The sequence below is a fragment of the Xiphophorus maculatus genome, chromosome 9, assembly GCF_002775205.1.
Source record: "Xiphophorus maculatus strain JP 163 A chromosome 9, X_maculatus-5.0-male, whole genome shotgun sequence".
NCBI classification, from domain to species: Eukaryota; Metazoa; Chordata; class Actinopteri; order Cyprinodontiformes; family Poeciliidae; genus Xiphophorus; species Xiphophorus maculatus.
In genome coordinates this window covers 1,333,850-1,622,207 of record NC_036451.1, presented here as the reverse complement: position 1 = coordinate 1,622,207, position 288,358 = coordinate 1,333,850, and the positions used below count along the sequence as shown (strand labels likewise).

General features: G+C 37.7%; 6 protein-coding genes and 3 long non-coding RNA genes across 19 annotated transcripts in view; 5 read left to right on the top strand and 4 right to left on the bottom strand.

The window, feature by feature from the left end:
- Window positions 1-68,423: 68,423 nt before the first annotated feature.
- Window positions 68,424-195,499, bottom strand: sox2 (SRY-box 2). Of its 6 annotated transcripts, none has more exons than XM_023339751.1 (5): window positions 195,398-195,499; window positions 185,197-185,380; window positions 185,028-185,115; window positions 73,035-73,384; window positions 68,424-71,389 (listed from the first exon to the last, which is right to left on the bottom strand). In XM_023339751.1, the coding sequence occupies exon 5, from the start codon at window positions 70,261-70,263 to the stop codon at window positions 69,295-69,297; it is 969 nt and encodes a 322-aa protein (XP_023195519.1). In that variant the 5' UTR covers window positions 70,264-71,389; window positions 73,035-73,384; window positions 185,028-185,115; window positions 185,197-185,380; window positions 195,398-195,499; the 3' UTR covers window positions 68,424-69,294. The 6 variants fall into 6 exon arrangements, with proteins under 6 accessions (XP_023195519.1, XP_023195518.1, XP_023195517.1 ...); XM_023339750.1 differs by having other exon boundaries at window positions 185,028-185,080; XM_023339749.1 differs by lacking the exons at window positions 185,028-185,115; window positions 185,197-185,380; window positions 195,398-195,499 and adding exons at window positions 114,240-114,341; window positions 114,436-114,725.
- LOC111609720 lies at window positions 185,362-189,829 on the top strand. Its single transcript, XR_002753288.1, has 3 exons — window positions 185,362-185,449; window positions 188,193-188,336; window positions 189,277-189,829. It is a non-coding gene; the product is annotated as an uncharacterized LOC111609720 (long non-coding RNA).
- Window positions 195,500-197,389: 1,890 nt separating the features above from the next.
- dnajc19 (DnaJ heat shock protein family (Hsp40) member C19) lies at window positions 197,390-199,569 on the top strand. Its single transcript, XM_005805219.3, has 6 exons — window positions 197,390-197,529; window positions 197,865-197,916; window positions 198,832-198,905; window positions 199,005-199,084; window positions 199,220-199,290; window positions 199,370-199,569. Exons 1-6 carry the CDS (start codon window positions 197,527-197,529, stop codon window positions 199,444-199,446), a joined length of 357 nt encoding a protein of 118 aa, XP_005805276.1. The 5' UTR covers window positions 197,390-197,526; the 3' UTR covers window positions 199,447-199,569.
- Window positions 199,570-199,996: 427 nt separating this feature from the next.
- Window positions 199,997-217,678, bottom strand: fxr1 (FMR1 autosomal homolog 1). Of its 5 annotated transcripts, none has more exons than XM_023339684.1 (18): window positions 217,477-217,678; window positions 214,335-214,387; window positions 214,148-214,241; window positions 212,704-212,775; window positions 212,251-212,399; window positions 211,425-211,518; window positions 210,555-210,671; window positions 210,292-210,462; window positions 209,457-209,535; window positions 209,112-209,221; window positions 208,884-208,979; window positions 207,066-207,291; window positions 205,718-205,811; window positions 205,485-205,591; window positions 204,414-204,620; window positions 204,189-204,266; window positions 202,616-202,698; window positions 199,997-201,648 (listed from the first exon to the last, which is right to left on the bottom strand). In XM_023339684.1, exons 1-18 carry the CDS (start codon window positions 217,525-217,527, stop codon window positions 201,496-201,498), a joined length of 2,034 nt encoding a protein of 677 aa, XP_023195452.1. In that variant the 5' UTR covers window positions 217,528-217,678; the 3' UTR covers window positions 199,997-201,495. The 5 variants fall into 5 exon arrangements, with proteins under 5 accessions (XP_023195452.1, XP_023195450.1, XP_023195451.1 ...); XM_023339682.1 differs by having other exon boundaries at window positions 207,066-207,294; window positions 217,477-217,677; XM_023339683.1 differs by having other exon boundaries at window positions 207,066-207,294; window positions 208,884-208,976; window positions 217,477-217,676.
- Window positions 217,679-248,223: 30,545 nt separating this feature from the next.
- ttc14 (tetratricopeptide repeat domain 14) lies at window positions 248,224-261,354 on the bottom strand. 2 transcript variants are annotated; one of them, XM_014475117.2, is made up of 12 exons: window positions 260,813-261,354; window positions 259,509-259,636; window positions 257,963-258,162; window positions 257,238-257,322; window positions 256,187-256,316; window positions 255,359-255,514; window positions 254,985-255,056; window positions 253,888-254,007; window positions 252,857-252,979; window positions 251,531-251,648; window positions 250,263-250,369; window positions 248,224-250,152 (listed from the first exon to the last, which is right to left on the bottom strand). In XM_014475117.2, the coding sequence occupies exons 1-12, from the start codon at window positions 260,947-260,949 to the stop codon at window positions 249,306-249,308; spliced, it is 2,223 nt and encodes a 740-aa protein (XP_014330603.1). In that variant the 5' UTR covers window positions 260,950-261,354; the 3' UTR covers window positions 248,224-249,305. The 2 variants fall into 2 exon arrangements, with proteins under 2 accessions (XP_014330603.1, XP_023195743.1); XM_023339975.1 differs by having other exon boundaries at window positions 259,509-259,633.
- An 8,401-nt stretch (window positions 261,355-269,755) lies between these two features.
- LOC102229829 lies at window positions 269,756-271,623 on the top strand. Its single transcript, XR_002753253.1, has 3 exons — window positions 269,756-269,906; window positions 270,050-270,135; window positions 270,226-271,623. It is a non-coding gene; the product is annotated as an uncharacterized LOC102229829 (long non-coding RNA).
- Window positions 271,624-275,054: 3,431 nt separating this feature from the next.
- On the top strand, window positions 275,055-278,438 carry LOC111609727 (zinc finger protein 853-like; the record flags this gene model as incomplete). Its single annotated transcript, XM_023339773.1, has 3 exons — window positions 275,055-275,159; window positions 275,589-275,873; window positions 277,863-278,438. Coding segments are annotated over 3 exons (954 nt in total), but the record flags the coding sequence as incomplete, so codon positions are not given.
- A 1,430-nt stretch (window positions 278,439-279,868) lies between these two features.
- Window positions 279,869-281,243, top strand: LOC111609782. The gene is made up of 3 exons (XR_002753325.1): window positions 279,869-280,013; window positions 280,092-280,177; window positions 280,270-281,243. It is a non-coding gene; the product is annotated as an uncharacterized LOC111609782 (long non-coding RNA).
- A 652-nt stretch (window positions 281,244-281,895) lies between these two features.
- LOC111609764 overlaps window positions 281,896-288,358 on the bottom strand; it is an 11,158-nt gene continuing 4,695 nt past the window's right edge. The window contains exons 7-15 of the mRNA XM_023340094.1: window positions 287,938-287,972; window positions 287,775-287,859; window positions 287,491-287,699; window positions 286,388-286,568; window positions 285,830-285,913; window positions 284,876-285,012; window positions 283,588-283,829; window positions 283,373-283,482; window positions 281,896-282,498 (exon numbers count right to left, since the gene is read on the bottom strand). Of these exons, the coding sequence (XP_023195862.1) occupies window positions 282,313-282,498; window positions 283,373-283,482; window positions 283,588-283,829; window positions 284,876-285,012; window positions 285,830-285,913; window positions 286,388-286,568; window positions 287,491-287,699; window positions 287,775-287,859; window positions 287,938-287,972 (1,269 nt within the window). The 3' untranslated portion in view covers window positions 281,896-282,312. The remainder of the gene's footprint in view (window positions 282,499-283,372; window positions 283,483-283,587; window positions 283,830-284,875; window positions 285,013-285,829; window positions 285,914-286,387; window positions 286,569-287,490; window positions 287,700-287,774; window positions 287,860-287,937; window positions 287,973-288,358) is intronic.

Genomic DNA, 288,358 nt, shown 5'->3' with positions numbered 1-288,358 from the left:
AGTAGGTTTGGTAACACTTTATTTGACGGGTTGTGAATAAGACTGTTATGACACTGTCATTAACATGACATAACACCTGTCATTAACATGAGTAAGTCTTCATGAATATTTATGACTGTTGTCATAAAGTGTCATTCCGTAAATAACGACGCTTTTAATACAAAGTTGACATTATTCAAAATGTCTTTGTTATGACAACTTGACATTAACCAAAAATCATGATCTGACATAAATTTGTTATAAAAGTGATACTGATTAAACTTTAAGAAATTATGTAGCTTAATGTTATTAAAGCGAAAGTTTTATCAGTATCACTTTTGTAACAAAGTTATGTCAGATCATGATTTCTTGGATAATGTCAAGTTGACATAACAAAGACATTTTAAATAATGACAACTTTGTATTAAAAGTGTCATTATTTACCGAATGACACTTTATGACAACAGTTATAAATATTAATGAAGACTTACTCATGTTAATGACAGGTGTTATGTCATGTTTATGACGGTGTCATGACAGTCTTATTCACAACCCATCAAATAAAATGTTATCGTTGGTTTTCATGTATCTGAAAAAAACTAAACCAAAATTACCATATTTTTGCTGAATCACAACTTGAAATAGAATTCTTATTATTATTGATCCAGTACTTAATTGTTTCAGATTTTACCTAAAGAACTGGGACTTCTGGAAAATGTAATATGGAGTACCGCAGGGTTCAATCCTGGGATCCCTCTTATTAAATATCTATGTGCTGGTTCTTTTATGGTGTAAAGCACTTTGAACTGCCTTCTTCCTGAAATGTTCCACACAAATAAACTTGACTTATTATAGAGGTCAAGAATCTTAAATGTCATTTACAACCAGTAGTAATTTACCACATTGGCCTTTAAAGATTAAGGGTTACATTTGGGAAAATATGCAATTTGCCTCAATTTCTTGCAGATATTTTGTAAAGATAAGGTATGTTACGTTAACTATAGTACAAAAAGAAAGTATGACTTAATACACCATCCATTTCTAAAGATCCGCCGGCAAATGTTTATGTTTTCAACAAAGCCTCCATTCACTAACAACTGTTGCCTGTTCAACAAATTTCAAACACCAATTGTGAGCAGAACTTGAATTGAGGTCATACAATCTTAAAGATTGTAAACTGCAGCTGAGCTCACCTTGTTTGTGTTATTACAGCCATTTTGTGGTCTGCAAACAGAAGGTTACATGTTTTATCCTGATTTTAAGCAACTGCATCTATGCTCTGCTAGACGCATGTTTTGTGTATGCATATATGCGTGTGTGTGTGTGTGTGTGTGTGTGTGTGTGTGTGTGTGTGTGTGTGTGTGTGTGTGTGTGTGTGTGTGTGTGTGTGTGTGTGTGAAATCAGATGAGCTCATTGTAGCACTATGAATGATTCTGGTCATAGAACCTCCTCCTGGCAGCCATGTGCAGCCTGCTGAAACCCAAACAAGAGATAAAGTTTGATGATGCCCACACACACACACACGCACACGCCCCTCTCCCCACACACATAGTTGTGTTTTCATGTCTTATGGGGACTTTACATTGACTTCCATTCATTTTCTACAGCCTAACCTTTACCCTACCCCTAACTAAAAGTCAATTCACACCTTAGCCCTAAACCTAAACCCTAACCCAAAAACAGCATTAGTCTGCTTGGGGACCAAGAAATGTCCCCACAAGGAGCTGTGGTCCCCACAATCCCACATTGCAGACAGATATAGGTCCCCACAAGAATATAAAAACCGGGTTCACACACACCCACAGTCAGTATGCCAGTGGATGCTGAAGGGAACTTGAACCCTCATGTTGCGCTGCCAGGTGATCTCATGTTTTGGCCAAAATATGAGAGTGGGGAGGAGAAAACAAGAACTGTAGTAAACATAGAAGTGACAATGTAATCTAATAACTGTTTTTATTTTAAGAATGATACATGGAGAGAAAATAAAAACACTGAACAAACAATGAATAAATATAAGTATATTTAATAAACACCATTAGCTTAAGCTCTTGTACCGCCCACACCTAATAATCAAAACTTCTTTGTATTTTTAATATTAATTAGAAAAATAATGAGGTTTTGTTTAATTACAGAAAACATAATAGTTGGCAAATAAAAGTAAATGGGAAACAACTTGTTTTGTTGAACATTGAAAATGTTTTGTCATAAAGTTGAATTCTTTACATAATTTTGTTATAGCTTTAATTCACGGAACATCTCTTGTTTACATCATATTATAATGCACAATTAGAATTGGACAAAATGTTACCAATTCAACTTTGCCCTGAAGGAAGAGGGGGCAGTAGTGAGCAATGCATGTGTGTGTATTTGCAGAAGAAGAAAAGTAGATTTTTATTTCTAAGTGTGTAGCATTATTATAGTGTGAAGCAAAATCTCCACAAAGCTCTTCATTGCTACGTGTCATAGATTTATGACAAGTTGCTGGCTCGGATGTCAGCCATCTTGGTACCCATCCTTTATTTATTCATTTTAAAGCGTTCATACGTCACTGTGAGGTGTGAGAACTTGCTGTAAAGGCCCTCAGGTGTTGTCACCTGTTCTTCCAGTTCAGAAAGCTTCTCTTGTTCGCTGCACCTGATACTCCTGTTGCACCTGTTATAGTGGAAAATCTGACATCATTAATTTTTTTCTCTTTCAACATTGACATCGTAAGCACAACAGATTAGCTAAAAAAACACATCTGCCTCTGCTGACGTTGAACAAAGTCATAACAAACTTGTGAGTAATCTGGCAGAAATACTGTGTACATCAAACATCTTTTAAATTATTGATGCGTCTAAATAAATTTGCAAGAAATGGAACTCTTAAGTTTAAAAGTGATCTGGACACAAGATGTTTGCACCATTTTCAATATGCAGCAGACAAAAGACACAGAAAGCTTTTAGTAGCTGATTTAAGGCCTAAATAAAATCAAAGATTTTGTGAAAATAAGGAAATAATGAAGGTGTGGCAAAAGGATATAATTTTTTTATTGTATTTATTATTGGTCATTTTTAACGTCCATATTGCCCGGTTGTGAAAGTGGCGTCTTCTTTGTTTCTATAATCATTACATTTTTCCAATTTTTAAAAAAAAATTACCCATTTTTCCATCCCAGCTCCACAGTTGGTGTTTCTTATTTATACAAAGACAAATGTTTTTGTTGTTGACCATCCAGGAACAACTTGATTCAACCTTGTTGATGTTGGACTTGTTGGTTGTGAGGAAACTCCACTTCTGCTTTTCAAGCATGTACTATTGTGTTATTGCTCATCTGTTTGCAAACCTATTCATGTGTGATTCTTATTTAATTTGGGTTTTTTGACATTAGCAGAAGATAAACAAAGGTTTACACATAACCTATAAGGCAAATGGAGCTCATGACTGTTTAGTGTTTTTCCTCTCCCTTCCAGCAGACGATTTGCTGTTTAAATTATACTATTGAAGAAAAAAAACAACATCTTGGCCCCAAATCGGCTTAATAAACATACAGTGTGGGGTAATAAACCTGCAGAGTTTTAATTTTGGCTAAACTGCTCCTTTAAGAACAGAGGGAGGCACTGGAGTGAGACAAATGAACAAGGGAAGACTGGAGAGGAGAGGGGAGGGATGCAGGGCAGTCACCTGTGGTGTGGGAATGGAGCAGTGCTCTCCATGGGGGGCGGTGGTCTCCTGCCACAACACCCCCCAACCCCAGTCTACCCTGCTTACTTCATCTTCCTACCTCCTCCTCCTCCTGTCTTTTGGACACAGCTGCAGGGCAAATCAGAAAGATTGGTTTTGCACAAATTAGAAGAACAGAGCAACTGATAGGACAAACAAATAATGAGGAAAAGAGTTAAACTAATGTAACTTTCTCCAGATGCATTAGCAGATATTTTGGAGTTACATGATGAAATCCTGAGGGCAATTACTTTGTGGGGACCATTTTCCTGACAATACGTTGTGGGGACTCACTGCTCCTTGTGGGGACCAAAGACTGGGGTCAGGGGTTAGATTTAGGACTAAGGTGGGAATTGAGTTTGGGTTAGGGTTAGGATATGGGTAAGGTTAGGCTGTAGAAATGAATGGAAGTCAATGGAAAGTCCCTACAAAGATAGCTACTCAAACATGGGTGTGTGCATGTAGGCGTGCGTGTGTGTTGCCCTTTGTCCCCTAGGCAGCTGCTTCCAGATGACCCTCTAGCAGCGAGCTGTCACCGGACATCTGCATCTCACACACACACACAAGTTTATGAGCCTCTGCATGTACATAAAGTGTGATGGCCTCTTTTCTGCTTGGTTGGGAATCTGTCACAAGTATTTACGTCTTCCCCCAGCCACACGAACGCTGACAGCCTCTGACACTAACCGCAGGAGCTGGACAGAGCGATGCTCGCTCATGTTGCTGATGTTAATGATGAGAAAGAATAGTGTAACTACAGTCATGCCAGAGTTATGGACGGGACCCCACATCTCTGTAAACACACACACACACACTGAATGTGAAATGCAATTCCTTTCTCATTGTATTGGTTTATATTTGATTTGTTTTTATGGCTCGTGGGCTGTTTTTGTGACCAAGTTTTTTTCTATTTTAAGATGTTAATAAATCATGTTAAATTTATACTAAATAGCAAGTTAGAGAATATCTGTATTTACTTATTTTGGAAACCATTACCATTAGCAGGAGTAACAGCAGGATGTCTTTGTTAAAGTATCTTATTTTACCAATCTTACCTCTCTGTGCAACAAAAAGAATCATTTTATCAGTTTATATGAAGCCATTTATATGAAGCCAGCTGGACATAATAGCAGAATTACTCTCTAAATACTGACAGATTTTAACTGGTTTCTAGGCCCTCAGTTGCTTTTTTCCCTTCTTGTGTTCAATACTTATTCCTTGTTGCACTTATTCCTTGTAGGTCTGTCGCAGTAAGCAATGAATAAATGAATTGCGCAATAAATTGAAACAAACTCAATCATTTTTGTATATGAGTTTGTTTTTCTCATTTCTCCCTTTCTTTCAAAAACCGAATGATAAAAGTCAACTTGTCCTTTTTTGAAGGATAATTTTGTTTACAAAGATTTTATAATTAATTTTATTTGGTGTTTCTTTTGTTTTGTTTATTCATTTTGGATATTTAAAATGTTTTCCAGTTCATTAGAAATTAACGTTTATTGAGTTTTGAGAATGTGTTCTCGCACTATTACCATTATATTACTTGAAAATGGTCTGACAACAACAATATTATCGTTTATCGCAATAACTTCTGGGACAATTTGTCATCCAACTAAATTTGTTTTTGTGACAGGCCTACTTGCTCCTCATTACACAAATCTTAATTTGTGAACTAATTGCTGTTAACATCTGGTGTGAATTTCATGTCAGCAGAAATATGATAAGATATTTACTAAGAAAAACATCAACATGTTCAATACTTTTTTTTACTTGCTGCATATTTAACTTTACATAACCTGTTCTTGTTCTTTCAAAATGTTGCCTTTTAACATAACTGACCTGCTGACGTGTTGCTCTATTTATTGCTCTGATAGCAGAGTAGAAGTGCTGGCATGTCAACTAATTTGAAAACCTACGATGGCCTTGATGTTTTTCTATTTATTCTATTTTTAATGGTAAAATGACAGGATCCAAGTTGTTTGGAAATGGCCTATAAACCCCCCAGATGGGCAGTAACAATAACTTCTCTAAGATTATAATATAATCCCAGTTTGGCATTGTGCTAACACACCTGAATGCCCTCACTGCCAAAATTCCTCTGCACAGATTAAGTGCAGTAGATTAGCAGCACCTGGCTGCTCTCTGACTTTTTAACAAAAAATGAAAATGAAAATGAAATGATAGATTGTGACTAGATTTCATCATGTTTTTTCTCTACAGTTAATCTTCAACTATACCAACATCTGGACCAAAAGGTGATAAAATCAACATTTTGGTTCTTAATCAGTGGAATAAGCTGAATGTACTGATTTGAGTTTATTGATAACTTTGAAGGTTTATCAATTTTAACTTTGCAGTACAAATTCTAGATACTAACTGTCTTTCTATAAAATTGAGCAAATTGGAGTTATAAAAATAAATTTGCTTAATGAAAGCACGCCAATCTCAAAAACTCATTTTTTGATAAAAGGTTTTTGTGCCATAGGATGTATTGAAATTAGCATATTTCACAATGGAAACACTTTTTTGGATCACACAAGTCATGTGGCCAATTACTTAATGTTACTACTGACAGAAATGCCGAATTAGACGGCAGGAAGTGGTAGGAGGATGATGGTGCGGCATGTTTGTATTGACTTGATGCATGAACAAACTTATTTATGTGTGATTTTAAATGTGTTTCTTATTTAATGAAAACATTGCAATTGAAAAAACATTGTTTTTTTTTTACATTAGTGGAACATCAACAAAGTTTTGTGCAGCTTCTGTAGCAGAGTGAGAGAGAGACTTAGTGACAGACAGGAAGTGAGAACTTTTCTTCCCAATCGTGTCTAACTCGTTCTGCTGTGCACACAAGCTGCACGTCTGACAGAGTTTTCCAGCAATCTCCTCTAATCTGTTGAAACAATGTGCTGAGGTGTGTGTGTGTGAGTGGTGCAGGGAATGGCAGGGTCCCACACCACCATGATTGGGGTTAAAGGTCATCAGGGGACCAGGGAGCTGTCATACTCCATTAGACCATCATTTGGGACAAAACTAAAACTGCAGTGAGCCATGCTGAAAACTTTTTTTACAGTCACCCGGACACTTAGTTTGTACACGACCACACAGGTTCACACACATCCGTACACCATTTGACTCCTTAGTCACAGTTAAAAGTGAATAATTATTTTTTGCTCATTATTTTCTATCCTAATATGTTATTTGGTAAGCGTCTACTGTATATTTCCATTCAAACAGCTTTAAGCTGAAATGTTAAACATGTCAAGAGAAGAAGAAAAAATAACGAAGAGGTGACACGAGCAACAAGTGAAGCACATCAGTCACGCCAACAGCTTATATGGAGGACCCAGCTTTTATTTTGGTAATCCACTTCCAGTTTATAGGCATGTGAATTAGCATATTAGCTAAATATTTACCACTGAACTAAATATTTAATTTGAAACTAAATTGATTATTTAGTTTCAAATATACAAAATTTTTAGTTTGTTTGATGCTTAGTTTGCTAACTAAATATTTAGCTTTAAATATGTAGCTTTGAGAGATAAATACAGTCAAGCTTAATAGCTAAATATTTAACTATTAAGCTAAATATTTAGTCCAGACCTAGATCTTATTTCACTTCAAACTAATTGTTTAGTTCGGAGTTGAATATTTAGCTTCAAGAGCTAAATGCAGTCAGGTGCAGATCCTAGCTGCATATTAGTGACTAACATCTCCGCTAATTACGTATTTAGTTTGAAACTGTAACATTTATAAATGAATAAATGGTGAAAATATATATATTTTTTTCTTATGACAGGCTAAATAACCAAAATTATAACAATGGTTCACACAGTTTAATCACCTAATCTGTATTTTTGATATATTGAAAAAGATCAACATCTATACAGCACATGTGTTTCACTACTACAGATATAATACAACTGTAGCTAATTCTGCAGCAATGACACAAGAGTCACCTGACCTGATCTGAGCCAATGTCATGGAAACGGTTTACTGACTGCAGGAATGTGGGATACAGAAAGTGAAAGTCAGTCAGGAATGTGCACAGCCAGGACAGTTTTATAATCCTTGCCAACTCATGAGTTACTCCAACTACAAGGTATTGGTATTGACTTTGACTTTAGCAAGGGACTCCAAAGTCACAAAATCAGAAAAGAGGCCTAAAATTGCAGCGACTGGTCTGATAGAATATTATGTTTTGTAATTATATTATTAAACACATCTGAAGTGTTGTTTTGTAGAAACTGGCATTGAGGGAAGCTCCTCTTTGCTCTCAAACTTGCTCTGACTTTTTTGTCCGACTTATCTTGCACAAAATGAAGGATAGCTGCCTTTTTAAAATAAAATAATCCTTTAACCATTGGCATCTGTCTCCTGTGTATTTACACCTGACTGTCCTCAACATAAAATCAACAACTTAACAGCCGAGAACTTTCCACTTCTCCTGGGACTCGTTCACAGCCTTCGGCCTCGTCTGTCTATGGATGGAAAATAAACTTTTTAAGAATGCTGCTGTGCTGAGTTAGTGACGGGTTTGTCTTGTCTATTCTGAGGCAACTTTCCACTTTCTGAGCAGATGGTTTCCTTGACAGAAAGTATTCTCAGCTGTCCGCAGCTATTTATTACTGAAACATGGTGGCTGACTAAATGTCTGTAAGCGCTACGGTGAAACATGTGATGATGGTAAAAAAGGCCAACCTTGACAGCAGCTGTGTATGTTCATGCAAAGAGACAGTTAGGTGTAGCCTTTCCACTCTCTCTGGTGGATCTAAGGGACAATTGGTTCCTAAATATAATACTAAAAAACTTAAGGAAGCTCTTTTTGTTGCAACTGAGTGTCTTGGAACCAACAAATGTGTTTTCATACAACTTTAAAGGTATTTTTAAGATGTTGTCAAGTTAAGTCAAGTTTATTTGTGTAACGCATTTCTGCAACTAGGTAGTTCAAAGTACTTGACACCATGAAAACATAATACAGTATCAGTTATTAACGACAATAAACATTACATTTTGTCAAATGACATCTAAATCATCAAGCAAATTTATTGACCAATGTTCTAGTTACTGCTAATCAAAGGCAACTCTAAACAGGCGGGTTTTTAGCCTTGGTTTAAAGGAAGTCAGTGTTTCAGCAGCCTTGCAGTTTTCTGGAAGTTTGTCCATGTTTGTATATGTGTTGTATTTCCAGTTATATGTGTGACCTGTAGATATTTGTTAAGTTTAGTTCTGTGTCGGAGGGGATGCATTACAGTGTGTTAAACTTTCATAGGGCTGCAGCTGATGGTTATTTTAGTAATTAGTCAAACTTTTGAATATTCTGACGATTAATTGGTTATTCAGATTGAAAAATTTGCATATTCTGCAGGTATTTCATTTAACCACTTATGCCTTTCTATGCAAAATAATTTTTGCTTGACTTAACACCAATATGGTGAAGTAGATTTTTTTAAATTAACTGATTAATTAGATATTAAAAGGGGCTTAGCAGATTTTAAACAGAATTTGAACGAGGTCAGGCTAAAATTGGGCCACTTAAGTTCTGGGTAATTTTTACAGAGTAAGAAGGTTTATTTTTCTGTTAAATGCAAAATGTATGTATTTTCAGTTTTGGTGCAACTTTTTGAGTCTATAAGCTTAAGGTAACGATTAACAGATTGCTAAATTAGTTGATGATTATTCCAATTAATTGTTTCAGAGCTAAACTTTTACATTATTTAATTAGAGATTTTGATGTATACAATCATTTAAGAATTCATAATCTGACCAATTAAGAGCTGTGGTGAAAGGTTTTCTGATTCCCAATATTTCACTTTCAACAGCCGCATATTTTCATGCCCTTACGTTCCCCTGTTGAGCAACATTCAGTCACTGATAAGGAGACACAAAGGCCACCTGTGAGAGCTGCACTGAGATGTTAGGCTTTCCAGAAAGTCTGTGTGAGCTGGGTCGCGATGGTGCAAGCTGCTCCTGAGCAAGCACTTCATGTTTAGTCCCAGTCTAGTGGAAAAAAACCTGCCAAACCAGTCCCCTCCGCTTTGCTGCAGATGCATGCGTGTGGGCTACTTACCTCACCAACTGCTTTAGGAAAAACATCCGAACATTCATCAAAACAGCAGAACGCAGATCGCGATAAGACCCTTCTGTTTTCGTATGACAGGCCTGTTTTTGAGCGTGCGTTCCCGTTGCAGCAGTGGGTGAGGGGATCCTCTGTGTGCATCTCAGAGGAAGGTTAGAGACGCCAAACATACAGGCAGAGAGCAGGCTGCAACTGGTTTTAAAGCCAACGAGCGTCTACCTCTGATTGGAGCTCAGCTGGACCAGAGATAAGAAAATCGTAAGCAGGGCTGAGTTCGTGTGTGGTTTGCAAGCTGCTGCTACCAAAGCATCTCATTTTCCCCTGAAGTTTGATAAATGAAAGCCTGACACAAAAAGTACTCTCAAGGGGATTTAAAATTAATCATATTTTAACCAACCAACCAGTCAAACAAAAACATATTTCAAATAATGTTGCTGATTTGGGATTTTCTGTTTTGACTGAAACACAACATATTAGTAAAATGACCTGCAGGCTGTCCGCGCATCCTTAAAAAGTCTTAAATTTGTGCATCTAAAATTAAGGCTTTAAAATGTCTTAAATTTAGTTGAACAAGTGTAAGTTAATCACAAGTCTTACATTTTGTGATAGTATCACTATTTTATTTAGTTCCTGTGTAGTTTATTTCTCTTATGGGACTTTTCTGTCACATGCAGACGTCGTCATTGCATTCTGGTGTTCGAGGCTGCTGCTAACCAGCTGCTAACATACCCTTGCTAATTAGCTAGCTTTTTGTTTCTAACACAAATTTATTCCTAATTGGCTGGATGATGTTTATCTTTGCAACTGGCTCACTTCTGTTGCCAACCTGTACGATGCCACATTTATTCTGTGCAGAAACGCTTGACACTTCTACTGTATGAATTATATTCTCTTTTGTACATTTCCATCATGATGTCTTAAATTTAAATCACAATGGTCTTTTAAAAAAGTCTTAAAAAGTCTTAAGATGTGTTACATCCTTCGTCGGGGCAGATAGCTCAGGTTTTCTGCAAATCAAACTTTAAGTTAGAGTAAAATTAAATGCTAGTTGATACATTTGAAGGTTACTTTAATTGTATCATCCAACCATCCATCCATCCATCCATCCATCTATCCATCCATCCATCCATCCATCCATCCATCCATCCATCCAACCAACCAACCGTTCCTTATCAAAAACTGAGTCACGAAAGCAACAGATCAGCAGACATCCCCAGCCCTTCCTCCCACTCACTTTAGGTAACTGTAATGTTTTTCTCAGATTTCATCTTCATGACAAGTCATGGGCCCTGAGATGCATTTCAGCATGCAGGCTGACTCACCAGAGTCATCGCCACTATGAGATTCTTAGGGCATAATAACCTTTAAGTAAAAATGTTACAGTTTTTCAATACGGTGGTAGTAACCATGCTAACCATATTTACTGTTGTCCAGATAAATATTTATTAAAACTTTTAAAAATTTAAATGGGCTTATTGCAGTGAATATTCTTTTTTTCTTTTTTGCTGTTCTGCTCTTTATAGAGAAATGTGTTAAAAATAATAATAAACTGATATTAACTGGTTAGTCAGACTTTCTACTAGAGTAAAGCCTTCAGTCGCCTCCTTGACAGACATGACATGAGATTGGCAGAGTTGGGACCAAAGTTGCAACATTTGTTATATTTTCTATTTTTCTGAGATGTTTGGTTCGTGTTAGTTTGCAGCCTCTACTTCCTGTTTATTACAGCCTTGCATAATGTTGGCATCTGACAAAATTACGCTTAATGTAGCCTGGTTGATTCGCCCCAAACTATTAGACGGAAACAAAAAAATTACATTTTTATTGTTTTGTTTTCTTGCGACATTTTAAAAGTTCACTCAAAATGCACATAACTATTAAATGGAAACAAAGTATGACCGTAGTTTGTGTACCACATTTCCTGGTTAGGGAATAAGGCTTAACCTGAAAAGGCTTAAACATTTTCTAAAGTTAGCTTAAGAAAATGTCAAGTTTTCAACAAAAATAATATTTATTTTTGCTGAACATAGAAAAAACACCTACTCTACACACACATCCATGTTCAAACTGACACAAATGTACAAATAATGCAATAGATTGAAGGTTGTAGAGCCTTTTTTAATGCAATCTGTTTACTTTAATACCAGAAGCGACGCTGATTGAATCGACAATTTAAAAAAAACTCTAGATATTTATTCTGCAGAGTAAAACAAATCAGGGACAAACTTCCAGAAAACTGTAAAAAGGCCAAAACCCAGAGTTCCTTTAAATCTAGACTAAAACCCACCTGTTTAGAATTGGCTTTGAAACCTAATCAATTAAACATTAATCAATATTCTGATGTGTAATGGCAGCACTTGAGAAAATGTGATGCTTTAATTGTTCTATAATTTTGTATTTTAGTGTTTTTATGATGTAAAGCACTTTAGTTTGCCTTGTTGCTGTACAAATAAACTTGATTGATTAATTGACTATCAAACTGGTGATAAATTACTACAGCAACAAGAAAATACTTTAGATTCTTTAACTTTTACTGGTAATTTAGGAACATTTCCTTATCTGGGTGGGGAGAGACACTCAACAGGTCCAAGAATCACCGTTACGTCATCCGTTTAAATAAATCCCATAAACATAAAAACTCCTGTCCTTAGCTTTTTTTTTTAAATAAGGCTGAAAATCTGCAGTTTGGACAACAAACCAAGCTGTCCCCATTTCACCTAAACGTAACCCCAACCGTTTTTAAAGCGCAGCTCATCGCCGATCATGAGCGAATCTACCAGCGGAGCTTTCCAGCTGAGGAGGAATATTTGGTGAAGCGTTAGTGGGATTTCATATATCCCCATGAAGTCCTCTGCTCTTCTCTTTTAAGAGAGCTAAACTTATGAGTGCAAGTGTGAAAATGTTTGATGAGGGATGGGCGCAAGCCTTTAAAGTGTTTAAGTCTTTCATCCCTCCCTCTCAGAGACATTTTAATATGTTAAACATTAACGATGTTGTCAGAGGCGACAGACCAACGTGGAAATGTGCCGTCGCTTGACTCACTGGTTTGTTTTCCAAGCTGGGAGAAGATTGAGGCTGATAAGTCAAGCCGCTAAATATAAAGTTGAGAAATCATTAAAAGCATGTAAATATTCCCCTCCAATCCCTTTACACTAATCCACACCATGGCCAATGAAACTATTCATTAGAAAATCATCAGCTTTGCAACATTCCAGGATTTTTTTCATACTTAGGGCACACGCGTGTGCGAGTCTCTGCTTTTTGCTTGCATGTGAGCAGCAGAGGCAGAAAATCTGTGGTTACATGCATCTTTTTTTTTGGCCAGGTTTAAACTACTTGCTTATGCAAATCACTGTGCCATTTTCTAGGTGTAACTGACAACATTAAGTCTAATCCTAAAACTGAAATCTCACACATTGTTCTTACATTAAACCTGCTACAGATTTCTAATGTATGAATGAGATTTACTGCCAGCAAATGATCTGTCACCGCTTTTCTGTTTGTGGCCAAGGTTAAAGGTCAAATCCATAAAATGTATGTTGATTCAAATTAAGAAAGAATATTGTAACCATACCAACCCATGTTTTTAAAACTTTAAAGTGTGACTCATTTATAATGCATTGAAACAGATTGATTGATTTTTGATGAATATAACAGCTCAAAGTTGAGAATTATTATTTAATTCAAGAAAACAACATAACAGACGTGGCTAAACAATATAAGTTCATGGAAACTTAATATGAAGAGTAGTCAAAACTTTTACTCAAGTAATAGCAGAACTACTTTTACATGTTTTTGCTCCAGTAAAAGTAAAAAGTGTCCGTCCAAGAAATTACTCAAGTAAAAGTAAAAAAGTATTTGGTAAAATGTTTTCTCAAGTACTAAGTAACTGATCAAACTATCAATTATTTTAAAAATTACATCATCCGACGAACCAAAATATAAAGTTATGTGGAAATTTTGGTATTTTAAGGACCAAGATGACAATAATTCATATAAATAACAGAATTACAAAATAACAAAATCAGGGAAAAGAATCAAGAAATTCAACAGAAACTGCAGGTGTGTGTCTGTGTGGTGATTATTATTATTTTTGTTAAAGCGTGTTTGTTTTTCATTCAGTGAAGTTATTCTTAGTCTGTTGAGATCCACACATTTTACTCAAGAGAAACGACACGTTATAATAAAATTACCCACATAAAGGTAAAAGTCCTGCTAAAAGTTATTTCATTCCAAGAAGTTACTCAAGTAAATGTAACTGAGTAAATGTAACTCATTCCTACCCAACTATGCAGGATGGTTAGACTTAGACTTAGACTTGTACTTTATTGATCCCTTGGGAAGACTCCCTCAGGAAATAGAAGTTACCAGCAGCTCCCAGGCAAAAAACAGAGAGGATGTTTAAAGGGAACCTATTTTCAAAATGCACATTTTGAACGTTTTTGTTCCTCATTTTGAACGTTTTTGTTCCTCATTTTGAACATTTTTGTTCCTCATTTTGGACGTTTGGATTTCTACTCCTTCTAAAAACATCCAAACACTAAAAAAACAACAAAAAAACACCCAGTTGGTTTTGGTAATAAGTTGATGTTTTGTGGTGTCTGAGAAATGAGCTGTTTCAAAAACCTCCAGAATGTAACATCACAAATTAGCAGGCACTGCCCGTTACCTAGCAACCGTAGCTGATCTCTAGCATGTTTGGTCAGCTGGTTTTATTGCTTTATGATCTGTACAATGGCTGCTGGAAAAAAGACAAGTATTTTGTTGAGTTCAGAAACCACTGTCTGCATTCTTGTTGGTTGTGCAGGAGGTTCCACTTCTGCTTCTCTAAGATGTACATTTGTGTAATTGCGCGTCAGTTTGCAGTTATTTTCACTTGTGAGTGTAAATGTTGAGCTGGGGGCGTGGCCAGCAGCAGCTTATTTAGATTTAAAGTGACAGAGGCCCTAAAACAGACGAACATCTCATCATCTAAGAAAAAAATTATACTGAACATCTTCTGTATTGTCCAAAGAACCTATCCTAGCCTGTTCCAGGAAGTATAATAGGTCACCTTTAAAGGTGATCGTAAAGGTAATAGGTCACCTTTATGAAAATCACCCATTCAAAATATGTTACAGTGCTGCTTTAAGTTTTAGCCAAATAAAGACAGGCCTTCACTCCAGTTCAGTGAACTAAGTAATTCAACTTTCACATTAAACATCAGGATGTCTAATGAGGTATTGAATGCAAAGCGTTCAGATATTTGAACTCTAATTTCGTCAGATATTTCTGGAGTAAATTTCAAAACGTAGCCAAATTGACCTCGGGTAACTGGGTTGTGATGACAAACAGAAACACAAACAATCTACCTGGCAGCAAGATGGAGGAGAGGGCCTCCATTTCAGGCCGAGCGCTGGGTATCGGTGAACCTTTCCCCAGGTGTGTGTGTGTGTCTGTGTGTGTGGGGGGGTGAGTAAGAGAGCCGAGACACCCTGCTTGGCAGCCGGTTTGAGGAAAGATTATCTTGACAAATTGGATAAACATCTTGTGTGTGACAGGATGCTGATGGAGGGTCTGCCTGCCCACACACACTCACACATGCACACACACCCCTACACACACCTGGGACTGTTGGCTGCTTTAGCCAGCACTGTGTGTGTTGGTGCGAGTGCGTGTGTGTGCGAACCCCGCCTAAAGGCAGGTAACAACAGGTCTCCCTTCTCAAACAGAGAATGCAGGTTCTCAGGTGTGTCTGCCTGCTCCACTTCAAATACTCTACCATAGTACTTTGTGTTTGTTTGCATGTGTGTGTGCGTGTGTGTGTATGTGTGTAGAATGCTGCACAACACAGCTTTACCTGACCTCATTGGTGTTTTTATCTTACATAATTTCTGTAATTTTTCTCACGCTACTGTAGGTTGAATTCAGCCTAAGAAATAACTAAATGAATTTGTGTATTCAAGGTTTTTATTTGAAGATAAAGCATTCATCTTGTGTCGTGGTAATGTGTGTATTCAGTATTTTATTGAGTTGCTGGTGATTTCGTCGTCATGGCATGAAGTAGGTAGGGTCAGGGTTAGAGCTGTCATATTAACTTTAACGTTCCAGTCATCAGTCGGATTATTTTTCCATCTTTGAAACAGCATGTTGTGATTGTCAAATGTCAATGTCAAACTTATTTATATAGCACATTTCCAACATCTCAAACTGTACAAAGTTCTGCACAAGTTGAATAATCCATCCATCCATCCATCTTCTTCCGCTTATCCGAGGTCGGGTCGCAGGGGTAGCAGCTTCAGAAGGGAGGCCCAGACTTCCCTCTCCCCAGCCACTTCTTCTAGCTCCTCCGGGGGAATCCCGAGGCGTTCCCAGGCCAGCCGAGAGACATAGTCCCTCCAGCGTGTCCTGGGTCTTCCCCGGGGCCTCCTCCCGGTGGGACGTGCCCGGAACACCTCACCAGGGAGGCGTCCAGGAGGCATCCTGACCAGATGCCCGAGCCACCTCAACTGGCTCCTCTCGATGTGAAGGAGCAGCGGCTCTACTCTGAGTCCCTCCCGGATGACTGAGCTTCTCACCCTATCTCTAAGGGAGAGCCCAGCCACCCTACGACACCCTACAAGTTGAATAAGGATAAGTAAAATACAAAACTGTGGTACAATCAGATATAAAAGGTTTAACTGTAAGATAAAAAATATTGGGGTTAAGATGGACTGAAGGAGTAAAAGGATGAAAATTATTGTGAATTTGAATTTTATGACTCTAATGATGGACTCTGACCTGAACATTCAGAGCCACATAAAGTCGGCTACAAAGTCGGCCTTCTGTCCCCTGAAGAACATTTCCAGGATCAGAAGACTGATGTCTCATCCATGGAGAAACTTCTCCATGTGTTTCTCTTTAATTGCTTTGATTACTGCAGGAGTGTCTTCACAGGTCTGCCTAAAAATATATATTTCAAAAAATCAATGCTGCAGCTGATCCAGAACGCTGCTGCTGTAGTTCTGACTAAAACCAGGAAGTTACAGCACATCACCCTGAGAGAATAGACTTTAAAACACTGTTCTGAGTTTATAAACCACTGAGTGGCTTAGCACCACAATACATTAAAGATTTGTTGTTGTTGTTTAGTTTCCATGCAGCACAAATCTAAAAAAAAACTGCAAAACAGCCAAAACACAGAGTTCCTTTAAGTAAAGGCTAAAAACTCACCTGTTTAGAGTTGCTTTTGATTAGTAATAACTAGAACATTGATTGATATATTTGCTTGATAATTTTGATAGATCGATATGTATGTGTACAGATCTACAGGGGGGTGTATATGTGTGTGTGTGCATGTATAGGTATATAAATCTACATATATGTAGTAATATAGCATAAATCAAATCCTTATGAACCACACTCCATACCAGTAGGGGGAGGTAATGCGACTTGTAAAACATTTCTTGCCAACCTCCAATAAAAATCCAAATGATGTTGATGGTATTTGACAAAATGTAATGTTTAATGCTTGTTTCATAAATGGTCACGATGTTTTTATGACGTAAGGTGCTTTGAACTGCCTGGTGTTTTACAAATACACTTGATTTTACTAGTAATGCCAAATTTTCCATTAAAGTGTATCGACGTAGGAAATTAAAACCAAGAAATTAGCAAAGATTTATGAAATAGAAAGCAAAAATGAAACAGGAATCGGTTATTTGTTGAAGCATCAGACTTTTGCTGTGTTAAAGTCAATATCTGTGAATTCCTGGTTTCTTTTTTAGTGTCTGTATGGCAACAATAGTGAGCAGATGAGAAAAAAAAATTTAAAAGATGTTGAGAGTTTGATATATTAATATTTCTACTGACAGCCATTTAAGACTCATTTCAAGGATTTGGGGATTCATGATCACTTCTGCGTTTCTTCTATCTCTCCATCGTCCCATTTCCTCTTTGCTCCGTGGGGCTTCCACCCGCCAATGGCTGAAGGATTTGGGAGCCATTTTTGTCTTAATTAAAGCTTCCGACCCGCTCAGATCTTTAGCAGAAGGACAGAGCGATGACTGCGGTGAGGACATGGACACAGAAATGTGTTTGTGCGTTTCAGGGTGGCACGGAGAGGTCACTGGATTTACTGTTAGAGGCGCACTGCTCTGCATTATTCCTCCGTACGCACGCGCTCCGTTTTAGGCATGTAAGGCCCTTATCTGAGGAAGCAAACATCAACTCTGCACCTCCCTGCTGCGTCTGACACCACTGCACTGAAATCCTACAAAGTAAAACACGACCACAAAATAAACAGCAGGGCGCTGAGTGCAAATTGAGAAATTGTGTGTCTTACTTAAACTGCAGTATGTGAGGTTCTGTGGTGGCGCAGGGGCAAAGCACGACCCACGCTTTGAGGCCTTAGTGGTCGCAGGTTCGATTCCCGGCCTGGCGACATTTGCCATGTCTTTCCCCTCTCTCACTACCATGTTGAACTACTTACAAATAAAGGCCACTAGAGCCAAAAAAGCTGCAGTATGTAACTTTTATATTAAAAAAAATGTTTTTTACATATTTGTCAAAACTACGTATATCTGTTATGATGGTATATGAGACAAATAATCTGTGAAAAGATCGATCTCCTTCACGTCTTCCCTGAGCTATTGCTATCTGAAGAAATGCTTCGCTCCCAAACAAAAGCAACCAATCAGAGCCAGGAGGCGGGGCTTAATGCTGTCAGTCAATACCGATAAATGTGCATTGGTGGTCATGCTAATTACCCTGAGCATAAACATCATTCTATGCTAGCTGCAGTAGCACAGAGCAAGGAAGTGAGGGAGGATTAGTAATTTGATATGGTGATTGACAGCGCTAAGCCCCGCCTCCTGGCTCTGATTGGTTGTTTGTAGTTAGCACTTATAGAAGAGCTTTCACGAATTATCCATTTTATTTCATGCTATCACAACATAGTGACAGTTTCAATAAACTTGTAACATAAAAATTTCATACTGCAGCTTTACAATAAAACTCCACCCTGTCTGACAATAAAAGAACAAAATATATCGGAGGACGGGGAAGAAGAATGATATGAAGATATGTGGGGAATACAAAATACAGCACAATCAGTACTTTTACAACTATTTATCCTGATAAAGCAGATTGAGGTGCAGGTGGAAACCAGATTAACACGTTTAGCAGCAGTTAGCATCTGGTCGGCTGCAGACTCTATTTGAAGGGGTTTGCCTGAGACTGACATGACATAACATCTGTTATGAACATGAAGGAATCTTCATGAATGTTTATGACTGTTGTCATGAAGTTAATAATTAATAATGACATTGATAATGCAAAGTTGCATTAAAAACCCATTAAAAGAGTAAACCTTCACACATTCATGAAGACTCCTTCATGCTCATAACAGGTGTTATGTCAGTCTTATTCACACCTCTTCAAATAAAGTGTTACCACAACTCCTCAGCCACAAACACAACAGATGCAGATAAAAAGTTAAATGTTCTATATTTTTACTTACTAACATAAAACTCCAGGTTATAAATTATAAACCATCCACAAAAAACATCATCTGACTACAGGAATTATGTCAGAATGAATTTATGTTTCAGGTAAGGTGAATCCTTTGAGGTAATTTATTATCTTAATAGAGTTAATAACTCTTGACCTCTTCAATTTTTTCATTCTGAGTATTTCATGAAAATCCTGCAGGCTGGATAAATAATAACCAGAAAATCAAAATACTCCACCAAGCAGCATTACTGAACAAAACAGAAAACTTCATACAATTAATACTTTAATTTTGTACCCTAAGAATATTTAGTGACACATACATATCAGTGTCCAGTTTTGGAAATAATTTATTTTACTTTAAATGTGACCAGCATGTTTTAACATCGCTGGCTGATTGCTACATTGCAATTTAACTGCAGTACAAAAAATGTACATTATTTATTTTAAATTTTTACAATTAAAATACATTTTTTGTGTTGAGTTTTTCAGGACTCAACAGTTATTGGTAAAGTATTGTCAATAACACATCATTACGAAGTCATATTATTGATTTTTTTGTTCAACTTTTAAATTTTTTAACAGAGAAACATGATCCAGAAAACTAGCAAGCTTAGCTAGTTTCCTGGGGAAAACTCTGCTGATATTTTATCATTTTTATCCTGCTCTGCTGTAAATGCAGTCAGGCTAATTCGAGTTTAAAACAGTTCTGTCTGCTGTTAAGTACAGAGTGGTGATAGTCACTGTTCACTCATAAAAAGCAGCTCTCTTCATTTAAAAACAGGGCTCCCTGTCATAGCTCCAACAAACGGTTGTAAATAAAGACTCAATGTTAAATTAAACACACACACACACACAATCTCATGTAGTGGATCCTCTGTCAGACTTTCACAAATCCACTCACACAATAAATGACAGCAGTGTTGTCAAAACTGCCTGCAGACAATGTTGCCCCTCTGCTTAACTAAAAGTACGCCATGCAAACAGCCTTTTTCTGTCTGGTGTGTGTGTGTGTGTGTGTGTGTGTGTGCGTGTGTGTGTGTGTGTGTGTGTGTGTGTGTGTGTGTGTGTGTGTGTGTGTGTGTGTGTGTGTGTGTGTGAAAGGGGTCAGTAATCAACCAACAAAGAGCTTATGGAAGAGAAAACAGGATAGATTATTCACTATAAAAAGCTGCATATAAACAGGAACGGGGGGAGAGAGAACATTAAAGTGGAGAATTGAACAAACGGAGCTGGTACTGAAACTTTCAGCATCTTACGTTGACTGATCCAGTTTAAATGCACAATATTTCTATCTGTCATCACATAAAATGTATATCCCAACACATATTTACTGTCAGCACCACAGCAGAACAGAGTTTTTCCATTGGTTGTAAAATTATAAGAGAATGTCACAATAGCTGCTGTTTAAAGGCAGTAAAATGGGAATCATGGATCAAGTGTAGATTAACAGTCACAGTGTTTCCTGCCAAGCTACACACAATGAGTGAACTTCTGAATCTGTACAATGAAAGTTTAACGTTCAAATGTTTGAAAAATTATTCAGAAATGACAAGAAACAGAGAAAATTAAACTGTAACTAATGTTTTATGTGCAGCACAATGTCCACAGGTTTTTCTAACAAGTTGAAAATGTTATTTAGATGAGGGGAAATAACAAAGTCACATTAAAATTTAATGCATTTTCCCCAAGTCCCTGGAACAGGGGGCATATTTTAAGTTTTTTTCCCTTATACCCATTACTGCACCTCCACACTGTTAATCATAGATATATTTGGTATCCATGGAAACGTCAGACACTAAGCCAGAAAATTATAAAAAGCATTTGAGATTTCCAAATGTCAGTGACCAGGAACCTTCATCAAAAAGAAATTGTAGGGAATTCTGGTAGTGCCAAAAGTATATATGTTGGTGGTTTTAATTTGGGTTTTTTTTCTGTAAAATGTGCCTAAATTTCTTTTTTATTATTTTACACTGGATTTCCAAAAAGTACACTTCATTTTAGTCAGATATAACAATTTATTGTTTAACTTTAATTGAATAAATTAAATAAATAAATATATATATATAAAAGAAAAAATCAAAAAGGAGCAATTTTGGACATTCAAAAATAGGTTTAGTGAGTAAAGACACAGAAAATCCCCAGTTTTGTAGATGGTGCCATCCTGTGCCAATGGTTAAAAGCTTAGGTATTTGTTTACTACAATATTTGTAAAATATTTGTAAATTTACTACGATCTTTGCACAGGCAATATGGATCTATGGTTTCCTAAAGTTTGTAGTCTTACTTGTGATATTTTAAAAGGTTTATACACCATATAATACAAAAAAACTGCACTATTCAACTCCAGCTACCACGAGTTAGAACTTGGAAGGCAAACTTTGCATTTCAAGATGGTCGCTCCTCATCGTAAGATTTGGTGGAAACATATTTATTTTACAAGATACACATGGAAAAGACAGAGTAAAGTCTAAAATCAGTGTTACATGCAGTGCCTGCAACTCTAATTTGAACAAATTGAAAGTGGTGTTTGCATATGAAAAGTAAAACCTAAAATTATGATTTTGGGTGTCGCCATGTTGAAATTCCGGCGTCTTCACTAAAACGCCAATATTCTGGTCGGACATCAAATCAAACTCAAGTAACTGGAATGCTGCATAATTTTGTGCTTCTTGTGTTTCCTTCAGTGGGTCTTGGTGCAGCGCCCCCACAGGCCTGGAGGGGAAATGGGATTTCGATTGGTTTAGATTCTTTGATAGTGCTGTATGAAAGCAGCCAAATGTTGCAACTTTGGTCCCCAATTAAACCAAATCTACCAGAATCTCAGGTGTGAAAACAACCTGAGAGCAGAAAAATATCCAGATATCATCTGACATTAACCAAATAGGTTAATCTTCTGTCTGAAGTTTCTTGGGAGACAGTTGTATAAGTTTTCCTGAGCAGTACTGTGGCACTTAGTATGTTTTCCCCTGTGGTAGTGAAAGGCTAATTTACAGCTTAAACACAGGAAATGACCTTAATCCCCTGAGTTTCCCTTAATCTGCAAACTCTTTCTGTTCTTCATGCTCCAAATGATTGAGCAGCACACATGTCCTCATGCAGCCACACACGGCACTAAAGCTGCTCACTGGTCAATGGCGGAGGAGATCCTGTTTAAGGTGATTAGGATTTCATCTGAAGGCAACAAAGAAATAATCCAGAAAACTAACGGTCAAATGTTAGAGGTTGTTCGGTTGCTTTGTAACACTTTAAGCTAAACGAGTATCCTGTAACACATGGCTCAGAAATATTAGCTTCATGTCACTGCTTAGAAGATTGTTACACAAGGAGATGGCAATACCTGAAAATTCTGCAAAGGTAGATTTTGCTTTTTATTATATGTTTAGTTTGACTGTTTATAGAAAGTAGAATAATATCTTAGCTAAACAGTTTGTGCCAGCTGATGTTTGGAATGATAGTAACCCAGTAGAAATCAGCCCCTTGTTCTACTCTTCGCTTGACCATCAACTATTGAGAATCAATGGCTGGCAGGAGGTGTGAACTCTGGTTGAAGTTTTAATCTTTACCCAATCTCTATTTGCCCGTGACTTATGTAATGTGCTAGTTTGATTGTGAAGAAGCTATGCTGCTAAGCTTACCGCTGCTTGCGGCGTAAACAATTATCCATCACAGCGATCATAGAAGTCCCAAGCCGAATGAACACGTCTTTGCCAGTAATAAAATGTTTTAAACATTCCTCTTGCTCCGACTTTAATTGCTCAATATTTGGAGACCTATAATGCCTCCTTGAATAGGTTAGGATAAGTCTATGGGTTATACAAAATGTTCTTTACATTGTTTACACAAAGTCATTCTTAGATACTGTCTGCTCAGTTCTGCATATTTTATGAGCTGTTTTAGGGCATCCTGTCACTTTAAATCCAAATAAGCTGCTGCTGGCCACGCCCCCAAGACTCATTACAAAATGGCTGCAAACAGATGTGCAATTATGCAACTGTAGAACAAACTCTTGTCCTTTCCAGCAGCCATTGTACAGCATGTACAGCAGTAAAACCAGTTGACCAAACGTGCTGGTGCTCTTCTTCGGTTGCTAGGCGATGGGCTCGACTGGGGTTGCTAGGTAACGGGGCAGTGCCCATTGATTGTGACTTAACATTCTGAAGGTTTTTGAAACGGTTCATTTTTCAAACACCAAAAAACATAAACATGTTGTCGAAAACAGCTGGGTTGGTTGGTTGGTTGTTTTTTAAGCACTTGGACCTCTTGTAGCTGTAGAAACTCAAATGGAAGTATAAAAATGTTCATAATAAATCGTCTTTAATATTAAAGACACAATGCCAGTGACTGTCTGCTGTTGCTTCATGTTCAGGAAAAGTGAAGGCTGCTAGTCATTGACTCAATCATACCGTTTAACGTTTTTTCTCAATCAGAATAATCAACGGAGCGTGACTGTGTTGTTTGGTAACCAGGATCAAATTTGAATGTTTGTACTTAACTTGGAATTTGTATGATTGTAAGAATTGTCTTTATTTTTTATTTTTTGCAAAGTGCCTTGAGACAACGTGTTATGAATTGGCACTATTTAAATAAACTGAATTGAACTCACAAAATAAAACACAATCAAGCACACATTTTTTTTCTTTTAGCAAACAGGCATTTATTTTAGTGCATCCTGCTGAGATGTGACAGCATAATAAACACCTTCCTGCTGTGTTCTGCCACGTGATACGGCCTCTTATATCAGGTTTTATGCCCATTACAGCATTTCCCTGCTTTAATGTATGGTTTTGAGTGACAAATGTGTTTTTACATTACAATACATTTCTTTTCACAGGCAGGAATTTCAAACAAATTGCTTAAAAAAAAAAAAAAAACACTTTTTTTTTGCGTAAAACCACTTAAGCACTTGGCCATTCTCCCAGTCTGGGCTGTCCTGGCTGCTGAATGGACAAATTGGCACCATATAGGTTCTTATCATTTCACCACCAACCGCATTTTAGCCCATTAATTACCAGAAATGTATTTCTTCTACACTGTTGGAGAACATTAGCAAACAAACAACCAAGGAACAGAACAGACAGGTCATAATTTAAGATTTGCTCAAAAATGAGTCAAATAATGTTAAGTTAAATATTTAAAATTAAGAAAATCTCTGAGAAAATACAAAACACTGTAGACAAGAGAAATGGGATTTGACATAACTGAGTTCCTTCTCATTTATTTGAAATAAATGAGAAGAAAGACGTTTTGTCTGCTGTTGTGTCTCAGACTGAGACTGTATTGTGATTCGTATCATCAGGCGGTCGACGTCTTCATCCTCACACACAACCCGCACTTATTCACGACTCTTCTTCATTAACCATGCATAGAGAGACACTCCAGTAAGGAGGCTATCATTGGCTTTAGCTGTAAAGTTGTCAACGTGCTGACACGTTGACAACTTTACAGCTGTCATCTTTAAATAACAGCTTTTAATAAGACAACCATCTATAAATAACCATTTAAAGATGCTTATTTGTCTATAAATTAAAGTTGTTTAGAGTCTCAGATACATTTAAATATTAAATGTACCTGTGATATCTTAAAGAAAAAGGGACGCAGTGCTTTGCTACACTACAACAGACAGATAACAAGATCAGGAAACAGTTTTAATTTACAAAAAGAACAGCAAGGGACAGGGAAGTTGTTCAGTTATGCTAGCTTGACTATGACAATCTAACAAGTAGCTGTGCTGCTGAATTTGGTGTTTCAGTTTAGTTAAAAAAAGGCGACCTAAACACCAACTCAGACAGATCGTCAGTTGAGCAGGTGATTAAATTAGCTAGTCAGCCACAGCTGTGTTAGATTAGCTAATGTTAATAATCACAAAATAAACAGTTGTCGTAGTATTGACCATTAGTAGCAAAGCATCTATTTTCTCTTATATATGTCACCCATACATTTAAGATTTAGCGTTATGTTGGCAACTTGACCGCTAAAACCAATGCTAGTCATCGTCAGCTAGCAGCAGGGGGCGGGATCTCACACTGCAACGTGTCTATAGATCCTACTGTGAAATTAATATCAGTCTTATTGTTGAACAAACAAAAAAGCTCCAAATAGTCATTGAAGAAAATTAAATAATTCATAAAGAAATTGCTAAATCTATGTATGACTAAGTTTGCTAAGTAAATGATTATAATAGTACGTCAAATTTCAGTTGAAATCGCACCACATTTCAGTTTATTTTAATATGTGCAGTTTCATCAAATCATGTTTAATTTCCAGCAGATTCAGAGTAGAGATCTACAGTTTTTGCAAGTATATCCGTTGGTGTGTTTGTTCTGGTCGGAGTGCATCTGTGCTTTTCCATTGGGAACAATGGTTTTGCTTGTGTTTGTGACAGCTTGACCTCTTCCTTTCTCTGCCCCTCTCACACACACAGGCGACGATTCCTGAATGGGGTTGGAGGTTAGCAGTCGGTTACACGTGACGAGTCGTAGTTAATTCCAGCAGCACAAAGGAAGCTCTGGGGGCCGGCAGATACAGCGCTGCTCACATCATCCCATCACTGCACCAGCACAGTCACTGCAGAAACAAAACACACTTCTATTAACGGCCTTTCACCAACTTACAGCAATTTAAACAAATCTGAGGTAGTTTCATTAAATCAATTTAATGAAACTACCTCAAGTTTGAAATAGTTTTGCATGTTACTAAATGAAATGTGTATTTGATTACTTGCAATTTGTCAAGTATTACAGATATTCCTGCTGTTATGTGAATCATTTCACATATTTATTATATATAAATATCCCCTATGTATGAGTGAGTGAGGATGGTTATTTGTCTTTAAATTAAAGCTTTTTAATCTCAAATGTTACACGACCTTTTGAAAGAGACGGTTTGTATTATTTTGTGAATATCTAGTAAAGGAAATGTGTTTGTCATTTTCAAAGGATCACCATTTTATGACCAATTTTAGGTTTTAAAATAAAATAAAAAACAATATAAACATGTTTTCTTCTATGGGATGTTGGAAAATTATGTAAAAATATAAAAAAATTTCCAACCAAAGCTAGATCTAAAAATAGATTACATGTATTTTTAGTGTCATTCATGGATGACTAGATGAATTATGTTAACATTTTTTAAACATTCACCAAAAATTAGTGTATTTTGCGAAACTGCAAAGGAAACACTGTTTTTGCATCACACAAGTCACACGATCAACAACAGGAAGTTACTACTGCCGGAAACCACAAAGAAGACAACAGGAAGTGGTAGGAAGATTATGTTTTTTAATGACTGACTGCATGAGCAAACTTATTTACGTGATTATTGTTGTGCATGTTATTTAACAGAAATGCTGCAATATTGCAAAATTATATTTTTTTTGACATATATTGATATTGACATATATGAATATTGACAAAGTTTTGCTTACATTTTTCATGGAAACGCAGCTACTGGTGAGAAAGTGGAATTGCACCCATTTAGAATGACAATGTAACTAATTAAACACAGTGTGTTGCTTTTGCATCTTTAACCTACAATATTTGGACTTGATATTAGAAAAAGGACAAAAATGATCAAAACATGTGATTTTGTCAAGTAGCTCACAGCCACAAATTATAGAAAGATGCTAATTTTTGGATTTACTTTTTTTATTACATTTTTATTTAAGGTATGTTTAATATTCCCAGCTTTAAACTAGTAAACAAAAAAATAGGAGACAGAAATTTCAGATTATGAGAATTTCCGGCTCATAGATTTCACTGCATTTACACCTTTGTTCAGTTTTAATCGTTTCAAACTTTGTTGCAAACAGAATAAAATCTGATGAAGAGTAAAGGTGTGTGTGTGAACCCCACAGAGACTTGGCATGTGTATGTGCGTGTGTGTGTGTGTGTGTGTGTGCGTGTGTGTGTGTGTGTGTGTGTGTGTGTGTGTGTGTGTGTGTGTGTGTGTGTGGAGGTCTTGATGCACATCAGTGGTGTGTGTTTACTGATTAATCTGTTATCCATCACTATCGTCTCATCTCCGCCCAGTAAACAGAGACATCAGTGACTGATCACCCTGATTTCAATCAACAGAAAACACTTCATCAATCGGGTCAAACACACTAATGTGGTTTGAGAGTGTGGACAAACAAATGTGTGTGTGTGTGTGTGTGTGTGTGTGTGTGTGTGTGTGTGTGTGTGTGTGTGTGTGTGTGTGTGTGTGTGTGTGTGTGTGTGTGTGTGTGTGTGTGTGTGTGTGTGGATGGGAGGTGGCAGAAGTTGGGCGGAGGGAACAGTGATTTGGTCTGATGCAACAGAGTCGGTTTCATGACCCGCGGTGGTGAAGATGAGGAGGAGGAGGAGGAAGCATGGACAATCTAAAATGACTGGCAGACGCACAAACTGTGGGTTCAGCTTCCTTCAAGCTCCTTAAATGACGGTGAGTTATGAGCGCAGCGTTGCGATCGTTTACACTCTGCTGCTGGTCGCCAGTGGCTGATACTCTGTCTACAACTCTGGTTGGTTCAACACTAACTAACAACACTACAAGTAAAAATAAATCACAAAAAAGAAGAAAAAATCTGTAAGCTGAGTGGTTTTAAAGGAGGTCAGACATCATCTGCCAAAATAAGTTATTTCAGTCGCATCGTGTTCCTGATATTTAGAAAAATTCTATATTTTTAGTAGAGGAACAAATCCCACATTAATAAAGTGTTTTTATTTTACAAAGTTCTGTTGCCATCCCTTAATAATCTTAGTACAACGGAGCATTAGGGCCATACTAAGAAAATAGTAAATTATGAGCAAAAAGTTATAATATTTCATCTTTATTCTCAGTATGACGTCAGTATGAGACAGATTATCTTTGAAAAGATCAGTTTCCTCCAAATGCACCAAAACCAACCAATCAGAGCCAGGAGGCGGGGCTTAGTGCTGTCAATCAATCTCATGCACTCACTGCTCAATGTAACTTACAATTACAGGAAAATGGTTTATCAGCTGTCATCTGTGGCTACGCTAATTAGCCTAGCATTCACAACAAGACGGGGATGAGCAGCACCACATGGGATTGGGATTGGTAGCACTAAGACCCGCCTCCTGGCTCTGATTGGTTGTTTCCAGTTTTTCACAGATTATGTTTCACACCAAACTGTCATAATCTAGTTACAGTTTCAACAAATATGTTTTATTAAAGTTACATTCTGCAGCTTTAACACATATTTAGACAATAGACAGATCAGATGAGAAAAACAATGATATTTATAAAACAATTGATTAATATTAACTCATTAATATTAATGCACAAAGGAGAGCTTGTTTAATGATAGCATTATATTAAAGTAACATAATATTGATATTAATGTGAATAATGTTTTGCTAACATCATGTTTCCATCCAGATTGTAGTTTTTAAGGCCGCTGCTCTGAATCCTTTTTTACCGTTTTTCCGTGTTATTCCAGTTCACCTGGATTCCTTCTGATCTGCTTCTCTTCACCTGGAAACAGTTTTACACATTCACTGTGTGTGTTGGAGTGTGAAATCTTCTTCATTTGTTGAGGCGAGACGACGTTCCTCCATCAGCATCACCTACAGGGAGAAACAGGAACAGTGTTGGTGACTGACTTTCAGAGACTAACGCACACAAAAACCAAAAACCTCAAATATCTGGCAGGTCTGTCTGAGGAAAATAAGTAAAAGGTTAAACTGTCTGGCAAAAGAATATATTTGTAGAACTGCTGGACTGAAATATGTCAAATTCTTAAGCAAAGACTAAAGTAAAACGCGACACACGGATGGAGGTGCAGCAGAGCTCTGAACTGTCATAGTCAAGTCAATCCAATTTCTACAAACACACACACACACACCTGCCCGCGCGCGCACACACACACATACACACACACACACACACAATTCAATCATGTTTCTGCTGCAGCCTGGGGGAACTTACTGTGGAAACCTCACTATAGTGGAAAATCACCTTTTCCATGTTATTTTGCTCAGAAGGACCTACAGAACACACACACACACACACACACATCCCCTGACTAAATTTGCACAACGAACCAAGCGATCCGATTTTTTTTTTTAACTCTTTGTGGTGCAGATCTCACACTTTCATGCTTATCCCAGCCAGAAGAGCCAGCAAAGGAAGCAACTTTTATGCAACCGTGGAAAATAAAATCTGGGCCTCAAACAGTTAAAAAGTGATTTTCATGACAACTGAAGGTTTCCTGTTGAAGTTTTACATCAACAGGAAACCAGATTCTGTCTAAAGCCTTATTGTACACAGCTTATAGATAGAGACACAATAATACATGAAATCAAAGGGAAAAATGATTCATCATTTAAATTACAGGTTAAAAACAAATCAAGCAGAATTGGATTTCTGTTTGGTTTTTTTTACAGTTTTGTTGTCAAAATGTAATTCCTTAGAATCTTTCACCATCAATTTAAATCTTTCAGAACAAATAAAACATGATTGTTAGGAACCAAGTGACAAAAAGCAGTCACTAATATTGTGCTTTTACCAATCCTTTTATTCTCTAATTTGCTTGATGAATTATCAGTAATTAATGAGCTCCACTGGCAAATAATTTCACTTTTAAGAAGACATTTTCCTGTTGTGGAAGTGGTTGCTAGGTAACGGCCTGGGCTTGGTTGGGGTTGCTAGGTAACGGCCTGTCGATTTTGAAATAAGTGAGATAATCTGCCAGTGGAACTAACACTTTTTTAATCAACATAAAGGAATTATTTACTTAAAATAAACTCATTTCTCGCTAAAAAGTTACCTTTAAGTTAGTTTTGTCTTATTTCAAGTGTACTAGGATATTTTCATGGGGAACTAGTCCAAAAATACTTGGTAAGATTTTGTGTTTTTGCAGTGTAAAGACACTGTCCAGTTATTGTTTTCCATATTGGTTTCACATGTAGAGACTAAATTTATCTGCTGGGGAAATAAGATTTATTTACGTTCTGTCAGAGGAAAAGTAAGACGTCTTCATCATCACAAAAACAAAACTCTTCTCTGCTTCTGTCGCTTGTGGAGTCGTCTGAACCCGCTCCTCCTCCTCCAACCCGCCCCGGACCCCCGCTCTCTCTCTCTCTCTCGCCCGTCCTCAGGGCAGAAGTAAACCACGCCTTGAGGCCCTGCTCCCATTGTGCGCCCTCTGCTACTTCTGTTTGGGGCCTTTGTGCGCCGCTAATCAGCCGTGGGGCCATGCTTGGCCCCGAGTGTGTGTCTGTGCGTGTGCGTGAGTGTGTGTGTCTGTGTCCCTTGCCCTCATTACGTAGCCACACTGGGAGGCCAGCATGGGAAGTTTCTGCTGCACTACACCCCCTCCATCCCTCCACGCCTCCCACTCGCCGTCCGTCGCTGCCATCCTCCCCCTTCGCTCTGAGGCTTGGACACTTTGTGAGCTGAGCTGCACCTGTTTCACACAAACTTTTACTGTCATGCAGAGACGTTTTTCCACTGTGTTAATATACGTTTGTGTAGAGTCAGTGATAATTTTGACAGTGAAATAGAGTCATTGTAGGTAGAAATAAAGGAAGAGTACATTTCTGATAAAAAACTGAAATTTGTACAGTGCAAATCCCAGAAACTAAAAACATTTGAAATTCTCAGAAATGTTCTAGAATAAAAACTTGGAAATGATTGAGCTCCAAGAGTCCAAATTTTGCTAGAGATTTTCTTTTATATTATTTTGCGCAAAATTTTCAGAAAAACGACATTTCTTAATTTTAAAAGTTTAAAATTTGCTAGAAATTTTTATATTAATTTCAGAAATTTGCTTGAAAAAAACTTGGCTTGGCTCTAAAAGTTAAACATTTTTGAAAATTAACGGATTTTGCTTGTTCAGATGTTTTCTGGGTTCATCTCTGGAAGACTTATCTGTAAATTGATTTATCTGTAAATTGATTTTTCACTGTTTCTCTGTTCATTACGCCGCTTGTTTTGGACTCTTTGTTTTAATGAAGTTTCACTTTTTTTAAGGTCTTACTGTCTCTAGTGGTCTTTATTTGATAGTGAATAGAAAGGAAAGTGCATAATGAGAGAAGGTCAAAGGTCACCAGGCCAGGAATCGAACCTGTGACGCTGTACAGAACCTCTGCGCCACCACAGCAACCCGAAGTTTCACCCCGAAGTTTAATGATTTTTCTACCACCTGTCTGCGTTGGTTCAGCTCAACAATAAAATTGAACAGATTAAAAAAAAAGTTTTCCATTACTATTAATGTAGTTTATTCATGTTAATTGTACTTTTGTTTCATGTGTATTTTGTGTTTCCACATTTCAGTTTTACTGGGATGAAAATATTTTGTCGAACTTTAACTTGATTTACAGAAGATGATGTTTTGCTTTCTGAATACATTCAACAGTAAGTGAATTGTCTCTTCAATCAGTGTCAGTCTCTAAAAGCAGTCAGCTGGGCTCAGTGAACCGTCCATTCATCCATTCACCCTCTTTGTGCCCCTTTACCCTCCTGTTCCCTTCCCTCTCTTCCTCTCCTTTACCTTTCTGTCATTTGTCATCCCTTCTTTTCAGGCAGCTGGCCCGGCTCTCCTTTTCCTCCTGATGTATCACCTGCCTCTGGCTGAGCGTTTCTCTCTCATGAATCGGTTTGAGCCAATCAAACTCTCTCAGCTGAGTGACAGGGTGATCTATTCATGGCTCATCATGACTTCACAGGAATTACACGGACCCCCGCGCTGTTCTTTCCAGTATACTCACCCTGACCCCAACAGCTGTTTCTCCTAGCTGAACTTTGAGCAGGTTGGGGTAGGTTTATGGGCGACACAAAACATTTTTTACACAAATTCATTCTTAAATACTGAGATTTTAGTCTGTTTTAGGGCGTCTTGTCTCTTTAAATCCAAATAAGCTGCTGCTGGCCACGCCCCCAAACTCAACCTTTACACTCGCACGTAATAATGACTGCAAACAGATGCACAATAACACAACCGTACATCTTTGAAAAGCAGCAGTGGAGCCTCCTGCACAACCAACAAGAATGCAGCAAGAGATTTTCAGATGTTAAGTCAACAACAAAACACTTTTGTTTTCCAGCAGCCATTGTACAAGTGTAAATTAATTAAAGTCTCTAAGATAAGAGTTATACCTGCTGAAACACAAACACATACACACAGTTATGGAGGATCTTCAGGTTCCAATGTGGGACTGACAATGTCCCTCCCTTCCTCCCCTCTTGGCTCTAGGTCACTAACTTTGTCGACTTACTGACCCGTATTCATGCCACAACTCATAACGAGCCGCTACGCTTGTTTCCATTTTCTCTCAAATATAAGTTAAGGGAGCTTGAGGAACTGCTTCAGAATGGAAATGTTCCAAACTTCAGTCATTTATAATCATATTTACTCTGTAAAGTTGCTCTGATGTTACTAAGAATCCACATGTTGAGATAATGCATCGTTTTATTCACCAGGTTAACAAAATCTTCCCCAAAGTTTCACACTAAACCTCCTGGAGCAGAAAACACATCACATGTAACATGATTGGTAAAGAGCAACAACACTCACACCACAGAATTGGTTTATTGAATGTATAGAATGGACCAGAGCAGAAGTCCTGCAATCTGATGCTCAGCAGGGGGCCGCCGGGGCCGCAGTGGCAGTTCAGGCCGTTACAGGGGCCCAATAACCTCCTGACAAGTTCAGGAAGTTCAGCCGTGTTTAAAACAAAACTAACAATCTGGTATATTTTCAAATCCACAGACAAAGAAGATAAAAGGTGAATCACTAAGAGGTGCAGCTTTGATGAAGGATAAATTATCTCAAGTTTATCAAAACTAAAACTGTACGATGGAAAATGGATGAATTGAGGAACAGCTTTTAGAATTTGAAAAATTGTTTTTACAAACACAATATGGAAGCATTAGAGGATTATGCAAAGCAGCTGTGACCTCAAAGTATTAATTAAATGTTTTGTAACTGTAATTAGTAAACAGAATAACTGTGTTTTCCAACGTTTGTGTATCGCAGTAAAAAAGAATAAACTCCAATAATAATGACTCAAGGATTCATAAACTATGATAAAAAAATGTATAATTTTATTCAAAATTCAGTCAAAAAAGGGTTCAGTGAAAGTAGGACAAGTTTATCCGAATTTAAAATACTTTGTGTCACAATTTGTCTGTATTTAATTTAATAGTACAAATATCAGTTTTAGAGAAGAATTTTATCAAATTAATCATGACCACATTTCAACTTTATAAGCTTGAAATGTGAATAAAAACATTTTCAAACTTATGTTTTTTAATGTTAAACCAAACATGTCTAAAGATTCTGTTTTACAGATTTTCATATTCAGGCTGTTTTGTTTTAAACTTTAATTTAGAAATGTTAACTATAAACTGCTTGTGCTTCGGTAGAAAAATAATTTAACATTGCAGTATGTAATGTTAAATTACGTAATTTAAAGTATGTAATTTACTTCTCTAGTAAATTACATACTAAAATAAAACATACTAGTTTTATTGTATCCAAACCGTTGTCATGGTAACTATGTTAATGTATGGAAATAGATTTCCAACCTGAAAACTCTGAATGGGATTTTTTTTTTAAAATAAAGTATTCTAGATTATATAGATATAATGATTGATTCAGTACAGTGCTGCATTATTACAAATATAATGTTTTTCTCTGTTACTATCAGACTTGGGTACTAACTAGTTACATTTACTCAGTTACATTTGCTTGAGTAACTTTTTTGAAAATAAATAGCTTTTAGTAGTATTTGTACTACGCTGTATTTTACTTTTGCTTGAGTATTTTTGTTATAAAGTATTTCTACTCTGACTTGAGTAAAATGTCTGGATTTTCTACCCACTGAATGAAAAACAAACACGTTTTAACCAAAAACTCACCAGACACACACACACACACACACACACACACACACACACACACACACACAGCTGCAGTTTCTGTTAAAGTTTTATTCGTTTTCTAATGAAAGAAACTGATTTGGAATAAAATGTTATTTGGTCTGATTTTGTTATTTATATGAATTATTGTCATTTAAATATCAACATTTCCACTTAACTTTATATTTTGGTCCATCTGATGGTGTAATTTTTACATATTCAGTACTTTTTCCCCCAAATACTTTTTATTCTTTCTTGAGTAAAATATGTTGAAGTAGTGCTACTTTTACTTGAGTATAATTTTTGGCCAGTCTGCCCTTCATCGGTTATTATTATGTTTCTGTATTTAACAATGTTTCTGTTTGGGAGGTTGATTGATGTTTAGTTGCTAGAAAAGTTTTTGTTTTCTTCAAACTACCCCTTTTCATTCAAAAAAATAAAATTCAAATTTTCCTCTTGCATAATTTCTGGAATATCAGCCTCGTTTCGTCTGTCACACTGAGACAAAACACGATTCCTGAATCGGTGTACGAAACAGATTTAATGCCAGATTTCTACTCCGTCTTCAAAGATCAGCTTCACATCTTTAATCTATAAGAAAGTCTCCAATATTGGCAGAGCCTCTGCGTGTTGTTTGCTCTGCTAAGTGCTTACATGTTCCTGATTATTGCAGACAGATTGCTCTTCAAGTGGGGCTTTAACTTTGGAATCGTATTGTATTTGTAATATCTTAAAAGCGACTCTATTATGGCGTTAAGGAAGTGTCGAAAACGGGCAAATAAAAAAGGCTAAAACCTCCCACTTTGTTCTAATGCAGGACAAATACAGAGATTTAAACGTTTCAATGCATTTTCAAACATCTGGATAAAAACTGGCACATTTTGTTCTCCATGCTGGAAAATAAAGCCAAGATTTAAAGTCGTAATTTGAGAGCTGAGCATGAGAATCTCAGAAGAGAATAAAAATGAAAACCTGAACAGCTAAAGAACTTTATATATTTCTCTGCGGATAATTTCAGTCAGGAAATCACCAGATATGAAACGACTCAAACAACAAAATAAAAGAGAAGAAGAACTATTTTGTCTAGTTTCTAGTTCAAATACTTTAGCACACTTGAAATAAAATAAAATAACTTAAAAGTAACTTCTAAAACATGAATGTTCTTATTTTAAGGCAACAATTCTTGAATATAGTTTTTCTAAGTAAAAGATCCACTGGCAGATTTTCTCACTTGGTGGGATGGTGGTGGTGGTTTTCTGGTTTATGGTGGTGACAGAAGGCTGATTTTGTAACCGTCTTTATGTGGCTCTGAAGGTTCAGGTCAGAGTTCATCACTACACCTGAATTTCAGCCTGATGTTTAGTTTTTTTCAGTAGTAACTGAAGCTGTTCTGATCGTTCCTCTTTAGGTCCAAACATATTAACTTCAGTTTGTTTTGCCCCAGTTCTCCCAGTTCTCCCAGTTCTCCCACCCAGTTTTATACACTTTCTTAAGTTAAAGAAAAAAACCGAGAGCCAAGAATTGGGGTAACTTGCTAGCTAGTTCCGTTACACTTAGCGCCAACGTTTCTTCTTCTTCTTTGTTTTAATGGCTGTTAGCAAACAACCAATGGAAACATTACTGCCACCAACTGGTAAGGATAGTGGACTACATTTTATTGGCGGCAAGTAATAGTGGCAATACTTCAATATATTGTTACTCAAGTAAAAGTAAAAAGTAGAGATAGTTACATTTACTTGTGTAACTTTGTTGAAAAAAAATTACTTTAGGAGTATTTTTACTACGCTGTACTTTTTACTCTTAACTGAGTGAAATTTCTCCCAATTTTCTACCGACTGAATGAAAAGCAAACATGTTTTTTATTGAAGGAAACTGATTTAGAAGCATTTTCCTTTTTTTGATTTTGTTATTTATATGAATTATTGTAATTAAAATATCAACATTTTAACTTAACTTTACATTTTAGTCCATCTGATGATGTAATTTTTAAATGATTGATAATTTGATCAGTTAATCTGTACTTTTTTTACTCTTACTTGAGTAATTTCTTGGTCAACTACTTTTTACTTTTACTTGAGTAATAACATGTTGAAGTAGTACTATTCTTCCTTGAGTACCTCTGCATATAGCTGCTGATTTGCCAGATTGGAGTCGTGTATTTGGTGTTTTTCTGGGTTTCCTCTGAGATTTCACAGCAGACGAAAGTGAGCAGAGTTTGAGGAGTGAGGGAGGAAGGAAGGTGGAGAGAAGAAAGAAGAACACTTCAGATTCTTGTTTTATTCCCTCCAAACTTGTAATGTAGGTTTGATTAGCAAGCATGTAATGTACTTTTCCCCCACGGCTGGAGACGGAGCAGCGGGGGGAGGCGGAGGCCAGGCGGAGTGGGATGGAGGCAGAGGTATAGCAGGAAGGAGGAGGAGGAGGCATATAGGCTGCCATCTCAGCAGGTCTCCCCCCCTCCACTGCGCCTCCTACATTTTATTTCTCCATGTCTTCAAAACAAGATGCACCCCCCCCTCTTTAAAACCTAACATCACCTCTGTCTAGGCACACACACTGCACCCTAATGCCCCTCCTATAGCTGCACCATGCTGGGTAAGTGCAGGGTGTGGGTGGGGTAGGAGGAGGTTGGAGGTCACAAGCAGGAAGAGTTTTTCTTTTCTGGGGTCGGATTGAGTGGGGGTGAGGAGTTGCCTCCCCACTAACAAGTTGGATGTCTGCATGCAGGAAGTTGTTTGTGCGTCGACACAAAGCCAGTTTGTTTGAATCCAGCAGGGAAAAGTCAGCCGTGTTGACACTCAGCTGGTTTAAGGGTTAAAGGCTAACGAAAATGTCGAGGCAGCATCCGCCCAAGTCTCGCTTTTTAGGAACTAAAGAGTCATCAGGAAAATCAGGTTAAAAATTACACCTGAACATCAGCTGTACACTGCAAAAACACAAAATCTTACCAAGTAATTTTGGTCTAGTTTCTAATGCAAATCTTAGTACATTGGAAATAAGACAAAACTAACTCATACGTAACTTTTCTGCAAGATAAGAGATTGTTTTAAATCAATCCCTTAATTACTTAATTATAAAAACCAGAACTTTTTCATCAATATTCAAGAATGACTTGACTTAAAACAAGTTTCTATGTCTTGCTGAAAAGTCATCTATTAGTTAGTTTTGTCTTTTTTAAAGTGTACTAAGATATTTGCACTAAAATTTACTTTGCAAGACTTTGCGTTTTTGCAGTGATCTTTATTAAAATATCATTCTTAAGTCCTTTTATACTATAAAAAACCAGCTGTATTTATTTGACAATGTCTCCAGATTGACATATACTGTATATATATTTGAATCATCTAAGTAACTAAATGACTCCAAATAAGAAAGCTACATGAAAACATTTAGAAGTGTTTTCTAAGTATTGCTATCCAAAGTAAAACTTTAGAAATGATGAAAAAGTTTTAGTTCCACTGACAGTTTATTTCACTTCTAACATGACATTTTTCCTGTTATAAATGAAATTATCTGCCAATAGAACTAAAACGTTTTCATCAATATTAGGAATTATTTACTTAAAGCAAGTTCCTACATCTTGCTCAAAAGTTACTTGTAAGTTAGTTTTGTCTTATTTCAAGTGTACTAAAATATTTGAACTAGAAAGTAGAGCAAATTGGTAAGATTTAGTGTTTTTGCAGTGATAACTGTAAAGCTAACCAAACCTCCTGGCTCTCTAAAGCTAAATATCTGTAAAATGAGCAACCCAACCAAACGAGGCGTTTCCCATCATGCCTCCCGTCAGAGCCGGTCGGCGCTTCCCGTTCCCCGTCTCCCTGGCTGCGCTGTCGGCTCAGGCTGTGAGCAGAGCGACGTTAATGTGTGGAGACACCTGACAAGCCGGCTGGCCTTTAGGGCTCAGCCTAATCACTCCAGACCCGAACCCATCGGGAGTTAAACCCGCAAAACCAAACAGTCGCTGTGGGAGCCGGCTGGCGTCTGCAAGAGGCAGCGAAAGGAGCGGAAACGTTCTGACAGAAGAAGAGAAAATACAGAATCTGCATCTAAACGTCCAACATTCAACCTCTGATCCTCAGAGAAACATTTTCACTTAAAAATCATAAAACAAAAGGCTTCCTCAGACAAATAAAAACATGGATGCACTGCAAAAACACAAAATATTACCAAATATTATTGGTTTAGTTTTGTAATACATATGGAATAAAATTAAACGAACTTACAAGTAACTTGTTAGGAATTTGTTTTAAGTGAATAATGCATTAATATTGATGAAAAAGTTCCAGTTCCATTGGTATTTTACTTCACATTTTCCCAGTTCATAAATGGAATAATCTGCCAGTGAAACTTATATTTTTCCATAAATATTAATGAATCATTTACTTAAAACAAGCTCCTATAACTTACTGAAAAGTTACTAATAATTTAGTTTTGTCTTATTTTATAGAAACTAAACTAAAATTACTTGGTAAGATTGATAAGATTTTGATTGATCGTTTTTGCAGTAAATTCTACTTAATAATGTTTAAAAAAAACTAAAACTGTCCTTATTGTCAGGATTGTTATTTTTACCATTTTCTCCACAGTTTGTTCAATAAAGGTGTATAAATAAATTAGAAAATATGATTAAATGCAGAAACTAGAAGTTTTGTGGGGCTATAATTGCTGTGACCTTAAAAAACAAGTAATAAATTTGTTTTTTTGTCACTTTTATTATCACCATAGTACCACAAAATATTGTGATTAAACTTTACGTCCCAGACAGAGGCATAGAAAGAAATGATATATAACAACTTAAATAGAGCTTAGCTCCAAGAGGCTAGAAATCGCATCAGAAATGTCTTTGCAGCATGTTAGCGCTAACATTAAAGCTCTTTTTCACCCTTTAAAATACTGTACTAATTCAAAATGAATGGGGATTTTCCAGTGTTTAAAGTACAGTAGCTTGTTAACTCTGGTATCTGTTCAGCCACACAGGGCCCCTCGCCACTCTGCCCCTCTCTCCAGATGCCCTCATTAATTTTAGATTGGCTCTAAATGAGTCTCCTTCATCGCACCCGAGGTTTTCTAAATTAGATTCATTTATATTTAAATTGTGAAACAGGCGTGGTTAATGAGAGAATCGTTATTTTTGGGGGTTATTTCAGATATGCTGATAGTTTGGCTGTGTGAACTTAAACCACCAGAGAAGGCTCACATGTAGCGAGGCCTGCAGTGTGTCAGCTTCTACTTCTGTTTTCTATGTTTTAAAGATGTTAATGAGAATGTAGCAGAACAAACACTACATACAAATAATAATTAAAGGTGACATACTAAACATCCTTAATCAGTCTAGAATAGGTTTATGAACAATATTAAACATGTTCTTTACATCTTTTGTACCAAATCATTAGATACTGAGATTTCTATGACTGAGTATACAAGGAAATAACAATATGTTACAAGAATAAAGTCGAAATATTCCAAGAAAAAAAAAACATATACAATTTCATTCTCGTAATTTTATGACTGTATTCTTAGCATTTTTATTTTCTTAATATGGCAGCCACAACTCACTGTTTACACTCGCACGTGAAAATGGCTGCAAACAAACGCGTAATTATACAACCATACATCTTTGAAAAGCAGAAGAGGAGCCTCCTGCACAACCAACCAGAAATCAGCAAGTGCTTTCTGGAGGGTAAGTCAACAGCAAAACTCTTGTCTTTTCCAGCAGCCATTGTACAGCGCATACAGCGGTAAAACCAGGGAGAAGTCGGAGAAGAAAAAGTCAAAATTTGGAGATTAAAGTCAGAATTCTGAGATTAAAATCAACAACAAAACTCTTGTCTTTTCCAGCAGCCTTTGTACAGCGCAGAGCCAGCGCGAGCTCCGCTTGAGTCGCTTAGTAACAGCTTGCGGTTGCTAGGCAACAGGTCTCCGCCTACTAATTTGTGCCGTTACATTTGGAAGGTTTTTGAAACAGCTAATTTTCCAAAGACCAAAAAACATGAACTTATGGCCAAAAAACAGGCTGGCTGTTTTTTTAAGCGCCTGTGTTGTTTTTATAAGCAGTAGAGATCCAGATATACTTATAAAAGAGAACAATATGTGAATTTTGCATAATAGATCCGGTTTAAGAGAAGTTGTTTTTGTGTCCTTTCTGTCAGAATTAAGGTGAGTCCATAAACACAACCCTCGTTTGTTTCTTCTTTTAACACCTAATGTGTCGTTTCCAGCACATTTGTGCATTTTGCTGCTCCACATGTGCTAAAGAGCAGATCATCAGACTCATGTTGACCTAACAAGTGCCTCCATCAACACACGACGGAGCAGCAGGACGCCTCTTAAAAATAAACTGCTGAAAATGCCACATCTGAGAAATAAAGAACATGAGCAGGAATCCCACCCACCCCACTCATAAAAATGCCAAATCACAGAGCGCTTTACAGCTGTACGTCTCCTCACAAGGCGTCCCATAGCAACCCCCCCGGCTTCTCCCGTCAGGAATCTGCTGTTAGGAATCTAAGTGCCAGGCGTTTAAAACCTGAGGAATGCTATTGTTCTGGTCACAGCTGCAGGACCGCTGGCCCGGCTGCTGCTGGGGCCAGGAGGAAGGAGGGCGGGGGCCAAGAGGTGTGAAACAGACAACTTTACGTGTTTTAGCGCTCTGTGGTCTCATGACAAAGCAGCAAATAGTTGACAGCAAGTCGACACATTCCTCCTGGCCTGGACGTTTACAGTGGCTCCATAACCTTTGAACTTTGCTCAATTTTGTCAAATTGCCAACACAAGGTTCAGTGTGTTTTATTAGGATTTTATGTGCTAGAATTAAAAATGTGGCAGATATGTGTGTTTAACCTACGCAAGAGGATTAGGGACACTAAAAAAAATCTGACTTTAATGACTGAATTCGGAGGTTTTTTCTAATAATTTTGACTTTTGATCTCAGAAAATTGACGTCAAAATTCTGAGACAAAAGTCAGAATTCAAGGATTAAAGTCAGAATTTGGGGGGAAGAAAATAAATATTCTGAAATTAAAGTCAGAATTTGGAGAAAAAGTTAGAATTCAGTTTTTTTCCAGTTGCTCTGATCCTCTTCAATATTAACCCCTTCCACACCAACATAACAGAAAAAAAATCCCCTTTGATCTCTGGTTCAAATGAGACTGAAATATAACCCTTTTGCCTGCATACTGGAAAACTAGCACACATTGTGTAATGTAGGGTGATGGCAGCATCATGCAGTGGGGATGCTTTAACTGAGTTTAGAAGACGACAAATGGAGCAAAATACAATCAGTTGTGTGATTGTAAGGCGAACACATGTGAAAAGATCAAAGGTCATTTTACAAGGCGTTCCATTTTAAAATCCTGATTCGACATTTCAACACTCAGTCTGCTGAGAAAACGCCGTGTTGACGCCAGAGGAGGAAGAGGATGATGAAGACACTTGTAGCAGAAAGAGGATCCTTGTTGGTGATGCTCCTGTTTCTCGTTCATCACAGCGAGAAGGAAGAGATTCTCTGTCTCATTGGAAATTACCACCCAGCTGCTGGTTGGAACAATGCCTGGCCTTTTTCCAAACACTTCATAAACACTGAGCCACGCTCAGTTCGGTCGCAGCGGCACGAACGCTGCCCTCCGAGGCACTGCTGTGTGTGTGTCTGTGTGTGTGTCTGTGTGTGTGTGTGTGTGGGTGTGTGTGTGTTGTGTGGGGGGGTGTGTGGGTGTGATGTACCTACCTGGTCCCAGTTTCTGCCGTCTGGTTCAATCGCTGCCAGGGCGCGTCTTTAATCTCATGTTACGTAACTGGAAAAGAATAAAAACAAAGTGAGAAACCGACTCATGAATTTGTATCCACACTGCAAAAACTCAAAATATTACCAAGTATTTTTGATCTAGTTTTTATCTTAGTTCACGTAAAATGAGACAAAACTAACTTCTAAGTAACTTTTCAGCAAGATATACAGTAGTAGCTTGTTTTAGGTCAATATTCTTGTTTCACTGGCAGATTATTTCGCTTATAAAGTGGGAAAAACATTTTGTTATGAGTGAAAACCTGCCAGTGAAACTAGGACTTTTCATCAGTATTGACCTAAAACAAGCTTCTATATCTCTGAAAAGTTACTTAGAAGTTTGTTTTGTCTTATTTTAAGTGAACTAAGATATTTGCACTAGAAACTAAATCAAAAATATTTGGTAATACTTTGAGTTTTTGCAGTGAAAAAGAAAAGATCATGAAAATAAATATGAATCCTATGGTTCAAAATTATTAAATGAATTGGCAATTTTAGTGCAAAAACATTATTATTAACCATGGTGGCCATCTTGGGAAAAAAACACAGTAAATATGATTTCTGTGGGTCCAGTGTATGATTGGACACCAAAAGTACTAATCTGTGATGAAAATTAGCAAATTCAGTGGAAACATACGTCTTCCTTGAAAAATGGCTGCCACCTTGAATTTTTCAAATCAAATCAAATTTTATTTGTATAGCACATTTCAGCAGCAAGCATTTCAAAGTGCTTTACATCATATCAAACACAGAAACACAATGCAACATAGAACCAACAATCAAAACACCACAGTGTCTAACTTATTTATTTATTTAGTTCCCAAAAAGCAAAGACCCTGGGAACATTTGTGCCCAGTTGGGTTCTTTCATCCACATGTGGAAGATTTTGCTGAAACTCTGAATTATGTGCGGCGCCATAAAGACAAACAGAAAGCCCTGATTGCCACCTGTACATTTATTTCTGAGGCGTGATCAGATCACAAAGCGCGTTTCTGCGGTATTTATCAGCGAAGCTGTGGGTGAATTCACAGATAGGAGACGGATTTATAAAACACTCAGCCTTGGTGAAAAGCTGCTGAGACTAAAAGGTCAGAGATCGTTGTGAATCCTTGTGCGCTCACAATGGCTCCCAGTGTTTCCTGATCCAAGGTTGTGTTACCAGGCAACAAATACAGTTCAGGGCGAGTAACTTGCTGACCCCCTCCCCCCAGTGAACTGTATCAAAGTTTCTTTGCAGAAAGTTGAGGCTGAGGCTTGAATTTATGTAAACGTACGGCTAATCTACGAGAAATAGTCTGAAAATTCTCCTTGCAGACACAGAGCCACTGCTGCAGTGGAAACACACAAACTGAGCCCCTTCCTCCTTTAATTCATCTGAATAGTTTGCACCAAGTCACCCCCATTGCACTGCCCCAAAATAAAATAAAAAATTAACAGAAATAAACAGAAACATACGCAGCGACATAAAGGTGTATAATACATAAACTACTGATCGTTTACGTATTTATAGTTTAACAGGAAACATTTGATAAATGCAGTAAAGTTCATTTAATGTTAAATTATAAAAACTGATTAAAAAGTGAAGATGTATATTCTTTTTTTGCAAAAAATTTAACCCTTATTGAGTAAATTTATTCATTGGGGGAAAAACCACAAATAATTATTTGCATAAAAAGGATTTAGAGCAACTTATGCTTGACTTTTTTTACTATAATCCAAATGTTGGTGAATTTAATTACTAATCCATGGCTTCCTCCTGTAAACTTTATGAATAAATATAATGTGATACAGAGATCTATTTCATTAGCCACATTTAAAAATGGGAAAGACAAGAGAACATGAGGTTTAAGGAAGTCCCTGTGTTGATCTTTATGAGTTAGGATTAATCTACATGAGAACAGCTGCAGGGCTGGATTTCCATCTGCAATCAGAGAATTTATTAAAATTAATAAAGTAAAATTAGTGAGTCTATTGAAAACTATCAGATCTGATTAGAAACAAATAATCACATTTTTTGGCCCGTCTGATGATGTAATTTTTAAATATTAAATGATTGATAATTTGATCCGTTACTCAGTATAATTGAATAGAGTTTTTTCTAAATACTATTTTTTGAGAATGTAAAAGTCTAAATCAGTTATTTTTTGCTTATAAATCGCTCCAGGAATGGAAATATTTAAACTATTAACACTAAAATAAAAATGTGACAGCAGGTGAAACTGCATAAACTGTTTCGTTTGAACGGTTTTAAAATGAGACGATGAACAAAGCAAGCAAACAGTTGAGCATCGAAATGAAACCTTTTCTGAAACTAACTAAACTAAACTAAACTTCAAAATGAGTGAAATTACCTGCAATAACAAATCAAATCTTTACATTTCTGAAGCATTTTTCCTGTTCTTCCTTCCCATTGTCTTTTTTCCAGCTGGTTTATCCATTATGACATAATTATATATAAACTGTTTGCATCCAGATGAGGTTCACCTGAGAGCCCAGAAATGTCCTGGACCGTCTGCAACGCCTGCGGCTGCTTGGTGAGACAAACTTTCTAATAACAGAAAACGTTACATGTTTTCCGTAAATCCATTTGACTTTCAAATGGTGCAACAGACTCCAGTAACACCAGAGCAACAAAGATGGTGTACAAACGGGAGGTCTCACTTTGACATGAACGGTCAGCATCTTTGTCTGGTGCATTTTTTTTGTTAAAATAATTTGTTTTTTCTTCAGTGAGGTTAATGACAATGAGTACAAAATCCAGAACTGTTGCTGAAGTAAGAGTAGTGATACTTCATGATAGTAATAAGTAAAAGTAAAATAAAAATATTCCTAAAAGTAAATTCTTTCCAAAAGTTTCTCCAGTAAATGTAACGACTGTGAAGTTCCCTGCATTGTCTGACTCACAGAGTGTTTATGAATCACTGCCAGTGAAGTGAGCTGCTGATTTGTTGCTAACTTTACTGAGACGACAGGCAGATGTGGTGCAGATTCCAGCTGTGTTTGTGTCAGAGCAGTAAATATATGTAATCTTTGGTTTATGACTGGTTACGTATGAGACGAATAATTGCTAGTTTTACATTTTAACTCTAATTACTTTTATTAGTGTTTTTGTCTGATTTGTTAATTTATGATTGTGGATGTAACAGATTTGAGAGAAATATGACAAACACAATATACTGTATATGAAAGCATTGAAGTATTTATTATGTTTATTTTTGGAAAAAATATAATTTGAAACTGTTTGTTCTGCTTGAATTTGTTATTTGTTTATTTTCGGCCCTTTTAGGCTATAAATACCAGAGTTTGGACATAACTTCATAATTTGATAACATAAATTTAAATATTAAATCAGATGTTGTGGTCTGTCCTAAATCAACCTTTTTATCAAATACTTTGATAAAAAGGCTGATTTAATTTTACTTCAGTAAAACCGAAGTAATACTACTCTTACTTCAGTACCTCTGGTTTTATATTTATGGTTTTAATAGTTTTATGGATGTTTATCTTTCAGTAAAGATTGTGCCTAAGATATAAACTCAATATTACAAATGAACAAATAAGAAAAGTGTTATTAAGAACTCACTGGATTTAAGTTTAGTTGTGGTTTAAAGCATCACGAAAACATAAAAACATTAAATAGTCATCAATTGTGAAATCAGTAACAATTATTATAATTTAAATGCCATCATTAAAATCATCGATAAACATCAAATATGTTGATTTGTGCTTCATTTATTATGTTCAAAAGCCGCACTAATCTGATGTGTTTTTAGTCTGGATGTAAAGGAGCTCAGTGTTTCAACTATGTTTCAGATTTTTTTGTTCCAGATTTGTTCAGTGATTTATAAACTAACGGTATTTTAAAGTTTATTCTCTGACTGTAGAACTGGGTGATGTGCTCTAACTTCCTGGTTTTAGTCAGAACTAGAGCAGCAGCGTTCTGGATCAGATGATTGATTTGTTTGTCAGACCTGTGAAGATGCTGCTGCTATAATGAATGCAACCAAACACAAACGCATGGATGAGTTTCTCTAGACCAGAAACGTTTTGCATCATTTAACAGAATCCCAAAGTTGAAAATACTCAGCGGCCCTATTTGAGACTTTTTAAAAAATCTTTTCTGCAACAAATTAAGCAATAAAGAAGCAAGTTATCATCTTAATTAATTTTTTAGGACTTTTTTTCCAGTTTATTCAGTCTAGAAGTAAACTGGCCTGTTCCAACAACAAAAACAAGAACTTTTTCCAAAGAAAGGTTTAATAGAAGAATTAATGTGGTCTAGTCCTGTTTCAGTGAAATGTCACTGGATGTTTTCGCCTTACTTACTATGAAATTAAAATGAAAACAAACACAACTATTAAAAAATACTTCATGCCTAATACTTTCCATTAAAGAAGAATTCAACAGAACAATTTCCTGCTGAAAAGTGACAAAAGAACCCACTCTGGGCCCATTCCTTTAACTGCAGTCATGAAATTGTTTCAAGGGCCACAAATGGCCCCCAGACCGCACTTTGGACAACCCTGCTCTAGATTTTACTCTGACATCGGTCCTCTAATCCTGGAAATGTTCCTCAGGCGATAAAAGGCCGACTTTGTAACCGTCTTTATGTGGCTCTGAATGTCCATAGTTTCTTCTTCATATAAAAGTCATTAAGTTTCAAATTAAACTCAAATCAACAGAATGAGCATGTCCCTCTCTGTGCTTCTGCATCTGTAAAACCCTGTGCTAACATGTAGGCGTGTGTGTGTGTGTGTGTGTGTGTGTGTGTGTGTGTGTGTGTGTGTGTGTGTGTGTGTGTGTGTGTGTGCGTGTGTGTGTGTGTGTGTGTGTGTGTGTGTGTGTGTGTGTGTGTGTGTGTGTGTGTGTGTGTTTTAACAGCAGAGGGCCCCCAGAACCGGACTCCATCATTTCCAGCTGGATTGTGGGTAGCAGGGAGAGCTGGGAGCGGGTTTGGGGTCGGGCTTTGTTTGTTCCTGTGTGCTGACATCACCGTGCTGATGGCACCAAATCCCCGTTCCCCTGCACACAGCACTTTCTATACAAAACAGCAACACACACACACACGCCGTGGCACATGGTACGAGTAATGCCAACTAGGCCAAAAAGAAAACCAGCTTTCTTTTTTTTAACAGACATCCATGAATGCACATATGCTCAGCTAACGGGCGGTTCTGTCTATATTTGGGTTTTTGCTGAAACTTTAAATGAGTTTAAAGGAGTTCAGGAAGGAGGAGCCACATCAGCCCCGACTCCCAGTCACTTCTACCAAACAAACTCAGGACATAATTTAAAAAAATTCAATCATTTGAAAGATTTCTGATTAATTCATGAATATTTGAAGGAATAAGCAAAGTTTTTCATTCAAAAAATGTTTTTTTTATAACTTAGACAATAATTAAGCTTAAATGATTCAGATAATAATTATCCACAGCAGATTTTACCTTCGTTTAGTGAAAGACTGAATGTTAAAACATTGTTTTTAAGCTTTCTAAATAATCAGATGATGGCCAGTCATTTTCTATTGTTCATAAAAAATAACTTGTTTTATACGCTTTTGACTTTCCATAATGACTTTTTGCAGGTGAGAGAAAATATGAAAGGGAGAGGATGATAATCATGAAATGAAACTGAAAAATGAAGCACAAGAAAAACAGGAATGTTTTAAAATTAAGAGTTTTGATCAAAGCAAATTATTGTTGAAAGTTTTTATACATATGGGGAAAATTTTCATCACAACCTTGTAGTGTTTATTTTCTCTTGTTCAACCAATGAGGGATAATAAACCACTTAGGGTTAAAAACAATAAAACGAGATTTTAGGAATAGTTTTGGAAAAAATAAAGATTCCTGCTTTTGTTATTGCAAATAAACATTCAACAAACAACAAATTGTGTTTCAAGGAATTATAATAATTTAAATAAAGTTTGAATTCTCAAAATAATCAGTTTCACGTCAAAAAAGCAATGAAAGAGTCTCAAAGAAAAGTTTTATGAATCTGAGTTTATAGATCTATTTCAGACAGATTGGTTCTCCTTTCCATGAATTTAAAAATGAAGGAAAAATCGTATTTTCATAATATTAATGATTTAAAGAGACGAAAAACAATGTATCTGTGAATCTTTACAACATTTTATTTGCACAGTTTAATATAAAATCTGGACTTCTGACTGTCCAAGTTTCTACAACCTGTGGATGAATTTCTGATTTTAACTGAATGAAAATCTTCTAGTATTTTATACTGATGATAAAAAGTTGAGTTTAACTCGTACTTACATGCCACAAAAATCTTTACTCTTATTTCAAAGAGTTTCTTTTATTTGTTAAAGAAATAGACAACAAAAATTAAGGTGTAATAACTGGAACTGAAAACGAGGGAAAAAGTCATTAATGTCGACAGAAAAACTTTAAAAGACCTTCAGAAAACTAAAGAAATATTCACCTTTTAATGACTAAAGACAGATCTATCGCCTGGAGGGAAATATTATTATTTTTAAACTATTTCATTGTAATTCGCCGAGTTCAGGGAGTTGATGTCGTACATGTGTTTGCTCATAATCTGCCTGTCTTTACATTAGCTGGTTAAATATTAACCCAGAGCTTTTCTCCTTCACTTTACTGGCTCTTTGGTATGCATGCAGCCCAGCGAGAGGCGGGGCCAGGCGCACACACTTCCTCTCAGCCAACAGGAAACTGGGACATTTTTTCCTCTTATAATGATTATTACTTGTTTTTTTAATGTTATAAACACAAAACCTCATTTTGACCTTTTTTTTCTCCAATGAAAAACATTCTCAAGGTTAAACATTTGACCTCAAAGTGTCCACTAGGGGCTGGGGAATTATTGCATCGTTTACAATTTATTGTGATAAATTTCTTGTCATGATAAGATTTTCATTTATTATTATAAATGTAAACATGTGGGAATATCACCTGGTAGTTTGGTAGTTTGTTGTAATCTTGGGTTTTGTTTCTTTTGAACATTTGAACCTCCAGTTTGTGCTAAATTACAACATTGCTTTTACAGTTTCTAAACCTTTTGATTGATTGATTGATTGATTGATTGATTGATTTATATCTGAACTTTAAGCTTCATTTTATTACTAATGTTTTGATTGACTTCGCTCAATCTTTTTTTATTTGTCTTTTTAGTTTAAAGCCCTGTTAGCAATGTTGATTTAATAATTAAAATACCTGAGGATAATTGGTTAAACCACTATTGTCTAAATATGCCTAATGTCGCTAATTTGCAACATATCTAATTTTATATATATGTTTTCTTACTTTATTTAATTAACAGGCTTCACAACAAAAATACAATAACTGTTTTTGTTTCATAAAATTAGAAATAGATTTATGAAAGTTGCCTCTCTCGTTTGTGCTCGATAATCTACAGGATTTCATTTAGTTCCCAATCCTTTTGATTGATTGATTGATTGATTGATTGATTGATTGATTGATTGATGGATTGATGGATTGATTAACTGATTTATATCTGAACTTTAAACCTCATTTTATTACCAATATTTTGATTGTGCTTTCTACTTAGCTTGATCTTTGCTTATTTCTGTCTTTGTTCTGCATGTTTCTATGTGAAGTATGACTGATTGATTCATATCCATGTTGGTGAATAAATAGGCGACAAAAAACCAAACATATTTCCATCTGTTCATTATTGTTCATGTTAAACTCAACAAAATGACCAGAAATGCTCTCAGACTGCGACACTTAAATGGAAACGTACGAAAAAGTTCAGCAGAAGTTCCAGCATTTTGAGAAGGTGAGATATCTTTAGGATCCAAATGAAAGCAGCTTTACTTTAATCATGTTATTCAACACTTCCTGTCATTTTGGGATATAAAAATACAGCATCTTGCTCAAGGACACTTCAGCAGAGCAGCTGCAGGTTCAACCCTCATCCTCTGGCTGAATGGAGACTCAAAGCCACTCATCCGTCTTCATGCCCTTGTATGTGTTTGTACTTTCCAGGGCATACAGGGGCTTGATGTGTCTCTGCAAACACATCTCTGCACTCAGACATTCTGAGACACACACAGCTGAAGCTATGGACACACACACACACACACACACACACACACGCACACACACATGCCTAAGCTCCCTGGAAAATGGCGGGGATGAACGCGGCACTTGAAGCCACTCAGAGCCAATCAGAGCTGATGATGGTTCACTCACGCCGCAGCTCTCCTCATTCACATTTTACACAACTTTGTTCGTAAAACGTTTTCTGAAGTTCTTGTTCAATAATTACCAAAAGATCAATTTTAAAAAATGAATCCGCTCAGATATTGAGAGCTGTTCGCACGCTAGCCTGATGGTATTCTTTTATATTTTCTAGCTGAAATGTATTTAAAGTTAATTTTTAGAAAAATCTTAGTTACAATTTATAACATTTTTTAAACAGTTTTCAATCTTAACTGAACAGAGATGAGTTTTATGCTCACATTTCTACTTCAGCTAAGGCTTCACAAATCCAATTCTTACATTTTATTTAGCTGAGTCAAGTTTTGACTTGAGATACTTTTTGCAATTTTTCAATGACCTTTGACCCCAATTCAGTCATGGGATCGTCTCAATCTGCTTACAGTTTTCAAATGTTTTGTTATAATATGAAGCCTAGGCGCAAATTCAAACTGGAAGACTCTGTTATCCCCACCGGGACCCGTTAATTGAAGCGACCTGCCCACAATCGTCAACCTATCAACGCCGGACCAAGCCACGTCACGTCCAATCATCGACCAAGTCCCAGCTGATAAGGACCTTCATTCATGGCGTCCTTCGCTCTCCAGCCGAGCTCAACCCACCACCACCCCTTCTCCTCCATTCGCCCGGTCCTGAGGCCCGCACCCTTCTTCAACCTCCACCACCAGTGCCGGGCCCTGGGGGACGACGTTCCTAACAGCATCGGGATGCTCATCTGAAGCCTGTCGCTAACGCTGCGATAACCGTTATCCCCAGCCGGGGCCCGAGCGCCAAAGACTTTAAATTCTGTTTGTCAATAAACTCTTCTAATTGTCTTCTCATCTCCGTCTGAGTCTCTCCAGATTGAATTGCTGGTGTAACTAGAACTTTTTCATCAATATTAGGGATTATTGACTTAAAGTAAGTTAGTTTAGTTTTATTTAAAGATATTCTCTCTGGAAGAGAAGATAAAAATACTTGGTAAGATTTTGTGTTTTTGCAGTACATTTGTCAAGCATTTTACCACTGACATACTTCATAAAGATTTTGTAGTTTAGCTCCACTTTTTTGGCTAACCTGCTTTTCTTTACTGTATTTCCAATAAATTATATATTATATTCTAGGATCAGAAAAAAACTTCCAAACAAAACGTGCGTCTTTTAAACCGAGTTTCTGGTGAGAAACAAACAGATGTAATCTCAGAGCTCATGTATTTTTAAACTTTCAATAACAATGCTTCACTCTCTCACTAATGCACACACAGACACACGCCTGCCCACGCACACACACACACACACACACACACCCACACACACACACAGAGGGTTCTGTCGGCAACGGGCCGGGCTGCGTGCTGATTGGCTGGACGGGGAATGTTGGGGGTTATGCTGGATTTGGTGAACCACCTGCTGGGCCTCAGCCGCCAACTGACTGAAAACATTTACATCACAGCCAAAACAGAAAAAGAGAATTATAAAGTTATGAAATTAAATCATTTTTAAACTAAATGCTTTTATGTTCCTCCCTCTTTAACTATATATTTTAAAAATCATTTTCAGTGAGTAAATTTGATCAAAATGTTCCTAAGAGCTGACATATTAGCGACAGGAGTTTAGTTTTAAATGCTGCTGCTGAATCACAGTTCAGTGAGAATGAGGGGATGAAACCAAACTTGTTTCTATAGCCAGGAAAACTACAAAGTTCATTAATCACAGCGCAAAGAGTTACAATATTAAAACTCTAAAATCCAGGGACGTGTGGTCAGGGGAGGCAAGAGAGGCAGAGCCTCACCTCATAATGGAAAAATATAATGATAAAATAATTTATATTGCTATTTTCACCCTGTGGTTTGTACTGTAAAGTACTTATTTTTCATTTAGCTTAACCAATTCTGATTATTTTTTCTTCAAAATTGCTGAATTTTCACATTTTCCCATTCAAATGCCCAGAAGTGACGCTAGTGAGGCAGCAGCAAGTTGAGCCTCATCTGAGATTGATCAACCTCCCGCTAACTGCACTGGCTGCCATTCGATGACAGCATGCTCCTCCTGTCTGTACATCGCCAATAAAATGGCTAAAAAGCATTTAATATATGATATATTCATATATCCATAATTTAGTCTATGTATATAATGTACAGTGTTTGTTGTCACCAACTGTGTGTGTAACGTGTTTCGTGTGCTGAGCAGCGATCAGAAACTGCAGAGAACAGATTGGAGGTGAGGCAGGCAGTTCTCTGGCCTCATGGCAGGGGGCGCTCATGATCCCAGACATTGTGACTCCACAACTGCAGAGTAAGAGACAGTAACAGCGAGCTAGCCATGGAGCTAGCCATACAGTATATATTTATAGTTTTCTCCTCTTACCACATCAATCACTTATTAATAATCGCAAAAATAAACATTAAGCCTAAAACCATGTTACTGCAGCAGACTGAATGTTCTGCTCTTTGTGTGGGAAATATTTTAGTATTTCTTTTTAGGGGCATTGCTGTCAGTTGCTATGGCAACGAGTAGCTGCGCTGATACAGAGAGCGAGAGAGAGGTGGTTTTGAGTTGTACTTCAACGATTAGTTAGATAAGTTCTAGTTTCAACTAAAAATGACAAACTTGTCCGTCAGAAGCTACATTTCCATAAAAACGTCCGATAAACTTTGCTGATATTCCGTTAATGTAAAAAAAACAATTTCATAATTGTGATATTTCCATTAAATAAGAAACTCGATTAAAATCACATGTGAATAAGTTTGTTCATGCGATAAGTCATTAAAAAACATGCAGCACCATCATCTTCCTATTACCTCCTGTCAGTTTCTTCATCGTTTCTGCCAGTAGTAACATCCTGTTGTTGATTAACTGTTTGCATCATAGTTTCTACGGAATAAATAAATTTTGATACGACTGAAAAAAAATCACCTCAACCTAGTGCAAAACGTTTTATTGTAAATTGCCGTTTTTGAATAATTTTATGGAAACTGGAAATGCAGCTCCAGGTGTGTGAAGTCTCAGAGAGGCAAAATAATCACCAGACTAAAGGAGGGAAATCATTAGAGCTGCTGGACTGCTATAAATCCAAATGCAACAACGTCCCGATTTCACTCATAATCAGCTTAATTTCAAGCCGACGGATCTGAAAACTTCTGGCACCACAAGCAGAGATTTTCTGCGGCCCCTGGCCCTCCAAAAGCACCAGCTGCCCTCCCAAACCCTGCAGTAAGACGGTCCGGGGCCACATGGGTCGGTCCAGGGCCACATGGGTCCCTGTTGCACCCCTGCTCCGTCTCCAGCCCTGCCCGTGTGTGTGTGTGTGTGTGTGTGTGTGTACGGTGGAGGGGGAGTTGTTCTGACCCGCAAACTGACCTCCTCAAACTTCAAACTGAATACTTTTGGCAGTTTCCACGACGACAGAGCTCTCCAAGCCTTATCCTACTTACTGAGACGAGACAAGGAGCGAGGAAGAGGAGGCAGGAGGAGGAAGGAGGGCGAGGGAGAGAATGAGAGAGAGAATGGGAGCGGTGTGTGTGGACGGGGTGGGGGCGACAGACGGGCAGAAAGCGAGAGTTGCTGCTGTTGCATCTCTGTGTTTTCCATGAGTGGACAGTTTACTGGGAGATTATTCCCAGTCTGGTATTCAGCCTTATTAGGCCAGCAAGACCAGTGGAAGCTGTCCATCCCATTACCAGTGTAACACACTGACTAATTAATCAATCGATTAATCAATCAATCAATCAAGTTTAGTTGTGTAGCACATTTCAGCAACAAGGCAGTTCAAAGTTCTTTACGATCATAAAAACACTTAAATCAACAATTGAAACATTTTTCCAAATGCCTCCATTCACACATCAGAATGTTGATCAATATTTCATTGATTATTAATCAAAATCAATTCTATCATCTGGGTTTTTAGTCTAGGTTTAAAGGAACTCAGTGTTTCAGGTTTTTTTTTTTCAGTTTTCTGGAAGTTTGTTCCAGATTTGTGGTACATAGAAGCTGAATGCTGCTTCTGCATGTTTGGTTCTGGTTTTGGATGCAGAGCAGAACCAGAACCAGAAGACCTGAGTAGTCTGGGAGGTTGCTATGACAACAGCAGATCTTTAATGTATTTGGATGATTTATAAACCAACAGTATTTTAAAGTTTATTCTCTGGAAGGACTTAAGAACTGGGTGATGTGCTCCATCGCCCTGGTTTTAGTCAGAACGCCAGCAGCAGGATTCTGGGTCACATTGTTTGAGTCATAACGAGGAAGAAGTTTAAGTATTTTTGTCCAACAGGTGTGTTTATGTTCTCAGGTGCAGCGTGTAATAAGGTCCCCCGCCTCACAGAGTTCCACTGACTCCGAGTCAGACCACCAGTCCTAAAATCTGTGCCTTGATTTTAAACAAACTCAGTCCGACTATCTCTGGATCACAAGGTGGATTTTTATTCTGATGATTTCATTTAATAAAACAAATGTAAAAACCCAGGCAGACCTGTGAAGATACTGTTGCAGTAATCAATGCAACTAAAGATAAACGCATGGATGAGTTTCTCTAGATGTTGCTGAGACATTAGTCCTCTAATCCTGGAAATGTTCTTAAATTTTGACTTTTTGTATTTATTTACGTTTTCTTTAACATGTATTTATCTTTTTCCTGGATCTCTAATACAGTGAATGATAACTATTAAAGTATATTGTCTCATTTTTTGTTGAGAAGTCTAAACTCTTCCTACTGTCTTTCTGTAGCTCGGGGTGTCCAAAGTGTGGTCTGGGGGCCATTTGTGGCCCTTGGATGAATTCTTTGTGGCCTCTGATGAAGTTACTGCTAAAAGGAAGATAAATAAATCTTGTGTGTATTTTTCTATAAATCATGTAGCAAATACAACAAACTACTCTGGTGAGATTTAATTAAAATTGGTCTAAATGAATAAAAAAATCACTGCAGGTTGTTGGCAGCATCATTCGTGTTGCCAGATTGGGTGGATTTGCTCCTAACTGGACTTTTTTGAAGGACTTGGGCTGAAAAGCCCTCCACCCCACCCCACCCCAGCTCAGCTCTGGGCTTCTTTCTGCAACTTTTAGCAGGTTTTTAGAAAGTTTTCATAGAAAAATTCTATTGAAATACTTTTTTTTCTCCAAAGAGTCCAAAAATACGCTAGTGGCTCGTATTTTTTGCGACAGTAGGCAGACAGAAAGGAGGGCGAGGAGGGGCGGGGGGCATGTGGCAAAGGTCGCCAGGACCGGGAGCCGAACCCCCCAACGTCCGCGTCGAGGACTAAGGCCTCCAAACGTGGGGCGTGCTAACCCCCTGCGCCACCACAGGTTTTTACTCTGGCAGGAAAAAAAGCCAATAAAAAATGATAAGATCTAAACACATAAACTGAAATCTAAATGCTGAGTTTCTGGTCACAGTTAAAGATTCGATGAACTTGAACAACTTTGCAGAACCAAAACAATCCCAAAAGCTTTAAGTGTTTACAAAATAACAACCATGCATCCATTTTTCTTCCTCTTCAAAATAAAGGACTTGTTTTTGTAGCTTTAGTGCATAACATGTTGAAACCATTAGTGATGGAGTTTGTCACAATCTGAAAGAATGTGAAGATTTATAAAGCCGGGTTTGGCATTTATTGATTTGTTATCATGATAAGAATTTAGATTTATCGTTCTCAATAAATTCCAATTATTAGTATTTGAAACTAAATTGTTGAGATTGATCATTTTACTTTTTTCTACATAACTAGTTTTGAAAATTTGCAGTTAATGACATAAATTACACTTCTTCATGTGACTGGGGTCCTAAAGAAGCGTATTTGTGTTTGTGGGGAAATGATTGCTACTTCATCCAGTCACATACAATCACCTACAAAAGTAATAATACATACTTCTTAATGTTACTTTTATCAAAGTAGTACCACAAAATATCATGATAAAACTTTAAGTCGACGTCGTCCAACCGTAGTCATAGAGCTATAAAAGCTTTAGAAATCCACTGTAACAGAAGTTATAAACCAGATTATCTTTATAGTCTGAACATGATAATCTTGTGGATTGTGTGGAATCAAAGCGGAGCAGGCCGTGCTAACGGGCCGTGCTAACAGCAGGCTAACGGGCCGTGCTAACAGCAGGCTAACGGGCCGTGCTAACAGCAGGCTAACGGGCCGTGCTAACAGGCGGCTAACGGGCCGTGCTAACAGGCGGCTAACCTCCCTCAGGGCGACTGAGCGCCGTCAGTCGGTAAATCGGTAAGTGATCCTGGATGTCATTTAATCAATATGAACAAGCAGCAGCTGTTCCACATCATCATCTCCCCTGGGGGTCATTGTCAAGACAAGGCATAAAAAATTCATGCTAGTGTGTGTGTGTGTGTGTGTGTGTGTGTGTGTGTGTGTGTGTGTGTGTGTGTGTGTGTGTGTGTGTGTGTGTGTGTGTGTGTGTGTGTGTGTGTGTGTCCAACAATTTATCTGAGCCATTTTTCACAGCGCTTTAATGTGACAGGGGGATAAACTGTGGAGCTGGTCTGATGGAGTTTACAGTCAAAGCATCTGCTCCTCTGAGCTGAAATACTGAGAATCTGACTGATTTTATTAAATATGATGGAGTATTAGGGCCATACCAAAATGTTTATTTTTCTATTTTTATTATTTTTTAATTTGTATTTTAAAAAAACATTTATTATGAGAGTAAAGTCAAAATAATACAAGAATAAAATCTGAATATTTCCAGAATAAAGTCAAAATATTCTGATATTAAAATCATAATATTATGAGAATAAGGTCAAGATATTTTGAGAATATTCATAATATGAGAACAAATATATTTTGAAAATAAAATTTTAATAAAATCGTAACACTGACTTCACTCTGTTATTTCAACTTTATTCTCATAACTTTATTTTTATCATTTATTCTCATACAAATTTATTCTTAAATTACTTCGACTTTATTCTTGTCATTTTATTTGGCCTTATTACTCCATCATAATTTTATTCAAGAATCATTAAAAATGGGCCGAGTTAACTTCCTTATACATGAATAATGATGTTTTTACACCAATTTTGTGTTAATTAATATTTATTCAGTAATTTCAGGTTTTAATACATCCTTGAGCTCTAAAATTTTAAAATTTAATATTTTTTTCACTTTTAATTTACTTTTTATTGCCAAAGCACAGAGGTATACTTTAAGTAGCTTTCGTCAAATCTACTTCCGTTTGTTTTTATTGAATCAGCTGAGACGTTGAGCAGATGAGGAAACACTCCCAGGTGTTACGCCGTCTCCTTTCCTTCCCTCTTGGTTCCTCTCCCAACGTGAGACAGTGAAATCTCATCCAGCCACTCTTTTCTGCCCTTACAGCCCGCAGGGAGGGACATGTCATTTCACTCGTCTGCATGTGTGTGTGTGTGTGTGTGTGTGTGTGTGTGTGTGTGTGTGTGTGTGTGTGTGTGTGTGTGTGTGTGTGTGTGTGTGTGTGTGTGTGTGTGTGTGTGTGTGTGTGTGTGAGTGGGTGACAGGGCTCTGATCTCTCAGATAGGGAGATAGCCACCTGATTCAAATGGCTCGCTTGTTCCCGGCAGTCACCTGATCGGCGTGTGAACTGACTCCTCTCTTATTTACAATCAAATGCTGCAGAGCTGACCTGCCCAACCCAACCCAACCCAACCCAACCCGGGACGGCCCGCTTTCTGCGCTTGCCCTATATTTACCATGTGGGTCTCTACTTGCCACACACACACCCAGACATACAGAGGGTTAATCAGAGAAGCACTGATGGAAACTTCCAGCAATGATGTTTTGCAACTAGCAACCTATCTAGTTGTATGTACATATATATATTTTTTTTATTAGAGGTGACTTATCACGCTCCCTTGAACATGTTAGGATGTGTCCTAATAAGTTTATTACTTTTCTTTTTAACAAAATCAGTCTTAGTTGATGAGATTTTAGTCTATTTCAGGACCTCTGTCACTTTAAATCCAAATAAGCTGCTGCTGGCCACGCCCACCAACTCAATGTTTACACTCATACGTGAAAATGGCTGCAAACAGATGCACAATTGTACAACCGTACATCCTTGAAAAGCAGAAGTGGAGCCTACTGCCCAACCAACAAGAATGCAGCAAGTGGTAAACAACAAAACTCTGTCTTTTCCAGCAGCCATTGTACAACACGTACACAGTGGTAAAACCAGCTCAACAAATGTGTTAGAGCTTAGCTGGAGTTGCTAGGTAACAGGCTGAGGTTTGCGGCGGTTGCTAGGTAACGAGGCAGTGCCTGTTGACGTTATATTATAAATGTATACTATAAATGTCTCATTTTCCAGAGACCAACAAACATGAACTTATTGCCAAAAACCGGCTGGGTGATTTTAAAAACAGTAGAAAACTGTACAGCTGTTCAAAGTACAAAAAGGTGCAAAATGTGAAGTTTTATAAGCGTTCATGCTGACAGCCATGACACAAAATAGAAAACTGAAAAAGAACGTTGAAGAAAAATCAAAGTCTGCTTTGTGAGTTTTTCAGTTTGATGACATCACAAGAGGGTTGATCTGAAACACCATGGCAGACGAGCAACTTCTCACTGAGAAATTGCTCGTCTGACCTTTTAGTTGAGAAAAACTTACAATTATTTTGGACATCTCAAACTTCCAAGAAGATTTACTTAAAAACAAGTGAAACACTGTCTAATCTAATCTAATCTAATCTAATCTAATCTAATCTAATCTAATCTAATCCAACTGATGAGTTAGATTGACTATGAAAAGACGCTGCTCTGAAGGGTTAGATATAAAATCTCACAGAAGTGAATTTAGTTTATGAAGCGTAAAAAAACCTAAGAAGAAAATAAGTTTATCAATTAAACTTTATTTTAAAAAGTGAGAATTTTTGAGGCAAAAAGTCTAAAATCTGAGATGAAAGTCAGAATTCAAAAATGTGATTCTGAATTCTGATAAAAAAAGCACATTCCCCCCCAGCAGTCCTGATCCTGTTCTGTACAAACGTCCTTTTGAAATGAGTGAAAAATGAGCCTCAGAGTGAGAAAGAAGCAGCTCCAGTGTGGAGCATCTGTCCGTCTGTCCGTCCCTCTGTGACTGTCCTGTCTGATTATCTGTCCCCGCTGGCCCTGCGGGGACACACACACTGAAAGAGGCCACTCTTCCATTCAACAACAGCTTCTGTCTCACACACACACACACACACACACACACACACACACACACAGAGACCTCAAAGTCACCAGCTCCAGAACGGCCCGATAGTGACTGATGCAATCAATCGAAATCTGCGCTGCAGTCAACAAGAACGACTCTTTTCCTTTTTCTTTAGGTGACACAGAAAAGAGATTTAAAGAGGGCAGAGTCGACGTGAAAACGGCAGGTTTTTATGAGCCGTAAACGCTCGACACACACGCAGCCGTATGAGGTTCATGTGTTAACGCTCCATTAAGACATTTTTACCGTTTGACACATAGCAGCCGCATCTAAACGTGTCAGTCATGAATCATGAAGTCTATTAGAATGTAAAACACAGTATCATCTGCAAAACATGGCACCTGGAAGAACTGAGCTGATTTTATGATGCATTATGAACTCATTTATTACAGCTTCTATTAAAAAAACCCAAAAAAATTAATTTATTCTAAGTGGTGGAGACTTTATGTTTACGTGTTTATCCCCATTAGCATCACTAGCAGCAGCTATTCTTCCTGAGGTCAGATTACGTTTACAAACATGTCATATTACAGCTGAAGTTTTAAAGTTACACGTTTGATACCTTTTACAGAAAGATGTTATATTCCCGTTACATAAAATTTAAAAATATGATACTTTATCAGCTACACCTTAAGTAAACTAGCAGCATTTTGGGTTATCAGTTTGTGAGCCTCCATCATTTTGTAATATCTGAAATTTATTCCAATTACAATTCCAGTCATGGGTAGAATATTTCAACAATAAGAATGTTTTCCTTGTAGCTGTTCGTGAGGAAAAGAGAAAACAGGAGCACAGGGAAGATCAGTAACATCATTTCTGTGTGTGTGTGTGTGTGTGTGTGCGTGTGTGTGTGTGTGTGTGTGTGTGTGTGTGTGTGTGTGTGTAGCTGTCATCTTCATGTCATGTCTGAACTCCTGACATGCTGTAATGCATTAGGGTTAGGGCCTAAGCACACACTCAGACAGCAGGATTTATGTGTTTAAGTAACGCAGACTTCACTCTGCAGCGCTGAATTATGTTGATTAGCACAAAAAGAAATTTACAACATGAATCTTTTATGATCAAATTAGGTTTGAATGTGTAAAACATAAACCGAAGGTTTAGCTGAAAATCAGGTTTTACTGCTGTACCTTTTCATCCTATAGGTGTATTTTCACTGTCAAACAATAAAGTGTTTGATTTTAGGCCAAATTCAATAAATCTTTAACAATAACATGTTTAAAACCAAAACAATGTTTGAATATATAAAAATAAAAGGTTGCCATTGGCGACTGAGTGGATATAACTAGATCTGTCGTAAAAACATCCAGACATGACTGTCCTCATTAGTCGTCATGCTGATTATAAGGCTTTTATTTTGAAATGTGAGTCATCGGTACCTAAAACATTTTATCCAATAAAATTGCCATTTAAGTTTCCATATCTTTTATTTAACTGGTTGTTGATTGATATTTGTTTGAATTTAACCAACTAAAACCTAAATTAGTCAATTAAATCTGCTTATTTACCTAAATTAGTTAAATTCTTAGATTTTTTTGCTCCTCTGTGTTGCTCAGTCACATGAAAAAGAGAGCAAAGTTATTATTTTGTAATAAGGGCAGAAGACGTTACTGCTATGAGTCAGAAATCTTATTAATGCTCATAACTGCTCATAGTGACTCTGATGTCAGTCACACGTTTAGTGACAGTTCTGACATTTTCCTTTATAATTAATCCAGTTCTGGGAAGAACGACAGGAAATAGTGGTTCACTAAACCAGGACATTTAATTTAATTAGCTCCACTAACACAAACAGTGTTTTTGTATGTTTGTGTATTCACAAACTTATGTTGTATGTAACCTTTTTTGTTTATCTCTTTGATAAAAACCTACAAGCTTAAAAAAAAACCTCAGGAGTCACAGTTTATTTTTGGTTTTTGGTTAAAATGCTAAATAATCTGATTTTTTTTTTCATTTTAACTGCTCAGCAACAAATGATATTCTAATGAAACAGTACTGTATGTAAAATTGACTTTTTAGCTTTACATCATGTTATAACGTGATTCCCTCATCACGAGTGTTGCTTTGATTCTTTCATGCATGTTTGAGAAAGCCTTTCATCTCCATGGCACCCATTCAGCTGTACCAAACGAAAGGTTTGGTACAGCTGAAACCATTCAGGTGGACCTAGCTCCGCCTTCAAGATGCTGAAGTTTCTCCCACTCAGCTCCTTCAGACTAGCCAGCAGCGATTAGCAAAGACCTGGTGGAGCTGCTGAGCTCATTACAGGAGCTGCTGCTCAGTGAAAAGCCTTCAGCGTTGTTAAAGGGTTAATAGAGGAGCCATGTTGGGATGATTCCTGAAGGCGGAGTTTCAGATTTTAAAGAGACAGAGGCTCAAAATCAAGGCTTTGAATCAGGAAGTAAAATTTCTTTTAAGTCATAATTTATATATATATAATTTTTCTAACAACTGAGGGTATAAAAATGCTGTAACATGGCACCAGGTGCCTGGAAAACATTTAATACTGTGATTAGAAAGCGAGTTGTAGTATTATATTTTCAGTTTTATCTCGTTATTTTATTGTATATTCAGTTTTATAATCTGTCGATGGGCTGCAGGTGCAAATTAGCTTTTGCTACAATCTGGTTCAGATTACAGAATAAATGATGACATTAATTATTCAGCTGAACAATTAAATAGCTTTCTAAATAAAGCTTATTGCAACATCAGTAGTAGTAGTAGTAATAATAATAATAATAATAATAATAATAATAATAATAATAATAATAATAATAATAATAATAATAATAATAATATTGTCCATCTAAGATATAAATGTATCATTGAAAATCTCATACAAAAGAAAAATAAAACTCTCATCTCCATCAGCTCCGTTTGCTGGAGTCCCATTTAAACCATTTCTAAACTGCATCTAGGCGGCCGCAAAAAACAACTCCAAGGACCTCAAATGGCCCTCAAACCGCACGTTGGACTCCCCTCTCATAGCGCCACACCTTCTCATCCCTTTTGGAGCCACTTTTTTCCCAGCCTGCCTGCATGCATCTCTGACTGTGTCATATTCCAAAATAGGCCAGGCAGCGCCGGCCGGCCCTCCTCCCCCGTTTTAATGTGCGAATGGAGTTGTTGGTCAACAGTTGGGTCGGGGGCCAGGCAGGGGGAGGGGGGCCGCGAACAATGGACTGCGCTGTTTTACGCCGGAGTCGGTGGAGGGAGAGAGTCAGGCTGATGACAGAGTGAAAGAGGTTAGTGTCTGTGCTGGGAAATGAGACCAGAGAGCGGAGGGGGGGTTCCTGTGTCTGCTGGCTTGTTAATGATGATTCAGTCCCATCAGCTCAACAGCCTTCCATATCAAAGAGTCCCTGATCGCAGGAGAAGCAGCTCCAGCTCAGCCAGTCAAACTGCTTACATGTTAAATTATGTCAGCTGGGTTTTCAACACCTGCTGACAGAATCCATGATGGAAAAACTTTTATTTTTGGCAGCTAGAGAATGAAAATCACCTCACATTACATTGTTTTAATAAGTGACTATAGTTTTATTTCACCATTTGGTGGTTCTGACAAACATCCCCTTAAAAAAAACAACAACAATATCTTACCAAGTATTTATGTTCTAGTTTATCTAAATACGCCTGAGATAACTTACAAGAAGCTCGTTTAAAGTCAGTGATGTCCAAACTTTTTGCCCTGTGGGCCAAAACTGGAAAACTTCATCTACTGGCACAAAATGTTTAGAAAAATTAAAAAATAAGTTTCCTGTTACCTTTTTCAGTTTTCCCTGCTCAACAATAAACACAACTTTTTATGAAATCTGAGGATCCAGAACATAAAAAAGGCTCTAAACTGTTAAAGCAAAAACAGACCATTTCCAAATTATTTGGCTCATCAATTATTTTTTTAGGCCAATTTCTTGACTTTGATCAGGAGCCGAACAAAATCATTTCAAGGGCCACAAATGGCCCCCGGGCCACACTTTGGGCACCCCTGTTTTACATCAATAATTCCTTTATATTGATGAAAAAGAGTTTGTTCCACTGGCAGATTATTTGTATTACTAGTACTTTCCTCAATATTAAGGAATCATTGACCTAAAATAAGCTCCTATATCTGCTGAACAGTTAGTCTTGTCTTATTTCAACTGCACTTAGATACTAACACTAGAAATTAGACTAAAAACACTGTACGATTTTGTATTTTTTCTTTGTATCTAAGAAGAAAACTCTAATCCCGCTCATTCAACAAGTCACTGTGCAGAAAGAAAAAAAAATCAAAGCTGCAGCCGGATGAGTCGAGACGCTTCAGCCAACTGGGTGGAAATCTGCAGGCAGCGAGAGTTTATGGGAGGAAACGCTCTGCACTGCAGCTACGGTCGTTTCTCATTCACACCCAGGCTGCCTGGTGGAAGCAAAGCCGGCCCAAAGCAGAAGAAAACTCAGCCAACCTGGACTATCACTCTTAAATCTAAAGTTTGTTTTTATTTGTTCACTTTTACCTCACCAAGATGCTGACTACAAGTCACAATAAAACAACACAGACTGGATTTAAGAGTTTGAAATTCTTCAAGGTTGGCTATTTTTAGGATTTAACAGAAATAAATGTAAAAACTAAGTTGTAATTGTGCAAAGTGTTCTTAGACTGACATGTCAGATTCTGTTCTTTAAAATCATTTCTTACACAGTGAGGCAATAAATACAGGACAAACACTGAAAAATAAAATCTTACCAAGTATTTCTGTTTAGTTCTAGTGAAATATCTGAGAACACTTGAAATAAAACAAAACTAACTTACAAATAACTTTTAGCAACATATAGGAGCTTATTTTAGGTCAATAATTCCTTAATGTTTATATCTTCCATTGGCAAATTATTTCACTTGTGAAAAAATGTGTAATCTAAAAAGACAATGTTAATATTAAGGAATTATTGACCTTAAACAAGCTCCCATAACTTGCTAAAGAAGTTACTTGTGAGTTAGTTTTGTCTTATTTTAAATGTAATAAGATATTTAGACCAAATATCTTTGGTCAGATTTTGTGTCTTTTGCAGTTTATGACTTTAAAGCAGTGAATCATATTGGAAAAATCTGCCTAATTATAAATTCTGTGCAGCCCGCCTTTTAGTTTTTGTTTTCTGAGATGAAATGATGCATCATAGAAACTAAAACTAAAACTGAGTCCCTTTGGAGAATAAAATAACTTTAGATCAGCCGGTGGAGTTTCATTTGAGGCTGCAACTCAAGCTGCACCATCACCTGTTGCATCAAGCAGCCAGCAGAAGCATATTATTATTATTATTATTATTATTATTATTATTATTATTATTATTATTATTATTATTATTATTATTATGGACCAGTACAGTGTGAACCTGCAGGGTTGGAGCTGCATTGTCCTCCTCCCTCTGCAGCCAGCAGGGCTCAGCATCCAGCACAGCCAGCCAAGCGTTTGACGTTATTAAATAATAAAGAGATGTTGATCTGGTTGCATTGTTGTGAAGCAAAAAAGGCCAATTAGCGCGCCGTTATACTATCATTATGGTTGCATTAACTCGAATTTGTTATAAGACAATGCGCACATTGACACTCGGGTTTTACATCTCTGACAATGGCGGAAATTAATCTGCATGCAGGAATCTGACGGCTGGAAGCGCCGCGATAAATCAATAAAAACGTAAGAGAAGAAGAAGAAAGTTTAATTTGGAACTTGAATTCTGTTCTGATTCGGTTGTAGGTTAAATTACCTGCAAGTGTTCAGGTTTACCAGAGGCGACAGGTTTATTGTCCTGATCAAACCAAACGGGACATTTATTGTTTGTTTTTTCTTTGCCAAAGTTTCACATAACGAGCCAGATATCGAGCTGAATTTCGTGACTCATTTTTTCGTTTTTAAGAGCTCCGTTTTCTGTTATTTTGAAGAATCTGAGAGCAAAATAATAATAAAAAATAACCAAACACGAGTTTTAGTTACAATAAAGCGGGACAAACGAGAGTTGTCGCTTTTGTTCCGCGGCGAACTGCGCATTCCTGCAATGATGGCGCTTTATAAAGCTGTCAGCATCAATGAGCAGAAATGATAAACGGAGCTGGGGTCGCTGGTGACGTGGAGGTGGGTGTGGGGGGGAGGGGCGTGGGGTCCGCGGAGGCCTCGAGCCCTCTGAGGGTCCGGGCCGCGCGAGGCTGATGGCATGATGGTCCGTGTCAGTGTGTGGTCCTTTTCAAAGGAAGAAAGTGCGCGCGCGCGTGTGTGTGAGTGAGAGAGAGTCTGTGTATGGGTTACTGTAGAAGACACACACACACCATCTCTCTCTCTCTCTCTCTCTCACACACACACCACCCGCTTCCCTTCCCTGCACCTGCGCTAGAGCAGCAGGCTACTGGCTGCCATTCAGTCCCTCTCTGCTCCAAACACACACACACACACACACACACACACACACACACACACACACACACACACACACACACACACACACACACACACACAGCTGAAACTCTCAGCTCTGACTGTTTTGCTATCCATCCATTCTGCTCTGCTCCGATCTGAACAGAAACCTCTGGATCATGAAAAGTAATTCGGTTCGCGTCACTTTGGGGGCGAATTTCTCTTCCACCGACGGAACCGCTTCAACCTGGACCGAGTCTGAACTCTCTGATCCAAACCAGTTTTAAAAGGTTCTTCTAGTGTTTACAACTGAAACCAAGGTTGGTGTGAAACAGAGTAAGAAACGGAGGGAGAGTTTAATGTGGAGGTGACGTCATACTCCCCCCCCCCCAATCATCATCATCTGCCGAGCCGTGGTGAAAAAGGAAAGTGGCTCTCGTGGGATTAGGAGCCGCAAAGGTCGTATTGTCTGCGCGTGCACGCGCGCGCGTGAAGCCGGGTCATTTGACCTAATTTAAAAAAAAAAAAAAAATCATCTAATCCCAACAACAAACACAGACAATAACGGATTTGATGGAATAAAGCCAGTGGCCCATAAACAAACCAACCGTGTTCTGATTCAAAGAGTTTTGACTTTTTTTTTCAGACATTTATGCAGGATTAGAAATTTTGGTCTGAACTAAATATTCAAATTTAAGTGATTTTTTTTTTTTGTTTTTTTGCTTCTTTTCACGCGCAGAAATTATAACAACAGTTTTAAAAAAATGTTTTTGGACGCGTTTGTTATTAATCGTGTCGGTGTTTCGCAGCCAGCAGAAAACATCTGGAAGGTGGTTGGTTTTTAATCTGGGAGGTAAAATAAGGGGGAAAGTGGCGCGCGCTCACCACCTGTTGCAAACCAAATAGCCTCGAGCTGCGGCCGCCAGACTGCACGCGAGAAACAGATGGATGGATGGATGGATGGATGGATGGATGGATGGATGGATGGATGGATGGATGGATGGATGGATGGATGGATGGATGGATGGATGGATGGATGGATGGGAAACTAAATGTTTCTGCTTTAACTTTGGTTTTATCTCCACTCTGACGGTCAGTTTGACCGTTTGATCAGATTTTATGACATTTTTCTGTGAAACATTTTGGACCCTTGATTCCGTCCATCACCTGTGTTTGCGCAGGTCGGGCAGCACCTTTATTTAATGTTTGAACTAGGACGCCTTGTGGACTCAACCTTTTTTTCACAAAACAAATGTGGGGTAATGTTTACTATTACATTTTTGCGTCTTGTACATTTATCATTTTTCTTTTTTTTTTTATTAAAATATGCTCAATTTGAAAGGAAAACAAAGTGCGTAAACTGTGAATTATTGCTGGACAGGAACAAATGAAATCGTTTTCTTCAATTAGCATGAATGAAATATTGAGTTTCTCCGCTTTTTAAAGCTCGCTGAGTTTTCTCTTTAGGTGTCACCAACACTTTGTATCAGCTTTGAAAAATACATCAAGCGCTCCATGTGTTCAAAAAGCCTTTTTCCATCACATCAAAGCTACAGAGCTGATATAGGGAGAGAAATTATTAATTTTACGGGGCCTCGGGGCCTGCAGGGGCCCAGCGTTCATGGGAATAAAATGTAACAAAAAGGAAAAAAACATGAGGGAGTTTAACGCGTCCACTGCGACCTTTTAGAAACAAATTGTTTATCAGCGGCCTTCTCGGCTATTACAAGCAATTCAGCTGTTCGGATCAATAATTAATGGGCCAAGCAACGATCCCCTGACCTCTTCAAAGTCCGCCTGAGCGACTGGGAAGGAGATGGATAAATACCGAGTGGCCTCTTCAAATATTCATCTGCCGCTCCCCCGGGGACCGAGCCTGCAAAGACACAACGGCCTTAATCTACCTCTCTCTCTCACACACACACACACACACACACCTACACACACACACACACACACGCACACGCACACACACAGGCTGACACACTCCCCCCAGATTTAAAACGGTTAGGAAAATTAAGGCCGAGCTGTTAGCTCATCATAGGGATTATTATTATTATTATTATTATTATTATTATTGGTTCGGGTCGGGTCGGCTTGATATGAAGATGCATGCAGGATTCCCCCCCCCCTCCCCCCCGTCTTATTTAATAAAAACAGAGGAAATGTTGGTGGGTTACCGGAACAGCAGGAGCAGTTTGATTAAACATGAAATTAAAAACGGACAATCTGCGTGGCGCTATTAGAAAAAGGCGCTTTTCCGCCTTCTTCTCTTTTTTAGCGGACTCCCCTTCAATTTACCGCTAATTTAAACTGTTATCCTGTTAAGACAACCCTGGGATTTACAGCATGGAGAGAGAGGAAACGCTCTGGCCCACACTTTGAACTCATTTGGTTTTGTGAATAGCAGCATAACATCTATTACTGCAGAAATATTAAACATTGAAAACGATGTTGACATAAAAAAAATGCAGATGTTTAACTGATTGGCTTCAGCAACAAAACTCTGAAAAGTCTGTTACAGAAGAAGAGAAATAAAGGTTTATACCTGCGGATGGAAAATCTGATGAGGCCATTAGAAAATACTGGGGATCCTGAAGCAGCTGGTTATTTGTGCTGACATCCTGCTAAAAAAGAGCGCAAATATTATCTGCTTCTAAAGTTAAAAAAAATAAAATAAAATCCTCAATTTGCTTTAAAATGAAATCATAAACAGACAGATGACAACACGTGATGAGTGAGAAAGAAAAATCAAAACTCAAACAATTTCAAGTATCCAAATTTCAAAAAATTTATTCATTTTTCAAACTGCATATTGAAAAAAAATATATATACTCAGCTGAAATTGTAACTGTTATAAGGATGGTATTAGTTCCGGTAATATGTACATGGAGTGGTTGGCTTCTGCGAACAGGCCACAATTCTTTTAAAAAATACAACTACGGGAATGGATTTGGAAATAAAAACTTAAAATGTCACAGTAAATATACAGAAACTGTACAAATCAATTAGAAAATAAAGAGCACAAGCGTCATATCTCTAACAGATGAGAAGTGGGAGACGGAAATATAAATTAACAACCTATGACAGGAAAAAAAAGTGTCATATTTTGTAAAAGAAAATTTAAATTTTTTTTAGTAATATTGACTTTTAAAGAAAAAAAATAACAGTATTACCTGCTTATGTCCCTTTTCTTTCCAATGTTTGCAGTAATTAAGGAGCATATAATCCCAGTTCTGCCATTTTCACCTTTTAATATTTTCTGCAGAACTGGCGTTGCTTTATATAAAAATTGCAACCTCTTGCAGTTTAACAATTTCATCTGATTGTAATGTTTCTTTGATAAATACTGTACAAAAGGTGATTGCAATAATAAAACATTTGATTGCGACTCCCACTTTCTAGATTTCCAAGCTCCACCGGCGGTGAAGCGGGTCTCCTACGGTTCCTCTAGAGCTTCCTTATTAAATGAAAGAGAGAGAGAAAAAAGAGCGGTTTCCTTTTTCTTGGAGACTTCTATACAACTTTTCCCACCCCGAAATTTGTCTGTACAAAAATAGTCCAACGTTAAGTAGTCCAGAGTTTCTCTTATAAAAGTTCGGGTTGTTTTTCTTTTTCTTTTTCTTCTTCTTCTCTTAATGGGCTCCGAGTCTCTTACATGTGTGTTAATGGCAGCGTGCCGTTGATCGTCGTCCCGGGCACGGTGCTCTGGTAGTGCCCGGACATGTGTAACCTGCTCTGGGCGCTCTGGTCGCTCACCTCGGCCCCCGGCAGGTACATGCTGATCATGTCCCTCAGGTCGCCGCTCTGGCAGCCCGGGGCGGCCCGGTGGGACGACGAGGTGACGACGGGCGGGCTGGAGCTGCTGGACTCGGACTTGACCACCGAGGAAGGCCCCATGGAGCCCAGCGCGGTCATCCCCGGCGTGCTCTGCTGGGAGTAGGACATGGAGTAGGTCGGGGAGCCGTTCATGTAGCTCTGGGAGCTCGTCATGGAGTTGTACTGCAGGGCGCTCATGTCGTAGCGGTGCATGGACTGCATCTGGCCCGGGTTGTGCGCGTTCAGCCCCGGGTGCTGGTAGCTCAGCTGGTCCTGCATCATCCCGTAGCCGCCGTTGGTCCAGCCGTTCATGTGCGCCGCATAGCTGTCCATCCGCTGGTTCACCCCACCGCCCAGTCCGGCCCCCACTCCCACGCCGACCCCAGTCCCCATCCCGTTTCCTCCAGGGGCCAGCAGCCCGCCGGGCAGGGTGTACTTGTCCTTCTTCATGAGGGTCTTGGTTTTCCGCCGGGGCCGGTATTTGTAATCCGGGTGCTCCTTCATGTGCAGGGCCCTCAGCCGCTTGGCTTCGTCGATGAACGGTCTCTTCTCGCTTTCCGACAGAAGTTTCCACTCGGCGCCCAGCCGCTTGCTGATTTCAGAGTTGTGCATTTTGGGGTTTTCTTGCGCCATCTTCCTCCTCTGGCCCCGGGACCACACCATGAACGCGTTCATGGGTCTCTTGACCCGCTCCGGGCTGTTTTTCTGGTTCGGGCCGTTCCCCGGGGTGTTGGGGTTGCCCGTGCCCCCCGTGTTGGTCTGGGGAGCTGGGGGCTTCAGTTCAGTCTCCATCATGTTATACATGAGGAACAGCTTTCAGTTGGGAGCTTCCGAGCCGAAAAGAGGAAGGAGACAAACTCCAGCAGCCGGAGGCAGACGGAGGCAGGAGAGGGAAAAAGTTACCTGTCGATCTTCTCCGCAACTTTTCTCTGGACAAAAACAAGCATCAAGTCGCGTCTCCACACTCTCTCCCTTCTCTCTCCCTGTTCCCACCAGAGAGTGTGTGTCACAGAGTCAGCGTGTGAGTGTGTGTGACAAGAGAGGCTTTTCCCAAAAAGGTCCCCGCGACGTTGTGTCCACAAAAACTTCTCCCGCTCGGTGGAAAAAGCATCAACAAACGGCACTTTTTCGCCGCTCTGTCCGCCTGAGCCTTGACAACTCCAGATAGTTTTTGGACAAGTTAATAGACAACCATTCATGTGACTGGGCTGTCAGAGAATAAATGGCTTCGACCTGGCCAATCAGAGCGCGCGTTCTCCACGACGCGCCAATGAGAGCCTTAATTAGCATAATGGGCGGGGCCTAAATGCCCCGAAGCGGCAGAGGAAGCGCTCTCACTCTCAACATCCAATATAAAGTACATGTTTACTATTTTCCACACTTCTGAAAATACTTTTTATCCGAAGTAATGTATGACTTTTCTATATATACAAAATAAAACAAAACTAATTAAATAATGTCTTAAACTTCCCATTTACTTGGAGTTTAGAAGATATTCAAAGATTGAAAAATATGCTCTGATAGTGGATCAGATTGTAAAGATTAAACCAAAAGTTATAATTCAATTAATTTGTCAGGATGGATTTGTTTTAGTGGCTCGTGTCACTCCTGTTGTTTCATTTTTTAAAGGTTTTAATTCCCTCATTTCCAGGTTTGATAAAACAACAAAAACACTTAAATAAACTTTGTTAGTTACTCAAAGCGCTGAATGGAAGAAGCCATGGCTGGTTTTGGCGTTGAAAAGAGGAAAGGTAATCCAAGACGTCCCCCTCCCCTCTTCTTCTTCTTCTTCTTCTTCTTCTTTTGTTTAGCCAAGTTGAATGCCAACACACAGAAGGCAGACGGGCTCATCTCATTTTGTTTGGGATGTTGTCGCTACATCTGTCCGGACAAAGACCCAACTCCACTTCCACTTCCTCTGGTGCTGCTGCTGGCAGTGTGCAGGGAGGAGAAATAAAATATGAGGAATAATTCAAAATAAAACGGATTTCCCCCCCAAATCTAATTCCAACAAACATGTCGGTGAGATTGGAGTAAATAAATAAATATATGTATGTATATATATAAATCCAACCGCTGGTTCTGTTGTAATCAGAGCAGTGAGTGGATTCAGAGTAAAAGTTTTCAGAAGCTGGATGTTTCATCCCGCAGAAACACGCCGTGCTGCGTGACACAAGCGCCGCCTAGTGGACGAAACTGAAACTGCAAACGCTGCTGCTCCTCAGATCAGTTCAGCACAAATAAAATACCTAAAAGATGTTCATCCAGAAGCGAAACTTTTGTTATTCTGCCAGCAGCAGCAAACCGAAGCTAAATCAATCCCACCTGACATGATTTCATGTAAACACGAGCATCCAGATTAAATCAAACCAGCAGAGATCAAGACATATTATTTTTGTTTTAGTCATTTGATAATAAATGGAGGACAGACCCCCCTCCCTGCTCTCATTATGCCGGCCTCGGCCACCTTACATAAGATTCATCTTGTGCTTAATAGGCAGCGAGGGGCGACACATGCACCTCGGTCCATTATGATGCAAGGTTGAAATGGGCCGCTCGGCTGCTATCTGCATCTGAGTGTGTTCCCCGCTACCTCTAATCTGCTTATGATAATAAAGGAACAGCGGGGCCCTGCTGCTGTCTGAAAGCAAGGCCCCCAGCCAACCGCGGGAATGGCCCCTGCATCCACAATCATCCCGAATTAAAGCCGCTGCTTGACAAAAACTAGCGGGGCGGCTCCCTGCGACCCCCCGCCACACCATCCAGCACGGATCCTGCAAAAATATACAACAAGCGGCGCGACAGCAAAAACACGGTTTTATGGAGGCACAAGAGCAGGTGAGAGGAAAAACAGGCTGGATTTGAAATCTAATTCAAGTTGCGAAGGTTAAGTTTTTAACTTGTTGCGCCAAAAATTGCGCAAGTTTACCCCGACCAAATATTAATAACCACATGGCAAAAATACAGAGAAACATTAATAATAGCAAAATGAAACAATATTGGATTTGTGCGTGACGAAAGAGTCAAAGAAGTTGCAGATAAAATGATAATAATGTTGTATATGCAGCCGCTAGGGGCCGTGCAGAACAAAACATGAAGCATATGTTTTGTTGCATGAATATCCGACTCGATGTGTGATCAGAGAAAATTCACATAAAAACGCTGCGTTTGATATTTATTACATTTTATGTTCAGACTTAACACAATGTGCGCTAAAATGAATATTAATTACATTTTATATGGGGAAAAATATTTATTTACAATCATTAAAAAAATATATTTAAGCGAAATCCAATCAAATGCAAAAAAGCTGCACAAATGAGTCCAGTTTGGTGAAAACGTGAATTATTTAATATTAATCGCTTTAATAATAATCCGTCGTTAAATTGCCAAATATAAAATATTCCCCATAATGTTTGTTATTTTTCTAAACTGTCAAAAGCGAAAAACATCTGAGAGTCAAGTTCATAAAGCCATGCGGTGTCATTCCACAACACTGCATGCTTAACACACACACACACACACACACACACACGCCCTCACACGCACACACACCAGCTGGAACACACACTTACATGCACACGGACACGCAGAGCCACACGCTCCGGGCTTCTCCTCTCCATCGCAGTTCAACTTGCTGCCACTTCGGGACTTGTCTTCCTCTCCTCTTGATTGGCGCAAATTAAGCAACTCGCCGTTTCGCTCAACTTCCCCGGAAATCTTCAGCCGTCGCCGCGGCCCAAATGAGTCCGGCGGCAGCTGCTCCAGGTCCGGCCGCGTCCCGTCCCGCATGCCGCCTCCCCTCCGTAGCCCCCGGGAGTCCGCGCGGTTCCGATCCGACCGCCGGGCTGCCTTCGCCGGGCGAGCGGAGCCGCGCAGCCTCGCTCTCTGTCTGGAGCTCCGCTTGTCTTCTCTCCGCGAGTCCCTGCAACAAGAAAAGCCGTTTATGGCGACACAATGTGAAAAGGGGGCCGATTTAAAAAGGAGAAGAATGCAAGCAAGAACAACAAAAGTCAGTTATAGCAAAGTCTGTGCCTCTCCTATCTTCCACCCCCTAGCTTAGCCCACATAATGAGCAGGAAAAAGCTTTATATTTTGTTCACTGGGTATTCACAGATAATTTGAAGCCATTGTTTCTGCCACAGATGGTTCTTTTTAATACAATAACGGTGCTCTTTGTGAATAGCGAGCCCACAATAAAAATCTAAAGCGTCCTCCTGAATAACCATTTTGTTCTCTCTTGTATAGGCCGAACAAAAGCGCCAGTGAGGTAATGGCCTGCCTTATTGAAAGCCTCAGAATGGGGATTTGATAAAGATTTTTTTTCGCTCCTTTTTTTCTTTTTGCAAAGTAAACGGCAGTGTCAAAGAGAAAGTGACACGGGATGAAAAGGGGGGGAAACAGCTAGAAAAGGTGCCTGCTGCTGCAAGTTTCACATATTATTATTAATATTATTATTTACTTTTTTGTGTTTTGTGCAAAAACTAGTGATGGCGTTTAACAATAAAGGGGGTCTGGTCAGGTGCATGGAGCTTTAATCCAGAATACATTAAAGGTCTGCTCGGGATTTAAAACACGGTGTACTGCAGGGTTTGCTCCGTTCCGCTGAAATGCATGGAGAGGAGTCTGACTGGAGCGACCTGCTCAGGTCCAGATGCGCACCTGTACGGCGCATCCTGCGGCCTCCAGTTTGATGCAATCCGTAATTAACTGCAGGCTAATCAATAAAGCATTTAACGGATGTACAATGCGCGCGCAGGGGGATGATCCCGAGCCAAACAGATTGGATGTCTGATCGTTACAAGGTGAGGACACGCTGTCTGTCACAGGATGGAGGCTGGAGGGCAGCAGGTGAAGGGATGAGGAGAGATGAATAGCAGGAAGAGGAGGATGAGGAGGAAGGGGGGGATGAAGGCCCAAATAATGGAGGAAGGAAAAGATGAACAGAGAGGAATCTTTTAAAAAAAACAGATCATGGAGTCAGAACATCAGAAAACACATCAACATATATTTACCTCTCAGGTTGCAGATATTGATCTAAATTAATAGTAATAAATAAAAATTACATCCAAATATGTAAAAAGTGACAAAATTCCCTCAAAGAATCACAATTTCTGTTAAACCCATTTCCATATTAGGTTGTATCAATTTATTTATTTAATGTTCCCAAAACCCATAAAAAAACTTAAAATATTAATAAATAGCTGCTTCTGCATTCAATGTCCTAAAACTAACGACTGAACATCTTTTTTTATGTTATTTGGCATCTTACAGATTAAAACTGTTTTGATTTGATTATAAAATAAGATTTAAGCACACAGCTGATATCTAGAGGGCCACATAAAAGCACTAGTGGGCCGGGTTTGGCCCCCGGGCCTCCAGTTTGACACATGATAAAGTTTTCATCACCTACAGTGTTTTGTTTTATAACCTAATCATCTTTCACAGAAGTTTCTTCTAACAGCAGGTTTTTAATTAATGACATTTAGAACTGGAAACTCAATATTCTTTATTTACTCTTCAAAATATTCATCATGCAAGCTGCACTTTTCAAAAAGCAGAATTAAATATTTTTAAACGCTTCCATTTTCAAATAAGAAAAAAAAGTGAAATGACTGCTGCCTACACGAGTTTAAGCAGCAGCAAAAATAAAATCACCAAATCGCGACACAGTCAGCTCACCGCTGGGTTTTATTTGGAGGAATGAGATCCACCTTCAGGCATCCAGGGTCAAAGTTCATATGAGGGAGTGCATGGCAGCAGAAACCAGACAGCAGCTTGGAGTTAAATAAAAACTGAACCAAAGGAAGACGTGAAAACAAAAAACAGATGAGAGAGAGAAGATCAGCGCTCTCAGAGGGAAATAACTCAGATTTATCTGATCAATCTGAATCAGTCGCAGAATTTTAATTCTAAACCCAGAAACTGAGGAGGGAGAACGAGATCACATGTTTAAAACCTGCAAAAAGGAGAGAAAGGCCCTCAGCACCATGGGAGCTTTTAGAAAGGCCACAACCATCACTGAATGCTAATGTCTCTTACACACACACACACACACACAAAACATTCACATGTGATTCTGCACATTCACACAAATGCATATTACACATGCATGCTAACGCCTCCATATGCATGAGAGCCGACACATTTGCAGCGTCTGTTTGTGTTTTTTCTGCAGCGCTGCCTGATGGAAGAGCCACAGTGGGCTTTTCTCCCTTTGTGTGTCTGCAAAAGCATAGCGTCGGTGTGTGTGTGTGTGTGTGTGCGGCAGACACATTGACACAGTATTCAGTGAAAAGGGAGGCCCTGACTGAAGGAAACACGGCTAGCCAACTGTCAATCATGGCGCACGCACAAACATTACCACACACACAGAAAGCCGCCCATTCATTAGCGCTGATGTTCTGGTCCTTGAGAAGAGATAGTTATGCAGTTAGAGGCTGCGTTTGGGTCCAGCAGAGGCTCTCAGCACCACCAAACGTCTGCATGAGTTCACACTCTCTGTCAATGCACCTGGTTTTGCTCAAATTCATTTTTCCTGTCTTCAACTTTTCTATCAGAAGTACATTGGGGGCATTTATTATTTATCAGTTATCGTCACAATACATTCCAAGTAATAATGTTTAAAATCCTCCAAAACTCTCCACAGGTTTAAATCAAAACATAAGTATCTGTACTGATGGCCCAGTCAAAGTAAAAACTAAATTTTTGGTCACATTTGAAGACTTCTGATGAGCTTGAACTATTTTGCAGAACACAAACGATTCCAAGAGACTAAGGACTAATGTCCCAGGAAGATCTAGAGCAGCGGTTCTTAACCTGGGTTCTATCGAACCCTAGGGGTTCGATGAGTCGGTCTCGGGGGTTCAGAGGAGCCTTTGCCACAGAGGTAAAGACACACTTGTGTAAAGTCGTGATGACACGCTCTGGTTGGCCATCATTGCTGCAGAGCATCATATTACATTGGTTGGCCAATCGGTGCTGCAGGAAATCATCAGCAGAAGTTACCCTCATTTATGCAAAAACAAATCAAAGTAAACCTTTGATTTGTGAAGATGTCTGTTAGACAGATATTTAAACTCTTGGCACCAGAGAAATAAAACATTTTTAAAATTGCTCATTTTAAAACATTAAGTCAATTGAGTCAAATTTGATATTTCTCCAAAACCAGATCTCTGATGTGTGACAGCTGATGAGCAAAATTACATATTTACTGAAACACGACAGACAAAGAAAGTGTGGAAACGGACCATGAAACAGGTCTTCATCATGTTTATCATGTTCATCATGTTTATGGTGTTTATTGTGTTTGTGGTGTTGGTGGTGTTTGTGGTGTTGGTGGTGTTTGTGGTGTTGGTGGTGTTTGTGGTGTTGGTGGTGTTTGTGGTGTCTGAAAGGACGGAGGCAGAAGCCGTTCTTCGGTGTGAACTGAACTGTGCGTATGCGGCCTTGCAGAGTCAGACAGTGAAGGTTAGACCTGTGAAAACCCAACACTCCTCTGTGCCTGACCCATTCCACCACATGATGCAACACAGCTTTCAACTTTCTATGTGGACAGGAAACTTTTCTGAAAAGGGAAGAAAAAAGCCTTTAAAATGCAAGTGTGGACATAAATTTTCATATCTGAACAGCTCTTTTCAGGCGGCCTGCCTCGGCATGGACATGGCTGCTGTCAGAAAGGTGCAGGACAGAGAGCACAAAGTTGAGGATTAAAGCTCTGAAGATACCAAAGTGCTGACCACCAGCAGAGAGCATCCGGCTGGTCAGTCCAGCAGTTGTTTGCCCAGGCGGCGGCGGGAAGATACACGGACACAGCTGCCAGATATTTGCTGAACAACACACTTTGTTGGCATCTCATTATGAAGGACAGAATCACAAACAGCTTGAGCAGATCTGGAGAGACATTCTGGGGGGTCGCCATCTTTTCAGGCTCACGTTTTACTCTAACTCTTCCTGATAAAACTCTACGGTAGGAGTGGTGGGACTCAATTCAAATGGTTTCTCCAGTTAACTGCATGCTCTGTAAGTAATTATTCGCATTTAAACTGATTTTCATTTTAAAACCCCGTCAAAAATAAGCAACATTTTTAATTCAAAATCCCTTTTTGCAGCTAAATTATTGAACAAATGGATATATGAGTTCAACAAAAAATATTTGTTGTTAATCTGTTATTTAATTTTCTATTTTATTTGCAATTTATTTTAATTTAAAAAACCTGACAAATATAAGCAACATTTTCAATTCAAAACCCCATTTTGCAGCTAAATTATTTAAGAAATAGACATTTAAGTTAAACAAAAAAGATATCTATTGTTTTTTTTATTTGTTATTTATGTAATTTATCCATTCGATTAGTGTTTCAGGAACTCCTGATCATTCATAGAAATACATTCGCTGACGTTAGCATGTGCTGCTGCTACGTGTTTAGCATGGAGATGCTAATATAAGGCTAGAATAGGTCCTCTGATAGGCTAACTCCTTTTAACGCAAGACAAACACAACAATAGTATTTTCCAGCATCCAATCAGATCGTTTCAATGAGCAGAAATTGACTCCCAGACAAGCAGCTTGGTGGTTGTTGTTGTTTGCAGTTGCTGCATGTGCGTCAGATTTACTGGCGTACCAGAAACACAACGCAAAGGTTCCGGCTTTGGATTTTTATGTGTTAGGGGAAAAAAAAAAAAGTTTTTAACACATAACAATTTAAGTATTTAATTAATCAAAATTAAAAGCGTGAAAATCGTGGCCCTACTGTTAATGCTTAATCACACAAAATGGCTTCCAAGCAATTTTTTTTCTTTTGCTTTTAACAAATGTTTTACTGTTTGATGCATTAAACAGGGACAGACAGCTCTCCTTAAAGCTGCAGCTTTTATTAAAAAGGTTTTGTACATATTTGTTAAAATCATTATGTTGTGACAATGTAACACAATTAGGTAATCTGTAAAAAAGAATAAAAAACGTTGCTTTCTCCCAGTGCTCCCAGTACTAACTGCAGAAATACACCCCTCACTCAGAAACAACCAATCAGAGCCAGGGGGAGGGACTTAGTGCTGTCAATCACTCTCAGGCTCGCCCCGTCCCGATTGCTCTTTGCTAAATTATAGCTGGTTCACCACAGCATATCCTGACATCATTGCTAATGCTGATTAGCATAGCCACTGATGACGGCGAATAAACGGTTTTTCTGTAACACTAAATTGTTTTTCCACCATTAGCAGATTGAGCAGAGTACAGGAGGTTGATTGACAGCACTAAGACCCGCCTCCTGGCTCTGATTGGTTGTTTTTGGTGCATTTTTGCAGACTATATTAGTAGCTCAGGAAGGAGGAAATCGATTTTTTCACAGATTATTTCTTAAACTGTCAGAACATGGTGGCAGTTTTAATAAATATGGAAAAACATATTCTTGTAAAAGTTACATACTGCAGCTTTGACAGTCAGGAAAGGAGGAGATGCACATGATCTATATATTATAACACTATATAAAACAAACATCACTCTGTTTTTAACATGCAGAAATCAAATAATATTTTTTACTTATTTAGTTAAGTGTAACTGTCGTGAACCATTCAATTTTCAGGATTATATTTAAGATTAGACACAGAATTGCACATCCTTAGATTATCTTGATGATAATTAAACTGTCATCTGTGTCAGTTATAGTCTTCGTGCTTTCTAAATGGTTGCTAACTTGAACAATTTAAAGTTGAACAGATGGTTTTTTGATCTAAGGCCATGATTTTTCAACTCCTGACATATTGAATATTTAAATATTTCATCATTACACTGATGGGAATATTTATGACAACATATCAGACATGCATCCACATAATTACGGTTTATTTAAAAGCACGAACAGTTTATTTGATGGACAGTTAATAACGATGAAGTCATATAAGAGTTTGTGCTTGTGGATTTGTTATTGATCGCCTTCATATATTGTCTGTCAGGATGAGGAGGAAACGAAGATCAGAATATTAGATGAATAAGGAAATCTCTCTGAGGAGAAATGAAGTCAGATTATCAAACGGCTCAAAGAGACTTATCATCTGAGTGCCATTAAGAAATATAGTGCAGTATGGATGTGTGTGTATGTTGTGTTGCTAGAAGCTGTTGCAGGGACTGGATCTCTGCTGGCTGTTTGTCTTGTGCTTAGACCTGGACGGGGCGGGTTGGGTTCTGGGAGAAATCAGCTTGAACTTCCTCTTCTCTCTATCTATAACTACAGTGTTTTCATTGTACTAATGTTTGATGTATGTCAAGCTGTAAAATTCAATAAAGAAAGTTGGGGGGGAAAAAAGAAAGAAATATAGTGCAGTCAGTAGAGATGACATGAAGCAACGCAGTTTAATCTGTTTTACAGGCATCTGTGATGAAGCACCAGAAAAAAACAGCATCAGTTTAGCATCATGTCGCTATGAAACAGGTGGAAGTTGGTCTCACTCTGGTGCAGCACGTCTGTCAGTGAATCACAAAGTGAAACTGCATTTTTCTGCTCTGGTTTTGAACCTCAGAGTGTTTCATCAGCCTGGCGGGTCACCAAGTTTTACCTGCCCCCCGCCAGGCTGAGGGCTGTCTGTTTATTTTAATTTGAGGTTTTTATACAGTAGTAACAGTGACAGTAAAGATGGATTAAGCTAGCTTTATGGTTGATGCATTGAACTGGTGTGAACTCAACTGCAACTTTTACAGGAATCAACACCAGAAGCTTACAGACAGTAGATGGGTGGATGGTACCGTAAAACTTCACAGCTCTGTTTTATATGATGCTTTGTGGGAATATTTGTGTGGCATAAAGTTGTAAGGTTGGTAGACTTGGAGACGACTTTGTTTTTGGCTGTTTGGGCCAACTTTATACACTGCAAAAACAAAATCTTCCCAAGTATTTTTGTTTAGTTTCAAGCACTAATATCTCAGTACACTTGAATTGTGCAAGTCACTTTCCACCAACACGAGAGCTTGTTTTGAGTCAATAACTCAATAATATTGAGTCAATAATATTCATCTAGAGACGAATATTGATAAAAAGTAATAGTTCTACTGGCAGATTTTTGCGCTTATGCCAAGGACATTTTTTCCTTGTTATAAAATAAAGAGAAATTAAACTAGTACTTTTTATAAATGTTCAAGAATTATTGATGTAAAACAAGCTCCTATATCACAGGTGTCAAACTCAAGGCCTGGGGGCCAAATCTGGCTCGCCGTAGCTTTTTATGTGGCCCTCTAAACTGCAAATTTTCTCAAAATTGGTCAAAATCATTTGGTTTGTGACTTGTCAAGTTATAGTCTGATACGGCGTGTAATAAAAAGTCACATTTAACATCATACATTAGAACAAATATTGTAAAAATTCCTTACAAACATTTCTTAACTGGCACCAAAAATCTGGAATTTTGATCGCAAAAAAATACTAAAGCATTCACAAAATGCTGGAGGAACAGCTATTTATTGATATTTTAACAGTTTAGTTAGCTTTGTTAATATATTCTGGCACAACCGGCCCTTTAAGAACATTCAGATTTTTTATATGACCCAAAATTAAACTGAGTTAGACGCCCCTGTCCTACATCCTAAAAAGTTCCTTGTAACTTAGTAGACTTAAATTGAGACAAAACTAAAACATTTGCACTTGGAAACTAAACCAAAAATACTTGGCAAGATTTTGTGATTTTGCAGTGTGATGCTGAATTATTATTTTTTTAAGTCATCCTCAAGTTGCGCATATTTTATATTTGATCTGAAAATGTAACTATCCATTTCTAAGCCTCTCTTGCACACATGCGTTGCTTCGTCGAAATATATCCAAATACATTCCTCTGCACACACAGATACACACGCAGCTATATTACACATGTACACATATAGGATATGTCACACTTCCTCCATCATGCACTCATCTCTCTTGCAGCCGCTGCTGGTTTTGTTTACAAGCCAATTTGAATGAGAATGGATCCCTCTCGGATGTTTCTAGAAAGCGGTCTAATCCACGGTGGCTGCCGCCAAGCCCCGGCCCTTTGTTTGGGATTACTGCAGCTTAGCGCTAGCTAACAATGAAGAGATGAGCAGCTCACCTCATCACCGTTAATGAAGTGTGGAGAGTCATTTAGCCGCTAGCTAGCTGCTACCGAGCCGTGATGATACCTTCACACACCCCTGCACACCAACACACACACCCCCACAAACACATGGACAGGTCTACTTATACACACTTGTTTTCATATGCAATTGAAGATATGGACTATATTTAATTATAAATGTCCTGGTTGCCACAGAAACAAGCACGAACTAAATTCACTAAGTAGCTTCGAAGTTGTAAAAAGTGCATTAATGTATGAAATTAATAAGTGTAGCTACCATGCCAATCTTCAATCCAAACCAAATGTAAACATTTACTAAATATGGCTCCACCATTTATAGTCATAAAAGGACCAATTACTTTTAAGCTGCAACAATTTCAAATTTCTAAAATATTTAAATTCTTTCATAGCTGTAAACTCATGGTGGGCAATGTGGACTTAAGGTTTCATCACAATATTTTGTGGTACTGTTGTAATAACAATAAAAATGACCATAAGAACTATTATTTATTTTTTAAGTATCTAAACTGAATCACAGCCTCAAAAGTCAAACGCAGCTTTTTACAAACAAATGCATTTGGATGCAGCTCAGAGGAAAACTTAAACTGTTAGTTTATAAATCACTGAACGGTTTAGCACCACAATACATTAAAGACCTGCTGCTGTTGTCATAGCAACCTTCCAGAACTCTCAGGTCTTCTGCTTCTGGTTCTGCTCTGCATCCACAGAACCAGAACTGAACATGGAGAAGCAGCATTCAGCTTCTATGCACCACAGATCTGGAACAAACTTCAAGAAAAGCTGCAAAAGTTCTTTTAAATCTTTAAATAATTTCCCTGCTGGGATGAATAAAGTAATTCTATTCTATTCTAGACTAAATCCCAGCTGCTTCTGAACCATAGTAAATGAAATATTACCAACATTATATCAAAATATGTCTGTCACATTGTTGACTGCATTGTGTTTTCTCTATAAATTTGTAGTTTTATGTTTTTATGATGTAAAGCATCTTGAACTACCTTGCTGCTGAAATGAGCAACACAAATAAACTTTGATTGATTGATAGATTAATTGGATTTAGAGATACACCGATCCGATATTAATATCTGTATCGGTCCTGATACTGACAAAAACTCTAGATCAGGTGTTAGTTAAAGTGTGTGGATCTATTCAGTCTAACTCTATGCTTTGTTCTCTGAGCGACGTCATGCTTTGTTGTTCATTTTTCTTTCTGAACCATTTGAAAGAAGGTTTGCCAAAGTCTATTTTTCATGTTTGGCCAAAGTAGTTAAGCGATTGTTCTTGCCAGCTTCAGTTTCTTTAGTATTTATTTAACATTTGCTGTTATGGTCGTAATTATACTGACAATGTTTTTACTTCCTGCCGCGGTCGAACAAACTTGTTAGCTAAATAAAACCTGGAGATGAAAATATTATTCATTTAGTGCAATGCGCCACATAACGCAGAAAAAACACTGTTGAACAAATCAAAACCATTCATATTCTGCTTTTTTCTTGCTCTCTATGTCGCGATGCTGCTCAGACATGTTGCTATAGCAACTGACTGACAACGGCTCCACTATTGTATCAGGATTCAACTCTGAAAAACTTTGGTGTTGCACACATAATGTTACATTGCAAAGTCAATTTTAAAGAGTTAATTCAATGTTTTGGCACTGAAGGAGGAAACACACAGATAACAAAATAAAAAGTACTTTTCCTTGTCTTGAAAACAATTAATGCTGGAGAGACTAAATCTTAAATCAGAAACTTAGTCTTGGTATTTCCTTCAGGATATTTTTTGTCAAAGTTGATATTCAGATTGCCTCATTATTGGTTCCTCACATTTCAAACTGCTGCACACTCTTCTTGGTTCCCAATAAGCTCTTTAACCAGAAAAAAAAAGCTTTTCTTTCTTATGCGTCGATGCTGCAAACACAAGAGCCACACAGTAACGCTCACCGGTCCGTGTGTGTGTTGGAGGATATAAGCCTTGGTCACCAGGGCAGAGAGGCTCCAAGGCAACAGGAGATCCAGGAAGGTTTAAGCTTGGCAGAAGCACACACAGATTGCAGAGGTCCACACTGAGAGTATGTTGGCTCGGCTTCTAACAGGGACTGAGCCTGCGATCTGATTGGTGCGGAGCAGGAGGGACGGAGAGTTTTCATGTTTATCCAGGTTTGTGGATGAGCTTGACAGTCAGACCTTGGTTTGTGAGGAACTGGCTCTGTTTTGGTGACATAGCAGGACATTCCCCCGGCCTTTACTTGTACCCTCCATTTTGGAATGGAGGGTACAAACAGCGCTGGATGAAAGTTACATTTCCAGCTTTTTTTAAAATGTAGTTTAAATCTTACCAATATATATTTTTTCTCTTTCAAAACATCAATGTTGCAGTGAGTGAGGAAGAAAGCAATCACAATTTTCTAGAAAAGCCAAATGAGTCACACTAAGGGTGAATTCACACCAGCCCTGTTTGGTCCACTTTGATCAAACTCCAGTCCATTTGTCTAGAAAGTCCGGTTCGTTTGGGGAAGCGTGAATCCTAATCAAAATCTGGTCCGACTGAAAAAATAAGTTTCAGTTTGTTTGAAGTGAACTCTGGTGCGATTCAAATGCATATGCGAACACTAAGTGGACCTGAGACCGCTCCAAAAGCAGGAAGTGGACTACCTGCACAGGAAGTGGGCACAGCACAGGGCATTCTGGGTAAATACAACCAAAACAAATGTGTTAGCCTAGCGCTAGTAGGAGAAAAGGCTACTAGTCTTTTACCAAAGACAGAAAATAAATCCTACAACCACTAAAATATGACGGCATTCCATTTTGTGAAGGAAGTTGCAACGTCAACGTCTTCAGTTTCTTCTCCAGAGGTTTTTATGTTGTTTCCTTCAGTTGTACTCGGTGCAGCGCCCCCACAGGCGAGTAGGGGAACAGGTTTTTCAAATGGTTTGGTTTGTTTGACTCAGTGCAGTGTGAAAGACAATCACAGCAGCTGAAAATGTAACAAATATTGCAACTTTGATCCCAAACTGAACCAAATCTGTTGGAAAATCAGTTGTGAAAACATCCTTAAAGTCTAGACTTATTTTCATAACTCCACCTGGAGATCAAATATTCAAACCAAAATATTTTCACATTTACAGAGTTTTTGTAGATTTTGTTCTCATGTATGATGAAGTATTAGGACAATACTAAGAAGAAAAAAAAACTATTTGGAAAAGTCATAAAATTACAAGAACAACGTAAAAATACTACGACATTATTCTCATAATATTTTTGTAATGTGACTTTATTCTCATATTATTTCAACTCTTCTTGAAACAGTATGGCATTTTTTTGTATGTCTTCTTCTTCTCATAATTTTATATTTTCTTAGCACGGCCCTCATCCTTCGTCGAACTGAAGTAAACTTTGTTTTCCAATAAGAGATTAGAGCAGGACTGATAAAAACAACAACAAAAAAACCACCAGGCTACCTCAGCTACCAGTTTTTAGCATTTTGGAAAGTACACGGAAATAAAATGGTTAAAACAAATATCCAGACTTGGAGCAAAGATAAATTAGCCTGAGCTGCAGATCAAAACCTGGTGAGTTCAGGTTCCTGGTTGCAGGATCACACAGTCGGCAGGCATCTCAGTGTTTATCTTACAGCCGAGAAACTTGGCACGTCTCTGACAATGCGTGCGTTCAGGAAACGGCGGTCAGAGCGAGACGCCGCTTAATGATCCCTGAACACACTTACACACACCGGCCGTCTTCCTCCTTAAACACTGCCTGTTGAATTTCACAACCAGCATTTAAAATACTCTGAATGTGTTTCAGCCCACGGGAAAACAAACCCGGCCTGTTTGTCTAACTCGGGGCGTCTTTACCTCTGTGTGCCAAACTCGCTCTGCTGAACGGCGTGAAAGGTGAACGGAGGGCTGAGAACCGACCACAAGATCCTCTCCCAGAACAGTTTGAAACACAAAGTTAACCTGAAGCATCCGCTTAGAGCAGTCTTTCTCAAACTGTGGTTTCCAGACCACCGGTGGTCCGCAGGCGGCCCCTAGTGGTCTGTGAGGTACTGCATGTAAACAACTGTTTGTGACGTGAGCTCAAAGTGCTACGCGATATGACCATGGCGGTGAACAGCCCTGCGCCCCGCGCTGACTAACTGCATCCTAACGCCCAAAATAAAATTATTCATGTTAGAGTACCTACTAGCTGGAAGAAAATGTTTGTTTTTGCTAGCGCAACTCCAGTGCTTTTCTTTTATTACGCTTCTAAATTACAAATAGTCCTAAAATGTTACTAGTGCACAAGACGCTTGTAGGAAAGAACTTTTTTGATTTCCATGTGTTGGAAAACTTAGACTCTGTAAAATAACTCAAACGCCCCGAGTCGTCGTGTTCATTTGGTACGTGATTCTTGTGATACGAGTATCTTTAGAAATCTGTACACTGCAAAAACACAAAATCTTACCAAGTATTTTAGTCTTGTTTCTAGTGCAAATATCTTAGAATACTTGAAATGAGAGAAAACTAAATTAGAAGTAAGTCCAGGAAGATATAGGAGCTTTATTTTAAGACAAAAAGTTCTGGTTCCACTGGCAGTTTTTTCGCTAAACATTTTTCCCACAAGCAAACAAACCACCTGCCATTTGAACTAATAGTTTTCATCAAGATTTATTTACCTAAAACAAACAGCTGTATCTTGCTGAACAGCTCCTTTAAGGTTAGTACACTTAAAATTAGACAAAACCAAGACATTTGCACTAGAAACTAGACAAAAATACTTGGTATGATTTTGTGTTTTTGCAGTGTAGGTGCAGAGCATTTTTCCCACTGCTGATTGAAAACAAACCGAATGCAACATGAACAGATGGAAACATCTGTCCTGATTTTCCAGAGTGTGAATTAGAGGTGAGTTAAATAGAAAATGCATTATGCGATCAGTGGATGATTATCACTCATCCCTGCTGCTCTGCTTCCTCATGTTGTTCCATGAGTGTAATCCAATTATCTTCATGTAGGCATGTTGTGTGGCGTCGTGTTCTGGACTCCGACGGCTGACACCTGCAGCATTAAACTCCGCCAGGCTGCACTCTGAGCCTCAGCATGGAGCGCAAACACAAAAACACACAAACTGTCATAAGAACCGATGCAGGAATTTGAACCTTTTATTTATATTCAGAGATGGACAGAATACCAAAACATTATACTCAAGTAAGAGTAGCTTCAACACATTTTACTCAAGTAAAAGTAAAAAGTATTTGGTAAAAAGTCGACTCAAGTACTGAGTAACTGATCAAATGATTTAATATTTAAAAATTACATCATCAGCTGGACCAAAATATAAAGATTAATGGGATTTTTGGTATTTTAAGGACCAAAATGACAATAATTCATAAAAATAAAAATAATTTAAAAAAAAATTAAAAATCAGTTTCTTTCAATAAAAAAGTACAAAAAGCAGTGAATGTTTGCCAGAAAACTTTTCTAGAAAAAACTTGGAAATTTGAGTTTGAAAAGTCAAAAATTTGCAAAAAAATGATAAGAATTTTTAATTTCAAACTTTCTAGAAAAAAGTCAAAATTCTTTATTAATAATCCACAAAAATAAGTTGCAAATTGATTTATATATTTATGTAGCTTTTGTAAATTAGTTAACATATAATTTTGATGTTTATCTTTATGTTATTACTTTGGCACAACAACTGAGGATCTACAAAAAAGGCCAACCGACATCTTCTCACAGAAAAAAACTGTTTATCAAGTTTTCAGCAGGTTTAACCAACTCAAATTTAAGACTTTTAAAGACCAATATCAATTAAATTTAAGACCTGCATCACACTAGAAACGTACAAAAGGAAACTGCATATTTTAAGCTGTAGTAGTGCCAAACTTTGTAGCAGAAAATGCCAGTGGTGAAGATAAATATTATCCAGGAAAATGGTGATAAATTTACACTTACTCATGATAGATGCAAAAAACTAGCTAGTTACTTAGCAAGGGTATATTAGAAGCTAGTTAGCGGTAACCACAATCACCTAACGCCACAGAACAGAATAAAGATGTCTGAGTGGATCTGTCTGTCTGACAGAAAAATCCTGCAGGAAAGAATATACTAGACAGAATTTAAGACCTGCAATTAAAATATTTAAGGCCAACTTAAGTTTTTTAAATGAATTTAAGACATTTAAAGGCCTTAGTTTCAAGGCTATGATGACATCCTGATTTTATTCTTTTTGTGATCACAGAAAGAAAAACCAAACATCGATAAAGAATGAACAGTTTTTGGATTTCTCTGCTTTCTCTTTTTAGATGACAAAATAGTTTCAGACAGTAATATTTTAAATCAGATGGACAGAAAACCAGAAAATGCTTTCAGCTATTAGCTAGACAGGTCTGCTGATGTTCATGTCGTCGATTCTAATTTTAAAATATTTCTGCGTTCCCGAACCCAAACAATGCCGGCGTCTGCAGCCAGACGGGTTCTGTAATGGGGAAGCGTGTCTGTGTCCGTCGTTAAGCCATGCAGGCGCTAATGTAAATAAAAAGCAGCGGGACGGGGTGTGTTGCTAATGTGCAGACAGGGACAAAAAGCTTGGATCTGTGGGGTATTGTGACACACATCCCAACCTCTAAGCACACACACACACTCCTCCGACTCGATTGATGGCTCCTCCAAATCAATAAAAATGATCTTGCAGTCCATCCACCATTTGGCTGCATCATCTTGGAAGTGCCTTCTTTAGAATATAGCAGCCATACTGTACAATGGAGCAGGCGAGCGCGGGTAATTTGCCATTGATTTCCCCTCCGCCTTCTTCGCCCGCAGTCACTGCACACAGCACAAAACTAACTTCATCATACACCCTGTTAATGCACATGCACAATAACCCTCTTTTCTTGTGCCCTCTGGTAATTTCACTCTTTCATTATCTTTTTCACTTTCCCTCTCTTATCTCCTCGGTCGTCCGCTCACTTTGTGCCCCGGCCTCGTTCCTGAAATCTCTTCACAGGTCACTGTTCTTTCTCTGCACAAAACGCTGGTCTGGGCAGACGCCAATAAACATTGTTTAACATGGTAATAATCTGAATTATCTTGTTTTTAGTTCTTATTTTGAAAACACATTATATTCAGAGTGAATCTAAATTCAAAAGTAATAGTCCTTGAAGTTTTTTAAAGCTTCAAACTTAAATATATTTTGAGTTCTGTTTCTGTTAATCACTGATTTTTCTCATCTCATAAAAAAATAAAGGAGATGCATCAGATTTATGAATATGGAACATCTTTGAAGGTATTTACAATAAAAACAAACATCCTGAATGATTTTTCTCAATCCTATATTGTTATTGATTATGTACATTTTATAGTTCTGTATATAGCAACAGTGTATTTATTCCATACACTGCGATTAAAATATTTAAGGTTTACTTTCTAGTGAAAATATTTTAGCCCACTTTAAATAAGACAAAACTAACTTACAAGTAAACTTTTAGCAAGATTTAATGGCTTGTTTTAAGACAGTAAATTCTTAATATTGATATAAAAGCATCAGAACATGGCAAAACTGTCTTGTTATAAGCACTACTTTCCCAACTTTAAGGGATTATTTACTTAAAACAAGCCAATATATCTTGCTAAAAGTTACCTGTAAGTTAGTTTCGTCCTATTTTAAGTGTATTAAGATATTTGAACTGGAAACCAGACAAAAATACTTGGTAAGATTTTGTGTTTTTGCAGTGTATACTTAACTAAATGTACTTTTTGCAATGGTATATTTTATCAGGGTTCATCAGAGTGAGATTATATGACTATAATTAAAGATGAATTTATTTTTTATACTTTTATCTTTGGAGTGTCAGTAACTGTGAATGGAGCTGGATGACTCAAAGTATTAAATAAAAATAGACACAGAAATGCTAAGGAATGAACTTTAAGATATTTAATGACACTTTTCAGCATCAGAACAGCAACATTTTGAAGATTTAAAATCTAAAAGATTTGTTTACTTTGAGTTATGACTCTCAACATGAATGAATTAATGCATGCTTTTAATCTGAAAATCTTAACATGTTAATATTACATAATGTAGATTAATCAAAAAATTTTTTATTAATCTGCAAAAAAGTTTTCTCATTTCTCTTTGTTGCATTTCATTTCTAAATTAATTAATAAAATTAATAAAAAAAATTAACTTTTTTTTTTTTTTACCCCTCCAGGGGGTCTTTTGTGGGCTCTAGTGCCCCTTTTACGAAAGTAGGCTGACAGGAATGGGGAAGGAGAGGAGGGAAGACATGCGGCAAATGTCGCCGGGTCCGGGAGTCGAACCCGCGATGGCCGCGTCCAGGACTCAAGGCCTCCAAATATGGGTCGCGCTAACCGCTACGCCACCACGGCACGCCCCATAAATTAACATTTAAAACAAAATGGCTTCCTTTAAGCTTTCCTTAATATAAAATCCTGAAAACTGAGGATCTTCAAACTTATAGAGATATTTGAAAGTTATTTCATTGCCTCATTTGGTTTGAGACAATAAAACATTTTTTGAAAATGACAGAATATTTTTTTTTTTATATGGGCAGTTACCCAGAGTGAAAGCAGAAAGGGGCGGGGCCACACAAGAATTAGAAAAAACTCACATATTTTCTGTCATTTGTCCCCTGAAGACGTTTGCTGCTTGTTTACATGTGTAGAGGAGTAAGTTGCTCTGAGTTGCTGTTGAGTGCTGGAGATTTCTGCAACCATAACAAAATCAGATCATTTCATGCATTTTAATTGGTTGGAGGGGTTTGTCCAACAGTGTGCATATTTATTTATATTTCAAGCTTATAAAGTTAGGCGCTAATAATGATTAATCACAGTGCTAGAGCATGATTAATCTGATAATCTGACATTTAATCGATTGTCAGCAATTATTTGGATATTAAATTGACAAATTCTGACTTTTAAAGAGTTGAAGGAATAAAGACATGAAACAAATAATGTTGACTTCTAGGACATCTGAAAAGTCAGACTTTAAGGACCAAAATGACAATATTTCATAAAAATAACAAAAAATAAAATCTGGCAAAAGAACATTTTTCCAAATCAGTTTCTTTCAACAAAAAACTTGTAAAACTTTAACAAAAACTGCAGGTGTGTGTCTGTGTCTGGTGGATTTTTGGTTGAAATGTGTCAAACTGAAGGCCCGGGGGCCGAATCTGGCCCGCCGTAGGTTTTCATGTGGCCCTCTAGACTCCAAATTAAATCAATAAATCCCTCCAGTTTTCACAAATCTGCTAAATGTACACAAGATCAACAGATCCCCACAGTTATTCTTATTTTAGTGCAAATCTTTCACTAAATTGGTCCAAGACATTGGGTTATAGTGACTGTCTGCGTTCTATATGGCGAGTAATAAAAAGTCACATTTAACCTCATACAGTAGCGCAAATATCATAAAAATAACTTACAAATATTTCTATTAGTACCACAAAATCTGTTATTTTGACTGCAGAAAACACAAAAACAATTAGAAAGAAGATACTGATGTACTGATCAGTATGAAAAGATGTTCAAAATTATTTCATTTTAAGAAAACCTTCATGAATGCTGAAACAAACAGCCATTGATATTTTAACAGCTGAATGGGGTTTATCAATACATTCTGGTGCAACTGGCCCTTTAAGAACATTCTGATGTTTTATACAACACAAAATGAAACTAAGTTTTAAACATGTTTGTTTTTCACTCAGTGTGTTGAGAATCCAGAAATTTTACTCAAGTAAGAGTAGAAATACTTTATAATAAAATTACTTAAGTAAATGTAATAAGTACAGTGTAGTAAAAATACTCTTACAAGTATTTTTTTAAAGTTACTCAAGTAAATGTATCTAATTACTACAGATAATGAAAACCCAAAATGCAACGTGTCAGAAAAATAAAATACTCTGTAAATGTTTGGTCACTTAATGCTCATGATTTGGTTTGGCCTCATTTTGCTTGAGTTACTGCATCAATGCAGTGTGACACGGACGCTGGCCAGTACAGTGGATCTCCACTAAAACCATTACAACTGCCTATTTTAATAGTAAATGTAACTGGTGGCTACACACACACACACATACACACACACACACAGACACACAGACACACATACACACACACACACACACACACACAGACAGTTGTTTATTCTTCGGTTACGTTGCGTTGCTAAACCTGACGCTGCTTCAGCCACTCTAAGCCTCTTGCTGCATTCTCTCTCTGCTGGTCACAACACACACAAACACACACACACAGCGGCGCTATCGCTAAAACCGTATTCAATAAGCCTAGCATATCACACACATCATCCGTCCTAAAAACACACACATCTGAATCTTTTCTCCTGGCGGCGGCGGAGCTGTTTGTTGGAAGTATCGTTTACAGCGAAGGTGTTTGAAGACAGACACCTCTCCCGTGGCGAGGCGTGTGTGTGTGTGTGTGTGTGTGTGTGTCTTTAGAGTGGGGCTTTGCTGCTCCTGACACCGTTATCAGCTCCAGTCGAATGTATTTCTTATCGAGGCGGAGGTGTGGAAGGGAACGGAGGGGGGAGCGATTGACAATACAAGCTTATCAAACGTCTTCAGCCATGATTCAGCCTGTCACTCAAGGCCCTCACACACACACGCGCGCGCACACACACACACACACATATTTACAAAAACACACAGACAGCAGCCGGTGTTTTGATTGATAGATGGCTTTCCCAACAAATAGAAAGCTGGAATCAACATCCTGTGGCCTTTTATACTCCACACTCTGGTGCCATAGCAAAATATATGTATTGACGTGTGTGTGTGGGTGTGTGTGTGTGCGTGTGTGTTGGGGTGTGTGTGTGACGGAGAGACAACATTCCAGACTAACAAAGGTGGGATTAGGGATGCATTAACTGGCCGCAGAGCGAGGGGCCTGTCAATAACAGCAGCCAGAATAAACCTCGATAAGAAGACAAAGAGAGCCAGATAGTGAGGGAGAGGAGGATCAATAGAGGAAGAGTGGAGATGGATGGATGAAGACGGACTGAAAGAATCAATACGAGGAGAAGGAGGAGAACCTCTGAACGGCTGAGAGGCTTCATGTTGGCCTACAGGTGAGAGACAGATGCTATGGTGGCTGCCAGAGGAGTGAAATCAAAAAATGAAATCAATATTTCAGAATTATTCCTTCAGTTTGTCTCATCAGACTGAAGATCCAACAGCATCTTTAAAAACTGTTCAACGTTTATTTCTTAACTGCAAACTGCTGAAGTTTTTCTACAGAAAGTAGAAAACCAAAGACGAGACTTCTGAAAAAAAGAGAAAGGATTGGCTTCAAAACATTTCCCACCAACATTTTTATTCTTTTCAGTTAAATTTTGCTTTTAACAAACTTTATGGCTTCAATTTAGCTCCGTAAGCAGGGGCCAAAACTCCTCCACAGATGTAAAAGAGTCAGTAGCAGATTGATGGCAGGTTTGGCTGCAAAGTGTGAAAAAAGTCATTAGTCTAGATGGCATTTCGTTTTCCACAAGGAAACAATATTCAGGTTGGTCTGAATATTGTTTTCTGTACTGAAGAAATCATAACTTAAAAATGACTTTTTTGACATTTACTCAAACTTTTATATTAAAATTATCTTGATTTTCTGAAATATTCAAAAGCTACAAAAAAAAGTAAAATGCTGTGATGCAGCTGGTATTTTTTCAAAGTTTAAGTCCTGGAGATTTCCTCTTCTTAGTCCCATCGACCTAAATTAAGGGTCTGCAGCCTGTGACTCTTTAGACCACATGTGTCAAAGTCGAGGTAAGAGGGCCCAATCTGGCCCACCGCTGCTTTTTACCTTTCCCTCTAGGCTCCAGAGACTCAAGACTTTAATTCAGATTTAAGACTTTTTTGACCATTATGAGTTAGATTTAAGACCTGCATCACTTCAGAAATGTACAAAAGAACCAGCCTTAACCCTCCTAGTGCCAAAGTTGTTTTTTTTCCACAGAACGAATGCAGCATTGTGCAGGTTGGCAACAGAAATGATCCAAAGGCAAAGATGAATGTCATCCAGTCATAGGCGATAAATCTGCACTTAAACCATGATAGACATAAAACCACAAGGTTGCCAGCTGGCTAGCTTGAAAGTTTTTCTTCTCCCTCCATTTCCATTGCAGGAACCACCAACAGTTCCTGCTAATACACTAGCTAGTAAGAGTATATTAGCAGCTAGCTAGCAGTAGCCTCAACCGCCTCGAGTCGCAGAACGTAATGAAGTGACTCAAATGTTTGTCTGACAGAAAAGTCCCACGAAAAAAAATATTCTAGAATATATGAGATTAAATTGTCCTGCTACGACAAAACTGAAGCCCTGAGATTAACATATTTAAGGCTAACTGACCTTTAATTATTGCATTAAAGACTTTTTAAGGATGCACAGTCTGCCTGTATTTAGTGTACTTTAGTGAACTTGCAGGTAAAGATGAACCAATCCGATATATCGAAATGTCCTGATACAGAAAAACATTCTAGATCTGTGTCAGTGACAATGTGCATATCTACTCAGTCTAATTCTACGCTTTGCGCTCTGAGTGACATCATGCTTTATTAATTATTTTATATTATATTCAGAATTCCTAATTTTACTTTCTGAATGATTTGAAAGAAAGTTTGTTGAAGCTTATTTTTTATGTTTGACCAGGGCAGTCAACCTTTCGTTTTTACCTTTATTAACTCCTATTTACAGCGACTGAACAAATAATTTTTTTTTTACATGTTTGTCCAAACTAGTGAAGCTGTTGGTGTGATAAGTGAGCAAAGTCATCAAATTTGTCTGTGTTTTAAAAAAAGAGAAACATTTTAAGTCAGTTCAGCTGTTTTTCTGTATCGTATCGGTATCAGCCGATACTTAACCTCAGATATCGGTAACTGCAGTGTCAAAGGGGATCGGTTCATCCTATTCATGTTACTTTCAGGTCTAAAACTCAGAGATAAACATGTATTAAAACAGACTCAGGGTTGTCAGTGGGAAGCCAAAAATATCAGTTTAAAGCTCATTTCAGTGAATCTGATGAAGCCTATATGCAGCTGAAGCTTGTTGATGTGGGTATTAGTAGAAGAATAGCTAAATAAAGAGCCTGCATTTTGTTTATCTCCCTGCCAAACACACGCCACTGTGGATCCGGGAGGTTGAAAAGCGGCGGGCTCTTTGTCACAACAATCCTATAGAGGCCTGAACCAATGACAGGAAGGCAGGCGGCGGCGGCGGCGGCGCGGAGGGACGGGAGGCCGATTGTTTCAGCAACTCATTAATTAATTTCACTCCCATCATTTATCCTGGAAGCACTACATAGGTGTGGGAGGTATAGGTAATGATACAGGAGGGGAGACATGAATACTGAGAGAGCGCATCCTGTTCGCCGTCAGCGCGGCGCCGAGCAGCTAGCTGTCACACAACGACACAATGAGGCCCGGCAACAAACAGCCACTTAAAAAAACAGCCTGGCAACTGAGAGCAAATTCAATTAGAGAAGTAATTAGTAGATACAGGGCCAGGCGGCGGCGGCGGCGCCACAACACAGGAATTAACGGGCGCGGATAGGAGGAGGACGCTGTCATAATTAAGAGGCAATCACCTATGTCAATGAATACCTAAAAAAACACAAAACTATTAATTCAGTGATCAAAAATATTTCAGGAGAAGATTAATACAGCAAATTCATTTTAAAAGACTAATTTCTGGAAAGATAGCAAGACAATTGCACATAATGTACTTCGCCTGGCATTTATATTGCTAATTAATTTTTTCTTTTTGATAATTTGCTAAAGGGCCGCTCATCCCTCTCTCTCCTCCACTTTGTGTGTGTGTGTGTGTGTGTGGGTGTGTGTGTGTGTGTGTGTGCGTGTGTGTGTGTGAGACGCACTGGAGGCGGTGTTGCAGCAGTAGCTAAATATAAAGCAGAGTGCTGTCTCTCCGAACGCCTCGCTGCAAAGCGCTTCCATGCATGATGCAAAAGAAGAAGAAAAACACAACATGAACAACAGAAAATATTCACCGCCTCTTCCTCCACCCTGCGTGTTTATCTCCCCCCAGCACCGCCACCTCCTCCCCTATGACTCCACTCACACAAAAGGACCAGCAATTAAATTAGACGATAAGGATGTGAAATAAATCAGCAGGTTATTGATTGATTTGTCCCTCTCTTGGGGCGGCAGCAGCTATCATTTCACACCAACAGCTTCTCTATCACCAACTAATTACTCTGTTTCCAAAATCCCTCAGAAGAGCCAGCGACGTTCCAGACAACAGATAGAGCAGCTTCTGGAAAACAGAACAGGATTAAAAATCATCAGAGAGGCTAAAAAACCAGAGGAATGTTTCTGATACGTCGGCCGAGGACGAGTGTGTTTGTTGTTCTTCTCTAAACATTCAAACAACAAAAAAAAGCTGCTTACAAATGATTTATTCCAGCATTAACTGCCTATAAAGTCTCTAATTTCAGTGTTTTATTGATTACAGATGTGGCTTCTCAAGTAAGAGTAGAACTACTTCAACATGGTTTTACTTTAAGTATTTTATTTTAAGAAATTACTCAGTAAGAGTAAAACGTATTTGGTAAAAAAGTAACTGATCAAATTATCAATCATTTAAAATGAAAAAATTACACAATCAGACGAACCAAAATATAACGTTAAGTAAAAATGTTGGTGTTTAAAAAGAAAATGACAATAATTCATGTAAGTAACAAAAAATAACAAAATTAGAAAAAGAAAATATTTCCCACTCAGTTTCTTTTAATAACAAACTTATAAAACTTTAACAGAAGCTGCAGGTTTGAGTCTGGTGAATATTTGGTTAAAACATGTTTGTTGTTCATTCTGTGGGAAGAAAATTCAGAAATTTTACTCAAGTCAGAGCAGAAATACTTTATAATGAAATTACTCAAGTAAGAGTAGAAAGTACAGCGTAGTAAAAATACTCCTAAAAGTAATTTCTAAAAAACAGTTACTCAAGTAAATGTAACTAGTTAATAGGTAGCTCTGATTATAAGAGGACAGACAGTTTGTGATTTCTGAGAGAAACGGATCCAAACAAATTAAATGTTTGAGTTTTCAAACTTTGTTCTGTTATCAGGTTGGACCTTCAGCCTCAAACTAAAAAATAATCATATCATCTGCAAAGAGTATTACTATTTCTTATTTCAACTTTCTACTCTGATTAATGACAGAATAGTTTTTTAACTTGATAATTTATATTCTAAAGAAGTCATTTAAATTCTTCTCATCACCTTTATTTTCATATCCTCAAGAATTCCTGCAAGAAAATTCTAAAAAACAACATTAAAATTATGAAAATAAAGTCATAATATTACAACTTTATTTTCAAAATATTAGAACTTAATCCTGTAACATTATGACTGTCATATCAAGACTTTATTTTTGTAAAAATGTTGTATAAATCTTTTAAAGTGATGTGATTTCATTCTGTTATGAATCTTATCTTGTAATATGACTTTTGCAAAACGTCGACTTTATTCTCAAATTATTAGAACTTTGTCATAGAAAGATTTTATTCTTGCATAAATGTTCTTGTAATTTGACTATTTTTGTAATACTATGACTGTTTTCTCAAAATATTACGACTTCATCGTGATATTATTACGACTTCATTCTTGTACAACATTTTTCTCATATTATAACTTTATTCTTGAATTTTATGTATTTTTTCTCTTAGTTGGTTTAATCCCGTCGTACAACTCAACTACAAATTAATGAAATGTGAAATACAAATAATAATAACAATAATAATTCACATTTTAAATTCAATCCAATTATGAAAAACCTAACTTTGTATCTAATCTAACAACAACACTTTGAATTTCAGCTCCAGAGAGAAATATCATCTCATTTTTATTTTATCTTAGTAGAAATGAAAGCCAGGCTCACACTGAGGAAGAGGAAGAGGAAGAGTGTCCACATCCTCATCGTTTCAATACAGATTTGGTTTGTGTGAAGAAACGAAGGCAGATCTCCATATGCAGAATTTACATATTCATCTTTGACAGCTGGGTTTTATTTGGGAGCAAAGTGTGGAAAAATATACCACTTAGCTTTATCATGTGCAGCAATCGGGCCTCATGAGCCGGCAACGGGCTGAAGGGGAAGGATAACACTAATATGGCCTCAGATTGTTGGCAGGACTAGTTAATGCTATTTACTGAGGAAGGTGGATGACGGACGGGGGAGCAGGAGGGCGAACGGAGGGACGGAGACGGACATTAAGTGGCCTTCCAAGCCTCTGGATGCTCCTTTAGGAGCCAATTACCGAGCTAATGGAGCTAATGCCAGAGATGAGATGAGTTTGGAAGATGAGAGGAGAGGCAGGCCGACGGGAAAGCCTTGACACCGAGACAAACCGCCGGCGGCGCAGAGGACGATTAACGTTTGCTAATCTGATGGGCGAATCTTCAGGCGTCAAACGCGCCGCGTCCGGAAAGAAACCCCGAAACGGGACGGAGGGGGCGCCAGCAAGCAAACACGTCTCGTTTTCATGATCCGTCATGTTCGGCTGCAGATTAAAAGTGTGATCTACAGGCTTATAAACGATTTAGTCAATTACCAACGTTATCTAAAAACGCTTTAATTTGCCTTTCAGCGCTGCAACAGGGGCCCTCTGCGCTGTCAATGAGGTGATTAGAGCCCAGATTGCTGCTTCCAAAGGCCAAAAACAGCTGCTGTCACCGACACTCGGAGACGTCAGCACAGGAGAGAAAAAACTCCCAACTCGTCAAGACTTGGCATGTGAATAGTGAAGAAAGGGAAGAAGAGGAGAGGAAAGGAGAAGATGTAGTTTAGATAAGACAGGAGGAGAAAGAAGAGGTAGAAATACCTGAGTTGGTCGGCTGCCAGCCAGCGCAGTGTGACAGGGAAGGCCCATCTGCGCTCCCCGACACTCAAGATGGCAGATGTAGAAGCAGATTGATTTTCATTCAGCTGTCATGATACACAAGTGGAAAAAAACACTCGCGAGCATACACACTCACAATCACGGTGTTTGAAAGCTCTGTCAAGTGGCTGGGCCGCTGCTGGCTGTCGGTTTGCCAACCTGCTTCTCTCCTTCCTGTCATTTCATCCTTCTCCTTCCCTCCCTCTCTGCCGCCGTCAACGAGTGCTAGCAAAAATCTCAGCGCCACATCTGGCGCTCAAATTAAATCATTTACAGTCCATAGTGAGGAGCTGCGTTTGGTGACAATACAGCCGGTGGGGAATCAGCGTGTTTTCTCCGAGCCCTGACACCAAGCGGCTCCTCTGGCGTCTGATTAGGCGCCGGCGCGCGGCGGTTCGTGTTTCACAAAGTCTGGATCATCTGCTGGCGCGGCCCCTGACACCTGCACTCCTTCCTCTGGGAGCCGCGGCCTCCATCTGCAGGTTTCATTCTGTTGGAGAACGTCGTGTTTCCTCTTTTGCTCATCTGAATGTTTACAAGGTCATAAAACTGTCAGCTTGAAATCATCACTTCGCATGCAGAACTCCCTGAAAATCCTCCAAATTTGGAAACTTCTGTAACACCTTCAAAATCTTCTGCATAAACATTATTTACATCTGGAAATTTCGTGCTTGCGAACAGCACTGGAGGGCAAAAAGACGAGTCTTTTACCTGCCATCCGCAGCCGCGCTGCTGCCGTACAACGACTCCGTTAACAAAATGAAACCTGTAGATGTTGGGATTATTAATTTAGCGCAATGCGCCGCAGCAAAGGGAAAAATGAAGCAGAAAAACGTTAAAGAACGACTCAAGATCAGTCATTCTTCCTTTCTACCGCTTTCTGTGCTACCTTTACGCTACACACAGATTGTTGCCGTAGCAACTGACTGACAACAGCTCCACTAGTGCATCACGAGTCAACACCAAAAAACACACATCCTTCTTTCTTGTAAATATCATGTGTACATCTTAGATTTATGGCTTTATGGCAGACCGCATGTCTGCACCTGACTTCACGTTTCAACATGTCTGCAAAATGCACAAGACAGTTCAACGGCAGATTATTTCACTTATGGGAAAATGTCTTGTTATAAGTGAATTAATCTGCAAGAAACCTCTTGACAAGTGCTTATATTTACTTGTAAGCTGGTTTTGTCTTGTTTTATGTTTACTGAGATGTTTGAACTAAAAAGTAGAGAAAACTACCTGGTAGGATTTCGTCTTTTTGCAGTGAAACGTCTGATGTTTGTCGTCTTCCTTGCGAAAAAACCCCACATTTTTCTCTCATGCTTCACTAAATCCCCGAGCATCACCACTCTGATCCGTTTGACCGGCGCCGATTCTGCTAAATGAGTTTCAGTCAGATTCGAGTTGTGTGCTGAATACTAAGAAATGAGTCGGACCGGTGAGAACTCGTGACACCGACCTCTGAAGCAGGATCCGACTGCGACCCGAACCCCGGCGCTCTGAAGATCCGGCCGGCGTTTTAACGGGTTCACAGAAAGCAGCAGATTTGATCAGAAAGCACTCAGCTTCTCACGCTACATCTCTTGATCCCTATTTATTTATTTCTCAGCTGCAAACAAAGATATTTATACGCCTGCAGCTCTGTGATCGCAGCGATAAAGATGGAAGCCGGACTTCTGCCGGTCAGGCTGTTACATCATGCAGCTCTGTGGGGTCAGAAGGTCACGGTGGTCGGAGCAGCTGAAGGTCTGAGTTTCCTCTACAACATTCACAAAGATGAAACATGCAATGTACACTTTATGTGTTACTGTATGTGCAGGGCTCCAGCTCAGGCTGCAGAAAGGGAAGTGTGAAAAGATTTTCTTCTAGATCTGCACACAAAAAGAAAATCGTGTGGAAAATATTTCTATTTACAGACTTTATTAAGCAACTTTTTCTCTAAAAGTTCATCTGTTTTTTTTAGTGCAGCAGATAATTGGATATTTCAGCAAAATCATTCAGAAGAACCTCAGCAGTTTGTTTTTCTGGAACAATTCAATGGCCACTGAAAAGTTCAAAATGGTCGTGAAGGAAAATGTATTTTTCCACTAAATTTGCAGATATTTATCACAGATACAGCTCTGACCACTGCACTGGAAACCTGCTGGTTGTTCCACTAAATACTGATTTCTGAACTCTTCCTGAGTTGAAACATTGGTATTGTTGTTTCTAAATGAATATTAACTCGTCTTCTTCGCATTATTTGAGCATCACTGTCTTTATTTTGACCATTTCTCATTTTCTGCAAATAAATATAAAATTTTTGCTTGTAATTTCAGAGACATGCTGTCAGTAGTTCAAAGATAAAGAGCAATGATCATTTTACTCAAATATACCTATAAAAAGTAGAATCAGAGAAACTGATAGTTTTAAGTGGTGTCTTCATTTTTCCAGAGCTGTAAATACTTTTTCTCAAATGATACATAATTGGACCCATAGAGATCATATTGATTGATGTTTTTTTATTGTTCAAAATGGTCGCCATGGTTGCCATGGAAATTTAATTTTTGCCCTAAAATCGCCAATTAGATGGACATGTTTGTTGTCAAATCATAGCCTACATATTTTTGATCTGTATGTTTTGTTGGGATTTTCTTTCTTTTCCAAATTGACCAAAAAGTTAATATTTTGGTCAATTTGGGCCTCCATGAAAAAATGAAAAAAAAATTTCATTTCATATTTTATTTTATTTAAATTTTTCATTTCATTTTTCTTTTTTTTCATTTCATTTCATCCATGAAAAAAATGGATGCCCATCTATTCATGGATCAATATTTACAAATTTATCTGTTTCTGGTGTTTTTAGAGGTCAGCTCTAAACCTCTAAAAAATGTGCGTTAGCTAAAGCTTACCATTAGCACCACATCATGTGCTTCCAGTTCCAGGTCTGGCATCTGATTTTACACATAAATCCCTTTAAAGTTGCATCTTGTGGCAATAATTTGTTTAAAATGCTCAAGAAATGGCAGCCATCTTGAAAAATGGCCATCATCTGGAAATTCAAGAGGCTAATGAGAAATTAAAGTTCATAAGTTTTTAGAAATAGATAACAAAAACACACTGTTTACTTCTTAAATGTAAAAGTGGAACATTTTGACTTAATGCATAAAACCTTCTTGTGTGAAGCAACTATTGGTGTTTCAGAAATGTTTTGATATTTCACATTTCCTCCTTGCAGTAAGGTTTGGCTGTACTGTATCTACATAGAGTATTATTGAACTGAAGAAATAAAATAATCATTTCTTCTAGTTTTTCAAACCGGATTGAGAAAAAAAATGGATGCCCATCTATTCATGGATCCATATTTACAAATTTACCTGTTTCTGATTTTTATTTATGAGAACATAGCTCCAAATTATCTAAATGTTTGCAGATTTTTTTATGGTATATCTAAAGTATTATAAAGAAAATGCAACTTGAGACTGAAATACAGAGATAAAATTTTTTTGTGATGATTGGCTAAGACTGCAGACGTTAGCGTCTGCTGTAGTGCTAAAATGGTTTTTAACTGTGTATATTAATGTTTATTTGTTTGTGTTTTAACTGTTGAAATAGAGAGCTGCAAGCTTTTTCTCAAATAATAGTCTCAAATATGTGCAGATTTTATCTAATTCTTTGCCAGAATCTGAAAATCTTGCTAAAAATATGATAATGTTTTGTTGTGAAATTGTTTAAAGATCCATTAAATTTAAAACTATCAGATAAAACGTTCAAAAATCATATTTTTTTTCCCAGTTGAGAAGTTATAAGGTCATGAGAATCTGTCATGTTCAGATTGGAAAATATAATTTTCCCCTGAATTCTGAGCATCCAGAAACGCCGAGACATTTTTCCTCCAAGCATTTTCTCTTGACCCAGAACACAAAGAGGTTCTGTTCCAAGAAGAACCGCACTCTGGGCTCATTTCAGAAGGATCTGCAGAGGAGAAAGTTTTCCTCATGAAGAGACAAGAAAACAAATAGTGCAATTTAAAAAGATATAACAATGTCTGTGTTATATCACTAATATTTCAATGCAAGAATCCAAACTTCTGCAGCATCGAAGGCAATTAAAACAACGTTCAGCCCCAGAGAAATCCTTAAATAAGTTGCTTAATGTCGGAACAGAAACAACAGCCTTTTCGTTTCTGTTTTTCTGAAGAAAACAAGATTTAAGATCTCAAAAAAGAAAATCTGTGAATGACTCGTTAATGCAGACTTTTACTCCCTGCAAAGGCATCACAGCAATCCAGTGGCACTAAAAGCACAAAACGGGATTTAAAATGACAACTGCTGCGCTGAACATGTCGACACATTACAGACGAGAACAATAATGACGCGTCAGTCCAACCATACAGACACTGATAAAACACATTAACTGCTGCTTTCTCTGGAAGGAATTAAAATTTAACACATTTATTAAACTTTCTCTTTCTTTTCAAGACTTTAACAGAAGGCTTTTGAGGTTTTGGGAAACAGGAGAGAATGAAAAACAAAATCTAGTTTCTAGAGTAAATATCTTAATACATTTAAGGAAAACAAAAATTTACAAGTAAGTTATCAAGAAATAGGAGCTTGTTTTAAGACAATAATTCCTCAATATTGATTAAAAAGTACTTGTTCCATTGTTAGATAAATTCACTTATGTTACATGTGTCAAACTCAAGGCCCGGGGGCCGAATCTGGCCCGCCGTAGCTTTTCATGTGGCCCTCTAGACTCTAAATTACATCAATAGATCCCCACAGTTTTTCTGGTTTAATGCAAATATTTATCTTAATTGATCTAAATCAATGGGTTTAAGTAATAGTCTGTGATCGATCGAGTAAAAAGTCACATTTAACCTCATACATTAGCGCAAATACCGTAAAGATTTCTTACAAACATTTCTAAATTAGCGCCACAAAATCTGTGATTTTGTTCAGTGTGAAAATATTTTCAAAATTAAGAAATTTTAAGAAAACCTTATTGAATGCTGAAACAAACAGCTATTTATTATTTTATCAACACATTCTGCCCTTTAAGAACATTCAGATTTTTGAAATGACAGAAAATGAAACACAGTTTGACGCCTGTTATCAGGGAAATAATCTTCCAATAATAATCTTAATAATCTTAATAATAATCCAATAATAATCTTCCAATGGAAAAAAACCTTTCTACCAATATCAAGGAATTATTGACTTAAAACAAGATCCTACATCTTGCAGGAAAGTTATCTATTAGTTAGTTTTGTCTTATTTGAAATGTATTTAGATATTTCACTAGAAACTAAACCAAAAAATCTTAATACTTAGTTTTTTGCAGTGTAGTGTGGGAAGTAGCTGACTCCTGTAAGTTTGGGCCTGCTGGTCATCCATCATCATCGTCAGACAGCAAGGCCTTTGTTTGTCCTCTACCAACCAGCAGTGGACTGGTCTGGCTGCTGGAGGAACTGGAAGACTTGTGTGTGTGTGTGTGTGTGTGTGTGTGTGTGTGTGTGTGTGTGTGTGTGTGTGTGTGTGTGTGTGTGTGTGTGTGTGCGTACGAAGGCCAGCTGAACCAGAATCGGCTCGACACAGAAACCAGTGTGAGAGTGTGAATGTGTGACAGAGGAAGCCGGTTGACCTGGTGTCAATTAGAGCCGTATCGTTCCATTCCCCGGGGGCGAGGCCGGCTCCCAAACATTAAATCATTTCATTCCCTCCGACCCGACCGTCCTGCTGCGGCGCTCCCACACCGCCCGCTCCAGAACCCCACGCTGCTTCACTGACATTTCTGAAAATTATCAAAGTGGTTTTGGATTGTGCTCATTAGCATACGGCAGCAATGTGTCGTTTATCTGGCACAAATAACGAATTACATGCGCAGAGATGTTGGAGAAACGACAAAAATCCAACTAAACATCTGTTTAAAAGCCATAAGGAGAGTAAATCACACAGGACAGATGGGGCTTTTATTTTTAATTAGTAAAATATTGTTAAAAATTAAAATATTATTGTACTGGAAAACATTTGATGAAATAAGAAGCCTTAATTTTTTAATAACTATGCTTAAGACCAACTCAGAATTTATTGGAAGCTAATGCTAAACTAGAGCTACACTAACACTGTACTTAGTGTAAACTGCATGTTTTATGGAAATCTGGTTCAGGCAAATACAAAGATGACCATTTTTAAAATCAGATAAATGTGCAAAATTTCAAAACTAAAAATAGTTTGAAATTAGTTCAGGTTTGTTAAGCCTAAATTAAACTCTCATCACAGGATGAGTCTTTAGGTTTTAGCAAAGCAGAATTATGAGAAACAATTAAAAACATTTGCAACAAAGGAAGATAAAAATATATATCCTAACCTACTTATTTCAAAAACGCATACAGATTTGAAAAGTCTGATCCGCTATAAAACTTCCTACAAATTCTCAAACTGATTCGTAATAAATCCCATATTTCCGTTTCTGTTGTTTGTTGGTGGCAGACTCCAAATCAGCTTTTCCATAAAATCCTCTCTGACTAAATGTGACAAACTATTGTCGTTCTTTGTCTCCGTATCGCTCTAATCCTCTTTCTCTGTCTCTGCATCCCTCCATCCGCTCGCCCAAACCAGAGGGAAGCGCCTCGCTGCTGACCAGCAGAGGCCCAACGCACGGCTCTTACTGGAGGCCTAAGCTGTGTGGTCACAGTTTACATCTGTGTGTGTGTGTGTGTGTGTGTGTGTGTGTGTGTGTGTGTGTGTGTGTGTGTGTGTGTTAAACAGGGAATTGGCCTGTATGTCAGTAGGTTTTGGCCAACTGATCAGTGTATAAATGTGTGTTTTGCTCCACTGGTCAGACTTGGGGGAAGGTTAGCCAGATTTGGCTGTGCTAGCCGTGTGTGTGACTCGTTGGCACCTGTTCACACCAAGCTGGGTTGCTGTAACACACACACACACGCACACACACATCTGTGTGTTTGCTTGGCTATTGTTGTAGGTATGCAGCAGATCAGTTTAAGCTTCATAAACCCATTATTGTGCAATAAACCCGTCTTGTCTTTTATAACCTTTTTGTTTGTTAGTCACTCTGTTTCTGTTGACTGATCACCAAATTGAGCCTAATTATGATGGAGTTTTAAGGAGATACTAAGAAAAATGAAAAGATAAAATTAAGAGAATCGAGTCACAATATTATGAGAATAAAGTCATAATACATCTAGAAGTTTCATATAAACTGTAACACATTGTTACAATGTTGTTGCTTCATGAATCAGGAAATGAAATATTGATAAAGACCAACTGATGGAATCCAATTGGTTTCAGCAGGAGTGCAAAGTGAAACCAAATGTCATTTATAACTACTAAAGATAGACAATATTTTATTAATATTACAAACGCCTCGTTTCTAAAGTTTGAACTCTTTTGAAACAGATGTGAAATGATTGGATTTTGTTGCACAGAAGGAAACTTGGTTGCAACAAAGTTTTGTTCTTTGTCATTACAGAAGATAATTATTTAGATTTTTCTCCCAACAAACTTCAAAGAATCTTACCAATAATGATCTTTGTTAAATTATGTTTGTTAAATTAACACAAGAGGAAATAGTCATATTTATTTTTAATAAAATAAACAAGTATTTTGAAAAAATGTGTTTTCTAAATGAAAAGATTTACTGTACATTTATGTCAAATGTCATAAATGTTTACGGTAAAGAATCACAGAACGACAGACGGACAGTTTGACTTTAGATTTTTTTTGTTTTGTTTGTCAATCTACCATTTGGATGGTTGGAAACGAAAAATCCTTTTCACATCATTTTCTTTTCCCAAACTTATTCAGATCAGGATAACAGTTTCCCAGAGTTTAAAGAACGCTGCAGTTTTAAGCTCAATATATTCTACTATCAATAACATATTACAGAAATAAGAAAAGACGTGAACAGTCAATATGAACACAAGCTGGATTGGAGTTAAAACTGCAACTTCAAATTAATCTGTAGACACAATTGATAACAAGTCTGCATTTTCTTCAAGCTAGAGAGAAAATAAACTTATTTTCAGCTGATAAAGCGTCTCCTAATAGTTGAGCTAACACAGCTCTGACTACACTAAACATAAAGCTAGCTTAGCATTTGATCAAAGTCCAGCTGTTAGCAGGAACTCAGAACCACGGAGCACTTAGAGCCTGATCCATAATTTCACTCAAGCACCAGCAACAACAAAGAGGAATCCAGCTCCAGTAAACGAACAGAGGCAGAAAATACGCTGTGGAGGCGCCCCTCCCCTCTGACTGAAATAATACTGCTGCTGTAATTGGTTTGAGAATTAGGCTGATAAAAGGCGGGGGAGCTGGACAGTAAATCCATTCAGCTCATCTGTTTACTACCAAAGCTTTTGAAGAAAAGTGTTGTTTGTGTTTGGTGTAAAGATTAGAGTCACAAAGAGTTATGGATTTGTAAAGTCCTTTAAATATATTTTTCTAATGATTGTTTTCAACTGCAAGAAAAAGTCAACTGAAAAAGAAAAAGCTCAATAAATGATATCAGGCTCAGAGTCCGATGATGCTTAGTTGTAGAGCAGTTTGAGTCTGGCATTGCGCCGAGTCCAAATTCACTCAATATTTTCTCTTAAAATCCAGCAGCAGCAGCGAAGGAACGCAAAAACGCAAATGTAAAAAGTCTTCAGGTGAATTCACACCAGGCTGGTTTACTCCGCTTTAATCAACTCCAGTCCGTTTGACTATAAAGTCCGGTTCATTTGGGGAGAAGTGAACCAAACTCTCATGTGGACCAAAACTCTAATTCTGGTTTGTCTACAAACCTCGGCCTCTGTCTGATCGAAGTGAACTCTGGTTTGATTCTAATGCATGTGTGAACGCCAAACGGATCGGAGACCGCTTCAAAAGCAGAAAGTGGACTACAGCGCAGTGCATTCTGGGTAAATGTAACCAAAACAAACATGCTAAGCTAGTGCTGGTGGGAGAAATAACTCGTGATTTTTCTCTTTTTCAAAACAGAAATCCTACAGCTGCTAAATTCTGACGCCACTCCATTTCTGTTCACATTTAATGAAGAAGGAAGTTGGGTTCTGTGTCTTCTTCAGAGGTTTTCATGCTGTTTCCTTTGATGGTTCTTGGTGCAGCGCCCCCACAGGTGAGGAGGGGAACAAGTTTTTCAAAGGGTTTGCACAGCATAAACAAAATCTCACCAAGTATTTTTGGCCCAGTTTTAAGTTTCTTAATTCACACTCACTTGAATTAAGAGAAAACAAACTTACAAGTAACTTTTCAGAAAGAAATAGTTTGCTTTAAGTCAAGACCTCCTTAATAAAGATGAAAAAGTTCCAGTTGCACAGGCTGATTATTTCACTTATAAGTACTTTTTCATCAATATTAAACAAAGTTTATTTGTACAGCATATTTCAGCAGCAAGGCGGATCTATGTGCATCACATCATAAGAACAGGAAATGAAAAAGTTAGGAAGAAAACCATTAACAATTGAACAGACATTATATTTTGATGAGTGCCATCACCAGAATCATACACATCAAAAATGATGGTCAATGTTTCATTTATTATGGGTCAAAGCCAATTTTAACCAGCTGGGATTTTAGTCTTGATTTAAAGGAACTCAGTGTTTCAGTTGTTTTGCAGTTTTCCAGAAGTTTGTTCCAGATTTCCAGCTGATCCAGAACGCTGCTGCTGGAGTTCTGACTAAATGCAGGAAGTCAGAGCACATCACCCAGTTCTACAATCCTTCCAGAGAATAAACTATTAAAGACCTGCTGCTGTTGTCATAGCAACCTACCAGACCTCTCAGGTCTTCTGGTTCTGGTTCTGCTCTGTATGCCCAGAACCAGAACCAAACATGGAGAAGCAGCATTCAGCTTCTATGCCCCACACATCTGGAACAAACTTCCAGAAAACTGCAAAACAGCCGAAACATTGAGTTCCTTTAAATCTAGACTAAAAACCCACCGGGTTAGAGCTGCTTTTGAAACATAATAAATGAAAATCAACATTTTGATGTGTAACGACGGCTAAATATAAAGTTTCAGTTGTTGACTGTGTGTTTCTGTGTTTCTATGATGTAAAGCTCTTTGAAATGCCTTGTTGCTAAAATGTGCCAAATAAATACAATTTGATTTGTGGTGCATACAAGCTGAATGCTGCTTCTCCATGTTTGGTTCTGGTTCTGGATGCGGAGCAGAACCAGAACCAGAAGACCTGAGAGGTCTGGAAGGTTGCCATGACAACAGCAGATCTATAATGAGCCATTCAGTGATTTATAAACTAACAGACGTTTATTACAGTCAAGGAATTCTTGACCTAAAAGAAGCTTCCATATCTTGATGAAAAGTTACTTTAAGTTAGTTCCATCTTATTTCAGGTGAACTAAGATATTTGCTCTAGAAACTAGATAAACATACTTGGCAAGGTTGTGTTTTTGCAATGTGGTCGGTTTGACTCAGTGCAGCCAAACCGAGTCTGCGCCACTATCAGGTGTGAAAACAGCCTTAATGTAAACTAAAAACAGAAACAACCTCTGACAGAAACTCAAGCACACACAAACATCGACGCGCGCGCCTGCTCTCTTAGAAACCGGAAAAGTTTACAGCCTCTTAAGTGTCCGGCCTAAAGCTGTATTAGCTTCTTCTCCTCCATCCTCCATCACATCTTAATGTGTGTGATAAAACATCAGGGTGGAGGGAAGGGCAAATGATGTGCTTTTTTTCTTTTTGGGGGCCAAAACAGCTAAAAGATGAGGATAAAGAACTGAGACTGTGTGTCCAAGTGTTTCTGTCCACTCGCAGCATTAAGAATCCGGCCAGCTTCTTTTCAAAGCCAGCCACTTTGGTTGGACCGCAGCATCAGGGCCTTTTGTGCCGCCTCAATCTCTCCCCATCCCGCCGCCGCCCTCCCCCTGCCTCTCGGGCCGCCTGAGTGTCTGTAATGGCCAAGACAGGGAGGGAGGAAGTGAAAAGGGAATGGAGGAACGGAGCAAGAGAAAAAGAGAGCAAGCAGGAGGAACTGGAGGGTGAAGGAGGGAAGGGACAAAAGGAGGAGAGAGCGAAGCGATGGAGAGGAGAAAGAGGAGACACGGGAGCGGGATGCTTGGGCGGGAGTCTTTAGGGGGAAGCCAGGTGGCACTAAGCGTCTCTGTTGCTGCCCAGCCAGGCCTGCCGCCCCCCGGGGAATGAAAACCGTCAGCGCTCTCCTCTCCTCCGACGTCCACTTCATCCTCTCATCCCACTTCACGCACTTTCAGTTTCATCTGGATTCGCCCGTCTTGTTGAGACCTTCCTTTGGATTACTTTAAATCTATGAACCCGAGGTTGTCCTGTCCTCTTTTGTATTTACAGACTCATGGGAGGGGAACGGCTTTTCCCTCTGAGGCAGGGAGGAAGTATCGTAATTTCTGTCCTGATTTCAGGGATTAAATCAGGACAGAGGTCAAGGGAATTTTGCAATTGAATGAGAAATTTGATTGTCTTTTTATCTTTATTTAAAAGTTAAACACAGTTTTATGAAGTTCCTTTTGTCTTTCTTTAAAGACTAGAAAACAAAACACAAACAGCAATAACTAAATCTTACAGATCTATTGAGCAAGATAAAAGACCTTGTTTTAAGTATAATTCCTTCATTCTTGTATATTATAACAAAACATTTCTTTCATGACATAAGTGACATCATCTGCCAGTAATACTTTTTTTTTAAATTAATGTTAAGGAATTATTAAACTTTACTCATATTTCTTGGTAAAGTTACTTGTAGTTAGTTTTGTCTTATTTCAAGTTTACTAAGATATTTGCACTACAAACTAGACCCAAAATACCTGGTAAGATTTTGTGTTTTTGCAGTAAAAAAAAAAAATTACAGTAGAAAAATGAAAAGAAACCCTGCTGTGTACTGCCCAACAACCAGGGCCGGATCTACCAGGATGTGGAGCCAGTGTTGGTTCCCAATCCACTAAGGAGAAATTATTTTACTAATGCAAATTACAGTACAGTAAGAGGTAATATTATATATCAGCAGTTATGAACTGATACATGGTAGTTTAATGCCATGTATCAGCTCCATGTTGTTCTCAAAGAAATTGAATACAACTTGATCATTTTCAAATATCTGAATTTTGTTTAGAATCCTAAAAACTTAAAAACAATAATACAACTCACCTGATTTGGGCTTATGAGTTTTATGTAAAGTATAATGTTTTCAAAACACGTATTCAATCAATAGCAAAAATCTTTGGGTCGCCCCAACAACCCTTTCTAAAGAATAGTTCAGTCACAGTTTTTTTACCGACTGAAAAGCAAAATGCATCAAACTTCAGCTTTATGGCCTTTTAGAAATATAAACTTTTGCAACAGAGAAAAAAAGACTTTTACTTTTGTGTTTGCTGATGCTGACAACAACATGCTACCATTAGCATGGTGCTATCGAACCAAGCCATTACAGAGCAACACAGAGACACACAGAACAAACATAAACATAAAGCTAATGTTAGCTATCACTAGCTAACATTACTTACATGTTAAAGTTAGGTGAAATGCTAGCATTTACTAAGGGTATGCTAGCAAACAGTAACAAACACCATCTGATGTTCTATCAACAACTTGCACATCATCAGATGATACATAGCTAGCATTAGCATAAGGGAAGCATTACTCAAAACCGCAATGGCATGTAATGCTAACGTTAGCCTGCTTGTTTTTACACATTTTCCCCAAAAACAAGCTTTACGGAGAGAATGGGAGGAAAATATTCCACATTTCATTCTTAGAATTAAAATGTTAAATATTTATTGTAATTAGTCCCTTTAAGACGTGTGTTACTTCTGACACGTATACTTCTGCGTCTTGTTTTGTCGCCTGTCAACAAACTGGACATCTGTGACTCAGCACTGAGTTTGGCTCAAGGAAAACCGCCACATCTCATAAAATAACCGTTCAGTTTGTTTGTTACCGAGTCTAACTCAAATATCTGCTGAAATAATCGGAGAAAAACCCAGGATTGCTTTCACTTCTGACGATCACTGTGTCCTAAACTAGCAGAACAAAATGAAACTCAGACAGGCATTTAAAATATTTCATCATTGGGATTCAGGGTCCTAGACGCAGCAAAACCCGACAGTCTCAGTAAATCAGGAGAATAAACAGTTATTTCAGCTCAGTCTGATGTTTTACTTCACAAAGCATCAGATTTCTAAACATTTCAAAGTTTATTTTGTAGTTCAATGTGCTTTACATCATAAAAACATCAGTAATCAATTATGAAACAAGATATAAATACTATAATTAGTCAAACGCCATCCTTAAAAATCAAATATGTTGATTAATGTTTCACTTATTACCAACTTTAAACAGGTGGTTTAAAGCCTGGATTTACAGGAAGTCGGTGTTTCGGTAGTTTTGCAGTTTTCTGGATGTTTGTTACAGATTTGTGGTATTATTTTAGTTACTCTCAACTGCTACATTTAATGGTCCATTTAATTTTTTCTCAAATAAATAAATTCATTCTGAAATTTCAAGAAATGATAAACAAAAAAATATTTTCTTTTTGCATTTTTTTCCAATAACAGCCTGAAGTTTTTATTTGCTAAACTATGACCTAAAAATTTCACATTCTTCAGCTACTGTCAACGTTTTTCCTGTGGCTCTCATAAGAACACACACACACATAAACACACACACACACACACACAGAGGCAGTGGCCTCGGGACTAATTGCTAGATTGAAGCAGATTTTCTAGTTCAGTTCAGGGCTGTAATTGTGAAGAGAGCTGGGAGGAATGACAGGGCTTCAAGCTGAGAGGACAAATCACCAGAGGCCGACGATTATACTGCATTGATGTTCACATGTCAGCGTGTGTGTGTGTGTGTGTGCGTGTGTGTGTGTGTGTGTGTGTGTTTGGGGTGAGGGGTTAAGCCAACCAAATCTCAGATCCAGGTTGCTGTGGCACTGACCCCAAAGAGCTTCTTACGACCCCTGCTGACCCCTGCAGACGCTCAGCTCTGCCTGCATGCAGCCAAAAAATAAAAACTCAACTTTACCTTCAAAAACCATATCCTGCAAATTTAACTCTCAATCTATGGAGCTAGAACTTTTTTAAGGAATTATTGACTTAAAGGAAACTCATATGTTGCTGAAATGTTACTTGTAAGTCAGTTAATTTTATACTAATCTATGCAAATCTGTTTTAAAAAAAAGTAAAACAATATTTATTGAAAAAAAGCACAATTAAGAATTTTTTTTCTTGAGAAATTCTTGTCTGCATTTTCTAACATCATTATTTGGTTTATGTTTATAAAGAATTTCATAAATTACATAAACTGCAGCACCAAGAGACGAGATCTGAGCAGCTACTTGCACAAGAAAAATAAAATAATCTCAAAATGTAAATATTAACCTATTTAATGTTTTTCATTATTTAAATAATTGGATTTTAGTGACAAATAGAGGAACATTGGTTATGTATGATTTAAGCAAGATTGATGATTTAGTGGAAAAATTTGTCAAATATTTGCATTTCAGTGACAGAAACATTCATCCCACAACAGCAGGGATGACAGTATTAATTATTAATATGAAAATGGATCAGAACCGTCTTTAAAACCAGTCCAAATCCACATGCAGATCTAGAACTTTCCCACTCATCTATAAAAACTGACAATAATAATACAGATTTGGGTAAATAAGTACACATTTAGTCTTTTCTTTTGAGTCTCCTGCTAAGCTTTGGGTTTCGTTTCTGTTGCCTGGATTCAATATTAGAAATGCATTTTTTAGCTTAGCATAAATATAGCGAGAGGAGATTTCATCATATAGTTCTGTTCTCTGGTTCTGAATAAACCAGTTCATCGTGGAAGGAAATTCATGATCATAAACAGGAAACTCCTCATTTACAGCAGGAAATGAAGAAATGATGCAACACAGAGCTAGCATTTTGCTACCAGAGGCTTAAAAATGAGAGATTCGCCGATATTAATATCTGTCCCAATATCGAAAAAAAATTCTAGATCGTGCATCAGTGATAATGTGCCCGATCTATTCAGTCGGATTCTATGCTTTATTAATTGTTATACATTATTGTCAGATTTCCTAATTGCTCTTTCTGAACCATCTGACAGAATATTTGTTGCAGTTTAATTTACACATCTGACCAAACTTTTTGTTTTTGTCAGTTTCAGTTTGTCATTTATTTTATATGAATTGTTACACTGCTAATCGCACAGACTGAACAAATTAAAGTTGTTTTTACATGTTTGAGCAAACTGGTGAAACTATTGGTCCAATAAAGTGTGAAGTACTGCAGCAAAGTTATCAAATAAACTAGTAATTAAGAACATTTATGTTTGTGTTTAGAAGAAAAATGTTAGTTAACCTGTTTTTCTGTATCGGATCTTATCACATATCGGTATCGGAAGTGAAAAATGTAGATCAGTGCGTTTGTAATTGTAATTATGAAAAAGCATCTGATGTTGTGAATGTTTCATATGGACAAAAATGTAAATAAATAAAAAAATATGACGAGGTTTATGCAGGTTTAATCAACTAAAATTTAAGACTTTCTAAGACCATTATGGGATAAAATTAAGACCTTTATCATGACTGAACTGCAACAGACAGACTGTGACATTTCCAGGATCTTTTCAGTATCAGCCGATACCAAACCTCAGATATCGGAAGTGAAAACGATCAGATCAGTTCATCCCTGATAGAAACTCATCACTGGTGGCCTTCTGGAAGATTTCACCAATCAGTCGTCCAGCTGATTATTTATGAAATGTTTCAGAGCGCTTACCTGGCCATGATGTCACGCTCGTCGCTATGACATTATCAGCGGTCCTGTCGTCTGATTGGACGTCCGCTGCAGCCTTACATCCAGAGCAGGAACAGGAAACTGCTTCCCACAGTGACAGAAAGTCAGACATTTTGGTGTTTTTCTAAGTTTGTTTTAGATGATTTGACCAAATTTCCAGATTCTGAAACCTCCTTACTTAGAGGGGAAGAACGCATGTTAGTTTTTGCTTCTTTCCTGCAGCTTTTTTTAAAAAAAAATCTCATCTCAGTCTCCATCTTCCCTACCTTCCTGTCCGTACCCGCCCTCACACCTCCCCCGTTTCCGCTCAGTCACCCGTTCCTGGAGCCACTGTCCCAGGCTCCGGGCCCCGGACCCCGGGCCCTGGCCCACACTCCCAGGCCCGTGGCCCTCGGCTCTCCCTGCCTCTCCTCCAGCCTGCCGCCTCCCTCAGTCCCAGCCTTCTGCTCGCCAGCTAGGAATGCTGTGGCTCTAGACGTTTGGTCCAAGCCCTAGGTCTCTTTCACTGAGGCAAGATTAGTTCATAGAAAAACTCAACAATACGCCACTGAAAGCCATTGTTGATATTCAACATTTTTCACATAGCGGAGCAGAATAGACAATACGGCAGCCGGGAAAGCCCGAAGCGGACTAGGAGGGTTGATGGCTGATGGTATCTTAGCCGAGCAAGGCCTTAATCCCTTTTATACACACACACACACACACACACACGCACGCACCCCCCCACACACACACGCACTCTCTCAACAGCTTGGAGACAGAAAAATCAATACTGCTTGCCGTGTGTGTGTGTGTGTCTGGAGATGTTCTTAGATCTTTGACACACAGATCTCTGAGTTGTGTTTCTGATGTTCTTCCTTCATTTCCATCAATAAAAAACAACAGAGCAAGAATCCATACGGAAGAGGATTAAGAAAAAAAACAAGAATTCAGACCTTTTCTCAGAATTTTGACTCTTTTTTTAGAATTGGGACTTTATTTTCTCAATTTTGACGTAATTCTGATTATTTTTTTAATCATAATTCTGACTTGGATATAAAAATTCAGTTTTTTTCTCAGAATACTGACTAATCTCAGAATCTCAGTTCTGACTTTTTCAAAATTGTGATTTTTTTTTTGCTCAAAATTTTGACTTTAATCTCAGAAATGTTACTTTTTTTTGTCTAACTTGTTTATGCTCCATCAGGCAAATCTAATCTTAAAACTCAAACCTACCAGATAAATTTAGGACAGACTGCCAGTGTGGATAAAGTGCAGGTTTACATTTTATATGCCAACATCATAACTGACATGCACTTAAGAATATTTGATTATCTCAAACTGAAAAAGGTTTCCTCTTTTTGAGAGGTTTTATTTTGCTGCCGAGTTTCATTTTCACAGAGTGAAGAAAAGAAAGAACAGAGAGAGAAAAAGAGAAAAGTCTGGATCGGATCCAAGGCGCCAAATGGCACCAAGCAGTCTGAAAATACCACAGCAGGAAGTAAATATGAACAATATTTAAGGCATCAAGCTCAATGCATGTTGGATCTCATCTTTCCTAATATGCATCTCTGCAGTGCAACACATGAGGATGATTTTTAACTTTCAGGCCTTTATTTACTCAGGAAGTAAGAAAAACGCTGTGCAGGCTCAGCTTAGCATTCACTGTTAGTCCTGTTTGAGTTATTTTATTAAACAATCTGTCAACAAATTATTGCACTGTATTGGTATAAAATCATATTTAAATTTAATTAGATACAGTTTAATTTGACTGTATTTATAAACCAACAAGTCAAAATGCAGTTTGGGCTTGCAATAATGTAAATTTATAAAATTATTACTTATTTATTTATGGTATTTTCATTTATTTAGGACGAAGAGTATATGAAGTTTAGAATCAACTGGTACCGATCCGATACAGAAAAACTAGACTCAAAATGTTTCTTTTTAAAAACGCAAACATAAATGTAGTGAATTACAGATTCATTTGTAAAAAATGAAAAAGCTTCACAAACATGTGAAAAACGACTTATAAGTCACACAGCCAATAGAAAATAAAGAAACTGAAAACTGTTGGTCAAACATGTAAAAATAAACTGCAACAACCCGTCTTTCACATCGTTCAGAAAGTAAAATTAGGAATTCTACATATAATGTAAAATAAATAGTAAAGCATAGAATTAGACTGAATAGATCTGCACATTTTCACTGATACCCAATGTTTAAACATCAGGACTGATGGATTTTAATGTCGAATTGGTTCGTCTCCAATTATTTACTCAGCAAATCCTCGTCCTGATCAAACATGTGCTGATAGTAGAAAGGAACAACTCTCTTAGAACCAGAAGTAACCTCCAGCAGAAGGTTGGATAAATAAACTGAACAGATGTCAGATTACCAGATTTGCAATTTATAAAAGATTATTTAAAACTTATATAACATAAACTTACAAAACTCAGTTTTAATCCACTTTTTTATAAACATTTGACTCTTTAGTTGGAGAAATAAATACTTAGGTTGGCATCAACTGCTTGAGAAACAATTAAAAGTTGATTTCCTAAATGAAGGTGAAGCAAAACAAACTGTATTCCTGAGATGAAATGCACTGCAGAGCGTCACTTCAGGATTTGCACGGCGTTTCTCTACACTTCCATTTACGGTTACAGCTGGTTAATGTAATGAACGCCGCATGATGTAAAAACTCCTAAATCATGTCGCTGCAGCCGAATCATTTCATAAAACATGATTAAAAGTGTCGTGTAACATTGGGAGCAGCCGTGTCAGAGCGAGACATGTTAATTGTGCACTAATGATATATAATGAATGTCATCAGCCCCGAGGCTCTGGCTAACGAGCTAAATGAACTGGCACTAATGGGTCTGTTAGCTTATCTTAGCACTAACATTAGCTAGCATAATGAAGGGTTTGTCGTCTGGTGACAGCGACCGACGACTCTGAGTGGCACGGCGGTTTGCAGAGGTGTCATATTACAATTAGACGCTCCTATTAAGCAGCTTTTTGACATCAGCAACAGGAAAACAAAAGCGATGAATCCTTCACCCTCTGAAGATCAAAACAAGATGGGAAAAAGTTACTTTTCCTGCCTCTGCGCTGGCCTTCACCTGGACTCCTGATCCAAACCGGAATCCAGCGGCCGGGCTTTCCCTGGACCCTGAAGTTTGCTAGGTAACGGAGAAGAGGAGGAAGACGAAGAGGAGGGGGGACACAGGGGCCCCTTCTTCCCTTCGCTGTCCCTTTTGACCAGCTGACAGGTGATTGATGGCTATCTCCTCAGCCTAACAAAGAGCAGCTTTAGCACGACTAAAACAATGTACAGTAGAGTGAGGCAAACACTAAATTACACGTTACGCTCCTCCCAGTACTCCACTCTCACCCGCCTTTCTTTACCTTTCACTCTCAGTCTCCCACATTCAGCCGAACACGACGGCAGGCAAACAAAACAAAACAAAAAGTATGCTTTTTGTCCCTCCTGTGAGCCCTTCAGCGCTGCGGCTTGACAGCTTCTTTAGCAGGAGACGCACAAAAGGCCTGACAGTGAGGGAGAAACGAAACACACGCAGACACACACACCGACTACACACCACAGCACCGTCATTTGAATAAGGCACTGACCTTCAAGGAGTTGTTGTTTGGGAGGTGTGTGTGTGTGAGTGTGTGTGTGTTGGGGAGAGGTGTGAACTGTAAATTGAATGAACGCTGCGGATGAAGTGTGCATCGAGGGCCTTGCTCTTCATCTCAAATGGAAGAAAGCTGGCTGACAAAATAGGTAATTTGCACTTCCTTTATACGAGTGTTTTATAAAGTGATATCCACCCAGCCAGGAGATCGGCAGTCACAAATCTTTGCCATAAAGTTTTATGTGCTTTTTGAAGATGTTTCATCTCAGAATTTCAGTTATTAAATTAGAATTATGAATTTGATGCTGCAAATAACTGACAACACAAAAAATTAGAACATCATCAATTACCACTTAGAACATTGTTCATTTTCTCTCTGCTATGTGTCGATTTTAAAAAGAATCAGTAAAACAACAGAGACTGACATACATTTTGTCACAATTAATTTTGCTGGATGATAAATTGTCCCAGAGGTTGCTGCAATAAACGATAACATTGTTGTTTTGACATCATTTTCAAGTAATATAATGGAAAAAAATGCAAGCACACGTTCTCAAGGATCAATAAACTTTAAATTCTGATGAATATTCAACACTGGAACTGGAAGACATTTTAAATATTCAAAATAAACAAACAAAACGACAAATAAATGAATTATAAAGTCTCTGTAAACAAAACTGTCCTAAAACGAAATGGCCCAGTGGAGACAAAACCAGCAACTGAAGACTTTAACACTTGGTTTTTGGTAGAAAAGAAGGAAAAGATCAAATTGATAAATTATGTAAATGGAAATAATTGAATTTGTGTTCATTTATCATGGGATTATCACTGCAACAGGCCTAAATTTGTGCAGTTTATTCCCAGAACCATTTGATCTCCAGCTCTTCTGGTTAAGCTTTGATAAGCGTTTCAGAGTGAGTTTAATGTAAATTATGACTATATTCTTCCAGAAGCACATCTGTGAGGTCAGACACTGATGTTGGATGAGAAGGCCTGGCTTTCAGACTCCATACAAGCACACAAAGGTCATTCTAAAGTCATTCATGTCTTTATGGACCAGAAAAATGGCATCCTGAAATGTTTCCCACAGGGTTTTATATGCCTGTGGCTGTCAGTGATTGGAATACCAGAATTCAATGATTTGGAATGGTAACATACTTTGGCCAATACAGTGTAACTATTAAAACTTAACAGCTGTGTTGATCAGAATGGGTCAAAGACCAGAGTCCATGTTTCCTCCATTTCTATAGCTGCCATTTTAATTCTTTGCCATCTTGACACAGTGAAGGAATTTAAAAATGAATGATACTGTTAGAAAACTCAAGTCTTGGATTCTTGGAATATTTTTAACTGACTGTGAGAGACAGTGTGGTTTTGGTTAACAAACATAGGCATATCAAATACATTGTTCCATGTATAAAGTTAGCAGCTGAAGCTAAAACAACTTGTTAGTCTATTGGTGTTGACGTACAACTAAAGTTCAGCAACAACAGCCAAATACTAGTAATCTGAAACAATCTTTACAGTCATTAATTTCCTTCCTTTAGTTGTTGCCATAGCAACAGGACACAGTTGGTCCACTTACTGAGCAGACCAGGAACTAAGCCATCTACGAAATCAGGGCCGGGCACACTTCCGCTAATAACGAAGCTAATTTTAGCTTAGCGCTTTTGCTAACTTTGTAAATGTTTCGCGCAGTTAGCTTCAGCTAAATACGTTTTTCCAGATAAATTTAAAACACTTGGCTGTTTTGTGAACTTTCAGTGGAATAAAGGTAGACATCTTTGGTTATCGACAGTAAAATCAACAACAGAGTTAGCACTGCTAACCACTAATAAATTAAAATTGTAACTATGAGCGAAAGGTTTGTTGAAAAGAATGACTTCCTGAAGCACGAACAGTTCAGGTAGGCGTGTGATGAGAACTTTGACCTTGTTGAGGGAAATACTCCATGTTGTAGCACATTGTCCTGTTATCGCTTTAGCATTAGCTTCCAATGCATATTTCTGTGCATATTTTCTAACTGCTAAGTAATGTTATTTATTGAAGCGTGAGGCTAAATTTCCACCGCTTCTAAAGTTGCTAGTACAAGTATTATCTAACAAACATGGTATAGTTTCATAATAAATACAGTTTCAGACCCTGGAAAAGACCAGATTATGTTTCACTATGTCCTCATATATAAAACCTGAATGAAAGCAGGTTATTTGTTCTCATTGTGAATTTTTCTATACCAACTAAAAGTCAATGGCATTCCATATTTTCTATTAAACTGAATGCTATAACCTAATTAACAAAACTGTAGAGATTCTATGAGATGAATTTTTACTTTCAGCAGACATGTTGGTGCTGAGCTCCACAGAAAATGGTTCATCAATGGAAAAGGCCGCAGCTGCATTCAGAGGTAAAAATGGACATGATGAGTGGATTCCCCAGGAATAACCAACCTCCGCCTCTACAGCAGTCGTATTCATTTCACTGGAGAATTTCACTCACTGTATGCAGGTTCATCAGCACTTAAAGAATTCAAAGTGTTAACCTTACATTTTTTACTCAGGTATGCGCAACAAACTTAACTACTTCTAACTCTGCAGAGTGAATCCTGACGAACAGAGAGATATTTATGATCTGTATCAGTCATTTTTTAAATGTTTTTTTGTACTTTTCTGTGTGTGGAATTAGAAATCCAGTCAGTTTGTGGATGGGCAGCGATGAAGTGACCCCGTCTTTCTCCCATCTCTCCTCTACTTGGGCCAACAATCTGCTCTCTAATTGTTCATTCATAGCGTGAATCGTTAAATAGGGGGGGCCGCAGCCTGGCGCTAAGATAATGACTCGCTCTGTGTCGTTAGCTAGCAAGGCTAAATTACCGCTGCGGCTCGGCGGGGAGTTACCATGGAAATAGGCCACAATGAGAGTGATTAGTCTAGTGTCTTTTTCCACACTGAGACGTTTTGCACTTCAGCACCAACTCCACAAATCCTCGTTCATCTCTGTTCTGTTATTAGCGTGACATGTTTGCTTAGCTTGTTTGCTCCAATTAGCAATAATTAGCACAAGCTGCATCGATAAATTATATCTGATCATATTTGCCAGCTGTCTGACTGGGCGGCAATGAATTTCAGACTCAGATATGAGAAGATTTATGAATTAAAGTATCGGTTTCGTTTTCAGTTTTGTTGTGTTTGCAGTGTCAACAGACACTTTACATGCTTCTTTCTTCCCAGGGGTTTCTATGACAACCTTCCTCAATTACAGAGGCTCACTGTGTGATCCTTTGTAGGGATCTTCCCCTCCTTTCCTGAGGCGATGAGATTTGTGTCTTTTGTTGCTCTCTACTCTGAGATTTTAGATGTTTTTTTACTTCCATATAATCATTTTATCATTTCTTATAACTGCTGTGTTTGCCAACTCTTTGTTCGTTCCTCTTCATCACCATCTCTTCCCTGTCCGTTGCTAAACACACAACTCAGTGCAGGTGTGTTTATATAAGTGTGTGTGTGCGTGTGTGTGTGTGTGTGTGTGTGTGTGTGTGTGTGTGTGTGCGTGCGTGTGTGTGTGTGTGTGTGTGTGTGTGTGTGTGTGTGTGTGTGTGTGTGTGTGTATTTGCTCATCCACATTTGAGGATCCTTAGGGTGACTGAGTGGCACTTTGCTGATAGCCAACAGGAGATTCGGACCACTTCCCGTTGGCCTTTCTCCCAAACCAGACGCCATGGGAGGAGAGGAAGAGAGCGGGGGGATAATCTGTGTCAGGCCGCCAGAGGAAAATCTAAAATAGCCGTCATTACCTGGCCTGCCGCTGGCATCAGAGGAGGAATCCGATCATATAGGTCTGCACTTATCAGTGTCACAATTCTAAACTCCAAAATTCAAGACTTTTCTCTAATTTGTGTCAATTACAACCATTGCAGATTGAATAAGAAAAACAGTACATTTCCATCCATCCATCCATCCATCCATCCATCCATCCATCCATCCATCCATCCATTCATCCATTTTCTAACACCCTAGTCCCTCATGGGGTCGGGAGGAGCTGCTGCCTCTCCAGCTACGTTCTGGGCGAGAGGCGGGGTCACCTGGACAGGTCGCCAGTCTGTCGCAGAAGTACATTACCTCCAAAATGTTCTTGAAAAAATTTCTTTATTTGAAATGTTGCAAATTTGTTAGAGAAAAACAGAAAATTTTTCAGATGTTTTCTGAAAGTCAGAAATTTCTGAGTTTGGAAAGTTGCAAATTTTCGACTTATCAAATTCAGAAATTTCCTTTTTTTTCCCTTGAAAGTTTTAAACTCAAAATGTCAATTTTTCCAACACATTTTCTGACTAATCTCAGAAATGTTCAAGAATATATTTTTTTTAATTTCTGAGTTTTTCAAGCGCAGATTTTTTTTAATTTCATTTTTTAATTTCTGAGATTAATCTAAAAAAAATTCTGAGCTTTTTATTTCTTTTCTATCTGCAACAGCCCTAATATGCCATTGTATTTTTAAATATATAAACACAATATCTAAGTATAAACATACTGCACATATTTTTAAAGAAGTGATACCTGAAATATGTAAGCAAAAATTACTTACAAATTCTGAGAATGTTCTGTGAAAGAGAATTTGTTAACTTTTTTTCATATCTAAATGTTTCAAATTATAAGGATTACTTAGGAAAACCTGAGTAAATATAAAATTCAGATTTTTTTTATTTACAGAACTTGCAGGTAAATAGTAAATAACACCTCTACTGAAAAATGTAATGTTTTTCCAAAGAGTTAACAGCCAAAATACCAAAAGGTTCTCTTTCTGTTTGACCATCAGAGTGAAATCTATCGTATATTAATTTCCCCATAATCTTAAAATGATGCACAACTTTGTGTTGCACATAAAATGCCAAGAAAATTCCTTTCTCACTTTTTGTTACAACAACAAACTCTAAAGTTCAAGGTGTTTGAATACTTTTGCAAGGCCTTTTATAACATATAGATTATTAGTGCTTTATATTAAAATTGGACCTCTGTGTTGTAGTTATGAGCAAACCAGATTAGGGGTGAAACATTATCTAAGCGGCACATTCCCATATGTTGAAAGGAAAAACGTTTGTTATCAAAATCCCAGCTGAGCCTCTTAATAACTTCTGTTTCCGTTTTTTTTTTTTAAGACGACAGTTCACTTTCCTCTGCTGTTTCACCGGCTCAGACATTGCATCACAATCATCTAATGTATTATTCTATGATAAACTTTACATCTTGAATGGTTTTGTTTGGTGCGTTTCAGGCTTTTTTAGTTTGTACCATCACCTTCAGCTAATTACTGCCACTTCCTGGTTATTGTCTTCTACTTTCTAACAATCAGCCCTGATGCTCTTGCTAATGCTCTTAACCCGCATTACTAGCACTAATCCTCTCCAAGCTGCAGGCATTGTTTCTGGACGACTAAGTTGTACTGTTAGCATTGACAACAGGTGCTAAAGCTGCAGCTAACGCCAGCTAACACCGCCCAGAGTGACAGGAAGACAGGAAATGCTGGGAGGTGATATTTACCTACTTACCCCCAGAACTAAAATGCATCATGCATGCTGACTAAATGCTTTACATACAAAAGACTTAAAACAAAGGCAACATGCTGATTATCGTTAGCTTACATCTGCATGACAGTGCAGCTCTGCAGGACAACAGCATGGCTTCCTTAACCCACAGGAGGCAAAGAAAAATATGACGTTTACATTTTTAACAGGTTTAACCGTTGAGATTCACATTACAAACAGAAACGTTGTGTAATCTTCTAATAGAGGGTTTAGATGGCAATTATTCAACAATTGTATTTATTCAATGCAAAAAAATATATTTTTACATCAAATTTGTGCAGTTTTTACAAATTTGATGCAAAAATAATTTTTTTGCATCTAAATAACCAAACACAACATGTTTGTGTATTTATATATTTGTGCATCATCCAAAGTCATTTAAAGGCACAACGATAACAACGTAATAACATCGATATTTTTATATTATTTATTTGATGGGAACATGAATCTGACCTTTAAAGATCTAGATTTTTTATAATTTCATCTTTTTATTTTAGTGACTTTAGTGACTTTTATTTTATTTTAGTTACAAAGTTTTATTTATGTTCTGTTGTAAATGTGCTCTTACTGTTCAGTCTTTGATTCTTATTTGTATGTTTGTATATTTTTACTTTGCAGCTGTTGCACCTAAATTTTCCCTCTATGGGACAATAAAGGATATTTATATTCATTTCTTTGAGTCTTATGTTAAAAATTACGTTAAGCAACCATTGAATTATTAAACTACTGTGTAAAATAGTATAACATAAAACCTCCTGCTATAAGACATTACGACTCAACGAAAAACACACATAAGGAATTTATTCATCAATGTTTGTTTAAGATTATAAAGGCTATAAGGCAGCAAATAAACTCCAACATTTCAACAATATTAATTGAAAAGCACTAAAACAATTATCATGGAAAACATTCTTCTTGCAGCTGAACCTTTTTTTCTGATTCTGAATAAATGTTTTCAAACTTTTGCTCAGTCTTCCCATGGCTACTAAAGCCCTTTTTAATTTTCTGCTGCACTTTTTATAATTATAAAATTATAATTAATGTGAGATTCCTAAGAGACCAGTGCTTACCCATGCTGATACATGACACAAAGTAATTATTTAAGTCATCATATAATTAATATTTCTTAATGTTTTCCATTAATAAAATTTGTTTCTAACACATACTAACAAGTTAAACTTTTAAGAATAAGTCTTACATGAAATAAAATAGTTTAGATGTAACTTTAAACCTTTTGTTATATTTATTATTCACTGTTTAATAAAATAAATAAAAAGAGACAGTCCCCACTCCTCTGAGCTCAAATGCAAAAAAATCTAATAAAAAAACAGGATAAAAATATTGATAAAGACTAAAACCTTTTTTTTTTTTTAGAATTTTCTTTTTTCCATTCAATAATCTGTCTTTGGTTAAATAAAAACTATTAAATGCTGAAAATCTTCTCATTTTAATTCATCTTTATCTGTTGTCATTTCAGGTTATTTTGTTTGGAAGTCAAATGAATTCTTCGGAGTGAAACTATCAATCAACATATCGATTAGCACTAATTAGGATCAATCCCTCTGCGTTTAGCTCAGCAGATGAAGTCTGCTGCATGTGTGTGTGTGTGTGTGTGTGTGTGGGCGTGTGTGTGTGTGTGTGTGTGTGCATGCATCTTTGTCTCGACTGTCACCCTGAAGGTTATCTCCGTGGTGGCAGCATCGTCAGGCGACAGCGCCGTCCCATGATGCCAAGCGGAACGTCAAACTGTCCTTCCAACCACCGTTCACTTGACGACAAGAGTTTCACACACAAACCCTCATATAGACGTGCAGGTGGGAAGTGTGTGTGTGTGTGTATCACTGCTGCAGAAGGGCTGCTAAGACTTTGATAAGCTATCACCTGTCCCAGGGGACGGTCTCCAACGTCACATCGGCCCAAACGAATCGAATCAAACGCACCCAGACCAAACATCCTGGCAACCAAAACCAAACAAACCCAAACTGACAATATATATTTTACATACATTTCTCTGAGATGGTCTCGCAAAACAGAGGAGCGTTTCATCTATCAGCGCTTAGCCAAGAAAGAAGCATCCCCGATAAGATGGAGTATTTAAAGGGCCGGCGCAGAGCCACATGAGGGCCTTGTAGCACACAAAGCCTTCACAGCAGTCACTATCAGTGTAAAGCTGTTTCACAAACCACCTGTCAATCAAATGATGGCTACTGCCAGTTTCATCATACACACACACACACACACACACACACACACACACACACACACACACACACACACACACACACAGTGACTTCAGATGGCCGACATGCTCCAAATGATCACTTCCTGTTCCCATCTGAAGTTATAAGCATCCATTAGGTTTCTAACAGAACGGTGCTGATTGGAAGTTTACATACACTTGTTGCTATTTTGGGATTGTTAATCACTGTGAGTATCAATCATTACTGGAAAACATTCAAAAGCTCTTCGTAATAAAGGAAGCACTTTATAATTCAGGGGAAAAATGTGAATTTAAACATTTCAAACTGTATGTGGGGTGAGGCTGTGTAATGATTCAAGCAAATCAAACAATATCCAAATATAAAACAGTTTAAAACTTAATTTAAGAAGATGGTCATCACTGCTGTTAGTGCTATTATAAATGTTTTTGTTTCTATTTAATGAAGTTGTCAAATATAACTGCATTATAGTATATTCATTTAGAATTAAGATGTGAAAATGATGCTAGCTTATAATGTCATGCAGTGTATTAGTTACAGATATGGACGGAGAAAATAGTAAGTAATAACGACTTAAAACCAAGTTGACATAAATAGTGATTTATTGGATGATGCTACAGATGTAAGAGGTGCCGCTGTAAAAACAACTCATGCTTCTTCCTACTCCTTTGAACATTTAAATACTTTACTGCTGTTCTTCTTTTGTTTGTTTTTGTTTTAAAATTTGTTTGTATGTAACTTTGTTTATTTTGTTATTACCCAACAATCAATAAAGTCAAGCTAACTAATGAACTATAACAGAAAACAAGCTGGATTTGAAAATAAAGAATTGGGAGGGATTCTGAGAGCAAACTGGATCTGGGTGTGTTTTCACCAGTAGATTCGGTTTGATTTGGGTCCAAACTGGAACATCTGTTACATTTTCAGCTGCTGCAGTTTGTTTTCACGCTGCATTGTGTCAAACAAACCAAACTCTTTTAATATTGATCTCAGCAGGTCCACCAGGTGTTTGCTAATTGCTGCTGGCTAGTCTGAAGGAGCTGAGTGGGGGAGGAGCTGCGCCTTGAAGGCGGGGCTAGGTCCGACCAGGCCTGAACAGCTGAATGGTTGCCATGGAGACTAAAGGATTTCATGCATAAAAAAAATCAAAGCAACACTTCAGGTTTGTTTTTGATGAGGGAATAAAATTATAACATGATGGAAAGCTTAAAAAGAAAAAGTCTATTTTATATAATACTGCCCCTTTAGAATCTAGAATGATATAAAACATTTTATAATTATTATTATTCTTTATTAAACCAAATAAAACCCCATAGAGATCAAGTTCTCTTTCACAGGGTGACTTGACCAGAAAAGGCAACAGCAGACATCATAATAACCCAGACAAGCAGGCAGAACTAACAAAATAGACACTAGAAATATAGAAAATGCAAACAATTTGAGTTGTGACAGTAATAATTAATAAAACAGAGAAGAATAAAGGCTTAAACAGGAGCTAAAGTGATGCTTTTAGACTTCATGACTGGAAAACTTTATAAATTATAAAGATTTGTTTATAAATTATTAAAAACATTCCAAGCTTTAAAACTGTAAGATGATGCAAACATTAACCAGATAAACTCAGTGAACTGCTAAAGGAAGAAAGAAAAAACGTCCTTACTCAACACACACTCCTACATGCACACGCAGCAACACACCCCTTGCCTTGTACAATTACAGAATTACAGCATCTTGGAAATGAGACATGACAGAGGAAAGGCTGGCTGCTGTGTTTTCTTTAACTCCCTCTGTTTCACACACACACACACACACACACACACCCACACACACACACACACACACACCCACACACACACACACACAGCTCTCCCATAATGAAGCGTTCTCCCGCGCTCGCTATGTCAGTGACACAGGCTCCATTACCTGACATGTCACCACAGCGTCCAACTGACGGCCTGTCACATCCTGTTTGGTTGCCATGGCGAGAGCCGCTGAAAGCCACATGATCCGGCGACACAGAGCTGCGTTTCGTTCATCAGTTTAAAACTGTGTGTGTATTAGATGCACAGAGTAGAGAAACTGATTAGGGATGAGTTTGTAGTTACCCGACAAAAATGCTCCTGGTTTATATAACACCGCCGACACGCTGCATGTTACTGTTTACATCCAGAAATTTTGCGTATGCGCACAACGCTGGAGGGCGAAAAGCTGATTGTTTCACATGCCGTCCATAAAAGCGCCGCTGCGACAGAACGATGCTGTTAACTACATGAGATGTGGGTATTATTAATCTGGTGAAAAAATAACAGAAAAACCGTTGAATAACAACTCAAAACCAATTTTTTCTTGCTCCCTGTGTTGCTACGGTACACGCAGACTTGTTGCTATGGCGACTGACAACACCACCACTATATGTTTCGGGATTCAACACTAAAAAATACTCAAACGTTTCCCACACAAGAGCCGTTTGTTACAGTTTTATGTTTTCAGGCTTGGTGTTTATTTAATAAGTGATCGCTGTGGTGGATTAGCAACATGGACTGTGGAAGAACCAAAGTGCTGGTTCTGTTGGACCTCAGTGCAGTTTTTAACACTGTTGACCATGACATATTACTGAAATGACTGGAGAGTTGGGTCGGACTTTCTGGTCCAGTGCTCAACTTGGTTGGATATCTATATCTATATGCTCCCACTAGCTCAGTTTATAACAGGAAATAAGATTAGCTACCATAACTATGCAGACGATACACAGCGTCACATTACGATGTCACCAGGTGACTCTGAACCATCCAATCAATGAACAGATCAATGTGTGGATGTGCCAAAACTTTCTCCAGCCAAACAGAAACAAAACTGAAGTTATTATTTTTGAATCTAAAGAGGAACGATCTAGAGTTATAGATCTAGAGTTATAGATCTAGAGTCAATGCACAGCTTCAGTTATTACAACTAAAAACCAGCGATCAGCCCGAAACCTGGGAGTAGTGATGGACTCTGACCTGAACCTCCAGAGCCACATAAAGACAGTTACAAAGTCGGCCTTCTATCACCTGAAGAACATTTCCAGGATTAAAGGACTAATGTCTCAGCCAGATCTAGAGAAACTCATCCATGCGTTCATCTTCAGTCGTATTGATTATTGCAACAGCGTCTTCACAGGTCTGACTAAAAAAATCCTGACCTGTGAACTGATCCAGAACGCTGCTGCTGGAGTTCTGACTAAAACCAGGAAGTCAGAGCACATCACCCACTTCTGCAATCCTTCCACTGAGAGAATAGACTATAAAATGTTGTTGCTAGTTTATAAATCTCTTAACGGCTTGGCACTACAATACATTAAAGATCTGCTGTTGTCATAGCAACCTCCCAGACCTCTCAGGTCTTCTGGTTCTGGTCTCCATCCCCAGAACCAGAACCAAACATGGAGAAGCAGCATTCAGCTTCTATGCACAACAAATCTGGAACAAACTTCCAGAAAACTGCAAAACTGCTGAATCACTGAGTTCCTTTACATCTACCTGATGGAGTTGCTTTTGAAGCAAAAACTGTAATGTTTCACTTGTTCACTGCATGTTTTAATGATATAAAGCACTTATTATATTTGCTATACAAATAAAGTTTGATTGATCTTATTGCTTTGACCATTTTTGCAGAAAATTAACTCACAATTATGAATTAGCAAGAAAAGTTGACTGATGTAATTTGCCAGTAAATAGATAAAAACTGCTTTGATTTTATTGATAAATAATATTTAAGCACACAACTGTTTCATCTGGAGTCTGAAGGGCCACATAAGAAGTTGTAGTGGACTTAGTTTGGCCCCCGGGCCTCGAGTTTGACACACGTAGGTTAGAGAAACATGTGGCTCCTAAATGACTAAACACCATTACGGAAAAACCTAAACTCGTCTCCAACCAATTAAAAATGGTGTTTTTGAACCGTGGGAGGAAACCGGAGTAGCCAGAGGGGGCGCTGTTAGCGGACGATCTTCCTGCCTGTTGGAGGCGAACAGGAGTTATGGTCTCATTACACTCAGCTCTAAAGTCACTATTGTGTGTTTTCCTCCACAGCCGAAAGAAAATAAGAGAAACTGATTTCATTGTCTTCTTGTGCCTGTCGTTCATCTTTCCCCCGTTCCAGCTCTCTCTCTCTCTCTCTCTCTCTCTCTGTCTTGTTGTTTGCTCTGATAATTTACTTTATTGCCCTGATAGCTCCCCACCGTCTGACGAAAACAATTACAGTCTCTTCTCCTCCATCTCTTCCTCTCTTCTCCATCATCATCACTCGCTCTGCCTCTGTAGCAGAGAGCTCTAATTAGGTTTCACTGATGCTTTTCCAACTTTTCTCAAGGTTTTTCACATTTCTATGTGTCGACATTTTTTTAAGGTACGTTTGTGCAATTAAAGTTCCACTGAAACATTTTTAAAAGGGAATTTACAGCAACTTTGTACTGATTACATAAAACATGTTGAGCTACCTGCTGCTGCATTTCACATACATTATATTTGCCAAGGCCTGATGAATCAGTTTAAAAAAGAATATCTTATTTATTTATTTTTTTAATCTCCTTTTTCAGACTATTTTCAGAATATGATCTCAGCAAGTTTGGATGCTGTTTATGCACAAAAAAAATATTCATGTGTATTAATAACGTGGACATGGAAAAATTAGCAGATGAGGTTCTTATATTGTAAATAAAACATGAAAAATCTTATTTAAAAAAATAGTTTTTTTCCTTGCATAATCATAAAAATCCAAAAGAAAAAAAAATTGTTATGTTGTGAATTAAGTTAAATATTTTTACTTATAATTGTGTAAAAATATTCTGGTGTCTCTAATATCTCAATGTGACACATTTATATGATAATAATGGCTGTTAAATAAAAAAATATTGAAAAGGACAGAAATATCTTTACAACAATTAAATATTTAAACATATTTGTTTTCCTTTGTCTTGTTTTGAAATTATTTTGTCAAATTGTAGCAATAAATCTCTCAGTGGGTCACATTAGTCCCTTTAACACCCAATAGACTTTATCAACTATTCGTTCAAAAAAAGGTGCTGCTTTAATATTCTTCCCCTTTTTGCCCAAAAAGATTCTTTAACTTTATGGTAATTGTGGATTCTGCTGTTTGTGTTTTTCACTATTTGTCCCCATTTTATTTGAAAAGCTAACTTTCTACCTGTGTTGATGTCTGAAATTCATCTTCAAAAGATTTTCATCCATCTAAATATAAAATATTCTCAGCCGTCTGAGGACAGTTTGTTCTTCTTAGGCTGTTGGTTTGTTTGTGAGTGTTTTGATGATTGTTTTCAGGGGTTTTCTGGAGCGCTTTATGTCAGGAACATTCTGCACTTCATTCAATGTGACAAAAATTCACATATAAACCCAAAATCCTGGCCGAGGATTCCTTAAAGGAAAAAAACTAGTTTCCAACAGACCACAGAACCACACCGCATACTTTTATTAGATAATCTTTCAGCACCTGTTTAGATACATGGAGAACTTATTTTCAACGTCAAACTAAATTTGCAATTAGGACTTTCATTATGCTGAATTAATGCATCATGATTTGCATGAAAACAATAATTTGTATGAAACTAAACTGGTTCCCGTGCGCCTGTCAGCTCGTCCCTCTTTCTGGCTGCAGACAGGATAGCATTACATTGTCAGCGGTAATTTAACTCTCATCTGTCTTCACTAATTATTGTCACATTCATCAGATTCATCAAGAGGGGCTCTCACAGGGATTGCACCGTTTGCCGTTAATACAACATCAGCTGCTATTAGGACCGAGGAAGCCGAGAGGTGACTGTGTGTCTGTCGCTAATTAGACCAAGCTGTGTGATTAATTATACAGTCCGCCTTTTTTTTTTTTTTTTACTCCAGAGCCTGAGGATGGCGATGCTGATGGTAGGAAAAATAACGGCAGAAGAGGAAGAGTGAAAGATGGAGGAAGAGGGAAACGGCGTCGGTGGAGAGGAGGAGAGCTGAGGGAACGAAGCGGAGAGGTGAAGTGTTTTGTCACGAACCCTCAGAGTAATTCCCACCTGACAAAGACGCTTGAATCAGGGGGGAAATTGCAACTTGTCACCCAGCAAATAAACTGCCCTGATAACTGATTAATAACGCACACCTGGGACAGCTGCACACACTCACTCACATGCAGATGTAGGCACACGCTGAGACACACACTGAAGATTTCTGAACACACACACACACACACACACACACACACAATTATGCACATTCATGCTTTGGAAATTCAGCCAAATTCAGAAACTCACACACTTCATGCAAAATTAGCTGCCATTCACAAGTAAGTGGCATAATTTCTCCTATAGTTAGGCACAAATAAACTGTCATAAATATCATGAAACCATCAGAACATTTAAATTTCTCTTCTAATATTGTTCTCAATTACACCAGTTTTCAATGCTGTTCATTAATACTTGTGTGTTTTATTCACAGTAGATTGCATTGTTGTTGTTTTTAACTAAAGTGGAAAGAGGAAACCAGTCTGATATAAAGTTAAAGATTTTATTCATTTATCAATTTAGCTTTAAGTTTCACCAAATAATTAGTAAAAAATATCAAACGAAAATCAAAACAAAGCCCAAATATGTCAATCTGAACACAAAAAGAGAAAAGTTTAGGATCAAAATAATCTTTAACTTAATGGTATCAAAATATCCTTCACTCAATAAGTTTTCCTCCGTAGAGCAGAAAGTATGAAGACCTGCTTTGCCTGATGCAGCCGAGTTTCAAAACACAGAATCATCAGAGCAGGTTGAAGAATAGATTCTCACTAACCTGAAATAACTCACATCATAAACATCATGGCTGAGAAACATGAGGAAAAACTATATAAATCTTAAGTTTCTGTATAATATTTCAGAGGTGAACTGTTATGTTTCTGTGAAGAGATTAGGACAGGTCCATACAAAACATGTTTACTACATTTTTTGCATTAAATCATTCTTGGATAAAGAGATTTTGAGTATTTTGGGCTCCTTTCAGACTAAATTGTTTTAGACTCTCTGTCACTTTAAATCCAAATAAGTTGCTGCTGGCCACGCCCCCCCGGCCTCCAACTCAATGTTTACACTTGCAAGTAAAAATAACTGCAAACAGATGCGCAATTATACAACCAACAAGAATGCAGCAAGTGGTTTCTGGATGGTAAGTTAACAACAAAACATTGCATACAGCTGTAAAACCAGCTAACCAAACATGCTGGAAGTCTGCTTGGGTTGCTAGGTAACAGGCGGAACTTCACTGGGGTTGCTAGGTAACAGGCAGTGCCTGCTGATTTGTGACGTTACATTTTGTAGGTTTTTTCAAGACACCAAAAACTATTAACTTATCGATATAAAACAGAAGAGAGGATTTTTTAAAGTGCTCAGATTGTTTTTAGAAGCTATAAAAACTCATTGGAAGCACAGCAAAGCTTTCTAAAAATACACAAACTCAATAAAGTCTAACGGTGGGTTTTGTGAACAGCTGGAGGAGCCATTGATGCTTCGAGATGATGTTCAAGTAAACAAGGAAAATCCAAACCCATCTTTTAGGTGTCAGGCCCGGGTTCAGAAAGGTCACCTGATCTTTACACAAAAGGAAAGTCTGTGAACAAAATGAGTAATTTTTCAATATTTTTAATGTGTCTGGGGAGATGAAAGAAGATGGTTAATACTGCTTCATACTGGAAATAAAAACAAATCTGACCATCAAGTCCCTGGAGACAAAGACAACAACAATAGGAGAGGAGAAAAATCCAATTACTGACAGACAGAGCTTTTAAAAGACTCAAAGGATCAGCTCTCTTCCCGCTTTCCTCTTTCTTTTTCTTGAGATGATGCACATGCACACATGTCAGTCAATATTGGCACACATTGACCCTCCCTGGAGAAGCCATTTAGAGTGACATCTACTCTTAGTGCCTATTATACACTTACACCTTCCTCCCTGAACTCACAGCCTCGCTGCGTTTCTGAGGGTTCGCACCTTCCGGCCTCTGATCCGCTCTCTGATTGGACAACAACGGTGGGACCAAGACGGGGTCGGGCCGGGCCATGCTCGGCACCACCAAACTCATACACCCATCACGTTTCTTACAGCAGCCACACACTCTCACACACACACATCTCCTCCAAACAAAACCTCTTCATCTGCAGCACAATGGAGGCTCTCCTGAAAGCCTATCATTTTCACTGGCACCGGGTCGAACGGTGACGAAGAGGAGGAGGAGGAGGAGGAGGGACGGAGGACAGGAGGACGGGGACACAGTCGAAAATTGGATCAGAGCCGAGTGTTGTCATTTGGAGTTTTATCAGCGGAGCCTGACGCCCAAAAGGTCATCTGACATAATGGCTGATGAATTTAAAAAACGTGCTGAGCAGGATTTTCATTTGCAATTTTCAATTTAGCCAGACGGAGCCTCTCATGGCAGCCGGCTGATAACCGTCTGCAGCCTGTCAGCGCTATCGCTGCTCCTGTCACAAACATCAGGCAGCTGCTGCAGCCGCAGGACGGAGGGATGCAGACAGCCAGAGAGGGAGATGCAGAGGCGATAGGGAACAATCAGAACGCACAGAAATACACAGATACTCTACAAGTTAGCTTACACTTAAACAATCTGCTGTTCTGTAACTGTGCTTAAAGAAGCATCCAGATTTGGAGGAACACGCTGCGTTTCCATTAAATGTACACAAAACGTTGTCAATATTTTGCCAACGTTGAAAAAACACACCTGCAGCATTTCCATTAAATGAGAAATGCAATTAAAATCACACATGAATATGTTTGCTCATGTCATTTAAAACATATGCAGAGCCAACATCCTCCAACCACTTCCTGTCGTCTTCTTCATCGTTTCCACCAGTAGTAATATCATGTTGTTGACCACTGGTGTTTCCATTTCAGTTTTTCCAAATATACTAATTTTGATACAGCCAAAAACCCTAAAATGCAAAACAGTTTTATCAAAAAACATTTTTTTTCCATATAGCAAATTTATTTTTGTATTTCCAATTTGTGCAATTAGTTGGTCAATGGGAACGCAGCTGGTGCCACAGTTTGGTGTCAGAGTTTTAACTTGTGACTTGGAGTTTTTGTGGAATCTACACATAAATATCTGGTTCTCCACAGAGACAGAAACCTGGACTAACTCTGAGAAACACAAATGTTTAAAACTGGCTGTTAGCAAGAGATGCAAACAAGTTTGTACAACATGACCAGTGACTTGTTGGAATAAAACTCCAGCAGATTTCACACAATCCACTCATCTAAAGTCAACTTTCATGTGAACAGAATTATTGGGAATTATCAGAATTATTTACATACATTTTAAGTCGAATCAATGAAATAAATATCATATAAAAATCTAATTTGATTGAAAAGGAATGTAATTTAACTCCTTTGTAGCTTCTTTTCTGCTGATCCTGCGGTACATCATCGATTCTTGTATTGGAAAATAAACAGAAAATAGTATTTTTAACTTGCACGTACATGTTTTGACTGGTCAAAACACAAATTATATCCATTAAAAGAAGGAAAATTTACAAGCCATTTCTTAAAACTGCCTAATGCTGAAGAAAGTGAAAGATTATGAAAGGATTTCTCAGGTCCTAATTAAACGGTACTGCAGCTCAGACATTTATAAGTTCAATGGAGCAATCACTGCTGCAGATTTTACCGCTTTGACCTTAAAGTGTATTTAGTTTATTGAACAGGAACCATGGATGTTACAAAAAACACATATATACGGTTCAATCATGCAAGTTTCATCTTTTCTTGTATCGGCGTCAAACTTTTATTCAGCAGTTAATATGTAAACAAAATTTTTACCGTCAACATTAATTAATTTGAGGAATACAAAAAGGAGCATGTTAGCTTTACTTCAGAAGAATAAATGTTTTCTAGTCTGATCAGAATATTTAGGAAATGAAAAACAAAGAGAAGTTTGTAAACGCCATGAATGAACGGCATCAAAACAAAGTGATAAAAACCAACAGGACTGAGGAGTGGTACCAAGGACAACCTGAGAATCCTTTTAAACGTAACTAAAAGTATTATTAGTTTGATGTATTTTGTACCTGAACTGACAGAGATAGTTTACTGTGTGTCAAACTTGAGGCCTGGGGGCCAAATCTGGCCCGCATGAGCTTTTTATGTGGTCCTCAAGGCTCATAATTGGAACAAAGATACCATTTGTGTGTTTAAATATTATTTTATGAGTGAAATCAAACCGGTTTTTATCTCCATACTGCCTTTTAACATCAGTCAGTAACTCGAGTCTTTCACGATTCTGCAATTGCCAAATCCCACTTACAGGTGGCGGTATAACTTACAACTGTCTCAGTCTTACTTGATGTCAAGTTATCCGTGATCGATATGGTGAGCAACAAAAGGTCGCACTTACCGTCAAATATAAGCACAAATATTGCAAAATTTCTTGCAAATATTCTTAAAGTATCACAAAATGAGTGATTTTTATTGATAATCACAAAAACAATCACAAGGTTCTGGATGGGCTGATCAATGTGAAAAGATGTTATTTAATTTTGAAAAGAACTCATCGAATGCAGACAGTTATTGATTAATATATTGACAGTTTGTTCATGGATTTTATAAGTACACAAACATTTTAGTCAAGAGTAGTACTACTTCAAAATATTTCTACTCAAGTAAAAGTAAAAAGTAGCCATTCAAGAAATCACTCAAATAAGATCAAAAAAAGTATTTGGTGAAAATACTCAAGTACTGAGTAACTGATCAAATTATCAATCATTTAATATTTAACAGTTTCATCATCAGAAGGACCAAAGTATAAAGTTACATGGAAATATTGGTAATTTAAGGACGAAAGTGACAATAATTCATACAAGTAACAAAATTAGGAAATTGAAATTTGTTTCCAAATCAGTTTCTGTCAATAAAAAACTTATGAAACATTAACAGAAACTGCAGGTGATTTTTTGTTTTTCATTCAGAGGGTAGAAAATCCAGACATTTTACTCAATTAAGAGTAGAAATACTTCATAATAAAAGTAAGAAGTACAGCTTTTATTATGAAAATTCTGAAAGTATTTTTACTTTTTAGAAGTAAAAATACTTCTAAAAGTACATTTATTCAAAAAAGTAACTAGTTGTTACCAAACTCTGCATACGACTTAAAACTCGAAATACAAATTTATTACAGTATTAAAACTATTTTCATAAGATTTTATTCTCATATTACGACTTTATTCTTAGTCGTACGAGAATAAAGTTAAAATAATACAAGCAGATATTAATGAAATATGATTTAATTATAATATTTCAACTTTATTTTCCTACAATTACTCTTGTAACATTAAGACTTCATTCGGATATAAATTTATTCTCATGTGACTTTTTTCCAATAATACTAATTTTATTGCCAAGTATCATTATGTAAAAAACAGTCACAACCAGCCCTTTGAGAACAGTGATGTTTCTGATGTTGCCCAAAATAAAAACGAGTTTGAAACTCGTTCACTCCTTCACCCTGAACCCCTGCTGAGTTTGAAATCTTTCAGAATAAAAGCACAGCAGAGAACATGCAGAAATATTAACGGCTTGCAGAGCAGACAGTGTTGCGCTGCTGCACCTGATGGAGGGTGAGACCAGCACCAAGGCTTTTGGCAGCGGATCCAACAGCTGTGTCTAATAAAGTGCCTCGTCTCAAAGGAGGGCGATGGGGCACTCCACCACAATCCACGGAGGAGGAGGAGGAAGAGAGGGATAAATGTCGAAGAGATTCTGATGAAAGCGTAAATGACAGAGGCCAATTTCTCCCAACCAGCAGGAAAATGTACAATAAGTCGTCTGATTGGTGTGTACTCACATTTAATCGCCAACTGGTTCAAGAGGAGCGTCAGCAGCAAATCGACTTGATATGAATGTGGTTTGTTTCATAACCAAGTTTCACATTTCTATTGTGTCTATTAGCAACATGTCATTATTAATCTGCTTTATGTATAAAAGCTCAGACAAAATCTGGTTCATTTGACACAGTCACACTGTTTCTTATCTGGAAAAACATGTTACACATGTTTAAACATGTAAAAGTGGAACATCAACTCCTGAACTTCATGTTTTTATGTCACTTTCTTATTCACCTCAGCTGCCAATAGTGAGCAAGTATTGGCATCGATGGTGAGGAAGTCACACTGTGACTGGACTGGTGACTTATAGCACAACATCACAGCCCGGTTTTACTAAGCATCGACTTTAAGCTGCATGTGGAGCAGATTTTTTTTTTTATATTGTCGTTTTGACTGACTGGTCAAAAAAAAAAAAGAGACTTTATAATTCATTTTATTAGTTTTTTCAGTTTATTTATTTTGGATATTTAAAATGTCTGCCAGTTCCAGTGTTAAATGTTCATTAGAAATTAAGGTTTATTGTCCTTGGAGAACATGTTCTTGCGTCATTATATGACTTGAAAATACTGTCAAAAAAACATCGTCATTTATCAGAATAACTTCTGGAACAGTTTGTTGGCCATCACACATGTAACTTTTTCTCTGCAGTGACAAAAAACACGGACTTTGGCCACAATAACTACATTTAAACAATGAAATTAAATGTTTGCACTAAAAATTATGAACGATTCACAAGTCTCACAACTTCCTCCTGATGTTGATCTGCTGTATGGGAGATGGGAATTACAAGCTCCACTTCAGACAAAGTTGTGAAATCAGGGAACATTCTCCAGGTGAAGTAAACAGAAATTGGCAGGATTGTTCAGAACAGATTAGAATAATCCCTACACACTAAAGCCAGCTAAATTGGAAAATGCATTTATATTCAAATATAAACTACAAGAATCAATATACGCTGAAGGGATAACGGTCACAAATGTGCCTTGGTGTTTATTATACATTTTCTGCTATTGCTTTGTGAGAATGGATTCTGTCTGTCCATCTGCTTCAACCTCAGACGCAATGAAAGTCTGAGTATCCTAAAAGAGGATTCTAGCGCAAAGCCTGTGCCGCCATCATGCCACCTGAACACACATCTTTACCGACTCAGGTGGAGAAACATGGAAGAGTGTAAGAAAAAAAAACCTTTCAAGAGGCCAAAACAGGAGAGAAAAGCAGCACCATGGCCTTGAGAATATGAATCCACACTTCCCAACACCTTTGTCTCAGAGCCACAAGAGAGCACTGCATGTGTACAACTGTGTGTGTGTGGGGGTGGGTGTGTGTGTGTGAGGTGGAGGGGTGCTGGGCTGTGTGACAGAGTCTCTCTGCATTAATTGCTTAAATTGAAGCACTGCCACGTCTCAGTGAGAGACGCTTTGATATGATAATGGAAGCCTTCTCAGCACAGGAGAGCCCTGCTTTGTATGTAGGGGTGTGTGTGTGAGTGTGAGTGTGAGTGTGTGTGTGTGTGTGTGTGTGTGTGTGTGTGCGTGTGTGTGTGTGTGTGTGTGTGTGTGTGTGTGTGTGTGTGTGTGTGTGTGTGTGTGTGTGTGTGTGTGTGTGTGTGTGTGTGTACGGGTGCGGATGGTAATTTAGTGGCATGCACCTGCCAGCATGCCACTGTCTCCTGTCGCCATCAACACGGCCAGGGAGACAGGCGAAGTCAGACAGACGGAGACGGAGCGAGGATGACAGGAAGTGGGATGAAGATCATGTTTGGGACGACGGGTGCAGAACCGGCCGTCTGTAAATGCTTTAAAACAAAACGTGATTAACTAAAACACAAGTTAAATATGAAGGCATGCCGGACATTTCAACCAGATAAACTCATACCTAGCAAAGAATCATTTAGTGTCACCAGTCAATAACAGGTTGATAACCAGACACTGATTACAGAAACCTGTCAGAAATGAACCTGTAATATATATAAATATATATATATATACTATATTAGCTAGCTGACAGAAAAAGTTTCCTCCTTGCACTTTTCCTACCAATGAAAACCTTTTGATGACTTAATAACCACCACATAAATAAAGGACATGCTTCTTTTCTCTACATCAACAACATGAACAGTGGAGTTAAACGATCAAAGTCCAGGTTAAGAAATGAAACATGTACATGTGGTTCACACAAATATTCACCTGTGAATGATGTGAGTCACGAAATGTATGAGTGGATTTTGGAACATTTTATGGTAAAAACCCATGTGAAAATATGTGTATCATGAATTTTTACCACGAAACATTTACATGAAATGCACAAGTGCATTCATTGCATGTGAAATATGTGAAGATATTTTTAAAAAATATGTACATATGTAAAACTATGACTTATAACTATGCTACTTCAGTGACCCAGCGCAGATTTTATACCAGGTGTGAATAATTGTTAAATTTATCTGAATCAGCCAGAATGTGTTTAAACAGAGGATTAAAGGTGGCGCCTCCAAATGTTGAATAAATAAAAAAAATATAAAAGCATTGTGTTTTATTTATTCATTCTATTCTATTCATTCATTCATTTATTTTTTCTAATTGAAAAAATAAACATGATAAAATATGATGTAATAGCTTTTAACATTTATTCTGAGTTGGAGATACATTTAAAAAATCAAAGGTCTGTTCCTGTAAATTAGGACAAATCTGAGTGTTTGTTATTTTAATGTTTAAATAAATTAATTTTCCCATTTAATTCGACCAACAGTCAACACAAGTCTGTTCAGCTCCTCCAATGACGACACAGGTCGAAAGGGTCCGTCAGTACAGCACCAAAGTCTCCATGGCAACGGCGAATGTGCTGCCATGATGGTGGTCTTGGTAGCTGTGGGAGAAGGTTTACCGGAAGGAAAAGGATGTGTGCGTGTGTGTGTGTGTGTGTGTGTGTGTGTGTGGGGGGGGTGTGTGTGTGTGTGTGTGTGTGTGTGTGTGTGTGAGTAATTCAGCAGAGGCAGGGATGCCAAGTCGAGTCAGCCTTCACCCTGAAACCTCAGTGATTCCACAGGAAGAAGGGAAGCACTGTTTCCTGAGGTCAGACACTCATTCACAGGCATGCAGGCCTCCTGCTTATTGGACAGGCCAGTTGACCTTTATGTAGGCCACCCACAGTTGACCCGGCAACCGCCAGATGGGGTGATAGGAGACCAAAACTACCGCAGTCTCACTAAAAATGTGCCAATGTTGAAAGATACTGCAGGAGTTCAGTTTATGTGAGAACCTGATAATGTTTCCCCTAAAACTAAGTTGTGTTTATTCCACTGCATTTAGAACGACTGAGTCTGAAAAAAAGAAATAAAGACAAGACATTAAAATCCCATCATTCTTGGCCTTTGTCTTTGTTTTAAAGAGGTGGAACGTCTCAGTATGACCTCGAAATTGCGCAAATTTGACTTAAAAAGAATAAATCTTCTTAATGGAAACACACCAGTTCCAAAATGGAACTCAAGTTTTTAGATTAAATGTTTTTGTGCTATAATGAGGTGACTTTTCAGCTGTATCAAAGTTTGCGTATTTCACATGATCAACAACAGGATGGTACTACTGGCAGAAACGTTGAAGAAGACAGTGACAGGAAGAGGTTGGAGGATGAAGGTGCGGCATGTTTTTTAGTGACAAATGAACAAACTTTATTTACGTGATTTTAATTGCGTTTATAATTTAACAGTAAGCTCACAATTGCAAAATTGTCTTTTTTTTTAAACAAAGTTTTGCACACATTTGTAGTAGAACGGAGCTCTCAAAAACTGATTTTTCATTTGGAGACAAATTGTGTAAAATCTTCCAAATGTAACATTGTCTCAATTTATCCCATTTTATGATGGTCTAACTGGAACTGGACCAGTGTGTTATGGTCTCATGGTTAGTTAGTATCAATAGTAAAAATGCAAACATGAATTTGAATCTTTTAGCAACTAAAGACATGAAAACTCCCAAATAATGTCAACTTTCATGTATGCAAAAACTTTCTAAACTTACTAAATATACTGAAGCTTATAAGATATTTTTCAGCAGATTTTAGTTGTTCACTAAACTAAATATAAAATAATGTGCACTTATATCTGCTTACTTTATTTATAAAAATACAGTTGTTTTTGGTTGCATACAAGAATGAGAGATTTAGAAAATGGGATTATGACTAAAAGTATCTTCCTTAGAGCTGTACTGACAGGTAACATCTCTGCTTACAACACAATTTGCAGGTAGATAAACCTTATTACTACATTTTCTTCATCTCTTGTGTGTAAATTATCTGTTGGAATTTGAATGAAGTGGAAGAAAGAAAGGAAGTGAAGCTTCAATATCTGCAAACGTAACTTTAAATCATTCACAAATATCCAAGAAATCTGTATTCTGTAAAAGGAGGTCTGACTAAACTGTTGTTCCATTATTGGATCCCAGGCTGTGTCACAAGAATCTGTTTTAGTCTGCGTTTGCTCGTCTGTAGCAGGTTGCCAAAAGCCTCATTCCCATCCCTTGATCTGGAACAATGTGCTTCAGTCAGAAAGAGACAAAGCTGCTTCAGAAACGGGGGCCCCTAAAAACACCCACAGATACATCTGCAGTCAATCTGAAGAAGGTTCACAATCTAAAAAATATCTACATTTTTACTACTTCCAAAATTTCAGTTATTCTAATACACGTTCAGCAATTTTCCAAAAACAGGACACACCTCTGTAATTATAGAGTGCGCCAAAGGTCACATTCACGCTCCACTTCCTCCAGCTTTCCCAACCGATTCACTCATTAGGAAAATATCTGTCCCAGTTGGGAAGGGGGAATGGTCGATAAATAAGAGGAGGAGGGCACAGGAGAGTTATTAAGTGACTGGTAGTGAATGGGAAGTAATTACTGCTCCCTGCCTTCTCGCCAAATATTTTAATTTAAACTTTCACAAAAGATTGTAGACTTTTACACACCAAGGAGCAGAAAAAAAAAACTTCTTTGTGTATATAAAAAAAGAGACAACGAAGTCATGTTTATGCAGGACATTATTTGGGTATACTCATAATAATAATCCGAAAACATCAAACTGAGAGTCAGCATTTTGTACTGGCTGCACCAAATTGGGACAGCAAAGCAATGAAAGGTTGAGCTTTGAGAACATACAACATCAGCAGAGAAGAAGAAGAAGAAAATGGTCTTGAAAAGCTTGAATGGATGTTTGGAACATTTTTTTAGTGGCCTAAAAAATAAAACACTAGACGAATGTTGTGTCATAACTTTTCATTTCTTCGGACAAAAGCAATGTAGGTGATTGCTGATTTTATATAAAAATATATATAGATATATACACAAGAAACAATCAAATATTCCTCTTCTATTCACACAAAGTTCCTTTTATTGTTTACATGAAGCTCTGATGTTATTATGGACTTAAAGAAAAGATTATGAAGTTATGCCACTTACATGCTGAGCAACATTAACTTAATCTATTCATTATGCAAGTTTTGACGGTTAAATTAGTTCAAAAGCTAAAGTTAGCTTATTTGTTATCATTATGTTGTCTTACACTGGCATGACTGCTAACAATAAATGAAACAATAAATTAATCAATTCGGTAAAAATAGGCTAAGATGCTAAAGAGCCTCCGTTATGATTGCAGAAAAACCATTTTGGTGCCACGCTCTCAGTTTCATCCTCCGAGGCACAAAGAGACCAGCAAAGAAACGACGGCGCGTCCACATGGACTCTGAACGAAAACCAGACGCACCTGGTGCTCAAATCACATTTGGTGTGAGCACAGCGTAATAAATGTCAGGCGTCTGACTTCAAAGTGCACACGCATCCAACTTGAAGTGCCGGACGTGTTTTTGACACATGAAACATGTTTGGTGTGAACGCAGCATAAAGGGACTAACTACACCTAGGCTTCAAAAACCACATCGGGCAACGCATGGAGTTCCTCTGCCTCTGCCATTATAACGCTGTTCTTTGTTGGGGTTTGCTCTACTTCCGCATGGCGGCGGTGCCGGCATCATGTCAATTGCAAAATCAATTCAAGGACCACAAATGGCTCCCGGGCCGCACTTTGGACACCCCTGTCTTGTGTGGACTCACACACACACACACACACAGACAGTGAGCCGTTGCCAGTGGCTCATAGGTTGCCTGGATGAATAGCGGCTCTGTTCTGCCTGGCTCCCGGCCCTCTTCATGCCCCGCTGCTGACTGGCAGATTGGAAGCAACAAATTGCTGCATCCTCAGAATGATAATTAGAAAAGCCATGAAGGTGGGTTTTGTTTAAAGCAGCCAAACTTTCTTTTGGTCACCTGACTTCACAGAGTCTACTCAATCGACTCAAACAAAACAAAACAAAAATCCATGAAAGTTTTTCCATTGAGCCTCCAACCTCAAAAACCTGTTATGAGTCACAGGACAGAAGTTTCATGATTGAATTAGGCAAAAAAAATATTTCTTTGAAAGAAAATTCAATCTCCACACACATCAACCCAGGTAAGATGAAAACAGAACTTTGTGGCCTTTTAATAATTAAATCTCCACAGAGAAGAGTTCCCTTTTCTTGCCTTGCTGCCTCTTGCACCGCTCCAGCATCTCCATCAACAAGTCAAAATAGGCTCCGGTTTCTGAGACATTAGCTAGGAAGCTATGGAGGAGAGCAGGGCTTATTATAAGCCTCTTATGGATTCTGCAGGAGGTGAAGAAATGGTCTCTGTTAGGGGAATCAATCCCCGGGTAATTACCTAGCCACACTGCGGGCTGCTGAGGAGGACTGGACCCGGACTGAGGATGCGAGGAGTTCAATAAGAGCCTTTATGGAGAGCCCATTGTCTCAGACTTAAGAGAGGGGAGCAGACTGATAATGATAATGATGATGGCGACGATGATGATAAATACACAGCCAGTAATCAAGAGGTGTTTGATGGACACAAGTGCACAGCGGGACTCATCAGACTTTAGCTGCGCGCAGGCAGGCGATCTATAATCCGCCGTTCTGCAGACACGCTCATGATGTTTGGGTCTGTCCCTGCTGCACCGCCGGGCGGAGGGGGAGCAGAGCCACAACGTTTCTGTATCATTCACCGTAAATTCACCCAATGTTTCATGCTTCCTCTTTTAGGCAAATTGCTTCCAAACTGATTTCCTCGCTGCATTCAGACAGATTTTTGTAAATCAAGCAGGAACGCTCGTCAGTAACTCTGAGCCTTTAGCAAATCTGCAGCCTGGCAGGCATCGCTTTTTCAATGTTTTTCGCAATTTATGTTTTTTATTTATAGGTGACTAGAATTATTTTTTTTTCTATTTATTAAAAGATTTATTGTTGATGGGGTGGGTGATATGTACCTTGCATTTCATCACAATATTTCATGGTACTATTATGATATTAATGAAAATGATGAAAAACTGATTACATCTTTTTTTTAGGTAACAGAGACAAAGTAATCATAGCCCCACAAACACAAATACACTGCAAAACACAAAATACCACCAAGTATTTTTGGTCTAGCTTCTAATGCAAATATCTTAGCAAACTTGAAATAGGCCAAAACTAACTTACAAGTAACTTTTCAGCAAGATATGGATCCTCCAACTGATCCAAAATGCTGCTGCTGGTGTTCTGACTAAAACCAGGAGGATAAGAGCACATCACCCAGTTTTAATGTCCCTCCACTGGCTCCCTGTAGCTCAGATAATAGACCTTAAAATACTGTTGTTAGTTTATGAATCACTGAACAGTTTAGCACCACAATACATTAAAGATCTGCTGCTGTTGTATGAATCTTCCAGACCTCTCAGGTCTTCTGGCTCTTCTGTAACGGTAACTTGTTTCTCCACATTTAGCAGCAAGTACATGAGGTTGACTGACAGTGCTAAGCCCCACCTCCTGGCTTTGATTGGTTGTTTTTGGTGCATTTCATTTGTAGCCCTTGGACAGACTTTGTGTGGTCCCCATATGCAATTAAAAATTGATACAAATTTCACCGGTTTGACATTAAAAAATGTTACCAACATAATTTTCTCACACAGGAAAATGTAAAAAACAACACAAAGAATTTGTGTTTATAACAAATTTTTAACAAAAAGTAAAACCAAGTTCATCCAGAGACTTTTACTGAAAAGCCGACTTTGCAGCAGCCAAATCAGTTTTTATTCTTTCTTAAACTTTGTTAAATATAAGAAACGTTTTGAAACAAAGTGACTCAAATCCTGTTCTTATTACTCAAATTAGATTTAATTGAGCCAAAAAGAAAATGAAAATCTGATGTCTTTTTAATACAGCAAACATGCAAAATTAAAATGGTAGTAAGCATAACATTTCTGACAGACATTTTGAGATTAATATCAGGAATTTTCTAACTTCTGAATTTCAAATGTCAAAAAATTTCTTTTGACAAAATTTTCTAGAATATTTCAAAATAAATCACAAAATTTCAGAGTTGGTGGCTGAAATATTGTCCTTCGCACAGTCGTAAAAATCTACTATTTTTACTGCTTTATTTGCTTGATTTTATTTTGGGCATTTTTGGCCAGCGACTATTTTGGAGTCGACAATTTTGGCCCACATGGCAAAATGTTTGGACACCACTGCTGTTTGCAATGCGTTCCACCATTTGCTCCACATTTTTGTACCTGTCAGCCACCGTAGATCGCCCATGAACAATCACATCCAGACTGCAGCAGTTAATGCTGCTGCAGTCTGGAGTCTCATTTTATTAATTTGTTTACTGCAACACAGAAACCATAGAATAACTAATCAGTGAGATAATTATATATGGTTTTAAAATGTAGCACATTTTAATCACCTAATTTCACACTTATGTATATTTAGTAAATTCTTGGCACATTTTCAGAACTATTCCAACATTTAATCCTTTATTTAAGACATTTCTGTCTAATCAGAGTTTAATTATGACGAGTAAATTTTGTTTCTAATGATTTATTTAAATGTTGAACTGAAACGTCGCCATCACTTGTGAACTCTGGAAACAGCCACATAGACACACACCGATTGGTTAGCAGGCAAATGAAAAGGAAATTAGATAAGCAGGCAGACAGACGGAAAGAAAGACAAACACGGCGGAGGCCTTGACATCTGCAAAACTATTTGCAACGAGGCACACAGGAGAGGAATATGGAGCAGAAAGGAGCTAAAACGTAAAAACTAGATAAAGTAAAAGCGCTCTTTCATATGAAATCAAGAGTTTAGGGGGGCAGAGTTCAGTCATAAGTGGCACTGCTACAACACGTTGCAGGAAGAAAAAAATTAATTTCACATTCTTTAATTTTCCAGAGTAAAATGGCCAGCCATTTCAGGTCGAATAATTGTTTGAACCAATGATTTTATCATTAATCCAGCAGCAGCCCCCGAGAGCTGGGGGTCACACCGGAGGTTGATTAGGTACGAGGCGGCACAAAGAGCCCTCCAGTCGATGCCATTGAAAAGGAGCAAGTCATTTAGATTGTGAATTGGTCCCGGGGCTGCGCGGCTCGCTCCATTACAGGCCATTTTCAATTTCAGCCTCACAATAAACATCAAGCCAGGCCAAGGAAATTACAGCATCTTGGAGATGTAGCCGAACAGATAGGTGGGGTACGGACAAGATGACACGACTGGAGGCAGGCGGGAGGGGAGGGTAATGCTGAGGGCTGGCGGGAAGGAAGAAAGGAAGAGATTATCCAATGGATCGGAACAACATTCCGATCCTTCTCAGTTTAGAGATTTACATGCTGAAGAAGCATCCAGGGATCCATTTAACCGAGTTAAAACGAGGCTCAGGAAGCAACAAGGGAGTAATAATGACGGGCATGCAAAAACAAAATGAATCACATGTCATTGTTATTTCATTAATGGAGGCCCTCACCAAGCAAAGACAATCTGAAAGGCTGTGATCCCAATCGAGGATTTGGTCAAATGGGATAAAAACGTAGTTTTCCATGTGTTGCTTCAAACTACAGCCTGAATTAGCCGAATTAGTCAGCAACTCGAGTCCAATCTGAAAGAAAGCACATGTTCGCGCTAAACATCTTCTCTGCTTCATGAATAGAAACACGGTGTGTGTGGAGCATTCACTACAAGTTTAATTCCAGTGTTTTGATTTGCGTCCTTGCCTCAATGACTTAACATGATTGTGCCGCATTTTACTACAATAGCCTTGTTTACTTGTAAATGCAAAAAACTAATTGAATTTAATAAGGAAAGACCTCCGTTCGTAATTAGCAGGAAACAGAAAAAATACTTTTTTGGCTCTCAACAAAAATCCATTTAAAAGTTACAAAGATTCACTGCTTTAGTTTTGGTGTTTTCAGTTTTCAGCTGAACAAAAACAAAATGATTGAAACTGTAAACCCTGGTGGCTTAGACCCCATTCATATGGGAATTTTTGGGGTTTTTTTCTAAAACAGGAACATTTTTAACCATTGTGCCCCACATGCAGACGTAAACAGCGTTTCAAAGAACCGTAATGATTTTAGTTTCTTTCTAGAGGGTTCCAATATTTTTTATTTTGCTGTTGCGTATTCAAAAAAAGCCTCTTTTGTGAAAAATGCTAACGTATTAGCCTAATCTTTAACCTGACCTTTAACCCTAAGCACATCATATTCGCCATACATGCTAACAACAATGGCAGATAAAATGTAGAGATGAACTGATTCACTTTTTTTTACTTCCGATACCGATATCCAAGGTTTAGTATCGGCTGGTACCGATCCAATACAGAAAACTAGGCTGAATTGACTTAACCCTTTCATGCACAGCAGTCACTGCAGTCGACGGCTGTCTGTCTGAGAGCCATTTTCTTATGTTTCTTGTGGATTGTTATGTTATAAATGCACACAGAGCACTGAAGTGGACACTAGTGCATCATACAGTACAGTGCCAACTACTGGCCATCCACTGCAAGTGCAAGAACATTTTTGCTAAATCCAATATGACAGACAGACAAAGAAGCAATAAACATAAACATGCTTCATGCTTGGAGCCCCCTAGAGGTCCAGGGGAGTAAAAACAGCGTTCTGGGCCTCTCTCTGTGTTTTTAGGTGGATGAAAACATTTCTGGAAACAGTCCTGTGTGGACTCAGGTGTTTTTGAAACTAAAAACCCATTTTAGAAGAAAAATCCAGAAATATTGGTTGATTGTAAGTTGATTGCAATAGATTTGATTTAAATGTATCAAAATTAAAGAAAAAAAGGCAAAATTTTCCACCAAACTGAAAACCACAGATCATTTTGCTCTGACTTCAGAGCCATGCTGCACAATTAGACACAATTTAGACAATTTAATGATGTCAAAAGCAATATAAAGAAGAACAGGTACGGCCTGTACTATACACCTAACAATATAAGGTAAACTGGACTGTAAACATATCTACATTTAAAAAAACATTAGTACATCATTCAAAAACTTCCAAACACCAATAATAGATTTATTGTTTCATAATCCATTCATTGTCTACAGTTATTTACTGATAAAATCTAATCAAATCTCCAGCCAGTTCTCTACTGGAACAAACTGAAAACATTTACCAGTGCTGGGACTCGATTAAAATATTTAATCAAGAAGTTATTTGCACGGTTTGTAAATAATTTTAATCAAAACACATTAACAAAATAAGCAGCATTTTTGATTCAAATACCGTTCTTGCTGCTAAATTATTTAAAAAATCGACATAATAGCTCAACAACAAAGATATTTGTTTTTTTCTGTTACTTAGGTTGATAACCCATCAGACTGGTGCCAATATACATACAGTCATGTTCAATAAATTAGAATATGTCCCAATGGCGCTCTTTTGTCAGCTATGAAAATGGTGAACTTTTAAACATGTAATAAACGGTTCTCATTAATCTCACATTTCTGTAGTAAAAATGTTTTTTCTTTTAGTGGTCTGATGTAATATTTTAATTTTAAATGTCTTGTTTTTATTAGCTGTAAATGGAAAATCATGTTATTTAAAGTCTTCCAAACAAGCCGTGCAGTTAATCTATTTAATGTGAAAAAATTAATTCTTCAGTAATCTTCACTGAATGCATCTGTATTCAACTTTCAAGTGTTTCAGGAATCAAACGCCTAATATAACTCCTAAACTGTTCTGCCATATTTTCTGCAATAAAAACAATAGTTTCTACACTTCTAAGGTTATAAACAGAGAAGAGCAGCAAACAAAAACCAAGGCAATAAGAGAAAACACCTCTGCATGGCGGTGTGAAGAACCTTAAGCAGCAGGGTTTTTTCTCCATTTGTGGCAGAAAATCAATGGTCGTGGCCTGAGAGGACAGACGGAGGCTAATTTTACCCTGCATTTTCTCTGGCGGCTAATCCCACCGCCAGAAGATAAACCATGGAGAGCAAGAGGAGGAAGAGGAGCAGAGAAGAAAAGGGAAAGAGATCTCCCTCCCTGAGTAAATATTACCAGCATGAAAACAAAGTGACTACCTGAACAAAGTCCATTTTACAGAAGCACTTCAATAGATTTCACCATCTTTCCTTCCTCTCTGGTTCTCCAGGGCGGCTGGAATTTATATACGTCCATCAGGCAAAACATTAAAACCGCTGGACTAATATTCAGGAGGCAGAAATGGCCATTTGTCACATATTTGGCCCAAATATTTCCTGTTTCTGTACAAAACACACACAATACAGAGTTCCAACAAGTCGGAACTGGAAGTGATCGGTGCCATCTTAGTAAAGGTTATTTTATTTATATAGTACATTTTCAGCAATAAGACAGTTAAAAGTGCTTTACATGAATTAGAAAAAAATACAAACAACAAAACCAAAAGAAAGACAAAAAGGCAAGGGTAACAACAACAAAAAAAAAAACTAAATGTTGGCCCTCCATGTTTGATTCTTGTTCTGGGTTGCCAAGTATCCCAGGAGTTTCTCAATTAGCGAGGTATGAAACTAAATGTTGGTTATGCCTGCTCAGGGTTGCTATTAGCAAGTACAACAGTGTGTTTAGACCAAACGCGTTACGTGCATCAAAAACGCGTCCAACGCTTCAAGTTCAACACGTCTGCAGACATTTTGTGTTTCAAACGTCTGGTTTACATTTAAAGTCTATGTGGAGGCATCAGAATCTCTGGCTGCTGCTGCCAGCCAATGACAATAAAGTTGAATTCTATTCTATTTTATTCTATTTTGTGGGACGTGTTGGACGTGTTGGACGCTCTGGACGCGTCAAACACTCAAAATGCTCCAAACGCTTTAAATCGCAAATACAGACATGTGAACTTTGTAACTGACAGCTGAAGTATTTTCTAGATAATATAATTACATTAAAAACACCATTTAGCAAAAATACCCATTACTCAACTATGTTTCACTGCCAAAATACGAAACTACAGTGATGTTAAATATTTCCTTAGTATTGATGAAAAATTCTGGTTCCACTGGCAAATTATTTCACTAATAACAAGGAAAACATGTCTAGTTATAAATGAATTGCTCTGCCAGTGGAAGTAGAACTTTTTCATCAATATTAAGGAAATATTTACTTGAATCAAGCTGCAATATCTTGCCGAAAAGTTACTTTTAAATTAGTTTTGTCGTATTTCAAATGTTGTAAGATATTTCCCCTATAAACTAGACCGAAATTACTTGGTAAGATTTTGCAGTGTTGGATTTTAATTATGTGAAAAATACATTTTGTCTGGTGAATTTCTGGTTAAAACATGTTTGTTTTTCATTCAGTGGACAGAAAATCCAGAAGTTTTACTCGAGGAAGAGTAACGATACTTCATAATAAGATCACTCAAAAAGTAAAAATAGTCTTAAAAGTAGTAAAAATAGTAAAAATACTTTGTTTTTTTTTTTGTTTTTTTTCAAAAAAGTGACTCAAGTAAATGTAATGGATTAAATGCAACCAGTTACTACCATGCTCTGCTTAAACCTAAGGTGTGAGTTTAGTTTAGGTTTCAGGTTAGTTATGCACTGGTTTAGGTTCCAAATAAACCAATGAAAAATGAATGGAAGCCAAGGGAAAGTCTTTGTGATACTGAGTGTGTGTGTGTGTGTGTGTGTGTGTGTGTGTGTGTGTGTGTGTGTGTGTGTGTGTGTGTGTGTGTGTGTGTGTGTGTGTGTGTGTGTGTGTGTGTGTGTGTGTGTGTGTGTGTTGTGGTTTTCACACACTGCCAAAGGGGAGTGGTTATGTCTCAGTCATTAAGGAAATGAAGTGAGGGGTGAAATCTACTGAGCAGATAGATTTCTGTAGAGTCATGGTACATGCTTCACCACAGCAAGTGCAACACAAACAGCAACGCATCAAATCTTTCTGCTCTGCTACTGATCCACTGCAGAGCGACGTGCAGAAAGCAGCTGGGACTCTGCTGCACCGCTAATCAAAGCGGTGATACTCACGCCTGAAACTTTTAGCCCATACAACACAAAAAAAGAGAAGTACAGTTTAAATCATCCAGTTTTGGTTGAGAATTTAGTATTGATCATTTCTGATAAGCTGCAGAAAAAACGTTGTTATACTTTTTTTATGTGAGTTTTTGTGACATTATTATTGGCAGTGAATCTGCAGCATGAAGATGTTACATCACTTGTTGATAAAGTAAACAGAGATGGACAGTAACTGGTTACATTGACTCAATTACATTTACTTGACAAAATTTACTTTTAGGAGTATTTTTACTTTCACTTTGGTAATTTTATTATGAAGTATTTCTACTCTTACTTGAGTAAATTTCTGGATTTTCTACCCAATGAATGAAAAACAAACATGATTTAACTGAAAATTCACCAGACTCAGACACAGACCTGCAGTTTTTGTTAAAGTTTTATAAATTTTTTTATTGATATAAAATAATTTAGAAGCATTTTATTTTGCCTGACTTTGTTAGTTTTTGTTACTTTATGAATTATTGTCATTTTGATTCTTAAAATACCAAAATCGCCAATTTAGCTTTATATTTTGATTCATCTGATGATGCATTTTTAAAATATTAAATTATTGCTAATTTGACCAGTTACTCAGTACTTGAGTAGATTTTTTACCAAATAATTTTTTACTCTTGAGTAATTTCTTGGACGACTACATTTTACTTTTATTGCAGTAAAAATATGTTGAAGTATTGCTGCTCTTACTTGAGTTCTGGATACTCTACCCACCTCTGAAACTAAACAGCTTTCCTCTACTGCAAGGATCTTTAGTTCAGTTGATTTTAATGAATAAATTCAGCTTAAACAGACAATTTACAACTGGCTAGTTGTTAGCCATCTACAACTCTGAGGATTTGTTGAATTGTTCAGTAAGTTCATGATAATGTGACATCTTTCTATTATAGTTAACATAAAAATAACATTTGTGCTTTCTTTTCAATAGTGAAAGAATTTTTCAAACTTTTTCTGTAACATTTTAACTTTTTGTACACCATGAATAATTTTTGTTTCTACCTTTGAGTTGAAATCCCAATAAAATGACATTTGTGACATCTTTAAACGTGAAAAACAAAACTGTTTTGCAGAACAAAAACCTGATTTATGCAACACAAAGAGTGAGAAGAAGTCAGACTCCAAGATAAGCTACAACTTTTATCTCTTCAGAAAGCAAACAATACAGTTAGGCTTGAGTGTTTCCATAGTGGCCACAAATATAGCTGAAACGCAAACACACAAACCTCACAGATTCTTTTCATTTATGACAACTAAAACCCCTTAACTCTCTGGCTTCTTCTGCACACTTTAATAGGAGGTTGGTAGAGAGGGGATGTAAGAGAGAGCAGCAACGGGTGGGGGTGGGGGGCTAATGGAATGAGAGAAGTAGACAAAAAGAGGAAGGGGGTGGAAGTGGGAAGGAATGGAAATGGAGAGACGGAGCAATAGCATCAGAGAAAAGGAGGGTAGACGCCTCTTCCACATCACTGCCTTCAATTTAACACAGGTGGTAAAGTTAGCAGATAACACTGATAGTTTCACCATGGCTCCGCATGACGAATGCTACACAACAGGCACGCACACACACACACACACACACGCCCACACACACACAGATTTCCACCACCTTCACTGTGAAACGGGTGGGCTGAGAAGGGATAAAGGGAAAATGAAAGAGTCCAATGACGGAGAAAAAAAAATGAAATGAAAAGAAAAACATCCCGGAAGCAAAACCTCTGTTTGGTGTTACTGTGTTACAGAGCGGAGATCATTTATTAACCCTTCAGACCTGAAGGTCATCTGCGTACCAAAGGTCACGGTCGTCAGGAGAGAGAGGAGGTAGACAGGCCAAATCTACAAACCACTGGGATTGATTTATGTTCATCAGCAGGCGGTTTTCAAGCAATGACTGGCAATAATAAACCAAATCATACCTGCTGTATGAGGCCACCAGGCAGTATTCACACCTTAAAATGGATTAATGCAGGAAAACCAGGAAAACTAACCTTTAGGGTTAAAGGTTAGTTTTAGATAAGAGAACCACCCAGAATACCATTCAGCTATTTATAGCACATTTGCCATCCAGCAGGGGGCAGCACTGATCATCCCTAAGCACAGACACTTGATACAGAAATAAAGATGATGGTGGGATACCAGAATAAGAAAGAGAAAAGGTCCAAATGGTCTATTGTGGCATAAAAAAATGCATTTTATGCGGTTTTGTTTAGAAATATAAACAGTGAAGAAACTCCTTAAATTTCACCTGGACAGCGTGACGTAGCAGGATCGACTTCTCATTGAAAAATTACTGATGTGCTATGAAGGCAAGGATGTGATGACAGAAAGGTGGAGGGGATAACAGAAAAAAAATCATTATGATGGATAAAACATGATGCCTATTGACCCTTTGCACATGATGTCATGCTCTCCTATTATAAAAAAAACATTTTTCCCATGTTAGAAGTGAAATAATCTATTCACTTTTTCATCAAAGAATTATTTACTTAAAGCAAGCTCCTATATCTAGCTAAAAAGTTACTTTTAAGTTTGTTTTTTCTTATTTCAAATGTTCTAAGATATTAGCTTTGGAAACTAGACCAAAAATACTTGGCAATATTTTGTGTTTTTGCAGCGATAGCAATACATTTCCTCATTTTCTGTGTGGCAACATTTCTCGCATCATATAAAAGGAAGAAGTGATGCGGAAGTGGAGGTATGGCCGCCAAACAATCAGCACTCATGAGTCTCATTAGCTATAAATCTTGCTGTGAAGCAGCACATTACAGTTACTACGGCTGTTATAAATCCCACTTCTGTTTGAGGCCAACGCGTCATTTGTTAAGTTGTGATCAAAGCAGCTTAATGATGTTCAGCAGACGATAAACGCACAAACCTTAATGAGTGTCATAAAATGAAGAATAACAACTCTCTAGTGGTCATATTCAGTTTATTCATATCCACTCCCATTGTGCGTCTGTTAGCTACAAAAGAGTGTGTGTGTATGAGTGTGTCTGAGAGAGAATGGAGGTAATGGGCAGTGCAGCTGGCCTGCTCTGCGTATAAATGCTGCCTGATTGTTTTAGCTCAACCTGGGTTTGATGATGGAGATGGAGCCGTTGTTCGAACACAGAAACTGCACCGCGAGTGCACATCTGTGGTTTGCTAACAGGTGTGCAAGAGACAAGAGAAGAGATGGTGTGAGAGACAGGATTCTGGAAGCCGGCCCGGCATCCAGCGGAAGCCAAATTAAAAAGGAAATCAAAGCCTTTTTTTTTGGTCCACTTGAGGATGATGGTCGTGTTTGTACAGTGGAGGAGATGAAAAAGACGCGGCGTGAATGTGCATTATATCTACATTGTTGTAAATCAACACAATATTGGCAGATTCTACTTGAACAATCACTTCACTTGGCTTGATGCTGATAATGTTTGCAAAGGTGAGTCAGACATTCTTACACAGAACCCGGCAGTAGAGTTATTCTGGAGATAAGAACCAAATGAAACACATCAAAAAACAAATATTAGGGCTGTCAATGTTAATGCATGAAATGAGTCTAAAAATGTTGGACATGTTAACACTACATAATGTGGATTAATCAAATTATCTTTGATTAATCAGCTGAATCAGGGGTTCACAAACTTTTCAACAGCACAGAAATAGCGTCTGGCCGTCCGTTTGCAAATCCACAGCTTAAAAGTGCCTTGTCTCTTTAGATCTAAACAAGCTGCTGCTTGTTTGGATTTAAATAAGCAGAAGCCACGCCCCTAACTCAACATTTACAGTCACACATGAAAATGTCTGCCAACAGACGAGTAATGATACAACCGCACACCTTTAAAAAGCAGAAGTGGAGCCTCCTGCACAACCAGTAAGAACAGAGCAAGTAGTTTCTGAATGCAAAGTCAGCAACAAAACTCTCGTCTTTACCAGTAGCCATTTTACAGCGAATGCAGCGGTAAAACCAGCTGCCCAAATGAGCTGGAGCTCCTTAGACTGTATTTTAGAAACAGCTAATTTTCCAGAAAACATTAACTTACTGACAAAAAACAGCTAAGTGGTTTTTTAAGCATTGGGACTGTTTTTAGAAGCAGTAGAAACCCAAATGAAAGTACAAAAACATGTAAAAAGTTAATTTTGCATAATAGGTTTCCATTAAAACTCTAGAGGAACTGCAGAGATCCACCGCTCAGGTGGGAGAAATAATGTCTTTTAGATCTGCACATGAATAAAATGTTGACCCAAACTCAGGTGAGACATAGAAACCATGTGAGTGATGGACATGACAAACCTAAACTTTCTGGCCAACACACAAAACCACTATGAATGGATGAAAAGTAACCATGAACACATTAACCCATAGTTAGTGTAATAACTAGTTACAATTACTCAGTTATATTTACTTGAGTAACGTTTTGGAAAAAATTTACTTCTAGGGGTATTAATACTACGTTGTACTTTTTACTTTTACTTGAGGTGTAAAAATGCAATTTTATTATGAAGTATTTCTACTCTTGAGTAAATTTCTGGATTTTCTACTCACTGAATGGAAAAATGTTTTAACCAAAGATTCACCAGACAAACACCTTCAGTTTCTGTTAAAGTTTCACAAGTTTTTTATTGACAGAAACTGATTTGGAAAAATGTTCTTTTACTTGATTTTGTTATTTTTTGTTACTTAAATTAATTATTGTCATTTTTGTCCTTAAAATACCTAAATGTCCTGGTAACTTTATATTTTTGATCCATCTGATAATGTCATTTTAAATATTAAATGATCATTTATTCAGTTACTCAATACTTGAGTCAATTTTTTACCAAATACTTTTTTTACTTTTACTTGGGAAATTTTTTCAATGGCTACTTGTTACTTTTATTTGAGTAAAACTATGTTGAAGTAGAGCTTCTCCTAAGTACAGGTCTGGGTAGAGTTCCCACAAATTGTATCCAAGAATACTGAATCAAAAGGTGGTTTGAAAATTTTGCAGGATTATACAACCAGAATCTTGCATGATTGTATTATTTGCTTCACATTTTCACTTTCAGAATGAATCCTAAACATTTTTAAACAGTGTTGCCTCTTATATGTAGAATGGATAAAATCAATGTTTGTTTTCAACAGGTAAATGGAAATAAATGCTGGTAATTTGACTATAGATTATCAAAATTGTTAAGAAAACACAGTATCTGTAGAAGCAACATTCAGTTTTCTGCTCCATGGCCACACAGCAGCGCAACAATAGGACCAGCATTTACGTCACACACAAGCCGGGTATTTTTTTCCAATTTCTCCCACTTCCAACTCTCCATCTCGGTCCCAGCAGGCCTCACAAAAGATTATGCCTGCAATCTGAGTGGCCACAACGGAGGATGGCCCGGCCTCATCCACAGCGCTTCAAAAGCTAAGACGTTTTAATTTCTCACTTTTTATCGTCGCCACACAGACCACTTTAAAACTACTCCGCTTCCAACCAGTTTCATATCCAGGCCTCCAAAAATCTGCGTCTTAAACGGCCCAGAATCTTCACAGCCCGACGGTCCCCGGATGGGTCCCATCCCCCCCACTTTCTCCCCAAAAAAACTGGCCAGAACTCAAATCTTGGCTTGATGGGCTGCGTGGAATTAAAAACCAAGCAATTACAGTGAAAAAATTGAAATCTTATGTTTTGTATGGGGATGGCAAGCTGTGGTGGAGGAGGAGATTAGGCTAAAGCCGGACTGGTGCTCGAATGGTGAATAAACCGAAAGTCCCTGAAAGACGCCACTTGTTATTAGAGTGTAAACACTGCCAAGCTGCAGACAAGCTGGTAAGAACACAGTGGACATAAAGAGGCTGTCTGTGGACATGTGGTATTATCCCTCTGTACATTAACTGTCTGTTAAACACTTGGCTGAAAGATACCAACTCTTCCCCCCGTCTGCATCTCCCACTTTGAGCGAATCCCCCTTTGTAATCCCTTCCAGACAATGAGGGAGCGAGTGAAGAGACGGACACCAAGAAGAGAGAAATCTGGAGTGGAAAGTCCACTGGGACGGTCGGTCTTATCTCTATCTAACACTGCGGGTCGCACACTTATCTTAACTGGTGGAGGAAGTTAATTCAGAAGACACCAAATAGATGATTTATACAAAGACTTACATTCACTAAATAAGTCAATTTCTTCTAATATGGTCAAGACAAAATTTATATCCTTCATTAAAGAGGCAGTGTTATGGAAAATTTACTTTTTTTAAGCTTTACATCATCAAAAACAAACCTGGAGTGTTGCTTTGATTCTTTCATGCATGTTTGAGGAGTCCTTTAATCTCCATGGCAACCATTCAGCTGTACAAGACGCCTGGGTGGACCTAGCTCCGCCTTCGAGGCGCAGCTCCTCCTCAGAGCTGCAGTTTCCAGGTTTTTGAATGTTCACCCTTCAGACTAGCCAGCAGCAATTAGCAAACACCTGGTGGAGCTGCTGAGCTCATTACAGGAGCTGCTGCTAAGAGTAAAAACATTGTTAAAGGGTTGATAGAGGAGCCATGTTGGTATGACTTCCTGAAGGCGGAGTTTCAGAAACAAGCAGGAGTTTTTAAAGAGACAGAGGCCCAATTTCAGGCCGTTACATTAGGAAGTCAACTTTCTTTTAAGTCATATTTAATATATGCAGCATTTTTATAGCAACTGAGGGTAATAAAGTTATTTGATGTCTGCTTTTTACCTTTTTCTAAAATTTTTTCTCTATATATAGAATTAGGAAAGGTTTTAATGAGGAAATATTATAAATGTTGACTTTAAACAAAAACAATCACAAAATTCAGGGAGAATTATTAGTTTGTGGTGAACTAAGTGGTTATTTATGGCTAGATTGGTAGGTAGGTCGGTTGGTCGGTTAGTAGGTAGCTTGGTTTGTTGGCGCGTTGGTTGGTTTAGTATAAGATGTGAGATGATATGATAGAACTAAAAGATTTCTGGAGATCCTTAAACATTTTCTTTTACCTTGATGTTCCAAAATCCCATTATAATTCAACTGCACACTATTATAATCCAAGTTTCATCCCATCATGTCTCCATGGTGTCACTAGAACTGCACTGATGTATTTAAGAAAATATTATTCCTTATATGTTAGAACCTACACTTTTTATATCATATTTTTCTCCTACTCCAGTGAATAAAACCATGCAGATAGTAAGATTATGTCTCTAATTATACAGCAAACAGACACATAGATTGTCCCTTTGAGTCTTGAACACACACACACACACACACACACACCCACACACACACACACAGACATAGAGCGTAAATGTCTGGCCCTGCAAGGTCATTATGTTGAACCACGTGAGTCGCTTCTATTCATGGCTCTCTATTGTTCACACCAAGGTAAGTAGGGGAGCCTTCAGACTGTAATCACCTGCACACACTCAGGTACACAAACACACAGACACTCATTGATGAGGAAATGGCAAGAAGAAATGAGATACTAAATATTAGAATGAAAAACAAACGTTTGGTAGAAAGCACGTAGAGAAAATAAAACTAGGTTTGTTTCCCATGTGATCAAGAATTACAAACAGATGTGCATCAAGTTTGCATCCAAAAAAAATTTAAAAAGTAGATTAAAAAAAATAGTGATGTGTAAAAATGTTTATTTGTAGTAAAGTGTATTTTGTGAGACACAAATTTAGTTTCACAAGGTGGTACCAAACAAACACCAGAAGAAGAGACATCAGCAAAGAAAAAAAGAAAAAACATTTATTTGTAATTAAATATATTTTAATATTTTTGTGTTTTCCACATTTGGACCTTTTATCCTTTTGGGACCAGTGGACGTAGAAACCGCATTAAATTTGTGTTGAGAACAGCTGAAAAACATCATTATAGTCATTAATCATATTGAAAACTGTAAACCTCTATATAACTGTGATTTACTGCTAAAGCTTTACTGTCGTTTTCTGTTCCTATTGCGTTCCAGATTTTGTTTGAGTGAAACAAAATCTTCATATGCTACATGATACAGGCTCACCTCTCGTAAACTAACAGGTCAATATTCACAGGAACACAATAGGAAAGCTGATATTTGATTAGCAAGGAGAACAGTTTTAATAGAACAATAGAGAGCAAACAATGAAGCTAACTCTAAGGACGAATGCAGCCAGAGGAGAGTGCAGTTTATGCAGCAAAGTGTTTTAATGTTTTCAAAACAGTGGGCAGGTGAGCAAACATCAACTGTGTAAAATACCAGGTAATGGCAGAATGGTCCAGAAGGAAGGCTGTAATTATGAAGGTTTAGGGTTACATGGAAATGTAGAAATAAACAGATTGGTAATATTTTTCTCATTGCTTTTAATGAGTTAGAAAAAAAAACATAACTCAATGAAAATGTTGAAAGAGAGCTAGGTAAGGAAATTGCATGAATGAATGAATGAATGAATGTCAATATTTACATCTGCATTAAACTTTCAGATCCCAGTACTGACAGTGTTACCAGCTGATTAACTAAGACAGCTGACAACAAAGATGCAAAGATGAAAATAGGATAAATATTTGTAGAAGGTGAACTCGGCATTAAGTGGTGGATATACAGTAATGTTGAAATTTAGTGCATTAAACATGTATCTAATACATGTAGAAGATGGAAGTTTGATTACAGCAATCAAACTGTTTTGTTGCTCATCTTTTAGGGTGCATTCACACCAGCCATGTTTAATCCACATTAGCTGTTCGTTTGTCTAGAAACTATTTTGTTTATCGATGTGTGAACGCTAATTTAACTCTGATTCGGAACAAAAAATCAAACTCTGGTCTCAGTTCAGTTGAAGCAAACTCTGATGTGGTTTGAATGCTTATGTGAACATCAAGCAGACTTTAAAAATCAGGAAGTGGACTACAGTGGAGGGGATTCTGGGTAAGTACAATCAAAACAAACGTGCTAGCCTAGCGCTAGCAGGAAAAATGACTCATTACATAAGACAAAAGAGAAATTCTATAACTTTTCAAATCTGATGCCACTCCACTTTTGTTTACATTTTGCAAAGAAGAAAGTTGTGTTCAGTGTTTTCTTCAGAGGTTTTTGTGTCGTTTCCTTCAGTGGTCCTTGGTGCAGCGCCTCCACAGGCCAGGAGGGGAACAGGTTTTCTAATTTGTTTGATTTGTTTGACAAAAGGAATGCGAAAGAAAACCACAGCAGATGAAAATGCAACAAATATTGTAGTTTTAATCCCAATCAAACAGATTCCACCGGGCTATCAGGTGTGAAAACTGCCTTAATCAACCTGAACGTGTTGCTGATGTGTGTATAACCAAACATGTTTGAATTATAAGCTTTTAATGACCAACACCAAAGCATAAAGACATCAAGCTTCGTGACATCTACATTTTCCTCCTGTGCATGCGGATCGCTTTGGGGTCGTAAACCGTTCACACAGAACAATGATTGCGATTGAAGTAGTAGCATGAATGGCTACGTAAAAGAAAGAAAACAATTGAATTTCAGGAAAAAAAAAAAAAGAAATTACACACAGCTGGACTATAATTACACTTGATTTTATTTCAGGGTATCAGAATATCCGGAGCTGAACACATATGTGTTATTTGTGAAAGTTGAATCATGAAGAGGCTGATGGTGTTTGTACACAGCTACGTTTCCTCTGCTGATTGATATTTACCAGAGAGGATCAGCAGACATTACTGGCTCAGCTTCAACAACCGCCGGTGCTAAAGAAACGCTGAGAGGAACCGAAGGGACAGAAAGTAAAGTACCGAATGTTTGAGGGATTTAAAACTGGGACGGAAAATAATTACAATGCGGTTTCATGTCACTGGAAGACATTATAAAAGTATCATATGGTGCAACATTTAAGATGTGTTATGTAATTTTTTTCTAAAAATAAATGTTAATGAGCTACCCTCTTCTCTGCAATCCCTCTCCAGCCGGAGAAAACATATTTCCATTTTAAGGCCTTAAATATGATCAAAGGATCGGCTTAATATAATCAGTTTAAAACCCATTTATTACCATTTCCCTTCCTCCACCTCCTCTTCATCACCGCTCTCTATTCCTCCTCCTCAATCTCCCTCCATCCTCTCTTCACCCGCTTCCCTTCCTTCACGCCTTCTCTGTTTCTGTCGCATTTATTTTCTGCAGTCCATCCATCCCTCCATCTCCACCCCACCTCTCAAAATGTGTGTGTGTGTGTGTGTGTGTGTGTGTGTGTGTGTGTGTGTGTGTGTGTGTGTGTGTGTGTGTGTGTGTGTGTGTGTGTGTGTGTGTGTGTGTGTGTGTGTGTGTGCCCTCATCTCTATCTAGCCTGAAACAGGTGCTATATAATAGTAAATTAATTAGACGGAGAAGATGCGCTGTGTTCACCACAAAGCCCCTTGTGGCCTGCCAAGGGTTGACTCACATGCTTCACACACACACACACACACACACACACACACACACACACACACACACACACACACACACACACACACACACACACACACACGCGCGCCGCTCACACACAGCCACTGGGAAAAAAGCCATCTGGGCGAGGCCAGATCTCACGGGAGCTTGTGTAAATATGAGTAGGGGTGTGTGTGTTTGTGTGTGTGTGTGCGTGTGTGAGGGGCACAGAGAGATTTTGAGTGATTGGCTGTGAAGTCGACTGCAGTGACGGTTTCACATGACAATTAACCCTATTAGACCTCATGTTCACTCTCTAAAATGTATTTCTGTGTGTGTGTGTGTGTGTGTGTGTGTGTGTGTGTGTGTGTGTGTGTGTGTGTGTGTGTGTGTGTGTGTGTGTGTGTGTGTGTGTGTGTGTGTGTGTGTGTGTGTGATTTTAGCCGTTTTATATGAGTGTATGCTCCTGCAGTCAAAACACAAGTCTCATTTCACTTCAACGAGAGGAAATATTTCAGGATTCTTTAGAAAATTATGAGTTTGACAAAGTTTTTCTCGGAACCAAAGTGGCAAAAATTATTTCAGAAACATAAAAAGTGAAGAAAGAAAACTCAAAAATTAAGATTTTCCTGAACTCAACAGAAATGTTTTTATGCTTTTTTTCAAGTCAGCAAGAAAAAATGTTGGAATGCATTGAAGAAGCAGGACAAAAAAACAAAAATCATAAAGCCTTTTTAACCAGTTCACATTATAATCATAGAGATTTTATGAGAGTAAATTCACATGAGATTAAAATAATATTCATGACAATAAATCATGATGTTATAACTTTATTCTGGTTTTCTTTGGACTTTATTCTGATAATGCAACTCGTAACACTATGACTTTATTTTCATAATATTATGACCTTATTCTCATAAAACTAAAACTTTTCTCATATTAATGTGACTTTATTCTTGTGACATTATAACTTAATTCTCGTAATTTTATTCTTTATTCATATGGCCCTAATTCTCCATCATATCTGGCCTGTCGCAATAAACAATAAATCAATTCATTGAATGATAAATTAAAACAAACTCAATAATTTCCACTTGCGTGATTTATAATTTTTCTCTTTTCAGTCTTTTCACCAAACACTGGATGATAAACGTTTTCCATTTGGTGATTTTGAAGGACACATAATTCATGTTATTTCTTGTTTTATTTTTGTTTATTTAATTTGCAGATTTAAAATGTCTTCCAGCTCCAGTGTTAAATTTTAACAAGCATCTGTTCTTGCATTATTATGTCACCACTGTTATATTCCGTGAAAATGATCTAAAAACAACAATATTATCATTTATCGCAATAACTTCTGAGACAAATTATCGTCCAGAATAAAAAGTTTATCGTGACCAGGCTACCTCCCCCCTGGAAGAGAGAACACCTCTGTCTCCTCTTGGGGAAAATTTACTGATCTTTATACTTCTAAATCCTGCTGCTGTAACTACTGTGATCGAAAAATCAGAGGCGTAACATGATGGTGGGAACATGGTGCCTTAATCCCACCTGAGGGAACAAAACTGGTCAAAAAAAGATTTTTGCAAGATGCGAACACAGAGAAAACGTGGAAACTTGACAAAACCTTTTCATTTTATTATTACGCAATCAGTTTTTAACAATCTCTCGTTCATATCATTCCTTACTCTTCCTTGACTTCTATGTTTCATATTCTATACTTGCAGGACAGAAAACATGCAGAACAACACGGCGCCGTTCTGACAGCTTCTTCTGAAATCAGGCAGAGATTCCAGAGACAATCCCAGCGACCGCTGAGTGTTTGATTGACAGCATCGCCTTGTGGCTTTGGTTTAATTACTGAAGGAGAATTGGTGTGTGTGTGTGTGTGTGTGTGTGTGTAGGGGTGGTGGGATGTAAGGGGGTCGTATAGGACAATGGAGACTTCAGAGAGGAAAGGAGTTGATAGGATATGGGTGTTGATGTGATGTTGATATGTAGGTGATTTGAATATTTCTCTATTTTTACATTATTAATTAGTATCAAATAAAAGTTTTAGTCAAAAGTCATCGACAAAATAAGCAACATTCCATTCAAAAATCTTTTTTGCTACTAAATTATTGAGTAGATAGATACTTGATCTCAACAATAAAGATATTTATTGTTTTTAATCTGTTATGTTGGTTTTTCCACTATCAGATTGGAGTAAAGTGAGAAAATGGCGCCACGTGTCAACTATTAACGCCATATAGCTCTCTTGGCTCGAACGCGCTCAACGCTAACTTCCAAAAGCGCTACTATAACTAAACATAACTATAAACACAAAAGAAAATTTACGGCTTTTACTTTTGTATGTAAGAAAAAGAAGCATTAAACTGCGTTTAATTTTTAACATGTTAATGCCTACGTAATTAATTCATCAAAATATTTTAGAATCTGACTCACTTTTTCACAAGGCTGGATACACAACCCTCTGCTGCCCCCTTCTGGCCTAGTGGATAATGCAGACAAGCAGAGTTCAGTAGTAACTAGTTACATTTACTCAATTACATTTACTTGAATAATTTTTTTTAATTGTACTTTTAGGAATATTTTTACTACACTGTACTTTTTACTTTAACTTGAGTAACATTTTTTGATTTTCTACCCACTGAATGAAAAGCAAACATATTTTAACCAAATATTCACCAGACAGACACGCAGCTGCAGTTTCTGTTAAAGTTTCACAGGTTATTTTATACAAAGAAACTGATTTGGAAACATTTTCTTTTGCCTGATTTGGTTATCTTCCGTTTCTTAGATAAATTATTGTCCCTTTGGTCCTTAAAATGCCAAAATTTCCATTTAACTTTATATTTTGGTCCAGCTGATGTCATTTTTAAATATGAAATGATTGATCATTTGATCAGTCACTCAGTACTTTTTACCAAATAAATTTTTACTCTTACGTGAGTAAAAATATGTTAAAATATGTTGAAGTAGTGCGACTGTCACTAGAGCCACCAAACATCCTGAATCGCTGAGCAGGTCAACAGGGTGTAGAAAATGGACAAACAGGTGAAAGTTTTGTTAATCTCAACCTTCTCTAAATTTATTCTCGCAATATTTCAACTTTTTTCTCGTACGTCTTTATCCTTGTACTTTTATTTGTCTTCTTTTCTTAGTGTGGCCCTGTACTAAAGTCTGATAAAGTTTTGAACTGAATAAACACTTTGATTCAAAGTCGATCATGGCTGACCCGGGAGGACGCAGGTCAACCCAGGTGAGAGTTTCTTACATGTGAGATTATCTCATTCAGTCTTACACTCAAACTCAATGCAGTCGCTAACAGCTTGCTAAAGGGATTAGCTGTGCATTTCACTTTTCTTACAAATATTCACACACACCCACACATATAAGCATCTCCCTAGCAGAGACTCGGATCCCCTCCATGTGTCACACAGATTTTGAGATTAATCAAACAGAGACGGCGAAGACAGCAGGGCAAATAACTAGGACCTGAGGATTGGCACTTGGGGGCCCTTGACAAATATTGGGATTATAACTCCAGCACAGCATCACAGTGAAGTGTGGGGGCGTGCATGTGTGTGCGTGTGTGTGTGTGTGTGTGTGTGTGTGCATCAGCCCCTGAAGCAGATGGTCAGGGATGTTCGTTTAAGACAGACGATTGATTTTAGGAAACAGATATCTAGCCTTGTTAAGCAGAAAGCACCTCTGGGACCTGCTGACGGAGAGAAGGAGGGAGGGATGGAGGGATGGAGAGACAGAGTGAGCTTGTCTAACCTCTGCCTCTGCGGAGAGATGGAGGGAGACGGCAAACGAGAAAAAAATAAGCGCATGAGAGAGAGCAAAACTGCTCCCATTGAACTTTATTACTGCGGATGAAAAAACGGGAGAAGAGGAGAGAAAAGAGGGGGAGAGAGGAGAGGATAATGGGGTTAATGCCGGCAGACAAGCATCAGCCGTGGCGGGGTTAATAACACATAAACTCACTCTCTCTGGGGAGGGAACAAAGTGGGAAAGCCTGCATTTGATCTGTGAGTAACACATTAAATGTGTATGAGCGCACTCTGATGTCGTCTGTGAAAGTGTGTGTTGTCTGCGAGCGTTGACAGGACAGAGTCCTTACACACACACAGATGGAAATCAGAAAACTCTAACAACAAACAAAAACTCCAACTAATTCAATCCAACAATGAAGAAAACAAAAAAGATCCTGAAACAACTTCCTGTTAAAGGATGAAACAGGCAACGCTAATCCAACATTCACTGGCGAGGAAACACAAAATCCCATCAAAATGTCTTACATCACAACTTGCTTTCAAAATCAAGGCATGTGTGATTCAGACACTGTAACAATGTCCAGTTTATTCTGCATCCACTAAAAAAGATTCACTCACCTCAGTATGTCGAATGCTTGAAACTGAAACCTGATAGTTTGGCCACATTTACTGAAATGTTGTTTAACTCATCCGACTGTCAGGAAGCAAATGACAGACATTTAACTTCCAGAAAAATCAGCTAACCATTACATGGGGGGGGAAAACACATTAAAAAAAATGTGACACGAGAAAATTGAGTTCCAGTCTTGATCCCAACACATGCGCTCTATTCGGTAAGAAATGTGTGGAAAGTGGTAAACATTTAAAAAATTGGCAGGACTTGATGTTGCAAAGAATGATTTTCACTTCCTCATGTTTCAACCTACATTACACCTCCAATCCATTACCTTTAGCTTAAAGTAGCTACTGTAGATTTCACTATTTTCGATGTGGACACCACCAATAATTAAAAGGTTAGTTATGATAACGCTACAGCTCTAACCACAGTTACTCTAATGCTAAAGCTCTACAACAGGGGTCCCTAAAGTGGGTCCTGGAGGCCCGGCATCCTGCACATTTTAGTTTTCTCCCTGGTGGCAGCAACAACTTTTTCAGCTTATCAATGTTCTTCTTAGGCCTCTAACGAGCCATCATTGGATCCAGGTGCGTTAAACCAGGGAGAGAACTAAAACATGCAGGATGCCGGCCCTCCAGGACCCACTTTGGGGACTCCTGCTCTACAACATTTAGCAGAAGCTAATGTTAAAATGTTACGGTAAATGGACTGAACCTATATAGAGCTTTTCCAATCACTTTGACCACTCAAAGCACTTTACACTAAAGTCACATTCAGCCATTTGCCCTCACAAACGTTCCCACTTTTATACACCGACTGGTAGGCAGTTGCCCAGGAGCACATCGTCGTGTGGCAGGAAGAAGCTGGAATTGAACAAACAACTTTGTGATCACAAGACAACTACAGAACCCCAACTGTTACACCAACACGGTATTAAATGAAAGTGAATACTAAAGTCCTGAATTCAATTCAAATTATATCTGCTCGAGAAAAAACTACAAACCTTGAACACCAATTTAATTTTGACATATAATGTGGATGTACATTATATCTTGTTCTATCTGTGTTTTACTTTGTTCCTTTGAAATAAAATTATTAGGAAAAATAGAGAGAGGAAACGGAACTGCAGCATAAACAGTCATCACCCACTTCAAAATAAGAGCATGAGTATAAACTTCTAACTACTTGAAGAACTCTTAACCAAAGCCTTTAACACAGATGTTGAACTATATCCAATTGAAAGTTTACAAAACTGCCAAGTAAATTACCGCTAAGTTTGCTAAAAGCTAGCAAACACGCTACACAAAAATTAGCTTCACCATAAAAAGAAGTGTGCCACCATGGAGTGGGTATGTAAAAAAGGCACGACAGGAAACGTGTTGTTGCCAGGAGTAAAAGCTTCGACCAAAAAAACCAGACAGGCCTTAAAGTTATAAGATACAAAACATAAAACCAGAGATCTGCACCCAAACGTGTTCAAACAGTTATAATCAAGCATTACAGTCTTAATTAACTGGTAAATCCAGGAGTGCTGGCATGTGTGTGCATCATAATCAAAAAGCACAAAAACCTTTAAAGAGGAAAAGGCCAAGCTTCTCCAAATGGAAGTTTTGTACTTTAAAATTCACCAAAAAGACAAATTTACTGAGATATGAAGATGAACTGAAGTGATGAAGAAAGAAAACGCCGGCATTCTTTAATCTCTGCCCCAATCAGAACAGACTAGTGAGTTTGTAACGTGAAAAATATTTATGCAACCATTTGTCTGCTGTTATTATGTCATAAAATGGTCTTTACACTGGTTAGTGATTCTGTTTTAAACTGGATTGAAGAATTGAATAGTGCAGTGGTTAAAACCAAATCCGTCCGTTTGATGGATATAAACCCGATGCAGTTAACACTCTGCAGCATGTTTTAAATAATTCCTCTAATTATAGTGACCTATGATTATAGTACTATGTCAGAACCTTCACACCGATGTTATAATGTGCCTATTATGAAAACTAATTGCCATTTCAAGCCTCTAACTTCTTCCATTATTAAGCGGCTGAATGCAGACAGTTTCCTGCCTGAATAAATGTATAACCGGAATACGAGAAATGTTGTTTATTATTTGTCTATCATTTCTGAGCTGCAAATAAATTGCATATTGAGAGAAAGTTTGCTGTACAACTTCATGTCACGCACTATGCAAGCTTTTATTTCAGCTGCAGATCAACACATGCTGTCCTGTCCTCTAATTTGCCTGATGTTTGTGTTTTATCTCCAACATGCTGCGTATATTCATGTCTGCATCCAAACCTGGGAGCCGCAGCGGCGCTGTAACCTTTAGGATGAGCAGCGATGGGCGCCGGATAGCGGCTGCCGGCGTTCTGCTCTAAAGGTCTCCCTCCTCGCATTATTTCAGATTTTCCCTTCTGTGCTAATCACAGACATCACACCGCTGTGGAGGAGGAGAGCGGGGAGAATACTGACGTATTATTCTGTTTTTTTCTTTACATGTATGCAAAGGTGTGACCTGTTAGTGGAAAATTAAGCCTCTATCCTTTCCTGCATCCATTTAATTGGCTAAAATGACAGCCTTTCATCAATACTGCCTTGAAAATACTTTGCAGCGCTGCTATTTCTCAATCTGCCTCTATTTTTTTCCACTCAACAACAGTCCCCCTTTTTTTCCTTCCTTTATTCAATCAAATCACAGTCAGCGTGGATCTCCACTGAGGCCACACTGCAGCCAATTCTTTGTGTTTCAACCGTAAGACATTAGGATGGAGAGAGGTCTCATTAGTCCACAGATCACAAAGACAGAGATTATCAGCCTGCACACAACAGCTGGAGATTTAAATGAAGGACGTTTAATGGAGCGCCTGTCATTCTGATATGATACCTCTATCTGAGGAAAAAGACAAAATCCTGCAGGGGCTTTTCACCTTTTAAATATTGCAGCGCTGCTATGTGATACCAAGATCACAGAGACAAATTACAGGCACACAAAAGCCGACCGGAGGCTTTATTTAAAAAGAAAATACACCTCAGGAGTATTTCTGAAGCTTCTCCAGCATTAATGAAGACCAATACAAGCTGAATATCACAACATTTTAGTTCATTCATTTCTGAAATTTAGTAGTTGATTACAGAACAACAAGTCTGTGTTTCTGTACATAAATTCGCCTGAGCTGCAGTGGCGGCGGCGCAGCGCGGCGTAATTTCTAATGAATACATTTCTTCTCGGCGTGTGTCCTTACATGTTTTAGGCCACAATCATTTGTCATTTCAGGAGCTTTTCTTAGACATTCTGCTGTCGAAAAACGATCCATTACCAGAGCCCGCTATCTTTTCTCCTGTGTGAAGTGTCTGCAAGAAACAGAGCAGCAGGGGATTCACACACACAAAAACACATTACAGCCACCTGAAACACACATTTCTCCAGTGGAGACACTCAGAGTTAAAGGTGGCTGCTCGCCTGCCCACTTCCTTCCACTCACAAATATATATATACACATTTTTTAATGTTAGCAGCAAATTTTGTTCTTGTGCAACACTGCATTGTGGGTGAAATCCTGTTACTTTAGAGCGTAACTAAATTAAACAGGTATCAAGAGTCTAATAATAAAATATAAAAATATGAACATAAATAAATAAATAGAATGAGTTCAGCTGTTTTGATTAAAAATACAGAATAAATATTTTGCTATAGACGATTTTTTAATCAAGAGAATTTTGCATCTAGAAAAAAGAACATAAAAAATATTTTTTGTAGAATATTTTTAAACCTAACTCGCCCATTTTTATTATTATTAATTAGCTTATGTTTGATTGCATGTTTTGTTTATTATATGAGTTGTGAATATTCCAGCTGGATCCCTGCACACACAGCAGAGCGCAGAGGGAAACGACTCAAGCCTAGTGCTGTGATGCCATCTATTGGAGCTCTGGCTGCTGCCGTAACGCAGGACATGATTCCAAACCCAAACTGATGCTCATTCACACAGGAACTGATATTAAACCTGGTAGGATTTAACATCATTTGTGCTTTTCTTTATTTTACAATTAAAACCCTGGAGATTGGATAAAAGTATTCACAAACGGCCAGAAATTAGCTGAACAAAAACTGTACACTAAAACATTTGACATTTAGATCATTTTAGATCTTAAAATATGTCAGCATTTCATCCAGTTTAAAAAAATCCTGAACTGGAGAGAAACAGGTTTGTGCTTCAGTATCTGAATCATACAACAGACTGAAGAGTCTGAGGAGTTTATTGTCCGGACGATCTTTACTAAATCTGCAACATTCATGTTAGGAAATAAAACTTGTATGAGGTTTTAAGTTGTATTTGTACGTCCAGTGCATCAAATCGTTGACTGTAGTCAGAAAAGCAGAAAGAGAAAAGTCATGCTGCATAAAGTCAATGATTTTATCTGTTGATCTGTTAGATAATCTGAGGATTTTTTTTTGTTGGGTGAGCAGTTTGTTCTTAATATGTTTCGCGATGCATAACAGTAGAAGTTTGTTTAATAATAGTGATCAAAAGGGATAACAAAATGTAAAAAAATAAATAAAGCTAAGACATTGCAAAAGGTAAAGATTACCTGTCTGTTAACATGTTAGCTTTATCATTAGCTCAGCTTTGAATGAAAATAGCTAAAAGTGACAACATTTCTCATGCTAACGCTAAAAGATTTACTGTCTTTGTTTCCGTTCATTTCTGCACAGGAAACAGACGTAAAGCTGGTGTTCTCGTCTGATGATATTATGCAACTTCTGAGCGAGAAACGGCTTTAAGATTCAGTTTGTATTTTCTGCTCGGCGACGTCTGGCTGTAAGACGCTGCTGAGTGTGAGACGAGTGTGATGAAGATAATGGAGCTGATCCTCCTCCTCCCTACGTTTCTACTCGTCTCTTAATTCCCTTTGGTTTCACTGCAGAGGGCACCGACAGCACACACACATTTACAGACTCACACACACACAATGGAGCCGAAATACACTCACACAAAAGCAGCACAGCAGACACAGAGGAGGAATACCTCAGAAACAAAGACACACAACGCAGATCTGTTCTAAATACTGATCATTCTTCAATATTTTATTATAAATTAAGCAATTCACTTATGAAAATAACAAAAACAGCTTAATTTCGAGAGGATCTGTAAAGTCTAGATGTACAGAATAAGCCAATTTAATTTAAAATAGACCAATTCCAACCTTTAAAGCAAGCTGCCTTGTTGGTTTTATGTCTGGTGTTTAAATGACCAGATGTTTCATTTTAACAACGTTTCTCTCTTTTTTTTATTTTCAAGAAATTGCCAAAAAAAAAGCTGTAAATTTGACCATAACATAAATTTTCACTGCTTCTGTTTTCAGCTCCATGTGTAATATGTATAATATTCTTATACAAATATTTATAAAGTTAAACAGGAAATAATGTCGGACGTTTTCCTGCAGGTTTCCTGTCTGTTTTATTTTTCTATGTAAAATTCTGCTTTACCACTAATGTTTTACTGTGAAATAAAATGATACTTTTCTTGCATTTGGTACTGAATAAATCCTTTGTTACATCTATTTTAGGAATGGCCTCCAGAAAAACAAACAGTGTTTTCCAAAACCTCAGCTTTACATGTTGAATTTAGAGATTATCATTTATCAATTCACATTCCTGGATATATTGAGTTGGTCAAAATTCTTTTACTTTATTTAAAAAAAATCACATGAAAGGTTACATTCAAGTCAGACGACGACAATAATATGAATAATACTAATAAAAGACACAAATAACAGCGACAAAATGACAAAATAAGTCACATTTAGATGTTAATTAATCTCAATATTTTGTTTCATTTCATTTTCAGTCATTTGCAAAAAATATGGGCTCATAACTCTGCAAAAACCTAAAATCTTAGCAAATATTGTTGGTCTAATTTCTAATGAAATGATCTTAAAGCACTTGAAATAAGACTAAACTTACAAGTAACTTTTTAGCAAGATATAGGATGTTGTTTAAAGTAATAGCTCCTAAATATCGATTAAAAAACAGTACTAGTTCGACTGGCAGATTATTTCACTTCTAACGTGGCAAAAATGTTGTGATAATTGATGTAATTTGCCAGTGGAACTAGTTTTCATCAATATTAAGGAATTATTTAGGTAATTATTTGGCTATATCTTGCTGAAAAGTTATTTGTAAGTTAGTTTTGTCTTATTTCAAGCGTACTCAGATATTTAATTAGAAACTAAACAAAATACTTGGTAGTATTTTGTGTTTTTTCAGTAAAACTGAATTATGTGTTTGGCCACTAAGTTTATTCATGTCATTGAAATGCGTTTTAAATTCTTTTAAAGTCTTGCCTTGTTTTCAGCACCTTGGACAGAGTCTCTCTGTTTTTAACTGGTTTTATTCCTAATTATCTGCTCCAGGTTTGATATTATTATACAAATATTTATAAAGTTATGCAGGAAATAAAGTCAAACAGTTTCCTGCATTCTTCCTGTTTCTGTGTAGTATCTATTTTATTCCTTCAGTTTTTAAATTGCAGCACTACATTTATGCTGAATACAGTTTTTATTCATTGTGACTGTGAAACGTATCTATTTATGGTTTTGCAGAAATGTTGTGTCCTGATGTGTTAGACAGCCGCATCTATAGGACGAAACGCTCTTCTTCTATGGTATGGCTTGTTGTTCCAGACGTTTTAAGCTGACATTTTGCCACATCTCTGAATGTTTGTGTCACATTTGAACCGCGTGCGATTTGTATTTGTCTGAATGTGTCTAAATGTCACTCTGCTGCTGATGTTTCTGCTAGCAGTTCCTCAAAATCTCACACCATTTTCTTCTTTTTTATTTGCTTAAATTGGATTCACCTCGGCTGTCACTGATGGAGAAATTAAAGGTTTGGACAACACATCTATTCACGTATCTGTTCCAGCCGGCAGCAATCATGTCAATTTATGTGTATTTCTGTTTGTGGGCGTGCGTGTGCGTGTGTGTGTTTTCACACCCCTTGTGTGTGGCTTCTCAGCTCAAGGCTAAACGCTGAATAGCACACATGAGGCTTCATCACCGCATCGCAGAGCAGCCAATGAAATCCCAAATCCCTCGACCTTGTCTGCGTCCGTCCCTGAAAACATTCCCCATCAGCAGCAGGAGTACACAAACATTTTGAGATTTAATTACGAGGGAGATTCGTTTCCATCATATCCTAGCAGTCCTGCAAAGCCACCAATAATTCATAACAATAAAGCTGTTACAACCTGCAATAATAAGATTCCCAAAACATTTGTTGAACGATGAAAATGCAAGACATTCTGCACAGACGTACAGAAACATTTCAGCTGTAAACTTGTCCATTTGTTTAAATTTGCAGTATTATAGACCACTAGTCACATTTTGAATCTTTCCTCAGTACAGTGGTCAACTAACAAGCTGCTTCATGTATGTGATGATTTTATTAAGCTAGCTTTAATAAAAGGGATTATCGCCGTCAAGCTGCAGAAAGAAACCAAGATTATTCTAACGATTTAAACTATTTACAATTAGGATAATAAAAAATAAAGTTATTTATAACTTGCAGTGGCACAAATATGTTGGACAGCAAGTGATGACCTTTGTATCTGTGAAAAGCATTTTATAAGTAAGCTTTACTTACTAAGAACACAAGCTGTTTCTGTGGGTGATCTTGCTGCACGCCTTTTTATTTGGTGTCGTTTACCCACAATGCACTGTGTGCTACTCCTGTAGCGCACTTCCTGTATTTGGTTCTCTAGTAAGTGGATTTGAATGATTTTCTTTCATCCAAACCGGAGGTCGGTTGCACATTCAGATTTCCCAACATCCAGTGGCGTCCACTAGAGGTGGGCAGGGGGGGCCATGGCCACCAGAAAAACATTTTTTAAATGTGCCTACACGTAAATTTCTACAAAAAAACTTCATATATTTACAAGAAAAATGTGGACACACTTAAGTTGAAAAATTGAAAGTCATAAAATTTTCCAGAAAAACAAATTTTTCCAAGATTAAACGTATAAATCTACAATATTAAAACATTCAAGACTAAAAATACCACAAGTCCCCTGAGGTTTAAGTGATAAACTTAAGAGATGCACGTCGGGATATTGACACCTCTTGTCAACGTCCAGCTGACCTATTTAGCAGCACAGAGAGGGAGGTTTTAAAAACAAAATGGCGTTTTGTCGGGTTGGAACAGGAAACGGTCGTGTTGCCATGGCGAACAGATGGCAGAAGAGGAAATGACTGACAGGGTTCCTGATGCTAGAGCTGACTTTGATTTGGTAAAAATGGTAAAAAGCAGCAGAAAATAATAAAGACAAAAGAATAAATAATGTTAATGCAACTGCTGGCTGTTCTTGATATTCATACAATTCACTCATACGTGCTTTTGTAACAGATTCCTGCTTGTTCTGTTAATTATATGCAACATAAAACTACTTTTATATTATAAATTCATTGTTTTAGTCATTTTTTTCTGTTTTGTTGATTGTGATTTTATGTTTCTTTAATGTTTGAGGTCCAGGCGCTGATTTAGACATCAGTCTGAATCGTTTTCAGTTTTGTGCAGAACATGGTGACTTACTGAGGAATGAATTCAGAGATCTGAATCAGGAAAACGTTAAAAACAAGCAGAACAGTGAGAACATGGAGGTACAACAGTGCTTATGCTAATTTATCTGTGATGGTGCATTTTCTCCTCAGGTATCTACTTTCATTTTCTTGTAATGAAGCATTTCCTCTCAGAGTTTCAGTGTTTTCAGATTTAATAACAGCAGTAGTAAAGGTAGAAATGTATCTCTAGTTGCAGTGATAATCTTAGCGATATCTATTTGAAAACTAACTTTTGATGCGATTCTGTCTAATCAAGAGAGTGAAGCATGAATTTATAATCATTACACCCTGCTGGCATTTCCACAATCATTTGTACTCTATTTAACTAATTATTACATATTTCTGCTTCTTTTGAACATCTGTTTTTCTTCACTGATATAGTTGACTGTAAAAAGTCATCCTACTTAGTTGCATATTCTTGGGATTGTATGATTTTTAATCTAATACCTGTACAGTAGCTCTATTGTTATTTCTATTATTGTTAATCTTGCTTTTGATAACAATTTTTAACCATTTTGGTTCTAAGTGTGTGAACAGATATATCTGATGTTAATCCTAACTTTCCTCTCTGTGTCACAATAAAGGATATTTCCATCTGTGATCATTTTAAAATGATTAAAGTATGACTTTTAGCTTTCTGTTTCTACTTATTAAAATGGAAAAAGGAAAAAGCACAATCAAAGTAAAGTAAACTGAGGTTAGACTTCTCCAATGAAAGATAAATGATAACTTTCTCAGAGTTTCCAACCAGATTTGGAAAGTAACTAGTTATATTTACTTTAGTAACTGGTACTTTTAGGACTATTTTTACTACGCTGTACTTTTTACTTTTACTTGAGTAAAATTATAAAGTATATTATAAAGTATTTCTAATCTGACTTGAGGAAATTTCTTGATTTTCAACCCACTGAATGAAAAACAAACATGATTTAACCAAAAATTCACCAGACAGAGACCTGCAGTTTCTGTTAAAGTTTTATAAGGTTTTTATTGAAAAAAATTGATTTGGAAAAATTTTAATTGCCTGATTTTGCCATTTTTTGTTACTTATATGAATTATTGTCAATTTGTTCTTTAACATACCAAAATTTCCACTTAACTTTATATTTTGGTCCGGCTGATGATGTAATTGTTCAATATTAATGATCGATGTTTTGATCAGTTACTCAGTACTCCTGTTGAATTTTTTACCCAAATATTTTTTTTACTCTTATTTGAGTAATTTCTACTTTTGATTGTCAGTAGAGTAAAAACATATTGACATAGTGAAACTAGGGTAAAATCAACAAATGCTGAGACCACAAAGAAACTACATTGATGTTAGCTGTCCTGGGAAAGAGACTGGAAGCTGATTTGATCTGAAGTTTCTCCAGTGTTTCCAGTTTTCTGCCTTTAGTTGCTGATCTGCAGCCCGACTGCAGCAGCTGTTGGACTGCGAGGCCACCAGGTCCATCTGATAATTGACTGTCAAATAAACGGCTGTTCCTCTCCGACTCTGCCGCAATCTGTCTTCACTTAGAGAGGCTCAAGTCAGGCCGTTGCCCCTCCCTCTGTCCTCTACACCCAATTATCTATCCATCTATCCGTTTATTGGCCCCGACCGTTTATCCCTCCATCAGCAGCTCTTCTCCCAACACGCTAACAGCTGTTTGACAGTAATGGCTCTAAAAGCAGGACGGGACGCCAGCCGCCGTGTGATTCTGCATGTTCATGTTGGAGGGAAACATGGCTGCAGGACCTGGGAGCCTCAGGGGGCGCGCACACACACACACACACACACACACCCACACACACAAACACATGTTTGCGCAGCTATCTTTGCGGGGACTTTCCATTGACTTCCATTCATTTCTACACCCTAAACCTTATCCTAACCCTTATCCTAACCCTATCCATTACATACCTAACCCTAACCAAAAGTCAATTCACACCTTAGTCCTAAATCTGACCCCTGACCCAAAAACAGCGTTTCTCCTTGTGGGGACCAGACTTTGGTCCCCACAAGGGGCAGAGGGTCCCCAAAACGTAGTATATGTCAGAAAAATGGTCCCCACAAGGTATTAGAAACAAATGCGCGCGCGCACACATACACACACACACACACACACACATCACTTTAAGAGAGTTATACACACACAGAGACAGCTTCCAACCAATAGCAGGTTTGAGTCTTTTCAGTCACACTGATGGTGTCATTTATGACTGAGTGTTAGCCACGCTGAGAAAAATAAAATAAAATAAAATTACGAGAAAAAGTTGCAATATTATGATTTTCTTGTAATATTATGACCTGAGGCAGGTAGAGTACCTAAAAATTACACTCAAGTAAGAGTAGAACTACTTGAACATATTTTTACTGAAGTAAAAGTGAAAAGTAGCCGTCCAAGAAATTACTTTAAAGTGAAAAAGTATTTGTTAAAAAGTCGACTCAAAAAGTGATTAAAATTATCAATCATTTAATATTTAAAAATTACATCATCAGACAGACCAAAATATAAAGTTACGTGGAAAATTTGGTATTTTAAAAACCAAAATGACAATTATTCATATAAATAAAAATCAGGCAAAAGAAAATGTTTCCAAATCAGTTTTTAATTGAAAGAAACTTTAACAGAAACTGCAGGTGTGTGTCTGTGTCTGGTGAATTTTTGATTAAAACATGTTTGTTTTTCATTCAGTGGGAAGAAAATCCAGAAATTTGACTCAAGTAAGAGCAGAAATACTTCACAATAAAATGACTCAAGTAAAAGTAAAAAGTACAGCACAGTAAAAATACTCAAAATTAAATTTTTTCAAAAAACGTTACTGAAGTAAATGTAACTAGTTGCTGCCAAACACTGCTTATGACTTAATATTCGAAATCCAACTTTATTATAGTATTAAGACTATTTTTGTACAATTTTATTCACGTAATACTATGACTTTATGCTTAGTTGTACGAGAAAAGTCAAAATAATACAGTCTTTATATTATAACTGTATACCTAAAATATGACTATTTTAATAATATTTCAACTTTATTCTCCTTTGACTATTCTATATTAAGACTTTATTCTGATATTATGACTTTAGTCTCGCAATGTGATTTTATTCACTCAATACTGTGACTATTACAATAGTTAAACTTTATTCTCATGCAACTTTATTTTAATAACACTGATTTTATTACCAAATATTATCACTGTATTCTAATATTATACATATAATTCTTACAAAATGCCAAGTATTTGTCCAAATTATCTTCCTCTGTGATTTCTGACTCAACAATCTCTGGAAATGGGCACCAACAACAACTACACTGCAAAAACACAAAATCTTACCAAGTGTTTTTGGTAGTTTCTAGTACAAAAATCTTAGTGCACTTGAAATAAGACAAAACTAACTTAAAAGTAACTTTTTAGCAACATAGAGGTTTGTTTTTTAGTAAATAATAGTGTAATTGGTCTGAAATAGTATGTGTGTAAAAAAATAAAAGTATTAACTTCTGAATTGAGTTCAGTGAGTGCAAATGATGATCATTGTGTGTCTGTTTCCTGGCTGTAAAAACCCTGCAGGATTTGCTTTGGATCATAATGAATTTTCCAGTCTAACAAAGACCTGTGGGTGGAAACGTTTCTCTCTAAGCGCTCTGATTTTAACCTCTTCCTCTTATCGCCATGAAACAACCGCTGGTTTCAACACCTGGAGCTAAAGCTGCCCTGCAGAAGCTAACCAGCAGATTTAATAGTTTGTCCACTAATGCAGCTCTTAAACTCCCATCACCCTTTGCTGTAACACTCATTAGCTTATCAGGACAAGACAAAAGGGAATATTAGCTCTGCCTGCTGCGCTCAAGGGCCAAGCTGACGTGTCACATCAAGATAGCAGGTATTAGCATGCGGCACATCCATCTTTGTCCACGGATACAACTCTGTAAGCCTCTCATTACTTCATCCTCTTAAGACAATACGCTCTGATTCCTCCTCCTTTACCCGGCCGGTGAGGTTTTCATTGGTCACCCGTTCAACACGCCTTCCTGAGGCTCAAATCCTCGACCTCAAACTTCCTCCAGATCCCCATCGCCTTATCAGGAGAAGACAAAAGTAAAGCAGAGGTGTGACTGTCTGACTCTGCTGGCTTTTGGATTAGCTGCTAACGCTAACACGGCTCCTGCAGGCCAAGGTGAGGGCTGCCTTAATGTTCCAGCTTTGGGGCAGAAAGCCGCCTAATTTCTGCTGCTATCGCTGCTAGCAAGGCTTCGTGCGGCTTCTGGGGCGCCACAGGGAGCTGCAGCTAAGACAAAGTAGTGCAAGGTTAATCCCAGCACGGCAGGAGTCAGAAGGTATTTAAATTAAAGGAGAGGGACACACCTGTTTAAATTTCAAAGAGTAGCAGGTTGTAAAAGCATAAAATCAAAAGTAAAACTCAGATTTGTCTGTTTTTTGCTCCATTGGTAAAGTAATGAAAAAGAAGATTTCATCTTGTGGGTTTTTCTGATGTTTGGAATCTTTTACTGGTTTTTCTGCAGTAAATATTTTTGATTTTCCAGACATTTTTCATCTTTTATTTTTCTAGAGTTCCCTGTTGTGCATTGTTTTATAAATGTCTAAGTTTGATCACGTGAGAAAACCAAAATTTTATGTCAGTATTTAACACAGCTGACACAAAACAATGTTAGGATGTCATTTAAAATTCAGCATATTATAAAAAACTTAGTCCACTATGTTATAAAAAGACAATCAATCAACTTTAATATTACTTCTTAATCGATAACTTGCATCTCAAATTGCAAAAAGTGCAACTTGGTGTCAAGTTTAACTCTGGTTGAACCTTTTAAAAACCGATTGCTACTTTTTTATGATTCTATTATTTCCTTAATTATTTTTCCTTGATAAAACAGACATCGTTAAGAGAAGTGATTAAATTTCTACATTAATCCTGACAGGAATAAAAAATATTTGTAGTTTTCAAGTAAATGCATCAATGCTTTTCCCACAGCAAAATTCAAACATTTTCTATGTAAGTTTTCAAACTTTTCCAGCACCAAACTATGGAGAAACAACACAGACCATCGAAAGAAAGGGGAAAAAAACAGCTTCAACTCACGATTATATAATATTTATTACTATAAATGATATATTGTGATTGTATTCAACATTCTGCAGCACGGACAATGTAAATTAAAATATAAATATATGTGTGTGTAAATATACACCTTACACACCTGACTGGTCTGAAAACAAAACACTAACTTAGCAAAGGAAATCTATCAATTTCAATAACTTTAACATATGAAATATAAGAAACCCTGATTTAAATTACACAGGTCAATAAGTCATTGAGATATTAGGAATAATAATTATTCATTGCAATGAAACAAAACAAGGTTGTTAAATAAACAACCGCCCAGTTTAAATTAAATGTTTAAACATATTTATATACCAAGAAAGTTATAAAATAAATATGTAAAAAAAAAAATAAATCTCTCAAACTCTTCTGGCATTTAGTAAATATAATTAATTTTGGTAATTTAACTGACCTAAAACAAGAAAGGTTTAGTCTGATTGAACTGCATTTTTATTTTCTGTTAGGTGTATGAAAACTTCTGGTTTAAATGTTAATAACATTTTCAAATTTAGGTTTTTAATTAAATGTTTGTTTGCATTTTATTATAAAACTGTACAATTTGAATATCAAACCATTACAAGGACTTTATACAGAAATAAAAAACTTTCCAAACCTTGAAAACTCCTCACTGTACGAACCGGTTTAATTTTTTTATATTTTTGTCTCTTACAATCTACAGTTTCCCAGAGCGTAAATCCCAAAGGGATGAATAAAGTTTCTATCTATTTATCCATCTCACATATTCCAGTTTACCTGATGAGATGAGCTGCACAGAAACAACCTGACGAAGACAGCTGATCAGCCTTTCCACAAACACTTTCCTCATCTGCCTGGCTGCTGATGAGGAGCCAGGCAGAGAAATCACAGGTCAAAGGTTAAGTACAGACACTGTCCAAATCAGAGGGGTCAACTGACAGGCAGGGAAAATGACGGGCTTAATGACTAGCTGCTGCGGCTAATGACCGCCAACACACACACACAGGTACACCCCCACTTCTGCTCACAGATTACAGATGAAATCAAGCCGCAGCCACTCCTGCTCAATGAGCTCTAATTGGTTCCTGAGCAGCTCAAGTCCCGCCCACTACTTTACCAGCCCATTAGAAGTTATTAGAGGGGTTCCTCAGGGAGCGGTATGGGTCACAACACATGGCTAAGCTAGCTGGGAATAATAACCCAGCAGCTTTAATAGAGAGCAGTCATCTTCACAGCGGCAGGGAGGAACTTAAGACGAAGCAGCCGGACAGAAAAATGATTTATGACGCTTTAAGATTGGCTTAATGTAGGATTATTATAGAGCTGCAGCCACATGCGGCTCTCAGCTAAAATTAAAAAATATAGACATAACAAATGCATTTTTTAGTGTCCTTTTTTTCTTTCATGGAAAATTGTATTGAATTCTACAACAGAATGTGACTAAAATTACCAGCAAAATCTTTTTAAATCTATTTTTCCTGTAGCTGCGTTTTCATTCACCATATAATTGAGCAAATTAACATTTAAAAAAATTATTTGCTTAATGGAAAGAAGCCAGTTTCAGAAATGCTCACGTTTTGATAAAAGGTTTTGCTGTGGGGTGAGGTGGGTTTTTTCTGTATAGACGCTGATTTATTTCACAAAACTGCGATGGAAACGCCTTTTCGCATCACATGATTAACAACAGGATGTTACTACTGTCAGAAACCACGAAGAAGAAGACAGGAAGTCTCATGGTGGGGATGCTTTTTAATGACTTATCGCATGAACAAACTCATTCATGTGATTTTATTTACACTTATTTAAAGGAAACATTGCAATTACGAAAATATGCTTTTCAACATTCGTGGAAAACTGAAAGTTCTGAGCAGATTTGTAATAGATACACAGCTACTGTGTTTACAAATGGACTGTTGTACTTCCTGGAACAGGTTAGGCTCCGTCTATGTGCCACGCAAAACACGTTCATTACATTTAAAAATAAATAAATCACAAAATCTTAGAGCAATGCCTGCTGATTTTCCAGACACTAAAAAACAAGAACTTATTGTCAAAAAACGACTGACTGTGTTTTGTCTTTTAAAGCACTCAGGTGCAAATTGAAGAACAAAACCATGAACATTTTTGCATAATACGTCTCCCAAATTGGTAAAAATAAAAAACCAGCTAAGATTTTCAAACAAATGCAAGTTATAACAACTGCATTGGATTTCCACAACAAAATGTCACAAAAAGTCCCTGCAACAAGTTTTCAAATTGGTTGTTCTTGTCATCGTCTTTAATATTTCCCATAAAAACCAACATCTCACTGAAGAGAATATATTCATCCTGTTGCACTACAAAAAAAATCTTACCAAGTATTGACGGTCTACAAGACAAAATAAACTTACAAATAACTTTTCAGGAAGATACAACAGCATGTTGTAAGTCAATAAATCCTTAATACTGATGAAAAACTTCCAGTTTTCCAGTGAATTTTGTTTCACTTATAACCTTCAAAGACTTGAGATTTAGCATTTGATGTTTGAATGTGTGAAAAAGAGAAGGTATCTTTTAACTGAGTCAGTTTGCAGTATTAAGTTAATATGTTTAAATCTTGTTTTCGACATTAGCTGACGGCACACAGACACACCTGTGATTGGCTTGGGCTTCAGCGGCTTGTTGGGAACAGTCAAAGCAACGGCGCATGCCATGTGACTGAGTGAGTGTGACGGTTTGGCTGTGTGTGCTGATGTGTTGTGGTACGTAGATACCTCGTTGCTCATTCTGCTCCAAATGACTTTGTTCTGGTGCAAATTTTGACATTTTAATGTGCCAACTGAGAAGTCAGCTCACCGGAAGGCTGCGTGTTAGTTTGTTGTTTACTTAGTTTAAAAAGTGAAGTGAGATGAAAACATTTCAACCTCGGGTAAATGAAGATCCAGGTGGCAAATAGGTTTAATTTAATTGTTGTTTCAGGATTTAATGTAGATATTTACTACCAGTTACTTCACTTCTTTACATTTACACCCAAGCACTGCAAAAACAGAATCTAACCAAGTATGTTTAATCTAGTTTCTACTCAAATATTTAATACATTTGAAATAAGACTAAACCAACTTACAAGTAACTTTTCAATAAGATAGAACAGCTTGTTTGAAGTCAATAATTGCTTAGTATTGATTAAAAACACAAAATCTTACCAAGTGTGTTTGATCTACTTTCTGCTAAAATATCTTAGTGAACTTGAAATAAGACTAACAAGTAACTTTTTAGCAAAATACTGGAGTTTGTTTTAGGTCAGTAAATCCTTAATATTAATAGCTGGCAGATTATTTAACTTATGACACATTTTTCAATAATCTGCTAATGAGCTTTTTCATCCATATTAAGTATTTATTGACTAAACAAGCTAGTATATTTTGCTGAAAAGTTACATATAAGTTAGTTTTGTCTCATTTCAAGTGTCATAAGATATTTGCAGGAGAAACCAGACTAAAAATACTTGGTTAGATTGATGTTTTTTGCAGTGTACCTGCAGCAGCTTCACTTCCTCTTTCAGCTGATTGTGTTGCTAGCTAACTGACTGCAGGGAATTTATTAAAATATAATGTTGTATTGATTAATCTGTGATCTAAAAAAGTTTTTTGTTTTTGGCATCTTTTAGAGTGACTGTCGTTAGAAGAATGAAAATGATGGAAAATCTCACCTGAAAAAAGCTACATTTGTCTTCTGAGCAGAAATACTAAGACATGTTTCTATTCCAGCACTCAAAATACAAGACATTTACACAGAAACCTACAAATATAATGATGTACTTCAAAATAATAACGTCCACTCAAGCCTGGACGCCCCAGTGCTTGAATTATTAAACACTGTAGAAAACTATAACAACCAGCAGCAGGAGAAGCGAGGCAGAGTTTGGAAACAGAGAAATGAAACACAATATTAAAGTCTCAGTTAAAAAAACACACAAAAAATGAGATGTAGTGATAAAATGTCATAATTTTGGGTTTTGACTTTGCTGGTTTTCTGTTTACCTTTAAACAATTGCACATTTTTGCAGCAAACCTGAAAAATTTACCCCATCTGTATTCAGACTTTTAAAAGTTACTTCCTTTTCCTCTTCGTTTTTCAACATTCAGGTAAACGGAGAGAGTTAGGAAACCCAAAAGACTCCCTGGTTATGTCACAATATCATCTTCTGAGAAAAGTAACACAAAATGTTATTAAATGCACAAAACTTCAGTCTCAACTGAACTTGGAAAGACAATTTTTCAGTTTTCTGCTCCATCTTCTTGTAACCTAAAGGAGCTGCTGTCACTAAATGTTTCTCAGAAGGAGTAATCTGTTTGTAAATGTTTTAATTAAGGAATCTTAACTAATTTATTTATGACTGTATTAACTTTTTCTGTTCTGCTGTGAAAGCTTTGTAAACAAGAGATTTTTAATCTCAATGGGATTTTCCTGCTGAAACAGATTAGTTTGAGTGTCTGAAAAACAAAAATGCTCTTCTATGACATGAAGGGAAGTTGAACTGCCATCATTTTGACAGGACAAACTGCAGCAGGATGAGGCAGAAACAGCTGATCTGCTGCAGAGAAGAGAAAATAACCAGGACTCACCGACAGCAGAACACGTCTGGTTTCACTCCAACCGCTGGAAATCAGGAACTAATCTGCAGGCCACACAAAGACTTTACATTCTCTCCACCTGTTTAGGATCCGGCAGGTTTTACTGGTAAACAACGGGCAACGTTACGTCTGATGTGCATTAGAGATGAAGGTTACTGACCTTTAGCCAGAGCCGTCTCTCCCGCTGTCAGCAAATCCACGATCGTCGCCCTGCAGCCGGTCCGATCCAAGCTGCCGTAGTTTGTAATCCTGCAGCACAATGATTCCGTATGAACGCTGCCTCTTCCTCCTCTTCCTCCTCAGCTTCATGGCTGCTCCAGACTCCGGAGCAGAGGGGTTTCCGTCTGCAGCGGGACAACAGGTGAGAGGGAATCAGGAGATGTTCTGCTCCTCTCCTCTCCTCAGCTTGTCTGGTAAGACTACGCTTGTTTTGCTGCTCTTTACAAAAACACACAAACTCACACACATACTGAGGAGCACTTTTTTTCTTCCTTTGGTTTTGTTTTGTGTTTTTTTTTTTTTTTTTTCTAGCGGTGGAGCTAACCCTGAGCCGGGCCCGGTCTGCCTTTGAGATGCTCTCTAGCCCACAAACACAAGGCGGCTTTCATTATCTTGCCCGTCGCAGCGCAAGGCCTAGCTTCTAAAAGCTACTGATTTCTTTCTTCCTTTAGCCCCCTGCACAAAGGGAGGGCATTTTGTAAATTACTTGCTCGTTTCAGACCAACAAAAGGTACTTTCATTGAACCCTCCTCCCCCCCACTGCTCTCCTTCTTTCCTCCCGCCATTTCATTTTGCTCAAATTTGATTACAAGGCTTGAAAAAGGAGGAGAAGAAAAGAGAAGAGGAAATAAGAAAGCTTCACAGATGGCGTGCTCATTCACTACTGTGAATGGCTTTATATGGGCTGCCTTTATACATGTGGCAATCCAAAGACGCTTCAGCCGCTCGGCTAAAAAAAGAACTTGACAAAATTATTGGTTTGGCGGCTTTCTTACACGGCTGACATGGAGAACTCTGAAAACGCGCCCGCTTCCTTTTTCTCCTCCGTTCTTGTCTCGATGCCTCACAGCGTTGATCACCTTGATTGAAACAAACCGCAAAATGTTTCTGATTCTTAGAGAAACCGTGTTAATATTCACCTGATCCGCTCCTACTGGGGTCCAACATTTAGCAGCAATAAACACACACACACCAGAGGAGGGTAAAAATTATACTCAAGTAAAAGTATCACTACTTCAGCATATTTTTACTCAAGTAAAAATACAAATTAGCCGTCCAAGAAATTACTTAAGTAAAAAAGTATTTGGCAAAAAGTTGACTTGGCAAAAAGTCCTGAGTCTCCGATCAAATAATCAATCATTTAATATTTAAAAATTACATCATCAGATGAACTAAAATGTAAAACTAGGTGGAAATGTTGGTATTTTAAGAATCAAAATGACAATAATTCATATAAATAACAAAAAACAACAAAATCAGGCAGAACAATTTTTTTCCAAATCAGTTTCTCTCAATAAAAAACTGATACAGCTTTAACAACAACTGCAGGTGTGTGTCTGTCTGGTGAATTTTTTGGTTAAAACATGTTTGTGTTTCATTCAGTCAGTAGAAAATTCAGAAATTTTACTCAAGTAAGAGAAGAGATACTTCATAATAAAATTACTGAAAGTACAAAGTAGTAAAAATACTCCTAAAAGTTGTTGGGTTTTTTTTCAAAAAAGTTACTCAAGTAAATGTAGCTAGTTACTACCCAACTGACACACACACACACACACACACACTCTTCAAATCAGACCGTCTGCTACAAGACAGAGTTTACAGGCTGGTACTCTCCATGCAGCACTTATTTTCCTCTGGAGGATTACAGGCTGCTAGAGGAAAATGTACCCACACACTCACTCACACTCACACACACAAGCACCCAGAGCAAAGCGAACTATGACTTGTTATCCCATTATCACATCATCCCACCTGACAGAGCGCAGAAATGGAGAAATAGTTTGGGTCCTTGCAGGGTCACAGCGGCTAAAAGTCTAATGGGAAAGGGTCAGTTAAATTCTGGTGCTACATCATGTCGAGGTCAGAGGTCGGGCCGATGCATCAGCGAGGTAAAAATGTCAGCCATAACTCAGGCTGGGTGGAAAGAAAACTATTTTCTTCTTTAAGTGTCACTAAAAAGCTGCAGTATGAATCTTTTTTATTTAAAATATGTTTTTTACATATTTGTTGAAATTGTCACCATGTGTTTGTTATGAGACAGATAATCTGTGAATAGATTGATCTCCTCCACCTCTTCTCTGAAGAAATGCACCAAAAACGACCAATCAGAGCCAGGGGGTGGGGCTTAGCGCTGCCAATCAACTGTATGCTGCTAACTGTGCTAATGGTGGAGAAATAACATGGAAAACCATTTATCAGCCCTCACTGATGGCTATGCTAACTAGCTTAGCAATCAAACACATCTGCTGATAGGGAGATGCTTGTGACTGAAGACAGGCCTTCTGGTTCTTATTGGTTGTTTCTAGTTAGTACTGGGAGAAGACATGGGAACGCTACACCAAGCTGCAGTACTGCACGTCACCTGAGGAAAGAAAGCAAGAACATATTCCAACTAAATTATTTATAATTAGGCTAATACAATTATACACATCTCACAGTTTACCACTTGCCCTCATGGCTACATGATCATTTTTCCGCTAATTGTGACCAAAATATGTAGAAATGATCGTATTTCATTTGTCCTCTGCTAAATACAATTTCTGTTTTTTTAGGGGGGGTTTTAAAATCTAGTTTTAGGGAAAACTGTATTCTGATGCCATCGATCAGCATGGATACGTTAGGATTACAGGGATTTAAAGCACCCAGAGCTGATCTTACCGTGCATAAAATTGCTTTATATTCCTAGTAAGAAATGTCCGACATCTGAAGTTTGGGACATTTTTTCAATATGGCCGCTGCAAGATAAGATTTGGTGGAAACATGTTTATTTTACAACACAAACAAGTGAGAGTGAGTCTAAAAATCAACGTCTAAACTGAACAAATAAAAAGTGGTGTTCTATTATGGAAAGTAAAGCTTAAAATTATGCTTGTTAACGGTATCGCAAACAAGGTTTATGGGTGCCGCCATTTTGAAATTCTGTCTTCTTAACTACAGGGCTGTTACCTCGGTGCTGACGTCAAATCCAGCTCCGGGTTTCCACCTCCCAGGTAAATGAAACGCAACATACTAACGAGTCTTTCTGACAAGATGGCGGCTGTTGATTACAAACACGGAGCACCTGGGAGAGAAGAGAGACAGGTAGACTTTGTCTTCTTCTTTTCTGTTGTGCCGGATCGCAAACAACTTTAGGATGCACACCGCCACCTACTGTATATGAGTGTAGCAACACTACCTCACATCTATTAAATTCTATTTTTTAATCTGGAATAATCTAAGAGAAAATAAAACACAAATATATAGAAAAATAACACAAACTAAGAAACTATAAACATAAAGGAGTGAACAGGTATGGCAACACCCTATAGGTAATGATAATGAACTAATATGGCAAGTTCTTTTGAAAATAAATACAACACAAGGAAAAGCTAAAAATACAAAAGAAAATCAAAACATACAAGGATCATTCATAACAGGACAACATATATCCACAGATTTTTACTCAAAAAGACTTTGAGGCAATCTGCTTTTAAATCATTTAATACATTTTGCTAAATATAGCAACAATTTTAAAATAAAGAATCGCCCAAATCATGTTCTTATTGCTAAAAAATGTTCTATTTATTAAAATAATAAAATAAAATTTTTGTTTGGTTTTGAAAACAAATGATATATTTGACCTTCAAGAACCCTCCATTAGCCTAACTTACAAACTTATGATTTTAAAGAAGTCTGTCCATGAAACTATTAGAAATTTATTTTGCATCTTTACAAACCTTGGATAAATTGATTCTAACTGTCCATTTTTAAAATAAACTAAAGTAGTAAATAAAATAAAACTCCAAGAAAAAAATATATATATATATATATGTCTTGTTTAATGAGAAAAATTTTGATTTTGTTATTACTGATGAGGGCAGAGATTCCCCTCTGTGTGCAGCGAACATTCATAATAAGCAGCCGATTCCCCCAAACCTGAAGTAATTATTGTCTCAAGATAAAAAATGGAAAGCATGGGTTATTTTTGAAGGATAAAATAAACCAGAGATAGAAATGACCTTAATATTATTTCTCTCTCCAGGCATTTCCAGTGCGAGTGCGCCATCGGAGGGTTTGATAAAAGGATTAGGTGGTCAGCTTTACGTGGCTGCAGTCGAATCTGGATGTGGAGGGAGAGCTGATTGAATAATTCTTGTTTCCTTTCTGCCAGCATGGCACTCTTCTTTGGGAAAAGTAAAAATCAGCATTATGCCAGATTTGTAAATGTGCTCTGTGTGTCTGTAGATTCCCGTCCGCTCACCGCTGTGTGACCAGCGCCTGGAAATCTCAGCATGTGGAAAACCCAGTGCTTGTGTTTCTTCGTTGTTGTGAAACTTAACATGCTCATCTTCATTTTCCAGAATTTTTTAATATTTATTTATGGTGCTTTGCAAAGAATTCACCATCTCATTTCTTCAGTTTTGTCACGTTGAAGTTAATATTTTTAAGAGGATTGGTTGCTTGAAACAAAGTAATACATTTTTTAAAAAACAAATATGCTCCATGCAGGCCACTGACTGAAATGAACTGAACCTGAGTGAAGTTGCTCCTCCATCTTCTTCAAATAAAACAAGATTGGTGTAAAAACATTTTTGTTTGTGCCACAAAAATATTCGCTATCATTTTAAAGATATTAACAACCAGAGGTCATGAAAGGTCAACCAGCTGCTCCCTTCCCACACTTTTATGAAATCCAACAAAATTCATATCAACTCTGAAAGTTGATATGAATCAATTTAAATTTAAATTTTATTGGTTTCGATAGAAAGTTATTTTTGCTGGATTTCGTTAATGTGGGGGCTGGTTGACCTCTGAAAGCCTTTTTAAAATTGTAGCAGCACAAGCGAAAGGTTTTGCTGCACAAACATAGAGTTGATGGACATCCTCATTAATCCTCATCATTATTGCGATTCGTCATTTTACTAAGACATCTATTTAGTATTAATGTTGATGCTCAGATGTCAGTAATTCACTGTGATCGTCTGCTTGTACAAAGTCATTTGATTTGGAGAAACGACCAACATAAAACCAGAAAGTAGAAAACATGAAACCAACTTTACACCATATTCTCTGCTTAAGACACTATTAGGTAAGTGTTGTCCAAAATGTGGCCCAAAGGCCATTTGTGGCCCTTGAAATATGTTTGCCTGGATCCTGAACACAAGTTAAGAATGGTAAAAAATTTGGCCAACAAAACAGAAAACAATTAATGACCCCAAAAGTTGGAAATAATCTGTTTTCTTTCAAAAAGGTAACACTCCAAATCCCTTATTATGTTTTGGATCTTTAATGATATACAGATTTAACATAAACAATGTTAACTGTTGTAAAACTAAAAACAAAACAATAAAATAAATACAAACTAATATTTGCATTTTTTAACATTTTTCGGTGCGGCTTTTCTGTGGATTTTTCTTCAACCACCAGGGGGCTCTTTAGCAGGAAGTGAATCATTGGAAGTCAAAATTGGAACTCAAAGAAGAAGGCGCTAATTTTCCTTTAGAACAAGCACATGCTAGCAGCAGGCACGGCGGCGAAATGTTTTCAAACCCCCTCATCATGAAAAACACACGAAGAAGTTCATACGATGCAGCTTTTAAGTCGAGAGCTCTCGATCTGGCAGTACAGACGGGAAATAGAGCCGCTGCACGTAAACTCGGCGTGAACGAATCCATGGTTCGGCGTTGGAGACGGAGGGCTGCGTCCTTGATAAATCCAGCAGATTTATTAAGTGAAAAACCAAGAGCAGCCAGGATGTACGTTTCCAGTTTAAAAAAAAAAAACTTTGTAGATGCGGCTTATAGTGATGTGCGCTCTATAGTCCGGAAAATACGGTAATGAATTTTGAGGCTCGTCAGTAGACTCAGTTTGCCAGTTTTGGCTCCAAGTGTAAAAATGTTTTCACATCTGATAGTTCGGTAGACTCAGTTCAATTGGGACCAAAACTGCAACATTTGTTACATTTTCAGCTGCTGCTGTTCTCTTTCACACAGCACGGAGTTAAACTACCCGAACAAATTGAAAACCAGTTTCTCTGCTCGCCTGTGGGGGGCGCTGCCCTACAGAAGGAATCAACACAAAAACCTCTGAACACAAAATGTAAACAACAATAGAGTAGCTTGAGATTTTAGCGTTTAAAGGATGTCTTAAGATGCATTCACACCGGTCCTGTTTAGTCCGCTTTAACTGAACTCCAGTTCATTCGCGTAAAAAGTCCGGTTCATTTGTGGAAGTGTGAATCGAACTCTGATTCAGACCAAAAAGGCCAAATTCTGGCTCACCTTCAAATCCAAGTCTCGGTTCGGTTGAAGTGAACTCTTTAGTGTTCTGAATGCATATTTGAATACCATTTAAGCAGACTGAAGACCACTCTAAAAGCAGGAAGTGGACTATGGCACAGGGCATTCTGGGTAAATACAACCAAAACAAACATGCTAGTCTATTGCTAGCATGAGAAAGGTCTCGTAATTTTTTACCAAAGACAAAAGAGAAATCCTGCACTCACTAAAATCCATTTTTGTTTACATTTTGTGAAGAAAGAAGTTGCGCTCGGTGGCTTCACAGGTTTTCTTTGTCGGGTCCTTCAGTATTCCTCGGTGCAGCGCCCCCACAGGCGAGGAGGGGCACTGGGTTTTTAAAGGGTTCAGTTGGTTTGACACAGAGAAGTGAGAAAGAGCTGAAAATGTAACAAATGTTTGGTCTCAAATCAAACCAATTCTAACAGACTATCGCAACATGGTGACAGTTTGAACAAATATGTAAAAAACATATTTTATAAAAGTTACATAATGCAGCTTTAAGCTTAAATTAGCAGTAAAAGAAGACAGGTGGGAATTCTGAAGATTTATTATAATTCCTGCTGTACCTTTAAATTAACTAAACAAACAAACAAAAAATAACTGTTATTTCCTTAAAGTCGCCTGACTTTAAGGGTCATCTAGAGTTCAACATCAGGCAAACGCTCCAGAAACCATATTCTATTTTTGAATAATTTTTTCATTCAAGCTGTTAAAATAACAAAACATTATTCATCCTCTCTTATCAGGTATCATCAGCCGTCAGAGCCGCCTGCCGTTTAAGCGCGTGACCTCAGAGTTTACTTATCATAACAGAGCTGCGACCTCCTGACCTGCAGTCATTACCGCTGTCGCCTCCAATCAGGCCGGCGGGAGGCTGCTGGGACGGAGCAATGGCAGATTTATGTATATGTGCTGGAGAGGTGGCAGAACATGCCCCGCCCCGGGGTAATTCTCATGTTCTATCGCCCCTCAGGGCCGAGGTATGCTGACAGCTATTAGAGAAAAACTGAAAGGTGTTTGGTGGATGTAGGAATACCTGCCATGCAGTTACAGTGAATTTCTGTACGAATATGTTTTTTTAAAATAATGCCAATAAAATGATATATTAAAAACTAGAGTTGTTAGATTTGTCACTAGTTTGTTTCTTAATTACGTGTAGCAAAATATAATGTCAAAGTTTATAACAACGGTATTTCTCTCTTCCTCACCACAACCACTGAAAAAACTGAATTCTGATGTTTTCTTTTCAGAAAAATGTCAAAATGCTCAGACTACAGTCAGAATTCTGAGATTAAAATCTACATTTTGAGATTATAGTCAGAATTTGAGGAAAAAAAGTCAAAATTCTGAGAAATTCAATCAAATTCTGGGATTAAAGTCAAAATCCAGAGATTATGGTCAAAATTCTGAGAAAAAAAGTCAAAATTCTGAGAAATTCAATCAGAATTCTGGTACAAAATGTTGATTTTGTACCAGACTCTCTGCTGCTTTAGTGTCACATTGACTGCAGTCTGCAGCCTGGATGTGGTGTGATTGTGACGGGATGCGTTTCACTGGTGCAGACTTCTTTCATACGTTCATAACTACAGTTTTCAGCCATTGTTTACATTCTGATTTACAGCATCTGTTTTTTTCTGGTGCAGAATTATGACCCATGTCTCACACCAATGACGTAAAAGCTGGATAAATAAGCTGCAGATGCTTTGAAAACAATCGGACATGTATCCGGTTTTGTACCACAAGTGGCACAGATCGGGTTTTTGGGAGGTGAAAAGATCGGAATCGGGCCGTTCAGACCAGACTGCCATTAAAAAGTTTGAGATGGTCAACTTTTGAAAAATGCTTTTTAATCTGGACTTCTTTAGAGAGAGCAAATAAGACGGTAAAAAGTTGCTGCCATTCCAGTGATTTTAATTCAAGAGTTAACAGCAAAGTAAAGCAAAATCGAAAAGAACAAAACGAGGAAAGTTAATTAAATTTAACTTACAACTGTTTATGAGTCTTATGAATCATTTTGGACACAGGAAGGAAAACTCAAGCAAATCAGAAAACACTGTTGCCTGTTAAACCTCCATGAAGTTTATTCTAACACAGTTTGGCTTGCAGTGACTTTATCTGGTAACTGAACTGATTTAACCACAAATGATCTTAAATATCAACGGGCGGCTGCCAACAATCCAGCAGGATCTCATCACTCTAACTTTTCTCTTTCTGACCTGATTGTTTCTCCAAACTGCTTCAGAAATGTATCAGATGAAAGCAATTATAGTTAAACGGCATCATCACGGCTCAAAATACACAGATGTTTTCTCATCTGGTTAATTAAAATGATCTGCTGTGAGTCCAAACTCTGAGCATTTAGCTGACAGGACACGATGTCTGGACTCGTACCAATTACCAAAACTGATTCTGACCAATTTTTGGAAAAATATAAAACGGAGCAGACAGTTTTATGGATTATTTTATCTTTTTGAATGCAGCAGAAAATTAAGGAATTCAAAGATTCTGTCTTTCTATTTCTGTCTGCATTTACTTCATGTGATTTTATGCACTGAAAAAGTAAATCTTAACCAAATATGGTGAGAGTTTTTGGTTTTAATGCATTTAATAAATAGATAATTAAAACTTTTTGCTTATGACATGTAAACACAGACATTATGAAAACAGAAATGACTGAATAAAATTTTTGGATGATTGAATGACGTCATGTCTTAGTTTTGAATTTATTCAAATATAATCTGTTCACAGAAACTGACATCTGTTGTCCTGAGTTTGTAAAACACAAAGAGAAATTTTAAACACACGTTATAACTACAAAGATGATGTATTAATGAAGTAAATATATATTTCTTTCTTTGTGTTTTGAGATTTTGGTCAATTTGAAAACTACGTAATATAAGTTTAAAAGGTTAATTCTGAATTTTTACTTAAACGTAGCACTTTATCGGCATTTCATGTGATTTGAGAATTAAAATGAGAATTAAAACACACTTTAGACTCTTAATGTACGACATTTATCGCTGATGAAAGTTTCTCGATGGATGATGGCTGATAAAAAAAACAAACACCTTTTTTAAAACAAAAATATTTTTAATTGTAAAATTTTGACTTAAACTTTACATATTATCAGCATTTTATGTGATTTGTGAATTAAAATGCAAATTAAAAACACCTTTGATCTGTTTCCTTAAAAACAAATCTGCTTAAATGGCAACATTTACTGCTGATGAAAGTTTCTTATGGTGAGTTAACTCTTTAAACAGGAGAAACAAACTAAGGCACAACCGTACTAGAGGAGAACAAAGTCCTGATAAAAATCAGAGACACATGAACCACATTCATACAGTGGGAATGAACACGTCACGTCAAAGAGCCAGAGCAGCACCACGCCTCCATAATGGGTCACTCTGGGAAATGATTGGTCGGGGAAATAATCCCCTGACAGGAGGTCAAAACATGACTTTGCACTTTTCACATTATATCTGCGGTCTAATTTTAATTAGTTGGACTTTTGCAAGAAAATGCAAAAGTCCAACTTTGACTCCAAAACACAAAAACTAAAACTTCATCCCTCCCTCCTCATCTCCTGCAGCCTGCCTCCTGAGTTCATAATAATAATAATAATAAAAATAAGAAGAAAGAAATCCCTGTCTGTCCCTAAAGTATCCCATTGTCATTCCTAATCAGTGCTGAGGATCACAAACTTTTCCTCCTCCATTCAGCTCTGGCTGCTTATGCAGTTCCCAGAAGGCATTGCCTTTCAAACTCTTCCTCTCTGTCGCGTCCGGCGGAGATAAAAATAAATAACAAAACAAAAATCAAACAACCGGCGGGGAAGACAAAAGAAAAAGTGTCCAGAAATACCTGGTGTGTGCCCAGAGGAAGGCTCCCGCCGGCCGGCCGGCCGACCGGCCAGATGAGCAGATATTCCTGTCCTCCTCTCTCGCCGTACGGCGCGGAGTGACTGTCGCAGCCCGCCTGGCATATCTAATTAGAGCCGGGCTGCTGCTGCTGCTGCTGCTGCTGCTGCTGCTGCTGCTGCTGCTGCTGCTGCTATCGGCCACAGGATCTACCTCTCCAATCTCTCCTGACTCAATCTTCCCCATCTCTGATTTTCTTTTATATTTATGCTGGAATATTTAATTGTAGACAAAAGGTTACTCTGGGCTCCATTCATCGCGCACAGGCAGAATAATCTCCTTTAAAAGGCTTGACATTTCAGGCTTTTCAAAAGGGGCTGAAAAAATTATATCCCCGCTTTTGTTAATCAATGAAGTAGAACTCCTCCGAACAAAAGAATTAAATTGCTTGGTTGGGTTAATAAAACACGCAGAAATAGCTGCTTCCTGCGGGCTTTTGTGCTTGCCACTGGCTCCCCCCGCCATCATATGCAACCAGCACTGTAATTCCATATGATTCGAGGGGCAAAACTCTTATTTCTCCTCACAGTTGGCTTTTTAAATCCCACTGGCTGATTGGCTGGCAGCGCATTTAGGTCTGACTTCCACTGAGGAGAGCAGAGCGGCGAGTCCACTGCAATTTACAATTTCTATAGTGCCTCTGCCTGGAAAAATACATTGTAATTATGCAAATGATAGGGGCAATAATTAGGCCCTTCACTGTCCCATTGTGTCAGCCGCATGTTCCGGGTTAGACAGTCTGCGCAGGGGATTCTGGGTAAAACAATGCAACAGCAGAGTTAAGGTGCAGCTCCTGGCAATGATACGGGCGGCATGGACAACCGCCCAGGGCAGCATGTTGTGGGGGAGGCATGAGCGCCAAAGCCTGACTTTAATCCCAGACTTCTACATTTAATCTCAGGATTGTGACTTCTTTCTTAGAAATTTCTGAGACTAAAGTCAGATTTCAAACTTCAATCTCAAAATTCTGACTTTAATCTCAGAATTTTTACTTTAATCTGAGAATTCTGACTTTTTTCAGGGAATTTTGTGTCTATGTCAAAATTTAAATAAATTACCAGCCATTTTTAGGTAGGTCAATTAAAAGTAATTCAAACTGTTTCTTCCTTGTGATAGGATCTGTAAACCTGCACGTTATCCACACTTGAAGCATGCCCCGAATTTATTTGGTAGATTTGAGTTTTAGGACTAAATTTTCCTGATGGCGAATAAACAATTTAAACAATTCTGATTCTGAGGGAAAAAAATCTGAATTCTGAAATTCAAGTCTAAGTTCTGAGAAAAAGAAAGCTAAAATGATTATTTCTTTCCTGTTTGAAGAAGGTGGCCCTAATCCTTTTAGCAGTCGCTGAAAAAAAGGTAATTTTGATTTTAATCTCAGAATTCTGACTTTTAATCTCAGAAGACTAAAGTCAAAATCCTGAGAATTAGTGAGCCTGTTTGTCTTTTGTACCATTCGCACTGGAAACCTTAACCCTGATCTAGCGTACAGTGTATGTGCATTGTTTACTGTAGGTATTATTTTCATGTTTTATTTTGTTTTGCTTGAAAAAAAAGGAACAGAGTTTCTCCTGCCTGGATTTGTTAGTCATGTTATGAAATTAGATTATAGAAAAATCTGTTTTCATCTTAGTATTAAAAATACCATAATTTGTACACAGCTCTACATTTCTGTCTGTCTGGTGACATCATTTTTAAGTATTAAATGAAATGATCTGATCATTTACTCAGAACTTGAGAAGCTTTTGTATGAAATACTTTTTTTTTTTACTTTGACTAGATTCATTTATTGTACTGTTACTTCTTACTCTTACTTGAGTAAAATTTTTGCGTACTCTACCCACCTCTGTTCATTTCTCATTTAATCTAAATGTACACTGTGAGGTGAGCGGAAACCACAGAAACAAGCAGATGTCTTCAACTGCCTCAGCTGTCGGAGGGGAATTACATTTTACGACACTTCCCAACCGTTTGCGGCATAAACACATGGACGCCTGCGGTTAGCTACGAGAACTTGAGAGGTCAAAAGTTATGATCCTAATCTGCGAAATAAACGGGACATAACACTGAGATATGGTAGGTCCGGCCCGATACTTATCATTGGGTTTGACATTCATGTATAAAATGTGTTCCGGGTTCTGAAAATGACCAGAAAGCGTTGAATTCAATAGCTAAGCTAACATTAGCTTCCCTCTTTGTGACCTAACAGCATATTATCAAACGCAGCTAGTAAGTTATTTGCTGCTTTAATCAGCTAATTTAGCGATTTTACTGAGGCAAATGGTTGCAATTTTCTGAATAAAGCAGAAAGAGACCGCGCTGGCTTCGCTGGTCTTTGTTTACGTGTGGAGCAGCTGATGAGAGGAAGACTCACGATTTTCCTCTGATTTCTTCTTCTTGTGTCCCTGCAGGCCAGCTCCATGGTGGCAGTGGGACTGGCTCTGGCAGCTGCTGGGTTTGCAGGTAAAACATGGAGCCCTGCAACTCTAAACAGCTTTATGTCTCACATTTAATCTGTTTTGGACTGCTTCAGTAAAAAGTGAACTTCCTTCAAAAGAATCTGTTCAATTAATCATCATAAATCACAAGTTAAAGTCTCTAAAGAACCGGAGAAGAGACTATCTATAAAATGTAGAAAAATGTTCTCTATTTTCTGTAATAAAGTGCATAATGCGGAGTATCAGGATCACTGTAGATAAAATAAAATAAAAAAAAGACCATTGATCAGTAAAGTTCTGCTAAAAAACTCAAAGTTCAAAACTCATTTCACACATTCACAAGAAAACTGCGGATATTTGCTGATCTCAAAAATATTTCATGATTAAAGGCATAAACTTATATTAAAACAAAGATATTGTCTGGAATGTGCATAAAAAACTCAATTTTCAGACACAGTAAAGTTATACTTTTTCAACATAGAAAGCCAGAAATCTTAAGAATGAAACAGCAAATTTATGGTTATAAATTCTTTGATATTTTGAGTAGATATGACCTATTTTTTCTTGGGTGCAGATTTGCCATGAACACCAAAAAACACGGCTATAAACCTAACACCCAAAAATTTTCTTTTGCCTAATTTTATTTTTTGTTACTTATATAAATTATTGTCATTTCGGTCCTTAAAATACCAAAATTTCTACTTAACTTTATATTTTAGTCCGTTTGATGACGTCATTTTTAAATATTAAATGATTGATAATTTGATCAGTTACTCAATACCTTTTGCCAAATACTTTTTTACTCTTGAGTGATTTCTTGGACGGCTACATTTTACTTTTAGTTGAGTAAAAACATGTTAAAGTATTTCTACGCTGAGTATAATTTTTGGGAACTCTGCCCCCTCTGGTCAGCAGTAAGAACTGCATGTTTTCCCGGCAGGTCGCTACGCCATGCAGGCCATGAAACAAATGGAGCCGCAGGTGAAACAGGCCCTCCAGAGTTTTCCCAACACGGTAATTAAAAAGATAAAACAAAAAGTTTTTATTTATCATTTTGTGAAGCTAACAGTGGCAGCCTTTTATCAGTCAGCGTTTTGTTTTCTGCTGCTCCAGGCCTTTGGCGGAGGATACTACAGAGGCGGGTTTGAACCAAAGATGACAAAGAGAGAAGCTGCTCTTATTTTAGGTGTCAGGTATGTGAAATTTGCATAGTGCATCTCCGTTATGCCAGTTACTTGCACTGTGTTCTCATCCAGCCGTTATCTTTTTAACCTCCTTTTTCTGATTGTGAGAATGATCATTTCTTGTGCAATATTTCTCTTTTTCAGTCCCACAGCCAACAAGAATAAGATCCGAGAAGCCCATAGAAAGCTGATGGTCCTGAACCATCCAGACAGAGGTACGTTCTGCACCCGAGTCCTTCACTAAAACCTGAACTTTTACCGCCAGTAAAACTGAATGTGTGTTTTTTGTCACAGGTGGTTCTCCGTACATCGCTGCAAAAATAAATGAAGCAAAGGACCTGATGGATGGCCAAGCTAGGAAACAGAGCTGAAGATCAGGACGAAATAAAATTTATTTCACGCTGCTTTTATATGCTCCATTTCATGGACTGAGTTAAGGAAGCACTTGATTTTTTTTTCTAATTCTTCCCAAATAAAATAAAATCACCAAACAAGAACTGTGTGTTTAGGAAAGTGTCTATTTTCCATTTGACAAAAGTGAAATATTGCTGGATATCCACAAATATTAGTATTCTGATATTTTTGGATGTATATTGAATTAGTTTTTGTCTCTAAGTTAAGCAAGCAAAAGTTTATTTATACAACATGTTTTCACAAACTGTCACAAAACATAATGCTTTTTTTTGGTTGATAAATGAATTAGAGAACTGCATTTTGTATTCACTTTTTAATATAAAATTTTAATTATTTGGGAAAATACTTTTTCACAACCTAGTGTTTAGAGCAACCTACAACATGACTCCAGTCCAAAAATGAACAATTCCTGCAAAATAGCACTAAAAAACCCACAAATATTCACACAGATTGATGCGTTTCTGCAGTAATATGAGCACAAGGTGAATTATATAAATGAATCAGACATTTGGGTTCAGATCTACATAGAAGATCAAGTTTATTTAGGAACTACCTGCGTACAAAACATATTGCACATCAACCAACCAGACAATCCTTAAAAAAGAAACATTTACTGTAGTTGACCCAACAAAAACTCTTGGGATGTTACAACTGTCAGTAGTCCAAATCGTAGATGGATGTATGAAAACCTCTGGATATCACGTTTTAGTGTCAAGAAAAAGAAGAGTGTCTTTATTTTTTTAATATTTTTTTAAATACTGTACACTTTTTAAAAAATAAATAATCCAAATAAATCTTCCTCAGAGGAACAGTCGTGACCAGTTTCCAGCCAGCCAGTGTGGAAGAACCATGAAAAGACCATCGTCGCTCTGCTTCGGTTTTCTGCAACATCTCAACACCGGATTAATCCAGTTGTGTTTTTTTGTTATTTTTTACAGTTTTCTGAAGTTCTCGGTGTCGTACTTGATCAAATAAAAGGTTGGGTAGTGAGATGTTCCCAGAAAACCAGCAACGCAACGGCTTTCAGACTCGACTACAATCAGCTTTAAGAGTAAAAGGTTACGCTTCAGTGCAAACAAAACAACTCTTCTCATTTCTTTTCCAGATCTGCAGTAATGACATCTTTCCTATGATCCAAGTGGTTGCATATTAAAGAACAGGAAGCAGCTAAAAGTCAAAAAATCCTCCAGATACACTTAAAGGATCACCGAATCCCCCTCCCAACGACTTTGAGAGCAGAGACACCTGATTTGAAAAGAAGGCTCTGAAACCCCTCAGCATTTCGCACGCTGACTCACCCAGACTGGTTCCACTGGTGGCAGGCGACCCGGACTGGTTCCACTGGTGGCAGGCGACCCGGACTGGTTCCACTGGTGGCAGGTGAGGGGAGGAGGGATTCCAGATGGAGCGCAGAGCCAGGCAGCAACTTGTTGAGTCTACTCTCAAGGCACGACAGCTGATCACAAGTACGTCACACTTGGGTTTTTCAGCAAACCTTCTGCACTCTGCTCATGCAGAATATTGAACTTGATGCACAAAACGTCCCAAAAAGAAATGATTCGGCTACGTTCACCTGATAGAAGGCAGACTACGACATTATGAACCAGGAAAACAGGCTGCATCCACACCGCAGTATCTGATTAAAATCCCTGCCTGCATTATGTAAATACTGCATTTAGTCCGAGCTCTAAGATGAAGAGCGGACTAAAAGTACAGCTCTAAGTGTGTGTGTGTGTGTGTGTGTGACTATCTTTGGCAAGCTCATACTGGAAGAAGTATTGAAAAGTGAACAGAAGCAGACACAAACATGTAAAGGTCAGGGTTCAGAGCGCTAAAAGGTTTGCTGCAGAACGGGTTTCAAATATTAAGTAAAAAAAAACAAACAAAAAAAAAAACAAAACAGTGCTTGTTGTGTTTAGATGTTAACATTTGACGCCTCTATGCCGACATGAAGATCCAATCAAGTGTCGTCAATATTTGAAACCATTTCCTTTGCTGGGGTCTAACTAGGAGAGTCCGTTCATGACGGGTTGTGGGTTCGAGTCCCTGTTGTAGGCGGAGACGTTCGGGGCGGTGACGTCGGACACGTCGTCGTTGGAGCCGTTGGTGGTTGCCGGAGCCGACTGTGGGCTGTGCTCAGCAATGACCTCCGCCTGACCCTGAAGACACAGAAACAAAAACACGATGAGGGAGAAACTGGAAAGTTTAAAGGAAGGAAAAAATCAGCTGGTCTCACAACTGAATATAGCTGCGTTTCCATTGACCGTAAAACTGCGGAAATTGAAATTAAGGAAAATAAGCGTTATTTGATCAAATGTTTTTGCACTAGGATGAGGTGGATTTTCAGTCGTATTAAAACTGCAACTGAAAACTGGTGGAAACGATGAAAACGACGACAGGAGGTGGTGGAAAGATTCTGTTTTTTAATGACTTATCGCACAGACAAACTTATTCACACATGATTTTAATTGGATTTCTTATTGAATGCAAGAACCGCAATTACGAAATTCCGCTAATGTAGAAAAAACACAAAGTTCTGAGCACTTTTGTAATGAAAACGTAGCCATCAGGTGTTTCTCCATTGACCATAAAATTGTGCAAATTAAAATTACAAAACTAAATTTGCTCAATGGAAAAATGGCAATTACAGGGGGAAAAAAATCAAGAAAAAGTTATTGCGCCGTTTTGGCTGTATCGAAAATATTTTATTTCGCAAAACTGCAACTGAAACAATCAGATGTTTCTACTGGCGGAAACAACAAAGAAGACGACAGGAAGTGGTAGGAAGATTAACAACCTTACTCACAGATTTCTTATTTAATGGAAGAACCGCAATTGCTAAATTGTGGGGTTTTTTGACATTAGCGGAATATCAACAAAGATTTGCGCACACTTATAATGGAAACGTAGCTATAAGGTGCGTTTCCATTCCCCTTAAAACTGCGTAAATTTGAATTACGACAATAAATTTGCTTAATGGAAACACCTCAACTTAAAAGAAAAACTTTTTGTGCCAATATCAGGTGGTTTTTTCGGCTGCATCAAAATTAGTGCATTTTGCAATGGAAAAACTTTTTTTTACGTCACGTTTGTAGTGGAAACGCAGCTGCTGTAGCGTTTACTGACCACTTCCTTGTTTTTCTTGGTATCCTTGGCGGTCATCTGTCTGCTCTGAGATTCAGCCCTGGATATGTAGTCGGCCACAGTCACTGCATTAACAACCGAACAAAAACCCTCTCAGGTTAATTAACCAAACACAAACTGGCTCCAGGTCTGAAGGAAAGCCAAGCAGGTCTGCTCTAAACGTTCAGCCTCGTGTTAATTCAATACCGATCAGGAAAAAACAGGCAACAGCAGCCGATTTATCACACCAACATCTCATTCGTTTACAGACTAACATAAAAATATTCATGTTTAAAACCACAAACTTTAGTGAATTTTTTCAACACAAAGTAGAAAATATTTATGAAGCGGAGGGAAGGTAATTAGCGATGAACCGATTTGTAAATTTGGGCCAACATTGGCATTGAATATTAATATTGCTGTTTTTATTGGTAATATCTTTACCAATATTGGTATGTTTCCATATCAATTCAATCAATACGACCACACAAGATGGAAAAAACAGTTTAGTTATAGAACTGATACAAATATGTAAAAGAAAAGACAAACATCAGAGGTCGTGCTAATAAGTCTGTTGCAATAAGTAATTAATCAATTAATCGCATGATAAATTAAAATGAGCTTAGTAATGTCAATTCTGATAAGATTTTTTGAAGCAAAGTTTTGTTTAGAGACTTCATTGGTTTTAGCTGTCAAACTGTCAACATAACAGCTAAATATTAAATGTACGCCTGACATATAAAAGAAAATGGACGCAGTGCTTTGCTACTGATTGTAATCACTACGACAACTTGATAAAGTCAGGAAAAAAAAGTGAGGTGAAAGGAAGTAGGTCAGTTATGCTAGCTTGACTATGACAACCTTAACATGTAGATGTGCTGCAGAATTCTGCGTTCTGGTTCAGTTAAAAAATAAAAAAGGCGACTTAAACACCAACTCACAGATAATCAGTAGAGCAGATATTTAAATGAGCTAATCAACGCTGCTTTTAGCTAAGCTAACACAGCGGTAGCTAATCTACACCAGCGATCACTTATTAATAATCACCAAATAAAGATCAAGCCTGAAAACCTCAAACTGTAACGGACTGAATGTTCTGTTCTTTGTGTGGGAAATGTTTGAGTGTTTTTGGTGTTGAATCCTGAAACATATTGTGGCGTTGTCAGTTTCTATGGCAACGACACAGAGGGCGAGAAAAACAAGAATAAAAGTTGTTTTGCGTTGTTCACTGGTTATTTTTTCCTATGCTGTGGCGAACTGCACTGAATTAATACCTTTTATTTAGTTAATGGTATCGTTCTGCCGCTGCAGCGTGGCTATGGACAACAGGTAAAAGAAATTTCCGGATGTAAACAACAGGTAAGGTAATTTTATTTATATAGCACATTTTCAGCAACAAGGCAACTCAAAGTGCAGAGGGCCCATAAGGACAAAGTGTTGTATTGTGTTAGGAGCTGGAACATGCAACATTCATGCTAGTTAATTTGTGCTTCATTTAGTTCTCTGTTGCTGTTCCACAACCAAACGTGAGCGGCGGTGGAGGAGTGTGCAGCGACGCCTGCAGCTGCTGCGTTACCTGGCTGCCTCTCCTCAGGCAGGCGCATGCGGCGGCGGCGGCTGCGATTGCGACGCTGAGGTTTTGCTTCGGACAAATCTGGGAACGTTGGGTCATCACAAAGAAACGGATTGGTTCCTTTGTTATGCTTTGAGCCTGAATGCTAACAGCAGCTCTTTTCCCTCTGACTCGGTAAAGGGAATCATGGAAAATTTGTGCTCCAAAGTAAATAAAAATGAAAAATACCTATTCCATTTTCGCTGACGGAGGCGTTGTCGGACTCGCTCATGCCATCTATCAGGGTGGCGTCCTCGTCCGTCCTGCGTCGCCGGGAGCGACGGCGGCGGTTGGCGGGCAGGTTGGACTCGCTGGCGTCCGTGTCGGCCGTCTGGTCCGTCTCCGTGTTCGCCTCCAGGCTTCCGTAGGGGGGATTGTTCTCGTGATCCCTGGAGCCTGCACAAAAACCACTCCAAAGTCACGGGCGTGGAAATTTTTCCCACAGTACGACTGAAACATCACCAAACTTTGTCTTTTTTGGTTCATTTTTATTGTTTTTATTTTTAATTTCAATTTCTTTCTACCATCAATAGTGTTTGATATTTTGATACATGACCTTTGTTGTTTTATAGTGTTTATTTTATTGTTTCCATTTCTTGTACAGTGACCTTAACTGTTTTGAAAGGCACCTTCAAATAAAATGTAGTATTATTCATTACTAATGTACTGTATGATATAACTGACTGGTCTGAGAACAAAACACAAATTTAACAAAAATCCCCCAATTTCAGTAACTTTGTTTAGTGTATAAATGTAAGATATTCAATAAGTCATCAAGGCATTAGGAATAATGAACATTCATTACATTGATTCAATCCAAATAAACTGAGTTCAGGTTAAGGACCTTCTTGCTCAAATTGAATGCTAACAAAAACAAAAATCTCAAAACAAATTATTCTCACCAGGTTTTTTGACCTTTAGCAAATGTAAATAATTTTGGTAGTTTTAACTAATCTAAAACAAGAAAAGTTTAGCCTGTTTCAACGTCAGACAGTAAGAAAAATATGTGTCTGTCTTTTTATTAAGTGCATCTGGTTTCAACTGTAAATAACATTTTCCAACTTGTTTTCATCAAATGTAAAATTCAAATTTATTATAAAACAGAGCAGTTTGAATATCAAGCACTTTCAAGGACCTAATTGAAATCTAAATTCAAGCGTTTTCAAGGATTTCAACCAGAATCCTGAAAGTCCCAGGCACCAAGTTATGGTCTGATAGGGAGAGCTTAATTTTTTTTTTTTATTTGAAAGTGAGTTGTACCAGAGTTGTATCCATATGCTCCTCTTCCTCTGCCTCTTCCTCGGCCCCGGCCGGGTCCAGGCCTCCGGCGGCCGTCTCTCTGTGGGCGAGGGCCTCGCTCTCTCTCCCTGCAAATTTAAACAAAACCAAATGGAAACGATACGAGCGGAAACATCGACTCCAGAGATCTGAGCGTCGCCTGGAGGTTGAAACGTTTCTGCAGCTTTTTAGTGATGAGGAAACTCAAAGCTCACCCGTCCAGGTCCTCTCCTGCCAGCGACCAATCACTGAGCTCGTCTTTACGCTCTGAATCCGTCTCAGAGGGATTTGAATGCTCCGAATTGGCGCCTGAATTTAAGACGATGCAGGAAAACAAGAATAAACAGCAGGGATCAAGATTAATGCTCATAAAATGTCATACCTTTCCTGAGTCAAAATCCCAGACTATTCTGTTGTTTATCCAACTCAACTCAAAAATTTTAAATTACTTCATGATTATTTCAATAATCGATTAAAAAGGCAGTATTATTTCCCTTTAATTGTACCATTTTATAGCACAATCAAGTAACTATTATAAATGCTACATAAAACTCTGGAAAAGCACTTAAAATGATCAGTTTCTCTGTACTTATTGTAGATATATGTTTAAGTAAAAGGAACATTATTTTTTAGTCTTTGAACTACTGACAACATGTCTCTGAACTTCCAAGCAAAAATTAAGTATTTGCAGACCATGAGAAATGGTCAAAATAAGGAAAAAGATGCAGTGCTTTCAAACCTCAAACAATGCAGAGAAAACAATATTTATTTAGAAACAACTAAACCAATGTTTTAACTCAGGAAGAGGTCAGAAGTCAATATCTGGTGGAAAAGCCAGGAGGTTTTCAGTGGGGTTCAGTGGAGTGGGCTCTTCATTTTCTCCAGAGCTGTACATGAAATATGACTTAAAATAAAATTAACTTCCTGATTTGACATCTTGAAATTGGGTCTGTCTTTTAAAACCTCCTGCTCTTTCTGAAACTCCGCCCTCAGGAAGTCATCACAACATCTATTAGCCCTTTAAAGTAGCAGTAGCTCCTGTAATGAGCTCAGCAGGTGTTTGCTAATTGCAGCTGGCTAGTCTGAAGGAGTTGAGTGGGTCAGGTCCATCCGGGGCGTTTTGCACATATGAATGGTTGCCATGGAGATTCAAGGATTTCTCAAGCATGAATGAAAGAATCAAGGCAACACTCCAGGTTTGTTTTTGATGAGGTCAGTTTCACATAATACTGCCCCTTTAATCAGATTTATTGTTTGAGGCCTTGTTGTTAGGCTTTAAATATGAGGCTCACGAAAACTAAAACCTGTGAAGAAGAAGAACAGGAAGGGAAGGAAAGAAGACTAGATAGAGGAAGGATGGATAATCAGACAAACAGAATGGATGGATGTGTAGATGGACTGAAACCGAGAGAGAAATCCAACTTTTCCAGAAAAGGACAGTTAAAGAAGTCTGGCAACAGAAACGTTTTCCATACATATCCAGATTTGGAAATAAAATCTAAAGTTTTCCTGTGTAGGAGCCCTGAAGAAGTGAATTATTAAACACTTGCTGCAGGTGCGTACCGTATCCAGTGTTGTAGCTGTGGCCTCTCCGGCCGCGCCCCCTGCTGTTGTAGGAGCGGCTGCCGCGCAGCGAGGCCGACGACGCGTTGGCGCCGTTGTCTGCATTATAGCCCCCGCCGCCTCTCTCTCCTCGCTCGCCCCGCTCCCGATCGACCGGCCGGTGACCTTGGGTGATCTGACGCAACTGCTCATCGATCTGCATCCGCTCCAGACGAAGCTGCTCAACCTCCTTACACAAAGAAAGTCAGAACGAGGACAAAAATGAGAAGATAAGAAGAGAAAGAGGGTGACTGGCTGACGCGCTGATGCTGTTTAAAACAGATGGAATAATAAGGCAAAGCTGACATTTTGAAGGTCATCACAGGATGTGCATGCAGAGACATCATACACACATCTACACTGCTTCCAGAGCACCTTGTCCTGTTTACACTGAATCTGGCTAGGCTGCTTCCCTGAGCATAATTCGCAATTTGTCTCAGCTCTTCCTCTAGCTGCTGGCCCTCCACAAGCAGCTCCACCATGGCCTACACACACACACACACACACACACACGCACGCACGCACGCACGCACGCACGCACGCACACACACACACACACACACACACACACACACACACACACACACACCGCAGCAGGAACGCAGACATGCAGACAGCACAGGACACACAGGACAAAGTGTGTGAGTAAAGCAGAGGACTAGCAGAAACACTCTGAATTATTAGAACAATATAAGATTCGCTATAGGGCTGAACAATTCTACAGACATGCAGATAAGACGAAGAAGACTAATAAGTTTTATTTATGTAGCACTTTCTCAGTGCAGTTCAAAGAGCTTTGAACTGCACATTAATTAGAAGAAAAACAACACAAGCACAATAAAAGAAAAACTACATTTTAAAATGTTCCAGTTGTTCCGGGTTGCTCAGTATTTTCTAAGTTTGTTTTATATTAGTAAAGTATAAAGGTAAATGTCGGTTCTCCATGTTTGATTCTTGTTCTGAGTTGCTAAGTACTCCACAATTTATAAACTAACAGGAGTTTCTCCAGGTCTTGCTCCGATATTAAAATTATAAAGCCAAGTTATGATGTTGTTTATTACTGTGTCAACAATAGATTGTGATTAATATATTCTTTTTGTTGCTTTGCCTCAAAATACTTGAGATTTTTTGCAACTACTGCTAATTTTAGGTAGCGATTAATCAATTATTCTGAAGAGTCATCAATTAATCGGGAAAACTGGCAGATTCTGCAGATTTTTATACAATATTAGAAATACATTCGCAGATGCAAATCAACATATTAATTAAGTTTTAAATGAGAAAATGAACATTGTATTGCCAAAAATGCAATAACAGTGTTACTTTAGTGAACCTTGCGAAATATATATATTTTTTGGAACAATTTTGGTTTAATTACTGCTCTGAATGTGTTGTTCTTTCATCAGCTGGCTTTTTCTCCAGTCTGCACACTTCAGTCAATGATTAATCGATTACTGAATTAGTTTCAACAATCGATTAATCCGTTCAGCACCCGGAGAGAACCCACACATGCAGGAGGAGAACATGCAAACGCCATCAAGAAAAGCCCCCCGGCTGGGATTTGAACCTAGGACCTTCTCGTTGCTAGGCAACTGCAACACCCATCCAGCTAAGATTGTAATAATAAACACTGATGCTCTGGATGATGGCGTTCGATATGTGGTGCAGCTCTTCTCCATCAGATCTCAGCATGTTAGCAGAACAAACTGAAACGTTAAGCCAGTGAACATCAGTCAGGGTTCGTTCATGCAGAAGGAATGAGAATAAAAGATGGCTTACATTCAGGTAGGAGATGTGATACTCCAACAGGACCTGAACGTTGCCGATACTCTCCTTAGTACCGACAAACGTAAAGGGGACCATTCCCTGTGTCAACAAAACACAAACACCAAACACACACGTTAGTACGAACTGAGAGTGTGTGTGTAATCCAAGTCCATCGTTGTTTTAAATAATCCTCAGGAAGATGCTGGGTTAAAGGAAGTGATGTGGGAGTAGCATTCTTACTTCCTGTCTGGGTTGCTTGTTGTCGTTGTCTCCTTCTATTCGGACCCGGACCACACCAGACTTATCCACCATCTCCTGGATCACCTTCCCATTCTTACCAATCACTTTGCCTGCAGACAGGAACAGACGGAAAGCATGAAACTTTAAAAACTCGCTTTTAGATCAAGGGAGAAAATACATTTACATAGATAAAAATGAATAAATATCAAAATAAAACAAAAAAAACCCCTGCAGAATCTGTACACTTTCAAAATATGAGACAGAAAACTACAATCACAACTTTTACTCAGAGATATTTTGTGTATAATTGGCTTGATGTTGTAACCAAACTAAAACTCTGCATACCAACAAGATTCCTTGGCACCTGGACTGAATCCTCCACAAACTCCAGGAAGCTTCTGGCCTTCTTTACAGCTTCCTCCGTCTAAATTACAACACAAACATAATCTGGATTAAAAACCACAACAAATTATTAAAAAAAAGAAAGGAGAAAAAAAGTCAGAAAAGTCTAGGAATATCTTAAAAATCAGGTAGAACAACTCTATTGGTCAGAACTAAGAGGCAGGTATTTGCATATTTCATTAAAAGCATAAAAAATCTACTGTTTTAGATAACATTAGATTAAAACCTTAAAACTATTTTAATATAAACAACGTAAACAACCACAAATAAAGGCAGGTAAAATACTGGATATTGGAGAAATTATTGTGATAAACTATCATGTTGTTGTTTTGAGACCATTTAAGATGAATAAATTATAAATTCTAAGGAACATTCAACACTGGAACTGGAAGACATTTAAATATCCAACATAAATAAACAAAACAACAAATAAAATGAATTATGAAGTCTCTGTAAACAAAATTATCCTTTAAAAAAGAAGCCAATTGAAACTAAAGCACTAGACTTGCATCTATTCTAAATTAACACTTGATCTGGAAGAGATTTTAAATATTCAAAATAAAACAACACATAAATTGAATTATGAAGTCTGTGGAAGCTAAATTGCTGCTCATTAAAATGACTAGTTGAGACAAAAGCACCAGATGAAGTCATCCAGTTTTTGGTAGAAAGTGAGAAAAGACAAACAATAAATCCTACAAATGGAAATAACTGAGCTTGTTTTATTTTATTAGCGATTAATTGATTTGTTGCGACAGGCCTGGTTCCACCACCGTACCTCTCCATAAATCCTGAAGGTCCCGGTCTCTTCGTCCAACTCGATGGCGGTGACCCCTGGGAGCTTCCTGGCTTGCTGGATGTTGCTGCCGTGGCTGCCGATGGCCAGGCCCATCAGGTCCGTCCTCACGGTGAACTCCTGCTGGAAGGACGACACCAGCTGCCTGGAGGTCTAAACACCCGACACAAGACTGGGAAATTAACTCAAAGTTGATCTGGGAGTCTTCTGTGACTGATGACTGGCTCCTGTAGTGACCTACTGACCTCCAGGTGCTTTGTGGCCTCCTGGTTGCGTGACATCAGCAGCAGCTTGGTTCTCAGGCTGCGCAGGTGCATGTCGCTCAGCAGAGACACGCGCTTCACTGTCGACTCATTGGTGGACTGCAACCAGAAACAGGAAATGTTCACATCCAGAGAGAAGAACAGCTTTATGGCAGCAGCATAAAACTCCTCCTCGACCAGAGGAGAGCAGAGTATCAGCTGAGAGTAAAACTACTTCAACATATTTCTACTCAAGTAAAAGTAAAAAGTAGCTAAAATTACTCAAGCAGGAGTAAAAAGGTATTTGGTAAAAAGTACTGATAAGTACTGATTAACTGATTATATTATCAGTCACTTGATATTAAAAAATTACATCATCAGACGGAACAAATATGAAATTAAGTGGAAATTTTGGTATTTGAAGAAAAAAAAGACAATAATTCATATAACAAAAAAACAACAAAATGAAAGTTTCTTTCAATAAAAACTGCAGTAACCTACTTTGTAACCCAGCATTTTTTAGTGTGTGATGCAATTATCAATCATTCAATATTCAAAAATTACCTGAGCAGGCAGATCAAAATATAAAAGTTATGTGGAAATTTTGGTATTTTAAAGATCAAAATGATTCATTTAAGTAAAATAATAAAAAATAATAATATAATAATACAAAATTTAAAATCAGTTTCTTTCAATAAAAATATTATAAAACTTTATAATGTGTTGAGTAAGAGTAGAGAAACTTCAAATAAAATTACTCAAGGAAAAATAAAAATATTCCAAAACGTTACTCAGATAAATGTAAGTAAATGTGAGTAACAGTAACTAGTTACTGTCCATGTCTGCAGAGACGTAAAGGTCAGGCAGCGTTACCACGATCAGCAGCTCGCTGCTCTCTGGGCAGAACGAGACTCGACAGGCTCCCACTGCTTTCTTGAAATCCTTGTGTGCGTTTTCGCTCTGGCACCTGTAACACAGGAACACGACACACATTTCCATAAAACGGTAACTAAAGATGCACCAACCCACTTTTTTCACTGCCAGTACCGATACCTGGGGTTTAGAGTCAGCTGACACGGATCCAATACAGAAAAAAAAAAAACTGAATTACCTTAAAGGTACGGGTGTTTATCATTTATCATAATAAATTTCTTATCATGATAGTAATTTTGATTTATTGTTGTCACAGAAAATTCCAGTTAATGTTTAAAACCCCTCAAAATGCCTGGATTGTTAGTTTTTACCATTTTCTGCCCTTTTTGTTCAATGAAAGCATCAATTAATACCAATAAATTTGAAAATATGACTAAATGAAGTTACGATTTGCAATTTAATGGTCTAAATCACACTTATTTATGCGACTGGTGTCCTAAAGAAGCAAAAATACAAATAAGAATATTTTTCAAGCAGTTTTTGTGTTTGGGGGGATTTTGTAATCTGTGACACCCAGTAACAACCAGAGTTACCAAAAACACTAGTAATAAATACTTCCTATGGTCACTTTTATTGTTCTCACAATTCTACCACACGATACATCGACACCAACATCGATATCATTCATACCAAAGCACAGAATTAGACCGAATAGATCAGGAACATTTTCACCAATAACTGATGTTGAATTTTTTTTAATATTTGGGTCGATGCAAATATTAATATGGCATCTGTAACGTCAACATGGATGATCTGTGGCACGCACGCTTCCTGTAGATCCTGAGGAACGGAGACAGTGCACTTGTGGAAGGAGTTCTTGGTAACGGCCTTGTTAGGGTTGACCGGCCGCAAACGCTCGAACGTTACGATCTCGTTGTAGGTGGCGTCACAAGCGGCGTACTCGATCACATAGAACTGGGAACGGAGAACACAAACACAAGTAAATGAAGACTTTGGTCAATTTAAAACAAATAAATTAAACATTTGGTCAATTTAAAATAAATAAATGAAACATTTTGTCAATTTAAAACAAATTAAACATTTGGTCAAATTAAAACAAATAAATTAAACATTTGGTCAAATTAAAACAAATAAATTAAACATTTGGTCAAATTAAAACAAATAAATTAAACATTTGGTAAATTTAAAACAAATGAATGAAGAGTTTGGTAAACTTAGAACAAAGCATAGAAACTTTCTGCAACATTAAGAAACTCACATCTCCCTTCATCATGCGGACTTTGGCCAGCCACCAGCCACAAGGCTCCTGTTCGTTGGCTCTGGAGAGAATCTGACAACAATAAACCAGATATGAGGAGGGCTGGATAGTAACTGGTTACATCTACTCAATAAACCTTTTTTGAAAAATGTACTTTTAGGAGGAGCCGCACTTTTTACTTTTACTTGAGTAATTTTATTACAAAGTATTTCTGCTCTTACTTGAGTCAAATGTCTGGATTTTCTACCCACTGAATAAAAAACAAACATGTTTTAACCAGAAATCCACCAGACACACACCTGCAGTTTCTGTTAAACTTTCACAAGTTTTCATTAAAGGAAACTAATTTGGAAGTTGTTTTTTTTAATTTTGCCTGATTTCGATTTTTTTTGTTATTTATGTGAATTAGTGTAAATTTCATCCTTAAAATACTAAAATTTCTATTCAACTTTATATTTTATTGTGTCTGATGATGTAATTTTTACATATTAAATGATTGATAATTTGATCAGTTACTCAGTACTTGAGTAAACTTTTTACCAAATACTTTTTTACTCGAGTAATTTCTTGGACAGATACTTTTTATTTTTACATGAGTGAAAATATGTTGAAGTAGTGACGCTTTTATTTTTGGCCACTCTGCCCACCTCCGTTTATAAGAAGTATTGGGAGATTTTATTGATTAAACAAATTTCAGATTTTTGAAGATTTAATTTTTGGAAGAATACCACTGCATTCCTTGGGTTTCCGTAGCTCAGCCTGTCTCTGGAAACCTTTGTTCAAACTTTGCTAAAAACACAAGGTCAGCACACCCACGGCGGCCATCTTGGTTTTACAGCTTCTATTTATTAAGAATTTGAATTCAGGTCAACTCTACGACAGAATATTAGCACCAGGCTAAGATTTTTTTGGTTTTTTTAAATTGCGAGAATACACTGCAAAAACACAAAATCTTACCAAATAGTTTTGATGTAGTTTCTAGTGCAAATAATTTTGTTCACTTCAAAAAGTAAGACAAAATTAAATTAAATCAACTGTACAAACAACTGAGTCTGTTTACATCAGATCCTGATCACTTTAGAAGCCTTTTACTCATTAAAGTGACACTTTTTCTAGTAAAACTTTATCTTTATTCTGCATATATATATATATATATATATATATATATATATATATATATATATATATATATATATATATATACTGTATATCTGCTATATTCTTGTAATTAAAGAATTGTCTATCCCTAATAATCCATACTACAATTCACAGAAAGGATGACGGAAATAAAAGCCATTATTTGAAAACATCTTTTTTTAGAAAAGGAAGCAAGCAAAATAAAAAGTTGACTAAGAGTCATCCATTTTATCTTTAATTAATGTCGCCCAGCTTTAGTAGTGATTCAGGAGAAAGGGGAACATGGATGAGGAGAACATGGCCTCACCTCCACCTCTTCTCCTTCTCCGATCTCCTTCTTGGCATCCGCAGGTGGAGGCAACCTGACGTCGCTGAAGGGCACCTGGCGTTCTGGCTGCCAGCTGAAACAGAACCGTCACACTTTACTAAAAAACACAACTATTCTGTTTTTTATGTTTGCTTGTTCTACATAATACAGAAGGAGACTTGCTTACTTGTTCTCAAAGGCAATGGTGAGAGAGTCATCGTGGATATCTTTGACAAAACCCTGCAGGACAAAAACAGGTGAATAAAAGCAGCTTTCATTAGCAAATTCCTAAAACCAAATAACTCACAATTATTTTGGTCACCGATTATTCTATCAATAATTAAGGCTTACGTGGCTAAATTAAAAAAAATCTAAATATTAATTGTCTGATTAACTGCCAGATTTTTCACTTAAGAATATTAGAAATATATTAAAAGATGCAAATAAACAAAATAATTAATAGGAAAATAAATATTTCATTCCCTAAAGTGCAATAACAGTATTTCTTTTAAGCATGCTCGATTATTTGTAACAAAGAAGCTAAAAATGTGATTATGTCTCATAATAACAAATGAATAATTGGATAGAAAAAGGTGTCTAATAGAATAAATAAATATTTCACAGGATTTGAACCAGGTGAAGCTAAAACTGCCACCTGAGGAGTTCTGGTCAGAGCATATTTACAAACAAAGAAGGTTTCTCATCTTAAATACAAATTATAAATATCTTTTGTACAGTTCTGGCTTAATTACTGCCCTTACTGTGTTGTTGTTTCACCAATTTGGCGTTTTTAGTCTGTGTGTACTCCAGTTAGCGATTAATCACTTCCTAAATTAGTTGACAATTATTTCAATAATTGATTAACTGCGATTAATAATTTCAGCCGTAATAAAAATGCATTTTCTTGCTTTGATGCCTTTTACTAAAATATGGTTTTAATTGCAATAATCAAGAATTAATCACTTATGATACTAATAATAATAATTGCAAAAATATATTATTTAATTTGATTAATTTCTCGAATGTTTTCCTAAATCTTTGTTCTCTTTACCATTACGCTCAGATGCTACGCTCTGCGGTTAGCATCTCAGCTACTAAATATAGGCATCAGATGTGCGCATTAAAATCCATCCAGCTGTCCAAATATATTTTTAACATGCAAAACACGACTGCCTTACACTGGAAACAGAGCAGCCTGCTAAATATTGCAGGAAGTCACCCTTACTGCGATAACAACTCAGTTTGTTTTTTTCTTCATTAATAAATTAGCATAGTGTAGCTCCAGCTAGCATGACGTCATACATGAGTCTGCCATGATTACAAATATTCCTGAACAATAAACTGTCCGGGAAATGATTGCAATAAATATAATATTGTTGTTTCTTATCATACTTATTTTGACTAATATAGCAAGATAATGACATAATAATAATGCAAGAACATCCTCTCAAAAATTAATAAGCTTTAATTTCCAAAGAATACTGAAACTTAAATATCCAAAATAAACAAACAAAACAACAGACATAATAAATAAAATTGGTTTTTAAAGTATCAACAAAGCAAAATTGCCATTCAAAATATATAACTTTTTAGGTTCAGCGAGGGAAACATGAAAAACTGCAACTAGGACTTTTGTAAAATAAATTAAAAAAACATAAACCAACTATTTTGTAGCATTTTCCAAGATGGCGGTTTTTCAATAATATTAAATGGCTTAATGTTTACTTGTGCTTAATTAAACATTAAGTAAAATATTCAAACAAGAATGCAAATGTATTGCTCTTATTTTCATGTATCAGTAAAAGATTGATTTATTGCTTATTGTTGTCAGACAACAAATATTTTGATTCTGGGCCAACATTTTACACTACAAGCAGAAATTACATTTGTGTATTTAAAATGGAGGCTAAACACTAAAACAAGATGTCAAACGTACACCAGTGTCCAGTTTCTAAAAAAATTATTATTTTAATAATTTAAATAGTTATCTTTTCATGAGTTGTTTTCACAGAAAATTAACTAAAGAAAAACCTGATAGTTGAATCTCTCCTGTTGTTTACAACACAACATCTTAAAACTTATAAGTTTTTATTGATATGTTGAATATTTCCATTTCAAATAGTTAAATTAGTTTTTTATTTGATTTTAAGCTGTGTATATATGCAGAAAAATTGCAGTTTTAAATATAATCATACGGCAAAGACAAATGATTGCTGAATCTCTCCTGTTGTCTAGAATCCAACAATTTAAAACTTTGAAGAAAAAAAAATTTCAACTTTTATTAATATGTTGAATATTTAAGTTTCAAACAGCAGTTCAATTAATTTTTGATTTGATCTTGTGGTGTTCATATGCAGAAAAGCTTAAACATACCTTCAAAGTTTGATTCAAAGACACTACAATAACTTTCATACAAGTCATGTGACCATTTTCAGCAGAAACAAAACCCAAAACATTACCTCAACGCAATTTCATGTTAATGGTTACATATTCAGATAATGATTCAGTTAATGAGTCTGAAATATCTTTAGCTGAGTGGGTTACAGTGGAAAAAGCCTTGAGGAAAGTATGAATCAGACGGTCTAAGGCATGGAAGTGAAAGAAGAAACAAAAGGGAGGAGAAGGAAAGGAGAGCTGAAAAACATGAGGGTATCACTTTGGGTCGGAGGTCCAGAAATAGCTTGGAAGTGTGCGGTATCAGCGAACCTGTGCTGGCATGCCAGCTGGTCGGGAGTGACAGGGAACAGCTGGCTCACACATGCACATAGCAAAGATAGCTGGGACGTGATCAAGTATCAAATAATAGACGGTGACAGAAAGTGGTAGTCTGTTCAAAAACCACTAAATCAAGCAACAGTAGCAGCTTGATTTTTAATTGAAAACCCAAAAATAAAAAATGTATTCAAGTCCTAACGCATATAAACACAGAAAAGGGGGATGAATGTTACCTGGATACCGTGTTTACTCAACATCTTCAGACGTCAACAGTTTGGCAGCTAGCAAGTGAGCTAGCTTCTAGCTAAGGAAGACAACGCTCAGAGTAAAACTAGGCTGGGGGACGTAACTTTTATTTGTTTAATAATCAATACATCACAGAACAGACAATATTACTTCCTCGTAGTGTTTAACAATGGTCGTCAAAAAGTAATCAGACCTGCTAGCATCGTTAGCTTAGCCGGCTAATTTGTGCTAGCTCTGCGCTTGCCGTCTAATGATGGATCCAGAACCGGTCCGAACAACCACCCGCTGTACCTGATGTTTCAGCAGAACACGCAGTACTTGATAACGACGTGTTAATTTTCCAGACGTGTTGTTTAGCCGGGATTTACCTTGTAATAAGCGCCGTTGGAGCCACGGACCTCCACCGCCAGTTCTTCCATATTGGACACGCAAAGGAAGCCGGGACGACAGGTGTTCCTTAACGCGTCGGGCTGAGGTTAAAAGCGGAGGAGTTTCCGTTCTTCTGCTTTTTATGTTTACTTTTCACCCTCGGAGTTCAATAGTCAGTTCTACGTCGCTGTGAAATTATAGTCTGTGCTAAGTAGCAAAAGGAAAAGATGCGCATGCTCAAATTTAAACCAAAATAATAAACTGCGCACGCGATGAAAAGTACAAAAACTCTTTCCTTTTTTTAACTTAATTTATTGCCCGTCACCAAAAAAAAAAAAAAAAAAAAAAAAAAAGATGATGCGTTTTATTTACACACCTCATAAGGTAAAATTATTCAAATTAAGTTTACAGTAAGGGAGCACCCTTACTGTGCACCCTTACCCTTAAGGTGTGGCCTGGGGGCCGTTTGCAGCCGCTGGAGTGGATTTGTGCGGTCCTCCTACTGCAGTTTAAGATCGGTAGAAGTTAGCCCTGCCAGCACATGTGGAGACTTTTTCATTTTAATTACGTTAGCATCATAACAGTGGAATTTGTCTTGTTCTTTCCTACCATTTTCAATTAAAAAATGTTGATGAAGCAGATGAATATCCTGCCATTCTTGGAAATGAGTATCAGAAAATTTGAACTTATTAATAACCCTACTAGCAAAATTAATAGAGATTAGAATGGAAATGTACTTTATTGCCCCAAAACGAGGAAATTCCGATGTACCAAGTTAAAAGTGAATAGAAGCATGCATATACTGCGAGTCTGGCAGCTGAAGGAGCAACAGCTTGTCCTGCTCTCTCCCGTCCTTACTGATAACTTCGCCTGAGCTACTTTTAAAGTGACAGTTTTTATATTCACATTTTCAACATCATAACTGGATTACTACAAACCTAAGGACTGGGGGATTTTCTTACTTTTATTTTTACCTTACTCTACCAACTTCATCTCCAAGTTGAACCAGGACAAAATGCCTCCGGCCGACCCCAAGGACATTAGCAGTATTATACAACGACTTCAGTCTATAGAAATGAAGATCAAACAGCTGGAGGTTAACTTTGAAATCAACGCTAACTGTGGAAATCAGACAACTCTTCCTCAAATCAACGGAGAGGCTGTACACCTTGCATCAAGCAGCTCACCCTGGAACGCTCTGGGTGCCAAGCCGAAGCAAACGTCTCACACCGCAGATCCGATGAGGCGACTGACAGGAAGAACCCCTCACCTGGACGAATCAGCGTGGCCGGCTCTGAGCCGAAACCCACCTTCAACCTCAACACCTGCTCCACCAAAGAAAAACAAACAAGCAGCTGCAACCAAAACGGTTCCACCGACCCCGCTCCCAAGGACAGAGCGACCAGCCCGGGCCTCAAAACATTCTGACTCTGTGGGAATCCCACTGAAAAACAGATTTTCTGTACTCCAGCCTGAGCCTCTGAGTGAAACCTCGCTTTCAAACATCAACAATGAGGCAAGACCAACACATCCACCCCCCAAAGCTCCAAAGGACAAAGCGGCTGCCAGGAAAACGAAAGGTATGCCAAAAGTGCTTATTGTTGGAGATGAGGCAGTAAATGGAATCAGTCACGTTTGCAATCCCAAGAAAACGAGAGTGATTTCTTTTCCTGGTGACACTGTATCTGATTTAACTCGTAAAGTTCTTTCGCTGACCACTGATCAGCCAGATATTGAGTCCTTAGTTGTGCATGTTGGAGCCAACGATGTGGCAAAGCAGAAATCTGAGATTCTGAAAAAGGACTTTAATATTCTACTGAACACTATGGGAAAGTTAAAAATGAAGCTATTTCTCAGTGGTCCAATTCCATCACCTCAATGGGGAGACGAAAAACACTCCAGGCTGGACATGATAAACAAATGGCTGATTAAAAGCTGCTCTGCCAGCTCAGTGACCTTCATCGATAACCTCTGGATCTATTGGCAGCGCTTTCACCTCTTTGGAAGAAGCGGACGCAATCTTAATAAACATGGGATAAAGCTACTCACTGCAAATCTTTTTCACTTTATCAACAAGGACAGCAACGTGATCATCGCTTCAGAAGAACAGGCTCAAGGATTTCTGACTAGGAAGGAACCGTCGGCTTATCGGGCAAAAACAGCTGATATAACATCGACTGGAGACGGAGCGACTGGTTCCCTTCCTCCTTCTCCCCTCCCTCTCTGCTCACCCACTCATTCACAGGATTCACAAGATACACATGGAGAAATGTCTTCTGGACCGGAGTTTCTTAAATTTACAGATGGAATGAATCAACAGGTTGTACTTGGGACGTCTCTCCTTAGCGCTCACGTAGCAGACCTCACTTCATTTAAGCCACCTGACTCTAACGTCCCAGAGGATCCATCACTCTGCGTTTCTGAGGTCTGAGGCCGGGGTCCAGACTTTATCTTTACGCCCTTCTTGCTCCAGAATGTGTCTGGCCCCTCGGCACTGCAGAACAGGACATTACCTGTCCGGATCACTACAAGAAAATTTACAAGAAACAGAAACATAAAATATAGGGGACCTAATTCAAACATCAGACTGTTCCCCTGCCTAAAGGAACCTCAGACTGAAGATTTCTTGGCCTCCAAGTCACTTAAACTCGCTCTTTTAAATACCAGATCTCTCTGTGCTAAAGCTCTATTAATTAATGATTTCATCACTGAGCATAATATTGATGTTATGTTTCTGACAGAAACATGGTTGAATGATAATAATGAATCGATCGTACTAATTGAATCTGCGCCTCCTAACTACAATTTCTTCAGTGAGAATAGAAAACACAAAAAAGGAGGAGGCGTGGCTTCAATATTTAAGAATACCATAAATTGTAGTAAAATCTCTTTGGGTCACTTCACCTCTTTTGAGTATCTTGGAATTGAGGTTAAAGGCCACAAACGAACTTTGACTGTAACTTTATACAAAACTCCAACTTTTGTGGAAAATTTCTTTACTGACTTGAATGAACTTCTATCTCTCATATGTATTGATTATGATTGTTTAATAATTGTTGGTGATTTCAACATTCATGTTGACAACCCCCAAGACAGAGGGGCAAAAAAGCTCGCTAATATTTTAGAGACTGTTGGTCTAACACAACATGTCAAACAAGCAACACACACTCAAGGACACACACTGGACCTGGTTATCAGTAAGGGTGTGAATATTTCCAATGTCTCTGTAAATGATGTCGCCTGTCGGATCACTTCCTGTTATCTTTGAAAGTTCTTTATCTTTTAACCCACTTGGACAAACAGCAACCATCACAAAACGTTCTCTCACTGAAAACACAGCAGAAACTTTTAATCAAATCTACTCTTCTTCCTCACCCTTAAGCTGTAATGATGTAGATAAGTTGGTAAATGATTTTCAGTCTAAAGTTTCAGATATTATTGATTCCATTGCCCCAATTAAAATGAAGGTTGTGTCTGGTAAAAAGAAATCTCCATGGAGGAATGCACAAACAGTTAGATCTGCAAGACAACTCTGCCGTAGGGCAGAACGAAAATGGCGTAAAACTCAACTTCACGTTCATTATGACATCTATAAAGAAAGACTACATAACTATCATTTAACACTAAAACATGCAAGAGAGGCTTTCTTTGCAGATGTCATAAACAAAAACATTAACAACGCTCGGGCTTTATTTGCAACAGTTGACAGAATCACAAACCCTCCTGTGACGTTACCGCCTGAATTCCATTGTATTGCCGCCTGCAACCAGTTTTCCAGCTTCTTTTCAGAGAAAATTCAAAAAATCAGAGGATTAATCTGTACATCCACTATAAAGTCAGTACCAATGCTGTGCCCAAACAAAACAAATACAGGAAACATGACCCAATTTCAACTACTTAATTATAAAACCCTACAGGAAATTATAAGTCAATAAGCTCCAGTTCCTGCTGTCTGGATGTTTTACCCTCACATTTCTTTAAGAAAGTCCTGCCTGTTATTGCTGCTGATCTGATCCAAATAGTAAACTCATCGCTCTCGTCAGGCGTTTTCCCCCAGGCTCTGAAAACAGCAGTAATCAAACCACTTATAAAAAAGAACAATCTGGACAAATCACTAATGCAGAATTACAGGCCGATCTCCAACCTCCCATTCATCAGCAAAGTTATTGAAAAAGCTGTGTGTAAACAATTAACTAGCTTCCTAACTATAACCAACCTCTTTGACTCCTTCCAGTCTGGTTTTCGTGCTCACCACAGCACAGAGACCGCCCTGGTAAAAGTGTTCAATGACATCCATATAAATACGGACTGTGGCAGAACCACAGTGCTGGTTCTGTTGGATCTCAGTGCAGCTTTTGACACTGTTGATGACATATTACTGAATCGACTGGAGAGTTGGGTCGGACTCTCCGGTCCAGTGCTTAACTGGTTTGAATCCTACATAAAGAACAGGGATTTCTTTGTTTCAATTGAAAACTTTTCATCAAAGAGGTCAAAGGTCACATGTGGGGTACCCCAAGGTTCAATCCTAGGACCCCTTTTATTCAATATTTATATGCTCCCACTAGCTCAGGTTATAACAGGAAATAATATTAGCTACCATAACTATGCAGATGACACACAGCTCTACATTACGATGTCACCAGGTGACTCAGAGCCCATCCAATCACTGAACAGATGCTTAGAACAGATAAATGTGTGGATGTGCCAAAACTTTCTCCAGCTGAACAGAAACAAAACTGAAGTTATTATTTTTGGACCTAAAGAGGAACGATCTAGAGTCAATGCACAGCTTCAGTTATTACAACTGAAAACTAGCGATCAGGCCCGAAACCTGGGAGTAGTGATGGACTCTGACCTGAACCTCCAGAGCCACATAAAGACAGTTACAAAGTCGGCCTTCTATCACCTGAAGAACATTTCCAGGATTAAAGGACTAATGTCTCAGCCAGATCTAGAGAAACTCATCCATGCATTCATCTTCAGTCGTATTGATTATTGCAACAGCGTCTCCACAGGTCTGTCCAACAAATCAATCAAACAGCTGCAGCTGATCCAGAATGCTGCTGCTCGCGTTCTCACTAAAACCAGGAAGATAGAGCACATAACACCAGTTCTAAAGTCCCTCCACTGGCTCCCTGTAGCTCAAAGAATAGACTTTAAAATACTGTTGTTAGTTTATAAATCACTGAACGGCTTAGCACCACAATACATTAAAGATCTGCTTTTATTGTATCAACCTTCCAGACCTCTCAGGTCTTCCGGTTCTGGTCTGCTCTGCATCCCCAGAACCAGAACCAAACGAGGAGAAGCAGCTTTCAGCATCTATGCACCACGAATTTGGAACAAACTTCCAGAAAACTGTAAAACAGCTGAAACACTGACTTCTTTTAAATCTCAACTGAAAACCCACCTGTTTAGAATTGTATTTGAAATGTAATCAATTACAAATTTATTGATGTAACTTGACTTAATGATTGATTCTATATTGCATTGTGATTCTGTGTTTGTTATGATGTAAAGCACTTTGAAATGCCTTGCTGCTGAAATGTGCTACACAAATAAAATTTGATTGATTGATTGATTGATATTCACAAGTTGCCGGATAAAAACAAATATCTCTGCCACATCTTTTTAATAAATAATACTGTGCATACTATTGGTTTCAGAACTTTTTTACCCACGCTTTAAATATGCCAGGCCTGTAGGGGGCAGTGTAGCACAAAACTAAAATCTATGCCAGACAATCAGAAAGTTTCAAAACAATCGCAACTTCCTGTTAAGAATCGAAAATGGCGCCAGGAGGTTCAGTTGTTTGGACAAATAGATAGCTTGAACTACTTTTAAATAATATGTTACAATATAAAGTTATTAAAACACAAAATTATGTTGCTTGGAAATCATGTCAAAGGAAGTGTTTGGATATATTGGCACATTATTTGTGTCAGACTGTACTGTGTCAGACCCTAAAACTCAGTTTTCTCTTATATACACATAAACAGAAACACAGTTTCCTCAAATCTCCACTTCATTTTCATAAATAATCATTTTAATGATATTTAACAGAGGGTCTGTGTGGATAAAAGACCAAAACACATAAAAATGTATTTGTTTTCCCAGATATGTTTCTTTTGCAGTTATGTTTAGTCAGTTTATGTATTTAAAGACAGATGATCCATATTAATTAAAACTACGTCAATTTACCTTGTAAATGTCACAGATTCAGCCTTAAAACCTAATTTCTATCTGCAGGACCTGTGAAGGAAGATGATTATAGCTTTTAAGATAATTTCAGAAATCTTATGCAGTATCTTAACAGTTATCTGATGGGGTAATGGAGCCATATAAAGAAAATAAATAAATAAAAATACGGGAGTAAAGTCATGAAATTATGAGAATAATGTTTTAGTATTACGGGAAAACGTCAATACTACAACTTTATTCTCGTACTTTATTCTCATATGACTTTATTCTTGTTTTTTGTGATTTTATTCTCATAATTTTGTGACTTTATTAATTTATTATTAATATTATGACTTTATTCTTGCATGACTTCATTTTTATATGACTTCATTTTAGTAATTTTATATATTTCTTTTTGATTTTTTCTCAGTATGTGGAATTTGTCTGACGTTTTGAAAACCAACCAGCTTTATTCTGCTGTTCAGTATTTGGACGGATCTCACGTTCTCTTAGAGAAAACCTGAATTCAAAGCTCTAAATTGCTTCTCCTGGTGATGCTGCTGAAAGTGCCAGTCAGCTCTTTGTCATGCTGAGTCGTGACATTTATCGTACAGTGAAGCATTTCTCTCGTGGTGAGAGTTAATTCTTCCAGAATGGAAGGTCACTGATGGGAGTACACATGTGAAAACAGTGACTGTATGAAGCATCCATCCAGAGCAACACAGGAAACCTTGCAAACATTCAAGCTAGGCTTTCCAGAAGCTAACAAATTACATACAATTATAAAACAGTTCAAAATTTACAGTCTAAACTTGAGGAATTATTACTGCTTCCTGTCAAGACATGAACACAAAAATGTTTCAAAATGCTTTTCATGCTCAATCAATCAAGTTTATTTGTATTTCAAATTTCAGCAACAAGGCAGATCGAAGCGCTTTACATCATAAAAACACAAAAATCCACAACTGAAGCCTTATGTTTTGCCTTTATTACACATCAAAATGTTGGTCAATGTTTCATTTATTATGTTTCAAAAGCAGCTCTAACCAGCTGGGTTTAGTCTACATTTAGAGGAACTCAGTGTTTCGGCTATTTTGCAGTTTTCTGGGAATTTGTTCCAGATTTGTGGAGCATAGAAGCTGAATGCTGCTTCTCCATGTTTGGTTCCTGAACCAGAAGACCTGAGAGGTCTGGAAGGTTGCTATGACAACAGCAGCAGGTCCTTAATGTATTTGTGGTGCTACGCTGTTCAGTGATTTATAAACTACCAACAGTATTTTAAAGTCTATTCTTTCAGAGGAAGGACTTTAGAACTGGGATGATGTGCTCTGACTTCCTGGTTTTAGTCAGAAATCCAGCAGCAGCGTTCTGGATCTTCTGATTGATTTTTTCAGGCAGACCTGTGAAGACACTGTTGCAGTAATCAAAAGGACTAAACACATGGAGGAGTTTCTCTAATGCTGAGACATTAGCCCTTTAATCTGGGAAATGTTCTTCAGGTGACAAAGACCGACTTTGTAACCGTTTTTAATTGGCTCTGAATGTTCAGGTCAGAGTTCATCACTACACCCAGACATGCTGCTCTAAATGTGAGGAAATGAAACACATTTTCTAAAAAGCCACATTTTGTAATAGTATGTGAATCAAACAGTAGTACTTATAGTATGCTACTATGTGCGATACCTCATATTTTGTTATAGATCTGATACTAAGTAAAAACAGGACAGTATCACTGATACAGATACTTTTTATTACTTTAGTTAGATGTATAATCCAACTTCTTACCTTTAGATGTTTTTGTGGTTTTTCCTTTTAATTATTTTGTTTACAAAGTTGGACAAAACATATAGGTGTCTACAAAATACTTTAATAACATTAACATGATAAACAGAAACAATAGAACTAATTTCTGAAAAAAAAAAAAAAAATTAAATGAACAAAGTGCAAAAAAACCCAACAACTTTGGCAACTGAGAAAAAAAAAGTTTTTTAGGTAGAATTAAAAACTACAATACAAAAATAAAATTGAAAGAATCTGAAACTAAAGTATCGATCTTACCTTGCTGGTATCAATCAGACATTGATACTGAATTGACGTCAATACTTTGGATCAATACGTCTACTGACAAATTTATTTTTGACATTTTCTTTGTACATTCTTTTAACATCTTTGGCTGAAAGTTTAATTCTTTATGCACAGTTCGTGAGCGCCCTCCAGTGGTCAAATAATAATATTGACATGGAAGATGGTTGAGGAGGAAGCAGGAGTACCCAGAGGAACCCCAGGCATGCACAGGGAGAACATGCAAACCTTTAAAAAAATACTTCATATATTTAATCCACACCCAATAGAAACAAAAAGTAGACACTAAACAGAAAGAAAGGTTTTTAAATCAGCCACTTTCACTGAAATCATTCACTAAAAGAGGACAGGTTGAAAAAACAAAACTTTTAATGACTTTATATTTTCCAGCAACATTTTCTCCCACAAACCCAAATCAGTTCAGCTTCTTAATGGTTTATTATGTTTTCATTATTTATTTAGATACATCTGCAGGTTGTGCAGCGGTGAGGAGAGAAGATGTTTCATAAATCTGTTAGAAACAGTGACTGTGACACCTAGTGGCCACCGGTTGGCCTTCTGCGGCGCCAGTGTGCATCAGCAGATGATGAATGAATGAACAGAGGCATAAATGATGTCAGCTTTATGAGGTTCCTGAAGTATTAAAGAAAACCCCAAAATATTTCCACCATTTATTCACATATATCTAACTAAAAATCAATTTGGCACCTAAGAGAAAATTGTAAACTCAATTTTAAAGTCATATTTAAACCAAAATGATCAAATAAGAATTATTTTCTAATGCAATTACAACAATAAAAATATTTATTGTCAAACTGAAACATTACATAAAGCATCCGTGTGTCTTTATTTGTCAATAAAACTGTTTTATTTAAGCTTCTATTTAAATACACTTAATGCGACAACAAAAACCCTGAATATTGTTCAAATCCAGCAAACACCTGCATGTTGTACTTACAATATCTGCTGTTTGATTTAAAAAAGGAAAAGTTTTGGTTAGATTTCTTTTGTGCAACACATTTGGGCTGTTTTTAAAATGTGATTATTAATAAATTGGATTTAGATTTGACTTATTATTCAGTTTTTTTCAGGAAGAAAACATCCGGCTGTGTTTTACTGTTTTAGCCAAGGATTTTTTTATTTGAAATTAATTTTGAACATAGACACGCTTGCAAGAAGATAGATAAAAGCTGTCAATGACAGATTATAAAATAAGATGTAGCAGTTTTCTAATTTCACCCATTGAAATAAGAACAGAAGTGTTTAGGTATTTTATTGTCATTTAGTCGTGTAAAGATGAATGGACAAAGACAAAATGGACTTTTTAGGCTGTTTTGAAACAGCTGGCACTTGAGAAGGAGAGGTGAAGATGATGTGCTGTGTGCTCAGTGTGTGTGTGTGTGCTCTGTGTGTGTGTGTGTGTGTGTGTGTGTGTGTGTGTGTGTGTGTGTGTGTGTGTGTGTGTGTGTGTGTGTGTGTGTGTGTGTGTGTGTGTGTGTGTGTGTGTTGAGTCTGAAGACATTACCACAGTCTGCCTGATAGTCGCTCCTCACGTCCTGATTTAAACCAGTTTACCAATTCCATTATGCTAAGCCCGAACACTGGTTGGGAAATGATGAACGATTATGTGAAACACATAATCTCCCTGCTGCACCATCACTGCAGTATGACAGCCAAATTTCATTCATCCTATCCAATTTCTTCCTTATTTAAGGAAAGAAAATTACTGGTCCCAGTAATCAGATATGTAGCGCGGCTGTGTGCAGGAGTTAAGCCCACTCCCATTAGGCTTTCTGCTTCGCTCCGGCTCCACTCACATTCACGCACACAGACATAAAAACGACAGATACACATGTTCCACATGTCTGACCCTCCTCACTCCTCACATCGCCTTTCAGCCATTTCAAGGACTATTATTTGGCCTTGATATATTCTCTACAACATCATCTGTTAGCGAAGCCAGTTTGAAACACAGTGTGGCTTAAGTGGTTTACGGAGCTGGTGGCAGACGCTTCCTCTCCAATATTCCCCCCAAAATAAGGTGAAATCAGGAGAAAATGCAATTTTTTCCTGTTTTTGCAACGCATGTGATTATAATTTGTCAAAAAATTCAAAATAATTGCAGGAAATTATTTGATTCTCCATCATATGTGGCGGACTGTCAGTTTAAACCACATGCCATTTATTGGTCTCTTAGAGAGAGAGGCAGAGTTGAGAATATGACTGCTTGTTCTCTCTCCAATCAGAAATGCATTATAGGTGTAATTGAAAATTAGCAGTACATCTTTTTCTTCTTTTTAAGGGGTAATTTATCAAGCCTCATTGTTGCGGCGCGACACCTCCAGCCAGGCCTGCTGCACCGGGGGGCTTTTTGCCTGGCCGGGCCCCGCGGCGCTCTCTCTGCTTTGTCGCTAATTATGGCCTCCTCTCTCCGCTGAATTGTGATTCACCTAAAAGAGCTTGTTGGCTCGATGCAGAGGAGCTGCCGGTGACGCTCTCACCATTATCAAAGATACTCTTGATCTTTTCAAAAGCAGGAAATAGATTTTTTTTTTTTTTTGCCCCAAGCCCCCCTGTTCAATCACACATGGAGGGTGGAAAAAAAAGTAATTTGCAATGCGTCCATTAGTTCTTCATTAAAGCAAGATTAAATTGCACCTCAAATCACATCTGCCTTTTCTAGAGTAAAGGGTGACAGTTTTAGGGCCAAAACTAATTACTAGTGCCAATGAATGAGAGAGGAAAACAGGGCTGTTTTTACATGAGATAGTGTGGCCTGTCATTATATTCAGACTAATTTCACTCTGCCTGCTCTCTTAATGAGACCAGAACGTCCTCACATCTCTCTCCCTCTCTCTCTTTCTATCTGCGTGCTCTCCAAATGTATAATTTCGATAGCACTTGGAGTTTGCATTAATTAATTTTTCTGCGAGACCTGCTACAAGTGCCAAATCTGTGATGTTCTGAATTATCATTAGGAGAGAAAAGAGGCAGACGGAAAGACGGCGAGGGGTGCAGACAGAGCGACAGTCAGCGAACCAGTGGGGGAAAGTAAAATGTAGATAAATATTAACTTTATATCAGCTCTGGCTCTTCCTCATGCTCATTTTGTATCTCCTAAAAGTGATTAAAAACTGCTAAATAGCTTTAAATTAGCCTAAAAGCTCATTTTTAGAGTTTATGGATCTAAAAAATCTAAAACTAAATATGGAAGATATTATAAGTTAACTTTGCCAGGAAGGTTTTGGAGTTGGAAGTCAGCTTTGTCTGATGAGGAGATCAAATGTTAAGCTCGGTGTATTGGATCATAATTATCTGTTTCACAGAATAAAAAACTAAAACCTGAGAACAGATGCTCTCATAGTCCAGTAGATTTACTTCGATTAGAGACCAAAGTTGCAGAATTTGTTATATTTTCAGTTTGCACTGAGTAAAACAAACCCTTTGATAAACCTGTTCCCCTCCTCGCCAGTGGGGGCGCTGCACCCAGAACCACTGAAGGAAACTACACTAAAAACTCTGAAGAAGACACTGAGCGCAACTTTCTTCTTCATGAAATGTAAATAAAAGTGGAGTAGCATTAGCTTTTAGCGGTGGTAGGATTTTTCTTTTGTTTTTGGTTAAAAACCATTAGCCATTTCTCCACTTGGCTACCATGTTTGTTTTGGTTGTATTAACCCAGAATGCCCTGCGTTGTAGTCCACTTCCTGCTTTTGGAGCTGTCTATGGTCCACTTGGCGTTCACATAGACATTCAAACCGCACCAGAGTTCACTTTAACTGACCGAGACCGAGGTTTGCAGGCGGACCAGAGTTAACTTTTTTGGTTGATTACAGATTCACACCTACCTAAACGAACTGGACTTTCTAGACAAATGAACTATAGTTCAGTTAAAGAGGACTAAACTAGGCTGGTATGAATGCATCCTAAATATAAGAGGAGATGATAAACATGTCTCTAAAAAAAGAAAACTAGATTGACACATCTAAGGGTATTTTCATACCTGATATTCTAGTAGATTGGGGACCAAAGTTGCAACATTTGCTACGTTTCCATCTGCTGTGGTTCCCTTTCACTTTGTCAAATTATCTAAACCCTTTGAAAAAGCGGTTCCCCTCCTCGCCTGTGGGGGCGCTGCACCAAGAACCACCGAAGGAAACGACATGAAAACCTCTGAAGACACTTAGCGCATTTTTAAGGACGAAAATGACAATAATTTATATAAATAACAAAATACAACGAAATCAGGCAAAATATTTTTTTCCAATCAGTTTCTTTCGATAAAAAACTTAGGAAACTTTAACAGAAACTGCAGGTGTGTGTCTGAGTGGTGAGTTTTTAGTCAAAACATTTTTTGTTTTTCATTCAGTGGGTAGAAAATCCAGAGATTTTACTGAAGCAACAGGACAAATACTTCATAATAAAATTAGTCAAGTAAAAGTAAAACCCAACACACCCAAGTCAATCTGCAAACATTTACTTTTAATGTATTTCCCTTTATTTCCTCCTTGAACTAGAGGAAAGTGCCTGCGGGCCCTCAGTGCGCTGCGCTGTCCGCTGGGAGGTGGAGGTGGTTGGATTAGCCTGGAGCTGAGCGCAGTCAAAGCACAAACAGGATTTATCATGTTGTCTCTCAGCGCAGCTCGGCTGGGATCACATGGAGCTGATGAGCGCCGCAGCCTAACATGCTTACTGCAGATCCGCCGATTTACAGACAGGAGAAGTGCAGAGTAGCGACACCAACTTAACACGGCGCGTTTGTTAGCAGAGCACAAAGTTGAGATGTTGGCATCTTTAAATGAGTCAACAATGTTGTGAGGTTTTCCCTGTGCTGGCTGTAAATCTCTTAATGCGTGCTTACAGCTGATTAGCCGTCTCAAGAAGATTTTTGCCATTTTATTTTTTACATACAGAGCATTTTCTTCTTGCGAGGTGTCAAACCTCCTTTCCTTGCAGAAAAAAAATATGCACTAGCACTAATTTTCTCTATATATTTTTAAAGCGGAGGAATCACCTCTCTGGTTTCTGCTGAAGTAAGATTTGGGTGCAGAAACGGCGCCGGTTCCAGAAATTCAAACCTCATACCATCCGAGGCTGAGCTTATCCTAAGCTTGTTAGCATGAGCGATGGAGGCTCCGATAGGCGCTTCTACATTACCATAACGCTGCTGAATTAACTCTGATCTCCCTCTGCACCCGCACGGAGGGAAAAAATTAACCCACGGAACTTTTACTTATTTATTTATATGTATTTCTTGCAATATGCTGGGCAGGACGTTATGATAACACGCAATTATAAATGTTTATAATCTACTTAGGGGGAAAGCAGGGTTGAAAAATGTTTCTAAATAAGGGTTACTAATGCACCCCGAGGCTTTCTGTTCCATCATCAACATGCGGGGATGAAATTTGCAGAGTGGATCAGAAATTGGGAGAGGAAATGTTTAAGTTAATTAAAATACAGCCTGCGTAATGATTTTTAACAGAAATGCTTAATTTCTTTACTGCTGCACCAAAACTATAAAAGTATTACTATTTCTTACAGAATAATAAAATTAACCTAAGAGTATTTCCTTAAAACATAGTTGTAATGTTTACTTTTATTATTTCACAATAACTGCATCATCACTGCCTGGTTTCTGCTTTGTTCAGTTATAAATCAAAAATCTACAATTGTTTTATTTTTTTTCTCCAAAGTGTATTTTTCTAGAAACATCTGCAGTAACCAAAATAATATCTTTTGAGTCCTGCTGGTGTTTATTTGTGATTAAAGATTTGAATCAGACATTTAATCAGTTTCATCGGCGGGTCTGGTTTCCGTATCATGTGGGGGAAGATTTTCAGAATCAGGAAGTGAGACGGGAATATTTTTATATTTAAACCAAACCTTTTGCTTCTGGCAAATTTATTGGGCCACAAAATTCATTACATTAAAAATGCAGAATACTTTTAAAGTGATTTTTCTGTTTTTCAATTTAACCTACTTGATAATAAACTATTTTTAATGAAATCTATAAATCCTTTAAGATCCAAAACATAAAAAAAGCTTCAGTGTTTCATTATTAAAAGAAAAACACACAATTTCCAAATTTTGGGGTCAACAGTTGATTTCCATTTTGATGGCCACATTTTGACTCGACTTGTCGTCATTTCAAGGGCCACAAATGGCCCCCAGACCACATATTGGACACACCTCAGTAAAAGGCAGGATAAATGTACATGTGGCTGGTATCATTCAGATTCTTACATTTTCTTAACGTTTTGCAGCCAAACTTTGTTGGATAAATTCATATTTACAGCTAATACTTGGTGAGACACCAAGATCTAAAAATTAAACAGGGTGAATGTAATTTCCAGGCTTTTTTACTGCAAAAACACAAAATCTCACCAAGTATTTTTGTCTAGTTTGTGGTGCGAATGTCTTAATACACTTGAAATAAGGCAAAATTAACTTAGAAGTGACTTTTCTGCAGGATATAAGAGCTTGTTTTGAATAAATAATTACTTAATATTGACGGAAAAAGTATTAACAGATTTTTCCATGTTATCAGTGAAATAATCGGCCAGTTTAACCAGAACTTTATCAGAAATATTAAGGAATTATTCACCCAAACAAGCTCCTATATCTGGCTGAAGAGTTACTTGTATGTTGCTTTTTTTTGTCTTAATTCAGGTGTATTAAGATATTTGCACTAGAAAATCAAACCTGGTAAGATTTTGTGTTTTTGTCGAGTTAAAGAGCATCAACCCCAGTTCAGTTTTTAGTGCAAATATCTTAGTACACTTAAAATAAGACAAAACTAACTTACAAGTACATTTGCACCAAGATGTGGGAGTTTGTTTTGACTCAATAATACCTTAAAAGTTTCATTTATTACATTGGAAAAATGTCTTTTCAGTGAAATAATCTGCCAATAGAACTAGAACTTTTTCATCAATAATAATGAATTATTTACTCAAAACAATCACTTATGGCCTGTAGAAAAGTTACCTGTAAATGAGTTTTGTCTTTTTTCAAGCAACTAGAAACTAGACCAAATGTTCGGTAAGGTTTTGTGTTTTTGCAGTGTAGAAACACATTTTCCAAACAAGCCGTTTGATACTCAGAAGAGTCGCAGATATAAACGAATAATCCTCATTACTGCAGCTGAAGTTTCCTTTGACCTGCTCCATGAGCGTTTCAGTGGAAATACTATCAGACTGGTACCAATTAGAGGCGATGCATCGCCAACGTATCTGATTATTAGACGCAGCTCGTCTTATTTTGATAAACAGTCATTTGGTGTCACTGAGGACAGGAAGAGAATGAGACTTGTCTGTCTGTCTGTCACTTCATTCCTCTGCTGGGTTAAGACTCTCCTTGCTCCCCCTCTCTTTCTCAGTGTTGACACATATACATATCACACAGCAGGATTAGCATGACAGCAACTGTAACAAACCTCTCTTTTTGAGGGAAAAAAAAGAAAGAAAGGGGGGAAAGCACCCTATTCTATAGTGGAGGTGCCCAGCCAGAAAATAGCATACTTAGACAACAATGGCGTGGTAAGTACCTTAGCAAAGGATCAGCGCTGGCAGAGGGAAACACATTAGAAAACAATGGCTGCTGGCTGCTGCCTGGCTGGCTGTCAGGAGCCGCAGAGCTGCCATGAGCTGCCATGCTGCTATTTATCAGGAGGAGAAAAGGAGACACACATCATCATCATCATCTCGCTCTTCATCGCCATAAACACTGGTGTGAATGACTGGTCTAATCCCGCCTGCACACACACCTAAACACACACACGGAGCTCCCCTACTGTAAAGCGCGACATGTTGATGCAACGCATGAAGAAACGTGGATGCTGAGGTGACAGGAAGTCACATGTGCTTCGATCTTTAGCTTCTTTGCTGCAAAAACATGAAATTTTACCAAGTATTTTTGGTCGAGATTTGAATTAAGACAAAAACTAACTTAGAAGTAACTTTTCAGCTTGTTGTTTTAAGTCAATATTTAAGTCAGATTTTGTGTTTTTTCAGTGAACAAGTCTGGAAATTACATTCACAAAGTTCATTTATTAGACTTTGGCATCCTTTTATGCTGATGACAGTGTTGTTATACATTTTTTCCTGTATTATCAGTGAAATAATCTGCCAGAGTAACTAGTACTTTATAATCAATATGAAGGAATTATTGACTTAAAACAAGCTACTATTTATTGCTGAAAAGTTATCTGTAAGTTAGTTTTGTATTATTTCAAATATACTAAGATATTTGCACTAGAAACTAGACCAAAGATAATTGGTGAGATTTTGTGTTTTTGCAGAGTTTTCAGATTTAACCATGATTTGAAAAATTTCTTCCACTGTAATGGACAAACAACCAAAAAAACATTCAAAAAACAACACTGTATTTATTCAAATTCCACACATATCGAAGAAAAAGTATGATTATGTGCTGTTTTAATTTATTTCATGCATTATTTACAATGCAACTCAGCAAGTGTACCATGATATTTGCATTAGGAACTAGACAAAAAATACTTGGTAAGATTTTGTGTTTTTGCAGTGTTTTCAGATGTAACCATGATTTGAACAATACCTGCACAAAACACTAAAAAAACAACTTTGTATTTAATCTTGTTGCAGAAATCTTGAAGAAAAATATTATTATTTGCTGTTTTAGTTTACCTTATTCACTATTTACCAAGATAAAATGGATCAAACCAAACAATAAAGTCAGAGTTTTGACACTTTAAAAGAAATTTAAATGCATCAAAATGATAAAAGTTTACTGTTTAAAATTTGTCAGTTTAAAAGAGCTCCTAAATACGCTGTGCCAAAAAAAAAAAAGATTAAAAATCCAAAACAAAAGAAAAAGCACAATCCTTTGTGCTTTTTCTTTTTCACCTGGATTAAATGACAATTAATCCAGGTGTTGAATTATGCTGAAATAACTCAGAGGATACCAAGCAATTATTAAACCTCCATATCATGTGTGCAAAATGACACATTTACATTCCAATATTTTGATAGGATCTAAATCAGGAAGTCAAATATATTCCAGTTTTATTATTGGGCCAATAATGACTAGAGATTGTTTAATGCCAGTTAAAAGAGGAAAAGGGTTTCTGTGAGAAGACGGAGAGCAGGGGGGGCGTTACTAATGATTTAAGAGCAAATGTTGGAGCATCTCTTGGAAATCTGGCAGAAATCCTAATGTCGCCCCTGTCCTCTTTTAATGCAAACCAAATGAGCCTGCACTGTAATAAGAAGCTTCCCAGAATTAGTTTCCGTTTGCAGAAAATTGCAAGAAAAAGAAAAAAACTCCTAGTACCTTTATCTATGAATTTCACTCCAGCATAAGCAAAAAAAAAGAGGCAGAGACCCTCCTCTGACATTATTTGGATGACGCGCCATCAGTAGCAGCAGCAAGAAATAACATTGTGCAAATTCTATGCATGTTAATGATAAATAGGATTCCACCTGCTCACAGATAAAATGAGTTTAATTTCCCCCCGCCCACGCCTGTGTGCCTGCCTGGCCTTTTAGAAATTACTTATGCACAGCTATTATTAAAATAGGACCAGAGCAAATGAGAAAGAAGCGCTATCTTTGGAGAGTGTGGCTGGGTTTAGAGCGCCGCCGCCGCTGCTCCTTCCAGGACTCTCCGCTTCACACAGTCAGCGTTTCTTACACACACACACACACACACACACACACACACACACACATAATAAGCGCACAGTGAGACGGCAGCGTGTGCAGAGACACCTCGCCCTCTCTCAGCTCCGGTGGCAGCTCTGACCCACTATTTACTAAATTAACCCAAATCCTTTTAGGACTGTAATGGAATTTGCAAGCTTTTTGAAAACATCTATTTCTACGAGTGTCTATCTGTTTGCACATGTACGCCTGAATGTATACAGTGGGAGAACAAACGTGTGTGTTGCTGCGTGGGTGTGTGTGTGTGTGAATGGAGGAACATTCTGCTTTGCTTGTACAATGTGCTTCAGAGTGGCTGAGGATGTAACATCTGAATGCTGAGGACTCTGAATTTATCAGGCACAAAAAAACCATATTGATGTATGCAGACAGAAAAAAACCAGGAAGAGGCAGGATGGAAAGGCTTGTGAGGAGGAGGAAGTTGGAGTTTTGTTTCGATTCTCTTAGAAAATCAACACATTCCTCCTTCCCTTCACTTTGGCCTTGAACTATTCAACAACGTCTTTTTATTTGCCAAAGGTGAAGGAGGTTATGTTGGCTTCTAATCTGAACATTTCCTCAATTCTGATCCAAAACATCAAAACCACAAGGAAATCTGACCGGACCCGACGACGTCGCTGGTCGGTAAAAACAGATTTTAAAAAATTACTCAAGTTAAACACCAGCAAACACTCAGTACAGATTAAACACAGGGTTTAAATTTGAAAATAAATGTCAGTCCAAGCGGGATTAAAGCTGCAGAATGAAACTTTTATAACATAAAAATAAATAAATTGTTGAAACTGTCAGTTTGTTAAGAGACAAATGATCTGTGAATCTAGTTAGCTCCCAGTGCTAACCAGAAACAACCAATCAGAGCGAGGGGCGGGACTTAGCACTGTCAATCACTCTTCCTCTTTTGCTAGACTGCAGCTAGCACAGCCTATTGTGGATGCTACGCTAGTTAGCATAGCCACTGTTGATAAAAGGTTGTTCCTCTGCCGTTATCACATTGAGCAGCGAGCGGGAGATTGATTGACAACACTAAGATCCGCCTCCTGGCTCTGATTGGTTGTTTTTGGTCAGAAGTCGTGCATTTCTTCAGACAGTAATAATCACTCATGGAAGAGATCAAACTTTTCACAGATTATCTGTCTCATAAACTGTCACAGCATGGTGACAGTTTTAACAAAGATGGAAAAAAACTTTATTTTTTATTCTCTAGGAGTGAAAAAAAGTTGAATTTAGTCTCTTCTGCTGCTGTGTAGATAGTCTTTATACTTTATTTGGGTCATATTTTTCTAATCTGATCAGTTTTTCTGTTCCCTTTTACGTTTTTTGAACTATTGCATAATAGTGTTTGCTACAGAAATGCGAAAAGAGGGAATTGACTTCCAGCTAACCAGGTTTGCAAGTCTGACATTTTTATTTCTCACAGTGGTTTTGCTGGAATCGATGAATGGAAAAGTTACAATGTTTGGTTGCTTTGACACCGTCCCACAGCACCAAAACCTCTTCGTAGTGCCTGGTAAACTTTACTTTTCCTGAAAATGTTCCCACATTTGTCACAAAAGTCTTCTTTGATTGCACAGAGCTCTTCAAGGACCACCGCTTAGGGAACCTCACTGGTATCAAGACGGATTTCCAGAAGGACTTTGTCTGATTGAAGGTTCAGTTTCTTCTATAACTGAAGCAAAAACTTGTTTCTTTGGCTGTTGTGGCTCATTTGTGTCCACATGACAAATAATTTATCCCACTCCCACTGAACATTGCAAAAACACAAAACCTTGCCAAGTATTTTTGGTCTAGTTTTCAGCATAAATATTTTTGATATACTTGAAATAAACTAACTTACAAGTAACTTTTCAGTGAGATATAAAAGCCTGTTTTAACACAATAATTCCTGGCAGATTATTTCACTTATATCAAGACTCGTTCCCAGATTATACGTTAAATAATCTGCCAAAGGCATAAGTACTTTTTCATCAAGTGAAATAAGAAAAAGTAGGACTACTTTCAAGATTTTATTTTTATTTTTATCTTGGCCAGCAAGTTCGCTTGACTCGAAGATCACATGATGAACACTGCAAAAACACAAAATCTTACCAAGTAATTTTAGTCTATTTAGTACAAATATCTAAAAACACTTGAAATAAAACAAAACTAACTCATAAGTAACTTTTCAGCAAGATATAGGAGCTTGTTTTAAGTCAATAATTCCTTAATATTGATGAAAAAGTTCCAGTTTCATTGGCAGATTATTTCACTTATAACAAGACATTTTTCCCATTTTTAAGTGAAATAATCTGTCAATGAAAGTAACATTTTCTCATCAATATTGAGGAATTACTGACTTAAAACAAGTTCCCATATCTTGCTGAAAAATACTAATAAGGTAGTTTTGTCTTATTTCAGGTGTACTAAGATATTTCAATAGAAATTGGATCAAAAATATTTGTGTTTTTGCAGTGTAAACGTCCCACGTATGACATTTCTGTTCACACTGACTCACAGACTGTATTGGCTGTTGAAGTTTCCTGTTTCATGTTACATTACAAAGCTAATAGTAGCAATAAATACATGTTCACAGACACGGTGGGACGCAATCACGCTGATAAAAACCAGCATGAAATTATTTCATTACTCAAACACACAGTATTGGACCCTGATTCAGTTTCACCAAATGTTTCTGCTTCAGTGACTCAATTTGGTATCCAGGACCAAAACAAATCTTCAGACAAATTGAAAATGTTAAAGACGGGCTTCTGCTTCTAAAATAAAATCAATGAAGAAGCAGGACTCTAATGGGTTTCTGTGTGAGACGATGTTCCACAGACATGGTGCACTTTGTGTTGGGCTTCCTGCTGTGTGTGTGCTCCCTAATGACTGCTCCCTGGGAGTGGAAACAGCCCCCGGGGGACGTTAAGACGCTAATAAATGAGCTTCTCTCAACTTCGCACATTCTCAGGGCAGCAATTATGTCAAAACAGTGTTTACATTTCTAACAGTGACAAATATTTCCCTGCGCTGAGCGTGGATCCTCCTGGTCTTGACGGCGTTTTCTGAAGTTGAAATTACTGTGTCGCTTTGTTGCTATGTCACTGAGTAACATTTCTAAAAGTTTACAAATACCATGTTCCTTATCATTAAACAGTAGGGGCACTGGAGGAAGTAAAAAACAGAACAAAAATAAAGATATATTATTGTGTTGGTGCACAGAACTGGAGCTAAGATGGGAATGTTACTGGATTTTTTAGTGTCTATTTCCTGACTTTATAGAATCAAAACATTTCTGAATATTCAGCAAACATTTCCTCTTGTCTTTACTATTTTAAACAGTAGCTAAGAGAAATTAGCCTCTGTTTTAGATAGCACTAACTGTGGAGTTTATCTGTAAATACACTGTTGTTTTGTTTATGTATCTTGGATATTTAAAATGTCTTCCAGTCCCACTGTTAAATGTTCATTAGATTTTAAAGTGTATTGATCTTTGAGAACATGTTCTTGAATTATTAAATGGTCTCAAACAACAATATTATCGTTTATAACAATAACTTCTGAGACAATTTATCGTCCAGAAAAATCTGTTACCATAACAGACCAATGGATGCCTTTCGTTTAATGAGGCAAACATGCAAAACCCTTTTTATAGTTTTAGATTTAAAATTATTTACATCTTTTCTGCAAAAATCACCTGATTACTGCAGTAATATGATCAGTTCACTGAGCATGTAAAAAGAATCAAAATGTGTTTTTTGAGACTCCATCATGTTTGAGTCAGCGATTTTGTCCCACGTGACAAAAACTTTGAGCAGCCGTGGTTCAGGGCGTTATGTGATGACCATAAATTATTTTTGAACGTGTCCTCTCTTCCTGTAGAGGAAAGTTTGATTTCCTGCAGCAGCTCAGGGATGAGGGCCCGTTACATCGGCAGGGTGAGAGTCTGATTGAATGGCAGCAGAGAAGCATACATTTTTAAATTCCTCATTATCCACTAACACACAGACACCACGGCTGCTCCTATTCCATTACTTACTCCTCCGTATTGTCATGCTCTGAGAATTCAATGTAGTACCTTTTATTGCAGAAAATGAAAAATGTCATTTTCCCCTTCTCTCTGCCTCCCCCTCTCCTAACACTAATTTAAAATGTCTCATCTCCCTCTGCGTGTTCAACAGTCTGATTGCCTCAGTGCTGAAGAAAGAGGCCTAAGAGGAGGAATCCCCTTCTCTTTGTCAAAAGGAGTCCATGTGGGAGCGAGGCGGCGACGGGGAGGGCGGCTGGAGGAAAGGAAAGAGTTGGATGATTCATGAAGGCGAGAATCTGCAGCTTCATCAGAGTCGGTCAAGCAGGAAAACCTGCTGCTGCCGCCGCTGACCTTCCCAACGAGCACAGAGACCCGAACCTTCAAGGTCTAAAGGTTCACGCAGCCCTCATCTTCTCCACACTTCCTCTATTCTTTCTTTTCTTCCTCTATCACCTTCTTTTTTTCTTAACTCTCGGCTTATTCTGAACCAAACCTTCCAGATGAATGAACGTCCTTCTCCAGTGTAGAGAAGGACGGTCTAAAGATGGCCTTGGTGTTAAAGTAAAACCTGGGTGTTCTTTGGTAAATGTGCAATTTCAGAAAACAGAAATTACTAATGATTATTTTAGTTATCGATTAATCGAGTTTATTTGTATTGCATATTTCAGCAACATGGCAGTTCAAATGCTTTGCAACATTTCATAAACATTTTATATAATTGTGTAGATCAATAACAGACAGTGACATCGTTAAAATCATTAATACACATCAAATATGTTGGTCAATGATTAATTTATTATGGTTCAACATAAACTTTAAACAGGTGAGTTATTAGTCTGGACTTGAAGGAACTCAGTGTTTCAGCTGTTTTTCTGTTTTCTGGAAGTTTGTGGTGCAAAGAAGCTGAATGATTCTTCTCTGTGTTTGATTAATCGATTAACTGATTAATCGGATAAAAAGATTGTCACTTTCTGCAGATTTTTCACTGAAGCCAATATTAGAAATACATTAAAAGATGTAAATAAAAAAATCTTTTTAAAATAAGAAAATAAACATTTTATTGTTTAAAATGCAGTAATATAGCATTTTATATGCTATTATGCTTTAGCGCACGCCTGATCACTTTTAGCAAATAATGTAGCTTCTGATTAGTAATTGGATGCAAAAGGTGCTTAATAGGAGATTTTCTTAAGAATTTGAAGCTAAGCCACTTGAGGAGTAATTTTTTTTATCTTAAATGCAAAATGTAAATACTTTTGCTCAGTTTTGACTTAAATACTGCTCTGAATGTGTTGTTCTTCCACCACATGGTCTTTTTCTGAAGCTGTATACTCCAGTTAACAGTTAATCAATTACTAAATTAGTTGATGACTACTTCAGTAACTGATTAATCACGATTAATCATTTCAGCCTTAGTTGCAGCACAACCTCTAAACTCCTCCTTTAGTGACTTATTGCGGCACCATTCTGGACCAGATCTGGACCAGCTTGGCTTAAGGCACCTCAACGTTTCATTTCAAGTATATTACAACTTAATTGCTGGTATATCGGAGCTACTAACTTTAATTTTTAATTTTAGCAGCATTTTTGTAATTACACTGATAAAAGTCCTGGAAGCATAAAATGGTCTAAATCAAAATAGACCATTTTTTCACATTCATGAAATGCATGTGTTGTATTAATCCCCATGTTGTCTGATAGGGTAAAAAACTCCAGTCATAAATGACAATAATGACATATTCCATTTCATTTGATGTAGTTAATATGCAACAAGCTGAACACAGAAGCTACATTGTACCTCACAGGTGAATACATATACTTTCTTTGGTGATAAAAACCTCTAATTGTGGCTCCAGTAACTACATATAAATATCATCAATAAAACTAAATGATTACGTTTAAATCACCAAAGATTAATCTGCTGTGGCCTGAATCTTCCTCCTGGTCTGCATGGACCTGAACTGTTCAATCGCTTGTGCGTAATAAAATGTCTCCGGGTTTTGATGTTGAGCTGGAGGATGAATCTGCGTTCTGCTGCCACACTGGACACTGGGATTACAAGTTCCCCTTCTTCAGACAAAGTTTTGAAATCAGGGAACGTTTCTCCAATTTAAGTGCTCAATAGTCAGCAAGACTCTCTGAATATTTTCTGATCAATTAGCTCACCGACAGCGATACGCATCTAGTCGAGATCAAAGATGATTTTTTTTTTCACCATTAAGAAAAATCGGACAAAGACAAAAAATATCTGGTTAACGCGACATAAAGCAACTAAATATAGATAAAGATATGTGAGATAATAAACTAAAATGATACTGGCCTAACTTAAGATGGACTTTTAATGAGGAAACAACCTGATTAAGGTTTTTACGTACGGTGGACCCCATGGTATTTCCAGGTGTTGGGGACCACAGTTAAAATCCACAAATACATAAAAACTTTTAGAACTGCCTATTTTATTATTTCAAAACACCAAATATATGATAATATACTTTAATACACACAGTGGAAACCATCTTTGCTGAAGCTAACATCCACCATCTTCCTTCTGCTGGGTTCAGCCAATCAGTGCCAAGGACAATAAATGCTGCTTCTGGATTGGCTGATTTGCAAATGGCAGCCAATTACACAAAGTAACATTGCACAAAGGTACTTCAATTTGCCAAACTGCCTTATTTTAGAAATGCTCCACAGAGAAATTTGTGAATTTTCCATAAATAATTTGGAATTATGCATTAAAGAAAAATAAACACACATCTATATATACATACATTTATTTTCTTTTTTAATGTTTTTCCATAATATTGCTTTCTCCTGTGTCTGTTGCTGCTTTTGCAGAACTTTCTGTGGAACTTAGAATAACATTTTAATGTTAATAACTTTCATAATGGATTTATACAACTGAATACTTAGAAATATTATTTCCTCTGTCGACAATTATTAGTTTTTTTCATAACAGTTACTCTCTGAGCATCAGTGTTATTTATTGGATGTGAATTGGGCCCTAAAACCTCCTACATCTTGAATATATAAAATGATTTTCAAATCAAATATTATTATTTGCAGGATTTAAATATGGCTGAATTTGCAGTGAGAGACCATTTGACACTATTTATGACGCATAAAACAAATATGTCGTTTTCATTAGGAATTATAATATGCATCAAAAGACATACAAACACAAGATAAGTGGTTTCCACCTTAATGCGCGCTGGCCTGCAAAGCTGTCCGGTTTTAAAACCTGCAGCCTGGGACTACAGTGCTCCACTGCCCTCCAGTGGACACCTGCGGAACTGCAGCGCTGAACACCGAGACGGGAGTTTTAGAAAATATTCCCACTAAGAAATATCACAATAAAAAAATGAAAATACATTTCAAAATCACAATAGAAAACATTAATTTTGATTAATTATTCCTTGTAGAAGTTAAAGCCAAAGTCTCTTCACCACACCAGGACGCAATAGACTGATAGATTATCAATTAAAATTGTTTTATCATTTTAGTAATCTAATATGAAAATATATCTAAAAAATTATAAAGCTTAGCTACACATTTTTTAACATATTACATATATTTAAGGCATTTATTTTGGTTCATTTTGATGATTTTGTCAGTTAATGAACATGTAAGATTCAGATCATTAGAAAGATTGAATATTACATTATTATACCTGGAATTCTGCAACTTTTACAATCCAAGCAGCCATTTTTGCACAGTGGTTATTAAATCTTTAATAAAGCAGGTATTAGTACTTTTAACAGTGTGATTAAGTGCCATGTTCTGCTGGAAATTGAAATCAGTCTGCAGCTGCAGTTCATGTGAATAACTTCTGAATGTGTTGATTCTCACGCCTGTGGTTTCTGCACATTTTCTGACTACATGTTTTCCTTCCACTCAACTTCCCATATCATAAACGCTTGAATGCAGCAACGTTTTGAGGCTTGACTTCCTTGTGGAGGGCATTAACGCTCAGCTGTCTTCTTTATGATTGTGTAGGCCATAACAGGACCATAACATTTAATATTTCTGTGGTACAAATATAATATTTTCATTTTCTGAGACATCATTTTGGCTTTTCATTAGCTATATGTCATGATCTTTAAAAAGCTTGAAATATACGAAACTTTCTGTAACAAGAATGAACATTTCAGCTTAATTAACAATTTCCAGTGATATTTAAAATCACTGAGCTGAACATTTATGTTTCATTTCTATTTTTATTTAATGTCAGGATCTTGACACTTTTAGTACAGCAGCAATGAACAGAGCTGGGTGGTAATTAGTTACATTTACTTAAGTAACGTTTTGGAAAAAATTTACTGTTATCAGTATTTTTACCACAATGCATTTATTAGTATATTAGTTATTTAGTAATTTTATTATGAAGTATTTCTACTTATGAAGTAATACTTATAAGTAGAAATACTTCATAAGTAGAATAAAAGATTATGAAGTATTTTACTTTTACTTGAGTAAAATTTCTGGATTTTCTACCAACTGAATGAAAAACAAACATGTTTTAAACAAAAATCCACCAGACTCAGACTTGCAGTTTTTGTTAAAGTTTCCTAAGTTTTTTATTGACAGAAACTGATTTAGATAAACTTTCTTTCGCCTGATTATTTTTTGTTACTTATATAAATTATTGCCATTTTGTTCTTTAAAATACCAAAATTTTGAAATATTAAATGATTGATAATTTTATCAGTTACTCAGTACTTGAGACTTTTACCAAATAGTTTTTAGTCTTACTTGAGTAATTTCTTGGACGGCTGCTTCTTATTTTTACTTGAGTAAAGTTTTTGGAAACTCTGGCAGTGAACATGTTGAAGTTTTTTGCACCACACCAGGCTGAGAGCTTTTTCTATTCTGTTCAAACTTTTCCACTTTAATATAAAAATATAAAAGCAAGACCAACTTCTGTAGTTTTAAATGGACAAAATAACAATTTAACTTGTTATTTTTGCACAAATGACAGTAGGATATTTAGTACACAATAATCCCTGTGTCTATTCGTTTTACTGAACACCAAAACGTAAATCCAGTGACTCTTTACTGGTCTAATGAGTCAAGCATGAGGAGCATTTAAGCATCGTGCAGGAAGTATTTTATACCAATAGATTAAGTCGTCAGGCTTCGGAGACGGATCAGGAATCTGTGTGTGCAATATTAAATGAAGAGGCTTCTCGGACTGTATATTAGTGCTTAATCTGCCGCCTAACAAGATAGAGCGAGACACGTGGCGCCTGCACAGCATCACTGATGATGGGACCAGTAATGATGGAGGAGGAGAGCCTGAGGGTGGCAGCTAAGCCCAAAGTAGCTTACTGTGGCAACGCATGACTGGTTGCACCGCCACTGATGTGTGTGTCCAGTTATTAAATCAAATACATGACACCAAGTAGCTTAAAGCTCCAATAAGCCAACAGGAAGGTCACCCACATCCAGGTCCAAGCAGGGAGGGCAGAGAGCCAAAAGGCTGAACCAAAGCAGAAGTAGCACTATTTCAACATATCTTTTACGCAAGTAAAAGTAAAAAGTAGCAAGAAATTACTCAAATGAGAGTAAAAAAGTATTTGGTAAAAAGTTTACTCAAGTATTGAGTGTCTCAAGTGTCTATTTCTGGTGAATTGGCTAAAACATGTTTGTTTTTCATTCAGTGGGTAGAAGATCCAGAAATTTTACTGAAGTAAAAGCAGAGATAAATCATAAATAAAAGTTTACAGCATAGTAAAAATACTCCTAAAAGTACATGTCATCTGCCAAAACCTTCTCATTTTCCTGTTTGTCATCCTTGCCTCATGCCTCGATATTCATGCATAAGTCCATCTTTGTAATTTGTTGAGTTAGTAAAAGTTTACTATAGATAAATAAATAATTAAAAAAGCTTACTGGAAGTTGCAAAGACCAAAGTATGAAGCAAAGTATGAGGCGGCTATTAATGCTAATTTAGTGTTTCACTTTCTCTGCTGCCACTGAAACTACAGGCTGACTACAGCTCCAGCTCTCCTGTCCTTCCTAACATACAAACAATATAAGTACACTACAAATATTACTCAATTACAATTTCTGAGTACTCTACTCACCTCTGTGTAATACTAAATTAAGCATCAGTGACATTTACTGTAGTACTTACATGGAGACAATGCCCCACCATCATGTAGCCTAGCATGTATGGAAAAAACAGGTTAGCATCTCATCTTTTGCATGTTTTTAAAGCTGCTGCGGTGTAAAGGCCGATAGCTAATGTAAACACATGCTCTACTGACAATCTGTCAGAGTTGGTGTGTAAGTCACCTTTTTAACAAAAAAAATTAACTGAACCAAAACACACAGGATTCCACAGCACATCTACACATTAAGGTTGTCAAAGTCAAGCTAGCATAACTGAACTACTTCCTTCTCCCTCACTACTTTTTCTTAATTAACTTTTTCCTGACATCTTCATCTAGTTGTCATGGTGTAGCAAAGCACTGCGTCTCGTTTACTTTTATTTATCAGGTGGACATTTAAGTTTTTGCACATTATATTGACAACCTAACAGCTAAGTACTTCATTAAAGCTTTGCATTTTACATATCTCATAATATGTTTGGTAAAATACAGTTCTAATTATAAATACGCATTTTAATAAATGAATTACAAGTTTATAATAGTTGTCAGGCTAAAAACTCTGCTATAGATCCAGATACTTACTTCACATTAGGAAAAATAGAGCAATTCTTCTTCTACAGAAATGAATAATTAATCCCAGGTCTTCAGTCAAAATGTCTAGGGTTACACATTTTCCTGACTTATTTAAAAATGATTTAATCTAATTTAATTTAACTCTGTATTAAGTTTACTTATCTAATATCTGGATTATTTGTTTTTGGAATACATAAGTTTGTTTGTAGGATGTAGATGTGAAGCTAAGCTATAGCATTCCCATGCTAGCATGTAGAAGGCATCAGAAACAGCTTTATAATAGATATCATGCCTGTTATTCCCCCCTATTTTTGTGCATAACGTTATAAGATATTATTGACATCCCTACATTGATCAGTGTATCTATGTGATACACCATAATGTCTGAATCAACGTCATCGTTCACAGCTTCTCCTTCTGTTCGCTGATTGGTACAAATTCCGTCGGAGGAATCGACTTCAATCGGCGAAATTAGACTCGAGTAGAAAGAATTACGTAGGAAGGAAACAAACTGATTAAAACTGAAGAAAGAAAAATGGCAAAGTTTACTAACCAAAGTTTTCTTCTGTTCTGTTTGCACATAGGAAAATATGTTCAGCAACTTTTATTATTTTCCTTTCAATATGTTGACTTTTTACCAATTGCTTGAAGCAAGTCCTTTGATGATTCCCAATTTCCACTGAAGTTTGGAGCTGGACAGAGCGCCACACGTCTCGGCGGTCCGAGCTCTTAATTGGACTTCAAACAGGACCGTAGGCCGCGGCATAATCCCATGGTCAGGATCAATGCCAGGCTGGAAAATGAATCCTTTTCCACAAATTTTGCTGGTCCTGTGTGCCTCTGCTAAGCAGTCGCGTTTCACTCGGGAAGGTTTCTGTGTGACTGAACTTCAAACAGCTGAATATTTGACCAGAAGTTTCCCGTTTTCATGTTGAAGCAACATGAAAACGAGCTGTGTCCTGTTGCTCTGCACAGAGGAGCTAAAACTGCTGCAGAATTGTATAAATTACGGTAATCTTACGTTTTCAATCGTGACACTTTATAATTTATTAACTAGCATAAGGATTGTATTTCATTGAAAGTTTTTTTTTAAGTAGATGTGCATCTTAATGAATATGAATATTAGTCAAAAATGTTTTATTACACGTATTTCAATCTAAAAGTGATTAATATTTAGATTTATTGGGTATAGCTTACAGATAATGAACACCCAAATTCGGTTGCTAAGAAAACAAAAAATAATTTTTAAACCTTAAATTTAATGACCTTCAATGGTAAGAAAAAATTTACCATCAACCTTAAAATTTCCTAAATAAATTTGATTTGATTTAATTGAAACCACTAAATAAAAAAAATAAAACACACAAAAAATAAAAAAAAGCTTTGGTGCTATGATGAGTTTTTTTTTAATTTATTTTGCAAATCTGCAGTGAAAACATTTTTTCGCATCACAGGAGTCACGTGATCAACAACCGGATGTTACCACTGGTGCAAACAGGAAGTGGTAGGAAGATGGCGGCTCTGTGTCTTTTAATAACTTATTGTGTGAATACACTTATTTAGGCTTGATTTTTATAAAGAAGCAATTGCAAGATGATTTTTTTTATTTTTACATTAGAGGGATATTGACAAAGTTCTGCACACATTTGTAATGGAAACGCAGCTGATGACACCCCCAAGAGGAGGTTAATCCACAAAAGGTCATTGCTACAGAAACTGGTTGTTCAAGTTTCTCCCTTCTAGCATAATACCGAAAGGTTAAGTGGAAGGAAAAGGTTTGGTAGAATAAAAATGAAGCAACAAGAATAACAGCAGCCTTCAGTCTGGAGAAGGAGGCAGAGAATCCAAGCTGATCATCGTTTAATCTTCAACGCCTTTATTTGCCTCAGTTTCTGCATATGTTGTATTATATATGTTTAATAATAGTTATAATTATTATCAAACATATATGGTGTAATTTCTTCGCATATCTGAAGAGAACTGGTGAAAATATATTTACTTTCTAAAACTGGTGAAGGGAAAATAAAATATAAAATACAGACTGGTGGTAAGGTTTATCATGATGAAGCAGAAATAAAAAAAACTGCATTAACGTTCCACAGGTTTAATGCTTTTATTGGTTCATATTAGATGGTTTTATGACAGGTGACATACTCTTTGATTACAGCTGAAATATTATGTTAAGGCAAAAAAAGAAAGAATAGAAGCATAACCATCAGCTTCTTGTGAAGAGGAAGTTGCAGGATGGCACACAGCAGAACAAAAGGCAACTGGTTTCATTAAAAAACAGTAAAACAAACAAAAAAGTCTTTTTAGTAATTTGTAAAAAATAATCAACGGTTCTCCTCTAAACGGGGAAATCAAAGAGATGGGTCACAACGGAAGATGTTGTAAACAAAATCACGTCTTCATGACATTTTGACGAAATATTTCTGCGGAAAGTAAGACTGGATTTTATCAGAAGAGGTAAGACGTGTCAGCGTAAACTATTCATTTATTCAACACTGAAAGTAAAAAGATCAACAAGCAAGAGGTTTGGCCCTGGAGGATTTCATGAACAAAGATTAAACTGAACAAATATCATTTTACCTTCGTTTAGTCTCTTCTACATGACGGCCAATTAGGGCCGTTGTGTATATATGTAAAAAAGGAGAAAATTTCCACCAAAAAACAATTGTGAGATTAAGCTCAGAGGTTTTCAAGAATAAAACAAATTTCTGAGCTCAAACAGTTTGCAAGAAAAACTCAGACATTTTGAGATTAATCTTAGAAATTTTCTAAAAGAAAAATGAATGAGCTTAAAGTCAAATTGGTGAGAAAAATTTTTTTTTTTTTAATGAATCCCAGAAATTTTCTGAAAAAACAAAAATTAGAAATGTTTTGCTCAAAAAGGTGAAAATCTTTCATTTTTGAAACAGAAAATTTCCAAAAGTCAAAAATGTAAGGGTAATTTCCATGTTTCTTCTAGGAAATATGTGAAATTACTCAAATTTTCTCTTTTGATGCAGATTATTACCTGATGAAGTTCAGAAATTTCTAATTTATTCTAGTAAATTTCGGTTCATGCTCATAAACACCCAAATTTATTGGCAGAGAAGTCCTCCTTTTTATGTATATATATCTACAATGGTTTTGATACGCTGTCGTAGTTCTGGTTTTGTGGTGAACTCTTATTTTTTTGCTTTCACCCCCTTTTCTTTCTCGAACTGAGCGATCTGGTTGAAAATGTCCAGCAGGTTGGACGGGAGGTTCTTGTTTCTGCCGTCTCGCTGGCCGTTCTGATCTCCAGAACTCTCCGTTTTTTTACTCTGTTCTGGATCCGACGTTCTCTCTCTCTCCCTCTCTTCCTTATTCTCGTACCTACCGCCATCACAGGAGCTCCTGGTGGAGGAGTCGTGTCTAATCCTGCTCCTTCCGGAATATTCCGGTTTCTGGGAATACTCCACCTCAGCTGAAGAGCTGGATAGTTTCCTGGTGTGATTCTCCTCCACGCTGCTTCTTTCTCTCCTTCCTGCTCTGTTCTCCTCCCTCCATCTTTCCCTGCTCTCTGTTCTTCTCTCTCTCTTCGGGCTTCTGCTGGTTTTCCGTTTATTCGCCCCACTATCCGCTCTGTCCCTCCTCTTCCCTTGTCTGTGGGAAGAATCCGACTCTTCCTCCTCTGAAGCTGCTGCCAGAGAAAACAGCCGGCTGATTTTCCCGTCGCCCCCCACCCCGTCCTCCTCCGCCCCGCCAAACACCAGGCCCCCCTTTTGGTTGAGAAAAGTGGCGGAGGTGTTGGGAGGCGCGGGAAACCACTCCAACTCCTCCTCCTCCTCTTTCTCCATCCTGCCTTTCCCGCTCTTACCCTCCTCACTCTTCCTCCGGCGGTGCTTGCTTCTTCCTCGCCCGGACTTTTTCCGCTTTTTCTTTTTCTTCTTAGACCTCCTGCGGGACGAGGAAGACGACGAGGAAGAAGAACTACTGCTGCTGGAGGAGGACGAAGAGGAGGAAGTGGATCGCTTATGTTTCTTCTTCGCCCTAAAAACGAGAGACATCCGCTAAAAATCCTCCAGCTGGAAAAGCATTTTTGTTTTGAAAAAGAAAATTAATCTGACTTGTCGTTACGCGCTCGGCGAGGTTCAACCTACCTTTTCTCCTCTTTTAAGATCTTACGTAATTTCTCAGCGCTGGTCTGGCTGCTTGTCGCTTTGACTTCCTCCTTAGCAAGCGCTTCTTCTCGCAAGCGAATCGATTTCTTTACAGACAAGGCACGACAGCAGCATGCAGGCAAAAAGCCCCGAGCAGCAGATTCAAAAACATTCACACCGTTCAGAAAGCCCCAAAACCACATCCATCCATAAAGTCGCACGATTATTATTTTAAAGTTTAAAAGGAAAATTAATAAACAAGTCAAATGTGTTGCAGAATGATGGAGAAATGAACAGTCACATATTTCCCATAAATATTGGCGGCCGTAGACAGAGGTCCGGGCGATTCAAACAACATTTGTTTTCGGTTGAAATAAAAAAAGGTTTCAACGTTACCGTGTTTGGCAGCATGTATAAGAGCCGCGCACCGGTTTCCACGGGACGAAGAGTCGTTGGCACAGAGCAGTTTATGCGTTTCCAGCCCCCCACAAGGCAGGCGGCAGAGAGTCGTGGCAGTCAGGAGGTCAAAGGTCAGAGTATAAGGTGGAGCAGAAACACAAACATACCAAACACCTCATCAGTATTACAAACCTTAGAGTCAGGACGACGCCCAGCGACCCGACATTAAATGGAAACTGTTTACAGCTAAATTTAAATAAAAAACTTAACGATTCCTTTTCACAATAAACTACAAATTAAACTACGAATGAATCAACGTCACATTATGAACAGCTAATAGAAAACCAACAGTTTCTTCTCATCAGCTGGCTGCTGATCCAAAGGTCACAAGGTGTTTATATTAATAACAAACTATTCTTTATTTTATTTTTTTATTGTGAGACAACAAAGAAATTCCTTTTACATTAAATATTTTTTTTTACTTTATTTATAGAACAGATTTTCTTTAATACAAAAACCCCAAACATACAGTACAATAGAACAAGTTTACTAAAAAATGTCAAGTTGTTAAACATAAAATTTTTTTACCATCAGATAAAAAATTAAGGCTCAAGTTCAGTTTGTTGAATCTCTACGTTAAAATACAAAAAAACCCACTAAACGTATGAAATGTTTGAATAATTATTTGCTTTCAAAAGAAAAATATAACTACTCAGTAACAAAGTTCTGCTTTTTTTACTGCACCTGTAGGTACAGTTTACTTTCTAAGACAAATTAAACATGTTTGTTTAGATTTGTAGCTAACATTGTAATTTGTTCTGCAGGATTCTCCTGTATTTTGACGTGTGGAGGTGTTCTGCCCCGCTCACCTGTATGGTGTCATTGATGTTGCGCAGGGCGTCTTTGGCCTCAAGATTGGAGTCATCGAGAGACAACGCTCTCCTGTACAATCCCTCCGCTGTCACCAGTTTCTCCTGCTCTTCAAGTCTGTAAGACACAAAGACACAGAACAGAAACCTGTGAAAACATTCGTTGCGTTTCCTTCACGGCCCAGTTACAGCTACCTGCACCGCAGTGACCTTTAAACTTCATGGGAAACTGGAACAGGAAGTCAGATTTCATGTTTCACTGTCTGAAATAACATAAACATCAGAGGTAGTTTTTTTCAAATGAGTTTTATTCCCGGATTACAAATGACGTCACGAAACAAATCTGATGGCTTTTTAAAAATATTTTTAATGGATTTTCATAATTTAACCAATTAAATTATGCAGATCTAATCAATTAATACTTACAACTTGCTACGATTAGACTGAGCCAGCAGGTTTCATGTTAGTTCTGAATACAAACAAGTTTTTCTACATCCTGACAGTGAAACTTGTTATGTAAAAATTTGATTCTGCAAAACTTTCTAAAATAATCAGGATTGTGTTTCTAAGCTTTGCAAATATTAAAGAACCTCATGCACTTAAATTTATCATTATTCCTATGAAGAGAATTTCTGAGATTACTCTCAAAATTTTTTATTAATTTGTTTGAGTTTTTCTACAATGACCCAATAAGCCGCAGCAGATTTTATGTGTTTAAACGAAAGACATCTAGTTTTCAGTTTCTTTTGGGCTTTGTTGAATACATTTATTTTCAGTAAGAACAACAGGATTTGGCTCGCTTTGTTTCAAAATGTTTGCTATATTTGACGACGTTTAAGAAAAATAAAAGCTGATTTGGCTGCAGCAAGTCGGCTTTCCAGTAAAAATCTCTGGATAATCTTGGTTTTAGTTTTTGTTAAAAATTGGTTATGGAATCATGAATTCTTTGTGTTGTTTACATTTTTCTGTGTGAGAAAATTATGTTGGTAACAATCTTTAAGTCTCCATCTGCATGTACGAGTCAAATTTCTATCATTTTTGAACAAGCAGCAGCAGGATGAGCCATCACAGATTTTCTGTTCAATCAAGATCAGGAACGGTAACGTTTAATGTTTTAATGCCTTGTTAGTCTTCATTAACCAGCCTCAATCAGATGCAGACTTTTAATTATTAAAACCTTATTTTAAGAGAAAAAATTTAACATTTTAACCACTTTATCTTTTTTATTCAAAAATAAGTACCCAAAAAAATTGAAATGGGGAATCGCTGTTATTTAATTTTAAAAAAAAATCACATCCAACTTGAAAAGCAAAAGGCGCTGCTCACTGTTTTCCTCGCTCCACCAGAGTTTGGCAGAGGTACTTCTTAGCGTTCCGGTGGTCCGGACAGTTTTCCAGAGCCAGCTCAAAGTCCGAGATAGCCTTCACCATGCTGCCTTTGTTAGCATATCTGGGGAGTGAAAACAAAAGAAAATGTGAGAGATAACATCTGAGATTTTAGTCAAACGGCGCCAACATGATCTTTGCAGTAGGAAAAATCAATCGATCAATCAATGAAGTTACTTTATTCGTTTTTTATTATATCATCAAAACATCATGTAGTCACCAATTTGAAACCAGCAGCCAACATCACATTTTGTGGAGCAGCATCATTAAAATCATCGATACACATCAAATATGTTGGTCAAAGTTTCAGTTGTTATGGTTCAAAATCAATCAGTTGTGTTTTTAGTCTGAATTTACAGGAACTCAGCGTTTCAGCTCTTTTGCAGTTTTCTGTGTTTGATTAATCAATTAATCAAATACAAAAAAGAATTACACATTCTGCAGATTTTTCATTGAAGCCTTTCTTTTACCAATAACAGAAATCCAATTTTGTCAAGTGCCATCGTTAAAAACTTCCATACACATCTAAAGCAACTGGATTTTAGTCTTGATTTAAAGGAACTCAGTGTTTCGGCTGTTTTGCAGTTTTCTGGAAGCTTATTCCAGATTGCTGGAATGCTGTTTGGTTCTTGCTTTTCTAGAATCACCAGTCGTTTAATCCTGGAAATGTTCTTCAGGTGATAAAAGGCCGACTTTGTAACTGTGTTTGTGTTTCTGAAGGTTCAGATCTGAGTCCATTGCTACACACAGACCAACAAAAGGCAACAAGATAAAGACGCCTCACATTTTCTACAGAACAGGAAGGGGTGCTGGATTGAAAATATTCTTCCTCATACGTCATATCGGTATGAGGAACAAATTGAAGAACACTTTGTTCTTCAATTTGTGAATAGCTGCTTATAATCTATAAAGCTGAGAGACAATTGAATCTGCACAAGATAAGGAAACAGAGATGTAAGGAAGTAAACCCACAGAGCTCCTCGCGCCACCAGCGCTTCCACGTTATTGGTGTCGATTTCCAGAGCTTTGTTGTATTCGTTCATGGCCTCCACGTGACGGCCATGTTTGAAGTGGTCCACACCTGCGCGAACACTGCAGAGAACAGGTTTGTATGGAGGTAAATTAACAAACGACCACAGATGATATTATATCTGTATTAGCGGCGGGTGCACCAATTGCAGCTTACCATCGATTTTGGTCCATACCAATTTTTTTTTTGTCTGAAAATTCGCTAAAAATAGCAAGAAAGTCGCTGAGTTAACTGAAAACATGCAGACATGACCTGGTGGGACGGTCTGTCAGGAGAGGACAGTGATAAAATATACACCCCATCTAATCACCCTAATCAGGGGTGTCCAAACCTTTTGCCATGTGGGACAAAATTTTAAACTCAAAAGTAGTTGCAGGACAAAAATTAACCTAAAAGAAAAATAAATAAATATTTAATGTAGATTTTTACAATGGTGTATTAGGGCTGAGGTTACTCTCAAAAATAATTTTTGCAGAAATTTTGTATTATTACTTTAATTTTGCATGTTTGTTGAGTTAAAAGAAAGATTGGGGGCCAAACAACGTCAGTCAAAGGGCCACAAATAGCCCCGGGCCGCACTTTTAAAACCCCTGCCCTAAATCGTAATATTTGTTTTGAGATTGGTACTTTCATTCCTTTCCACTGCTGGTTCCATGACAGCAGAAATAAATTTGACTATATTTATTTCCACACGGTCTGTATTTGTGAGTTTTTCTCATCACTTCCATGTTTTTGATAATCATTCTGTGCAAATAAAATGAACTTAATTCATTTTAAATAAACCTAAACAGTGCTAAAAACACTGTGCTTGGGTTTCTGAATCATTCAATAACACCAAATTACTCTTTTATTTAATAAAAATGGCTGATTTTTAGACCATTGCTGAGGTAGATGAGATTGATGGATAAGATCGGTTTCACATGTAAACATCAGCTGATCACCGATGTCACAATTTCAGGAAATCGGCGCCGATAAACAGGCTGGTGGATAAATCGGTGCACCCCTAATATTAACTATAAAGTTGGCAGAGTAACATTACCACTTCAGGGCCCAGGATGCAGACTGCTTCTTTCTGATTGCAGAAGCAAAATCCTCCTTCTGGAAAAGTTTACTGTGAAGAATAAAAAACACAAAACCAGAAACTTTATAAAGTTCATCTGAGGTGATAAGTAGAAAACAAAGGCAGCACTGTGCCAGGCACAGCAATGAGAGAAATGCTGTTCAACTTGTTTGTTGTTGACTTTTGGAGCCATGTGAGTATCAGGAAACACAAGATCAAAGAATCAGAACGACACGTTTCAGTGACAGCAGAGTATCCAGCATTTCACTCCACGCTATTATTTTAAAGCAAAACAGAGATCAAAATCTGCTGTTGCAAAACATGAAAAATGAAACAGTTTTTAGACAGCTCACCACTGTAACCCTCTCATCATCGACGGCGGGTTGGTGTCACTGATTCCCACCTTCTGCAGCAGATACTCCACCACAGACGGGTTTTCGTAGCCGTGGCACCTGGTGAGGATTCGTTCGTACGTCTCGCTGGAGTCGGCGGCGGCGCGAACGCTACGGCTGAGCAACAAACACAAACTGTCACTGTAACAAAGCCTGCTGGCCGATAAAATGTCCCAGAAGTTATTGTAATAAACGATAATATTGTTGATTGGAGACCATTTTCAAGGAATATAAAACATTCTCAAAAGTCGATAAACTTTAAATTCTAACGAACATTTAATTTAAAAAATTGGAAGACATTTTAAATATCCAAAATAAATAATAGAAACAATGAAATAAAATAAATAATGAACAAAATTATTCTTCAAAAACGGTCTAGTTGAGAGCAAAGCAGCAGACTGAAAACTTCAGCAGGTTTTGGCAGAAAGTGAGAAAAAATAAAAAATGATAAATCAAGCAAATGATTATTGAGCTCGTTTTAGTTTATCATGCAATTAATTGATTTGCTGCTTATTTCAACAGGCTGTAACACAAATAATGAACCTTAATGAAAACTGGATGATTATTCAAGTTTTAGGAATTTATCACTTAGCATTTTGAGCTAAACTTTCACATCAAATAATCTGCTTTAAACAAAAATATCACCACTTTTGACACTTGAACTTCCACAGGCAACAGACGAATCAATCAGTGTTGTATTACTGAGCAGCACGACTGCCTGGTGTAATAGCTGCTCAGGTATTTGTAGCTAAACCACACGGTGGTTCAGAGAGTTCAGTGCGTTTTTACCTGTAGTGTGTGGGCAGATCTTCTCTGGTTATGACACCCAGCTTGATGTGAACCAGGTTAGGAGAAAGCGAGGCCTGGTGGAGGGACACTGTGATCTTTTCCTGGAACCGATCGATGTCTTTCACTCCAGCTGCAGAGCAAAATAAACAAACTGCTTCAGGAAAGATTCTTTTTACCATCAAATAAGATGGAAAACATTAACGAAATGTCAGCAGGGATGCACCGATTTGAAAATATGGGCCAGTATTGATATTATTTGTAGGGATGCACAATATATCGGCACCAACATCGGTATTTGTCACTTTTAGATTTTGGTATTTTCTGCCAATTTTATAATTGTCTTATTATTTTCACTGAACATAATTTTATTTTTTGCCTCATCATTTATCTACCTGTGATGCTGTGGTTGTTGTGAAGCACTTTGGTCAGCTGAGGCTGTTTTAAATGCACTACATAAATAAACTTTGACTTTGGTTTTTTAACCTATTGGTATCAGTCCAATAAATAAAAATGGGCCAAAATGAACAACCAATGTTAATTTTTTAACTTGTTGTTCTCCAAGGGTGTCAAACGGTAGTGAAATGCATGGAATATCGGTAAATATCGGTTATCGGCCATAACAGCAATATTAACATTGGATATCGACATCGGCTCAAATCTTATCGGTGTATCCTTAATTATTTGTAAACCACATTTAAGCAACAAGGCAGTTCAAAGTGATTTATGTTAAAAAAAAAACTTTTACCAATAGTGAAAAAAGTGATAAACATTACACTTTGCCAAACGCAATCAAGTTTGATCCAGATTTGTGGAGCATAGAAGCTGAATGCTGCTTCTCCATGTTTGGTTCTGGTAAAGTCATCAGTCTGTGCTGAACAGACTAACTTTACAATATTAAAGTAGCCTTTGAGCTACGTTTGAGGGTGCTAATACTAAACAAGCTTTCGTTTCTTCCTTAGTGGCTTACAGACTGCCGTCTAAACTGTTCTATTAAATGAACCTTATATTTTATCTGTGTTTATATTTCATGCCGCCATTTCATTTAACACACCTTTAATCAAATCTCCGATCTGATAGTAGGAGAGAGGATCATCATGGCTGCTGGTGGAGGGAATTTCCTTGACATGACAAAGAGCCTGAGAGCACAAACAACAGAAAACAGACAAAATAACTGTACAGTGCATCATAAATATGGCGGCCCGCCAGGCTGAGCATCATTTATTTATTTTGAATAGTTTTTTTAATACACCAATAACAGTGAAATGTGCATGCCAGCTTTCAGTTAAAACAGTGCAGTTGGAAGCTGTTCTTGTAAAGCAGCTTCGCTTCATATGATTCCTCTATGAAGGCTGTTTTTTAGAGAATACTGTAAAAACATTAGAATTAGAAATAAAGCTATAAAGGCCAAGTTAATGTTGCGATTTTAGAGGTTCACATTGAGCCTGCAGTGAGACTGATATGAGCACATACTGTATATCTGTGTGAACAAAGAATAATGTATGTTATATTTATGCGCTGCAGTCTGGTTACGTTACATTGCAGTCTTCATATTCATGGAATAACAACAATCACCTGACTTTTTTTAACTACGTGACTTCACACACTGCACATGACAGAAACAGGATCTTCGGAAACAAAACAATTCATCTTGTGGGCCGGAATAAAATATCATTCATACCTGCTGGCAGCCGTTCAACAATTCAAGAGCTGCTGCACACATGAAAGCTCTGAAATTGACAAATCAGGTTTTTCCACAAGTTTACCGCGCAGACTCACAGAAAGTTCCAGGTCCTCTATGTCTCTCTTCAGGCCTCCTGCCATGCACAGCAGTGTGAGAAAGAAGCCATATTCCCGAATGTTGTTGATGCGTCCCACCACGATGTCGCCTCTCTCCAAGTCCCTGTACATCATGGATCTTCTCTCCTCATACGGCAGCTCCATGAATACCTCCACTGGTGGCATGATGGCATAAGGCTCTGCAAGAGAACACACACATTTACAGAATTACTAAATGGAATCATAAACTAAGCTTTGCTTTCTATTTGTTTCATATTCAATCATTTTGTTCTGAATCTTTTTGTAGATAAAACTCAATAATAAAGTTACTTATTCATGTCTCGCTTTCTAACCATATAACCAGACAGATTTAAAAAGAAGCAGCAGTACTTCAAAAAAACTAAACCTTACCAAGTAATTTTGGTCTACATAACGACTTTAGTTATGTAGAAAAGTTATGTAATTCTAGTTTCTAGTGCAAATATTTTAATACTCTTCAAATAAGACAAAACTAATTTATAAGTAACTTTTCAGCAAGAAATATAACCTTGTTTTAAGTAAAAAAATTCCTTAATTTTAAAAATTTCCATTTCCACTGGCAGAGCATTTCACTTTTAACATTTTCCTATAAGTGAATTTATCTGCCAATGGAACTAGAACTTTTTCATCAACGTGAAGGAATTATTTACTTTAAAATAAGCCACTGTATCTTGCTGGAAAGCTACCTTTAAATTAGTTTGTCTTATTTCAAGTACAATAAGATATTTGCACTACAAACTAGACCAAAATTGCTTGGTAAAATTTTGTGTTTTTGCAGTGAGAAGCAATTGAGGTGGAATAGCAGTGCTTGCCAACAACCAATGATGTAATCCAGGACATAAAACTGTAAAAAATATCGTCCTGAAATTGAGCTGTTAGCATGTTGAGACAGTCATGACACTACCTGTGTTCACACAGACCTAAAAACTGGACAAATTGGAATTGTGAAAATAAATGTGCTTACTAGAAACACGGCAATTTTCCAAAACAAATCATGTTTTTCAATTAAACGTTTTTGGTGGTAATGCATTTCAATGGAAAGACTTTTTTCACATCAAGTCACATAATCAACAACCAGATGTTACTGCAGGTGAAAAAGTCAAAGAAGACGACAGGAAGTGACAGGAGGATGGTGGCGTGTTTTTTAATGACTTATCGCATAAACAAACTTATTCGTGTGATTTTAATTGTACTTCTTACTTAATAGAAACACCCCAATTGCAAACATTAGTGTAAAAACAAAGTTTTGCCCACATCTGTAATGGAAATGCAGCAACGGTGTTCAGTCAGAGGCCTCTTCAGACTGATTGCAAGACTGACTGCTACTGGAAATCCTTCCTGCCCACATCATGAGAAACCACAATGACTCCTTGAAGATACTTAGATGATCTGAGTTACAATAACATTTAATTTCTCTTTGGAATGAACAAAGTATTATTGAACTGAATTTCTAAAACCTGGCCTGTGCTTTAAAAGAAGCTTCTAATTTGAGTGGATCAACACACACCTCCGTCCTCCTCCTCTTCATCGTCCTGTGGTGGCGGGTTGGCGGTCTTCCATGCCGGGCAGAAGAGAATGTCAGCCTTCCTGGCGATGAACTGCTCCACCAGTGGACTGGCATGTTCCTCACCTCTGCTTCACACACAACAATTTAACAACATTTAATTAGCAGCGTTCCCACAAAACCCATTAAGCTGAGTTTGGCACACATAACAATTTGAAAACTTTACTATGCTACTATGTATGACAGAGATAAAGTTAAGAATGAAAGAAAGTGAAAAGAGCAATTTGTACATTTGAGAAAAAAAAACATTTAACAAAAAAATGCTTTTCAAATGCAAAACTTTATATTAATGTCTCATGTGAGGCAGCTGCGTTGACGTATGCAGAAAGGCATAAGTTGAAATTGCGACCTTGTGACGCTGCATTGGAAAGACACAAACCATAAAACCAGAACAGATTCCAGGGTGTAGTTGTTTGGTTGTTGTATCTGATTTATAAGGGTTACACATGTAAACTAACTTTATAGCTTCTAACAGAAAATAAATTAAATAAACATGTAGTTGGGATGTGTTAAGTAAGTTTGTTCAATATTTAAGATTATTACTCTGTTTCACAGCATCATGTCCATACTAATTCACAAAAAGTAAGTATTTTATTGTTTGTAATGGAAAAACAGATATTTAGATCTATCTAAAACCACTACGGGTGGGTAGTTTATCACATTGTTCATCATTTATGGTGAAAAGCGAATTAATTTTGATTTATAAAAAAAAAACTGACAGTATTATGGAAAAAAGTTATTTTGACTCATTTACTCACTTTTTGGTCCATGAGAGCATCAATAAATTTGACAGTAGGATTAAATGCAGTTACTGTGTGGAGGTTAGTGATATAAATCATACTTTTTTAAGTAAGTAGTGTTCTGAAGAAACCTATTTCAAATGAGAATGTTTTTATAATAAATGTAATTGAGTTTGTGGTGAATGACTGCTGTGTAATGCAGTCACAGCCATACAGTTGCCTAAAAAAAAAAAAACCCTGAGTTTTCTTAATCATGTTTATCGATATCAGAATACTATAACAAAATATCGCGATAAAAGTCTAACGCCTTATCACCTCTAGCAACGACACTTTTTTAAGGATAAAAAGGACCTTTTTTAACCCAAAAGCTTTGAAATAGCCGTTCTTCGAATCCTTGTTTAGACATTGAATGCACCTGTGAGCAAAATGTGATAAATTACGTGTACAAATAATTTTAAATTCAGGTATAATGTCGAAGAAAAACGCGAGTCCGACATGCTGCCATACCTTCCGTCATACGTGGCTTTGCACAGGTCAGTCACCACCGCCTGGAAGTCTGGGTTTTCCGTTTGCTCACATTTCAGTTTGTTGAACAGCGTCTCGCCATGGCGGACCAGGCACTGCCGCAACAAGTCTCTGTCCATCCTGCTCCTCTCTCCACACGCCGTCACATTTTTCACAAGACAAACGCTCCAGCCGACGGTTATCACTAACAGTCTGAGCTTAGAAACGTCTAAGAGAAGTAATCGTTCACAAACATAAGTAACATTAAGTCGAAAACAGACATGGGACTGTTGGTAATTTAAGCTTCAGCGCTGTTTTGAGCTGTTGAGGCTAACAACCAAAACGCTAATGACCCGCAGTAAGCAGACAGTGTTATTTAAAACCATTGAATCGACTCAAAATGCTTCTAAACATAGATAAAATGTATATAATATTCATTTAACTCAAACAATCCAGACCATTTGCTACATTTAGAAATAAAAGTAAGCTCAAATACTCTAAACTGAAACCGTAGCTGTTAGCTCCGGACCATCGCGCATGCTCACACTGTGTTACACTGAAATGAGCAGAAAGAAACAAGTTATGACTAGGAACTAAAGTGACGGTCAAATTTTGACTTCTGACAGTTTTTTTGAAATTCAATCTACAGCTATATCTTGTCGTAAAGTTTTAAAACATATTCCAACATTTGAAACATTTTTGAATCCCTCAAAGTGTTACTTTGAATCCCTCAAAAGGAGCTGACATTAACAGTGTTCATACAAAACCTGTTTGACAGCCTCACTATAGATTTCCTGTAATAGATTTGCTAACAATGTAATGGCACCTTCAAAGGGAAAAACTTTTGTAGGTTTCTACATCTGAGGGAATCAGATAATCAGCAGCCTGATATTTAGAAAAGTTGAAAAAAGAATTAATATATAAAAAATAAATGACTGGCTATATGCAACTACACTTCTATTCATCATAAATGGTTGGTTTTTATTATTGTTTAAGACAATTAACAGGTAAGTTTTATATTTGGCTGCCCTTTCACTTGTAAATTTTTTTCCTAAACCTATTAACTTTTAATAACATTTCATAATTTTATTTAAATAAAACTGTTATGGCTGAACTTTTTCCATACAGTTACTTTATGTTACACAACCTAAATATAGACTTTAGTGGTCATTTAGTTGTTGAGGTTATGAAAACTAAAAGTAATGTGTTGTGTTGACAATCAATTCATCTGTAAGTATTATTAATAGACAAAACAATACTTTATTGTTAATAGACAAAACAATACTTTGTTGTTAATAGATAAAACAATACTCAGAGTGTATAGGAAGCTAAAGTCACACACCATCGTTCTTTACTATGCAGTAAAATGTTATTCATTTCGGATGGAGTTGTTAATTTACAGATCTGATCTACATAGTTGGTAAATTAATAATAAAAAAATAGAATATAACATATAAAAAGCACCAGATGCTTTTTAGTTTGTTTTTTTTAGAAAAATATCCAAATTTACTAGAATAATTTCAGTTTATCCTGCATATGTTTTGTTGAATTTCTGATTTTGCTTTATTTTGTCTTTATCTAAAACATAAACAACACTTACCTATGTTCTTCATAATATAACAACACTCAGTAATGACATGTCACTCCCTCTTTATTACTGTGGGAGGAGCATTAGACAAACTTAACCATATTCACCAACAGAGATTATCTGTCTGTGCAGAACAGTGTAAAGGACAACACTATACAACATGGAGCATAAAATCATCATCTTATGTTTTCTTGGATATATTCATGCAACTTCGGGACAGGGTAAATATTCACAATAATTTCTATAATTGTTCTTGTTTTTTTTTTTCTAAGTAAGGATCATGTTAGATATTATTATAAGAGAAGGTAATGTGACAAATAAACATCTGAAATGCTAGGAAATATGTTTGGTTGAGCCTGCAGTCGAGGTTTCACTGCCAGGGTTGGTGCCAGCCATTTAGACGCCCTAAGCACAAATTCTTTGTGGCCTCCTTAGCACCTCAAAACAGCAATAATTCTGAATTTCTGTCCATTTTTCCCATTATTAAATGGTGGAAAATTAAGGTTCACAAAGTAAGAAGATTTTAAGTGGGATTAAAACGAGGAAACAAATAAAGTACAATGAATGAAATGTAACAATGTGGAGAGCAAAACAGAGCTAGAACTCATCCTATATACAGTGCTGTTTTAAATATATTTAAATATTACTCAAAGACAACATAAGTAAACACAAAATGCAAATTGTAAACTTAGGTGTCTATTGTTAAACTAGGAAAAAATCCAAACCTGCATGGCCCTGTGTGAAAAAGTGATTGCCTGTGGGCTCTGAACCTAAAAACTGGTTGGATCAGCTTTCATGGCAGCAACTTCCATCAGGCATTTGCAATAATTCGTAGTGAATCTTTTCCAGACACGAAAAACGAAGGATATTATACCCATAATTCAGTACGTTTTAGTTAGTTTTATCAGTGCGAAACATAGTTCCAGTTAGTTTTTACCCCATTATTTACTGTTTATATTCATTTCAGTTAACAAAGATGTTCTCAATTTCAATTTCTGTTATTTTGTTTGTTTTAGTTAATTATAGTAACCTTAGTCAGTCCACAGTTTTCGCAAAAGTCACTGGGATCATCGAGATGTGTTCCGGAAAAACTGAGATGAGCATTGATGTTCTTTTTGCTCAGCAGTGGTTTTCCTCTCAGAGCTCTGCCATGGAGGCCATTTTTGCCCCATTTGCCCCAACTCTTTGTTATGGCAGAGGCAGAAACTCTGACCTTAACTGAGGCCGACAGATTTTCGGACGTTGTTGTGAGGTGTTTGGTGACCTCTTGGATGAATCGTCGCTGCACTCTTGGGCTAACGTTGGTCACCCACTCCTGCAAAGGTTCACCACGGTGCCATGTTTTCTCCATGTGTGGATGACGGCTCTCACTGGTGTTCAATGCAGTCCCAAGGATTTAGAAATGGTTTTGCAACGCGATACAAAACTACAACTGATGCAAATTACTTTTGGTCACATTTATTCCTGATTCTTTTGGATCTTGTCAAAATGTCTAGCTTTTGAGAATCTTTTTGTGTAATTCACAGGGAGGTCTTAATGTCATTATATGTTTTAATTGAGAACAGTAATCAGGTCGGGTTGTGGCTAGAGATAAGTGATAAGCCACAGTTAAGTTTTTTTTTAACTGGGCAATTACATTTTTTCACAGGAACATTCATTTAAAAACAGAATTTTGTGTTTACTTGTGTTTCCTTTGACTGTTCTCAATCACTGTGTGTCATGTCAGTCAAAACAAACTACACCTATGAATGCTGAATAATCATCCCTTCTAAAACTAATAGTCTATGTTTGGGTCATTACAAACATAAATGTTGTACTCATTCTTAAGATCTGACAATTTTATGCATTTCTTTTTCATTCTTTCCTGAAAATGTCTCCTAGATTTTGGAATTTCTGTCTCGTAGCCTAGACCTCAGCTTTCAGTGAATACTGTGCACAGCTTTAGGCAAAGGGTGTTAATGCTTGTTCTAAATAAGTTTGTACTTTGCTGTTGTACAATGTTGTGAACAAATTAAAATTACATATGCAGTAAAAATGTGAAGCATCACATTCAATGTCTGGTACTTATTTACCTCAGGTAGAGTAACTATTTTAAATGTCTGTTCAACGAGTGTATAGTGATGTCGAGTATTTTCAACCACTTTCACCAGATCTTACTTTATTGCAGTACAAAACACTTCCAGAGAGAATTATAATGAAAACATGACAAGGTCATTTGACTAACTAGTACATCAACAAGGTGTCAGGACTTTTCATATTGATGACACTGACACGAATGCTTGGTATTTGTGGAATGAACTACGCATTTAGAAGAAGTGACTCACACTGATAAGTTATCAACCGGGCTATGCCGTTTGTTGTAATTGTTTTGAGGAATGCACAAGCTGTTGTGCATGTGTGAAAAGTGATTCAGAATTACTGGAATTATTAACTTGATAAAGATTATCAGTACAGTGACATTTAACACAATATTTTTTTGCTAATAATATTTATCTACAATTACAGTAACTACAACTGCTGCCCCAACAACTACAACTCCTGAACCAACAACTACAACTGCTGCCCCGATGACTACAACTCCTGCCCCGATGACTACAACTGCTGCCCCTACAACTACAACTGATGCCCCAACGACTACAACTGCTGCCCCAACGACTACAACTGCTGCCCCAACGACTACAACTGCTGCCCCAACAACTACAACTGCTGTCCCAACAACTACATCTGCTGCCCCAACGACTACAACTGATGCCCCAACGACTACAACTGATGCCCCAACGACTACATCTGCTGCCCCAACGACTACAACTGATGCCCCAACGACTACATCTGCTGCCCCAACGACTACAACTGCTGCCCCAACGACTACAACTGATGCCCCAACGACTACAACTGATGCCCCAACGACTACATCTGCTGCCCCAACAACTACAACTGCTGCCCCAACAACTACAACTGCTGCCCCAACAACTACAACTGCTGCCCCAACGACTACAACTGCTGCCCCAACAACTACAACTGATGCCCCAACAACTACAACTGCTGCCCCAACAACTACAACTGCTGCCCCAACAACTACAACTGATGCCCCAACGACTACATCTGTTGCCCCAACGACTACAACTGCTGCCCCAACGACTACAACTGCTGCCCCAACGACTACATCTGCTGCCCCAACGACTACAACTGATGTCCCAACAACTACAACTGATGCCCCAACAACTACAACTGATGCCCCAACGACTACAACTGCTGCCCCAACGACTACAACTGCTGCCCCAACGACTACATCTGCTGCCCCAACGACTACAACTGCTGCCCCAACAACTACAACTGATGTCCCAACGACTACATCTGCTGCCCCAACGACTACAACTGCTGCCCCAACAACTACAACTGCTGCCCCAACAACTACAACTGCTGCCCCAACAACTACAACTGATGCCCCAACGACTACATCTGCTGCCCCAACAACTACAACTGCTGCCCCAACAACTACAACTGCTGCCCCAACAACTACAACTGCTGCCCCAACGACTACAACTGCTGCCCCAACAACTACAACTGATGCCCCAACAACTACAACTGCTGCCCCAACAACTACAACTGCTGCCCCAACAACTACAACTGATGCCCCAACGACTACATCTGTTGCCCCAACGACTACAACTGCTGCCCCAACGACTACAACTGCTGCCCCAACGACTACATCTGCTGCCCCAACGACTACAACTGATGTCCCAACAACTACAACTGATGCCCCAACAACTACAACTGATGCCCCAACGACTACAACTGCTGCCCCAACGACTACAACTGCTGCCCCAACGACTACATCTGCTGCCCCAACGACTACAACTGCTGCCCCAACAACTACAACTGATGTCCCAACGACTACATCTGCTGCCCCAACGACTACAACTGCTGCCCCAACAACTACAACTGCTGCCCCAACAACTACAACTGCTGCCCCAACAACTACAACTGATGTCCCAACGACTACATCTGCTGCCCCAACAACTACAACTGCTGCCCCAACAACTACAACTGCTGCCCCAACGACTACAACTGCTGCCCCAACGACTACAACTGATGTCCCAACAACTACAACTGATGTCCCAACAACTACAACTGATGTCCCAACAACTACAACTGATGTCCCAACAACTACAACTGCTGCCCCAACAACTACAACTGATGTCCCAACAACTACAACTGCTGCCCCAACGACTACAACTGATGTCCCAACAACTACAACTGATGTCCCAACAACTACAACTGATGTCCCAACAACTACAACTGATGTCCCAACAACTACAACTGATGCCCCAACAACAACATCTGCTGCCCCAACGACTACAACTGCTGCCCCAACGACTACAACTGATGCCCCAACAACTACAACTCCTGCCGCAACAACTACTGCCCCACAGACTACAACTGCTGCCCCAACGACTACAACTGCTGCCCCAACACCTACAACTCCTGCCCCAACAACTACAACTCCTGCCCCAACAACTACAACTGCTGCCACAACAACTACAACTGATGCCCCAACAACTACAACTGCTGCCCCAACGACTACAACTGCTGCCACAACAACTACAACTGATGCCCCAACAACTACAACTGCTGCCCCAACTACTACAACTGTTGCCCCAACGACTACATCTGCTGCCCCAACGACTACAACTGCTGCCCCAACGACTACAACTCCTGTCCCAACAACTACAACTGCTGCCCCAACGACTACAACTGATGCCCCAACGACTACAACTGCTGCCCCAACGACTACAACTGATGCCCCAACAACTACAACTCCTGTCCCCACAACTACAACTGTTGCCCCAACAACTACAACTCCTGTCCCAACAACTACAACTGTTGCCCCAACAACTACAACTCCTGTCCCAACAACTACAACTGCTGCCCCAACAACTACAACTCCTGTCCCAACAACTACAACTGTTGCCCCAACAACTACAACTCCTGTCCCAACGACTACAACTGATGCCCCAACAACTACAACTACTGCCCCAACGACTACAACTGAGGCCCCAACGACTACAACTGCTGCCCCAACAACTACAACTACTGCCCCACCGACTACAACTCCTGAACCAACCACAACTCCTGCCCCAATGACTACAACTGCTGCCACAACAACTACAACTGAGGCCCCAACAACTACAACTGTTGCTCCAACGACTACAACTGCTGCCCCAACAACTGCTGCCCCAACGACTACAACTGCTGCCCCAACGACTACAACTGCTGCCCCAACAACTACAACTGTTGCCCCAACGACTACAACTGATGCCCCAACAACTACATCTGCTGCCCCAATGACTACAACTGCTGCCCCAACGACTACAACTGATGCCCCAACAACTACAACTCCTGCCCCAACAACTACTGCCCCACCGACTACAACTCCTGAACCAACTACTACATCTCCTGCCCCAACGACTACAACTGCTGCCCCAACGACTACAACTGATGCCCCAACAACTACAACTCCTGCCCCAACAACTACTGCCCCACCGACTACAACTCCTGAACCAACTACTACATCTCCTGCCCCAACGACTACAACTGCTGCCCCAACAACTACAACTCCTGTCCCAACAACTACAACTGTTGCCCCAACAACTACATCTCCTGCCCCAACGACTACAACTGCTGCCACAACAACTACAACTCCTGTCCCAACAACTACAACTGCTGCCCCAACTACTACAACTGCTGCCCCAACAACTACAACTCCTGTCCCAACAACTACAACTGCTGCCCCAACTACTACAACTGCTGCCCCAACAACTACAACTGCTGCCCCAACTACTACAACTGCTGCCCCAACAACTACAACTCCTGTCCCAACAACTACAACTGTTGCCCCAACAACTACATCTCCTGCCCCAACGACTACAACTGCTGCCACAACAACTACAACTCCTGTCCCAACAACTACAACTGCTGCCCCAACTACTACAACTCCTGTCCCAACAACTACAACTGTTGCCCCAACAACTACAACTCCTGTCCCAACAACTACAACTGATGCCCCAACGACTACAACTCCTGTCCCAACAACTACAACTGCTGCCCCAACAACTACAACTCCTGTCCCAACAACTACAACTGTTGCCCCAACAACTACAACTCCTGTCCCAACAACTACAACTCCTGTCCCAACAACTACAACTGTTGCCCCAACAACTACAACTCCTGTCCCAACAACTACAACTCCTGTCCCAACAACTACAACTGTTGCCCCAACAACTACAACTCCTGTCCCAACAACTACAACTGATGCCCCAACGACTACAACTCCTGTCCCAACAACTACAACTGCTGCCCCAACGACTACAACCACAACTCCAACTCCAACTTCAACCACTACTCCAACCACAACTACAACTTCAACCACAACTACAACTACAATCTCAACTACAACTCCAACTCCAACCACAACTTCAACTACAACACCAACCACAACTTCAACCACAGCTACAACTACAACTCCAACTACTACTCCAACCACAACTCCAACCACAACTCCAACAACAACTCCAACTCCAACCACAACTTCAACCACAACTCCAACAATAACTCCAACTCCAACCACAACTTCAACCACAACTCCAACTACAACTTCAACGACAACTCCAACTACAACTCCAACTACTACTCCAACCACAACTCCAACTCCAACCACAACTTCAACCACAACTCCAACCACAACTACAACTACAACTCCAACCACAACTTCAACCACAACTCCAACTACTACTCCAACCACAACTACAACTACAACTTCAACCACTACTCCAACTACAACTCCAACCACAACTTCAACCACAACTCAAACTACAACTCAAACTACAACTTCAACCACAACTACAACTCCAACTACTACTCCAACCACAACTCCAACCACAACTTCAACCACAACTCCAACTACAACTACAACTCCAACCACTACTCCAACTACAACTCCAACTACTACTCCAACCACAACTCCAACGACAACTCCAACCACAACTCCAACGACAACTCCAACCACTACTCCAACTACAACTCCAACTACTACTCCAACCACAACTTCAACCACAACTACAACTACAACCACAACTCCAACCACTACTCCAACGACAACTCCAACCACAACTCCAACGACAACTCCAACTACTACTCCAACCACAACTCCAACAACAACTCCAACCACAACTCCAACGACAACTCCAACCACTACTCCAACTACAACTCCAACTACTACTCCAACCACAACTTCAACCACAACTACAACTACAACTACAACCACAACTCCAACCACTACTCCAACCACAACTCCAACTACAACTCCAACCACTGCTCTAACCACTACTCCAACCACAACTCCAGCTACAACTCCAGCTACAACTCCAACTACTACTCCAACCACAACTCCAACGACAACTCCAACCACAACTCCAGCTCCTCCATCCACAGAAAATTCAACCCCTCCCGGTATGTTATTCCATAGTAGCTTAAATAATTTCTACAGTAATATGTCAGAAAAATTCATCTTTTAAAATGATATAAAAGTAAATTTCTAACAGTAAATTAATTCACTGACCAACAACAAATTGACTCTTTTTAATTCCCTACAGTCTTGGAGTTTCTAATGAATCTAAACATGAGGATAAAATCTTATGGAGAGATCAGCAATGGAACGGCAGTAGAGCTCATTAAACAGGTATGTAAACTAGAATAACCCACATATTGTTACTTGGCTTTTTTATTTAATCAAATCTCAACTGATAACACTTTAAATTTCTTCATTTAGTTTTTTGAAGACCATCTTCCTCGTGGAACAGCTCATGCAGTGACTGTACGAAGCATTCAAAGGGTTAGAGTTAACCCCTAGAACATCGCGGAGTTGATCGGAGAAAAAAGAGCATTTACATGTTGGTGGCATTATTCAATCAATATATCAACCAATATATCACATTATCTATGTTTTTAGTCTTATTTTAAATATCAACACTTGGTGTAGTAGGGCGGTATTCCAAAAGCATGGTACAACAAATCCAATTTCTCCATGATATCAAGGTTAATTCTGATTTTTTTTTTATTCTAGCAGCTAATCTCCTTAAATTCAGTCAATTCTGAGTATCTAAACCAGGGGTGTCCAAAGTGAGGCTGGGGCCCATTTGTGGCACCTTGGACTGACTTTGGGCGGCCTCCAATTCCGTAGATGCAGATGGAGACTTAAAAAATTGTTACCAACATAATTTTCTTACACAGAGAAATGTAAAGTACAAATCCTGTTTTCACAACTGAAAATAAATGTATTCGACTGAGCCGAAAAGAAACTGAAAACTAGATGTTTTTCTTTTCATGCAACAAACATGCAAACTTAAAGTAGTAAGTAGTAAATTTCTGTCAAATAAATTTGAGAATAATCACAGAAAACTTTTCAAGAAAGTTTAAAAAGAATTTTTGGCAGAAATTTAGTCATTTTTTTCTATCTACAACGGCCCTAGTACACCACTGTAAAAATCTACAATAAATATACAGCTACTTTATTTGCTTGATTTTAGGTGGGGTTTTCTTTGGCCCGTGAATATTTTTGAGTTAATAATTTTGTCCCACATGGCAAAAAGTTTGGACGCCCCTGATCTGAACCTTAAGTTGACAGGTAAATTTAGAGAAGGACTAAATTTGATTTAAAGCAAAGCTGTTGCAGTAACAGTAACTTCAATATCAACCAATATGGATCAGAAAAGGGTTTCCCCAAATTCAGAGTTTACAAAAACCTGCTTTCTGGAATGGCCCTATAAAGTACAAGAGATCATATTGTGTAGATTTGGCCTCTCCTGATTACAGCGTGTATTATTCCAGCGGTAAAAGTGTCGACACTTTCTCTGATCAAATTCTTTGATTTAACCTGCAAGTCAAATTAAAGAACATATTTGCTATCCTGTCACTGTAGAGTTGAATTTTGTTGTGTTTTTTCTCAGTTTGACAGATATAGGATTTTTTTTAATTGAATTTGAAGTGAATTGTTTTTGTTGCTGCTTTGGGCAAACATGCTAAAAAAACAAAGCTTTTTGGGACATAAATGTGGTGGCTTATTATTTCTTCTAACATGTTTTTATTGTCTTTGGGTTCAGGTTTTAATTAACATTCCGAAGATTGTATTTTAGCTTTTTTTTTCCAGCTTTGTAATTTTTACATGTAAAGTACAATAAAATAATTTATATAAATTACAAGCCATTTAGTTTTATTTTACTTTAATATACCATTTTTAAACTGTATTACTATAAGTTTTGAACTGCAGAAAAAAACCTGGGAAAACGGGATAAAACTCTGTAGAACATTTTTAAATGCTCAACTGAGGAATTTGTATTACTGTAAGCAGAGGTGGTTAGCGAAAAATTATACTCAAATAAGAGTATAAATACTTCAACATAATTTACTCAACTAAAGTAAAAAGTAGACATCCAAGAAACTACTTTAGAGTAAAAAAGTATTTGGTAAAAAAAAAATCTGATCCAAATATCAATAATTTAATATTTAAAAATTACATCATTAGCCAAACCAAAATATGAAGTGGAAATTGTGGTATTTTAAGGACCAAAATGACAATAATTCAAAATAACAGAATCAGACAAAATAAAGTATTTCCAAATAAGTTTCTTTTTTTTTCTTTTTTTTTATAAAAAACTTCTGAAGCTTTAACAGAAGCTGCAGGTGTGTGTCTGTCTGGTGAATATTTGGTTAAATCATGTTTGTTTTTCAATCAGTGGGTAGAAAATCCAGAAATTTTACTGAAGTAAGAGGAGAAATACTTCAAATAAAATTACTCAAGTAAAAGTAAAGCATACACCATAGTAAAAATACTCCTACATTTCTTCAAAAAAGTTACTCGAGTAAATGTAATTGAGTAAATGTAACTACCGGTAACTTCTACCAACTCTGATTACCCACAACATTAAAGGACCAGTTATGCAGACGCGACCTACCTATGAATTGTTAACAGTTGTTACTCTTTGACCCGATCATTTAACAGATGAATGAAGAATGAAGTGTGGTTAGAACTTATTGCTGTTTAAAAATGTGAACACTTACATAAGCTTTGGATTCAGTCCAACTTTTTTCTCCACTAAATAGTTTTGTAACTAGTAAACTCTGATTATTTCTGTTTCGTTTTGGTGTCAAGTCTTAAAGTTGCCATACCAGAATCTGGATCTTTTTAGATCATACTGATATTTCATGTGAAAGATAAAAAAACAATCTGATGCTACATGAAGTCACATCAGCAGTGTAAATAAGACAGAAACCTGTTTGACAGCCTCGCTGCAAATTTCCAGTAATAGCTTTGCTTACAAAGAGTAATGGCATCTCTGAAGGAAACTCCTGGTACTTTGTATTGCTGTACCTGAGTCATGAAACACAATCAGATAATCAACAGCATGTTTGAATTATTTGATCTTAGCAAATCGTATTTATGAAACATAAGTAAAAATAAATCAGGGGTATCATAAATGGTTGTTTTTTGTGTTATTGAATATGACCAGTATTTGTGTTTGTTTGCTTTTGGTCACTTGAGTTTCTGTTTTTAAACATTTTCATTATTAACATTTAAAAATGTTTTAATAATTTTAATGAGCAAACACTTTAATTGTTTTTTTCATGCAGTTATTTTCTTTTACATGCCCCATATGTATCTACAGTGGTTATTTAGTTGATGCTATGGAAAATGAAAGTAAGCTACTGTACTTAAAACCAGCCAGGTATGTATTATTAACATGTGAGAAAAATATGTAAAATATAAAGTAATAAAATGCTTTTTAAATTTCCAGTCTTGGAATAATTACTTGTAATATTTCAGTTTATCCTCAATGGTGAATTTGTTGGGGTTTTTTTACCTTACTTAATCTTTTCTCTTGTGACCTTACTCAGTTTTTTTAGGTTATTATACAATAACAAAACACAGTAACGACATGTCACTCCCTTTTTATTGTTGTGGGTGGAGAATTCCACAAACTTAACCAGTTGTGCCAATACTGTATGAGATTATGTTTCTGTGCAGACTGTGTGAAGGACAACACTATTCACCATGGATGATAAAATCATCGTTTTCTTTTGCCTTCTTGGATTTATTCATGCAACTTTGGGACAAGGTAGATATTCACAAATTCTATTTTTGTTATTGTTTGTATTCTTCATATAACTTATAATAATAATAATGGAAAAATTAGGGTTCATCAACCTTGAAAAAATGAAAAACATTTTCTATAAAGTAGTTGAAGATTTTCTAAGAGTGAATATATTTATTGGGTTAATTTAAATTAGTAATGCCTGTTTTTTAAAATTGTTGGTTGATTTTCAAAACTTGAGAGACGTGACGATAAAAGAAATCTTAACCGATTTGAACGTGGGATTTATCGTGTCCAGCCACACAAACTGATTTTCACTCAACAATGTTCAGAAGTCAGACAGAAACTCTCACAAACGCTGTCGCCATCCCAAACATGGCAGGCTGGAAAGGAGTGACGACGAAGGTTTGTGGACTATATAAATATTGTAAATTTTTATAAAAAATGAAAACAGAACATGACCAGAGACAGGTAATTAAACACAAAAAACAAACAAACAAAAAATATTTGTTAGAGCCCATTTCCAAAACTTTAGGTATTTTTTATCACATATTTGGAAAAAAATAAACTGTAACAATATTTCATCTCTGATTGAAAAGATCCATTTAATTTGTAAATATATACTATAATTTTTTTTCATCATATACTTTTTTTGTAGTCTCTGTTTCCACTCAGTTACAGTAGATGACGTCACATTATTCCAACTAATAGTTTTTGATCTTCAATAAAATACATGATTTAAAACATCAGTTGACATAACAAAGAAAACAGCGACTTCTCTTTTACCAATGTTCTCAATCTATTACTTAATATTTTTTCAGAACTTAAAAATAACTCGTCAATCCAAAAAGATATGCGAGATCAACTGTTTTACCACATTGTCTCAAAGATAAAGCCACTGGAAAATCCTTTTCACATTTTGAGGGTCCAGTTGAATTCTTTCCACTGTTTGCAATTCCCAAATTTCTATGACATAGTTGGTAATTATAAGTCTGCAGAAGGTATTTTATACAGTCAAGGGAGACACAGTTCTAGATATTTTTCTAGAACTTTATTGAAAGATTATTTCATACCATTTGGAAGTTTGTACCGGGATTTCTGTATTTTGTCTTTGTGTATTTTAGATTCTGTCCCATGTTTTGGTCAACTTGCATTCTGATTGGCAATATGTCACAAACCACACACACTAAGACATCAGGCCAAGAAAATCTAAATTGTAGAAAATATTCGGATTGGAGAAATCTAGGTGTCCGTCTAATCATTCTCACCATGTAACACATAATAGAACTGGCTCATGGAAACTGTTTTAAGAGTCATCAAAATATTCAGAAAGTTGTTCAGAAGGAAATCGGGGGAAAAATCTGAATGGAAATGTTCCAGTGGAAAATAGAAGCAAGATTATCAGTGAGGGGTGATTTTAAAAAAAACTAATGAAATGTAACAACTCTTGCAGTAATTACAGGTTCAACGACAACTGCTGCCCCAACAACTACAACTGATGCCCCAACAACTACAGCCCCAACAACTACAACAACTACAACTGCAGCTCAAACTACAACAGTTGCCCCAACAACTACAACAGTTGAACCAACAACTACAACTGATGCCCCACCAAGTACAACGGCAGGTCCAACTACAACAGCTGCCCCAACAACTACAACTACAGGCCCAACAACTACAACAGTTGAACCAACAACTACAACTGACGCCACAACAACTACAACTGCAGCTCCAACTACACCAGTTGAACCAACAACTACAACTGATGCCCCACCAAGTACAACTGCAGCTCCAACTAACACAGTTGCCCCAACAACTACAACTACAGGCCCAACAACTACAACAGTTGAACCAACAACTACAACTGATGCCCCACCAACTACAGCTACCGCCCCAACAACTACAACTGATGCCCCACCAACTACAGCTACCGCCCCAACAACTACAACTGATGCCCCAACAACTACAGCTACCGCCCCAACAACTACAACAACTACAACTGCAGCTCAAACTACAACAGCTGCCCCAACAACTACAACTACAGGCCCAACAACTACAACAGTTGAACCAACAACTACAACTGACGCCACAACAACTACAACTGCAGCTCCAACTACAACAGTTGAACCAACAACTACAACTACAGGCCCAACAACTACAACAGTTGAACCAACAACTACAACTGACGCCACAACAACTACAACTGCAGCTCCAACTACAACAGTTGCCCCAACAACTACAGCTACAGGCCCAACAACTACAACTGTTGCCCCAACAATTACAACTGCAGCAGAAACAACTACAACAGTTGCCCCAACAACTACAGCTGGTGCCCAAACAACTACAACTGTTGCCCCAACAACTACAACTGCAGCAGAAACAACTACAACTGTTGCCCCAACAACTACAGCTGGTGCCCAAACAACTACAACTGTTGCCCCAACAACTACAACTGCAGCAGAAACAACTACAACTGCTGCCCAAACAACTACAGCTGGTGCCCAAACAATTACAACTGTTGCCGCAACAACTACAACTGCAGCAGAAACAACTACAGCTGTTGCCCAAACAACTACAACTGCAGCAGAAACAACTACAACTGTTGCCCCAACTACCACAACTGCAGCAGAAACAACTACAACTGTTGCCTCAACAACTACAACTGTTGCCCCAACTACCACAACTGCAGCAGAAACAACTACAACTGTTGCCCCAACAACTACAGCTGCAGCAGAAACAACTACAGCTGTTGCCCCAACTACCACAACTGCAGCAGAAACAACTACAACTGTTGCCTCAACAACTACAACTGTTGCCCCAACTACCACAACTGCAGATGAAACAACTACAACTGTTGCCCCAACAACCACAACTGCAGCAGAAACAACTACAACTGCTGCCCCAACAACTACAACTGCAGCAGAAACAACTACAACTGTTGCCCCAACTACCACAACTGCAGCAGAAACAACTACAACTGCTGCCCAAACAACTACAACTGCTGCCCCTACAACTACAACTCCAGCAGAAACAACTACAACTGACGCCCCAACAACTTCCCCAACAACTACTGCTACCTCCCCAACAACTACAACTGATGCCCCAACAAGTACAACTGCAGCTCCAACTACAACTGTTACCACAACAACTACAACTGTTGCCCCAACAACTACAACTGCTGCCCAAACAACTACAACTGCTGCCCAAACAATTACAACTGTTGCCGCAACAACTACAACTGCAGCAGAAACAACTACAGCTGTTGCCCAAACAACCACAACTGCAGCAGAAACAACTACAGCTGTTGCCCAAACAACTACAACTGCAGCAGAAACAACTACAACTGTTGCCCCAACTACCACAACTGCAGCAGAAACAACTACAACTGTTGCCTCAACAACTACAACTGTTGCCCCAACTACCACAACTGCAGCAGAAACAACTACAACTCCTGACCCAACAACTACAACTGCAGCAGAAACAACTACAACTGTTGCCCCAACTACCACAACTGCAGCAGAAACAACTACAACTGCTGCCCAAACAACTACAACTGCTGCCCCTACAACTACAACTCCAGCAGAAACAACTACAACTGACGCCCCAACAACTTCCCCAACAACTACTGCTACCTCCCCAACAACTACAACTGATGCCCCAACAAGTACAACTGCAGCTCCAACTACAACTGTTACCACAACAACTACAACTGTTGCCCCAACAACTACAACTGCTGCCCAAACAACTACAACTGCTGCCCAAACAATTACAACTGTTGCCGCAACAACTACAACTGCAGCAGAAACAACTACAGCTGTTGCCCAAACAACCACAACTGCAGCAGAAACAACTACAGCTGTTGCCCAAACAACTACAACTGCAGCAGAAACAACTACAACTGTTGCCCCAACTACCACAACTGCAGCAGAAACAACTACAACTGTTGCCTCAACAACTACAACTGTTGCCCCAACTACCACAACTGCAGCAGAAACAACTACAACTCCTGACCCAACAACTACAACTGCAGCAGAAACAACTACAACTGTTGCCCCAACTACCACAACTGCAGCAGAAACAACTACAACTGCTGCCCAAACAACTACAACTGCTGCCCCTACAACTACAACTCCAGCAGAAACAACTACAACTGACGCCCCAACAACTTCCCCAACAACTACTGCTACCTCCCCAACAACTACAACTGATGCCCCAACAAGTACAACTGCAGCTCCAACTACAACTGTTACCACAACAACTACAACTGTTGAACCAACAACTACAACTGTTGCTCCAACAACTACAACTGCAGCAGCAACAACTACCACTGTTGCCCCAACAACTACAGCTGCAGCAGAAACAACTACAACTGCAGCAGAAACAACTGCAGCTGTTGCCCAAACAACCACAACTGCAGCAGAAACAACTACAGCTGTTGCCCCAACTACCACAACTGCAGCAGAAACAACTACAACTGTTGCCCCAACTACCACAACTGCAGCAGAAACAACTACAACTGCTGCCCAAACAACTACAACTCCAGCAGAAACAACTACAACTGACGCCCCAACAACTTCCCCAACAACTACAACTGATGCCCCAACAACTACAACTACAGGCCCAACAACTACAACTGTTGCCCCAACAACTACAACTACAGGCCCAACAACTACAACTGTTGCCCCAACAACTACAACTGCAGCAGCAACAACTACAACTGCTGCCCCAACAACTACAACTAACGCCCCAACAAGTACAACTGCAGCTCCAACTACAACAGTTGCCCCAACAGCTACAACTACAGGTCCAACAACTACAATTGCAGCAGCAACAACTACAATTGTTGCCCCAACAACTACAACTGTTGAACCAACAACTATAACTGTTGCCCCAACAACTACAACTGACGCCCCAACAACTACAACTACAGGCCCAACAACTACAACTGTTGCCCCAACAACTACAACTACAGGCCCAACAACTACAACGGTTGCCCCAACAACTACAACGGTTGAACCAACAACTACAACTGCAGCAGCAACAACTACAACTGCTGCCCCAACAACTACAACTGATGCCCCAACAACTACAACTGCAGCTCCAACTACAACAGTTGCCCCAACAGCTACAACTACAGGTCCAACCACTACAATTGCAGCAGCAACAACTACAATTGCTGCCCCAACAACTACAACTGTTGCTCCAACAACTACAACTGTTGAACCAACAACTACAACTGTTGCCCCAACAACTACAACTGATGCCCCAACAACTACAACTGTTGAACCAACAACTACAACTGCAGCAGCAACAACTACAACTGACGCCCCAACAAGTACAACTGCAACTCCAACTACAACAGTTGCCCCAACAGCTACAACTACAGGTCCAACAACTACAATTGCAGCAGAAACAACTACAACTGACGCCCCAACAACTACAGGCCCAACAACTACAACTGTTGCCCCAACAACTACAACGGTTGAACCAACAAGTACAACTGTTGCCCCAACAACTACAGGCCCAACAACTACAACTGCAGCAGCAACAACTACAACTGATGCCCCAACAACTACAATTGTTGCCCCAACAACTACAACTACAGGCCCAACAACTACAACTGTTGCCCCAACAACTATAACTGCTGCCCCAACAACTACAACTGTTGCCCAAACAACTACGACTGCAGCAGCAACAACTACGACTGCTGCCCCAACAACTACAACTGTTGCCCCAACAACTACAGCTGTTGCCCCAACAACTACAACTGTTGCCCCAACAACTACAACGGTTGAACCAACAAGTACAACTGTTGCCCCAACAACTACAGGCCCAACAACTACAACTGCAGCAGCAACAACTACAACTGATGCCCCAACAACTACAATTGTTGCCCCAACAACTACAACTACAGGCCCAACAACTACAACTGTTGCCCCAACAACTATAACTGTTGCCCCAACAACTACAACTGTTGCCCCAACAACTACAGCTGTTGCCCCAACAACTACAACTGTTGCCCCAACAACTACAACGGTTGAACCAACAAGTACAACTGTTGCCCCAACAACTACAGGCCCAACAACTACAACTGCAGCAGCAACAACTACAACTGATGCCCCAACAACTACAATTGTTGCCCCAACAACTACAACTACAGGCCCAACAACTACAACTGTTGCCCCAACAACTACAACTGTTGCCCAAACAACTACGACTGCAGCAGCAACAACTACGACTGCTGCCCCAACAACTACAACTGTTGCCCCAACAACTACAGCTGTTGCCCCAACAACTACAACTGTTGCCCCAACAACTACAACTGCTGCCCAAACAACTACAACTGTTGCCCCAACAACTACAACTACAGGTCCAACAAATACAACCTTGTTAACATCGTCTGCTGCTCCCACATCAATGCTAACATTTACATCTGCAGCTCCTCGTCCTACAGATCAAACTTCTAATGGTAAATAATTTCAAAAAAGCAACGCAGCTTTTCTTAAATTTATCCACAGACCAACTGACTTCTTCTAAATCACTACAGGTTTGGAGTATCTGTTACATCTAAACATGAAGTTACGATCTTATGGAGAGATCAGCAATGCAACCATAGTTCATCTCATTGAACAGGTTTGTAAACTAGAATAATCCACAAATTATTTGGTTTTTCTTTTTTTTTTTTTAAATCATAAAATATTAACACTTTCATTCTCCTCATTTAGTTTTTCAGAGACCAGCTCCTTAATGGATCCGCCCACAGGGTGACTGTACGAAGCATTCAACGGGTTAGAGTTAACCCATAGACAAAAACAGCATCTACATGACATGTTCTCTCTATTATTTAACCGCTATATCAATATATTGGAAACAATAAGTACTAATGATATTTCAAGTCAAGTTTGAGTGTCTGAACCTGGAATTAGCTACAGGATGATGTTTAACCAGTAAATATTATCCATACTGAAGTTGGAACACCTTAAATTTAGGTCAGAAAACCGTCACCCAGTCTAAAACAGAAGTTATTTTTGTTTTTAATATCAGTCTGGAACAGAAAATCTGAGTTTTCCCAGAATTAACTTAATCAGTTTATAAATAACCTGCTTTCTGGAAAACCCTTATGAAATACCAAAGTTTGTGTAGATTCAAGGTAACGTCTGAACTCATTGATTTTGCTTTTCACAATTGACTATGCAAAGTGTAAAAATGTCTTAGTATAAAAATGTCATAAATCAAAGTTATGTAATCTAATCAAATGGTTATTTTTTATTGTTTCACTGCAGATTCTAATTTTGTTGCGTTTTTGTCGGTTTTGTAGACGTACAATCATTTTAAAACTCATTTTGAACTAAATTGGTTTTGTTGATAACTTCATAATATTTATTCTAATATATGTTTTGATTGTATTTTAACTTTTTCAGCTTTGCAGTTAAAGTACAATTAAAGTATTCATATGAACTGCAAGTCGTTTAGCTTGATGTTACCTCAATACAAAAACCCAGTGAAAGTGAAAATATAAAGACTTTTCTGAGCTTGAAAAGTCAAAAACGTGCAAGAAAAATACTAAACATTTTTGACTTTTGAAATTTCCAAGAAAAAAAACTTGCGCAGTTGAATTAAATGTCATCTGTGTATATTTATTTTGTTTTTCTGCTTGGATAGAAACAGAAAATTAAAGATTGTTGTAGTGTGTGGCATGCTTATAAAGAGTTTGTTTTCTTTGAATCTGAATTTCAAATTCCAAGTGAATTTTCTGCTCTTTTCAAGCCTTGAGAAAGAAAATGATCCAAACTGAGATAAAAATGGAATATGCAACGAAAACAGAAACCAGTCCTACAGCCTCAGTACAGATTTCTAGTAAGATATCTATTGACAAAATCCAAATCCAAAATATAATACTGGCATGTTTATGATTTCAGGACTTACACAGGACACTCTTACATTTAATAGGGAAAAAACATCTTTAATAAAAACTAAACAAACTGTTCACAAAATTCTGCTTTATTTTCTGTTAGCCACTCAGCTTTATAATCAGAAGACATAATAAATCAGATGATACCTGATATAATTTATAGTTTCACCTGAATGTTTTAAACTCATATTGTTCTTTGGGGTGTTAAATCATACCAAGGCTTCAATTTAAATAAACAAAACTGAAGATTGAATTGGATAGTGTATGATGATGAGGTACTCTTAGAACAATGTATTCATTTTAATTTTATACATTTTAATCTTGCAAAGCGTGGCTCAAAGGCAACAAAACGTACATAAAGAGGGTTTTGATTTCAAGAAGATAGAAGTATATTTACATTATTATTTTCTGGGCTTTTTGAAAAAAAATTTTCCTCCTGCAATGTTCGTTTGTTAAAATTATTCATGCAAAGTGCAGATCATTTACCTTAAATTAACTTTATTACAATATTTTTGCAACCTTAAGCGTACTTTGGAGCAAAGAATTAAATATACATTAAATGTTAAAAATAAAATAAAAATGATAAAACTTTATGTAGACCATCTTCAAATTCCCATCTGTAGAATTTCACTGTAAATTACAAGATTATGTATATAAACAACATTTTTATTGTTGAGATAAATGACTTGAATCATCCAGGGTTTGTCAAAATACACAAAACAATCCAAACAGCAGGACACCGTCAGCAATTTATCAAAATCAAATTAGATTATAGGAACCGAAGGTCAAACACTTTAAATGCGTTGAGCAGACAACATGCTGCTCCAAGATGTCCGTTTGCTTCCTTTTATAATAACTATGTCATAATTTCAGGAGAGATTATATCTCCGCCTGCATGCAAACATCTTTGATCCAGAGTTCTGTGTAAGGTTCTGTTCAGCAGCACCAACAGGTCCAGAGGTTCTGGGACTCCTCTGGGCAGAAACAGCTCCAGAGAATCCTCAAAAGCGTGAGGGAGAACCGGGTCGGACGAGACCGAGTCCTGGCAAAAATAATAAAATTAACAAATAAATTCAGTCACATTAAGTGAAACCGTGCAAACTTTCTAGTTTAGTGGAAATATCTTCACACCTTTGAAATAGAAACAAAACTAAAGGCTTGAACACACCAGGGCCAGACGGAGATTTATTTATTTTTAATTATGAGAATAAAATCAGGATATGATGACAATGAGGTCACAACATGAACAAATTACTAGAAAAAAGCTGCTTTAATGAGAACAAAGCTTCAATAGGTACAAATCTGGCATTTTCTGATTCTTTTTAAAAAATATTCATTTCAAAGTCCAGCTACTGATAATAATTTGCTGATATTTGGACATATTAAGCACATCCCATCTGTAAAACTGACAGTGAAAGTATAACTTCACAAGATTCCCAACATTACCCTTTTCTCATAAAATTACTGTTTCATTGTCATAATATTACAACTTTATTTCTGTAATATTATGAATTTAGTCTTGTATTAATATTACTTGATTTTCTAATATGATTGTTTTTATATTATTACAATTTTACTCTTTTGAAATGATTCTCATTATGACTGTTTTCTCATTTTTCTCATAATATTACTTTATTCTAATGGGTTTATTCTCATATTTTTTGGCACTAACACTCCAATATTAGTGCCGGGCGTTCACCATCATAATTCCATCTGGTATTTTTTGCAGTGTAAAAATCTCTGTGTGATTATTTACGTTTATGATTTAAATCGTTACACAAAATTTCAAACTGATTACTGCGTGGCGTTTCATAAAATAACCGTTGGTGCTCAGCCTCACACTGAAATGGAAACTTGTAGTTTATGATCACCAACCAATAATCACTGATCACCAATTACTAATCGCTGATACCAACCTGTGAGTAAAAACGCAGAGAGATGAATTTGGGGAAACCAAGAGGAGGAAGATGATTGGTTCCTGTGATGAAGAGGAGGAGGTCTTCGAAGGAAAAATACGTTTCACCGTCTGATTCAACATGAGGAGGAAACACGTTTGTTAACGGTTCATCACAGCTCAGCCGGGGTGTGTGTGTGTGTGTGTGTGTGTGTGTGTGTGTGTTCCTGTGCTTACCGCTGACCATGCTCAGGACGGTTTCCCACTGAGCCGCTGTGGTTTCCTCAGCTCCCCTCAGCTCAGAGTCCGGATCGCTGAAGCAAAACGTGAAGAGGCGTCTGAAAGCCTCCAGGCTCGGCGCCCGCCGCTCCGTACTGGTCATCACCGGCAGAAACGTTTCCCAGTGCGACTTCACCAGATCCCACAGACCCCCGCAGCTGTTCAAGCCCTCCAGGAACTGGGAGATCATACTGGCCGCCCTGGAGTTCAGGAGGCAGTCAGACTGGAGCTGCATTTCCATTAACCATAGAAATGTCCAAATTGAAATGAAGAAAATGGATTTGGTTTTTGGAAACACAACTATTTAGAAAAAACTTAAGTTTTGGGATAAGCAGGTTTTGGTTATGATGAGGCGAATTTCAGCCGTAATGAAAGAGAGATCGCAAAACTACATTTTTGCCAAAAAAATAAATAAAAAATCTAAATTGCTGAAGTCAGACATTTTCTAGAAGACAAACATTTTTGACTTCTTGACATTTGAACTCCTTTCAAATTTCTAAGATTAATCCCAAAATTTGAGTTTTTGGTCACAAACTTTTTACTTTTGGAGCTCAGAAAATCCCTTGTTTTTTCTAGAGATTTTCTGAGATTAATCTCACAAATTTCCAACTTTTTAATCTCAAATTTCAACATCTATTCTAAATTTCTCAAATTGTAAAACTTGAGATTTTTTCCACAAATTTACAACTTTTCAAACTTAAATGTCAATGTTTCATGAAACTTTCTGAGATTAAACTCAAAATCTTTGAGTTTTTTTTTTTTCGTGTAAAGTTTCAACGTTGGACGTTAGAAATGTTCTCGTTTTTTCTAGAAAATTTATTTGATTAGCATCAAAACTACGATGGCATGTTGGCCCAAATTTCACTCAAAACACTAGAAATTTTCAAGAACAAAAAAAATGTATTCTGAGCTATAAAAAGTTTTTAAAAAATTGCAAGAAAAAACTAAAATTTCGAGAAAAATCTTACATTTCCAGAATTAAAAAAAAAATTTCTAGAAATTTCCCATTTATTTCTAGAAAATTTCTAAGATTAATCTAAGCATTTCTGAGTTTTTTGGCATAAATTTACTTTTTTCTCGTTACATTTACAGTGCCCCCAGTAAGCCGTCACACAATTACAAAACTATGTTTTTTTTTGTTTTTGCATTAACAGAATACTGACAAATATTTGCACAGATTTAATGAAAACTCAGCTTTTGGCAGCCGACAAAACTGAAACCTGATATTCAGATGAAAGGCTCAGACCTGTGGTAGACGTAGTGTTTCACCAAGCGGGCGTAAACGGCGGGAATCTGTTTGGAACAGGCCGGATGGATCCCACAGCCGGACAGCCAGTCACACAGGCTGGGAGAGAGACGCTGCACATCGCTGCAGCTCTGCAGCTGGGAGAGCAGAGCAGCAACAGTTTCATTCAGGCCGATAAACTGGTTTGATGACACAGAGGCTGCATGACGTCCACACAAAGAAAAACAGGGCGACAAAGTAACAGCTCAACCAGATTACCGTCACTCTGATGAATTAAACGCTTCACTTTGACCCAGAAAACAGACATGAAAGTCAACGGGTCAGCAGGGGAAAGTAGTAACTAGTTACATTTACTCAGATACATTTACTAGAGTAACTTTTTGGAAAAAATTTACTTTCAGGAGTATTTTTACTACACTGTACTTTGTACTTTTACTTGAGTAATTTTATTAGGAAGTATTTCTTCTTTTACTTGAGTAAAATTTCTGGCTTTTCTACCCACTGAATGGGAATCAACCATAATTTAACCTGTAATTCAAACACACACCTGCAGTTCTTGTTAAAGTTTCATATCTTTTTTATTGAAAGAAACATTTTCTTTTGTCCAATTTTATTATTTTTTGTTACTTAAATGAATTATTGTCATTTTGGTTCTTAAAATATCAACATTTCCACTTATCCTTTTATTTTTGTCAATCTGATTATGTAATTTTTAAATATTAAACGATTGATACAAAATACATTTTCTTCTTTTTGAGTAATTTCTTTAATGGCTACTTTTTACTTTTACTTCAATAAAAATATGTTGAAGTAGTGCTACTCTTACTTCAGAATAATTTTTGGCTCCACAGCTGTTATTTGTGTGCGGTGCAGGATAAGCATTTCATTTATATTTTCATAAATAAACGTTGAAATAAGCCGTGGATGTTAATCAGAGTTCTGTGTGCGCTCCACCTCCTGCAGTCGGAGTTGAGCTTCAGCATCAACGACGTCCCTCCAGTTAAAATTCTCCAGAGATGCACTTTGGCAACACATCAGCTGCAGGAACAAACAGAAACAAAAACACTTCATACAACTCTGAGCTACTGCTACGATACATGCAACGATCTGCATAAGTTCTGAACGCCAATGTGGTTTTAAATCGTTTCTTGTAATCATATTATATATGATGACTGTTTTCCCAAAGCATTTTCAGCTAAATTAAGTTAATAATAATGTTAATATTGAACCACATTCATTAAAAAAGTCATGAATATTTACTGGTATGCTTTGTTTTGTTGTTTGTTTTTTTAACGTAGCTACATGATTAAAGACTGCAATTTATAAACATTTTATTTAACCCCTTAACCTGCAACGGAACGCCAGCGTGCCGTTTTTAAATATGTTTGATTTAAAAATCAAACATATTTCTGTGTAACCACTAAATAAAAACATTCAGCTCTTTTGGTTTTTGTGCATAGCTTCAGGTTTCAACAGATTCATATTTGAGATGGTTCCTGTTGAGTGGCAGACCTGGTAGAGGGCCGGGTGCAGACAGCACGGTCCAGGTCCTCCATGAGCCAGCGACCAGCCAATCAGAACGCCCGCTTCGTAATACAACCCGTCGTCCAGCGCTGTGAGGTCATAGGTGAAAAACAGACGCTCCGGATGACCCTCAAAAACACAACTCTGCTGCAGCTCCAGGAGGGTCAGCCTGAACGGGAAGAAATTATCTTAGGATGTAAATCACACCTTCATCGCTCAAAGACAGTAACCAATTAAAACACAGCGGACCAGCGGCGCCCCCTGCTGGTTGGCGGTCAAACTACAACACCAAAAAAAGGCGGAAACCATAAGCCAAACTGGTCTCAAACTGTGGTCGCCGGGCGCCCCCTAGTGGTCCGTAAGGTACTGCATGTAAACGACCGTTTATTTACTGTGAGCAGAGGTCAAAGTGCGGCGCGTACAGCTTACCAAAGGATTGTGTTTAAAAATAATAATGGATTTGGCTTTAAACCGGGTCAGTCTAAAGAAAAACTGAAGATACCAGTGGAAAGAAAACAAATCCAGGATTATTTTTATGTGATCAGTAAAACCTGCTGAGCGATTCGATTCTGTTGAGCGGCTCTGAACGGTTGGACTCTAATCTCCGTTGGTCAGAACTGACCTTTGCTTTTTACGACTTGGCTTGCTCATAATGCTCTGCTCACATGTCAGCTATTGTTTTTATTTACTTCAAAATGACTCAATTAAGTTAATTAAATACAGAAATAATAATGGATAATTTTTATATTTAATGCGGATTTTTGTTTCTGCCAAAGCAACTCAAGTTTATTTTTCTTTTATTGTGCTTTTAAATTACAAATACCTCTCAAATGTTATTAATGCACAAAACACTTGGTAGTAAATACATTTTTTATTTTATTTATGTGTGACATTATTGGAGAGGTTAGAATCCACTTTCAGAATCTGCAAAAAACTCAAAATGTTAACTGATGGACCTTATTCTGAAAAGGTTTGAGAAACACTGCTCTACGCAGACTTTAATAGATTTAAATACATTTTTATCTAGTTAATGACTAAAAACTAAACTGAATCAGTGGCTGAAACCGTAACTTCAAGGAGCGAATCCAAACCTGAAGAACTCTCCGAGAGCTTCGTCATGGCAGAGCGTCTCCTCTCCGCTGAAGGAAACTACCGGATTGGACCTGAAGCAGAATCCTGGTTTCCTGACCTCCTTCAGCGCAGCAGAAAGGACGTCTCCTCTGCTCACCTTCAGGACAGTTTCTGCGTTTGTGTTTTCTAGTCTCAATAACCTCAGAATGGTGTCCAGGTTGAGGGTGAGCTGCACAGGAAACAGGAAGTGAACAGGAAGTCTTCCTTTTTGACCCATCAGATTTTACATCAGACTTTAACTGACCCTCTCTGGAGCCCGGCAGACATTAGGCTGCCTCTGTCCCACTGGACCGGGACTCCGTCTGCTGACCTTTGACCCTGAATCCTTCCTGTGAATGTTCAGATTTTAAAACAGCTGTATTTATTTTATTTTTAAGTTTCCACTCACAAAAACAATGTTTTCTTACCTTTTTAAGACGGATGCTTTGCTTTCATATTGTGCCTGTTGGTGTAAAATCAAACGAGTTGATCAGTGCAGGGAGAAAAAAATAAAACGTTAAATATATTTGACAGAAATTTATTTCAATCCAATTCATTAATATTTCACCAATTCACAAAAAATATCGTCTTGAGGAGCAAAAAAACAAAACAATCCAGACATTTTGATCTTAATGAGTAAAATTCAGTTTGTTTGGATTAGAAACAAAGTCTTTATTCAAAAAAGTAGAATATTATTGAAAATTCCTTTTATTTTAGGAAATTAATCACAAAGTGAAACTTTATATAGGTTGGCTCATCAGGGGATGTTTGAAAGACTTTATTTCTGTTAATTAGAATAATTTTCCATTTAAAGCTGTTGAAAGCATTTAAAATTAAAGTATCTGACCA

What these genes read in the sequence shown, in the direction of transcription:
- sox2 (XM_023339751.1), bottom strand. Translation starts at nt 70,263, where the DNA reads ATGTATAACATGATGGAGACTGAACTGAAGCCCCCAGCTCCCCAGACC.
- fxr1 (XM_023339682.1), bottom strand. Translation starts at nt 217,527, where the DNA reads ATGGAAGAACTGGCGGTGGAGGTCCGTGGCTCCAACGGCGCTTATTAC. An exon ending in GCAGCGAGCTGCTGATCGTG is followed by an intron (nt 210,672 to 211,424) that starts GTAACGCTGCCT and finishes TTCTGGTTGCAG; the next exon opens with TCCACCAATGAGTCGACAGT. An exon ending in ACAAGCAACCCAGACAGGAA is followed by an intron (nt 208,980 to 209,111) that starts GTAAGAATGCTA and finishes GTTTGTGTTTTG; the next exon opens with TTGACACAGGGAATGGTCCC.
- dnajc19 (XM_005805219.3), top strand. An exon ending in GGCAGCTGCTGGGTTTGCAG is followed by an intron (nt 197,917 to 198,831) that starts GTAAAACATGGA and finishes TTTTCCCGGCAG; the next exon opens with GTCGCTACGCCATGCAGGCC. An exon ending in GCTCTTATTTTAGGTGTCAG is followed by an intron (nt 199,085 to 199,219) that starts GTATGTGAAATT and finishes TCTCTTTTTCAG; the next exon opens with TCCCACAGCCAACAAGAATA.
- ttc14 (XM_014475117.2), bottom strand. Translation starts at nt 260,949, where the DNA reads ATGGACAGAGACTTGTTGCGGCAGTGCCTGGTCCGCCATGGCGAGACG. An exon ending in GATCTGCCCACACACTACAG is followed by an intron (nt 255,515 to 256,186) that starts GTAAAAACGCAC and finishes TTTGTTGCTCAG; the next exon opens with CCGTAGCGTTCGCGCCGCCG. An exon ending in CTGGTGGCGCGAGGAGCTCT is followed by an intron (nt 252,980 to 253,887) that starts GTGGGTTTACTT and finishes TTCACTCCCCAG; the next exon opens with ATATGCTAACAAAGGCAGCA.